General features: G+C 49.4%; 28 protein-coding genes and 2 non-coding genes across 37 annotated transcripts; 15 read left to right on the forward strand and 15 right to left on the reverse strand.

Annotated features, from left to right (window-relative positions):
- The first annotated feature begins 3682 nt into the window (after positions 1–3682).
- On the forward strand, positions 3683–4606 carry LOC117379930 (olfactory receptor 52N2-like). The gene has a single exon (XM_033976626.1). The coding sequence runs from the start codon at positions 3683–3685 to the stop codon at positions 4604–4606; it is 924 nt and encodes a 307-aa protein (XP_033832517.1).
- A 4301-nt stretch (positions 4607–8907) lies between these two features.
- LOC117379931 (olfactory receptor 11A1-like) lies at positions 8908–9852 on the reverse strand. Its single transcript, XM_033976627.1, has one exon. The coding sequence runs from the start codon at positions 9850–9852 to the stop codon at positions 8908–8910; it is 945 nt and encodes a 314-aa protein (XP_033832518.1).
- A 4813-nt stretch (positions 9853–14665) lies between these two features.
- On the reverse strand, positions 14666–15613 carry LOC117379932 (olfactory receptor 11A1-like). The gene has a single exon (XM_033976628.1). It carries the CDS (start codon positions 15611–15613, stop codon positions 14666–14668), a length of 948 nt encoding a protein of 315 aa, XP_033832519.1.
- Positions 15614–23316: 7703 nt separating this feature from the next.
- LOC117379933 (putative olfactory receptor 7A2) lies at positions 23317–24249 on the forward strand. Its single transcript, XM_033976629.1, has one exon. It carries the CDS (start codon positions 23317–23319, stop codon positions 24247–24249), a length of 933 nt encoding a protein of 310 aa, XP_033832520.1.
- Positions 24250–26470: 2221 nt separating this feature from the next.
- On the forward strand, positions 26471–27406 carry LOC117379935 (putative gustatory receptor clone PTE03). Its single transcript, XM_033976630.1, has one exon. The coding sequence runs from the start codon at positions 26471–26473 to the stop codon at positions 27404–27406; it is 936 nt and encodes a 311-aa protein (XP_033832521.1).
- A 5252-nt stretch (positions 27407–32658) lies between these two features.
- LOC117379936 (olfactory receptor 10H1-like) lies at positions 32659–33393 on the forward strand. The gene has a single exon (XM_033976631.1). It carries the CDS (start codon positions 32659–32661, stop codon positions 33391–33393), a length of 735 nt encoding a protein of 244 aa, XP_033832522.1.
- Positions 33394–35409: 2016 nt separating this feature from the next.
- arrb1 (arrestin, beta 1) lies at positions 35410–50088 on the reverse strand. Its single transcript, XM_033976632.2, has 16 exons — positions 49940–50088; positions 48803–48833; positions 48405–48465; positions 48279–48323; positions 46798–47039; positions 46204–46263; positions 46008–46075; positions 44550–44685; positions 44109–44193; positions 43718–43790; positions 43329–43466; positions 43002–43085; positions 38985–39008; positions 37264–37331; positions 36880–36928; positions 35410–36234 (listed from the first exon to the last, which is right to left on the reverse strand). The coding sequence occupies exons 1-16, from the start codon at positions 49957–49959 to the stop codon at positions 36132–36134; spliced, it is 1287 nt and encodes a 428-aa protein (XP_033832523.1). The 5' UTR covers positions 49960–50088; the 3' UTR covers positions 35410–36131.
- Positions 50089–52100: 2012 nt separating this feature from the next.
- On the reverse strand, positions 52101–62642 carry LOC117379938 (autophagy-related protein 16-1-like). The gene is made up of 17 exons (XM_055226287.1): positions 62441–62642; positions 61451–61502; positions 61319–61358; positions 61172–61245; positions 58716–58967; positions 57465–57536; positions 57141–57245; positions 56922–56969; positions 56759–56858; positions 55428–55527; positions 55273–55343; positions 54925–54996; positions 54407–54527; positions 54087–54192; positions 52971–53171; positions 52740–52841; positions 52101–52499 (listed from the first exon to the last, which is right to left on the reverse strand). The coding sequence occupies exons 1-17, from the start codon at positions 62529–62531 to the stop codon at positions 52406–52408; spliced, it is 1701 nt and encodes a 566-aa protein (XP_055082262.1). The 5' UTR covers positions 62532–62642; the 3' UTR covers positions 52101–52405.
- Positions 62643–63059: 417 nt separating this feature from the next.
- On the reverse strand, positions 63060–80669 carry LOC117380523 (WD repeat-containing protein 62-like). Of its 2 annotated transcripts, XM_033977348.2 has the most exons (33): positions 80436–80669; positions 79305–79387; positions 79151–79213; positions 79025–79082; positions 78672–78839; positions 77539–77676; positions 77076–77258; positions 76405–76550; positions 76095–76281; positions 75543–75665; positions 75047–75189; positions 74019–74110; positions 73696–73821; positions 73520–73590; positions 73102–73223; positions 72904–72979; positions 72114–72225; positions 71974–72037; positions 71577–71678; positions 71391–71491; positions 71228–71283; positions 70424–70693; positions 70232–70299; positions 69971–70062; positions 68702–68791; positions 68451–68562; positions 68128–68191; positions 67457–67565; positions 66869–66964; positions 65970–66258; positions 65263–65501; positions 64216–64361; positions 63060–63480 (listed from the first exon to the last, which is right to left on the reverse strand). In XM_033977348.2, the coding sequence occupies exons 1-33, from the start codon at positions 80529–80531 to the stop codon at positions 63235–63237; spliced, it is 4131 nt and encodes a 1376-aa protein (XP_033833239.1). In that variant the 5' UTR covers positions 80532–80669; the 3' UTR covers positions 63060–63234. The 2 variants fall into 2 exon arrangements, with proteins under 2 accessions (XP_033833239.1, XP_055082252.1); XM_055226277.1 differs by lacking the exon at positions 66869–66964 and having other exon boundaries at positions 80436–80653.
- Positions 80670–81784: 1115 nt separating this feature from the next.
- Positions 81785–90071, reverse strand: rffl (ring finger and FYVE-like domain containing E3 ubiquitin protein ligase). The gene is made up of 7 exons (XM_033976634.2): positions 89814–90071; positions 87755–87956; positions 86998–87195; positions 85431–85766; positions 84626–84809; positions 84012–84188; positions 81785–83767 (listed from the first exon to the last, which is right to left on the reverse strand). Exons 2-6 carry the CDS (start codon positions 87953–87955, stop codon positions 84013–84015), a joined length of 1095 nt encoding a protein of 364 aa, XP_033832525.1. The 5' UTR covers position 87956; positions 89814–90071; the 3' UTR covers positions 81785–83767; position 84012.
- Positions 89718–99004, forward strand: eif4h (eukaryotic translation initiation factor 4h). Of its 2 annotated transcripts, XM_033977338.2 has the most exons (8): positions 89718–89804; positions 91942–92072; positions 95037–95227; positions 95919–95983; positions 96075–96183; positions 97260–97343; positions 97592–97741; positions 97990–99004. In XM_033977338.2, the coding sequence occupies exons 2-8, from the start codon at positions 92011–92013 to the stop codon at positions 98127–98129; spliced, it is 801 nt and encodes a 266-aa protein (XP_033833229.1). In that variant the 5' UTR covers positions 89718–89804; positions 91942–92010; the 3' UTR covers positions 98130–99004. The 2 variants fall into 2 exon arrangements, with proteins under 2 accessions (XP_033833229.1, XP_033833231.1); XM_033977340.2 differs by lacking the exon at positions 97260–97343 and having other exon boundaries at positions 89720–89804.
- Positions 99005–105397: 6393 nt separating this feature from the next.
- Positions 105398–106381, forward strand: LOC117379940 (olfactory receptor 1019-like). The gene has a single exon (XM_033976635.1). The coding sequence runs from the start codon at positions 105398–105400 to the stop codon at positions 106379–106381; it is 984 nt and encodes a 327-aa protein (XP_033832526.1).
- Positions 106382–109519: 3138 nt separating this feature from the next.
- On the forward strand, positions 109520–109591 carry trnag-ucc (transfer RNA glycine (anticodon UCC)). Its single transcript has one exon. It is a non-coding gene; the product is annotated as a tRNA-Gly (tRNA).
- Positions 109592–109918: 327 nt separating this feature from the next.
- On the forward strand, positions 109919–111611 carry polr2d (RNA polymerase II subunit D). Its single transcript, XM_033977343.2, has 4 exons — positions 109919–110184; positions 110878–111058; positions 111308–111403; positions 111510–111611. The coding sequence occupies exons 1-4, from the start codon at positions 110115–110117 to the stop codon at positions 111586–111588; spliced, it is 426 nt and encodes a 141-aa protein (XP_033833234.1). The 5' UTR covers positions 109919–110114; the 3' UTR covers positions 111589–111611.
- A 434-nt stretch (positions 111612–112045) lies between these two features.
- Positions 112046–113019, reverse strand: LOC117379941 (dual specificity protein phosphatase 14-like). Its single transcript, XM_033976636.2, has 3 exons — positions 112885–113019; positions 112381–112562; positions 112046–112280 (listed from the first exon to the last, which is right to left on the reverse strand). Exons 1-3 carry the CDS (start codon positions 113017–113019, stop codon positions 112070–112072), a joined length of 528 nt encoding a protein of 175 aa, XP_033832527.1. The 3' UTR covers positions 112046–112069.
- Positions 113020–113291: 272 nt separating this feature from the next.
- Positions 113292–113374, reverse strand: trnal-cag (transfer RNA leucine (anticodon CAG)). Its single transcript has one exon. It is a non-coding gene; the product is annotated as a tRNA-Leu (tRNA).
- Positions 113375–113453: 79 nt separating this feature from the next.
- On the forward strand, positions 113454–125233 carry LOC117380516 (uncharacterized). 3 transcript variants are annotated; one of them, XM_055226292.1, is made up of 7 exons: positions 113521–113650; positions 115466–116326; positions 116995–117224; positions 117912–117988; positions 118186–118431; positions 118585–118845; positions 125091–125233. In XM_055226292.1, exons 2-6 carry the CDS (start codon positions 115470–115472, stop codon positions 118816–118818), a joined length of 1644 nt encoding a protein of 547 aa, XP_055082267.1. In that variant the 5' UTR covers positions 113521–113650; positions 115466–115469; the 3' UTR covers positions 118819–118845; positions 125091–125233. The 3 variants fall into 3 exon arrangements, with proteins under 3 accessions (XP_033833224.1, XP_055082267.1, XP_055082266.1); XM_055226291.1 differs by lacking the exon at positions 125091–125233 and adding an exon at positions 118958–118990; XM_033977333.2 differs by lacking the exon at positions 125091–125233 and having other exon boundaries at positions 113454–113650; positions 118585–119720.
- On the reverse strand, positions 120331–130851 carry abcf3 (ATP-binding cassette, sub-family F (GCN20), member 3). The gene is made up of 21 exons (XM_055226281.1): positions 130740–130851; positions 128627–128774; positions 128314–128390; positions 128114–128166; positions 127900–127997; positions 127565–127687; positions 127043–127309; positions 126619–126699; positions 126472–126531; positions 126276–126332; positions 125453–125475; positions 125299–125354; positions 124729–124929; positions 124431–124507; positions 124306–124350; positions 124077–124209; positions 122971–123059; positions 122310–122401; positions 121933–122065; positions 121730–121817; positions 120331–120973 (listed from the first exon to the last, which is right to left on the reverse strand). Exons 1-21 carry the CDS (start codon positions 130810–130812, stop codon positions 120815–120817), a joined length of 2133 nt encoding a protein of 710 aa, XP_055082256.1. The 5' UTR covers positions 130813–130851; the 3' UTR covers positions 120331–120814.
- A 577-nt stretch (positions 130852–131428) lies between these two features.
- lrch3 (leucine-rich repeats and calponin homology (CH) domain containing 3) lies at positions 131429–151273 on the forward strand. Of its 3 annotated transcripts, none has more exons than XM_033977329.2 (20): positions 131429–131727; positions 135473–135617; positions 137987–138113; positions 138657–138762; positions 139271–139407; positions 139527–139636; positions 140221–140314; positions 141026–141107; positions 141292–141416; positions 141509–141561; positions 142260–142305; positions 142939–143064; positions 143147–143188; positions 143706–143756; positions 145599–145629; positions 145933–146010; positions 148389–148465; positions 148640–148777; positions 148935–149012; positions 150991–151273. In XM_033977329.2, exons 1-20 carry the CDS (start codon positions 131469–131471, stop codon positions 151138–151140), a joined length of 2055 nt encoding a protein of 684 aa, XP_033833220.1. In that variant the 5' UTR covers positions 131429–131468; the 3' UTR covers positions 151141–151273. The 3 variants fall into 3 exon arrangements, with proteins under 3 accessions (XP_033833220.1, XP_055082259.1, XP_055082257.1); XM_055226284.1 differs by lacking the exon at positions 150991–151273 and adding an exon at positions 149057–149085 and having other exon boundaries at positions 148935–149023; XM_055226282.1 differs by lacking the exon at positions 143706–143756.
- Positions 151274–153305: 2032 nt separating this feature from the next.
- On the reverse strand, positions 153306–156631 carry rpl35a (ribosomal protein L35a). Its single transcript, XM_033977347.2, has 5 exons — positions 156586–156631; positions 156089–156125; positions 155622–155774; positions 153872–154016; positions 153306–153372 (listed from the first exon to the last, which is right to left on the reverse strand). Exons 2-5 carry the CDS (start codon positions 156097–156099, stop codon positions 153349–153351), a joined length of 333 nt encoding a protein of 110 aa, XP_033833238.1. The 5' UTR covers positions 156100–156125; positions 156586–156631; the 3' UTR covers positions 153306–153348.
- A 1375-nt stretch (positions 156632–158006) lies between these two features.
- Positions 158007–167137, reverse strand: eif2a (eukaryotic translation initiation factor 2A). The gene is made up of 16 exons (XM_033977331.2): positions 167096–167137; positions 166188–166254; positions 165856–165927; positions 165071–165189; positions 164810–164909; positions 164606–164688; positions 164463–164536; positions 163976–164120; positions 162541–162657; positions 161342–161498; positions 160916–161000; positions 160016–160345; positions 158995–159105; positions 158758–158886; positions 158583–158648; positions 158007–158286 (listed from the first exon to the last, which is right to left on the reverse strand). The coding sequence occupies exons 1-16, from the start codon at positions 167121–167123 to the stop codon at positions 158224–158226; spliced, it is 1746 nt and encodes a 581-aa protein (XP_033833222.1). The 5' UTR covers positions 167124–167137; the 3' UTR covers positions 158007–158223.
- A 518-nt stretch (positions 167138–167655) lies between these two features.
- serp1 (stress-associated endoplasmic reticulum protein 1) lies at positions 167656–170357 on the forward strand. The gene is made up of 3 exons (XM_033977566.2): positions 167656–167843; positions 169213–169282; positions 169907–170357. Exons 1-3 carry the CDS (start codon positions 167760–167762, stop codon positions 169945–169947), a joined length of 195 nt encoding a protein of 64 aa, XP_033833457.1. The 5' UTR covers positions 167656–167759; the 3' UTR covers positions 169948–170357.
- A 2494-nt stretch (positions 170358–172851) lies between these two features.
- On the reverse strand, positions 172852–181882 carry mmp23bb (matrix metallopeptidase 23bb). The gene is made up of 8 exons (XM_033977565.2): positions 180985–181882; positions 178636–178724; positions 177826–177959; positions 175729–175896; positions 175422–175586; positions 174295–174405; positions 173712–173835; positions 172852–173585 (listed from the first exon to the last, which is right to left on the reverse strand). Exons 1-8 carry the CDS (start codon positions 181033–181035, stop codon positions 173405–173407), a joined length of 1023 nt encoding a protein of 340 aa, XP_033833456.1. The 5' UTR covers positions 181036–181882; the 3' UTR covers positions 172852–173404.
- A 26547-nt stretch (positions 181883–208429) lies between these two features.
- Positions 208430–218310, reverse strand: LOC117379943 (segment polarity protein dishevelled homolog DVL-3). Of its 2 annotated transcripts, XM_033976637.2 has the most exons (14): positions 218023–218310; positions 216680–216749; positions 215944–216134; positions 214801–214947; positions 213423–213516; positions 212929–212992; positions 212601–212740; positions 211385–211461; positions 210807–210874; positions 210618–210698; positions 210068–210202; positions 209408–209575; positions 208720–208854; positions 208430–208589 (listed from the first exon to the last, which is right to left on the reverse strand). In XM_033976637.2, the coding sequence occupies exons 1-14, from the start codon at positions 218181–218183 to the stop codon at positions 208435–208437; spliced, it is 1686 nt and encodes a 561-aa protein (XP_033832528.1). In that variant the 5' UTR covers positions 218184–218310; the 3' UTR covers positions 208430–208434. The 2 variants fall into 2 exon arrangements, with proteins under 2 accessions (XP_033832528.1, XP_055082264.1); XM_055226289.1 differs by lacking the exon at positions 214801–214947.
- A 2643-nt stretch (positions 218311–220953) lies between these two features.
- rnpepl1 (arginyl aminopeptidase like 1) lies at positions 220954–230805 on the forward strand. Its single transcript, XM_033977377.2, has 12 exons — positions 220954–221306; positions 221377–221658; positions 223371–223511; positions 223665–223816; positions 223918–224034; positions 224816–225051; positions 225364–225477; positions 225959–226071; positions 228052–228154; positions 228257–228487; positions 228635–228777; positions 229899–230805. Exons 1-12 carry the CDS (start codon positions 221145–221147, stop codon positions 230667–230669), a joined length of 2565 nt encoding a protein of 854 aa, XP_033833268.1. The 5' UTR covers positions 220954–221144; the 3' UTR covers positions 230670–230805.
- A 1733-nt stretch (positions 230806–232538) lies between these two features.
- On the forward strand, positions 232539–234523 carry tsen34 (TSEN34 tRNA splicing endonuclease subunit). The gene is made up of 6 exons (XM_055225838.1): positions 232539–232644; positions 233214–233379; positions 233455–233511; positions 233606–233702; positions 233964–234215; positions 234326–234523. The coding sequence occupies exons 2-6, from the start codon at positions 233215–233217 to the stop codon at positions 234511–234513; spliced, it is 759 nt and encodes a 252-aa protein (XP_055081813.1). The 5' UTR covers positions 232539–232644; position 233214; the 3' UTR covers positions 234514–234523.
- Positions 234524–235536: 1013 nt separating this feature from the next.
- Positions 235537–239398, forward strand: LOC117379945 (DNA repair protein XRCC3-like). Its single transcript, XM_033976639.2, has 8 exons — positions 235537–235654; positions 236143–236268; positions 236702–236890; positions 237370–237521; positions 238013–238225; positions 238315–238355; positions 238931–239230; positions 239362–239398. The coding sequence occupies exons 1-7, from the start codon at positions 235585–235587 to the stop codon at positions 239226–239228; spliced, it is 1089 nt and encodes a 362-aa protein (XP_033832530.2). The 5' UTR covers positions 235537–235584; the 3' UTR covers positions 239229–239230; positions 239362–239398.
- Positions 239245–242226, reverse strand: clrn1 (clarin 1). The gene is made up of 3 exons (XM_033976428.2): positions 241951–242226; positions 240221–240400; positions 239245–240057 (listed from the first exon to the last, which is right to left on the reverse strand). Exons 1-3 carry the CDS (start codon positions 242204–242206, stop codon positions 239792–239794), a joined length of 702 nt encoding a protein of 233 aa, XP_033832319.1. The 5' UTR covers positions 242207–242226; the 3' UTR covers positions 239245–239791.
- A 3290-nt stretch (positions 242227–245516) lies between these two features.
- Positions 245517–256674, forward strand: masp1 (MBL associated serine protease 1). The gene is made up of 13 exons (XM_055226320.1): positions 245517–245746; positions 248609–248834; positions 248915–249046; positions 250588–250784; positions 250923–251070; positions 254044–254162; positions 254269–254347; positions 254806–254934; positions 255006–255080; positions 255190–255434; positions 255652–255840; positions 255952–256221; positions 256390–256674. Exons 1-13 carry the CDS (start codon positions 245588–245590, stop codon positions 256537–256539), a joined length of 2118 nt encoding a protein of 705 aa, XP_055082295.1. The 5' UTR covers positions 245517–245587; the 3' UTR covers positions 256540–256674.
- Positions 256675–257376: 702 nt separating this feature from the next.
- LOC117379947 (ankyrin repeat domain-containing protein 1-like) lies at positions 257377–260621 on the reverse strand. Its single transcript, XM_033976641.2, has 5 exons — positions 260427–260621; positions 259942–260040; positions 258733–258831; positions 258480–258578; positions 257377–257457 (listed from the first exon to the last, which is right to left on the reverse strand). Exons 1-5 carry the CDS (start codon positions 260619–260621, stop codon positions 257377–257379), a joined length of 573 nt encoding a protein of 190 aa, XP_033832532.2.
- Positions 260622–274262: the final 13641 nt, after the last annotated feature.

Here is a 274262-nt window from a genome sequence, read left to right on the forward strand (position 1 = left end):
TTCTGGATGTTCTGGATGTTCTGGATGTTCTGGATGTTCTGGATGTTCTGGATGTTCTGGATGTTCTGGATGTTCTGTATGTTCTGGATGTTCTGGATGTTCTGGATGTTCTGTATGTTCTGGATGTTCTAGATGTTCTGGATGTTCTGTTCTGTGGCTCGTGTGGAGAGTCCAGTGATCAGGACGTTACAGTCGTCTGACCTCCTGGACACAAATGAGTGAATCCACTGGTCCAGATTCACCTGCTGCAGTGAGACACAGATCTCATGGTCACAAGGTGGCGCTCTCGTTCTGTATTGTACAGATCTTCAGTTTGTGGCCGTGTCCTACGACCGTTTCAACGCCATCTGTTTCCCGCTTCAGTACCGAGTCTCCTCGCGGCGATCAAAGCTGTGACGGGTGTGTGGCTCCTCCCCCTGCTCGAGGTCAGCTTCATGGTGTCCCTGAGCGCCCCCTTGAGGCTGTGTGGGAATCACATCTCTAAAGTGTACTGTGATAATTACTCTGTGGTGAAGTTGGCGTGCGGCGACACCACGTTGAATAACGTGTACGGTCTGATCTACACCTGTGTGGCCCTTCTGTCTGTGCCGGCCCTGATCCTCTACACCTACGTACGCATCATCAGAGTGTGCCTGAGCAGCGGCGCCAGCACGTGGCGTAAAGCCCTCAGCACCTGCGCGCCGCACCTGGCGTCTCTGCTAAACGTGACGTTTGGTTGTTTCTTTGACATCATCAAAGACGCTTCGACATGAGCTCCGTGTCCAATGATGATCTTCCTGTCAACCCTCTGGTCTACGGCCTCCACCTGTCCTCCATCCACTCCAGCGCCAGACGCCTGCTCCAGTACAGGAGACGCTAAAGCTAAATGCTAAAGCTAAATGCTAAAGCTAAATGCTAAAGCTAAATGCTAAAGCTAAATGCTAAAGCTAAATGCTAAAGCTAACCCCCAACGGCCTGTGTGAGGCAGAGAGTAAACATCATAAATCTGAGAATCCTTGTGTTTTATTTGTGTCTTTTTGTGTATTATTAGGATAAAATATTGAAACAGTCAGTGGTTTAGCTCGTTTGACCCCTCACCTTTGACCCTGAAACATTGGTCACTATATTGTCTCTTCGTTGAAGATATGCAAAGTGGAACTATGTTTTTTGGGGGTCAGTCTTCCTTCTCTGCTGTTTGTTTACTTGTTTTTACATATTGTACATTTAGAATAATTTGTTTTTTGTGTCTGTGGCTTTAAAGTTTCAGTATCTTCGTTTATCGTCTATATTTATATATTATATATTATATATATATTATATATTATATATATATTTACGTCAGCGATATATCGAACTTCAAACTGTGTTATGGCGACAGGCCGAACAGAAAGACTCCAGCCCCCGCCAACCTCTGACCCCGCCCCAACAAACGCCGGCTCTTTGGTCGCTGTGATAGTCACAGCTGGAATTCCAAACATGGATCTGCGCTCCAGACTCTGCACCTGCTCCTCCAGGAGCTTCATGTGGTCTCATGCTCATGGATCTGTAAAAATAACACAGAGCAGCTCATCCCGAGGTCTCATGGGAGGATCTGAAGTGTGGGACAGGGACAGGCCTCCTACTTCACACACAGGGTCAGATACTTTAAAGTGTCTGCTGTGTCTTAGTGCTAATGTGAGTGAAGTGACCTCGAGGAAACAAGCAGCACCCACAAGAGTGAAATAAAACCCCATACGAACATTTAAGACCAGAATGAGTCTGACAGACGCAGAGACAGAGAGGACAGAGAGGACAGAGGGGACAGAGAGAGGACAGAGAGGACAGAGGGGACAGAGAGGACAGAGAGGACAGAGAGAGGACAGAGAGAGGACAGAGAGAGGACAGAGGGGACAGAGAGAGACAGAGAGAGGACAGAGAGAGGACAGAGAGAGGACAGAGAGAGGACAGAGAGAGGACAGAGAGGACAGAGAGGACAGAGAGAGACAGAGAGAGGACAGAGAGAGGACAGAGAGAGGACAGAGAGAGGACAGAGAGGACAGAGAGAGGACAGAGAGAGGACAGAGAGGACAGAGAGAGACAGAGAGAGGACAGAGAGAGGACAGAGAGAGGACAGAGAGAGACAGAGAGAGGACAGAGAGAGGACAGAGAGAGGACAGAGAGAGGACAGAGAGAGGACAGAGAGGACAGAGAGAGACAGAGAGAGGACAGAGAGAGGACAGAGAGAGGACAGAGAGAGGACAGAGAGAGACAGAGAGAGGACAGAGAGAGGACAGAGAGAGGACAGAGGGGACAGAGGGGACAGAGAGGACAGAGAGGACAGAGAGTGAAGAGGAGCCAGAGTGGGTGGAGCTGAAGTGCACCATGACCACTTCCTGTTTGGAGCACAGACTGTCCACAGATATAAAAGTTTATACTTTTTGGGTCTGGGACCACAGGACGTTTTGTAGAAATTTGGGGAGGGCATCTGACACACATACTCCTGTTTTCTTCAGATTACACTGGGCCCTCCCTCTGTCCCTGTGGACAGGTCTAGTCTCTTTATAACCTCCTCTCCTCCGCCTCCTCTCTCATCCCTCTCTTTACTCCTCCGCTCCTCCTCTTGGTGCAGACGGCGCCCCCTGGTTTCCTCAGAGGGTCGAACTTTTACTTTTGCGAAAAACTGTTTCAGTTTCACCTGAGTCGATTTTACTGTTTGACTGTGACCCTCCTGAAAGACAAACCAGAGTCAGTCCTGGTCTAGTCCTGGTCTAGTCCTGGTTCAGTCCTGGTTTAGTCCTGTGTTAGTCCTGGTTTAGTTCTGGTTTAGTCCTGGTTTAGACCTGGTTTAGTCCTGGTTTAGTTCTGGTTTAGTCCTGGTTTAGTCCTGATTTAGTCCTGGTTTAGTCCTGTGTTAGTCCTGGTTTAGTCCTGGAGGCTTCTCTCTGTTTCTGGTTTAACAGATGCTTCAAATATTTTCAGACGGGTTTTGTGTTAAAATCTCTTTTGTAAAATGTGATAATGTTTGATGTCACTCTGTGTCACTCTGTGTCACTCTGTGTCACTCTGTGTCACTCTGTGTCACTCTGTGTCACTCTGTGTCACTCTGTGTCACTCTGTGTCACTCTGTGTCACTCTGTGTCATTCACAAATGTTGAATGTCATTAGTTTGGTCTCATTTGTCGTGTTAATTTCTTAAACTCTTTGACTCTCACTTTGTTGAAAATTGGCTCCACTTTATGAAGATGTGAAAAAATCATACGACAGTGTGATATGACAGTCAGTTTCAGTTTCATGTGGATAGACCCAGGTCAAAGGTCAACACATCTGCATCTGACAGAGAACTCCACCTGAGGATCTGACCTCTGACCTCTGACCTTCAGCTGAGGTTAAACTACAGCGAGTCTACAGTGTGATGATGTCACAGGGTTCAGTCCTGTTTTAATCCTGGTTCAGTCCTGGTTTAGTCCCAGTTCAGTCCTGGTTCAGTCCTGGTTCAGTCCCGGTTTAGTCCTGGTTCAGTCCCAGTTCAGTCCTGGTTCAGTCCTGGTTCAGTCCCGGTTCAGTCCTGGTTTAGTCCTGGTTTAGTCCTGGTTTAGTCCCGGTTCAGTCCCGGTTTAGTCCTGGTTCAGTCCCAGTTCAGTCCTGGTTCAGTCCTGGTTCAGTCCTGGTTCAGTCCCGGTTCAGTCCCGGTTCAGTCCTGGTTCAGTCCTGGTCCAGTCCCATGATGAACGTGACCATCTCGCTCCCTCTGTTCTCGACGTTCTCGTCGCTGGAGCGTGGTCTTCTCGTGGTTACCGTGGCGATGTACCTCCTGTCCGTGCTCCTGTCCCTGTTCTTGACCGCCGTGATCTCGCTGGACGCTCGCCTGCACCGCCCCATGTACGTGCTGCTCGTCAACCTGTCTCTGTGCGGCGTGTTGGGCGGGTCCACGCTCTGCCCCGCCGTCCTACGCTTCCTGCTGTGGGGGCGGAGTCAGCTCTCATTGGTGGACTGCTTGGTTCAAATCTTCTTCACAAACGTGTACACCGGGGCCGTGTTCTGTCTGCTCGCGGTCATGGCGTTTGACCGCTACGTGTCCATATGTTTACCGCTGCGTTACCACAGCGTCATGACCCCGCCCAGACTCCGCCTCCTGCTGCTGTGGCTCTACTGTTTCCTGGTGGCGGTGGCGGCGGTTCAGGCCTACCTCACGTCTCGCGTCGCTCTGTGCAGATTCAGTATCGATAAGCTCATGTGTGACTCTCTGGCCCTGTCGAACCTCGCCTGCCGCCAGACGCTCGTGGTCAGCGCCTTCGGACTCTTCTGCTCGCTCAGCGTCATCATGTTCCCCTGCCTCCTCGTGCTCCTCTCCTACGCTCAGATCTTCATCGTCATCCTAAAAAAACCCGGAGTGTCTCGGAGGAAGGCCTTCAGAACCTGCACGCCGCACCTCATCACCTTCGCCAACTTCTCCATGGCGTCGTTCTTCGGTGTAATAAACCGCCGCCTGAGCGACGAAGTGCCCAAGTCCGTCAACATCGTGGTGTGTTTGGTGGTCCTCGTGTTCCCGCCGCTGCTCCACCCGATCGTCTACGGGATCAAGACCCAAGAGATCCAGCAGAGCGTCAAGAGGACGCTCCACCGCCACCTGCAGGTGACGGAGAAGTGACAAGACGCCGTCCCACACTCCTGTGAGTCAGATGCCCTCCCAGATACATTTGTGAATTTGAAGAAGATGATGAACTTTGTCCCAGTTTTATTTTCTGTAGTTTCATATTTTATGAAAATAAATAAAAATGACTCTATGAACACAGACGAATCTGTTCAGTTCTTCACAATAAAAGAGGCTCAGGTTCAAACTCAAACCTTCTAACGTAGTTCTTTTTTGAAACACATTTAGTCTTATATTTAACTCTGTTGCTGTCTAGACACATCTCCACTTCACCTATCTCCTCCCACAGGGAGCACTGACCAATCAGAGTCCTTGTCACGCCCAGTTTGAGTCTCTGGTTCTGCACATGCTCAGTGCAGTGTTCACACTTTGAGCCTTTAGACCCTCAGGCTTCAGTGTGACACAGGGTCTAAAGGCTCTAAAGCCCTGCAGCTACAGCAGGACTCACCTGAGAGACTCTGACCAGAACAACAGGTTTAGGAAATTAAAACAATTATATCTGAAAGTGGAGCTGAGAGAGTTGAACTGTTTATAATTCATTTTGTCCCGTCCTTGAACCGACACCTTAACGTGGTGGAGGGTTTGAGCCCGAATGATCCTGGGAGCTCTGTTGTCGGGGGCTTCATGCCCCTGGTCGTGTCACTCATGGCAAACAGGTCCAGGGGGAGGAGTCAGACCAAGAGCGGGTGAAAGTCGTTTATGATGAGTTTAAAGTCAAGGCCAGCGACTGGTGGGGCCCCACCCTGGAGTCAGGCCTGGGGTTGGAGCTCCAGAGTGAGTGGCTGGTGGCCCGGGCTTTTCTCTAAGAGGCCGAAGGAGGGACATGGGGCCAACCTCCCGGGGACCCTACCACCTGCGGGAGGATCCATGAGGGGCCAGTGCAAAGAGATTTGGGCAGTCGAAGGTGGAAGCCTCAACAGCTGGATCTCCAGACATGGAGACTGGCTCTGGGGACATGGAATGTCACCTCACTGGGGGGAGGAGCCTGAGCTTGTGCAGGAAGTTGAGTGTTACCTCACCTCCAGACACAGCTTGGGCTCTGGAGCCAACTCCTCCAGAGGGGCGGGACTCTCCATTTCTCTGGTGTTACCCGCGGGGAGCGGCGGCGAGCTGGTGTGGGCTCATTGCCCCACAGCTCAACCACCACATGTTGGAGTTCACCCCAGTGAACGAGAGGGTCACCTTCAGGTCGCCTTCAGGTCGGGGACAGGTCTCTCACTGTTGTGTCGGCCTACGGGCCAAACAGCAGTGCAGAGTACCCGGCCTTCTTGGAGTCCCTGGGAGGGGTACTAGACAGTGCACCGACCGGGGACTCTGTTGTTCTCCTGAGGGACTTCAACGCCCATGTGGGTAACGACAGTGACACCTGGAGGGGCGTGATTGGGAGGAACGGCCTCCCTGATCTGAACCCAAGTGTTGTTCTGTTATTGTTCTTCTGTGCTAGTCACAGCTTATCCATAACAAACACCATGTTCAAGCACAAGGTCCATCAGTGCACGTGGCACCAGGACACTCTAGGTCGGAGGCCGATGATCGACTTTGTTGTCGTATCATCTGATCTCCGGCCGCGTGTCTTGGACACTCAGCTGAAGAGAGGGGCAGAGCTGTAGAGCACCACCTGGTGGTGAGTGGGATCCGCTGGCAGAGGAAGAAGCTGAACAGACCTGGCAGGCCTAAGCGAATCGTGAGGGTCTGTTAGGAACTTGTGGAGGAGCCCTCCGTCAGGGGGTCTTCACCTCCAGGAGAAATTCTCCCTGATCCCGGGGAAGGCTGGGGACATGGACTCTGAATGGGCCATGTTCTCCACCTCTATTGTCGATGCGGCTGATCGCAGCTGTGGTCCTAAGGTCTGCGGTGCTTGTCGCGGCGGAAACCCCCGAACTCGGTGGAAACCAGAAGTTATGGATTTCATCAGGATGAAGAAGTCCCATCGAGCCTTGTTGGCTCGTGGGACTCCTGAGGCAGCTGATGAGTACCGGCGGGCCAAGCGTGCCGTGGCTCGGGCTGTCACGGAGGCAAAAACTCAGGGTTGGGAGGAGTTCGGGGAGGCCATGGAGGAGGACTATCGGACGGCCTCAAAGAGATTCTGGCAAACCGTCCGACGCCTCAGGAGGAGGAAGCAGTGCTTCACCAACACTGTTTACAGAGCGGGTGGAGAACTGCTGACCTCGACTGGGGATGTTGTCCGCCGGTGGAAGGACTTTGAGGATCTCCTCAATTCCACTGTCACATCTTCCGAGGAGGAAGCAGAGACTGGGGACCCAGAGGGGGACTCATCCATTACCCTGGCTGAAGTGGTTAAAGCTCCTCAGTGGCAAGGGTCCGGGGGTGGATGAGATCTGTCCTGTGTATCTAAAGTCTCTGGACATTGTGGCGCTGCCTTGGCTGACACATCTCTGCAGCATGTTGGCGACAGTGCCTCTGGACTGGCAGACTGTGGTTTTGGTCTCTCTGTTTAAGAAAGGGGACCAGAGGGTGTAATCGAATTACAGGGTAATCCTTCCCGGTAAGGTCTATTCAAGGGTATCGGAGAGAAGAATTCGACCGATAGTCGAACCTTGGATCCAGGAGCAGCAGTGTGGTTTTCGTCCCGGTCGTTGAACACTGGACCAGCTCTATACTCTCCATCAGGTCCTTGAGGCTCATGGGAGTTTGACACAGTCCACATGTGTTTTGTGGATCTGGAGAAGACATTTGACCGTGTCCCTCGTGGTGTCCTTTGGGGGGTGCTCTGGGAGTATGGGGTCTGGGGCTCTTTGCTAAGGACTGTCCAGTCCCTGTATGACCGGAGCAGGAGCTGTGTCTCTGCAGTGAGTCAGACCTGCTCCTGGTGCATGTTGGACTCAGGGCTGCCCTTTGTCACCGGGTCTGTTCATTGTTTTTATGGACAGAATTTCTAGGCGCAGCCAGAGGCCAGAGGGGGTCTGGTTCAGGGGCTGGAGGGGTCTTGTTTGGGAACCCCAGAATCTCATCTCTGCTGTTTGCAGATGATGTTTGTCCTGATGCTTCTTTGAGTCAGGACCTGCAGCACTGGGGCGGTTTAAGCCGAGTGTGAAGTGTCTGGGATGAGAATCAACTCCTCCAAATCCGAGGCCATGGTTCTCGACCGGAAAAAGTCGGCTGTGACGTCACACTCTCGGAATCTGGAGCCAGGTTCCATATTTGCAGGTATCATAGCAACCAAAGAGCCAATCAGGAATGAGAGTGTTTAATGCAACGATGTTTCCATTAGCAATGGTGTCAATCAAACGTGTTGCTAACGCTAGCACAGGGGTCAGAAACCCACGGCTCTGGAGCCGCATGTGGCTCTTTCATCTTTATACTTTAAGCTTTATTTAAGTGAGTTTTGTTTGTGTTAGTTCTATTTTTAAATTGTAGTTTAAAATGGAGGATTATTGTGAAATATCAAAACAGCTCAGTCCTGATGTAAACATGAAACCTCAGCCTGACAGACGCAGACGCAGCAGAGGGTCAGGAGCAGACGAACCACAGAAAAGAAAGATTTATGCACAGATTTTGTACAGATTTATTTTTGATTGTTTCGTGACAGTGTTTACAGTAAACACAGTGTTATCTTCATTGTCAGAAAGTGTTTCCGGCTCACAGTGGAACTGTTCAAATGGCTCTTTAGGGGTTAAAGGTCGCCGACCCCTGGGCTAGCAGGAGCGACCTCGGGGAAAGAAGGACCTGGTTTGTCTGTTATTAATGTTCATATCTTGATTTACAGACACAAAAGTGAAATAAAAACCCCAGGATCATGTAGAGGGTTAATACGAACATTTAAGACCAGAATGAGTCTGAAGAGACAGAGACAGAGATTATACACAGAGAGTGAAATGATGGAGCTGAACGTGCACCATGATCACTTCCTGTTTGGAACACGGCGCTAGCAGGTTAGCTATGTCCATTTATATAAAGAGTGTATGTAGCTAACTAACTTTGCTCATTAGCACCACCTCCTGGGCGAGTGCAGGGGCGGCTCCAGGTTCAAAGAGTGAAAAGTCTACACCAGAGTTGTCCAACTTTTTCTTCTGCGGAGCAAAAGTCCCTCCCCCTTCAGAGTGACATCACAACACGATCAGCTGCATCGCACTGATGAAACTCCTGCACATCACACCAGGTTTGTGACGCTGTAGTGTACAGTTTCGTATCATGTTTTTTTTAATTGAGAACTGTGGTGCGGGTGGCGTAGGCTTGTGGGCGGAGCCTCGTACATGGACCCGGGCCTCTGTCCTGGTGAAATGAAGGTTTGAAATAAAATGTTTCATGATATGACTTTAAAATGAGCAGAGGCTTTGTCAGCCCATGTCCACAGTTTTATTGTGTTTGAGCAGGAGCCGTTGACACTGTCGTCGGATCTGCCTCAGGTTGAGTCCGTACATCAGCGGGTTGAGCAGCGGCTGCACGGTCACGTGGTACACCGGTAAAAGAATCCGAAGCATCGTGGGCAGAACGCTGGTGTCGAAGCGCGTCTGAATCACCTCGAACAGAACGCCAAACCCTAAGTTAAGCACTGAGCCGAGGTGCGGCGCGCACGTGCTCACCGCCTTCTGTCGCGTGTGCGCGCTCCCCCTGAAACACACGCGCAGAATCTGCACATACGTGTAAAATATGACCACGAGCGGCGCCACCACCGTGAGGGAGGCGGCCACCAGCTCGTACCAGTTATTCACCGTCGTGTCGTAGCACGAGAGTTTAACGATGCAATAGTTATCGCAGTAAACTTTATCGATAACATTACCACACAGAGTTAGCGACGCCGTGAGGATCGTCGTGATCGCTACGGCGACGAGCGGAGGCAGCCAGATCAGAACCACCAGTACACGCACTTTGTTTGGGCTCATGCGCGCGTGGTACTCCAGGGGGCAGCAGATCGCCACATAGCGGTCGTATGAGATCACGCTTAAACTAGTGAACTCGACCGATGCGTACGAGTAAACGCAGAAGAGCTGGAGCAGGCACAGCGAGTACGGAGCGAAAGCGGCGTCTCTGAGGATTTGGACCAATAGGAAGGGTAACATGGCTGAGCTGCCCCACAGCTCATTCAGGAAGAGCGAGCAGAGCAGGACGTACATGGGCTCGTGCAGAGTCCGACTCAGATACACCACCACAATGAGGAGAACGTTGGAGAACACGATGAGAATGTAAAGAATTAGAGCCACAGAGAAGAACAGGAACCGGAACATCCCAGGATCTCGGAACGCCACGAGAGAGAACTGAGTGACCTCACTGGAGTTAAACATGCTCCCAGGACTGGACCAGGACTGGACCAGGACTGGACCAGGACTGGACCAGGACTGGACCAGGACTGGACCAGGACTAAAGTGGCACTCACACTGGGCCCTTTGAACAGATCCGTGCTCAAACACGATGCTTACAGTTCTATCTCACACACTCAGACCTGCTCAACCTGAGCCACGGCCCGATGACGTCATCACATGTTTGTTTCTCTGTGGAGCAGCAGAGCTAACACTTTACACAATAAGAGCCATGAAGGATCTGTTAAACAGTCAGCTCAGAGTTCATTCACTTTATCTTGTTCTCCTCTTCCTCTCTGCCACATAAACCATGTGTGAGCGAACAGGAGCAACCGAGCCCACCTCCTCCAACCGAGCCCACCTCCTCCAACCGAGCCCACCTCCTCCAACCGAGCCCACCTCCTCCAACCGAGCCCACCTCCTCCAACCGAGCCCACCTCCTCCAACTGGGTCAAAGTCCTGGTTCGTTTCCACTCACACTGGACAAACATAACGTGCTTTAGGAGCTGTCCATGCTGGGGCTCATGTGAGCGCCCCCTACACCAGGAGGACTAAACCAGGACTAAACCAGGACTAAACCAGGACTAAACCAGGACTAAACCAGGACTGAACCAGGACTAAACCAGGAGTAAACCAGGACTAAACCAGGACTAAACCAGGACTGAACCAGGACTAAACCAGGAGTAAACCAGGAGTAAACCAGGACTGAACCAGGACTAAACCAGGACTAAACCAGGACTAAACCAGGACTAAACCAGGAGTAAACCAGGACTAAACCAGGACTGAACCAGGACTAAACCAGGAGTAAACCAGAACTAAACCAGGAGTAAACCAGGACTAAACCAGGAGTAAACCAGGACTGAACCAGGACTGCACCAGGACTAAAACAGGACTAAACCAGGACTAAACCAGGACTGAACCAGGACTAAACCAGGAGTAAACCAGGAGTAAACCAGGACTGAACCAGGACTGCACCAGGACTAAAACAGGACTAAACCAGGACTAAACCAGGACTAAAACAGGACTAAACCAGGACTAAAACAGGACTAAACCAGGACTAAAACAGGACTAAACCAGGACTAAACCAGGACTAAAACAGGACTAAACCAGGACTAAACCAGGACTGAACCAGGACTAAAACAGGACTAAACCAGGACTAAACCAGGACTGCACCAGGACTAAAACAGGACTAAACCAGGACTAAACCAGGACTAAACCAGGACTAAACCAGGACTGAACCAGGACTAAAACAGGACTAAACCAGGACTAAACCAGACTAAACCAGGACTAAACCAGGAGTAAAATGGGACTAAAACAAGACTAAACCAGGACTAAACCAGGACTAAAACAAGACTGAACCAGGACTAAAACAGGACTAAACCAGGACTAAACCAGGACTGCACCAGGACTAAAACAAGACTAAACCAGGACTAAACCAGGAGTAAACCAGGACTGAACCAGGACTAAAACAGGACTAAACCAGGACTAAACCAGGACTGCACCAGGACTAAAACAGGACTAAACCAGGACTAAACCAGGACTAAAACAGGACTAAACCAGGACTAAACCAGGACTAAACCAGGACTAAACCAGGACTGAACCAGGACTAAAACAGGACTAAACCAGGACTAAACCAGACTAAACCAGGACTAAACCAGGAGTAAAATGGGACTAAAACAAGACTAAACCAGGACTAAACCAGGACTAAAACAAGACTGAACCAGGACTAAAACAGGACTAAACCAGGACTAAAACAGGACTAAAACAGGACTAAACCAGGACTAAACCAGGACTGAACCAGGACTAAAACAGGACTAAACCAGGACTAAAACAGGACTAAAACAGGACTAAACCAGGACTAAACCAGGACTGAACCAGGACTAAAACAGGACTAAACCAGGACTAAACCAGACTAAAACAGGACTAAAACAGGACTAAAACAGGACTAAAACAGGACTGAACCAGGACTAAACCAGGACTGAACCAGAACTAAAACAAGACTGAACCAGGACTAAACCAGGACTGAACCAGGACTAAAACAGGACTAAAACAGGACTAAAACAGGACTAAAACAGGACTGAACCAGGACTAAACCAGGACTAAACAAGGCTAGGTCTATTAGACCAAACCAAAGTTGACCTTGTGAAATACTTTAAATCTTAAATCAAGTTCACTGTGACATTTGTATTAAAATAGAACTGTCTCTGTGACTCTCGACCACAAGAAAAACCCAAACACACGATCTTCAGGCTGGACTGTGGTGTCAGCCGCTCACGCTCTGAAAACACTGTGCACATCGTGGCTTTTTAGAAAGAAACAACACATTTGAAAAGAAACAAACTGTCAGATCTGAACACTGTCCCACCTTCATCAGGCTGTGTGTTTACTGCCGTCAAAAAGCCCCACAATGCTGATTTAAAGAAGAAAGAAATTCACATCTGAAATGCAAAGCTCCAAGTGGCTCCGAGCCGCCTCACACCCGCCTTTATCACACATCACCTAGCCCCGCCCACCTCAAAATACCCACAAACCCATGACGACGTGGAGCGGCCTCTCTGTGGAGTTTGCACGTTCAATCCTCCAGCTTTCGACTACAGGATAACCACTCTGCCACGGTATCATAGCAACCAAAGAGCCAATCTGGAGCGAGGATGATGAAGGCCTCCTCTACCTCAGGTTTATCAGGGGGCGGGCACTTAGCAACGCTGTCAATCAAACCTGACGCTAACGCTAGTCTGAAGCAGCAGGTACAGAGAGAGGACAGTTTTACACAGAAAGTGAATTGGAGCCACAGTCGATGGAACAGGAAGTGCGCCATGATCACTTCCTGTTTGTAACGTAGCAGCTAGCACAGGGTCAGCAACCCACGGCTCCGGAGCCACATGTGGCTCTTTCATCTTTGTACTTTAAGCTTTATTTAAGTGAGTTTTATTTGTGTTAGTTCTTTTTTTTATTGTAGTTTAAAATGGAGGATTATTGTGATCGTGAAATATTAAAATATAATTATATTTTTTTGTCGCTCAAATTAAGCGTCACGCGCGCGGACGCCTGTTTACCCACCAAAACATTGTGCATTTATCACAAGACATAAAAAAAAAAAAAACACACAGCCTTTGCTGAGAAATATCCAGAGAGAGAAGAGAGAAAAAAGTTCTTTCAGAACTGATGCAGAAGACTGATCTGAGGAATAATCTAGAAGTGGATGAAGTTTGTTTAACTACATCTGTGAGTTTTGTGTCCGCTCAGGACAGAGTCAGGCCTGAGACGGAGAAAATATCATTCATTAAGATTTGAGAACACCTCACACACTTTAAAAACACAAGTGAAATTGTGCAGAAAATCACATCCGTCCATGAGCAGCTTTTCTCCACCATGAACTATGTTAGAAACAAACTCAGGCCTCACAGACTCAGTCCTGAAACATGAAACCTCAGCCCGACAGACGCAGACGCCGCAGAGGGTCAGGAGCAGACGAACCACAGAAAAGAAAGATTTATGCACAGATTTATTTTTGATTGTTTCGTGACAGTGTTTACAGTAAACACAGTGTTATCTTCATTTTAGATGTCAGAAAGTGTTTCCGGCTCACAGTGTTTTCTTTTCTGTGGAAACTGTTCAAATGGCTCTTTAGGGGTCAAAGGTCGTCGACCCCTGGGCTAGCGGGTTATCTATGTGCATTTATATAAACAGGATATGGTGTGGATGTTGATAGATCAAGAAAGATCAAGGCCAGTTACGTCACCAGGGCCCCACCCTGGATCCCGGCCCAGGGTGGGCCCTCGACAGCAAGCACCTGGTGGCCGGGCCTTTCCCCACGGGGCTCAGACCGAAGGAGCGACATGGGGCTGTCCTCCTGTGCACCCACCACCTGCGACAGGACTTGAGGAACCTGGATTTGACCGTGTCCCTCGTGGTGTCCTTTGGGGGGTGCTCTGGGAGTATGGGGTCCGGGGCTCTTTGCTAAGGGCTGTCCAGTCCCTGTATGAGGAGCAGGAGCTGTGTCTCTGCAGTGAGTCAGACCTGCTCCTGGTGCAGGTTGGACTCAGGGCTGCACTTTGTCACCGGGTCTGTTCATTATATTGACTGAGGGGAGGATGGAGCGTGAGATTGACAGTTGGATCAGTGTCTGCAGTGATGTTGTCTCTGTGTCGTCTGTTGTGGTGAAGAAGGAGCTGAGTCCAAAGGCAAAGCTCTGGATTTACCTCAGTCTGTGTTCTGCCCTCACCTCATGAGCTCTGGGGAATGACCGAAAGGACAAGGTCGTGAATACAAGCGGCCGAAATGGGTTTCTTCCATGGGGTGGCTGGGCGCAGGGTGAGGAGCTCAGTCACTGAAGCATCTGCTCAGGATGCCTCCTGGACGCCTCCCTAGGGAGGTGTTCATGTCTCACTGAGACGAGGGCCGGGGGGAGACCCAGGACACGCTGGAGAGACTATGTCTCTAGGCTGTCCCAACGGAGGAGCTGGAGCGTCTGGGGTGAGGGAAGTCTTGGGGTCCCTGTTTAGACTGTTGCCCCCGCGACAAGAGGAAGAACATGGATGGATATGGTGTGGACAGAGAGTGTAGCTGTAGAAGGCTTTTTCAGTCATACTAAGAGTTGGAGCTGGTGGAGCTGGTGGAGCTGGTGGAGCTGGTGGAGCTGATGGAGCTGGTGGAGCTGGTGGAGCTGGTGGAGCTGGTGGAGCTGGTGGAGCTGATGGAGCTGGTGGAGCTGGTGGAGCTGGTGGAGCTACTGGAGCTGGTGGAGCTGGTGGAGCTGGTGGAGCTGGTGGAGCTGGTGGAGCTGGTGGAGCAGGCTTCATGCTGTCAGGAGCTTTCCTCGTAGCAGGCGCTGACACTCCTGGCGCACCTGTCTGAGGTTGAGACCGTAGATGAGCGGGTTGAACAGAGGCTGACAGGCGAAGAAGTAGAGCGACAGCGCCACCTGCAGCGCCGCGGGGATCCAGCTCACGTCGAAGCGGCTCATGACCACCTGAGAGCAGCAGCCGAACGAGAAGTTTATCAGCGACGCCAGGTGCGGCACGCAGGTTCCGAGTGCTCGGAGCCGCGCCCGCTGCCGCGCCTGCCCCGGGGCAGACACGCACACGTGCAGGATGCGTCCGTACGTGTAGAGGATGAGGAGCAGGGGCAGCATCATAGACAGGACCGTGTACAGTAGGCCGTAGATGTTGTTGAGGCGCGTTGCGGAGCACGCTAGCTTCACGATGGAGTAGTTTCCGCAGAAAACTTTATCGATGACGTTTCCGCACAGAGGCAGAGACGCACTGAGCCACACCAGCACCGCAATGAACAGGGACGGAACCAACCACGTCACACACAGTAACAGCGCCACCTGTCTGTGCGTCATCAGGCTGTGGTACTGCAGCGGGCAGCAGATGGCCAGGTAGCGGTCGTACGCCATGGCGGCTAAAGTAAAGATCTCCACGCAGGCGTACAGGTAGATGCAGAAGATCTGGAGGAAGCAGAGGGAGTAGGGGACACTGTGCTCCTCCTGAAGGACCTGGTAGAGCAGGAAGGGGAACAAGGCCGAGCTCCCGTAGACTTCGTTCACAAACAGAGAGCAGAGGAGCAGATACATGGGCTGGTGAAGGCCCCGGCTCAAGGAGATCAGAGCCGTCAGGAGAAGGTTTGAGCCCACGATCAGCACGTACGCACACAGTATGAGCAGGAAGTAGAGCCAACGCAAGGGCCCGGGCTCCGAGTACGCCCCCAGAGAGAAGTGAGTCACCTGGGTCCAGTTTGACATGACTCAGACACAGAGGGAACAGGCAGAGAACATGCAGAGAACAGAGAACATGGCTAGAACTCAGCTAGAACACGGCTAATGTACAGAGCTGGACACATCATGGATCCGTCTGTCGTGTGAGATGGGACTTTGATGGGATCCGAATCTTTTGGATCGGTTCACTTTAAAGAGCCGTGCAAAAGACTGGCTCTTTTCAAAACACAAATCTCTCTGCGGTGTCGACGCTTTGATTCTGTCCTGACTCCGTCTCAGTGTAAAAATACAGACAACATCTGAAAACAGGACTAAACCAGGACTAAACCAGGACTGAACCAGGACTGAACCAGGACTAAACCAGGACTGAACCAGGACTAAAACAGGACTGAACCAGGACTGAACCAGGTCTAAACCAGGACTAAACCAGGACTAAACCAGGACTAAACCAGGACTAAACAGGACTAAACAGGACTAAACAGGACTAAACCAGGTCTAAACCAGGACTAAACCAGGACTAAACCAGGACTAAACCAGGACTAAACCAGGTCTTAGGCTCTTCTGAATGAGGACTGATCCACACTTAACTCTTGTCTTTATCTTTACAGACTCAAAAGTCTCATTTTAAACACAAATCTTAAATCCATGAATCATTGTCTCAGTTTTAAACCTTTTGTGTTTTTGGCTGAAACATAAAAGACAGAAACATCAGAGTCTGAAGCTCAGACCAGTCTCAAACATCTCAACACATTTAAAATTCACCATTAAGACTTTTGTTTGTTTTTATAATTTAAACTGTGAATGTTTTAGGCAAAAATTATGTCACAGCAAAAACAAAAAAGAAAAAGAAAATAAAGCCATTCTTCAATTATATTTAAATATAATATATGATTTAAGATCTGTGCATGTGCACAGCAACTAAACCAGGACTAAACCAGGACTAAACCAGGACTAAACCAGGACTAAACCAGGACTGAACCAGGACTAAACCAGGACTAAACCAGGACTAAACCAGGACTGAACCAGGACTGAACCAGGACTGAACCAGGACTGAACATGGACTAAACCAGGACTAAACCAGGACTAAACATGAACTGAACCAGGACTAAACCAGGACTAAACCAGGACTAAACCAGGACTAAACATGGACTAAACCAGGACTGAACCAGGACTGAACCAGGGCTTAGATCAGGACTAAATCTGAACCTGTTCCTCTACATTTGCTGAAGCTCATTTTATGATTTTCAAAAATAATCAAAAGTAAAAACACATTTTAAGATGAGGCACCGACTGACTGAAGCTCGACTCACTAAAGTCTGACTCTGATCTGACTGAAGCTCGACTCACTAAAGTCTGAACCTCACTCTCCTCATATTTAAAGACCTGTTGGCGAGAGACGGCCTCTCCACCAATCACAGCGCACCACATGGCGGCTCACTCTGTACTATTTTTAACCCGACAGAGCAACAGAAAGAGTTTTATTTTATTTTATGCAGTAAAATTACAAAGTGTGACAGTCCAGAGGGGACTTCCCCCTGCTGCTCACACGTCACCCCTGTGTTTTTATGAATGAGTGAAGTGAAGGGTCGAATCCAGGTCCAGCGGTCCAACCACCACCTATCATTCACACACACACCACTTTCATACTAGGCAATGTGGGTGAAGTGTCTTGCCTAAGGACACAACAACAGAACTTGGTCCGAGCGGGACTTGATCCTCCGACCTTCGGGTTGGGACCAACACTCAACCACTGAGCCACTGTCGCCCCCAATAACAACACATACACCATGACAATAAAAAGACATTAGCACTAACAGGCTAATGGGCTAACAGGCTAATGGGCTAACGGGCCAAAGGGCTAATAGCTAATGGGCTAATGGGCTAACAGCTAATGGGCTAACAGGCTAATGGGCTAACAGCTAATGGGCTAACGGGCCAAAGGGCTAATAGCTAATGGGCTAACAGGCTAATGCTCGCACGTGTTTGTGACTCAGTCCTGCGCACACGAGCCGAGGCTGCAGTACCGCAGAGTGACTGAAGGGGGCGCTACAGAGCTCCTTTAGTTGCAGTCACACAATCCCAGCATGCACCACCAAAGCCCACACTGCAGCAGAGAACTCCACAGACACAAAGCCAAAAACTGTACTCGAGTAACAGTACTTCAAATAATATTACTCAAGTAGAAGTAGAAAGTAGTGCAAGACTTTACTCAAGTAAGAGTCAAAAGTATTTGGGAAAAGTACCTCACAAGTAACATGACATAAGTGAGGGCGAGTCGGCTCTGTGTGAGGGCGAGTCGGCCCTAACTGCAGGGGTCAGTACTGTTACTCTGACTACAGGGGGCGGTGTGACGGGGGGCAGAGGTCAAAGGTCAGAGTGCAGCACCTTTTTACACAGAGCTTTTCCACCTTCAAAGTTTTACATGAATATCCAACGCTCTACCAGCTGAGCCACCTCTGGGTGTGTGTGTGTGTGTGTTTTCTCTGTGTATGTTCTCTGTGGTCTGTGTGTGTTGTGTGTGTTCTGTGTGTGTGTTCTGTGTGTGTTGTGTGTGTGTGTTGTGTGTGTGTGTTCTGTGTGTGTGTTGTGTGTGTTCTGTGTGTGTGTTCTGTGTGTGTGTGTGTGTTCTGTGTGTGTGTTCTGTGTGTGTGTGTGTTCTGTGTGTGTGTTGTGTGTGTGTTGTGTGTGTGTGTGTTCTGTGTGTGTGTTGTATGTGTGTTGTGTGTGTGTTGTGTGTGTGTGTGTGTTGTGTGTGCGTGTTGTGTGTTCTGTGTGTGTGTGTGTTGTGTGTGCGTGTGTTGTGTGTGCGTGTTGTGTGTGTGTTCTGTGTGGGTGTGTGTGTTGTGTGTGTGTTGTGTGTGTGTTGTGTGTGTTGTGTGTGTGTGTGTGTTGTGTGTGTTGTGTGTGTGTGTGTTGTGTGTTGTGTGTGCTCTGTGTGTTGTGTGTGCGTGTTGTGTGTGTGTGTTGTGTGTGTTCTGTGTGTTGTGTGTGTTGTGTGTGTGTTGTGTGTGTGTTGTGTGTGTGTTGTGTGTGTGTTGTGTGTTCTGTGTGTGTTGTGTGTGTGTTGTGTGTGTGTGTGTTGTGTGTGTGTGTGTTCTGTGTGTGTTGTGTGTGTGTGTTGTGTGTGTTCTGTGTGTTGTGTGTGTTGTGTGTGTGTGTGTGTGTGTGTGTTGTGTGTGTGTGTGTGTTGTGTGTGTGTTCTGTGTGTGTTGTGTGTGTGTGTTGTGTGTGTGTGTGTGTGTTGTGTGTGTGTTGTGTGTGTGTGTGTGTGTGTTGTGTGTTCTTTGTGTTTCTGGAGACTTTTTGCTTCATTTCAGATTTGTCAGATAAACATTTGTAAAAATATTCAGTTGAGTTTCTTCACAAAGATAAACACAGCTCCTTTAATTAAATCTAAAAACATGAACACGTTCTTCTGTTTTGACCCTGAGGCGGTGGACTGGGCTCGCTACGTCCTGATTGGTCCAAAGGGACATCATTACCTTGTCCCTCTGAGGACATGTGACCAGACCCGCTGCGTCTGATTGGTCCCTGAGGCCCCTCAGTGTTTGGACCAAACTGTGGCTAAAGTTTGACACAAACAAAGATGATGAAAGTGACTCTGCTCCACAGAGACGACGCGTTAGCCACGAAGTGTTTAGCCACGAGCTGTTAGCCACAACGTGTTAGCCACGAGGTGTTAGCCACAAGGTGTTAGCCACGACGTGTTAGCCACGAAGTGTTTAGCCGCGAGGCGTTAGCCACGAGGCGTTAGCCACGAGGCGTTAGCCACGAGGCGTTAGCCACGACGCGTTAGCCACGACGCGTTTGCCACGACGCGTTAGCCACGACGCGTTAGCCACGAGCTGTTAGCCACGAGCTGTTAGCCACGAGCTGTTAGCCACAAGCTGTTAGCCACAACGTGTTAGCCACGAGCTGTTAGCCACGAACTGTTAGCCACGAGCTGTTAGCCACGAGCGTTTAGCCACGAGCTGTTAGCCTTGACTTTTTAGCCGCTCTTAGGAGAAGGGAGTTTCACCTTTGACCCTAATAACATTAAAGTGGGTATTATGTAAAATGCACTTTTTGTGTCTTTGTTCCATGTTCTGGAGATTTTAGATTTCATCCATGTTTGAGTAATCTAGAGATCTCACCTGGACTCTATTCGCACCCCCCTTACAGTTAACAGTACGAGACTGTACAAGGCTCCGCCCCCAAGCCTACATCACCCACACTCCACACGCCTCCACACTCCTCCATAAATAAACAAAAACATGATACAAACTGTGCACTATGACGTGACAAACCTGGTGTGATGTGCAGGAGTTTCATTGATTCATTGCAGCTGATTGTGTTGTGATTGTGCTCTGAAGGGGGAGGGACTTAGCACAGAGAGCAGAGGGAGCGGGGGAGGAAAGTGAAACTTATAAAAGATTTATTTTAGACTCTGTATAAACCTCATAGACTTTATACAGTGAGACTAAAAATATTTATTTATCCACCAACTGTTCAAGTTCTTCACTTAAAAAGACGAGACGCCTGTAATTTTCATCAGTTTCACTTCAACTATGAGACAGAAAGAATCCAGGATTTTAACATAATTTATTTCCAAATGATGTTGTAAAATAAGTATTTGGTCAATAACAGAAGTTCATCTCATACTTTGTTACATTCTCTTTGTTGCAGTGACAGGTCATTTTCTGTCTCCAGAGGTTTTCTCTGTTGCTGTAGTTTGGTCCGTTCCTCCTGCAGATCTCCTCTAGAGCAGTGATGTTTTGGGACAACATGGACTTTCAACTCCCTCCAAAGATTTTCTGTGGGGTTGAGATCTGGAGACTGGGCCACTCCAGGACCTTGAAATGCTTCTTATGAAGCCACTCCTGCCCGGGCGATGTGTTTGGATCATTGTTACACTGAAAGACCCAGACACGTTTCATCTTCAGTGTCCTCACTGATGGAAGGAGGTTTTCACTCAAAATCTCATGATACTTGGCCCCGTTCATTCTTCTCTTTACACGGATCAGTCGTCCTGGTCCATTTGCAGAAAAACAGCCCCAAAGCATGATGTTTCCACCCCCATGATTCACAGTAGGTCTGGTCTTTGGATGTAACTCAACATTCTTTCTCCTACAAACACAAGTTGAGTTTTTACTATAAAGTTCTATAATTTGGTTTGATCTGACCATGTGACATTGTCCCAATCCTCTTCTGGATCATCCAAATGCTTCTGTCAAACTTCAGACGGGCCTGGACATGTCCCGTCTTAATCAGGGGACACGTCTGACACTGCAGGATTTGAGTCCCTGGTGGTGTAGTGTGTTACTGATGGTCCCTTTGTTACTTTGGTCCCAGTTCTCTGCAGGTCATTCACTCGGTCGTGTGGTTCTGGGGTTTTTCTCTTTGTTCTTGTGTCATTTTGACCCCACGGGTTGTGGAGTTTCTACTTGTTCTGGATGATGATGTTTCTTTGTCACTGGAGCGTAGTCTCTGATTGGTTGACAAAGTTCACAAAGTTCAGCTTTTTCAACTTTTGGACACGCACACAAAGTGCCTGACGCCTGAACGCCCCCGTCGCTCCTGACGCCGCCGTCGTCCCCGACAGCCAGGACGCCCCCAACGCCCCCTGCTGCTCCTAATGCCCTGGACGCCCCTGACCCCCTCGATGCCCCCCAGTGCTCCAGACGCCATGGACGCCCCTGTCGCTCTGGACGCCCCGGTGTGGACGCACCATAGTGGATTAAAGATTAAACTCAAACATGAATCAGTCCAAATAAAACTCCAGAGGCTCAACCAGAAGAAACGACCAGAACCTGGAGAAACATCTGAACAGTTTGAACAGGACGGGTTTAAAGTTTTTAGGCTTTAAACCAAAGTCTGACTAAATGGAAACGTATTAGATATGACCTTTCACCTTCATCACCTTCATCATCTTCATCACCTTCATCATCTTCATCATCTTCATCATCTTCATCATCTTCATCACCTTCATCATCTTCATCACCTTCATCATCTTCATCACCTTCATCATCTTCATCATCTTCATCATCTTCATCATCTTCATCACCTTCATCATCTTCATCGTACACTCGCTCCACACTGACGCTGACGCCATTTTGACTTTTTTCAACATTCTGTCGTCTCATCAGAAACACTGGAGGACGGCGGCAGGGGACAGAAGCGGTGACGGGGGCGGTGACGGGGGCGGTGACAGGGGGCGGTGACGGGGGCAATGACAGGGGGCGGGGCTTGCAGGCGCTCGCCCTGTCGCCTTAAGAGCAGCTGCAGGTCTGTGTCGTCGCTGTGGTCTCTGAGTCTGTGGCGTTTTTGGGTTTTTTTATGAAGATTTTAAGTCGTGTTGTTTTTTGCTCCTCAGGTTTATTAAGATCTGCAGTTGATTTAAACGTTTTATTTTTTAATCGTGTTATTTCCTGACGCAGCTTCATCAAACGTAAAAGTCAAAGTGTTTTCAGATTTTGAGTGACGTCGTTCAAACTGTTTATTATGTCAGAATTTAAACCTCAAATGTATTTTTTTTTATTTCAAAATGAACAAAAACATGTTTTTAGTGAAAATGTGTTTTAAAACTTGTACCTCATCATTTCTGTATTTGTGTAAAACCCACACTGTGGCTTTAAACTGAAACAAACAAAGTCAATCTGCAGATGTGTCAGATGCCCTCCCTGTGTGTCAGATGCCCTCCCTGTGTGTCAGATGCCCTCCCTGTGTGTCAGACAGTGTGTACTTTTTACTTTTACTTCACTACATTTGACAGCAGTATCTGTACTTTTCATCTGATCTGAGGAGATATTTTTACTTCTTGGAAACATCCAGACTAAAGTTTAAAAGTTTAATCTCTGACTTTGAGCAAAACTAAAACAAATACACACAAGTCTGAGGAAAAGTTCAGAAATTGATTTGTTTTTATTTCTGTTGAACAAAATGTGTCATTTTGAATCAAAATCACCACATTTACAACACTGTGAAATACTTAAGTACATGTTTAAACAAGTACTTAAATACTTTTACTCAAGTATTTAGTCATTCACTTTTACCTACTTCTGTATCTGTACTTTTACTAGAGTAACTTGTATCTGTACTTTTACTTGAGTAACTTTACCTCTGTATCTGTACTTTTACCTGAGTAACGTGTATCTGTACTTTTACTTGCGTAACTTGTATCTGTACTCGTACTTGAGTAACTTGTATCTGTACTCGTACTTGAGTAACTTGTATCTGTACTTTTACTTGAGTAACTTGTATCTGTACTTTTACTTGAGTAACTTGTATCTGTACTTTTACTAGAGTAACTTGTATCTGTACTCGTACTTGAGTAACTTGTATCTGTACTTTTACTTGAGTAACTTGTATCTGTACTTTTACTAGAGTAACTTGTATCTGTACTCGTACTTGAGTAACTTGTATCTGTACTTTTACTTGAGTAACTTGTATCTGTACTCGTACTTGAGTAACTTGTATCTGTACTTTTACTTGAGTAACTTGTATCTGTACTTTTACTAGAGTAACTTGTATCTGTACTCGTACTTGAGTAACTTGTATCTGTACTTTTACTTGAGTAACTTCACCTCTGTATCTGTACTTTTACTTGAGTAACTTGTATCTGTACTCGTACTTGAGTAACTTGTATCTGTACTTTTACTTGAGTAACTTGTATCTGTACTCGTACTTGAGTAACTTGTATCTGTACTCGTACTTGAGTAACTGGAGTACTTCTTCCTCTGGCGTTGTTGACGATGGAGAACGTGTCGTTGTTCGTGTTTGAACTCTCGGGTTTGAACGACTCCGTCACAAACCGTCAGATTTACTTTGGCGTGGCGCTGACGTCGTACGCCGTCACCGTCTTCTTTAACCTGACGCTGGTGGCGACCATCGCGCGGGAGAAGACGCTGCATCAGCCCATGTACGTGTTCTTAGCGAACATCTGTATAAACGGCATCTGCGGCGCGTCCAGCTTCTACCCCAAACTGCTGCAGGAGCTGCTGAGGGACTCGGGGCGGATCTCGTACACGGACTGTCTGCTGCAGATGTGCGGAATCTACTGCTACGTCTTCTGCGAGTTCACCAGTCTCACCGTCATGGCGTTTGACCGCTACGTCGCCATCTGTCGCCCCCTGCAGTACCACGGGGTCATGACGCGGTCGGCGGTCACGCGGCTCGTCGCCCTCACCTGGAGCTTCTCTCTGTTGGAGACGATCATCGGCGCCGTCCTCACCACGAGACTGCCGCTGTGCGGGAACCGTCTGCCCAAGTTCTTCTGCACAAACTGGGAGGTGGTGAAGCTGTCGTGTGTGGACACCACCGTGAACAACATCTACGGCTTCCTCCTGATCCTGTCCCACCTCCTGCAGACCGTCCTCATCCTCCTCTCCTACGTCGGCTTGGTCGGCGCCGCTCTCAGGTCTCGAGCCGATCGCAGGAAGTTTGTGCAGACATGTTTGCCTCACCTGGTGGCGCTGCTGATCTTCACCTTGTCCAACTGCTTCGACTCCATGTTCTCACGATATGGCAACGGCGTGCCCGGGATGCGCGCGCTCAGTAACGCGCTCGCCGCCGAGTTTCTGGTCGTCCCTCCGCTCTTAAACCCGATCATCTACGGCATCAAGATGCAGCAGATCCGAGCTCCAATCACACGCCTCTTCAGCCGAGAAACACGTGTGACCCTCTGAAACATGTGTGACCCTCTGAAACATGTGTGACCTAATGAAACACGTGTGACCCTCTGAAACATGTGTGACCCTCTGAAACATGTGTGACCTAATGAAACACGTGTGACCCTCTGAAACATGTGTGACCTAATGAAACACCTGCGGCCTCCTGAAACACACGTGACCTCTCAAAACACGAGTGACTTCGTGAAATGCGCGTGAGCTGAATCTGCGACAGAATTCGCTCTGCACATGCTCAGACGCTTCTGCACAAACACGAGTCACTACGGCAACACGCAGGGACAAAAAGGACAGCCTGTGTTTGTGTGATTCTTTAAATGTGTTTATTTGAAGCTTTGGTCTGAACAGTAACAGGACCAAACTTGACTCGATACTCGACGCACATGGTTGGCGCTGGTTGCTATGATACTCACCGTCGTGCTCCAGATTAGCCGCTATAAGCGCTAGCATGGACGAGCTTCAGTCGGAGCTGAAGCTGCGGTGACGTCACACTCAGGACACGTCTGAGGCTCTGAGGATTTGGACCTGAGCTTTAAATGTTTCACCCACCGGGCTGTTCTGTGTCATTTTGTCGTGTGTGTGTGTGTGTGTGTGTGTGTGTGTTATTCAGTTTTAAATGAACTGAGCAAATGTGTTTATAATATTCACTGTTTTAATAATGATCATGTTTCACACTTTAAAATCATCAATGTTTTTGACTTTTACTGTGATTTTGTGTTAGTGTCGTTAAGTCCACAGACCAGGACTAAACCAGGACTAAACCAGGTCTAAACCAGGTCTAAACCAGGACTAAACCAGGTCTAAACCAGGACTTAACCAGGTCTAAACCAGGACTAAACCAGGACTAAACCAGGTCTAAACCAGGACTAAACCAGGACTAAACCAGGACTAAACCAGGTCTAAACCAGGTCTAAACCAGGTCTAAACCAGGACTAAACCAGGTCTAAACCAGGACTAAACCAGGACTAAACCAGGTCTAAACCAGGTCTAAACCAGGTCTAAACCAGGACTAAACCAGGACTAAACCAGGACTAAACCAGGTCTAAACCAGGTCTAAACCAGGTCTAAACCAGGACTAAACCAGGACTAAACCAGGACTAAACCAGGTCTAAACCAGGTCTAAACCAGGACTAAACCAGGACTAAACCAGGTCTAAACCAGGTCTAAACCAGGTCTAAACCAGGTCTAAACCAGGACTAAACCAGGACTAAACCAGGACTAAACCAGGTCTAAACCAGGTCTAAACCAGGACTAAACCAGGACTAAACCAGGACTAAACCAGGACTAAACCAGGACTAAACCAGGACTGAATCACGTCTAAACCAGGTCTAAACCAGGACTAGTTGAGGAGCTTTGTTTACTGCAGTCATGTTGGTTTTGTGTCGCTGAATCACAGACGTGGTCCATAGTTGAACAGTTTAACGTGCCTCGTGCTTCATTCGTCACATTTGAAACATAATTTCTGTCACGTCTGAAATACATTTGTGAGTTTATTTTGAAGCTGCTGCTCCTGTTCAGCTTTTACACAAAAACAAGATGATTGTTTTTTTGGTTTGATTCATTTGGGACAGTGATGTCAGAGAATTATAATGTTAGAAATGTACAGAATGTGTGGACGTGATGTTCTTTACAAACGTCACTGCAGGACTGGACTTTATGTTCTGAACCAAGGACTGAACCAGGTCTAAACCAGGTCTAAACTAGGACTGAATCAGGACTAAACCAGGTCTAAACTAGGACTGAACCAGGACTAAACCAGGTCTAAACTAGGACTGAACCAGGACTGAGACAGGACTAAATTAAGACTAACCCAGGACCAACCCAAGACTAAACTAGGACTAAACCAGGACTAAACTAGGACTAAACCAGGACTAAACCGGGACTAAACCAGGACTAAACCAGGACTAAACCAGGACTAAACCGGGTTGAGTGTCTTCGTTTGTATACATCCACAGACTTCAGCTGGAGTTTGGTTCATTTTTGTCACATCTGAAGAAGAAAAGTCACGTCCCAGATGTGAAGAGGATGAACAAAACAGACGCCAGAATCAAACCAGGACTGAGTGAGGACTAAACCAGATCTAAACCAGGTCTAAATTAAGACTAAACCGGGACTGAACCAGGTCTAAACTGAAGAGTGTTTCTTGACTTTGTGATGACTCTGCTCAATGTGACGGTTTGTCATGTCTCACTCTCACGCGTCTAAAGTCCTGCGCTCTAAGATGGCGTCCGCTAACGTGTCCTCGTCCTCGTCCTTGACCCTGGCGGCGTACTGGGACCTGGGTTCCCTGAGGTCGCTGTGGTTCCTGTTGCTTCTGCTGTTGTACGTGGCGGTTTTGGGCTGTAACCTCGTGGTCATCGCGGCCATCTTTGTGGACCGGAGTCTTCATCAGCCCATGTACGTGCTCATCTGCAACCTCCTCACGAACCAGCTCTGTGGAAGTGTCGCCATCTACCCTTTCCTCTTGTTTCAGCTGCTTCAGAGCACCCACGCCGTTTCGCACGCCGCATGCTTGGTCCAGGTGTTCTTCCTCTTCTTCTATGGAAACGTGCAGATCATGACTCTCGCCGCGATGTCGTACGACCGCTACGTGGCGATCTGCTGCCCCCTGCAGTACCACAGGCGCATGTCATCTCAGAGGACACTCAGGCTCCTCCTACTCGTGTGGCTCCTCCCCCTGCTCGAGGTCAGCTTCATGGTGTCCCTGAGCGCCCCCTTGAGGCTGTGTGGGAATCACATCTCTAAAGTGTACTGTGATAATTACTCTGTGGTGAAGTTGGCGTGCGGCGACACCACGTTGAATAACGTGTACGGTCTGATCTACACCTGTGTGGCCCTTCTGTCTGTGCCGGCCCTGATCCTCTACACCTACGTACGCATCATCAGAGTGTGCCTGAGCAGCGGCGCCAGCACGCGGCGTAAAGCCCTCAGCACCTGCGCGCCGCACCTGGCGTCTCTGCTAAACGTGACGCTGGCGTGTTTCTGTGAGGTGGTCATGACGCGCTTCAACGTGACCGCCGTGCCCAACGCCGTCCGAGTGGTTATGTCTCTGTACTTCATCACGTGTCCGCCGCTGTTCGACCCCCTCGTCTACGGCCTCGCTCTGAACAAAGTGCGACGCAGCTGCAGGGCTCTGCTGCTGCCCTGGAAACACTGAGTCTGACACGGGTTAAAGGTTAAAGGTTAAAGGTTAAAGGTTAAAGGTTATAACCCTGAGTCTGTTTAAGGTGATGTGATCGGTATTTGAATTTAAAGGTGTGTTCAGACCCCGCCGTCAAAAATGCCTCCAACGTGCGTCATGGACACTGTGGACGCACTTCGGAGACAAAAACTTGACATGCGTCCAGAGCGTCCAGTCTCTGCGAGTTTTGGATGTTTTGTTTCTGTGAACAGGGGGAGACAGTGGCTTTAGTGGGTTTATTACATAAGACCATCAATGGAGGCGATCGGCGGCGGCGTGTTGAGCTGGTGCGCCCAGCAGAATTAAGTTGCTGCTACTATGTGGCTGGTGTCTTTCTACTTTTTCCAGATAATGATGAGTCACTGGAGCGTAGCCTCTGATTGGTTGACGTTGCGTGTCATAAAGTTTAAAAAGTTTAGCCTTTTTTTCAGCTTTTTCTGACGCTTAAACGCTCCAGACGTGCCACGTCAATGTCAGATTCGTTGCAAAAACGTAGGGCGGCCAAGACGCATCCACCATTGACTTTCCATGTAAACTCAACGCACCTGATGCCCCGGTGGGAAAGCATCATCAGGCAATGTGATCTGTGTTTGGGTTTAAGGCGGTATGATCTGTGGGTTTAAGGTGGTATGATCTGTGGGTTTAAGGTGGTATGATCTGTGTTTGGGTTTAACGTCTGTGGGTGAATAAAGTAACTACATTAACTGTCCCGTCTGTGGCGTTTTCTCTGGTCATGTGACCGTGCCTCGTGTTAGCATCACGTCCCTCATGTTAGTGTCACGTTTATTATGAAAACAGTTCTCATGTTCTAACAGTGTTCCCTCATCATAAACGCTGGATTATTTGGAGTTATGTTTGAGTGATCCAGAACCTGTGTAAAATACAGAGCTATTCACCTCCTCCCTGAAGTCACTGCGGCCGCCGCCATCGTCATTGGGGTTGTATTATACATGGACAGGGCCGTTTGTTCGTCACATGATCACTTAACTTTCTACAGAAATAAATCTACTTTATTTCACATTTAAGTGGAAAAAACAGCAGAGATGAGATCCTGTGGTTCCCGAACCAGACCCCCTCCGGCCCCTGGCTGCGCCTAGAAATTCTGTCCATAAATATAATGAACAGACCCGGTGACAAAGTGCAGCCCTGAGTCCAACCTGCACCAGGAGCAGGTCTGACTCACTGCAGAGACACAGCTCCTGCTCCGGTCATACAGGGACTGGACAGCCCTTAGCAAAGAGCCCCAGACCCCATACTCCCAGAGCACCCCCCAAAGGACACCACGAGGGACACGGTCGAATGTCTTCTCCAAATCCACAAAACACATGTGGACCGTGTCAAACTCCCATGAGCCTCAAGGACCCGATGGAGAGTATAGAGCTGGACCAGTGTTCAACGACCAGGACGAAAACCACACTGCTCCTCCTGGATCCGAGGTTCAACTATCGGACAGATTCTCTTCTCTAGTCCCTGGAATAGACCTTACCGGGAAGGCTGAGGAGTGTGATTCCCCTGTAGTTGGAACACACCCTCCGGTCCCCCTTCTTATACAGAGGGACCACCACCCCGGTCTGCCAATCCAGAGGTACTGGCCCCGACTGCCACGCGATGTTGCAGACACGTGTCAGCCAAGACAGCCCCACAACATCCAGAGACTTGAGGTACTTGGGACGGATCTCGTCCACCCCTGGAGCCTTGCCACTGAGGAGCTTACCAACTACCTCAGTGACTTTAGCCAGGGTGATGAACGAGTCCGGGTCCTCAGTCTCTGCTTCCTCCTCAGAAGACATGATGGTGGGAGTGAGGAGATCCTCAAAGTATTCCTTCCACTGCCCGACAACATCCCCAGGCAAGGTCAGCAGTTCTCCACCCGCACTGTAAACAGTGTTGGTGAAGCACTGCTTCCCCCTCCTGAGGCGTTGGACAGTTTGCCAGAATTTATTTCAGGTCATCTGATAGTCCTCCTCCATGGCCTCCCCGAACCCCTTCAGCACGAGCTGAAGCAGGCTTGGCCCACCTGTACTCATCAGCTGCCTCAGGAGTCCCACAAGCCAACAAGGCTCGATAGGACTCCTTCTTCAGCTTGACGGCATCCCTTACTTCCGGTGTCCACCATCACGTTCAGGGATTGCCACCGCGACAAGCACCGCAGACCTTACGACCACAACTACAAGCAGCCGTATCGACAATAGAGGTGGAGAACATGACCCGCTTGGGGTCCATGTCCCCAACCTCCCCAGGGATCAGTGAGAAGTTCTCCTGGAGGTGTGAGTTGAAGACCCCCCTGAAGACAGAGGGCTCTGCCAGGTGTTCCCAACAGACCCTTACAATACGCTTGGGCCTGTCAGGTCTGTCCTTCCTCCTCTGCCAGCGGATCCCACTCACCACCAGGTGGTGCTCTACAGCTCTGCCCCTCTCTTCACCCGAGTGTCCAAGACACGCGGTCGGAGGTCAGATGACACGACAACAAAGTCGATCATCGACCTCTGACCTATGGTGTCCTGGTGCCACGTGCACTGATGGACCTTGTGCTTGAACATGGTGTTCGTCCAATAACAAAACACCACTCAGGGTCAGATCAGGGAGGACGTTCTTCCCAATCACGCCCCTCCAAGTGTCACTGTCGTTACCCACATGGGCGTTGAAGTCCCTCAGGAGAACAACAGAGTCCTTGCTCGGTGACTGTCTAGTGCCCCTCCCAGGGACTCCAAGAAGTACTCTGCACTGCTGTTTGGCCCGTAGGCCGACACAACAGTGAGAGACCTGTCCCCGACCCGAAGGCGCAGGGACGCGACCCTTTTGTTCACCGGGGTGAACTCCAACACGCAGCGGCTGAGCTGTGGGGCAATGAGCAAGCCCACACCAGCTCGCCGCAGCTCCCCGTGGGCAACGCCAGAGAAATGGAGAGTCCAGCCCCTCTGGAGGAGTTGGGTTCCAGAGCCCAAACTGTGTGTGGAGGTGAGGCCGACTATATCTAGCCGGAAACGCTCAACCTCCCGCACAAACTCCAGCTCCTTCCCCCCAGCGAGGTGTCATTCCATGTCCCCAGACCCAGTCTCCATGTGGGGGGATCCGGTCGTCGAGGCCCCCGCCTTCGACTGCTGCCCAGATCCTCTTGCGGGTGGTGGGTCCTTGTGAGGCCACCTGGCTCCAGGGTGGGGCCCTGGTGACGCTGGTCCGCGCGACGTAACTAGCCTTGATTGATCTCTTGTCATAAAGGTCTTCTGACCCGCTCTTAGTCTGACTCCTCCCCTTGGACCTGACCCGACCAGGGGCATGAAGCCCCCGACAACAGAACTCCCAGGATCATTCGGGCTCAAACCCTCCACCAGGTTAAGGTGTCGGTTCAGGGAGGGGTGGTCTCTTATTAATGTTCATATCTTCAGTTACAGACCCAATACTGAAATAAAATGGAGCTGGAAGCTCAGCCCATGATCACAGCTCTGTGTTTATAAAAACTATGAGCCGCTGTGGTGACATCACACTTTATATAGACTGTGGTGGACTTTGACTAAGGGTCAAATGGTGATTTTAGGTTTTACTGGACAAAGACTGGACCAAATGTTGATCCAGATCCTCCTCTGGGGCCTGGACTCAAGTCTGGACTTTTCTGATTAAAATATGAAAAAATGAAATGGTCTGCAGCCCCTGATTATGGCAGGACTATAATATTATTCAATATGAGGCCCCAGGGAAATACTTCACAGGTCTAGACCTGGTTTAGACCTGGTTTGGTCCTGGTTTAGTCCTGGTTTAGTCCTGGTTTAGTCCTGGTTTAGACCTGGTTTAGACCTGGTTTAGTCCTGGTTTAGACCTGGTTTACTCCTGGTTTAGTCTTGGTTTAGTCCTGGTTTAGTCCTGGTTTAATAATGAAAAAGACTGAATTGAATAAACACCTCAGTGGTACATCGACCAATCACAGCGCAGCGTGAGAGTGAGGTCATTGTCTCTGGGCGTCAGACACGTTTAAAAGACCTGGACCAGACCTGGACTAAACCAGGACCAAACTCAGACCGTGTGGGTCTTTGGTCCCAGAGTCCAGTCGCTCTTCACTTCAAACAGAAACAGATTTGAAGAATTTTTCTGCTCAGAACCAAAACGTTTGAATGTGATTTTGTGATTTTAAAACTTCAAAATGGACGACACATTTTTACTGAATTTTCTGAATAATTTGTTTTATAATGTAAATGTATTTGGGATGAATAACTCTTAAATGTTTGTGAATATTTGAGTGTTATTTTGCTTTTCAGAGCTTTTTACTTTCACCTCAGTGAGAGCAGGTCAATCCAAGATGGCCGCCGTGGAGGACACTCTGACCTCTGGAGTCTCTGTCCCTACGCTCTGACCTTATACATGAAGCTATTACTATTTCAGATGTGTTTGACCTCTGACCTCTGACTCTGGGATGATCTTGTGCGTGTAAATCAAACATGTGGCTGATGATTCTTCAGATTTTAACGTTTGCAGTGTTTTTATTTCACAGAATTTGGGGATTTGTTCAGGACATTTTCAACAAACACATGTACTTTATGTGGATGCTGCGTTTAGTGTGAAAACGTTTGAATGATCCGCCCAGAACAAAGAGGAGGAGTTTAGACCCAGTTTAGACCCGGTTTAGACCCGGTTTAGACCCGGTGTAGACCCGGTGTAGACCCGGTGTAGACCCGGCTTAGACCCGGTTTAGTCCTGGTTTAGTCCTGGTTTAGACCTGGTTTAGTCCTGGTTTAGATCTGGTTCTTTTACTGCTGCTCTGGTACATTTGATTTGAAAATGTCTTTTGGTTTGAGACGAGTTGAGTCGTGTGTGTTTTACATGTGTCACACACACATCTAACCCGTCCTCTGCATTTGACCCATCCTCAGTGTCTTTGGGTTAAACCTGCCAGGACCAGACTCACAGAGACACTTGGTCTGATGTGGAATGTGTCCGTGTCCTCTCTGGTCTTGGACAGCGGGTCAAATGCGTCCGTGTCGTCTCTAGTCTTGGACAGCGGGTCAAATGCGTCCGTGTCATCTCTAGTCTTGGACAGCGGGTCAAATGCGTCCGTGTCGTCTCTAGTCTTGGACAGCGTGTATGCCGGGTCGTTGGCGCCGCTGTTCTTGGCGTTGGCGTTGCTGTTGTTTTTGGGCATCGTGGCGCTGAATGTTTTCTTGGTGGCGGTCATAATAGCGCACGCCGCTCTGCACGCGCCCGTGTACGTGTTCATGTGCAGTCTGTTTCTGAACGGCATGGTAGGCGGGTCCTCGCTGCTGCCCTTCCTCCTCGCTCAGTTGTCTAACCTGACTCACCGCGTGTCCCTGACCTCCTGCGGCCTCCAGATGTTCCTGATGTACACCTACAGCAGCGTGGAGTTCTTTAACCTGGCGGCGATGGCGTATGATCGTTACGTGGCGATCTGCTTCCCCCTGAGCTACAGACAGAGGCTGAACCCGCGCACCATCGGCCTCACGCTGGGCCTCGTCTGGGGGGTCAGTCTGGGCCTCGGGGTCTTCGTGGCGACGCTGGTGAGGTCCGTGGCGTTCTGCGGAAACCGCATCCATAAGATCTACTGTAACTTCTACGACCTGAGCAGCCTGGTGTGCGCAGAGGACGCCTTTGTGGGTCCCACCATTAAAGTGATGGAGACGCTGTACATGTCCACGGCGCTGCTCGGGATGGTCGTCTTCATCGTCTTCACGTATGCGCGAATCTTAGTCGTGTGTTTCCGAGGCTCCAAACAGATGCGACAGAAGGCCGTGAGCACGTGTGCGCCCCATCTGGCCTCGCTCACCAACTACGGCCTCAGCGTGTTCCTGGAGGAGACTCAGACCAAGTTTGATGTCGGGAATCTGTCCCGAGTCTTTCAGGTTTTCCTAAGTTTGTACATCGTGATCGGACCGCCGCTGCTCAACGCTCTGCTCTACGGACTCAACATGAGCAAACTCAGGGCGGTGTGCAGAGGTCTGCTGTCTCCTAAGATCTGACCTCTGACCTCAGGCTAAGCACTCACACACGCCTCACACAAGGTTAACCACTCTGCCACAGTCACACAGGGCTAACCACTCTGCCACAGTCACACAGGGCTAACCACTCTGCCACAGTCACACAGGGCTAACCACTCTGCCACAGTTTTAATCTAAATTTAAATAATAAAATGTTTTCATTCTCTTTGTCTTTGTGTTTTTGTTAAAGGCTTAATCACAAATTCAATCCAGGAAATGTTTATTTTTGTGTGAAATGAGGCTAAAAACATTAGCTGTGTAGAGCTGATATTTGTGACATAAATGTCTATGGTGGAATGTTCTGCAGTTACTATGGAAACAGAATGCACACAATCGCAAAAACAGGCAAAAAAAAAGTCTGAAAACACATGAAAAAATCCAGAAGTGATTTGAAGATCACATTTTGAAGAGTCTGATCCGAGCGTTCATGGTCCTGAGTTTGATTTTACACAAAAAGGTGAGAGCGACTCCCTGAAAATCTGTTGGCTAATGCTAATGCTAGCTAGCGTGTGACTAACTGAAAAACTGTTATGCATTTTGGCCCTCTCTGGTAACTGTAGTTAAGTACTAAACACAATATTGAAAGTATAAATGTGCTGTACATGTGTTGACTCCTGCCACACGAGGCAATACATTTTGTCATTCCAACCTTCTCCTCTTCGTTATATTTACCTGAGAAATATCAGAAGATAAAACAAAAGGGGAGACGAGGACATTTGAACCTGCGACGGTCACGGTGCTGCTGAAGTTTGCTGCTGGTCGCGGCGCTTCAGGTGAGACGGTGCCTTTGACCAGGACCACGCCAAGGTACGCGGACTATTTACTGTGAACTTAAAGAACAAAGTAGCTTGAAAAGTGAAAGGGACTTCAAGCCACAGACCGTAGAAGCAGGACTGACCAGGACTCTCACTGAGACTGTGGCTCAGTCGGCCCCTTTGAAAATGTGGAGTGGAGCTCGTATACGGAGCGTTTAGGTTATTCTGTGGAGGACAATGACATCAAGGCTGAAAAAGTAGTGCCCACATGAGGTTAATAGGGCCGAAGACATTTAACGTGGAGATCGTGGACAAGGCGCACATGGGGTTCAAGGCACACACAAGGTTCAAGGCGCGCACAGAGTTCAAATCACGCACAGAGTTCAAATCACGCACAGAGTTCAAATCACGCACAGGGTTCAAATCACGCACAGGGTTCAAGGCGCGCACAGGGTTCAAGGCGCGCACAGGGTTCAAGGAGCACAGGGTTCAAGGAGCACAGGGTTCAAGGCGCACAGGGTTCAAGGCGCACAGGGTTCAAGGCGCGCACAGGGTTCAAGGCGCGCACAGGGTTCAAGGCGCGCACAGGGTTCAAGGCCCGCACAGGGTTCATAGGGTTCAAGGCGCACATGGGGCACACGGGGTTGAAGGCGGTCACACAGGGTTCAAAGCACACACAGGGTTCAAGGCGCACACAGGGTTCAAGGCGCGCACAGGGTTCAAGGTGCGTACACGGTTCAAGGTGCGCACAGGGTTCAAGGCGCACACGGGGCACACGGGGTTCAAGGTGCAAGCAGGGTTCAAGGTACACACAGGGTTCAAGGCACACACGGGGTTCAAATCGCGCACAGGGTTCAAGGCGCACAGGGTTCAAGGTGCGCATGGAGCACAAGGGGTTCAAAGTGCACACGGGGTTCAAGGCGTACGCAGGGTTCAAAGCACACACACTTCTCTTCATTATATTTACCTGAGGAATATGGGAAGATATAACACGGTTGACTAATGCTAGCTAGCTTGTGACTCACTGAAAACTGTTGGCTAATGCTAATGCTAATGCTAGTGCTAGCTTGTGAGTGTGGTGTTATTTGAGGGACTTGTGTATCAGCTCACATCACCTGTTGTAGTTCAGATAAGTCAGTTCTTTATGGTCAGATTGTGTTAAACTAAACTCAGATTAAAGTCTAACAGAGTCAGACAGAGCAGTGCCTCCAGTTGGACTAAAAATGAAGAGGCAGATCTTTGTGCAGTGGATGCAGTGGCACGTGTTGTCCACCAGGTGGTACTGTTTATTTCAGATGCAGCAGACACAAACAGATTTTCACAAACATCAGAATCTACAAAACCTTACAAAAATAAAGTCACAATTTTAAACTCTGTCGAACAATAATTTCACAGGAAAATGAAATATTTACAAACCAAGAAATCACAAAACGAGCAGCATCAGAAAAATTAGAAAAATCAAAAATACAGAACAAACGAGTTATATTTGTGTGGAACCTAAACCGTGCAAAAAGAAACAATGAAGAAGTGAAATAACATCAAATACACCGCACAAAAACCAGGACTAAACCAGAACTGAACCAGGACTAAACCAGGACTAAACCAGAAATGAACCAGGACTAAACCAGGACTAAACCGGGACTGAACCAGGATTGAAACCAGGACTGAACCAGGACTAAACCAGGACTAAACCGGGACTGAACCAGGATTGAAACCAGGACTGAACCAGGACTAAACCAGGACTAAACCAGGACTGAACCAGGTTTAAACTAGAACGAAGACCAAACAGGTCTCAGTTGCTCAGTAGTTGTATGTTAAAGACAATTCTTTTCCTCTGATGAAGAGTCACAAAGCACCAGGGATCAGGACTAAACCAGGACTAAACCAGGTCTAAACCAGGACTAAACCAGGTCTAAACAGTCCTACAGCGGGTCTAGGGTCCGCAGGTGGAGGGTCAGTCGGGTCCTATCTCTCCTCTGTTTTAGGGGAGTCCGCAGGCTCCTCCTCCTCGTCTTTTGCTCCAATCAGACGCTCTCGAGCGAAGTCCTCAAACACGATGTCATCGTCACTGAAATGACAGGGACAGTGAGACACCAACAGAGGGCAGCACCTGTCTGCACCTGCCACAGCTGCACCTGTCCTGGGTCAGTCCTGGTTTAGTCCTGGTTCAGTCCTGGTTTAGTCCTGGTTTAGTCCTGGTTTAGTCCTGGTTCAGTCCTGGTTTAGTCCTGGGTCAGTCCTGGTTCAGTCCTGGTTTAGTCCTGGTTTAGTCCTGGTTCAGTCCTGGTTCAGTCCTGGTTTAGTCCTGGTTTAGTCCTGGTTTAGTCCTGGTTCAGTCCTGGTTTAGTCCTGGTCTACAGACTGTGTGGACTCAGTGGAAATTGTAATGGCTCTAATGGGATTTAATGGATCCCAGAGGAACTCAGCACTTTACACCGACACACCCAGACCAGGACTAAACCAGGACTGAACCAGGACTGAACCAGGACTAGACCAGGACTAAACCAGGACTAGACCAGGACTAGACCAGGACTCAACCAGGACTAAACCAGGACTGAACCAGGACTGAACGAGGACTAGACCAGGACTAGACCAGGACTAGACCAGGACTAGACCAGGACTAGACCAGGACTGAACCAGGACTGAACCAGGACTGAACGAGGACTAAACCTGGACTAAACCAGGACTAAACCAGGACTTTGTGGAGACTCACTGTGTGTCAAACTGGATCAGGTTGGTGTCGACTGGAACTTCATCTGAGGCTGAAACACAAAAAGGTAAAATGTTAAACTGGCAAGCGGCACTGAATGACCCTCGCAGGCCACACCCCACACTCTGCTGCCCCGGTACTTCCTGTGGGCGGTGCTAACACCCCGGTCTGTGTGTTATTCATCTTATTGCCATGGCAACTCCAGGCAAATATAACATGGGCCCGCAAGGTTTTTTGATTGGGAGAAAAAAAAAAAATTCTGTAAAATTGTGGGGAGAACATCTAGAAATTCTCTATGATTGGAGGAGGAGGAGCTCTGTGGTTGGAGGAGGAGCTCTGTGGTTGGAGGAGGTGGAGTTGTGAAAGCTGCATGTGATTGGCTCTCACCGTCCCGGGGCAGGTCGTCGGGGGGTTTGGGGTGCATCAGGGTGAACGGCAACTCCACCGAGACGTCACTGAGGAAAAGAAACGGCAGATTAAAACAACAAACTTTAAAGAGGAGGTATTAAAGAGGAGGTATTTACCTCTGTGGGGTATTAAAGAGGAGGTATTTACCTCTGTGGGGTATTAAAGAGGAGGTATTTACCTCTTTGGGGCATTAAAGAGGAGGTATTTACCTCTATGGGGCATTAAAGAGGAGGTATTTACCTCTATGGGGTATTAAAGAGGAGGTATTTACCTCTGTGGGGCATTAAAGAGGAGGTATTTACCTCTGTGGGGCATTAAAGAGGAGGTATTTACCTCTATGGGGCATTAAAGAGGAGGTATTTACCTCTATGGGGCATTAAAGAGGAGGTATTTACCTCTATGGGGCATTAAAGAGGAGGTATTTACCTCTATGGGGCATTAAAGAGGAGGTATTTACCTCTGTGGGGCATTAAAGAGGAGGTATTTACCTCTGTGGGGCATTAAAGAGGAGGTATTTACCTCTGTGGGGCATTAAAGAGGAGGTATTTACCTCAATGGGGCATTAAAGAGGAGGTATTTACCTCAATGGGGCATTAAAGAGGAGGTATTTACCTCTATGGGGCATTAAAGAGGAGGTATTTACCTCTATGGGGCATTAAAGAGGAGGTATTTACCTCTATGGGGCATTAAAGAGGAGGTATTTACCTCTATGGGGCATTAAAGAGGAGGTATTTACCTCTGTGGGGCATTAAAGAGGAGGTATTTACCTCTATGGGGCATTAAAGAGGAGGTATTTACCTCTATGGGGCATTAAAGAGGAGGTATTTACCTCTATGGGGCATTAAAGAGGAGGTATTTACCTCTGTGGGGTATTAAAGAGGAGGTATTTACCTCTGTGGGGCATTAAAGAGGAGGTATTTACCTCTGTGGGGTATTAAAGAGGAGGTATTTACCTCTATGGGGCATTAAAGAGGAGGTATTTACCTCTGTGGGGCATTAAAGAGGAGGTATTTACCTCTATGGGGCATTAAAGAGGAGGTATTTACCTCTGTGGGGTATTAAAGAGGAGGTATTTACCTCTGTGGGGCATTAAAGAGGAGGTATTTACCTCTGTGGGGTATTAAAGAGGAGGTATTTACCTCTGTGGGGCATTAAAGAGGAGGTATTTACCTCTATGGGGCATTAAAGAGGAGGTATTTACCTCTGTGGGGTATTAAAGAGGAGGTATTTACCTCTGTGGGGTATTAAAGAGGAGGTATTTACCTCTGTGGGGCATTAAAGCGGAGGTATTTACCTCTATGGGGCATTAACTGTAACATATTTAGATCACTACGTTTCCTTTTAGTGTTTTGAAAATGCTATATTCACACAAAATATCATATTAACATGTTTATGACGTTTTGAGTCTCTTGTCCCTTTGCTCTCTGTGCTAAGCCCCTCCCCCTTCAGAGCACTATCACAATCAGCTGCATCGCACTAATGAAACTCCTGCACATCACACCAGGTTTGTCACGTCATAGTGCAGTTTGCGACATGTTTTTGTGTATTTATGGAGGATTGTCACGTGGAGCATGGGTGATGTAGGTTTGTGGGCGGAGCCTCGTACAGACTCGTACTGCTAACTGTAACAGTTTGTATAATACCTCCTCATTAAACATTACTTTTTCAAATGTAATTATTGAAGGAGGTTTATGTTTTACCTGGCGGCCAAATCTCCCAACAACCTGCAACAACACAACACACATGAAGTACACAGAGTATACAGAGTACTCCGGAGTGATACACAGAGTACTGCAGTTCTGGGAGAAGTAACATGACAACTGTAGTATTTATATTAGTAGTGATAGTAGCAGTAGCATTAGAAGTAGTAGTAGAAGCAATTAAAGCTGTAGCAGTACATTAGAAGTATTTGTAGTAACAGTAGTAGTAGAATTAGTATTTGCAGTAGTCGTAGTAGTAGTAGTAGTAGTAGTAGTAGTAGTAGTAATATTTGCAGTACCCCTCCTTGAACCGCCACCATAACGTGATGGAGGGTTTGAGCCCAAATGATCCTGGAGCTCTGTTGTCGGGAGCTTCATGCCCCTGGGGTCAGGTCCAGGGGGAGGAGTCAGACTAAGAGTGGGTCAGAAGACCCTCGAGACGAGGATAAAAACAAGGTCAGATACGTCGCCTGGACCCGGTCGGACTCAACACGGAGGAACGACGTGGGGCCGTCCTCACGTGGACACAACACCTGCCCCTCATCTGTGAGGGGCGGGAGCAGAGAGAACCGGGCGGCAGTCGAAGGCGGGGGCCTCAACAACCGGATCTCCAGACATGGAGACTGGCTCTGGGGACATGGAATGACACCTCGCTGGGGGGAGGAGCCTGACTGGATATAGTCGGCGTCACCTCCTTGAGCAGCTCGGGCTCTGGACCCCAACTCCTTGAGAAGGGCTGAACCAGGAGTGGGCAAAGTTTTTAACACACGGCACCTGTCGTCTCTACCGTTCTTTTAAAAACACACCTTTGGAGAAAGGCTTGCTAACTTTTGCTAATTTGAAGCCAGCAAAAACACTTGCCATGGTTCTTGACTCTTGAATCGCCATTTGAAGGTGAACAAAATGTTGCTGAGTCTGTAAATTGGCTGCCTCTGAGCCGTAGCCGCCCGTTCCTGCGTTGACTGCTTGCTAGCGTAGTTAGCGTGCTTTGTAGCAAAGTGACGGCTTATATTGTTCTCTTTGAAAACCACAACAGTTTCTTGTCACATCAGGCACAGCCTTTGATCGGACTTCAGTGAAAAAATATTGTTGTCCGTTCTGTATTAAAAACTCGGCGCTCACTGTCTACTTTTCTTTTCTTTGAGAAGTTCATTTTTGCAGAAGGGCTGATAAGAGAATAAGAGTAACACACGAACAAGGCTGATGTAGCTGAAGTGCGCCATCTTTTGAGGAAACGTTGGCATTACAGGGGAAAGGTAAATTAAACAAGGTTTACCCTGATCCTACTATAATATAAGTTGGTCACGTTCACGGGGCTGGATTAATAAACCAAAAGGGCCGTGTAGTTTGCCCAAGTCTGGGCTGGACTCTCCATTTCTCTGGTGTTGCCCGTGGGGAGCAGCAGTGAGCTGCTTATTGCCCCACAGCTCAGCCGTCACATGTTGGAGTTCACCCCAGTGAACGAGAGGGTCATGTCCCTGCACCCTCGGGTCGGGGACAGGTCTCTGTGTTGTGGCGGCCTACAAGCTGAACAGCAGTGCAGAGTACCTGGCCTTCTTGGAGTCACTAGAAGGGGTACTAGACAGTGCACTGTCCAGGGACTCCATTGTTCTACTTGTGAAATTCACGTCCATGTGGGCAACGACAGTGAAACTTGGAGGAGCGTGATCACGAAGAAAGTCCTCCCTGATCTGAACCCGAGTTGTGTTCTGTTATTGTTCTTCTGAGCTAGTGACAGTTTGTCCATAACAAACACCATGTTCGAGCACAAGGTCCATCACTGCACGTGGCACCAGGACACCATAGGTCAGAGGCCAATGATCGACTTGTTGTTGTCATGTCATCTCATCTCTGGCCACGTGTATTGGACACTCGGGTGAAGAGAGGGGCTGAGCTGTAGAGCACCACCTGGTGGTGAGTGGGATCCACTGGCAGAGGAGGAAGCCGGACAGACCTGGCAGGCCTAAGTGCATCATGAGGGTCTGTTGGGAACACCTGGTGGAGCCTTCTGTCAGGGGGTCTTCAACTCACACCTCCGGAAGAGTTTCTCCCTGATCCCAGGGGAAGCTGGGGCCATGTTCTCCACCTCTATTGTCGATGCGGCCGCTCGTAGCTGTGGTCGTAAGGTCTGCGGGGCTTGTCGCGGAAGTAAGGGATGCCGTCAGGCTGAAGGAGTCCTATCAAGTCTTGTTGGCTTGTGGGACTCCTGAGGCAGCTGAGTACCGGCAGGCCAAGCTGCTCATGCTGTCGCAGTGGGAGGAGTTCAGGGAGGCCATGGAGGAGGACTATCGGACGGCCTCTAAGAGATTCTGGCAAACCGTCTGACGCCTCAGGAGGAGGAAGCAGTGCTTCACCAACACCGTTTACAGTGCGGGCGGAGAGCTGCTGACCTTGACTGGGGATGGGGCAGTGGAAGGAATAATTTGAAGATCTCCTCAATCCCATCATCACGTCTTCTGAGGAGGAAGCAGAGACTGGGGACCCTGAGGTGGACTCATCCATTACCCTGGCTGAAGTCACTGAGATGGTTAAAGCTTCTCGGTGGCAAGACTCCAAGGGTGGACGAGATCCGTCCTGAGTACCTCAAGTCCCTGGACGTTGTGGGTCTTGGCTGATACGTCTCTGCAACATCACGTGGCAGTCTGGGACAGTGATTCTGGACTGGCACACCAGGGTGGTGGTCCCTCTGTTTAAGAAGGGAGACCGGAGGGTGTGTTCCAACTACAGGGGAATCACACTTCTCAGCCTTCCCGGTAAGGTCTACTCTAGGGACTAGAGAGGAGAATCCGACCGATAATCCAACCTCAGATCCAGGAGCAGCAGTGTGGTTTTAGTCCTGCTTGTGGAACACTGGACCAGCTCTATACTCTCCATAAGGTCCTCAAGGGCTCATGAAGTTTACCCAACCAGTCCACATGTGTTTTGTGGATTTGGAGAAGGTATTCGACCGTGTCCCTCGTGGTGTCCTTTGGGGGGCGCTCTGGGAGTATGGGGTCTGGGGCTCTTTGCTAAGGGCTGTCCGGTCCCTGTATGACCGGAGCAGGAGCTGTGTCTCTGCAGTGAGTCAGACCTGCTCCTGGTGCAGGTTGGACTCAGGGCTGCACTTTGTCACTGGGTCTGTTCATTATATTTATGGACAGAATTTCTAGGCGCAGCCAGGGGCCGGAGGGGGTCTGGTTCAGGGGCCAGAGGGGTCTGGTTTGGGAACCACAGGATTTCATCTCTGCTGTTTGCAGATGATGTTGTCCTGATGCTTCATCGAGTCAGGACCTGCGGCTGAGATGAAAATCAGCTCCTCCAAATCCGAGGCCATGATTCCCGACCAAAAAAGGTGACGTCCTCTACAGGTGGTGATGAGTCTTTGACTCAAGTGGAGCAGTTCAAGTATCTCAGGGTCTTGTCTCGACTGAGGGGAGGATGGAGCGTGAGATTGACAGTTGGATCAGTGTCTGCAGTGATGTTGTCTCTGTATCTTTTGTTGTGGTGAAGAAGGAGCTGAGTCCAAAGACAAAGCTCTCGATTTACCTCAGTCTACGTTCCTGCCCTCATCTATGGATCGCAGATACAAGCGGCTGAAACGTATTTCCTCCGCAGGGTGGCCGGGCGCTCCCTTAGAGATAGGGTGAGGAGCTCACACTGGAGAGCTCGGAGTAGAGCCCTTGCTCCTACACGTGTAGAGGAACCAGTTGAGGTGGCAGTTCAGGATGCCTCCTGGACGCCTCCCTGGGGAGGTGTTTATGTCCCACCGGGAGGAGGCCCCGGGGAAGACCCAGGACACGCTGGAGGGACTATGTCTCTCTGGCCTGGGAACACTTAGGGGTCCCACCGGAGGAGCTGGAGGAAGTGTCTGGGGTGAGGGAAGTCTGGGACTCCCTGCTTAGACTGATGCCCCGTGACCCGGCCCCGGATAAGAGGAAGAACATGGACGGATGGAGTAGTAGTAGTATAAGTAGTAGTAGTAGTATAAGTAGTAGTAGTATTTGTAGTAGTAGTATTTGCAGTATTTGCAGTACTGACCCTCCTCTGGACACGATGAGTTTGACTTTGACTCTGTACGACACGATAATTCCCAGGATCTCTTTGTTTGCCCCGTCTCGCAATCTGCACCAGAGTACAAATTGTAAAGTATTAGTACTATAGTAGTACTGCACCAGACCACATGCAGTTAATAAAGTACTACTATCAGAGCACTATTACTATAGTAGCAGTCCACTATAGTATGTACAGTATATACTATACTATACTCCCACTACTATAGTAGTACTACTATAGCACTTGAGGTCAGGTTGGTGCAGTAGTCGTATTCGTAGTAGTATTTCCAGTATCTGTAGTAATAGTACTCACAGAGTACTTGAGGCCAGGTTGGTGTCTTCGTGGCGCAGTTTTCCGTCCAGGGCGAGGCCGCGTTTCTCTCGATTATTCGCCAAAAACGGTGTCAGAGTGAAAACCTTACACAGCGTCGAGCTGGGCGCCACGATGTCACTAAAGTACACGAAAGTACCACAAAAAGTACACAAGAGTACACTCATGAAGTACACAGCATTGAGCTGGGCGCCACGATGTCAGTAAAGTACACAAAAGTACACAATAAATACACATAATATTACACATCCACAAATGTAATGCAGTACACAAAGGTACACAAAAATACACACAGAAGTATACACAAAAGACATAAAGTACAGATGCCCTCCCTGTGTGTCAGATTGTGTCAGATGCCCTCCCACACTCACTCGGTCTCCTCTGAGGCCACAGGACACTTGTACTGAGCCGTGTTGAACAAACAGATGTCAGCGAACTGTCGCACTGTGAACGAGAGAGACCAGGTTAGTCCTGGTCTAGTCCTGGTCTCGTCCTGGTTCAGTCCTGGTCTAGTCCTGGTCTCGTCCTGGTTCAGTCCTGGTCTAGTCCTGGTCTCGTCCTGGTCTAGTCCTGGTCTAGTCTTGGTCTAGTCCTGGTCTAGTCCTGGTGTCGTCCTGGTTCAGTCCTGGTCTAGTCCTGGTCTAGTCCTGGTCTCGTCCTGGTTCAGTCCTGGTCTCGTCCTGGTCTAGTCCTGGTCTCGTCCTGGTCTCGTCCTGGTTCAGTCCTGGTCTCGTCCTGGTCTAGTCCTGGTCTCGTCCTGACCTGAGACCTTGATTCTTCTCACAGTCTTGTTGGTGTTGTTGGTCACGTGGACGTTCACACTGATGGGTTCTCCGTGATAATAAACCTGCAGAACATCAGAGGACCTGTGTTTGGACATGTGGTGGGGGAGTACCTGTAATGGGGCAGTACCTATGTTAGGGGGAGTAAGTGTGTTGGGAGAGTACTGCTGCTGCTGTTGGTGCAGTACCCGTGTTGGGGGAGTGTGCACATGTTGGGAGAGTACCCGTGTTGGGGGAGTGTGCACATGTTGGGAGAGTACCCGTGTTGGGGGAGTGTGCACATGTTGGGCGAGTACCCGTGTTGGGGGAGTGTGCACATGTTGGGAGAGTACCCGTGTTGGGGGAGTGTGCACATGTTGGGAGAGTACCCGTGTTGGGGGAGTGTGCACATGTTGGGAGAGTACCCGTGTTGGGGGAGTACCTGCTTGTCCAGCGAGGCCTCCAGGTGCAGAGGTTTGTCTGACATGAGGAACAGTCGGGTGGTCTCAGCCATGGGCTGAGGTCCAGGCTTCTCCGGAGCGTACTGGACTTTACGGATCACCAGACGCACGGAGTTTCTAAGACCAAGACCAGGATTAGACCAGAGACCAGACCAGAGACCAGAGACCAGACCAGACCAGAGACCAGAGACCAGAGACCAGACCAGAGACCAGAGACCAGAGACCAGACCAGAGACCAGAGACCAGAGACCAGAGACCAGAGACCAGACCAGAGACCAGAGACCAGACCAGAGACCAGACCAGAGACCAGAGACCAGAGACCAGACCAGAGACCAGAGACCAGACCAGAGACCAGAGACCAGACCAGAGACCAGAGACCAGAGACCAGAGACCAGACCAGAGACCAGAGACCAGACCAGAGACCAGACCAGAGACCAGAGACCAGACCAGAGACCAGACCAGAGACCAGAGACCAGAGACCAGACCAGAGACCAGAGACCAGACCAGAGACCAGAGACCAGACCAGAGACCAGAGACCAGAGACCAGAGACCAGACCAGAGACCAGAGACCAGACCAGAGACCAGACCAGAGACCAGACCAGAGACCAGACCAGAGACCAGAGACCAGACCAGAGACCAGAGACCAGACCAGAGACCAGAGACCAGAGACCAGAGACCAGACCAGAGACCAGAGACCAGAGACCAGACCAGAGACCAGAGACCAGAGACCAGAGACCAGACCAGAGACCAGAGACCAGACCAGAGACCAGACCAGAGACCAGACCAGAGACCAGACCAGAGACCAGAGACCAGACCAGAGACCAGAGACCAGACCAGAGACCAGACCAGAGACCAGACCAGAGACCAGAGACCAGAGACCAGAGACCAGACCAGAGACCAGAGACCAGAGACCAGACCAGAGACCAGACCAGAGACCAGAGACCAGAGACCAGACCAGAGACCAGAGACCAGACCAGAGACCAGAGACCAGACCAGAGACCAGACCAGAGACCAGAGACCAGAGACCAGAGACCAGACCAGAGACCAGACCAGAGACCAGAGACCAGAGACCAGACCAGAGACCAGAGACCAGACCAGAGACCAGAGACCAGACCAGAGACCAGACCAGAGACCAGAGACCAGAGACCAGACCAGAGACCAGACCAGAGACCAGAGACCAGACCAGAGACCAGAGACCAGAGACCAGACCAGAGACCAGAGACCAGAGACCAGACCAGAGACCAGAGACCAGAGACCAGAGACCAGACCAGAGACCAGACCAGAGACCAGACCAGAGACCAGAGACCAGACCAGAGACCAGACCAGAGACCAGAGACCAGACCAGAGACCAGACCAGAGACCAGACCAGAGACCAGAGACCAGACCAGAGACCAGACCAGAGACCAGAGACCAGACCAGATCAGGTTCAGAGAACTTACCTTTTGTGGATCTTCTCCTCTGGATTTTCTGCACAAAATGCCTTCACCTCAAAGTCGACTCCACAGGCCTGAAACAAGACCAGACAAAAAACAGGACTAAACCAGGACTAAACCAGGACTGAACAAGGACTAAACCAGGACTGAACAAGGACTAAACCAGGACTGAACCAGGACTGAACCAGGTCCACAGACGTACCTTCCCTGTATCCTCGGGTCCCGGCTGCAGAGTGACGGAGCAGGGCAGGTTCAGGGGGATCTGAGAACCAGAAAGAAACAACACCAGGACTAAACCAGGACCAAACCAGGACCAGACCAGGACCAGACCAGGACCAGACCAAGACCAGACCAGGACCAGACCAGGACCAGACCAGGACCAGACCAAGACCAGACCAGGACCAGACCAGGACCAGGACCAGACCAGGACCAGACCAGGACCAGACCAGGACCAGACCAGGACCAGACCAGGACCAGACCAGGACCAGACCAGGACCAGACCAAGACCAGACCAGGACCAGACCAGGACCAGGACCAGACCAGGACCAGACCAGGACCAGACCAGGACCAGACCAGGACCAGACCAGGACCAGACCAGGACCAGGTCTAGACAAGCTGAATCTGTGTTGAACGGCTCTGAATCGTTTGAATGTCATCTGTCCTGACCAATCACAGAGCAGGACAGAGTTTTGGGCGGAGCCAAATGAACCCAAACAAACGTGGCAGTTCGGACTCGACTGGGACCCGATCTGGCTCCAGCCGGGTACTCCTGACTGGTGCCTTGTGTGGGGAGTACCTGGAAGGTGAAGGGGTGGGCGTGGTCTCCCAGCTTCTTGATGAGTCTCTCCTGTAGTCGGGTCAGAGGGCGGTGCTCCTCGGGGTTCTCCGGGTGCTCCTCGGGGTTCTCTGGGTTCTCCTCAGGGTTCTCCGCGGGGAACACCTGGACACTGGCTACGAACAGGTCTTTGCGGAACGTCAACCCGAGGACGTCCAGGTCCTCCCGACCGTAACGGAACGCACAGGTGAGAGAGACGAAGACTACGACAGAGGAAAGGTCAAAGGTCAATCCACCATCTGACCCTCCTCTCCTCCTCTCTCCTCCTCCTCTCTCCACTCCTCCTCTCCTCTCCTCCTCTCTCCTTCTCCTCTCCTCCTCTCCTCCTCCTCCTCTCCTCCTCGTCCCCCTCCTCTCCTCCTCCTCTCCCTCCTCCTCCCCCTCTCCCCCTCTCCTCCTCCTCTCCTCCTCCTCCTCCTCTCTCCTCCTCCTCCCCCTCTCCCCCTCTCCCCCTCTCCTCCTCCTCTCCTCCTCCTCTCCTCCTCCTCTCTCCTCCTCCTCTCCTCCTCTCCTCCTCCTCCTCTCTCCTCCTCCTCTCCTCCTCTCCTCCTCCTCTCTCCCCCTCTCCTCCTCCTCCTCCTCTCTCCTCCTCCTCCCCCTCTCCCCCTCTCCCCCTCTCCTCCTCCTCTCCTCCTCCTCTCTCCTCCTCCTCTCCTCTGACCCCTCTCCTCCTCCCCTCTCCTTCCCTCTCCTCCTCCTCTCCTCCTCCTCTCCTCTTCTCTCCTCCTCTGCTCTTCTCTCCTCCTCTGCTCCTCCTCTCCTCCTCCTCTCTCCCCCTCTCCTCCTCCTCTCCCCCTCTCCTCCTCCTCTCCCCCTCTCCCCCTCTCCTCCTCCTCTCTCCTCCTCCTCTCCTCCTCCTCTCCTCCTCTCCTCCTCCTCTCTCCCCCTCTCCTCCTCCTCTCCCCCTCTCCCCCTCTCCTCCTCCTCTCCCCCTCTCCCCCTCTCCTCCTCCTCTCTCCTCCTCCTCTCCTCCCCCCTCTCCTCCTCTCCTCCTCCCCCTCTCCTCCTCCTCTCTCCTCCTCTCCTCTCCTCCTCCTCCTCTCCTCCTCCTCTCCTCGTCCTCCTCCTCCTCACTCCTACTCTCCTCCTCCTCTCCTCCTTTCTCCTCCTCCTCCCCCTCTCCTCCTCCTCCTCGTCCTCCTCTCCTCCTCCTCTCTCCTCCTCCTCCCCCTCTCCCCCTCTCCTCCTCCTCTCTCCTCCTCCTCTCCCCCTCTCCTCCTTTCCCTCCTCCTCCCCCTCTCCCCCTCTCCCCCTCTCCTCCTCCTCCTCCTCTCTCCTCCTCCTCCCCCTCTCCCCCTCTCCTCCTCCTCTCCTCCTCTCCTCCTCCTCTCCTCCTCCCCCTCTCCTCCTCCTCCTCCTCTCCTCCTCCTCTCCTCCTCCTCTCCTCCTCTCCTCCTCCTCTCCTCCTCTCCTCCTCCTCTCTCCTCCTCTCCTCCTCTCACCTTTCCTCTCTTTCAGATATTCTGGGTCGATCAAAACGACTCCGTCTGAAAAACAAAACATCTTCAGGTTTGATTTTATTTCATTTTAATTTTAAATCTTATTTTTCTCATGTTTCATGTTTTTACCGACAGGTTCCACCTGATCCACCTGGTCCACGAAGTCCCGCCTCCCCAAGTACACCGTCAGCTGACCGAGCACAGCCAATCAGAGGACAGGAGCCACCAACCGGCCAATCAGAGGACAGGAGCCACCGACCGGCCAATCAGAGGACAGGAGCCACCGACCGGCCAATCAGAGGACAGGAGCCACCGACCGACCAATCAGAGGACAGGAGCCACCGACCGGCCAATCAGAGGACAGGAGCCACCAACCGGCCAATCAGAGGGAGACAAAAAAACAAACAGTGAAAAAAGGAACAGCCAAATACAGAAGAGAAGAAAAAGAGACAGACACCAGGCAATCAGAATGAGCCAATCAGAGGAGGGAAGACTTCAGAATGAGCCAATCAGAGGAGGGGGCGTACCTTTCCATTGGGACTGGCCTTTTTGAAGACTCTGGAACACAAAGAATTAAACGTAGTGAGACACGATCTAATAGTCCTGGTTTAGACCTGGTTTAGTCCTGGTTTAGTCCTGGTTTAAACCTGGTTTAGTCCTGGTTTAGACCTGGTTTAGTCCTGGTTTAGTCCTGGTTTAGTCCTGGTTTAATCCTGGTTTAATCCTGGTATAGTCCTGGTTTAGTCCTGGTTTAGTCCTGGTTTAGTCCTGGTTTAGTCCTGGTTTAATCCTGGTTTAGTCCTGGTTTAGTCCTGGTTTAGTCCTGGTTTAATCCTGGTTTAGTCCTGGTTTAGTCCTGGTTTAGTCCTGGTTTAGTTCTGGTTTGGTCTACGTCAGGCCGTGATGTTTGTGTCGTCGTAAATTTGTGAAAAATCAAATTGAACCTGAAGCCGTTTCCTGTTTCACTAATGCACATGAAAATATAATGAGACAACTGGACTAGACCAGGACTAGACCAGGACTAGACCAGGACTAGACCAGGACTAGACCAGGACTAGACCAGGACTGGACCTGGACTGGAGCTGGACTGGACCTGGTTTAGACTGGTTGAGTCCTGGTCTAGTCCTGGTTTAGTCCAAGTTTAGTCCTGGTTTAGTCCTGGCCTAGTCCTGGTTTAGTCCTGGTTTAGTCCTGGTTTAGTCCTGGTTTAGTTCTAGTTTAGTCCAGGTCTGGAAGTTGCTGAGTTTGGAGTTTCCTGAGATCGATCTGAAGAAGCCTCTTCAGTAGAGTACTGCTCTAACACTACTGCATTAGTACAAGTACTATAGTATTAGTACTATAGTATTAGTACTATAGTACTAATACTACTGTTACTGCTGTTGTTGGGTAATCTACTCTGATCTGAACACAAACCCAGGCTCATTTCAAAAGGAAAAAACAGGATTCAACTGGAACGAAACCAAGATTAAGGAATACTAATCCAGACTGAAGTGAGTCTAAACCAGGACTAAACCAGGACTAAACCAGGACTAAACCAGGACTAAACCAGGACTAAACCAGGACTAAACCAGGTCTGAACCAGGTCTGAACCAGGACTAAGAGGTCTCGAGGCAGCCATCTTTCTGAGTGTGATGTGATGAATAAATGGACAGAAACAGACGTACCTCGTTCCTTTGTCTCCCATGGCGACGGACGAGTCCAGACCAGAGTCCAGACCAGAGACCGGACCGAGGACTAGACCAGAGACCAGAGCAGAGACAAGAGCACAGACCACAGCAGATCCGCGTGCAGAGCGAGGAGACGAGGAGAGGAGACAAATGAGGAGTGAGGAGAGGAGACGAGAGAGGAAGGATGCGGTCGCCGTGGAAACAGGCATCCTCCTCCCTCCTCCCCTCCCCACACTGAGACTCTGAGACTCAGGCCCGGACCTGGTTCATGTTTCATGTTTCTAGGCCGGTTCATCTCTCTGGGCCGGTCCATCTCTCTGGGCTGGTCCATCTCTCTGGGCCGGTTCATCTCTCTGGGCCGGTCCATCTCTCTGGGCCGGTTCTTCTCTCTGGGCCGGTTCTTCTCTCTGGGCCGGTCCATCTCTCTGGGCCGGTCCATCTCTCTGGGCCGGTTCTTCTCTCTGGGCCGGTTCTTCTCTCTGGGCCGGTCCACATCAAACAGTTCACCATCGTCTCAAATATAGAAATAAACAAAGTCGAAGGATTTTCTCATCGCAGCTTCAGAAAGTTGAGGTATTCTCCCACACAGACTCCTCACACACACTGACCAGGACCGCCCCGGGGCAGAGTCAGGGCCGCCCCGGGGCAGAGTCAGGGCCGCCCCGGGGCAGAGTCAGGGCCGCCCCGGGGCAGAGTCAGGGCCTGACGCCGACCTGGGACATAACAACAGCACAAAATGATGACAGCAGGAATTAAACCCTCGACCTTCAGGTTTGTGGGCGCACTGTTGGACCACTGAGACTCAGCTGCCCTGCTCCTAGGGGCCTGAGGCGGGGAGCAGCAGGAGGTGGCAGGAGGCGACGGGGGAGGAGCTGTAAAGACTGTACAGTTACTTTTAGAAACTGGTGTCATTAATGTGTGGACACCACCTGAGTCCAGAACGTCTGACAGGAAGGTCACAGGACACAAGGAGACAAGGAAGGAGACAAGGAGACAAGGAAGGAGACAAGGAGACAAGGAAGGAGGCAAGGAGACAAGGAAGGAGGCAAGGAGACAAGGAAGGAGGCAAGGAGACAAGGAAAGAGGCAGGGAAGGAGGCAAGGAGACAAGGAAGAAGACAAGGAGACAAGGAAGGAGGCAAGGAGACAAGGAAGGAGGCAAGGAAGGAGACAAGGAAGAAGACAAGGAGACAGGGAAGGAGGCAAGGAGACAAGGAAGGAGGCAAGGAGACAAGGAAGGAGGCAAGGAGACAAGGAAGGAAGCAAGGAGGCAAGGAGACAAGGAAGGAGGCAAGGAGACAAGGAAGGAGGCAAGGAGACAAGGAAGGAGGAAAGGAGACAAGGAAGGAGGCAAGGAGACAAGGAAGGAAGCAAGGAGGCAAGGAAGGAGGCAAGGAGACAAGGCAGGAGGACAGAGGAGGTGGTTCTTGACTCTTTTATTGCATTTTTAATGAGGCACTTTGCTCTGACGCCATAAACATGAAATATGAAGATTAGACCTGAGCCACGACCAGAGCCACGACCTGAGCCACGACCAGAGCCAGAACCAGAGCCAAGACCTGAGCCACGACCAGAGCCAAGACCTGAGCCAAGACCCGAGCCACGACCAGAGCCATGACCTGAGCCAAGACCAGAGCCACGACCAGAGCCAAGACCTGAGCCAAGACCTGAGCCACGACCAGAGCCAAGGCCGGTTCTAGACCAGAGCCAAGACCTGAGCCACGACCAGAGCCAAGGCCGGTTCTAGACCAGAGCCAAGACCTGAGCCACGACCAGAGCCAAGACCTGAGCCACGACCAGAGCCAAGACCTGAGCCACGACCAGAGCCAAGACCTGAGCCACGACCAGAGCCAAGGCCGGTTCTAGACCAGAGCCAAGACCTGAGCCACGACCAGAGCCAAGGCCGGTTCTAGACCAGAGCCAAGACCTGAGCCACGACCAGAGCCAAGACCTGAGCCACGACCAGAGCCAAGGCCGGTTCTAGACCAGAGCCAAGACCTGAGCCACGACCAGAGCCAAGACCTGAGCCACGACCAGAGCCACGACCTGAGCCAAGACCGGTTCTAGACCAGAGCCAAGTCTTGGCTCAGGTCTAGTCTCAGGTCTTGGCTCAGGTCTAGACCTGGACTAAATCAAGTCAAAAACTTTTACAAGTGACTGAAGTGAAACCGTCTTTATTAAATCTTAAAGTTAAAAACATAAAACCACAGAAAATAAATATTAAAGAGCAGAATCTGATTGGACAGTTCAAACAGGACCAGGCCTGTGATTGGACAGTTCAAACAGGACCAGGCCTGTGATTGGACAGTTCAAACAGGACCAGGCCTGTGATTGGACAGTTCAAACAGGACCAGGGCTGTGATTGGACAGTTCAAACAGGACCAGGCCTGTGATTGGACAGTTCAAACAGGACCAGGGCTGTGATTGGACAGTTCAAACAGGACCAGGGCTGTGATTGGCTGCTTCAGATGTCACTCCACAGAACAGCCCGCCTCCTTTTATCAACACTGACGAAGTACCGCCCACTGACACTCCAGGACACGCCCCAGAGGGAGGAGCTAGGAGACAAGGAGAGAGGAGACAAGAGACATCAGAAAGGACCTAGGACACCAGACCAGATCCTACATCCTACTCAGTCCTGTTCAGACCCCCTGTAGACTGGTTGAGATCCCCCTGACCGGTCTAGACCCCTGTAGACTGGTTGAGATCCCCCTGACCGGTCTAGACCCCCTGTAGACTGGTTGAGATCCCCCTGACCGGTCAAGACCCCTGTAGACTGGTTGAGATTCCGCTGGTACCTGTGTGGCTCTGTGAGTCTGGTCTGGACTTGTCCTGAAGAAACGTTCCAAATATAAACGGCTCCATCTGAAGAACCTCCAGCGACGAGACCCCTGTCAGGACTGGACCAGAAAAGACCGGGTTTAGACCAGGACTGGACCAGGACTGGACCAGGACTGGACCAGACAAGCCCGGGTTTAGACCAGGTTTAGACTGAGTTTAGTCCAGGTCTAGTCCAGACTTAGGCTCACCTGAGCACGGCCTTGTTGCTGTCACTTCCGCAGCTGAAGCCGTCCGCTTGGAGACAGGTATGTGCGAAGCCCCGCCCCCTCAGGTCAAACAGGTGAAGCGCGTCGTCACGGCAACAGCCCAACAAGAGCTGACAGTCTGAGCTCAGGTCCAGACCCGTGACCCGGTCTGGGACCTGAAGCTCCAGGCCACACGAGAGAGACCTGCAAGACACGAGAATCTAACCCACAACCTCCAGGACAGGTGTAAAGGAGGTACAGAGGAGGTGTAAAGGAGGTACAGGGGAGGTACAGAGGAGGTGTAAAGGAGGTACAGAGGAGGTGTAAAGGAGGTACAGGGGAGGTATAGAGGAGGTACAGAGGAGGTGTAAAGGAGGTACAGAGGAGGTACAGAGGAGGTGTAAAGGAGGTACAGAGGAGGTGTAAAGGAGGTACAGGGGAGGTACAGAGGAGGTACAGAGGAGGTGTAAAGGAGGTACAGAGGAGGTGTAAAGGAGGTACAGGGGAGGTACAGAGGAGGTACAGGGGAGGTACAGGGGAGGTACAGAGGAGGTACAGAGGAGGTACAGGGGAGGTGCAGAGGAGGTACAGAGGAGGTACAGAGGAGGTACAGGGGAGGTACAGAGGTGGTACAGGGGAGGTACAGAGGAGGTGTAAAGGAGGTACAGAGGAGGTGTAGAGGAGGTACAGAGGAGGTACAGAGGAGGTGCAGAGGAGGTACAGAGGAGGTACAGAGGAGGTACAGAGGAGGTACAGGGGAGGTACAGAGGAGGTGCAGAGGAGGTACAGAGGAGGTACAGAGGAGGTACAGGGGAGGTACAGAGGAGGTACAGAGGAGGTACAGAGGAGGTACACGGGAGGTACAGAGGAGGTACAGAGGAGGTGTAAAGGAGGTACAGAGGAGGTACAGAGGAGGTACAGGGGAGGTACAGAGGAGGTACAGGGGAGGTACAGAGGAGGTACAGGGGAGGTACAGAGGAGGTACAGGGGAGGTACAGAGGAGGTACAGGGGAGGTACAGAGGAGGTACAGGGGAGGTACAGAGGAGGTACAGAGGAGGTGCAGAGGAGGTGCAGAGGAGGTACAGAGGAGTTACAGAGGAGGTACAGAGGAGGACGACCTGAGGTCCCAGAGGCGCAGGCGTCCGTCGAAGTGTCCACTGATCACTGAAGAGTCAGAGCAGACGAGGTCTGAGCAGTGAGACCCCACCTCCAGGACATGAGTGCCTGAAAACAGCCAATCAGAGCCAAGTATGAGCCCGAGGACTGGGAGGGGGTGATGGGACGCCAGGGACAGAGGGGCGGGGTCAGGACATTATATATATATATATATATATATATATATATATATATATATATATATATATACAGGCCTCTCGGTGCAGCACCTGTATATGTGTGGTACCTGTAGTATGTGTAGTACTGCAGTACTTATACTCACAGGCCTCTCGGTGCAGGTCCCACAGTCGGATGGAGCCGTCTGCACTTCCTGTCACCACCAGAGGAGGCGCTGAGCAGAACCTCGCCGCACACACCTTCCTCCGGTGTCCTGTGAGAGTCAGCTGAAGAGACAAGGACTCGAGTCACACGATACGAGTCACACGATACAAGTCACATGACACGAGTCACATGACCCGAGTCACACGATACGAGTCACATGACTCGAGACACACGATACGAGTCACATGACCCGAGACACACGATACGAGTCACATGACCCGAGTCACATGATACGAGTCACATGACTTGAGACACACGACATGAGTCACATGACTCGAGACACACGACACGAGTCACATGACACGAGCCACATGACCCGAGTCACACGATATGAGTCACATGACACGAGACACATGACACGAGTCACATGACCCGATTCACACGATACGAGTCACATGACCCGAGACACACGACACGAGTCACATGACCCGGGTCACATGACCCGGACCAGTGTCTCACCTTGGGCTCGGGGTCGTCCAGTTGCCATAGTAACGCAGACTTGTCATACGACGAGGCCAAGACTTGAGACCCCTGAAAAACAAGACCAAAACCAGGTCTAAAATGTGGACCTACAGAGACCAGGATCAGGACCGGTCTAGACCAGGTTCTTAACCGGCCTAGACCAGGATCAGGACCAGTCTAGACCAAAATCAGGACCGGTCTAGACCAGGTTCTTAACCGGCCTAGACCAGGATCAGGACCGGTCTAGACCAGGATCAGGACCGGTCTAGACCAGGATCTTAACCGGCCTAGACCAGGATCAGGACCGGTCTAGACCAGGATCAGGACGGGTCTAGAGACTCTCACGGTTCGGTCGAAGTCGATGCAGGTCACGCTCTCAGTGAATCCAAAAAGAGTCGCTCCAACAGAAAGAGAACCTGCAACAACAACAAATACTATTACTACTACTACTACTACTGCTACTACTACTACTACTACTACTACACTATGCAGAACTTCACCGTTGCGGACATCCCAGACTCGAAGGTGACGTCCGTCGTCGGCCGTGGCAAGAACATCTGCGAATCGACTGAAACTAACACAGTGCACGCCCTCGTCCTCCTGCAGGGGGCAGCACAGAGTTAGACCTGGTTTAGTCCTGGTTTAGTCCTGGTTCAGTCCTGGTTCAGTCCTGGTTTGGTCCTGGTTTGGTCCTGGTTTAGTCCTGGTTTAGTCCTGGTTTAGTCCTGGTTCAGTCCTGGTTTAGTCCTGGTTCAGTTCATGTTTTTGGTGAAAGTGAAAGTGAAAGAGACTGTGGGTTTAGTTCCTCTTGTTTATCAAACAGACTGTACTGTATATGTACTGCATATGTACTGCATATGTACTGCATATGTACTGTATATGTACTGCATATGTACTGCATATGTACTGCATATGTACTGCATATGTACTGTATATGTACTGCATATGTACTGCATATGTACTGTATATGTACTGTATTGATTATTCGCAGTGACATCATGCTGGGGGTGTTTTACATGTATATCTATGGTGGAATATTCAGTTGTTGCCATGGTGACACCATGAGCAAACATGGCAACAAAAGGTTTAAGATAAAACTAAAGAAACTGACTGTAAAACTGTTGGCTAATGCTAATGCTAATGCTAGCTTGTGAGTGTGATGTTATTTGAGGGACTTGTGTATCAGCTCACATCACCTGTTGTAGTTCAGATAAGTCAGTTCTTTATGGTCAGATTGTGTTAAACTAAACTCAGATTAAAGTCTAACAGAGTCAGACAGAGCAGTGCCTCCAGTTAGCATCACACCCCAGAGAATGTGGATCAGCTGTAAAGGATCAGCTCTACACTACACACATTTTCATTTTTCATTTAAATCTGCAGCCCTCTGAAGCTGTGCATTGTGGGAACTGCTCTGTTGTTGTGAAGGAACAGAGAAGCCACAGTCCAGACCACACAGGACCATTGTCTGTCAGACCGGCCCCAGTCTGGTCCTGGTTTAGTCCTGGTTTAGTCCTGGTTTAGTCCTGGTTTAGTCCTGGTTTAGTCCTGGTTTAGTCCTGGTTTAGTCCTGGTTTAGACCTGGTTTAGACCTGGTTTAGACCGGGTTTAGATCTGGTTTCGTCACAGTAGGAAGTTGTGGTTTTAAATGCTCTGCTCACAGTTGAGTCTAATCTGTCAATGTCAAATCCACAAGTGGGAGGGCATCTGACACACCACAACCTTTGGGAGGGCATCTGACACACCACAACCTTTGGGAGGGCATCTGACACGCCACAACCTGTGGGAGGGCATCTGACACACAGGGGTACGGGGGGCGTCCGTGCGTCCTCACCCACACGTGGATGGCTCGTCGCGGCGCTCCGGTGCAGACGCTGAACGTGATTGGTCGAAACAGATCCACCTCCAGGCTGAGCGATCGGACCCGCCTCTTCCTGTGACATCACACTTTACACACGGTTTTTACACGAGACGTTTTTACTTTTGCACAAACTCACGAGAAAAGTCCCCGGAGAGAGCGAAGGATTCTGGGAGATGAGGCCGACCTGCGACAGAAGACTCAGCTGAGACCTTTGACCTCTGACCTTTATGGAAGCTCACTGGTTTGAATTATTTTTGTTCTTCAGTTCAAATAAAAGACTGAAGAGAAACACGAGATATGACCTATGACCCTTACACCCAGACATATACATAAATCTATGATCCCAGACTCAAACCTGGCTCTGGGGGCTGTGGGCGGGGCAGTGGGCGGGGCCATGGGTGGAGCTGCAGCTGTGGGCGTGGCTGTGAGGGAGAGGCTTCTTGAGACCGTGGTGCTGCACCTTAAGAAACACAAATAAGTCACTAAAACACCTGTCACACTGAGGGGAGGCAGGTCTCAGGTCACAGCTGCCCCGGGGCAGGTGGGGGAAGTGTCTTGCTCAAGGACACGACCGCAGTATTCACTGGTCTCAGCAGGGTTTCAACCTTTGCTCAGCTTCTGTCTCAGACAAAATTGCACAATAATCAGCATTGCAGAGTTAAAGTGAGGTTCAACTCACCTGTCCACGGCAACCTCTGACCCCTCTGTGGTAACCTCTGACCTCTCTGACCTCAGCTTGACCTCTCGAGCCCTGCACAGACACAGTCCATCAGAAGAGTGTAAAAAGAAGTGTCCTGAGTGTGACGTCATCCACAGACTTCGGCTCCAAATGAAGCTCATCGACGCTAGCAGATATAGCGGCTAATCTGGAGCAGTTACATATTTGAAATTCTGACCATGGGTATCATAGCAACCAAAGAACCAATCAGGAGCGAGGCTGTTGAAGATAATGCCCCTGCCTGAACTGCTGGCTAAGCAAGGAGCGGGCACTTAGCAAACACTTCCTGTTTGTAACACGGCCGCTAACGTGTTAGCCATGTCCAGAGATATGTCCAATCTGTTGGTGAAGCAGTTACACAGAAGTAATATTTATACTGTGGTGGTAATAGACGTCTGCAATCCCTCAGTCGTCCAAGAGTGATCCAAGAGTGATCCAGGTGTGATCCAGGTGTGATCCAAGAGTGATCCAGGTGTGATCCAGGTGTGATCCAAGAGTGATCCAGGTGTGATCCAGGTGTGATCCAAGAGTGATCCAGGTGTGATCCAGGTGTGATCCAAGAGTGATCCAGGTGTGATCCAGGTGTGATCCAAGAGTGATCCAGGTGTGATCCAAGAGTGATCCAAGAGTGATCCAGGTGTGATCCAGGTGTGATCCAAGAGTGATCCAGGTGTGATCCAGGTGTGATCCAAGAGTGATCCAAGAGTGATCCAGGTGTGATCCAGGTGTGATCCAAGAGTGATCCAGGTGTGATCCAAGAGTGATCCAGGTGTGATCCAGGTGTGATCCAAGAGTGATCCAGGTGTGATCCAGGTGTGATCCAAGAGTGATCCAGGTGTGATCCAAGAGTGATCCAGGTGTGATCCAGGTGTGATCCAGGTGTGATCCAGGTCTGACAGAGTCTTTTACTATAGTAGTGGTGATATTTATTTAGTACTCAAACACAATTTTTTGTGAGGACTAGTCTTCCTGGAGTCCTTCCTTGTTGTAGTTGGATGTACACAATGTAGTAGTATTTATATAGTGGTAGTAGTAGTTTCATAGTGTATTAGTAGAAGAAGTATTTGTAATAGTATTAGTGGTACTTTGTACCGTGATCGTCAGCTATTGTAGTTCGATATGCAGTCGTATTAGTAGTATTATTATTATTATTAGTAGTAGTAGTAGTAGTAGTAGTTTTTGTGCTGGTATTAGTATTTGAAGTATATGTACCTTGATCTCCGGCTGTTGTGGCTGTTCATGCGCCTCGCCTCCTCACGTTTTGATTGGATGAGCTGCTCCAGGAGGCGGGACTGCTGCTGTACTTCCTGTCTGAGGCTCAGCTCCGCCTCTGCCTGTCGCAGCAGTAACAAGTCGTACTCGTGCTTCAGAGCGGCGTTCGTCTCACGGACCGCCTCCACACGCGAGCGCAACGCCGTGTGAGAGGCGAGCGCCCCCTGGAGACGGCTCTGGGCCTCACACACACTAAAGAAATAAAAGAATTCAATTATCAATATATGATCAATGTATGTGAGTAGAGCGCCCCCTGGAGACAGCTCTGAACCACACACAACACCAGGCAAACAAAAATAACATCAAGTCAAGTCAGCTTTAAAACTACAAGTCTGCTACGATAATGTGACCGATACGACAGTGATCGATATAACAGTGATCGATATGACAGTGATCGATACGACAGTGATCGATATGACAGTGATCGATACGACAGTGATCGATATGACAGTGATCGATACGACAGTGATCGATACGACAGTGATCGATACGACAGTGATCGATATAACAGTGATCGATATGACAGTGATCGATATGACCTTAACGCGGTGGAGGGTTTGAGCCTGAATGATCCTGGAGCTCTGTTGTCGGGGGCTTCATGCCCCTGGTCGGGTCAGGTCCAGGGGGACGGGTCAGACTAAGAGCGGGTCAGAAGACCCTCATGAAGAGGATAAAAACAAGGCCAGGTACCTTGCCCAGACCGGTGTTACCGGGGCCCCATCCCAGGTTCACCAGCGAGCACCTGGTGGTCGGGCACAGCCCGAAGGAGCGACGTGGGGCCATCCTCCCGTGGACCCACCACCTGCGGGAGGATCCGTGAGGGGCCGGTGCAGAGAGATCTGGGCGGCACTCGAAGGCAGAGTACCTGGCCTTCTTGGAGTCCCTGGGAGGGGTACTAGACAATTCATCGACCGGGGACTCTGTTGTTCTCCTGGGGGACTTCAAAGCCCGTGTGGGTAACGACAGTGACACCTGGAGGAGCGTGATCACGAAGAAAGTCCTCCCTAATCTGAACCCGAGCGGTGTTCTGTTATTGTTCTTCTGTGCTAGTCACAGTTTGTCCATAACAAACACCATGTTCGAGCACAAGGTCCATCGGTGCACGTGGCACCAGGACACCATAGGTCAGAGGTCGATGATCGACTTTGTTGTCATGTCATCTGATCTCCGACCGCGTGTCTTGGACACTCGGGTGAAGAGAGGGGCAGAGATGTCAACTGATCACCAGCTGGTGGTGAGTTGGATCAGTTGGCGGAGGAGGAAGCCGGACAGACCTGGCAGGCCCAAGCGCATCGTGAGGGTCTGTGGGAACGTCTGGTGGAGCCAAGAGGGTCTGCAACTCACACCTCTGGGAGAACTTCTCCCTGATCCCGGGGGAGGCTGGAGACATGGACTCTGAGTGGGCCATGTTCTCCACCTCTATTGTCGATGCGGCTGCTCGTAGTTGTGGTCGTAAGGTCTGCGGTGCTTGTCGCGGCGGAAACCCCCAAACCTGGTGGTGGACATTGGAAGTAAGGGATGTTTTCAGGCTGAAGGAGGAGTCCTATCGAGCCTTTTTGGCTTGTGGGACTCTTGAGGCAGCTGACACGTACCTTTAAGCTAAGCGTGCCGTGGCTCGTGCTGTCACGGAGGCAAAAACTCAGGTTTGGGGGGAGTTCGAGGTGGCCGTGGAGGAGGACTATCGGACGGCCTCTAAGAGATTCTGGCAAACCGTCCGACGCTTCAGGAGGAGGAAGCAGTGCTTCACCAACACTGTTTACAGTACGGACGGAGAGTGGGGATGTTGTCGGACGGTAGAAGGAATACTTTTAAGATCTCCTCAATCCGACCATCACGTCTTCCGAGGAGGAAGCAGAGACTGGGGACCCTGAGGCGGATTCGCCCATCACCCTGGCTGAAATCACTGAAGTGGTTAAAGCTCCTCGGTGACAAGGCCCTGGGGGTGGATGAGGTCCGTCCTGAGTACCTTAAGTCTCTGGATGTGGTGGGTCTTGGCTGACATGTCTCTGCAACATCATGTGGCGGTCGGGGACAGTACCACTGAGGTCTGGTTCAAGGGCCTGAGGATCTCATCTCTGCTGTTTGCAGATCATGTTGTCCTGATGTCCGAGGACATGGTTCTCGACCAGCAAAAGGTGGCGCCTACTCCAGGTGGTGGAGAATCTTTGCCTCAAGTGGAGGAGTTCAAGTATCTTGGGGTCTTGTTCTCAAGTGAGGGAAGGATGAAGTGTGAGATTGACAGTTGTCTGCAGTGATGCGGTTGCTGTATCGTTCTGTTGTGGTGAAGAAGAAGCCGAGTCCAAAGGCAAACTTTCTCTGAGGTCCCTGCTCTGGTCAAGTCTATGTTTTGGTCCAGTCCTGGGTTTGGTCGGGGTCTTGGTCCTGTCAGGTCTCACCTGTGCCTCTGCTGTTGCACCTGTCGCTCCGTCTGCTCCAGTCTGTGTTGCAGCTGCACCACCTGACAGGCCAACTGAGGAACAAGGGACATGAGAGACACTATCATATCCTGCTCCTGTCTGCTCCTGTCTGCTCCTGTCTCTTACCTGCCCATTGTCCAGGGAACAGATGGAGGTCTGGGAGCCTCTGAAAATAGGTCAGATATGTAAATGAGATGTGAATATAAAACCACATGACCTGATGATGTCATCACAAAGGCGTTGGGGGGATGGCGTTACCTGGGAGATGCTGACGCTGCGATCCCATTGGTCCGCTCCAGGAGTCCAGTGTCTGAGGAGAACCAGGTTTAAATCAGGACTAAATCTGGTCTAAATCGGGACAAAATCTGGTCTAAATCTGGTCTAAATCAGGACTAAATCAGGTCTAAATCAGGTTTAAATCAGGTCAAAATCTGGTATAAATCAGGACTAAATCAGGACTAAATCAGGTCTAAATCTGATCTAAATCAGGACTAAATCAAGACTGAGTTTCCTGTTGTTTTTGGCAGAGTTGTTATCGGTTCATCACAAACTTGTTGTCTCACATACCACAGAACTGTAAATACTCGCAGTATGAGACTACTGCTGGAAAGTACTTCAAATAATCCACAGCTACTACACAGAGTTCAGAATACACAGTACACACAGTACACACAGTACACACAGTACACACAGTACACACAGTACACACAGTATACACAGTACACACAGTACACACAGTACACACAGTACACACAGTACACACAGTATACACAGTATACACAGTACACACAGTACACACAGTACACACAGTACACACAGTACACACAGTACACACAGTACACACAGTACACACAGTACACACAGTACACACAGTATACACAGTATACACAGTACACACAGTACACACAGTATACACAGTACACACAGTACACACAGTATACACAGTACACACAGTACAGCCTCTGAACAGAGTCTCATTCACTCCTCTGTGTCACTGAATCCACAGCACCACTTCAGACCAACAGTACACACAGTACACATAATACACACAGTACACATAATACACAGATCAGTCACTGCACTACAGTCATATTACGCATATACTCATCCTGTCTCTGGTCCTGTCTGATCATGTCTCTGTCTATGTCTCTGTCTTTATCCGTCTCTGTGTCTCTCCGTCTCTGTCTCTGTCCCTGTCTCTGTCCCTGTCTTTATCCGTCTCTGTGTCTCTGTCTCTGTTGGACTCACAGCGCGTGAAGAGTTGTCTGAAGCGCGCGCTCTGGTTCTGGTCTCGTCTCTGGAGCTCGTGCACGATGTGTCTCCTCCACGCGCACGCCATGGCGCGCTCTCGCGGTGGTCTAGACCCGGTCTCGGTCCCGATGTCGGTCTCGGTCCGGGACTCTCGGGACTCTTCGGGCGGAGTTGAGCCAGGCGCGTGCACACGGCTCGCCCACGCGCTGTCAATCAAACTTCCGCCTCAAACATGAAACAGCACGTGCAGGACACGCCCCTCTGATGACGTTTGATCAAATTTTACTTTAATCGTTAACCTGATGACGTAGTGCCGCGCGTGCGCCTCACCAGCTCATGTGCACGCGCACGTGTGAAAGTGAAAGTAACGCGCGCGACGCGTCAGAGGCATTTGATTTGTTTATTTAGACAGAGACAGAGACATGTCCCTGTGTCTCACAGGTTTAGACACTTTAGGGTCCGTCAGTGTCCTCCTGTCCCTGTGAGTGTCCTCCTGTCCCCTCATGTCCCTGTGAGTGTCCTCATGTCCCCTTATGTCCCTGTGTCTCTGTCTCTCACAGGTTTTAGGTTCAGACTCTTGAAACTTGATTTGGTCAAAAGTGAAACAAACAATTTAACAGAAAATACTTTATTATTAACGTATAAAACATCACAGACATAACACACGCTGGACTCTGCTGGACTCTGCTGGACTCTGCTGGACTCTGCTGGACTCTGCTGGACTCTGCTGGACTCTGCTGGACTCTGCTGGACTCTGCTGGACTCTGCTGGACTCTGCTGGACTCTGGTCCTTAGTTGAGTTTGTCTCTGGTGATCTGCAGCAGTCGTTCGGAGTATCGCTCTAACAGAGACACAGTACAGCTGCAGAGCTCCGGGTGAACACAGGGGGCGCCGTCTGTCGTATGGGGAGCACTGTCTGTCCTGTGGGGGGCGCTGTCTGTCCTGTGGGGGGCGCTGTCACACACGCCGCTGATTCTGGAGCGAGAATCTTCCAACGCCGCAAGAAGAAGAGACGCCAGAGACGAGTTTGACGACACCTGAAAGTACATGAAGTACTGTGATTATTAAAGAGTACTACAAAGAACTACAGAGAACTACAGAAGTACTGGAAGTATATCCTGTGTGGGTGTTAAGAGGCGTTACGTTCAACAGCCTCACTCCTCATTGGCTCTTTGGTTGCTATGATACTTTCAAAAACGGACCCAGGCTCCAGATTAGCCGCCATAACTGAGCTAGACACTGGGGAAAGGGAGGAGGAGTCTGAGGAGAGAGGAGGAGGAGTCTGAAGAGAGGGAGGAGGAGTCTGAAGAGAGGGAGGAGGAGTCTGAAGAGAGGGAGGAGGAGTCTGAGGAGAGGGAGGAGGAGTCTGAGGAGAGGGAGGAGGAGTTTGAGGAGAGGGAGGAGGAGTCTGAGGAGAGAGGAGGAGGAGTCTGAGGAGAGGGAGGAGGAGTCTGACAAGAGGGAGGAGGAGTCTGACAAGAGGGAGGAGGAGTCTGAGGAGAGGGAGGAGGAGTCTGAGGAGAGGGAGGAGGAGTCTGAGGAGAGGGAGGAGGAGTCTGAGGAGAGGGAGGAGGAGTCTGAGGAGAGAGGAGGAGGAGTCTGAGGAGAGGGAGGAGGAGTCTGACAAGAGGGAGGAGGAGTCTGAGGAGAGGGAGGAGGAGTCTGAGGAGGGGGGAGGTGTCTGGGGAGTTGGAGGAGTCTGAGGAGAGAGAGGAGGAGTCTGAGGAGAGGGAGGAGGAGTCTGAGGAGGAGTCTGGGGAGAGGGAGGTCACCTGTCTGTAGAGGTGGATTGTTTCTTCTGTCGTTCGTCGTAATGCTTGAGCCATTTGCATCACTTCCTGTTCACCTGGAGGTGGGCGGGGCCTGTCACACTCGGGGGCGGGGCAGGATGTGACATCATCGGCCTCTTCCTGTTCCACTGAAACAGAACAGGAACAGATCAGAGCCTGAAGAGGGCGCTGTCTGCATCATAAGACCAAAAATGAGCCGCACATTCTAGAAATTAAGTATTTAAGTTTTTATTTGTAAATATAAAACATTTTTGCTGTCCATTTATACATTTACACCACCACTACTACACCACGATCACTACACCATCACTACACCACCACTACTACACCACCATCACTACACTACACCATCACTACACCACCACTACTACACCACCATCACTACACTACACCACCACTACACCACCACACCATCACTACACTACACCACCACTAAACTACACCATCACTACACTACAACTACACCATCACTACACCACCACTAAACTACACCATCACTACACTACACCACCAACACTACACTACACCACCACTAAACTACACCATCACTACACTACACCATCACTACACTACACCACCACATGATGCTTATGAGGAAGGCTCCAGAAGTGAAACAGGTGTCCCAGACCAGTTCTAAAAAAATGTTACTCAGAACACAGCGCTCTGATTGGCCCGTGTGTCTGAACACAGCGCTCTGATTGGCCTGTGTGTCTGAACACAGCGCTCTGATTGGCCCGTGTGTCTGAACACAGCGCTCTGATTGGCCCGTGTGTCTGAACACAGCGCTCTGATTGGCCCGTGTGTCTGAACACAGCGCTCTGATTGGCCCGTGTGTCTGAACACAGCGCTCTGATTGGCCCGTGTGTCAGAATACGTTACAAAACACATTTTACTGCAGTATTCAGTATTCTGTGACTAAAAACATTTGGGCTTTGCAAAAATATATTGAACTGAACTGGACGTAAATCTTTAATTGGATTCCAAAGTTCTTTTTCCACACTCACCAGGACGTTTAAGACCGAACTGTACCTGTGTGGAGCTCCGGAGGCGGGGTCACAGGGCCTGGAGGCGGGGCCAGAGAAACAGGAGGTGGGCACACAGGGTCTGGAGGCGGGGCCAGAGAAACTGGAGGTGGGCACACAGGGCCTGGAGGCGGGGCCAGAGAAACAGGAGGTGGGCTCACAGAGCCTGGAGGTGGGGCTAGTGAAGCAGGAGGCGAGGCCACAGGGCCTGGAGGCGGGGCCACAGGGCCTGGAGGCGGGGCCACACTGAGGAGACACATTCGATCACAATCACAGTCGCATCCGTTTAAAGTGCGTATGACAGATTTTTATACTCTCATTTTGACTTCATCTCGTGCATAAAACATATTTAAATATAAATTATAGTTTTACACGAACCAAGAAGCAGTTTGCAAACAAACCTTAAAAACCTTATGTTGAGAATTACAAGAAGTAGAGATTTCTATTTAGAGTCGCACGTTGATGACATCACATTGAATTCAGCACAGTTTACACAAGAAACATTTTTCTGACAGGATTTCAGCAAAATAAATGTGTTTTCTTATATTTGTATTTGCCAAATATGATTCTTTGAGACATTAGAGCACTTTTGACCCAGTGGACCACCCTAAGTGGGATAAAGTTTTAAATGTAAAATCTTAGAGATAAAGATCTTCAGCGCGTTTTAGTCAATGACCTGACCAGCTCAGAGTTTAAGTTTAAACTCAAACTAACCTGACGTTTCCAGACTGTTCCTCAGCTGCTCCACACGGGATGAGACCCAAACCCTCTGAGATCGGGTTTAGATCCTCTGAGACCGGGTTCAAGTCTGGAGAAGGGTCCGGTTCCTGGTCCTGGCCCGGGTTGAGGTTCTCCTTCCCGCGGTCCCACAGTCTCTGGTTCAGTCCTGACGTTTTATCTTCGGTTAGTCCTGGTTTCAGGTCCTGGTTCAGGCCTTGGCTCTTTCTCAGTGGGGCTACATTTCCCAGAAGCCCCTGCGGCGGGAGGCTCCTCCTGAAGCCGTCTGATTGGACCAAACACAGGAAGTATCAGAGTTTAAAAAAAGACCAAAGAGACAAACGCAAGGGACAGAATTATCCATAAGCCAACACCAGGGGGAGACACAGAGCGATTCTGATTAGACAGGACCAGGGACCAGGGACCAGGGACCAGGGACCAGGGACCAGGGACCAGGGACCAGGGACCAGGGACCAGGGACCAGGGACCAGGGACCAGGGACCAGGGACCAGGGACCAGGGACCAGGGACCAGGGACCAGGGACCAGGGGAGTCTGAGTGAGTTTGACTGAATCACTGTGACGACAGAGGGGTGATGTCACCAGGTTTACACTGGGCTGTTCCTCAAACGTTCCTGTGGCCTTGGAGCTTTCAAATATTTAAAATCATAATATTTAAAAATCTGCCCTGTTGTGCTTGTGTCTCTAAAGTTCTCATCTCTGACCATCATTATGTTATAATTTACACATTTTAAATCATAATATTCGTCCAAAACGACGTAAGACGATGAGGTTTGACTCCTGGAGGCGCCCTGCATTTGAGAAACAGCTTTTGCTCGTCTGTTTAGATGCAGTGTGACTGACCAATCAGAGCACTGCGTGGGGTCATGTGACACACCTGTGCTCCGGCCACACTGCACCGTGACCGAGGTGTGTCTGCGCCGCCCCGAGGCATGATGGGAGCTGTGCCTGCGGCCAATCACAGCCCTGTGTCCTGCATGGGGGGAGGAGTTTCACAAACACTTAGATAAACAACTGCCCCAGAGTGCCACAGCGAAGGTCAAAGGTCAGGAGAACCCAGAGCAGGACCGGTCATCCACATTCTCTGGGGTGTGATGCTAACTGGAGGCACTGCTCTGTCTGACGCTCTGTTAGACTTTAATCTGAGTTTAGTTTAACACAGTGCTTCTCAATTATTTTCTATCATGCCCTCACTATAAAGAAGAAAAAATTCAAATAACATCACACTCACAAGCTAGCATTAGCATTAGCATTAGCATTAGCCAACAGTTTTTCAGTCAGTCACTCTCACCGTTTTATTTAAAATCAAACTTTAAACAGAACCATGAGCTTGGACTGATCAGTTTCATGAAAAGTTTGCTAATTGTGTCTCCGTGCTAACTGCTGAACATTCTGCCATAAAAACACATGCAGAACACCCCCGAGGTCATGGCAAAGAATCAACAGAAACAAATCCCAGACTCACCGCTGAGTCTCTGAGAGCCGCTGTCCTGCGTCGATTTGGACCCGAGGCCGAACTCAGACTTGTCCAAAGACCCAGATTTCAGACTGGACTCGTTGGTTTGAGGCTCAACCTGAAACACAAGTTAGTCTTGGTTTAGTCCCTTTTCAGTCCGGGTTTAGACCTGGTCTAGACCTGGTTCACACCTGGCTTAGTTCCAGTTCTTGAGTGAAACACACTCTTGTAGATCACTCTAAAATGTTGTTGTGGTAGAACTTCAGACAGACATGAACCCAAACATACTGATGACATAATGTGTGGACGTGCTCTGCTCCTGTGGTACTGCGCCCCCCTGTGGATGTGTGTGACAAACACACCAGTGTCTGTGAGGCCAAGATCAGGATTTTAACACGAAATCCAAACAGGACAGGGGGGTTTGGGGGTCCTCCCTCAAGAAATGTAGTACAAAAGAGGTGTATGTATGTATGGAGGAGGTGCAAGGAGATGTGTGGAGGTGTGTGGAGGAGGTGTGTGGAGGAGATGTGTGGAGGAGGTGTGTGGAGGAGGTGTGTGGAGGTGTGTGGAGGAGATGTGTGGAGGAGGTGTGTGGAGGAGGTGTGTGGAGGAGGTGCGTGGAGGAGGTGCGTGGAGGAGGTGCGTGGAGGAGGTGCGTGGAGGAGGTTTAGACCCATTACCTTGACGTTCTCGATGGAGCTCTCCTCGAGGATCCTGGAGGAGACGGAGGTCTGAGGCTTAGACCTGAACCAAAGAAAAAACTGAGGATAAAGAGTCCCGGTTCGGTCCCAGTTCAGTCCTAGTTCAGTCCTAGTTCAGTCCTAGTTCAGTCCTGGTTTAGTCCCAGTTTAGTCCCGGTTCGGTCTCAGTCCCGGTTTAGTTCTGGTTCAGTCCTGGTTCAGTCCCGGTTCGGTCCCGGTTTACTCCTGGTTCAGTCCCGGTTTAGTCCCAGTCTAGTCCTAGTTTAGTCCCGGTTCGGTCTCAGTCCCGGTCTCTCTTTTACCGTATCCGGTCCTGGTATCGGGACAGGAAGCGCGTGGACAGACTGAGGCGCGGCTGCAGGAAGTGCTTTGGGTCTGGGGGCTGCAGGGTCCTGGGGTCGGTGTCGAAGCGCTCTGAAGGTCAGAGGTCAAAGGGCACGTTCAGTCACAATTTAACCCTGTCCAGGAGCATTAACATCTGACACACACAGGGAGGGCATCTGACACACAGGGAGGGCATCTGACACACAGGGAGGGCATCTGACACACTGACCTTCTGTTATCTTGATGTTGGGGGGGAGGGACAGAGGGTTCTCCTCCAGGACCAGACCAGACCCAGAGCTGGAGCTGAGGGACTCACAGTCTGAGGAAAAACAGCAGATGGAGACACAACTCTACTTTTACTGAAGGAATATCAGTGTAGTTACAGTAGTAGTAGTAGAGTAGTACTAGTAGTTATAGTAGTACTCAAAGCAACGCAAGTTTATTTGTAGAGCAAAAGTGTAAAAGAGCTTTACAGAAAAAGAAAAACATTAAAATCACAATGCAACAAATCAAAACATAAATAATCAGCATAAAAGTAACATGAAAAGAGCAGAAGCAGAAAGAAACCCTTTAGTCACATGAGCTAAACAGAACTGAGCCCGAGTTTAAACAGAACTGAGCCCGAGTTTAAACAGAACTGAGCCCGAGTTTAAACAGAACTGAGCCCGAGTTTAACCAGAACTGAGCCCGAGTTTAAACAGAACTGAGCCAGAGTTTAAACAGAACTGAGCCCGAGTTTAAACAGAACCGAGCCCGAGTTTAAACAGAACTGAGCCCGAGTTTAAACAGAACTGAGCCCGAGTTTAAACAGAACTGAGCCAGAGTTTAAACAGAACTGAGCTCGAGTTTTAACGCTGTCACAGTCGAGGCCTGTGTTACGTCTTCAGGAAGAATGAGTTTAGCTGCATAAAACTCAAACACTGATTGTCCTGGTTTAGTCCTGGTTTAGTCCTGGTTCAGTCCTGGTTCAGTCCTGGTTTAGTCCTGGTCTTGTCCTGGTCTAGTCCTGGTCTAGTCCTGGTCTAGTCCTGGTCTAGTCCTGGTCTAGTCCCGGTTTCGTCCCGGTTTCTTCCTGGTTTAGACCTGGTTTCGTCCTGGTTCAGTCCTGGTTTAGTCCTGGTTTAGTCCTGGTTCAGTCCTCAGAGTGTGAGATGGTTCTAGACCTGAGCACAGGACACATGTGTGAAGTACTTCCTGGACGTTACAGTCGTCTGACCTCCTGGACACAAATGCAGTGAGTGAATCCACTGGTCCAGATTCACCTGCTGCAGTGAGACATAGATCTGACTCGTCTGCAGAGTTGTGTGTGACACATTATTTCTGTGTATTAACTGTCCTAACTGCAGCATGTACAGACTGAACAACAGGGGCCCCAGGATGGACCCCTGGGGAACTCCACAGGTCTGGGATGAAAGCAGGACTAAAGTGGGATTAGTAGTAGTAATAGTAGTTGTAGTAGTAGAATGAGTAGTAATAGTAGTATATATAGTAGTAGTACCTGTATCCTGGTTGCGCTCTGTGGAACCGTCTGAACAGGCCGAGTCTGGACTGACCGCCTCATGACCCTGATGACCTTGAACATCAAAGTCCCTGAAACAGATCCTCCAATCAGAACACTGCACTCAGGCCAAATCCCGCCCACCAGCCAATCACACGTCCTCACGGCTGATCACACGTCCAGGTAAGTGTCATGCAGTTGCAGTATCAGTAGTACTCACAATAACAGTAATATATAAAAGATGTAGTAAGAGGGAGTGACCTGTCGGAGGCGCTGTGGTCAGGGAACAGGCCGAAGCTGCTGCGGATCACACCTGGAGGCTCCTCCCCCTGAACAGGTGAGAGACAGAGTATATTTATAATCTGTGACATTCCTGGATCGTTATGTCATAATTTGCACATTTTAAATCACAATATTCATCTACAGGTCTCTGCTTTTCCTCCTCCTCCTCACCTCTTCCTCCACTTGTTCCTCCTCTTGTTCTTCCTCTTCCTCCCCCCCCTCGTCTTCCACCAGGAGGCTCTCCAGACTTTGGGGACAGAACTCCTCCTCTGGTCCCACGTCTCGGTCCAGATCCTGTTCTTGGTCCTGGTTCTGGGTCGGACTCGGGGAGAAACTGGAGCAGATCCTGATGGGGTTCATTTGCTCCGCCCACCGCCTCCTCACCTGTTGAGGCTCAGCGTCTGATTGGCCGAGAGCAGAGGGAGCCCCGCCCTCTCCTTGCTGCAGAGGTATAAACAGTGAGACGAGGACTAAACGAGGACTAAGGCAGGACTAAACGAGGAGTAAACGAGGACTAAACCAGGACTAAGTCAGCACTAAACGAGGACTAAGGCAGGACTAAATGAGGACTAAACGAGAACTAAACCAGGACTAAGCCAGGTCTAAACAAGGACTAAACAAGGACTAAATGAAGACTTAACCAGGACTAAGGCAGGACTAAATAAGGACTAAACCAGGATTAAGCCAGGTCTAAAAAAGGACTAAGTCAGCACTAAATGAGGACTAAGGCAGGACTAAACGAGAACTAAGGCAGGACTAAACGAGAACTAAGGCAGGACTAAACGAGAACTAAATGAGGACTAAGGCAGGACTAAATGAGAACTAAGGCAGGACTAAACAAGGACTAAACGAGGACTAAGGCAGGACTAAACAAGGACTAAACGAGGACTAAGGCTGGACTAAACAAGGACTAAATGAGGACTAAGGCAGGACTAAACAAGGACTAAGGCAGGACTAAACGTGTGTTTTTCTCACCAATTTCCTGAACCACAGAGGCAGCTTCCCATTGGTCTGCAGCAGCGGCGGCAGCTCTGAAACACACACACACACACACCCACACACACACACACACACACAGTCGGGATCCTGCTCTACTTAAAAATAATAAATAAATAAAAGATTCTGGAGCTTTCTGTACCGCTCTCCATGTCAGGTCGTCCTGGGGTCTTGACCTCTGACTCCTCCCCCTCAGGCAGCAGAGAGATCTGATTGGACGGGGCTGTGATGAACGTCTCCCTCCTGAAACACAAGAGGCTTTGGGGTTACGCTGTCGGCCGAGGCACAGGCAGAACAGTCCGGAACATTCACCTGTGTCTGAGCTCACCTAATGTTCAACTTCCTGTTCTTCTCCTGCTTCCTGTCCAAGCCCCGCCTCTTCCTCATCAGCGACGTCATCGAGGAGTCGAGACGCCACACGAAGATACAGCTACAGACAGCCAATCAGAAGAGAGCAGTGAGCCAATCAGAAGAGAGCAGTGAGCCAATCAGAAGAGAGCAGTGAGCCAATCAGAAGAGAGCAGTGAGCCAATCAGAAGAGAGCAGTGAGCCAATCAGAAGAGAGCCAATCAGAAGAGAGCAGTGAGCCAATCAGAAGAGAGCAGTGAGCCAATCAGAAGAGAGCTTTTACTTTTGTCACTTCGATTGGACCCAGAATTTACAGGACATTTGAGCACACATGAGACTGACCAATCAAAGAACAGCGTGAGTGCAGGGGGCGGTACCTGTCTCCGGACGCCGTGAGCAGGTGACGACAGTCCGCACTGAACCGGATCGAGGTCACGATCTCTGAAACGCACAGAAAACATGAACCGAGGACTGAACCGAGGACTGAACCGAGGACTGAACCGAGGACTAGACTGACCTGAGTGCCCGTATAGCGTGGCCACACACTCTCCACTCTCGTAGTCATGGATACAGATGCTTTTGTCTGAGCCGCTGGATGCCACGTATGAGCCAGAGGGGTCAAAGGTCACCTGGGGATACAATAGGTCATGAGGTCAGATCATACAGTCCAGAACCAGAACCACAGCCACAATATAAACCCAACCAGATCCACACTCTCTGTCACACCTGTGCAGATGTGACGCGGATTGTGCAGATGTGACGCGGATTGTGCAGATGTGACGCGGATTGTGCAGATGTGACGCGGATTGTGCAGATGTGACGCGGATTGTGCAGATGTGATGCGGATGTCTGCCCAGTCTGTGTCACATCTGCCCAATCTGTGTCACACCTGCACATGCTCAGGATTCTACATTTACAGTCTCTGTATCTGATTTTTACCGTCTTAAATCAGACCTAAACTGGACTTTTCAGATCTTTATCCATGTTCTGGTCGTTTCTTCTCGTTGAGCCTCTGAAGTTGTATTTGGAGTGATTCATGTTTGAGTTTAATCTCTAATCCAATATTTTCAAGGCGCCATTTTGCTGATCTACCTCTGTTTAACGTCCACCGGTACACGCCCAATGTGACGTGACTCTAATGACATTGCGTTTCAACATGCACTTCGTGAGGGCCTTTAACGTGAGGTCCACCTTCTCTACACGTGAACATGGATATTTCACAGTAAATATGAAAACAAAATATTAATCATGGAAAGTGACTAGCATGACTGATGCGGATTGGGCAGAGACAAGTGCTAACGTCTGACCTTTAGCAGCGCTCCTTCGTCGCTTGAGGATCCTTTAAGAGTCTTTGTCAACTTCCCACTGTCCACACTGTACACCCTGCAACAAGAGACCCACTTTAGTCCTGGTCCAGTCCTGGTCCAGCCTTGGTTCAGTCCTGGTCCAGTCCTGGTCCAGTCCTGGTCCAGTCCTGGTCCAGTCCTGGTCCAGTCCCGGTTTACCGTATGTTGCGGTCTTGACAGGCGAAGGCGGCGTTTGTGCCTGTGGAGTCCAGGTCCATGTCGTACAGAGAGCTCTTCTCCACCACGTGATGACATCGAGAGAAGGTCAACCCCGCCCCCGTCTGTAGCACAGCATCATGGGAAACTGAGTCCTCTCCTCCTCTGCTTCTCTCCCTCTCCTCCTCTGCTCCTCTGACCCTCTGGTTCTCTCCTCCTCCTCCTCTCCCTCTCCTCCTGACTCTCTCCTCCTCTGACCCTCTCTCTCTCCTCCTCTGACCCCCTCCCTCTCCTCTGCTTCTCCTTCTCCTCTGCTTCTCCCTCTCCTCTGCTTCTCCCTCTCCTCTGCTTCTCCCTCTCCTCTGCTTCTCCCTCTCCTCCTCTCCCTCTCTCCTCCTCTGCTCCTCTGACCCACACTGACCTGTTCTGTTGTCTGGACGTAGATGCTCTTGTCCGCTCCACAGCTCACCATCTTCAGGTCTGGACTCTCCCCTGGAACAGACATGGAACCTGGTTTAGTCCCGGTCCCGTCCCGTCCCGGTCCCGTCCCGGTCCAGTCCCGGTCCAGTCCCGGTCCAGTCCCGGTCCAGTCCTGACCTGTGAAGCGGACCGCAGTGATGGAGCCTGAGTGGTCGTACAGAGACTGGATCAGGCTGTAGTCCTGGTCTCTGTTGAAGATGTGGATGAGCCGATCTCTGGAGGCCGAGGCCAGAAGACGCACTCCTGAAACACACGACACACAGTCCACGATAAGGCATCAGGTTTAATCACACACAGTCCACGATAAGGCATCAGGTTTAAACACACATAATAACAGACCAATCAGGCGCCTTCTTTCCCTGAGGTCACTCCCATTAGCGTTAGCAACAGGTTTGATTGGCTTTATTTACCTTAGCAACGCTGTCATTTAAAATTTTTACCTGAGGATTGTGGGGAGAAGGTCAGACACAGCACGTCCGAGTTATGAGCCTCGATCCTGTGCAGCTCCTCCATGAACTCCAGACCCAAAACACTGCAACGAGAGAGGGTTTAAACGACACCGCCAAAATAAAACCCTGCAACGAGAGAGGGTTTAAACGACACCGCCAAAATAAAACACTGCAACGAGAGAGGGTTTAAACGACACCGCCAAAATAAAACCCTGCAACGAGAGAGGGTTTAAACGACACCGCCAAAATAAAACACTGCAACGAGAGAGGGTTTAAACGACACCGCCAAAATAAAACCCTGCAACGAGAGAGGGTTTAAACGACACCGCCAAAATAAAACACTGCAACGAGAGAGGGTTTAAACGACACCGCCAAAATAAAACACTGCAACGAGAGAGGGTTTAAACGACACCGCCAAAATAAAACACTGCAACGAGAGAGAGTTTAAACGACACCGCCAAAATAAAACACTGCAACGAGAGAGGGTTTAAACGATACCGCCAAAAGAAAACACTGCAACGAGAGAGGGTTTAACCGATACCGCCAAAATAAAACACTGCAACGAGAGAGGGTTTAAACGACACCGCCAAAATAAAACACTGCAACGAGAGAGAGTTTAAACGACACCGCCAAAATAAAACACTGCAACGAGAGAGGGTTTAAACGACACCGCCAAAATAAAACACTGCAACGAGAGAGGGTTTAAACGACACCGCCAAAATAAAACCCTGCAACGAGAGAGGGTTTAAACGACACCGCCAAAATAAAACAAGATTCAGTTTAAAGTTTAAACACGTCCAGAGGAACTGACAAAATGAAACAAGAATCAGAACATGTTTGAAGAGCTCTGAACTACAGGGAGGGCATCTGACACACACAGGGAGGGCATCTGACACACACAGGGAGGGCATCTGACACACGGGGAGGGCATCTGACACACACAGGGAGGGCATCTGACACACACAGGGAGTGCAGCCTTTGCCCAAACACCAAAACATCCCGCAGTGGGCGTGTCTCACCTGACGTTGCCGTGGCGATCGCCTGTGGCCAGGTGAGCTCCATCGGGACTCACGGCCAGAACCCGGAGTCCGGATTTCCCATCAGCCCCGGTTTCACTCCGCTCTGAGTCTGACTCTCCAATGTACAGGATCCTCAACAAGTCCTGACCAAGAACAGGGTCGGAACCAGATTAAAGAGGGACCATTCTGCCCCTTTAATGCCACATAGAGGCAAATACCCCCTGTTTAATACCCCTTAGGAGTAAATACCTCCTCTTTAATGCCCCTTAGGAGTAAATACCTCCTCTTTAATACCCCATAGGAGTAAATACCTCCTCTTTAATACCACATAGGAGTAAATACCTCCTCTTTAATATGCCCCATAGGAGTAAATACCTCCTCTTTAATATGCCCCATAGGAGTAAATACCTCCTCTTTAATATCCTATAGGAGTAAATACCTCCTCTTTAATATGCTGTAGGAGTAAATACCCCTCTTTATTGCCCCCTGGAGGTACCTGGCTGTAGCCGTTGCTGTGGGGGCGCTCTGTGCTCCAGACTCGGATGGAGCCGTCTGAGGAAGAACTGAGGAACGAACCCGGAGGAAAACAAGACTCAAAACACTCCAAGACTGGAAAGATCTAAAGAGGAGGAGAAGACAGGGTCAGAGGAGGAGGAGAGAGGGTCAGAGGAGGAGAAGGAGAGAGGGTCAGAGGAGGAGCAGGAGAGAGGGTCAGAGGAGGAGTAGGAGAGAGGGTCAGAGGAGAAAAGAGGGTCAGAGGAGGAGCAGAGGAGAGGGACAGAGGAACAGAGGAGAGGGACAGAGGAGCAGGAGAGAAGGTCAGAGGAGGAGCAGGAGAGGGTCAGAGGAGCAGGAGAGAGGGTCAGAGGAGGAGGAGCAGAGGGTCAGAGGAGGAGCAGGAGAGAGGGTCAGAGGAGGAGCAGGAGAGAGAATCAGAGGAGCAGAGGAGGAGAGAGGGTCAGAGAAGGAGCAGAGGAGAGGGCCAGAGGAGGAGCAGGAGAGAGGGTCAGAGGAGCAGAGGAGGAGCAGAGGGTCAGAGGAGGAGCACCTCCATGCTCCACACACAGGCGCTGTGGTACAGAGCAGAGTAGATCTTGCTCTGGTCCTTCAGGTCCCTCAGGTCGTGGCAGTAGAGGCTGTGGTCGCCGTAGACGACGCAGAGGAGGCGTGTCCCAGGGTCAAAACTCAGTGCCACAGCATCCGGGTAGACTCCGCCCACTCCGCCCGGCGACGCACTGAGGAGGAACATGATCAGAGTCAGGAAACAAGACGGGCTTGGACAGGGTCAGAGGAAGGAGAGGGAGGAGGTGTCTGGGGAGAGGGAGGAGTCAGAGGGAAGCGTCTGGGGAGCTGGTCACCTGTGCTGCAGCTCCACTCCCAGCCTGTGGGGGCGCTGCAGGGTGCAGATGTAGCTGAGGCTGGAGGAAAAGACTCGGACGACGCCATTGGAGCAGCCGCAGAAAACCATGTCCTCCACCACCGCCAGAGAGAACGCCGCCTCTGCCTGTGAAGAGAGGAGGGGGAGGGGCTTTAGAGAGGAGTGAGGGGGCGGGGCTTTAGAGACAAGCGAGGGGGCGGGACTTTAGAGACAAGCGAGGGGGTGGGGCTTTAGAGACAAGCGAGGGGGCGGGGCTTTAATCACAGGGGCTAAAGGGGCTGAGTTCTGTCTTTGTGTCCTTGAGCAAAGCACTTCCCCACACTGCCTGTAGGCGGTGTGAGAGTATCGGGGTCAGGGACGCACCGATACTGGTACAATACTGGTATCGAACATCGGTGCCGATACTGAAAAACAGATCATTGTAATATGAACTTCACTCAAAGTGTTTAGTGAAGACGCAGTACTGGTAGTACTTACTGCTGTTGTAGTACTAGTAGCAGTATTTGTAGTACCCTCTAGTCCTGCACATTCATGTTGCAGTAGCAGTATTAAATATAAATAACAGTATTGAAACACTGGTTGTAGTAGTATCTGTAGTAGTAGTAGTCTCAAATATAACAGTTACATTAAATTCCCTGTGCTCAGACTCACCTTGAGGTTCACCCAGGCCTCTAGGGTGCGCTGTCCGTTGAACACACAGAGCAGAGCAGAGCTGGTGATGCAGAAGGTTCGACTGGACGCGTCGCCCCGTCCGCACGCCACCGCCACAAACACGCTGTTCTTATGGTCTCCTAGCAACGCCGAGCGCCCAATCAGAGGCACTGTGCTGTTCACCTGCGAGAGAACGAACCAATCAGAGCCCAGAAAGAGCCTGAAGGTGGAGTCCTTACACGTAGAGCTCGTCCTCTGATCCTGCACTGTGATTGGATAAACTCACCTGTCACTCAAACACCTACACAGGACCAATCAGAGGAGAGGGTGGGACAAAGCGTCTGAGCAAAGAGGTGCATTTTACTCACTGACCCGGTCCCTCTACTGGTACTGACCCGGTTTTGACCCAGTTCTTGTGCTGGTACTGACCCGGTTTTGACCCAGTTCTTGTGCTGGTACTGACCCGGTTGTGCGCAGACTGGTGCAGGTACCAGAACTTGAGGTGCCTGGTTCCCGCGGTGACGAAGAAGCTGCCGTCCTCAGAGAAAGAGACGCTGGACACTCGACTGGACACTTTGTTAGATGCGATCACAACACCCTTCTGTAAACAACACACACACAGTAAACAACACAATGTAAACAACACACAAACACTGTAAACAACACACACAGTAAACAACACACACAGTAAACACAATGTAAACAACACACACAGTAAACACAATGTAAACAACACACACAGTAAACAACACAATGAAAACAACACACACAGTAAACAACACAATGTAAACAACACAAACACTGTAAACAACACACACACAGTAAACAACACAATGTAAACAACACACAAACACTGTAAACAACACACACGCAGTAAACAACACAATGTAAACACACAAACACTGTAAACAACACACAGTAAACAACACAATGAAAACAACACACACAGTAAACAACACAATGAAAACAACACACACACACTGTAAACAACACAATGAAAACAACACACAAACACTGTAAACAACACAATGAAAACAACACACAAACACTGTAAACAACACAATGAAAACAACACACAAACACTGTAAACAACACAATGAAAACAACACACAAACACTGTAAACACACACACAGTAAACAACACAATGAAAACAACACACACAGTAAACAACACAATGTAAACAACACACACTGTAAACAACACACAAACACTGTAAACACAATGAAAACACACACACTGTAAACAACACACACACAGTATCTACACACCTTCCTGTCAGGGAGGGGCAGAGCGATGGAGAGGAGCAGTACACACAGTGGTAATATCAGGAGTAGTAACAGTACTAGTAGTAGTAGTAACAGTAGTAGTAGTAGTAGTAGTAGTAACAGTAGTAGTAGTAGTAGTAGTAGTAGTAGTAGTAGTAGTAGTAACAGTAGTAGTAGTAGTAGTAGTAGTAACAGTAGTAGTAGTAGTAGTAGTAGTAACAGTAGTAGTAGTAGTAGTAGTAGTAACAGTACTAGTAGTAACAGTAGTAGTAGTAGTAGTAGTAACAGTACTAGTAGTAACAGTAGTAGTAGTAGTAGTAGTAGTCGTACCTTCCAGTCCCACACGTGCACGTTCATGTCGTGCTGGAATCCCACAGAGACGACGTAAACATCGGAGCGACTGAAGGCCACACAGGAAACGCCGTATTTATGAGTCTGCACCTCAGCCTTTAGCGCCCCCTCCAGGTCCCACACGCGCACGCACGGCAGGTGACCGCTCTGAAACACAGGACAGAGACTGGAACCAGGACCGAAGACCAGGACTAGACTAGACTAGACCCTAGACCCTAGACCCTAGACCCTAGACCAGAGACCAAAACATGTCTAATCGAGCAGCTCTGCACAAGGAATGAACTGATCCAGCCAATAATCTCTACTCTGTTCTAAACCCGGTCCAGACTGACCTCTCCGGTGACCAGCAGCTTTCCATCATGGGAGAAGGCCACGGCGCTGAACGACTTCCTGCAGAGAGACACACAGACATGAACCGACCAATCAGGAGCGAGCAGTGACATCATCATGCCACGTACCTGGATGAGTTGAGGATGTGGCTCTGTTTGTTTGTGTTTGGGTCCAACAGCACCACCACACACCTAAGGTCAAAGGTCAGACTGGTCAGATAAGTGAAGATGACCTAGGAGGTCACCGTTAACGAGAAAGCAGTTTATTTAACATGTGACTCACCCAGCGGGATACGCCACCAGCCCCGACGATGAAGACAGAGAGCTACAGGACGCCGTGAGCCCGAAAACCTGCTCCAAACGAACCTGGACCGGGACAGAGAGAAAGACCAGGGTGAGACCAGAGTGAGACCAGAGTGAGACCAGGGTGAGACCAGAGTGAGACCAGAGTGAGACCAGGGTGAGACCAGAGTGAGACCAGGGTGAGACCAGGGTGAGACCAGGGTGAGACCAGGGTGAGACCAGAGTGAGACCAGGGTGAGACCAGGGTGAGACCAGGGTGAGACCAGAGTGAGACCAGAGTGAGACCAGAGTGAGACCAGGGTGAGACCAGGGTGAGACCAGGGTGAGACCAGAGTGAGACCAGGGTGAGACCAGGGTGAGACCAGGGTGAGACCAGGGTGAGACCAGAGTGAGACCAGGGTGAGACCAGGGTGAGACCAGGGTGAGACCAGAGTGAGACCAGGGTGAGACCAGGGTGAGACCAGGGTGAGACCAGAGCCCGCTGGAGCCCTCTGTGCTCCTCGGGTGTTTTACTCTGCACATTCCACGTTGCTTCGCTGAGACTCGGGTCCGAATCACTTTAGTCCCACTGTTTTATCCCCGTTTAACCCGAGTTCCATGAGTTTAGCCCGGGTTCCGTGAGTTTAGCCCGGGTTCCGTGAGTTTAGCCCGGGTTCCGTGAGTTTATCCCGGGTTCTGTGAGTTTATCCCGGGTTCCGTGAGTTTAGTCCGGGTTGTGTGAGTTTAGCCTGGGTTCCATGAGTTTAGCCCGTGTTCTGTGAGTTTAGCTCATGTTTAGCCCGGGTTCTGTAAGTTTAGCCCGGGTTCTGTAAGTTTAGCCCGGGTTCTGTAAGTTTAGCACGGGTTCCGTGAGTTTAGCCAGAGTTCCGTGAGTTTAGCCCGGGTTCTGTGAGTTTAGCTCATGTTTAGCCCGGGTTCTGTAAGTTTAGCACGGGTTCCGTGAGTTTAACCCGGGTTCCGTGAGTTTAACCTGGGTTCCGTGAGTTTAACCCGGGTTCCGTGAGTTTAGCCCGGGTTCTGCGAGTTTAGCCCGAGTTTAGCCCGAGTTTAGCCCGGGTTCCGTGAGTTTAGCCCGCTCCACCCAGGGCCCGGGCAGTAGCACAAACTTTACCCGAGTTTGGCTGCTCTTCCGCGGCTGACTGGCTCTGCTCCTCCGCCGGGGACCAGCGCTCACGTTCGGCTTCTTTTTCTCCAGTATCTCGGCCATGAGCTCCAGGTGGAGCCGCTCTGTGTCCTGTGTGAATCTGTCCGCGCTACATGCGGCTCTGTCGGTCCCTACGAGCCGCAGAAAGAGCCCTGAAACCCGGACACTGCGCTCACACTGCGCCGGGAGTCTGCGGTTAGAGCCGCTAGCGCCGTTAGCTCTGTTAGCTCTGTTAGCTCTGTTAGCGCCGTTAGCTCTGTTAGCTCTGTTAGCACCGTTAGCTCTGTTAGCTCCGTGAGGCTAACGCGGCTCCGGGGCGCCAGATTGTGCGACAGAAACAAGGATCCAGAGCTATGAAAAGGTTTAAACTGAAGGGAAAAGGTGGTAGAGTTTAGTAGTTTGTGCGCTTTTGACCCCTGTTAGTGTCTCATTATGGAAAATAAGCATATCACTTTTTTATTGGAAGATAAAGTAAATTAGGGCACATAGATATAATTCACAGTCCTTTGTATTATTAATATTACACAAACACACAGAGGCCCATATTATCCAAGTGAAGCTGCTCTGATAAATCTGGGACTAGGACTGTCACAATAATCACTACATCCACTTTCAGTCAGTGTATGAAAAACTGAGCTCTGTGTTTCTCGTGTGTTCAGTTCCTGCTTCATTATTATTGTGTCAGTGACTAAAGTAAAGTTTCATTATTATTTTTTATCGGAGCTTCTTCTCTGTCTCTGTTTTTTTTAAATGTGTTCTTGTGTTGGGTCTGCACTGGGGGTCCATAAAAACACGACAGTTTAAACTCTGAGACCAAACCTGAGCTGAAAAGTGGCGGAGACTCTGGAGGATCTGGCAACCCGGCACTGAGGCGGGAAGCAACTTCAAACTGCACCGCGCCCACCACGCTCCAGTCAGCCAATCAGAGGAGCGTCCAGGTCCCGCCCACTGATCTACACAGCCAATCAGAGGAGCGTCCAGGTCCCGCCCACCGATCTACACAGCCAATCAGAGGAGCGTCCAGGTCCCGCCCACCGATCTACACAGCCAATCAGAGGGGCGTCCAGGTCCCGCCCACTGGTCTACACAGCCAATCAGAGGAGAGCGGGCGCGTCCAGGTCCCGCCCATTGCGCTGCACAGCCAATCAGCAGTGAGACTCACAGTGCCCTAGTTTGTTTCAAACAGTTCAGTGGCTGCGGTTACACCATAGACTGTGTACAGTATACACATTAAAGTATATGTACAAGTATATATATACTTCTTGATACATTTGAGTAAAGTTAAAGCAGAAATCACATAATAATCAGCACAGACTCAAATGTAAGAAATTACATTTATTACAAAATAATTCACTCAGAGAAAACTATTCTTCCTTTTTTCATTTTAAAACATTCTCTGTACAAATGTCCAGCTTTGTTTAAGGCTCCAAGGCACATGGAGGGCATCTGACACACGGGGAGGGCATCTGACACAAGGGGAGGGCATCTGACACAAGGGGAGGGCATCTGACACACATGGAGGGCATCTGACACACGGGGAGGGCATCTGACACACGGGGAGGGCATCTGACACACGGGGAGGGCATCTGACACACGGGGAGGGCATCTGACACAAGGGGAGGGCATCTGACACACGGGGAGGGCATCTGACACACGGGGAGGGCATCTGACACACGGGGAGGGCATCTGACACACGGGGAGGGCATCTGACACACGGGGAGGATACAAGAGTTGGGAAGTGCATCTGACAGTTTGGAGCTGGTATTTTGTTCATGAAAACCCCAAAACAGCAACAACAAACCCAAAATAATGATCCAAGTCAAACAGAAGAAGCACAAACTAGAAACAGCTTAAAAAAAACAAACTTTAGTGCAAAAGTGGAAGGAAGACTCTGATTGGACGAGCTGACGCTGTCGCCGGGCAGATTCACAGGAGCCGGCGTCTGATTGGTCCCTTCTTCATCTCACAGAGACTTTGTTTAAAACTGCTTCATAAAACTTTAAAAGGCACTGTGGTGTTTCTCTGCATCGCCCCCGGTTACAACAGCGCCAACAGCAGAGACCGTCTCCACAACAGTGACGTTTGTGAAGTTTAAAGGAGATACAATCACAATAACCATGTTCTAACAGTGTTCCCTCATTACATTCCACATTTAGACCATAGACCTTTTATAGAAATGGATGTAGCTAACCTGCTAGCCGCCGCTTTACCAACAGGAAGTGATCATGGGCGCACTTCCGCTCCATCGGCTCTGGCTCCAATTCACTTTCTATGTAAAAATTGTCACCCATCTCTGTGTAACTGTTGCTGCTAGAGTTTTTATTTCACTACTGTGTGTAAATCAACATATGAACATTAATAAGACGATTAACCTGCCCCTCTCAGACTTTTAGTTCTTCATGTTAAACAGCTGAGGCTGAACTGCAGAACAAAACGATTAAACAGTGAGGATCATCATGAGGAGAACCTTTAGAACCTGGTTATACTTAGGTCTGAGCGATACCAAAAAAATGATATCATCATTTTGTTGGAGCTATATCAGGATTTCAATTTGATCACGATTCATGTAAACTTATAAGTGTCTTGAAAAGGTCACTGACGTCATCTGCATCTTCTGAAAGTTCACACTGCTCTGTGATTGGATAAATCCACCTGTCAATCACACAGAGCGTCGCTGAGACTGACCACGAGGTGGAGTGTGTGGGAAAACATTCTGACCACAGAGTAGCATTCAAGAGAAGCTTAAAGAATCACGATCGTAGACTGTATATAAATGGACATAGCTAACATGCTAGCTGTCGCGTTCCAAACAGGAAGTGAGCGTGGAGATGAAGTTGTTCCTTTGAGGTCTGGTTGTAATTCACTTTTCATTTGAAAAACCATCTGGCCCAATCAGGTGCTTTCCCTGAGGTCGCTCCCGCTAGCGTTAGCAGTAGGTTTGAGTGACGGTGTTGCTAAGAGCCCGCCTCCTGCCAAACCAGCGGTGTGGGCGGGAACAGGCTCCTGATTGGCTCTTTGGTTACTCTGATACTCGTGGTCAGAATTACAAACATAGAACTGGGCTCCAGATTAGCCGCTACAACTGCAGGCCCGGATGAGCGGTCACTCTGTGGTCACGTCGATTTAAAAGAAAAAGCCGATCATGAGTCGATGCTTCTGACCATAATCGCCCTGGTCTGGTTAAAGTCATGAGGTTTGTAAAGTTTAAACTGCAAAATGTCCGCCCTGAGACTCAACATCTCTGTGTTTAGTTTTATGTAAGAAGATCCAGACTTCAGCTGGTCAATGTGGAACATCCCCTGAAGAGAGACAAGAGACAGGTCTGAACCAGGACTGGACCAGGACTGGACCAGGACTGGACCAGGACTGGACCAGGACTGGACCAGGACTGGACCAGGACTGGACCAGGACTGGACCAGGACCAAACCAGGACTGGACCAGGACTGGACCAGGACCAAACCAGGTCTAAACCAGGTCTAAACCAGTACTAAACCAGTACTAAACCAGGTCTGAACCAGTACTAAACCAGGTCTAAAGCCTCACCTCAGGACCTGAAGACGTGTACGGCTCGGACCACGTACTGTCTGCAGATGGGACACTCGCTCATGCGTTTGCCGCACTGCGTGCACGTGATCATGTGACCACACTCCAGTAGCACACAGTCTATGGGGCTGTCCATACAGATCCTACACAGGAGCTCGTCTGGTGCAGCGCCCCCCTCTGGAACACACAGGTACAGGTCAGACTAAAACTGCACCTCATTTCAACAAAAGTTCAGAATGCTACCAGGAAGATTTTAGAACATTGCATTTTTCCTATAGCTGTTAGCATTAGCATTAGCATTGGCCCACAAAGATCATGAATTCTGAATGATCCAGAAAGTTTGGGCGGGAACCGACTCCTCAGCACATTCAGGCCAGAGCCTTGTTTAAAGTGTCGACTGTGGAAACCTTTTGGTATTTTATTTTAGATCAGAATTAGCATAAAACTGTCCTCTGAGCTAACGGCTAACACACGCTCAGGGGCTAACTGAGCCTTTACATGTGACTGAGCCCTGAGTGTGTGTTGTGTATTGTATGTTTCTGTGTGTTGTATGTTTGTGTGTTGTATGTTTGTGTGTTGTATGTTTGTGTGTTGTATGTTTGCGTGCTTGTTACCGTGGAGACTGCTCTTGTCTCTGTACAGTCGTCGCACTCGCTCCATCAGCTCCCACTTCTCGCAGCAGCCTTTAAAGTCCACAAAGTTGCGTGCGAGGATTTCCTTCAGTCTCCGCACGCTCAGCTTCTCGATGTCGTCCTCAGAGCGCAGGTCTGACAGAGACGCCCTGCGCCGCGGGGTGTCCTGAGGGGGGCGATAGAGACACTGTTAAAAACACAACTGTCCTGAGGGGGGCGATAGAGACACTGTTAAAAACACAACTGTCCTGAGGGGGGCGATAGAGACACTGTTAAAAACACAACTGTCCTGAGGGGGGCGATAGAGACACTGTTAAAAACACAACTGTCCTGAGGGGGGCGATAGAGACACTGTTAAAAACACAACTGTCCTGAGGGGGGCGATAGAGACACTGTTAAAAACACAACTGTCCTGAGGGGGGCGATAGAGACACTGTTAAAAACACAACTGTCCTGAGGGGGGCGATAGAGTTGATGGAGGTGGGTGTGTGTCCATGATCACTTCCTTTTTGGAACGTGGCAGCTAGCAGGTTAGCTACGTCCATTTATACATAGACAGACATATACAGTCTGTTTTAGACTTACATCACTGTTCCGGTTAGCATTGTTAGCGTTGTTAGCATTGTTAGCGTTGTTAGCCTTGTTAGCGTTGTTAGCATTGTTAGCGTTGTATTTATTCACATTAGTTTCACATTAGTTTAACAAACGTTTATTTTTGACATATATTTACTTCACTGTCAGGTTAAAGTTTTAGGTTTAGGGTTAGCGAGCATCTACATCGCCTTACCTGCTCCTCCTCTTCCTCCTCGTCCTCCAGTGGACTCTCTGATTGGACAGTGGGTGGTTCAGGGGGAGGGGCTTCCGTTTGGGGAGGTGGAGCCTGTGCATTTGTGGGTGGGGTCTGTTCATTTGTGGGCGGGGCCTGTACATCTATGGACGTGGCTGGACTCTCTGGCCGTGGCGAGGATATAGTTTCTGCGGGAGGAGCCTGTGTCTCTGTGGGAGGAGCTTGCGTCTCTGTGGGAGGAGCCTGCGTGGGCGTGGTCAGCGGTGGAGGGGCGGAGTCTGGCGTTGACGCTTCAGAGGACGACTGATGTCCCAACACCAGCTCCACCAAATCCTCCTGAAACAGAAGACACAGAAAACCTTTAAAAACCAGTGTGGTCACGATACTGAGGGTCAGAGGAACAGGGTCAGAGGAACAGGGTCAGAGGAACAGGGTCAGAAGAACAGGGTCAAAAGAATGGGATCAGAAGAATGGGGTCAGAGGAACGGGGTAAGAAGAACAGGGACAGAGGAACAGGGTCAGAAGAACAGAGGCACTGGCTAAGGGAAGTGTCTTGCCCAAGGGCACTGACCTTCTCATGGCACATCCCTCCTCCTCTCTCCTGTATACTGTAATTATCTTACAGACTGCGGCACAGGTGAGTGAACACCTCCTCCTGTCCTCCTCCTCTCCTCTCTCCTCCTGTATACTGTAGTTATCTTACAGACTGACCTTCTCGCGGCACAGGTGAGTGAACACCTCCTCCTGTCCTCCTCCTCCCCTCCTCCTCCTCTCTCCTCCTCCTCCTCCCCTCCTCCTCTCCTCTCTCCTCCTGTATACTGTAGTTATCTTACAGACTGACCTTCTCGCGGCACAGGTGAGTGAACACCTCCTCCTGTCCTCCTCCTCCTCCTCTCCTCCTCCTCCTCTCCTCCTCCTCCCCTCCTCTCTCCTCCCCTCCTCTCTCCTCCTCTCTCCTCCTGTATACTGTAGTTATCTTACAGACTGACCTTCTCGCGGCACAGGTGAGTGAACACCTCCTCCTGTCCTCCTCCTCCCCTCCTCCTCCTCTCTCCTCCTCCTCCTCCCCTCCTCCTCTCCTCTCTCCTCCTGTATACTGTAGTTATCTTACAGACTGACCTTCTCGCGGCACAGGTGAGTGAACACCTCCTCCTGTCCTCCGCCTCCTCCTCTCCTCCTCCTCCTCCCCTCCTCTCTCCTCCCCTCCTCTCTCCTCCTCTCTCCTCCTGTATACTGTAGTTATCTTACAGACTGACCTTCTCGCGGCACAGGTGAGTGAACACCTCCTCCTGTCCTCCTCCTCCCCTCCTCCTCCTCTCTCCTCCTCCTCCTCCCCTCCTCCTCTCCTCTCTCCTCCTGTATACTGTAGTTATCTTACAGACTGACCTTCTCGCGGCACAGGTGAGTGAACACCTCCTCCTGTCCTCCTCCTCCTCCTCTCCTCCTCCTCCTCTCCTCCTCCTCCCCTCCTCTCTCCTCCCCTCCTCCTCCCCTCCTCCTCCCCTCCTCCTCCCCTCCTCTCTCCTCCTCTCTCCTCCTGTATACTGTAGTTATCTTACAGACTGACCTTCTCGCGGCACAGGTGAGTGGGCACCTTGTGCAGGTGCAGGTAGTCCCTCAGCTCCTTCACCTTCAGCCTCATAAGCTCCGCCCTCTGCAGCAGGTTACCATAGAAACGCTGACAGGTGTGACACAGGCGGGGGCGGGGCTCCAAGCGGGTGGAGCATCTGCTGCAGTAGCACAGCCCACAGTCCACACATACGTGCTGCAAAGAGACCAGGATTAGACCAGGATTAGACCAGGATTAGACCAGGATTAGACCAGGATTAGACCAGGATTAGACCAGGATTAGACCAGGATTAGACCAGGATTAGACCAGGATTAGACCAGGATTAGACCAGGATTAGACCAGGATTAGACCAGGATTAGACCAGGTTTAGACCAGGATTAGACCAGGATTAGACCAGGATTAGACCAGGATTAGACCAGGATTAGACCAGGATTGGACCAGGATTGGACCAGGATTGGATCAGGATTGGACCAGGACTGGACTAGGTTTAGACCAGGATTAGACCAGGATTGGACCAGGATTGGACCAGGATTGGATCAGGATTGGACCAGGACTGGACTAGGTTTAGACCACGATTGGACCAGGATTAGACCACGATTGGACCAGGATTAGACCAGGTTTAGACCAGGATTGGACCAGGATTAGACCAGGATTAGACCAGGTTTAGACCAGGTTTAGGTTTAGTCCTGGCTTTGGTCCTGGTTTAGCCCTGGTTTAGTCCTGGTTTAGACCTGGTTTAGTCCCGGTTTAGTACCTTCTTCTGAATGTTACTGAAGGTTCCTCCACAGCTGGTGCAGCTCTGTATTGGAGGGGGCTGGCTCTGGACTGGGCCTCGGTTGGACCCTCGGTTGGACCCTCGGTTGGACCCTCGGTTGGACCCTCGGTTGGACCCGGGTCCTGGGGCCGGGTCTGGGACTGGACTGGGCTCTGAGTCCAGGCACCAGCAGCACCACATCCTGCAGACACAGTGACCTTTGAGCTCTGAGCGATCGTCATAAACTGTCACAATAAACAGACACTTCCTTATTTCCTGATTATTACGTTTGTTTTGATTGATGAAATAAAACAGTATTATCGTTTATCAGGATACAAAAGGTCGACAGTAATGGCTCATGGGAGATTTGACATAATCTGTGACATTTATGTCTCCAGAATGAGCAGAACAAACGTATTTCCTCTTTGGACACTTTTGTTTTCACTTATGACAGAACAAAACTGTAACAGCTGTTTACACATGGAACCTGTTCAAGAATTCAAAATATAATTATTCACGTCCAGAATAGTTCTGAACTGTTCATTATCCCAATATAATCATCAGTCGCAGTTATTTAGGTGATGATAATCATAATGTGACAGCGCTCTGAAGGAAAGAGACTCAGCGCGTCAAAAACAGAAGTGAAACTTATAAAATATGTAAATACCATGTTTACCATGTGAATATAACATTTTCAAAACAATAAAAACAAACATGAGTTCTGTATTATGTTACAGTTAATACCCCACAGAAGTAAATACCTCCCCTTTAATACCCCACAGAGGTAAATACCTCCTCTTTAATACCCCACAGAGGTAAATACCTCCTCTTTAATACCCCACAGAAGTAAATACCTCCTCTTTAATACCCCACAGAGGTAAATACCTCCTCTTTAATACCCCACAGAGGTAAATACCTCCTCTTTAATACCCCACAGAAGTAAATACCTCCTCTTTAATACCCCACAGAAGTAAATACCTCCTCTTTAATACCCCACAGAGGTAAATACCTCCTCTTTAATGCCCCACAGAAGTAAATACCTCCTCTTTAATACCCCACAGAAGTAAATACCTCCTCTTTAATACCCCACAGAGGTAAATACCTCCTCTTTAATACCCCACAGAGGTAAATACCTCCTCTTTAATACCCCACAGAAGTAAATACCTCCTCTTTAATACCCCACAGAAGTAAATACCTCCTCTTTAATACCCCACAGAGGTAAATACCTCCTCTTTAATGCCCCACAGAAGTAAATACCTCCTCTTTAATGCCCCACAGAGGTAAATACCTCCTCCTTACTATTTTCAAACAGAAGCAGGTTTAAAGCCTACGGGGCACAGCACGAAACTAAACTGTCAACATTTTTAACATAACTATACGTTTTTGAGTGTGCTCAACCAAAATTAAAAAATAAAAAATAATACATTTCTTAAAGGTACATTATGTAACATTTCGTCTACCACCATGAAGGTGACGTCATCTGTTCGTCTGTAGATAAAAATAATGTTTCATGCCATGCTGTGGAACATTCTAGACAAAGTAATAACATCTCCATGGAGACAAGCAGCTGAAATGTTCCACTGTGCAGCTTTAACATAAATGAGCGTCATTCTGACATAAATATGAAAGTTCCTCTGTCACGTTCAACAGGTGCCACAGCCACGGCCCCTCCAAACACTTCACTGTGGAATAAAGAGTCATTACGGCGCATTAAAGTGGTTATTACGACAGACGAAGTGTAAACAACAAGTTAAAGAATAAAATGACCCGATGAATGTGACAGAAGAGAGATCTGCGCCATCACAGCAGCGCAAACAAACAGAAAAACGACAAATGTTTAAAGGAGTCCGGAACTGCACAACAACAACAACAGCGCCTAACCGTCCAACTGAAGAAGTTCACACGCCCGGGAAAACACGCAGAAAACACCCGCAAAACACCCGCAAAAGTGACCACAGACCCGGGGGAAAGCGCACCGGGCCCGGGCTGAAGTGGACCGGACCCGGGCTGAGGCGTAACCACCAGAAAGTACCACAAAAGTTCATCTAAAGTGAGTTACCTCGGAGCTAAGCGGCTAACGGCTAACCCCAGGGCGAAGCGGCGCCTCACTCAGCCGGACACAGAGTCACTGAAGCGGCATCCCGAGGACAGCAGGCCCGGGGGAGCGGAGCAGGCCGGGACAGGCTGGGCCGGGCTAAAGAGGGTTAAAGTGGGTTAAAGAGGGTTAAACGGTGTTAAAGAGGGAAACTGAAAACAAAAAGTTGACGCGAACTGACGGCGAGATAAACCCGGAAGTGTGAGCGCAAAAAACAACAGCGACCCGCGTCATCACCTGTAACACCTCACCTGAGCAATACAGGGCCTAACGGGGCTAAAGCGGGCTAAACGGGGCTAAACAGGACTAAGCCGGGCTAAACCAGGCTGAACAGGACTAAACAGAAGCTAAACAGGACTAAACCGGGCTAAACAGGACTAAACCAGGTTAAACGGGGCTAAACAGGGCTAAACCGGGCTAAAACAGGACTAAACCGGACTAAACTAGGGCTAAAACAGGAATAAACAGGACTAAACCGGGCTAAATGGGGCTGAACCGGACTAAACAGGACTAAAACAGGAATAAACAGGACTAAACCAGGCTAAACGGGGCTGAACCAGGGCTAAACAGAAGTTAAACAGGGCTAAAAAGGACTAAACCAGGCTAAATGGGGCTAAACGGGACTAAACGGGGCTAAACCAGGGCTAAACAGAAGCTAAACGAGGCTTAACAGGACTAAACCGGGCTAAAACAGGGCTTAAATGGGTATAAAACAAGACTAAACTGGGCTAAAAGAGGACTAAACAGGGCTAAACAAGACTAAAACAGGACAAAACAGGGATAAAACAGGACTAAACCAGGTCTAAACCTAGAATGAAACGGGACTTAAGCCGGACTGAACCAGGACTAAACTTTTTGTTTAATGTATTGGAGCTAAAGTCTAAATGTTTTCCCTGTTTCAGAGCTGAGCTGCACAAATCACTCTTTATTTATATTGTATTAAATAATAAGGCGAGGCAAGTTTATTTGTACAGCACAATTCGTACACAAGGTCATTCAAAGTGTTTTACAGAATAAGAAAGACATTAAAATCACACAAATCAAAACATTAATAATCACAAAAAATCATAAAATTACCATTAAAAGAGATAATAGATAATAATAGATAATAAGAGAGTAGAGATAGTTGTAGTAGTAGTAGTAGTAGTAGTAGTAATAATCAGTACTAAACTCATTAACATGTGTGAAGGCTCCGTCTCATCCCACAGGAAACTATGTTGTTCTACCTGTCTACGTGTAAAAGCTCATTATCTCATGGGTGTGAGGCCAAAGTCACTCTGCTCTGAAATGTTTGTAGCTTTGTCATTCTGGTATAAAATACTCAAGGCTCAGACGCTCTGGAGGAGAGAGATGCTCTAAGGGAGAGACTCAGGGAGACTTACTGCCGGTCTGTAGCCAGGGCCCTGTCCAGATCTGCTGTAATAAAGAATATACATAATAGTCTGACCTGTGGACCCTATGGACCAAACCAGGTCTAAATCAGGTCTAAATCAGGTCTAAATCAGGTCTAAATCAGGTCTAAACCAGGACGGTGACAGTGAAGATGAAGAGGACAGCGCTGTTGCTGCTGCTGATGAAGATACTGACTGTGACGTAGACCTGTCATGATTACACATTTTGAAGTGTGCTAGAAGAAAACAAACACCATAAACAATAAACACAACCATAAGTTCCCCCAAAAAGTGTTCTACATTTACAATATTCTTTAAAAAAAACCAAAAGTCCCCATGATAAATACTGACCCCCAAAAACAATCGTTCCATCATCATCGAGCGGTCAATCATAACAGATCTATGTGATGATTATGACAGGTGTATGTGATGATTATGACAGGTGTATGTGATGATTATGACAGGTGTATGTGATGATTATGACAGGTCTATGTGATGATTATGACAGGTCTATGTGATGATTATGACAGGTGTATGTGATGATTATGACAGGTCTATGTGATGATTATGACAGGTCTATGTGATGATTATGACAGGTCTACGTGATGATTATGATGATGATGATTATGACAGGTCTATGTGATGATAAAGGTCCTGCTGATGTTACTCATTGGTGATTGTGATGCTGTGTTTTCGTTCAGGCGCGCCGCGGGCAGCTCTTCGCGCCGCCTCTGACGTGTAGGACCTCCTCTTCGGACACAGCAGCAGTAATGGCGGACTACGACAGCTACGACGACCGGGACCGGGCCTACAGCAGCTTCGGCAGCAGAGGGTGAGTGTGCCCCCGGACCCCGGGGCCGTGTGCCCCGCTAAGGGCCGCTCCGAGCCCCGCTGCGGAAGCTCCAGGCCGCGGAGCTCCAGGTGCGGCCCGGAGCAGAGGCTCCACACGCGGCTGTAGCCTCCGGGAAGCTCCGCGGTCTGAGCTAACGCGGCTAACGGAGCTAACAGAGCTAAAGCTAAGGCTGCGCAGGTGCCGCAGACTCGGCTCCATGTGGCTCCGTGAGGCCCGGGCACGGGTCTGTGAGAGGCCCGGGGGAGAGCCTCATGGCCCGGCTATAGAGCAGCACAGCCCCCGCTACAGACTCTCCAGACCCGGGCCCAGGAGCAGCCCCTCTGAAGAGAGACAGGCACACGAGGAGCAGAGGAGGAGGAGGGAGGCGCAGAGGGAGCAGGGAGCGAAGAGAGGGAGAGAAAAGGAGGGATCAGACTGTTTGAATCATCCAAACAATGAATGAAAGTCTGAACGGATCTGTAAAGAACCACCAGCCCCGCGTGGAAAGTGACCCGTGTGTGCACAGACCTCAGACCTCAGCACAGAGCTCAGCACAGACCTCAGAGCTCAGCACAGACCTCAGAGCTCAGCACAGACCTCAGCTCAGAGCACAGACCTCAGCACAGACCTCAGACCTCAGCACAGACCTCAGACCTCAGCACAGAGCACAGAGCTCAGCACAGACCTCAGCTCAGAGCACAGACCTCAGACCTCAGCACAGACCTCAGACCTCAGCACAGACCTCAGCACAGAGCACAGACCTCAGACCTCAGCTCAGACCTCAGCACAGACCTCAGCACAGAGCACAGACCTCAGACCTCAGCACAGAGCACAGACCTCAGCACAGACCTCAGACCTCAGCACAGACCTCAGACCTCAGCACAGACCTCAGCACAGAGCACAGACCTCAGACCTCAGCTCAGACCTCAGCACAGACCTCAGAGCTCAGCACAGACCTCAGCACAGAGCACAGACCTCAGCACAGACCTCAGACCTCAGCACAGACCTCAGACCTCAGCACAGAGCACAGACCTCAGACCTCAGCTCAGACCTCAGCACAGACCTCAGAGCTCAGCACAGACCTCAGAGCTCAGCACAGACCTCAGCACAGACCTCAGCACAGACCTCAGCACAGAGCACAGACCTCAGACCTCAGCACAGACCTCAGACCTCAGCACAGAGCACAGACCTCAGACCTCAGCACAGACCTCAGACCTCAGCACATTTCCATGTTTGCTGGTATTTTACCACCATCACAAACAAACAGAGGGATCAGGAGTTGAACCCACACCCTCCTCACTGAGGGGACAGCATACCCACAGTCTCACAGAGGGGACACACGTGGCCCTGGTGGATGCAGTTAAATCAGTCGTGTTGTGCTTTTGTCTCTGTAGTTCTCATCTCTGACTCTGTGGATCATTATGTTATAATTTACACATTTTAAATCTCAATATTCATCTAAAACGACTTAATAAAGAATCAAGTCCGTTGATTTCTTTATTAGAAAACTGTGGTGTCCAATGGAGCTGACGTCGCCTTAAACATCATCACAACAAAGCGCCGCTGTAGCGCCCCCTATGGACACATGCACATCACACTAGAGCAGGACATTTATTTACATTTGTACCAAAATGACGACGCGACGCTGCAGAATCCTACGAGAATCAACGATTAAGAAAATAAAACTGGAGAAGGAAGTGCGGACGTCACAGTGGGGCGTGTCACAGTGGGGCGTGTCACAGTGGGGCGTGTCACAGTGGGGCGTGTCACAGTGGGCGTGTCACAGGGGGCGTGTCACAGGGGGCGTGTCACAGTGGGGCGTGTCACAGTGGGGCGTGTCACAGTGGGGCGTGTCACAGTGGAGGTTAAACAAGGGCAGATCAACAAAATGGGATCTTGAAAATGACTCAAACATGAATCTCTTCAAATAAAACTTCAGAGGCTCAACGAGAAGAAACGACCAGAACCTGGAGAAACATCTGAGCAGTTTGAACAGATTTCTGTCTGTCGCTAACTTCAAATCAGATTCGTTTTTTTGACAGTATTTTTATTTTATGTTTGTGACAGTTATGCAGAACAATCATAGAAACATATCAGCATAGACTGTACAGTGAGGCAAAAAAGTGTTTAGTCGACACCATTTGTTCTCCACTTAAAAAGATGAGAGGCCTGTAATTTTCACCGTAGGTTCACTTCAACTATGACACAGAATGGAGCAGGAAGTGGAGACTAAATACTTTTTTTTGCCCCATTGTAGATAAATGGACATAGTTGCCACCGCCAAACAGGAAGTGAGCATGGGCACGATTCAGCTATATCGACCTACCCCTGACCCCTGACCCCTGACCCCTGCTCTTATCCAAACTTCACTATTTGTGCACTACTCCAGCCGTGCTTTCCTATTGGCTGCAGTCTGATGTTTTTCCTGTCGCCGTGGTTACAAACGCGTCGCATAAGTACTGAAAACACAGATGCCCGACCGTGAGAATGGCGCCTTGAAACAGAAGGATAAAGAAGAAACGACTAGAACATGGATTAAGTGAAAAGTCCAGTTTAAAGAGCAGGTCTCCATTAAAGTGTCTGTGGTTGTAGTTAAACTTGTTCTTCAGGGTCTGCAGATGGAAACTTTAGCTACAATCTGGTGCAGTACATCTGTTTTATGAGCATAATGTCTCTGTACATTGTCCCTTCAAATAAAGACTAATTAAAAGTGGAGGTATTATGCAAAATAGATTTTTAAGCTTTTTCCCATGTTCTACTGCTGTTCCCTCATCAAAACTGGAGGTTTTAGATGTGACAGAGAGCAAAGGGAGGAGAGACTCAGAGCACCAAAAATGTCAAAAACACGTCAATGTGATGTTTTGGGTGAATATAGTATTTTCAGAACAATAAAAGGAAACGTGGAGATCTAAATGTTACAGTGAATACCCCCTTTAAGTTTAACATATGGTTTGGCGTTCTCAGGCCTCGTGGCGGCGGCGGTGGAGGAGGCGGACCTCGGAAGCAGAAGGAGCTGCCGTCGGAGCCGCCGTACACGGCCTACGTGGGAAATCTCCCCTTCAACACTGTCCAAGGAGACATCGACAACATCTTCCAAGAGCTACAGATCCGAAGTGTTCGGCTCGTGAGGGACAAGGAGAGCGACAAGTTCAAAGGTGAGACCCGGGGGGCCGAGACCCGGGGGGCCGAGACCCGGGGGGCCGAGACCCCGGGGGCCGAGACCCCGGGGGCCGAGACCCGGAGGCCGAAACCCAGGGGGCCGACACCCGGGGTAACCGAGGCTAACGCTCAGAGCGACTTAAGCACAGACTGAGGAGCTAAACCATTATAAATGACACGGGTAGTATCAGTTTCACCTCTGCGACGTCATAAGAGTGAAAACCAAAGTGTGGGCAGATCTATGGAGGAGCAGATCTGTGGAGGAGCAGATCTGTGGAGGAGCAGATCTGAATGTGCCATGTGTTTACTGTGTTAAAACTTTAAGGACTGAGCACGTTGTACACGTGGCCCAGACTTCTATTCTTTTTTAGCCATAAAAATGATGTTAAACAAAGTATTCACACAACGACCTCTATTTTACATGTCCATCCTTATTTTTCCTTTGATGCATCGTATAACTGCGCTCTATCGTCTTTGAGGGACAATGTGAGCACATTATCATAATGACAGTAACATGTTTAAAGAGCCGTATGTCTCTGCTTTGAGGCGCCATTTTAATTTATACAGAGTTACAGTAAAGGAAAGTCCACGACTGCATCCGACACTTTAGGGTTAGGCTTCTGGACTGGACCCGGACTGGACCCGGACTGGACCCGGACTGGACTGAACCTTCTGTTGTGTCCTCAGGTTTCTGTTATGTGGAGTTTGATGATTTGGAGTCTTTAAAAGAGGCGCTGACGTACGACGGAGCGGTCAGTTTCACTTTTATTACATTTAAACACTCACATTAAGCATTTAAAACAGAAGTCACATCACATGACCCGTGTGACCTCTGACCTGCAGTTGCTTGGCGACCGGGCGCTGAGGGTGGACATCGCTGAGGGGCGTCGCCAAGAGCGCAGCGGAGGAAACTTCGGCTTCAAGAGTGACGGCCGAGGAGGCGGAGGAGGAGGTAAACCACATGACCACAAACAGAACAGATATGAGGAGGTGGAGGTGGAGGAGGAGGAGGTGGAGGGGGGGAGTGCTCTGGGCGTTCTGCTCTCTGATTGGTCTGTGCTCCGAGTGCATTTAACACGGGTTGGACTGACATCAGAACGTTGAGTGTTGTGTATTCTGCTCTCTGATTGGTCGACGCCCTGTTCCTTCTGCTCTCTGATTGGTCGACGCCCTGTTCCTTCTGCTCTCTGATTGGTCGACGCCCTGTTCCTTCTGCTCTCTGATTGGTCGATGCCCTGTTTCTTCTGCTCTCTGATTGGTCGATGCCCTGTTCCTTCTGCTCTCTGATTGGCTGTCGTGCCCTGATGGTCTGCTCTGATTGGCTGTCGTGCCCTGATGGTCTGCTCTCTGATTGGCTGCTCTGCTTCCTGTTTTCTCACCTGTTTGTTTTCTCTGTTTGAGTTCTTCTGGTTTGGTTTTGTCTTCACATTTTATGGTTTTGCATCTCAAAAACATTTTAATATTTGTAAAAGCTCCAAAAATGTGTGAAATTAACACTGCAAAGTGATCCTACCTCCTCAAAGACACTGGAGTTGAGTTTTGTTTCATTCACATGTTTGAGTCACACTTTATTATTAGTCTGTTACATCTCCAAAGCTCAAAATGCGACGTTCCACCTTGTGATGTCATCAAGTGGTACTTTTCAATTGAACAGCTCCTTTTACCTTTAGTTCAGTCGAGATAAGAGACAACTCCAGGACTGAAATGATCCAGATGATTCTATAAATGAAGGTGTGTGGAGTTTAAAAACACAGTGGAGCACTTCCTGTATCACCACACGATGACATCACAAGGTGGAACAGAGTGTTTTCAGTTTGGGACTCAGCCTAAATCTGCAGGTTTGTGTTAAACATGTGAATGAAACAAAAGGAAACAGATGAGTTTAATTTGTGTCATTTTAAAGTTTTTTTCTCTTCCATCGTTTGTTCAGATTTGATTTTTCGTGGTGGTTTTATTTGATTTCTTTTCATGTTCAGTTCGTTTCCATCTTTTTCCATCGTGTGTGGTTCTGACCCATTTTCCTTTCAGCGCGCGGAGGTCGAGGCTTCGGCTCCAGAGAGCGAGGAGGCGGCCGCGAGTTCAGAGACGACGGCTACGATTCGATGGGAGGAGGTAGGGCTCGACCAATCAGAGCACAGCAGGCCTTTCTCTGCCCAATCAGGGACCTGCTTTAGTCCTGGTCTAGTCCTGCTTTAGTCCTGCTTTAGTCCTGGTTTAGTCCTGGTTTAGTCCTGGTTTAGTCCTGGTTTAGTCCCCGTGTTGGTCCACTGTGTTCATCTGCTCTGGAGGACTTCGTTTCCCATCATGCCTCCTGTCTTCCTGTTGTTTACTTTTTAGTTTTCTGTCTGTCTGTGTGGCAGGTTTCCGTGGCGGCGACGATGACTACATGGGCGGGCGGGGTCGAGGCGGTCGTCCAGGTGACAGGAGGGGAGGGGCCGCAGGCATGGGGCGCTACAGAGACGGCCCCCCTCGCGGAGCCCCGCCCACAGACTTTAGGGAACCCTCTGAAGGTGAGACAAAGGGGCGGGATCACGCTAGTCCAGACGAACCTGATGTGCAGTAGTTTCATTAGTGGGATTTGGCTGATTGTGTTGTGCTCTGAAGGGAGAGGGGCTTAGCACAGAGAGCACTGAAACTAAAACTTGTAAAAGAGCAACATAACCCGTCTTTAGTCCCACGTTAAACCCCCATAACTTCATGTTGTCCTGTTGTACTGAGCATGTCTCTAACGTCCTGTTTGTGTCGCCCCCTGCTGCAGAGGAGCGGGCACAGCGGCCTCGGCTCCAGCTAAAACCACGCACTGTCGCCGGGCCGCTCAACCAAGTCGCCAACCCAAACTCGGCCATTTTCGGAGGCGCCAAACCACGAGAGGAGACCATCCCCAAAGACAAGGCTTAAGAACTGTCCCAGACGCGGGAATCGGACACGGCGCCAACGCGGGCAAAGGGCGGGAACACGACGGACAGAACGCATTCCTCAGAAAGACTCAGATATTTATTCGACAGCGGCGCTCGCGAAAAACGAAACCTTCATGTGCATCGGACAGAGCGGTCTTTTGAGTTCTTTGAGTTCAAACCAATCGGGCCCCAGCGGCTCGCCAACAAACGCCACCCAAACGCCACCCAAACGCCACCACGGAAGTTTTAGTTCATTAGGAAATCACCTTATCTCACATTTGACCCCATTTGACCTCACGTGACGTCACATGACCTTAATAACCGTGTTCAAACCAGGGCTCTCCAAACTGTGCCTCGCTCACACTCAGATCGCTTCAACGTCGTTTTTGCTGAAATTGCCTCATGAGACTTTTCCGTTACGCGCAGACACGCCCACCTCTCCTCCTATTGGCCAGCCTCTGACAGGCTCTGAGTGAGTGACAGATGTGTTTGACCAATCACAGTGAAGCGTGGACTCTCCGCAGCAGCAGCACACGCCTCTAGTTGTAAGACGCTACACGAGACGCAAAAATAACTCAAATAAAACCTGACGCACAACCACAGTCTCTGCTTTTATACGTTATTCATGTGTTATCTTAGTCCCGGCTTAGTCCCAGTTTAGTTCCATTTTCTTTTACAGTGTTTTTGAGCATCTTGGGGCTTTGGGTGGGGTGTATAGTTTTCCCTCGATGTGATTGGCTGGCACAGTTTGGAGAGCCCGCCCCCGGACGCACCTGATTGGACACTTTGTTGACTTTAACTTTTTCTGGACTTTAAACATTTCAATTCATCTGTCCATTTTTATTTTGGGATGTTAATAAAAGAGTAACCCTCAAACTGCTGCACCTCTCTGTGGGTCTGGGGCTTTAGTCCTGGTTTAGTCCTGGTTTAGGCCTGGTTTAGCCCTGGTTTAGTCCTGCCCTGCTTCAGACCTGGTTTAGTCTTGGTTTAGTCCTGGTTTAGCCCTGCTTCAGACCTGGTTTAGCCCTGGTTTAGTCCTGTTCAGACCTGATCAGTCACAGTCCAGTGGCGCCCTCTTGTGGCCAGGGTCAGTGCTGTAGGGCAGGAATCAGATGAAGTTGAGACAGAACTCAGAGGACTTTTTTTAACATTAAAACAGAATAAACTTAAGTTTTTGTTTTTTTTTACGTGTTGGATCCTTGAGCTTGGAGCGTTAGACAGTAAAACATTTATTATAATAAATGTAGGATATATACAAAAGTGTGAATTAGTATTTTCAGAACAGAGTGGACTAACAGTGATCTGTGTTAGTCCAGTTCTTTATAAGTGAGTGTGACGTCACCCACAGTGTTGAGCTCCAAATGAAGCTCCTCGAGGCTGGAGTAGTTATATCTAATCTGGAGTCCACTTCCATATTTGGAATTTTGAGCCCGAGTATCATGGCAACCAAAGAGCCAATCCTGAGCGAGGCTGTTGAAGGTAACACGAAGGTAAGACGTCTGATTTATCAGTGTTCATATCTTGATTTACAGACAAAATATCCAGCTATCCATTTTCTTTACTATCCGGGGCCGGGTCGCGGGGGCAGCTCTAAGCAGGGATTCCCAGACTTCCCTCATCCCAGACACTTCCTCCAGCTCCTCCGGTGGGACCCCAAGGTGTTCCCAGGCCAGAGAGACATAGTCCCTCCAGCGTGTCCTGGGTCTTCCCTGGGGCCTCCTCCTGGTGGGACATGCCCAGAACACCTCCCTAGGGAGGCGTCCAGGAGGCCTCCTGAGCAGATGCCCGAACCTCAGCTGCTCCTCTCCACATGCAGGAGCAGCGGCTCTACTCTGAGCGCCTTCCACGTGATCTGTGATGGTCTGTGGTGCTTGTCGCGGAGGCAATCCCTGAACCCTGTGGTGCACCGAAAGTAAGTGGTTCCGTCAGGCTGAAGGAGGAGTCCTATCGAGCCTTGCTGGCTTGGGGACTCCTGAGGCAGCTGATGAGTACGGGCGGGCCAAGCGTGCTGCTGGTCGTGCTGTCACAGTGACAAAAACTCGGGGTTGGGGGGAGTTCGGGGAGACCATGGAGGAGGACTATTGGACGGCCACTAACAGATTTTTTTTTAACTGTTCAACACCTCAAGAGGGGGAATTAGTGCTTCACTGACATTGTTTACAGTGCAGGCGGAGAGCTGCTGACCTCGACTGAGGATGTTGTCAGACGGTGGAAGGACTTTGAGGATCTCCTCAATCGCACTATCATGGCTTCCAAGGAAGAAGCAGAGACTGGGGACCCGGAGGTGGACTCATCCATCACCCTGGCTGAAGTCACCGAGGTGGTTGGCAAGCTCCTCAATGGCAAGGCTCCGGGGGCGGACGAGATCCTTCCCGAGCACCTCGCGTCTCTGGATGTTGAGGGTCTTGGCTGACACATCTCAGCAACATCGTGTGGAGGTCGGGGACAGTACCTCTGGACTGGCAGACCGGGGTGGTGGTGCATGTTGGACTCAGGGCTGCCCTTTGTCACTGGTTCTGTTCATTATATTTATGGACAGAATTTCTAGGCGCAGCCAGGGGCCGGAGGGGGTCTGGTTCAGGGGCCAGAGGGGGTCTGGTTCAGGGGCCGGAGGGGGTCTGGTTTGGGAACCACAGGATTTCATCTCTACTGTTTGCAGATGATGTTGTCCTGATGCTTCATTGAGTCGTAAAGTGTCTGGGATGAGAATCAGCTCCTCCAAATCCGAGGCCATCGTTCTGGACTTGAAAAAGGTATCTGAGTCTGTCTCAAGTGGAGGAGTTCAAGTATCTCAGGGTCTTGTTCACGACTGAGGGGAGGATGGAGCGTGAGATTGACAGTTGGATCAGTGTCTGCAGTGATGTTGTCTCTGTGTCGTCTGTTGTGGTGAAGAAGGAGCTGAGTCCAAAGACAAAGCTCTGGATTTACCTCAGTCTGTGTTCAGCCCTCACCTCATGAGCTCTGGGGAATGACTGAAAGGACAAGGTCGAGGATACAAGCACAGGGCGGCTGGGCCAACCTTTAGAGATAGAATGAAGAGCTCGGAGTAGAGCCGCTGCTCCTCCATGTCGAGAGGAACAGTTTTGGTGACTCGGGCATCTGCTCAGGATGCCTCCTGGACGTCCTACTGGGGAGGTGTTCCAGGCATGTCCCACCAGGAAGAGGCCTCGGAGAAGACCCAGGACACGCTGGAGGGACTATTTCTGTCAGCAGGAGGAGGTGTCTGGGGTGAGGGAGGTCTGCTAGTCCCTGCTTAAATTACTGCCCCCACGACCCGGTCCTGGATAAGTGGAAAATGGATGAGTGGATGAATGGATGAATGGATGAATGGATGAATGGATGGTAAACGCACCGGATTATGGCCAAAGGATCATTTTCATCTGTTGTCACAAAAGGATCAAAATAAAAATTGCACATTCCCCAGAATTTCAGTCAGTTTGGCCCAATCAGACATTTTATTCATTTACATTTTATTCCCACCTCCTGTTTCTGTTGAAATGTTTGTCACATTGTTGTTTAGTTTGACCATAACCAGGTTTTCATGTGAGCTTTAAAAGAACATGGGACATTGTCTCAGGGTTAGAGACGATTCCACAGGTGTCCACCCTGGACAGAGACATTCTGACCAAAGGTGGTCCATGTGTGGGGTCAGAGGTCACCTCGTGTGGTCCTGGTGGTCGAGGGACTTTATAAATCCAGATTGTTTAAGGTCATGTCGGTAAAGTCCAGTAGTTTATGCTTTTAATGTTTTTAAGTCGTGGGGCAGATGATCACAGAAGATCATCAGGTTTAAGCATCTTCAGGTTTAATTTGAATTTGAAACACCTGAGACACTTTTTTACATGAGTTTTGTAGGACAATGTTGTGTCTACGATGACTCCGAGGTATTTAACTCTACTCCGTTAAAGACATTTGATTGTTTTAGTTCAGTGTGACGTTTTGACACGTATAGACAGTTTAACGAGAGACACGAGCCTTTAAGACAGTTATGCTCAGACGATAAGGCAACTGTGAGGTCCTCAGCAGCTGTGAGGTCCTCTGCAGCTGTGAGGTCCTCCATATCTGTGAGAATACATTTGGACAAGGTTTTGGTAAATTATTGATGAAGAGGGAGAATAAGACCGGCCCAAACTGTAGATGATGTAATGAGGTCTGGTGTTTTCTAAATGAGGTCTGGTGTTTTCTAAATGAGGCCTGGTCTTTTCTAAATGAGGCCTGGTCTTTTCTAAATGAGGTTTTAGCACGTGACTTGAAAACCGTTGGAAGGACAGACTGAGGAGATCGGACACTGGTCGTACAAGAGGATCCTTAAATTCTTACAAAACTGTGTATTTAGTCCAGTTGCATCAAGAGCTTTTGAGTTTTTTAATCCTGTATTTACTTCCTGGTCTGATCCTGAACTGCCTGATCATTGGACACTTTTTCTACTTTTTATATAAACGAGTCTGTGGTTCAGACGAGCGCAGAGCTTCAGTCTGCTACAAACCATCGCTTCACTGTTTGACCAACGCTCCTATAAATGTCCACAGCCTCGTCACGTCTCGCCTGAATCACTGCAGTTCTCTTCTCTTTGGTCTCCCACAAAAAACGCTCCATAAACTTCAGCTGGTTCAGAATTCAGCAGCTCACATCATCACACGGACCTTCATCAGCCACATCCACCCGTCCTACAGCACCTCCCCATCTCACATCACATCCAATATAAACTCCTGCTCCACACATTCAGACCTCCTCCATAACCTTGCACCTCCACACCTCTCAGACCTCCTCCATATTGCCACACCCGATCACTCCGCTCCTCTTCCTCTCTCCATCTCTCTGTTCCCTCAGCCCGGCTCATCACTGTGGGGAGCAGGGCCTTCAGCCGCTCTGCTCCCCCCAGCTCTGGAACTCTCTCCCCCCTGACCTCCCCCCTGACCTCCTCCTCACTGACTCACTCTCACACTTCAGATCCAAACCCTCGTGTTCTGACATGTTCTGTATAATCCACACCTGCCCTGTCCTTTTGTTTTAACTGTCTGTAAATTATATTGTGTTAATGTGACAAGAAAGACGCCCCATAAATAAAATGTATGATTATTATTATTATTATTATAAAATAAAATAAACTGTTTGGACCTGGCGTTTCCCAAGGGGGCGCTCCTCCAGGGGGCGCTCCTCCAGGGGGCGCTCCTCCAGGGGGCGCTCCTCCAGGTGTCCTCACAAACCTTCAGAGAAAAACAATGACGACATTGGGGCTGAAATCGTCTTTAAAACCTGGACTGAGACGGGTCTAAGTGAGACCGGGTCTAGACCAGGTCTGGGTCAGGTCTCAGGTCCCAGTGTGTCGTGTGTTTTACTCCAGTGTGTCGTGTGTTTTACTCCAGTGTGTCGTGTGTTTTACTCCAGTGTGTCGTGTGTTTTACTCCAGTGTGTCGTGTGTTTTACTCCAGTGTGTCGTGTGTTTTACTCCAGTGTGTCGTGTGTTTTACTCCAGTGTGTCGTGTGTTTTACTCCAGTGTGTCGTGTGTTTTACTCCAGTGTGTCGTGTGTTTTACTCCAGTGTGTCGTGTGTTTTACTCCAGTGTGTCGTGTGTTTTACTCCAGTGTGTCGTGTGTTTTACTCCAGTGTGTCGTGTGTTTTACTCCAGTGTGTCGTGTGTTTTATTGTTTTACTCATATTTTCAAAGAGCCAAATCTTTTTCTTTTAAATTGTTGTGATTTTTTGATGTGGATTTTCATGATTCCAAAGATGAAACTGTCGCTCTCTGATCTGGACCGTTTGAATCGTCTGAGCCTGGTGCTTGTTTCTCTCGTTTCTCGTTTCTCTCGTTTCTCTTCTTCTCTCTGTGATCAGTTTGTAGATTAAATGAGTTCTCATAAACATACGAGTCTTTTAAACGGCTCTCTGAACTGAATCAAGAGCCTTAAAGAGCCGGTCCAGACCCTGAGACTCTGGGGGTTTCAGGTGTAAAGTTTATTTTAAATCTGGTGTTGGACTCGTGTCATAAAGTTGATGTTTAAAATGTGACTCTGTTTATGATCAGACTTTAAGATCGACGTGAGGAGCCTCTGAGATCCTCTGTCTGCAGCACCAAATGACCTTTGACCTTTGACCTTTGGAGGTTCTCTGAGACTCTCCAGCTGTGAGACCCAACGCTCTGTATGGACTCTCAGTCACGTTTTAGACAAGATTTGAGGTTTTGACATGTTTTAGTCCCGGTTTAGATCCAGTTTAGACCTAATTTAGATCCGGTTTAGACTTGGTTTAGTCCTGGTTTAGTCCTGGTTTAGACCTGGTTTAGTCCTGGTTTAGTCCTGGTTTAGTCCTGGTTTAGTCCTGGTTTAGACCTGGTTTAGTCCTGGTTTAGTCCCGGTTTAATCCTGGTTTAGTCCCGGTTTAGTTCTGGTTTAGTCCTTGTCCTGGTTTAGTCCTGGTTTAGACCTGGTTTAGTCCTGGTTTAGTCCTGGTTTAGACCTGGTTTAGTCCTGGTTTAGTCCCGGTTTAGTCCTGGTTTAGTCCCGGTTTAGTTCTGGTTTAGTCCTTGTCCTGGTTTAGTCCTGGTTTAGTCCTTGTCCTGGTTTAGTCCTGGTTTAGACCTTGTTTAGTCCTGGTTTAGTCCTTGTCCCGGTTTAGTCCTGGTTTAGTCCTGGTTTAGTCCTGGTTTAGTCCTGGTTTAGTCCTGGTTTAGACCTTGTTTAGTCCTGGTTTAGTCCTTGTCCCGGTTTAGTCCTGGTTTAGTCCTGGTTTAGTCCTGGTTTAGTCCTGGTTTAGTCCTGGTTTAGTCCTTGTCCTGGTTTAGTCCTGGTTTAGTCCTGGTTTAGACCTTGTTTAGTCCTGGTTTAGTCCTTGTCCCGGTTTAGTCCTGGTTTAGTCCTGGTTTAGTCCTGGTTTAGTCCTGGTTTAGTCCTGGTTTAGTCCTGGTTTAGTCCTTGTCCTGGTTTAGTCCTGGTTTAGTCCTTGTCCTGGTTTAGTCCTGGTTTAGACCTTGTTTAGTCCTGGTTTAGTCCTGGTTTAGTCCCGGTTTAGTCCTGGTTTAGTCCTGGTTCAAGTTTGTGACGTTTGTGTTTTTTTACTTTTCTGATTTAATTGTGTCAAATCTTTCAAACTTGAAATGTAAAAAGTTTCATGTTTCACCAAAAAAGAGACAGAACTGAAACGAACTGAACTGAAACTGAGAGGGTCGTGTGCAGAGGTCAGGGGTCGTGTGCAGAGGTCAGGGGTCGTGTGCAGAGGTCAGGGGTCGTGTGCAGAGGTCAGGGGTCGTGTGTATCAGAGGCTACAGTCCGATGGCGCCCCCTGTGGCTAACTGGTCGCACGTGCCTCAGGTGGCGGTCTTCTCTCTGGCGTGGTACACAGACTTGGGGCCGTGGCGGTTCGTGGTCTTCTTCGTGGTGTTGTTGTTGTATCTGTTCATCGTCGGAGCGAACCTGCTGGTGATCGTGGCGATCTGCTCCCAGCGCTCGCTGCACGAGCCCATGTACATGTTCCTGTGTTCTCTGCTGTTGAACGAGCTGAACGGCAGCGCCGGGCTGTTCCCGTTCTTCCTGGTGCAGCTGGCGCAGGACGTTCACACGGTGAAGGCGGCGCTCTGCTCGCTGCAGATCTTCTGTCTCTATTTTTACGTTAACGTTCAGTTTTACAGCTTCGCCGTCATGTCCTACGACCGCTACCTGGCCATCTGCCGGCCGCTGCGCTACGCCGCCCTCATGAGGCCGCGCGCGGCGGCGCTGCTCATCTTCCTCTCCTGGTGTCTGCCCGTCGTGGCCATCGTCACCATGACGACGCTGTCGGCGACGCTGACGTACTGCCGCCACGTGCTGGAGCGGCTGTACTGCGATAACTACTCTGTGGTGAAGCTGTCGTGCGACGACACCGTGGTCAATAACGTGTACGGGCTCCTGTACACCTTCATCGTGCTGTTTGGACTCACGCTCGTCATCATCGTCTGCTACGCGCGGATCCTCAGAGTGTGTTTCACGAGCCTGAAGCAGCGGCAGAAGGCCCTGAGCACGTGCACGCCGCATCTGGCCTCGCTCTTCAACTTCTCTTTGGGCTGTTTCCTGGAGATCATCCAGAGCCGGCTCAACATGGCGGCCGTGCCGCGGTGGCTGCGCGTGGTCCTGTCTCTGTACTTCGTCACCTTTCAGCCTCTGTTCAACCCGCTGCTGTTCGGACTCAACCTCAGCAAGATCCGCGCCGCCTGCAAACGGCTGCTGGGGGCGGGGCGTGAGGGGGCGGGGCGTGAGGGGGCGGAGCTGCAGCGCTCATAAACACAAATGTGATTTTTAAATTAACCACAAACAGATTAAACCTTTTTCAGCTCATTGTTTCATTTTGGAGCTTCAAATAAATAAAAACATTAAATGTTTATTTTTCAATTTGGACAAAGTCAAATCTCACTCTCTTAAATCAAACTCCGTCAGGTTTAGTCCAGGGAGGTTCATTTGGTCCCAGTTTTTACTCACACAGCGCCAAAAGCCGTTTAAACGAGCTGACCAATCACATCACAGCAACAGCACGTGACCACCGTGAGGCGCTAGTGAGCAAAACAAACTGTCAGGGAGAAAAACGAACTAAACCTTGGTCTGAAAAAAGAATCATGGGGGCGGTCGATTTTAGGAACGACACTGTCAATCAAACCTGTTGCTAACGCTAATGCTAACGCTAACAGGAGCGACCTCGGGGACAGAAGGACCTGATTTGTCTGTTATTAATGTTCATATCTTGATTTACAGACACAATAGTGAAATAAAAACCCCAGGATCATGTAGAGGGTTAATACGAACATTTAAGACCAGAATGAGTCTGAAGAGACAGAGACAGAGAGAGGACAGAGAGGACAGAGAGGACAGAGAGGACAGAGAGAGAGGACAGATTAACACAGAAACTGAACTGGAGCTGAATGGCGCCCATGATCACTTCCTGTTTGGACGTGGGGAGATGGTGATGTAAATGTTTAGGGTCCAAAAGGTCAGTCCCTGGAGTCTTATTAAAGCCTCACTCTGCACACGCTCCCTGAAGTCCACAGCTCAAACAAACACAGTCAGGGATTTACAGAGACACAAAAACAACATCAGGCCCCAGTGCAGAGTTTGAAAAAAGAGGAAAAAGAAAATACAGAGAAAAAAGGTCCTGGAGCAAAGATGAAGTTTCAGTTTTATTTCTATGTGAAGATGAATGAACGAGTCTGTGGACAGTGACCACGAAGCAGGAGGACCACCTCCTGAACACTTTTGGACACTTCTGAACACTTCTGAACACTTTTGGACACTTCTGAACTTCTGGACTATCTCACAAACCGGCCCCAGTTTGTGAGAGCCCAGAACTGTGTGTCTGACCTCATGACCTGCAGTGTGGGGCGCCCCAGGACACTGTCCTCGTGTCCTTTCTTTTCACCCTTTACACTGCAGACATCAGACACAACACGGACACGTCCTGCAGAAGTCTCTGATGACTCTGTGGAGCACAGACTTACACAGGACTGACTGGAGTCAGCAGAACCACCTCATCATCAATGCAGAGAAGACCAAGTTGATGGTGGTGGACTTCCACAGACGCGACTCTACTGCCCCCTCAGTGAACATCCAGAGAAGGGACATTGACAGAGTGGACTCATACAAGTCCCTGGGTGTTCATCTGAACAACAAACTGGACTGGACTCACAGGACACACTGTACAGGAAGGACCAGAGCAGGATCCATCTCCTGAGGACACTCAGGTCTTTGGAGTGAGAGGGACACTCCTGAAGACCTGAATGACTCTGTGGTGACATCAGCCTGTACGGTGTGGTCTGCAGGAGCATCACAGAGAGGGAGAGGACGAAGCTGGACAAGGTCATCAAGAAGTCCAGCTCTGTCCTGGGCTGTCCTCTGGACTCAGGAGGTGGGGGACAGGAGGGTCCTGGCTAAGGTCTTTTCTATGCTGGTCCATGAGTCTCGCCCCCTGCAGGACGCTCTTCAGCTTCAGTGACTGATTCACTCTCTCTGTGTGAAGGTTTCAGGTCTTTCCTTCTGCTGCTGTGACTGAACACAGTGAACACTGAACATGTGTCATTCACACGTATGTGCAATACTCAAGTCACTTTACACAGATGTTACATTAGAGTCTATTTTTAGTTTATTTTTAAGTCTATTTTTAAATTATTTTAAACTTTTATCTATTATCTTGTTTTATCGCTTGTTCCATTTTCCTTCTGTTCTTTAACTGTGCGGTGCAACACTGGAATTTCCCCACAGTGGGACTAATAAAGACAGATCTGATCTGATCTTATGGAGGAGTGAGCACATTTGTAAAATACACACACTTTTACATGTTTTTTTCTTTGTCCACCTGTTCATTCACACATTTACTTTCTGTGGTTTTTCTGCTTTAGTGAGAATTACATTATTTCACTGGACAAGTACAGAGCGGTCACTGGTCATGTGACGTCTAAAGTCCTGCCCCTGGACACGGAGACACAGAGACACAGAGAGACACAGACACAGAGACACAGAGACACAGAGACACAGAGAGACACAGAGAGACACAGAGACACAGAGACACAGAGACACAGAGACACAGAGAGACACAGAGACACAGAGACACAGAGACACAGAGACACAGACTGCACTGAACTGGAGCCACAGAGACAAACGTCAAAGACAAACAGACCAGGCCTCGTGTTCAGATGCTCCAGAGCTGCACAGGCTGCACTAGCACTGATCATGAGGATCATTCAGACCAGACACGACTGGACTTCAGCATCGAAACTGACAACACAAATGAGACATCGTCACGTGAGGCTCATTCTGCTCTCTGATTGGATAATGGACTGGAACCAAAACACCAAATTATAACGTAAATAAATGACGTCATGTCCAGTGTTTTTGTCAGTAAGAATAAATTAGTATTACAACAGTTAAAGTTTTATTTAATTTGATCACGTTTACCCCGAATCTGAGACACAAACAGATCACGTGTTTATAGCAATTTAAAATCAAAATCTTAGTTTCTTTGAATGATTATAACGAGAACGTAAAAAACAATGATTGACCAGTGTGTGGCGCCCTCTGCAGGTGACAGTGGGACTGGTGTGTGGCGCCCTCTGCAGGTGACAGTGGGACTGGTGTGTGGCGCCCTCTGCAGGTGACAGTGGGACTGGTGAAAAGCAAAGAAAAGGTTTGATGCTGTTTCTTAAATGCACTGACACCATGTTCTTTTTTGCCACAGCTGTATTTCATATTTCAAAACCACTAGGAGTATCAAACATAAAACAAAAGTAAAACAAAAGTACTTGTGAATAACTGAATTAACTTAAACAGGTCCACGTGGCTCCAGCGCAGGCGCGTGGGGAGTGTCCTGGGTCACACGCGCCGCAGCTCGGCCCGGGACAGCCCTTTGTCGGGGTGCTGCGGGGTTCTGTACCGGGAGCGTTGGTGGTATAGTGGTTAGCATAGCTGCCTTCCAAGCAGTTGACCCGGGTTCGATTCCCGGCCAACGCAAACTGTTTTCTCTCTTTATAGCACGCAGTTTCTTTCTTTTATGGATGAATTCAACATCTTTACACATATCTACGCGTTAAAACGGGTGTTTTCTAGTCATTTGTTTGGAAAATAAAGCTCGAGAAATGGTCAGTGTTTGTTTAACCGTTTATCCCGACTTAATAATTTTCCTACAGAAATTATTCATAAACATTATATTTATGATTATATTTTACAAAACAGATGCTAATAATAGTGTATTTTGTTTATCAAATAGTTAAATATCACTTTTTCCTGCACTCGCTTTTATTGTGAAAGGGAAAGAGGAAGTGACGTGTGTTTAAACCGGAAGTGGCGGTGCTTGTGTTTTGAATGGCGCTGTAGATGCTCACGGGGCTGTGCTAAACCGCTCTGTGTTTCAGTCTTTTCCTCGCGATATCAGAGCTTCGTGGAGCCCGGCTTGGTGCGGGTTTGGTGCCCGGGTTGGTGCGGGTTTGGAGCGGGTTTGAGGAGGTTTTTGTGCCGTTTGGTCCGCGCTGGTGTCATGGCGGCCGCGGGCTCTGCTCTGGGGGGAGATGTGGAGGAGGACGCGTCTCAGCTCATGTTTCCCAAAGGTTTGATCTTTAATGATTTTAGTTTAATTCTACATCTGTTTAACATAAAAAAGTCCTATATCACACAAACTGACTTTTGTAGCTTTAATCCGTGTTCTAATGACTCCTCTTCATGTTAACAGCTCCTTTTACATTTAGTTCAGTAGAGATGGGAAATTGCAGGAGCTAAAATGATCCAGATGATTCTAGTGAAGGTGTGTGGAGTTTAAAAACACAGTGGAGCACTTCCTGTATCACCACATGATGACATCATAAGGTGGAACAGAGTGTTTTCAGCCTAAATCTGCAGGTTTGTGTGTTAAATATGTGAGAATGAAACAAAACACGACTCCAGGTCTGTGTGTGACGAGGAAACGACATTAGAACAGATCAGAGTCACACGTGTCGTCTGTGGCGTCGTGTTTAAACCGGCGCCGCTGGAGTGAACAGTTTCTACAGCCACAGGCTCGAGGTCTGTTTGGTCTGAGCTTTAAGACAAGTCCAGAACAAAACACACACAAGATTCATAAATGTGACAAAGTAAAAGTGATCATGACATCCCAGTGTGGAGAGGAGGAGGAGAGAGAACGAGGAGGGAGGTGGAGACTCCCAACCGAGACTCTTCTAATACTACTAAATACTACTACTATTACTACTTGTACATGTGTAACTGTTGTGTGTGTTTTGTGTGTGTGTTTTGTGTGTGTGTTGCAGAGTTCGAAAACGCAGAGACGCTCCTGAACTCAGAGGTTCACATGTTGTTAGAACACAGAAAACAGCAGAACGAGAGCGCCGAGGACGAACAGGAGCTGAGCGAAGTGTTTATGAAGACGCTCAACTACACGGCGAGATTCAGCCGCTTCAAGAACAGAGAGACCATCACCGCCGTGCGCAGGTGAGAGAAACAAACACACCCTCAATAACACACACACACAAGAACAGAGAGACCATCACCGCCGTGCGCAGGTGAGAGAAACAAGTAAAACCCAGAGACACTGAAGGATGAGTCAAATTCAGAGTATTTTATTTTCTTGTGTGGTTGCCGCGGTGACCCTTGTGTGGTTGCCGCGGTGACCCTTGTGTGGTTGCCGCGGTGACCCTTGTGTGGTTGCCGCGGTGACCCTGGTGCGTTTGTGCTCCACAGTTTGCTGTTGCAGAAGAAGCTTCATAAGTTTGAGTTGGCGAGTTTAGCAAATCTGTGTCCTGAGGCGGCGGAGGAGGCCAAGGCGCTGATACCGAGGTACGACCGGATCCAGACACGCACTGACTGTACCGCCGACTGTACCGCCGACTGTACCGCCGACTGTACCACTTTCTGTACCTCACACTGTTGCGTTTGTGCTCAGTTTGGAGGGACGCTTCGAGGACGAGGAGCTACAGCAGATTCTGGACGACATTCAGACCAAGAGGAGCTTCCAGTACTAGACCTGGACCGGGTCTGGACCGGGTCTGGACCGGAGTTGAAAAGCCAGACCAAGATTAGGACTCACGACTCTTCCCAAACGAGTCCTAAGCCTGTTTTACACCAGGACTGTTCACTTCCTGTTGTTGACGTCTCCAAGGACCAGTTTATGTGACATTTCAGTTTTTGTTTGTTATTAAACACTTTTGTAGCCGTTTGTCGTTAAATTCTTCTGAACGTTGAGTCTTTTGTCGTAACTTGCCCCCTCTGCTGGTAACAGTGGGTAGTGTCAGACCGTTACCATGACGTTTGTGCATTTAAACCAGAAAAAGTACCTCAGTTATTACTCCATCTGTCATTCGTTGAATAAGTGGATAAGTAGTTTAAAGCCGCACTGTGGGACATTTCATCACGTCCTGTATCAGTTTGTGTTCAACGTGTGAATGAAACAAAACTCCAGGTCTGTGACTAGAGACTGAGGTAACATGGGTCTAAAAACAGGATCTATCCGTTGATGCAGATGCCCTCCCCCTGGTCCTGGTCTTGAATGTGGGGCAGGACTCCGGACTCGGTCTGGACCATTCGGATCGTGGACCGGTTCTGGACCCGGAGCTCGTAGTCCATGAGCTGTCTCCAAAACCCAGCGTTGATCCGAATAAAAGGACGAGTCTCCAGAACCAAACTGTGAGACTGAGCCAGAGACAAACCAGAGAACCTGAGGAGAAGACGAGAACTGAAACAGGACTAGACCAGGACAGGACCAGGACTAAACTGAGCCTAAATCAGGACTAAATCAGGACTAAACCGGGTCTTACCTGATGAGGAAGGCGAGGACCAGAGCGGGGGACCTGCTTCTTCCTGCTGTGCAGTGGACCAGACAGTTGTGGTTCTGGTTCAGGTTCTGGTGGATCTTTTCTGACACCGGGTCAAAGTACTGACCCAGATCAGCGTGAGGCCAGTCCTGGACCGGGACCTCGACCACCTCCAGGCCCGGGACCTGAGAGAGTCCACAGGAAGTCCTCAGGTAAAACCACCGCAGTAACGACACTACTGCAGTACTGCTACTACCTGAATACTGCCTCAGGAGTACTGCAGCAAAAGTACTACTACTACAGTAGTACTAAAGTACTACAGTACTACAACACAGGAAAAGTACCAGAAATCTTTAATCTCTGCTCTTCAAAGAATCTCAACCTCTGTGTGGCTGAACAGACACATGTCCAGGTCAAGGGTCAGGGGTCAGGGACTAGTGTCCATAAACCTGAATAAATAGCAGTAGTAGTTGTAGTAGTAGTTGTAGTAGTAGTAGTATTTCTGACCTGTGGGTACTTGACTCCTGAGACTCCGCTCACGTTGACGATCAGTTTGATTTTTCTTTGGGTTAAAACTGCGACGTTCAGAGCAGAGTCCAAACCCGACAAGAAGAGACCCGGACTCACCTGAGACACGGACATGACCTGAAACAGAACCAGAACTAGACCAGGACTAGAACTAGACCAGGACTAAAACTTCAAACATGATTAAATCACAGCACATGAACAGAAGCATCGTCGGGTCTGGTGTGTTGCTCGAGGGCACAGAGCTCTACAGGAGTAACACTAACAAACTGCATAAAATGTATGCAGTTTATTATATTTAATTTATGCCATAAATTAAACATAACAATATTCATTAAATTAACTTAAACCCTGGGATAGTTTCTGTTGTTCTGCTGAAAAAAGGTTATTGTCAGAAGTGGGATTCGAACCCACGCCTCCAGGGGAGACTGCGACCTGAACGCAGCGCCTTAGACCGCTCGGCCATCCTGACGTGGGGGAACTACGTCACCACGTATGCAAATAAACCTGCTCTGAGAAACCCGGAGATAAACCCGGACATACACCCGGACATACACCCGGAGATAAACCCGGACATACACCCGGGCAGAGCGCGGCCTGGTCTGTTTCATCATTCACGGGTGGGTCACAGTAGAACAGGTTGGCCCGGTTTGGCCCGGTGCATTTCGGGGCGGGTCTGAGCGCGAGTCACGGGACCGTGAATCACCGCGAAGTCAAACAGTTTCACTTTAGAGAAGGACCCGGAGAGGTAAGACACACAACACACACAACACACACAACACATTTATATACAACAATATAAGACACACAACACACACAACACATTTATATACAACAATATAAGACACACAACACACACAACACATTTATATACAACAATATAAGACACACAACACACACAACACATTTATATACAACAATATAAGGCACACAACACACACAACACATTTATATACAACTATATATACAACACACACTTATATACACCAGTATATATAACACACAGACACACAACACACACTTTAAGACTAATATAACAGCGAGGTAAGACACACAACACAAACACAACAATACAACACACACACACTGTACACACAACACAACACGTTATTTCCTGTGTTGATCTGGAGCGAGTCCGTGTTAGAAACAGTTTAGAGTTTATTAACTCTTTATTAACTCTTTATTAACTCTTTATTAACTCTCTGTGACCCTCACTGACCAAAGCGCTGCTCGTGCTCTTCAGTTTTATTTCTAAACATTTTGTATAAAACACATTTGACGTCACAGGTTAAATATTAAAGTGTCACGTGCTTCATAAAAAGCCCCGGATGAGCCGCGGGTTTGACACAGTTTTACCTTCAGTGTGAGGAGCCACAGAGGAGCCACAGAGGAGCCACAGAGGAGCCACAGAGGAGCCACACGAGCTGCAGATTTATTTTTAGTGAAAAGTCTCTGCACATCCGGTTCAGGCGAGACTTCAGAATAAAAGCCCCAGGGACACACGTGTTTATACTTCACATATATGTACATTTCTGAGACATATGTTCATGTTAAATGTTAATAATCACATGATAATGTGAAATAATTTGTTTTCACTTTTGCGTCCCAAAGTTTAAAGCTCCAGAGGCCAAACCCACCTGCAGGGGGCGCTCATGCAAAAACTACTGTTTGTGCAGAAAAAAGTCAAAGGAAACTGAATTTATATAAAGACAGAGTAAATAAATATAATGATGAGTTTAATCTGTGGCGTCAGTGTCCAGTGAAGCTCATGAGCACGAGTATCACAGCAACTAAAGAGCCAATCAGGAGCGAGGCTGTGGAAGGTCACGCCCCTTCATCATCACTGGTTTAACAGGGAGCGGGCGCTTAGCAACACTGTCAATCAAACCTGTTGCTAACGCTAACAGGAGCGACCTCGGGGAAAGAAGGACCTGATTTGTCTGTTATTAATGTTCATATCTTGATTTACAGACACAATAGTGAAATAAAAACCCCAGGATCATGTAGAGGGTTAATACGAACATTTAAGACCAGAATGAGTCTGAAGCAGCAGAGACAGAGAGAGGGGACAAAAAACAAAAAATGAACTCTCAAAATAAAAAATAAATAAAAATAACAAAAAAGTAAAAAAAAAACAAAAACAAAAAACCATCAAAATAACAAAACAAAAAAAGAACTCAAAATTTCTAAAAAAAAAAAAAAAAAAAAAAGATTAAAAAAATAAACAACTCAAAATAACAAAAAAAGTTAAAAATAAACAAAAAAACAAACAAAAAAACCCTCAATAACTAAAAAAAATAAATACATTTAAAACGTGGAAAAAATAAATTCACAATAAAAACCCCAGGATCATGTAGAGGGTTAATACAGAGACAGGAAGTGCACCATGATCACTTCCTGTTTGAATGTGGCAGCTAGCGTGTTAGCTCTGCCCATCTATGCTTTTTACATATAAATACCAAAAAATACTACAACTACTAATAGTAATAATAGTAATAAACTTTATGTGTAAACCTCAGCTCAGATTTGAAAATGTTCATGATTTTTCTATTTTCTGATGCAGTAAAATGACACCGGGTCAAAGGGAGAACTGCACAAAGAGAAGTGGACCCAAGGCCTCAGTCCTGCCCCACGTCCAGTACCACCCGAGTATCCACCCGAGTATCCACCCGAGTATCCACCCGAGTATCCATCCGCCCTCCAACCACAAATCCTCGAGTAGAAGACCTGAGAGTGGAGCTCAGAAAGAACCAAAATGTGATCCAAAAACTCAACATCCACAAAATTCAGAAAAGAAAATGATACCCCAAGTTCAGTACCACCCAAGTATCAAGATTTCTGTCGGATCTACGAGGCCACAGGAAATGGACCCATCGAAACGCACGGACGAGGCGAAAGATCGGGACTGTAGCGCTGCACGATCCTCTCCAAAAGGTGGCGCTGTGGAGGAGCAAGGAAGTTCAGGTGGTGCAACTCAAAATGGCCGACAGAAGCAAGCAAGAACAAGGTCCAAAAAGAAAAACGAGGAAAGTCCTCTGCAGAATTCTGATGGAACTCCTAAAGGAACATCAAAAAATGGCGCCGTGGCAGAGGGGGGCGGAGCCTGCGAGATAAAAGACCAGCCTCTAAACGGAGCGGAAGGGGACGGCGCTAACGTGGTTCCACAAAATCGACCTCGAAAAGAGACGAGGAGAAACGTGAAAGAGCAGACGCACGTGACCTTCCCTTTGTCTGATCCAGGTTGCGAGACAGAGCCAAAAGAGCAAACGCCAACATCAGCGCGTTCTGAGGGAGGAGACGCAAACGCTGCCACGGCGGACTCGCCACGGAAAGGAGCACGGAAAAAATCCCAAAATTCCCGAAACCAAAATTCTGGAAATAACCAAGAATTCCCAAGTCCCGACCTCGCCGCAGAGCCGGTCCAGTAAGTCCAACACGACAAGATATGACATGTACAACTAGACTAATTTGACTAGTACTGACACGGATGTAGAATAATCGGTATCGATATCGGCCGATACCGGAGCCGATATATCGCCCTCCCTGATTATTTTGGGGGTCAGTGTCGTTGGTACTTTTTCTGTCAGTGGGATATATTTGTTCGAATATTATCGGTTATTTCTCGATCCTTTACAGCTGATCCACATTCTCTGGGGTGTGATGCTAACTGGAGGCACTGCTCTGTCTGACTCTGTTAGACTTTAATCTGAGTTTAGTTTAACACAATCTGACCATAAAGAACTGACTTATCTGAACTACAACAGGTGATGTGAGCTGTTACACAAGTCCCTCAAATAACATCACACTCACAAGCTAGCATTAGCATTAGCATTAGCATTAGCGTTAGCCAACAGTTTTTCAGTCACTCACCTTTTTGTGTAAATTCAAACTCGACAGGATGACAAAGGCTCGGGTTGATCACAGCCTCCTCAAATTGTGCCTTCTTCTTTTGTAGTTACTGTTAATGTGCACTGCGTCGCCACGGTAACGGCGGAACATTCCACCATAGACATTCATGTAGAGTGACATTGCTGTGAAATATCAATATTTTCATCATCGGTGAGTCACAGTTCACTTTTCGTTGTCGTGCAGATCCACAGCCCCGTCTTCAGACCCGGTGGAGCCCAGACCCGGGTCATCGTTGGACCCGGATTTCGTGGCGGAGGTGGAAGTCCGAACCCGAGGCCAGAGGAACAACCCGGAATGGTTCAAATTCAGGAAGAACCGGATCACGGCGTCTGTGGCTCATTCCATCGCTCACTGTAAATTTGTGAACGGGAAGAGTACAACTCCCCCCGAGTCCTACATCAAGACTGTTCTAGGTACTAGACCAGGACTAGACCAGGACTAGACCAGGACTAGACTGGGACTAGACCAGGACTAGACCAGGACTAGACCAGGACTAGACTGGGACTAGACCAGGACTAGACCAGGACTAGACCGGGACTAGACTGGGACTAGACCGGGACTCGACCGGGACTAGACCAGGACTAGACCGGGACTAGACTGGGACAAGACCAGGACAAGACCGGAACAGAACCAGGACTAGACCAGGACTAGACCAGGACTAGACCGGGACTAGACTGGGACAAGACCAGGACAAGACCGGAACAGAACCAGGACTAGACCAGGACTAGACCAGGACTAGACCGGGACTAGACCGGGACAAGACCGGAACAGAACCAGGACTAGACCGGGACTCGACTGGGACTAGACCAGGACTAAACCAGGACTAGACCAGGACTAGAGAGAGGAACCCAGCCTGGCACCGAGAGATGTGATCCAGGACTAGACCGGGACTGAACCAGGTCTAAACCAGGTCTAAACCAGACTAACCCAGGACTATAAAAGGGACTGAACTAGGACTGAACCAGGTCTAAACCAGGTCTAAACCGGGACTAACCCAGGACTGAACCTGGACTAGACCAGGACAGAACCAGGACTAGACCGGGACTCGACCGGGACTTGACGGGTTTATAATGGCATGTGAAGTTGCGTTTGATTGACAGGTGAGAGTCGCCGCGTTCAGACCAGAGCCATGTCGTGGGGCGTCGATCACGAGAGCGACGCCGTCCTCAAATATCAGGTCCATCTCTTTAACACTCTGGGCTGTTTGTCTTTGTACTTTTCTATGTCCATGGTCCATCAAAGTCACGTTCTGCCAGGGCTGGGGTCGAGGTCAGGGTCAAGGGGTCAAGGGGTCGGGGTCAGGACCGGGGCATCTTCCTCTCCTGTGTCGCGTCTAATCAGATCTGAGAGAATCATGTGTCTCGCCCCCTGTAGGAGAAGCAGAGCGCCGCGTTGGGCCGCCGCCTCCGCGTGCAGGACTGCGGGCTCTTCATCGACGCCGCTCGGCCCTGGTTGGCTGGGAGTCCGGACGGGATCGTGATGGACGCAGAGACCGGCCAATGGCTGCGCTGCCTGGAGGTCAAGTGTCCCTTTAAACACCGAGCGAGCTCAGTAGAAGCGGCGGCGAGGAGCGACCGCACCTTCTGTCTGGAGCTCAGCCACCAGGAGGGGGCGCCACAGGTAACACGGGACCGAACCAGGACTGAACCAGGACCAAACCAGGACCGAACCAGGACCGAACCAGGACTGAACCAGGACTGAACCAGGACTGAACCAGGACTGAACCAGGACTGAACCAGGACTGAACCAGGTCTAACCCGGTCTCTTCCACAGCTCTCCCTGAAGAGGACTCACACGTACTTCACGCAGGTGCAGTGCCAGTTGGCGGTGACCGGGTTAAAAATGGCCGACTTTGTGGTCTTCACGGAGAAAGACCTGGCCGTGGTCCCAGTCCAGTTCGACCCGGACTATTGGGACCAGACCGTGTCCAAACTGGAGCAGTTCTACACAAAGGCTGTGGTCCCAGCGCTGAGAGAGAGGAACCCAGCCTGGGACCGAGAGATGTGATCCAGGACTAGACCAGGACTGAACCAGGTCTAAACCAGGTCTAAACCGGGACTAACCCAGGACTATAAAAGGGACTGAACCAGGACTAACCCAGGACTATAAGAGGGACTGAACCAGGTCTAAACCAGGTCTAAACCAGGTCTAAACCAGGTCTAAACCAGACTAACCCAGGACTAAAAAAGGGACTAAACCAGGGTCTGGACCAGGACTGAACCAGGTCTAAACCGGGTCTAAACCGGGACTAAGCCGGGACTAAACCAGGACTAACCCAGGACTAAAAAAGGGACTAAACCAGGGTCTGGACCAGGACTGAATTAAGTTCGTTTAAAGTTTTAAATATTGTTTCAAAGTGGAGTGTAATATTGATACTTTGCAGTGACAACACTCTGGGGTGTTCTACATGTATGTGTATGGTGGTATGTTCAGCAGTTGCCATGGAGACACAATGCACACGTTTGCAAACACTGTCAAAAAAGTTTTAAGATCCAAGTCTGAAAACTCAAGAGAAAAATCGAAAAGTGATTTAAAGCTAGAGCTTGTGACTCAGTGTAAAACTGTCGGCTAATGCTAATGCTAATGCTAATGCTAATGCTAGCTTGTGAGTGTGGTGTTATTTGAGGGACTTGTGTATCAGCTCACATCACCTGTTGTAGTTCAGATAAGTCAGTTCTTTATGGTCAGATTGTGTTAAACTAAACTCAGATTAAAGTCTAACAGAGTCAGACAGAGCAGTGCCTCCAGTTAGCATCACACCCCAGAGAATGTGGATTTAAATTTCAAATGTGTGTTTACATTTCTAAAGTTTGGGGTGTTTTTGTGCTGTTACATTAAATACATGAACATTTGTACTTTTTACTTTGTTTAAATGGAGATTGGATTTTTGAATAAAGCTCAAAGTGTCAGTGTTGTTTTTATTTATTAAAGATATTTCACCTCTGTGGACCAAAACGACACACACATCTCTCTGTGCTAAGCCCCTCCCCCTTCAGAGCACTATCACAACACAATCAGCCTCATCGCACTAATGAAACTCCTGCACATCACACCAGGTTTGTCACGTCATAGTGCACAGTTTGTGTCATGTGTTTGTTTATTTATGGAGGATTGTTGTGTGGAGCGTGGGTGATGTAGGCCTGTGGGCGGAGCCTCGTACAGACTCGTACTGTGGTGTCCAGACTGTGGCCTTCAGTGAATTAACAGCTCAGGTTTTCTGAATTATCACGAGGCTAAAGAAGAAAATGTCTGAAATCACAGATTTAGTCTGAACAAAACACGAGAAACAGATTTAGAAGATTTAACAGAACCAGGACTAAACCAGGACTAAACCGGGACTAGACCAGGACTAAACCAGGACTAGACCAGGACGAGACCAGGACTAGACCAGGACGAGACCAGGACTAGACCAGGACTAAACCAGGACTAAACCAGGACTAGACCAGTTGCTCTGGTGTGTCTCAGGATCATAAATTCTTCAGTTAAAATAAACATTTTAAAAACCAAACGTTCTTTTTATCGTATTTAGATCTTTTTATTTGATTTAATCTTATATTTATATATTCAGGAGTTGGCCTTTAGCAGCTCCGCCCCCACGAGACTTTAAAACACTTTTGATTGGTTATTGTCTGTGGAAGAGCCCGCCCCCTGTCACTCTTCTTCCATTGGATCCAAAAGATGATTGACAGCCGTATGCACCAATCAGACGCCGCTCTGTCTCAGGTCCAGTTCATGTTCCAATGTTTTTATGAGTCCTCTGCTCTGATTGGCTGATGGAGTGACGTGTGGGCGGGGCTCGCGTCACCAGCGGCCGCTCGCTCCGGTTGGCCGCAGTCGCCCCCGTCCCGCGCTCGGATTGGCCGGTGTGAGGGCGGGACTAGGGTCGCCTCCACCACGGTCCTGCTTTCCGATTGGCCGCTCACGGGCGGCCCCTCCTCCCTCCGTCCTGCGCCGCGGTTGGCCGCTCACAGGTAGCCCCTCCCCCGTCCTGCGCTCTGATTGGTCACAGGTAGCCCTCCTTCCTGAACTGTTCGTGCAGGATGTGTTTGTATTCGTCGAAGCCGCCGTCGACGCGTCCCACTCGTCCACTCTCACAAACCCACAGCTCACGACAAACCAATCGGATGAGCCGCTCGTCATGAGACACCAGCACCACGCCGCCCTGCACCAGAGACACCGAGAGAGTCAGATGCCCTCCCCGTGTGTCAGATGCCCTCCCCGTGTGTGTCAGACGCCCTCCCCGTGTGTGTCAGATGCCCTCCCCGTGTGTGTCAGATGCCCTCCCCGTGTGTGTCAGATGCCCTCCCCCTGTGTGTCAGATGCCCTCCCCGTGTGTGTCAGATGCCCTCCCCCTGTGTGTCAGATGCCCTCCCCCTGTGTGTCAGACGCCCTCCTCGTGTGTGTCAGATGCCCTCCCTTTAAACACAATGTTTATCAGTAAAATCACTGTTATCTGATATTTTTGCCAAAACATCCAGCCCTGCAGTCTGTGTGTGTGTCTGTCTCTCTCTCTCTCTCTGTCTGTCTGTCTGTCTCTGTCTGTCTGTCTCTCTCTCTGTCAGAATCAGAATCACTTTTATTGATCCCCGAAGGGAAATTCTCTTAGTTAACAGATGCCACAACCACAGGATAGAATTAAGAATAAAAATAAAAAGTCATTTAAATAAGAATAAAATTTGTGCAATAAGAATAAAGTGTCAGTGTTAAACCTGTCTCTCTCTCTCTCCCTGTCTGTCTCTCTCTCTCTCTCTCCCTGTCTGTCTCTCTCTCTCTCCCTCCCTGTCTGTCTCTCTCTCTCTCCCTCCCTGTCTGTCTCTCTCTCCCTCCCTGTCTGTCTCTCTCTCTCTCCCTGTCTGTCTCTCTCTCTCTCTCTCCCTGTCTGTCTCTCTCTCTCTCCCTGTCTGTCTCTCTGTCTCACCTTAAACTTGTTGAGTGCTTTGGCCAGGGCTTCGATCGTCTCCATGTCCAGATGATTCGTCGGCTCGTCCAGAATGTAGAAGTTTGGACTGAAACAAAGATTAGTTTAAGATTTAAGTTTGCGTCAGATGCCCTCCCTCTGCGTCAGATGCCCTCCCTCTGCGTCAGATGCCCTCCCTCTGCGTCAGATGCCCTCCCTCTCACCAGGGCATGGTCATCTGAGCGAATGCCACTCTGCTCTTCTGTCCTCCGGACAGACTGGCCACAGGCCGCGTGGCCAGCTCTCCTGTGATACCGTATCTGCCCAGCTGGTGGCGGTACTCCTCCTCCGGCCGACCTCAGGGGCAAACACAACATGTGAGTACTGTAGTAGTAGTAGTAGTAGTAGTAGTAGTGCTGCTAATACTGACAGAGTAGGAACAATACTGTAGTGACTTTAATAGAACAGACAGGAGCCGCAGCATTGTACCTGCTGTACTTGTATTTGCAGTACCAGGGAACTTGTGTAGGTTAATACATTTTGCAGCATTCAGTATTGATAGTATTGATAGTATTTGTAGTATCTGTAGTATCTGTAGTACCGGGGAACTTGTTGGCGAGCAGTTCGACGGAGCAGACGTTGAGGTCCAGCTGGTCGACGTGATGCTGACTGAAGTATCCGATCTTCAGGTTTCTGCACAAAGAATATGAAAAATACTAATACTGCTAATACTACTACTACTATTCATACTGATAATACTCCTACTACTCCTACTCCTACTACTACTACTACAGCTCCTCCTGCCTGACTCTAGTGCTCCTGTATAATATTACTGCAGTATTTCTCCACTCCCTGAGGTCCCTGAGCAGTGCCCCGTGTCAGTCTCATATCCGGCTCTGTTTCACACAGACCTGGCTCGGTCTCCCTGTTGTCATAGTAACGCTGCAGCGGAGCTGGTGTGTTCCGGCCTCGTTCACACATGATCCTGAATACCCAGGTCAGGCTGTGTGTGAAGAGGCTTTAGACGAGGAGAACTTCAGGAGCGTGGACTACAGTTTAGGAAGTTTGGGACGTAGCGGCTAGCATGTTAGCTCTGTCCATTTATACACAGTCTATGCTAGCAGGTTAGCTCTGTCCATTTATACACACAGTCTATGCTAGCAGGTTAGCTCTGTCCATTTATACACACAGTCTATGCTAGCAGGTTAGCTCTGTCCATGTACCCAGTCTGGACAGTACCCATAAACCCACAGAGCTGGTACCTGTGCGCTTGTCGGACTCCGTTGATGGGGGTCAGTTCTCCCATTAAAAGCTTCAGTACGGTGGTTTTCCCGGCTCCGTTCTCTCCCACCTGGAAAAAAAAACATCCTCCAGGTTAGAGTCGGAAAGACGATGAAAACTGATAGAAATGAAACTTCTGCATCTGTTTATACTGAAGTGTGTGTGACAAGTACAAGACACAGACTATACACACACACACAGACTACACACACACAGACTATACACACACACAGACTATACACACACACAGACTATACACACACACAGACTACACACACACATAGACTACACACACACACAGACTACACACACACACAGACTATACACACACACACAGACTACACACACACACAGACTATACACACACACACAGACTACACACACACATAGACTATACACACACACAGACTCATAGACTATACACACACAGACTATACACACACAGACTATACACACACAGACTATACACACACAGACTATACACACACAGACTATACACACACAGACTATACACACACAGACTATACACACACACAGACTATACACACACATTATCCTATTATCCCTCCCCTCCTCCCTCCCGCTCTCTCTCCCCTCTCGCTCCTCCTTCTCTCTCCCTCTTTCTCCTTCCCCATTCTCTCCATAAACTCTCTTCCTCTTTCTCATCCTTTTATCCTCTCCCTCCTTCTCTCTTCTCTTTCTTCTTTGCCATCTGCTCTCCTGTCTTTCTCCTCTCTCTGTCTCTCTTTTCCTATATTCCTTTACCCTCTTTCTTTCCTCATCTTCTCTGTTCCTCCTCTTTCCTCTCCTCTTCCTCCCTCCTCTCTCTTTCTCCCCATTCTTTTACCTCCTTCCTCTCCCACTAATCCTCCCCTTTCTCTTTCTCCTCCTCCCTCTTTTCTCTCGTCTTTCCTCCTCTCTCCTCTTCTGCTGAAAACAAGAGCACTTAGACTAGTGTACGCCCCCTACCTGGACACTGAGGGATTACACAGATATAAGACGAGAGCCCCGCCCCTCTCCGCCCCACGCTCTAAAAGCCCCGCCCTCTCCGCCCGCCCCGCCCCGGCCCATGGGGGTGTTCTCTCACGATGCAGATGCGTGAGTCCAGGTCTGCAGACAGGTTGAGTCCAGTGAAGAGTCTCTGGTCCAGGCTGTAGTAAAACTCCACCTCGTCCAGCTGCAGGATCGGAGGAGAAAGCTTCTCAAAGTTATCTGGAAATCTGGAAAAAAAAAAAATCAAAGCATCAACACATCACCACAGGGTTAAAGCTCCACTGCGGAACATTTCAGGGTTACAGAGATGAAGCGGGTCTTACCGGAGCATGACCTCTGTTTCCTTCTCGAGGGGCTTGAGCTCGGGCCTGAACAGAGACACGTCTCATGAGACTAATGAAGGTCAGGTCTGGGACAAACCCTGAACCCTGAACCCTGAAATACTCACAGTTTCTCCAGCAGCTTCAGTTTGCTCTGCACCTGTGCCGCTCTGTTGGCGTTGTACCGGAACCGATCAATAAAAACCTGAACACAAACACAGACAGAAAATATAAACACGTCTGCTGGGAGCTGTAGTCTCACCTGTGTGTGTGTCCCGGTGCATTGTGGGAGCTGTAGTCTCACCTGTGTGTGTGTCCCGGTGCATTGGGGGAGCTGTAGTCTCACCTGTGTGTGTCCCGGTGCATTGTGGGAGCTGTAGTCTCACCTGTATGTGTCCCGGTGCATTGTGGGAGCTGTAGTCTCACCTGTATGTGTTGTCTGTACTGCAGCTGTGCCTCATACTCTCGCTGTTGGTTCTTGAGGCGATCTTCTTTGGTTTTGATGAAGTTCTCGTAGTCGCCGCGGTAACTGTCCAATCGCTGCGTGTGCAGGTGAACGATGTCAGTGACCACGGCGTTCAGGAAGTTACGATCGTGAGACACAACCAGGATCGTGGACGCCCAGGTCTGAGGAGAGAGAGAGACTAAAGGACCAGGACAGGACCAGGCCTAAACCAGGCCTAAACCAGGCCTGAACCAGGACTAAACCAGGACTAAACCAGGACTAAACCAGGCCTGAACCAGGACTAAACCAGGACTAAACCAGGACTAAACCAGGACTGAACCAGGACTAAACCAGGACTAAACCAGGACTAAACCAGGACTGAACCAGGACTAAACCAGGACTAAACCAGGACTAAACCAGGACTAAACCAGGTCTAAACCAGGTCTAAACCAGGTCTAAACCAGGTCTAAACCAGGTCTAAACCAGGTCTAAACCAGGTCTAAACCAGGTCTAAACCAGGTCTAAACCAGGACTGTGTTGGGGGCACAGACCTGTAGATAGTTCTCGAGCCACAGAATGGCTCTGACGTCCAGCATGTTCGTCGGTTCTGGAAAAGAAAAAACAAAAAAAACAACAACAACTGGATAAAATCCAGATTATGTGAAGATCAATATAAATGTGTTAGAAAAATTAAGATCCACAAACCATCAAGAAGCAGCAGGTCAGGCCTGAAACAGACAACACAGAGTCACAGGGGAGTTTAAACACAGGCCTCTACGGGGTATTAAAGAGGAGGTATTTACCTCTACGGGGTATTAAAGAGGAGGTATTTACCTCTGTGGGGTATTAAAGAGGAGGTATTTACCTCTGTGGGGTATTAAAGAGGAGGTATTTACCTCTACGGGGTATTAAAGAGGAGGTATTTACCTCTGTGGGGTATTAAAGAGGAGGTATTTACCTCTGTGGGGTATTAAAGAGGAGGTATTTACCTCTGTGGGGTATTAAAGAGGAGGTATTTACCTCTGTGGGGTATTAAAGAGGAGGTATTTACCTCTGTGGGGTATTAAAGAGGAGGTATTTACCTCTACGGGGTATTAAAGAGGAGGTATTTACCTCTGTGGGGTATTAAAGAGGAGGTATTTACCTCTGTGGGGTATTAAAGAGGAGGTATTTACCTCTGTGGGGTATTAAAGAGGAGGTATTTACCTCTGTGGGGTATTAAAGAGGAGGTATTTACCTCTATGGGGTATTAAAGAGGAGGTATTTACCTCTGTGGGGCATTAAAGAGGAGGTATTTACCTCTATACAGTGTACATACAGTTTGTGTCATGTTTTTGTTTATTTATAGAGGATTGTTGTGTGGAGCGTGGGTGATGTAGGATTGTGGGCGGAGCCTCGTACGGTTAATTGTAAGGAGGGTTTGAATAGAGCTCGGGAGAGATCTCTAGATTACTCAGACATGGATGACATCTAAAACCATAATACCTCCTCTTTCAATACTGTTTCATTTTGAGCAGATGCGACTCACCGAGCGAAGAGCGCCCGAGCCAAAGCCAACCTCATCCTCCAGCCTCCAGAAAACTCCCTGAACAGAACAAGAACCGTGTCACACAAAACAACATGGAAAGTACAACATTAATGTGGAACAGCCCAGTGTGTCGTATAAAGAGAGTTGTTATTGTGGTATCAGGATCAGTATCGAGTATAAAAAAGTGCAGTTGTACTTTGTCGTCTGCTGCTGCATTCGAGGCGTGAACCCGAGACCGGCGAGGATCACAGACGCTCTGAGGAACAAAACATTTATATTAGGATCATTTTAAAGTGACATGTAATGAAATGTGTTTATAAAATGAGCCTAAAGGGGGCGCTACCGAGCCGGAGCTTTGTCGGCCTCGATCTCCTCCAGTTTGGCGTAAATCTCAGAGAGTCGCACGCTCTCCGTCCCATCAGCTCTGAACAAAAACACACTGAATGTCACAAACTGTTCTAAACCCGCCCTAAACCCATCTTAAACCCGCCCTAAACCCGTCTTAAACCCGCCCTAACCCGTCTTAAACCGCCCTAAACCCGTCTTAAACCTGCCCTAAACCTGTCTTAAACCTGCATTAAACCCGTCTTAAACCTGCATTAAACCCGTCTTAAACCTGCATTAAACCCGTCTTAAATCCGCCCTAACCCATCTTAAACCGTCTTAAACTCACCTTAAACCCGCCCTAAACCCGTCTTAAACCTGCCCTAAACCCGTCTTAAACCCGCCCTAAACCCGTCTTAAACCCGCCCTAAACCCAGTCTCACGTTCCGCTGTTGATCCGGGTGTTCAGAGCCCTCTCCTCGCTCAGTAGCTCCTCCCTCACGGTGTCGCTCTGGAGGACACTGTCCAGGGCTTTGGTGTGGTCTCCTTCCACCTCCTGCTCCACGTGGAGAATCGTGATGTGAGCCGGGACTCGGAGGCTGCGGCTCGACAGCATCTTCAGCAGCGTCGTCTTCCCCAAACCGTTTCTCCCGATCAAACCGTACCTCCGCCCGAACGACAGGGAGAGGTCTGCCCCCTGCAGGAGAACCCTGAGAGACGCAGGGAGGGTGAGGACTGAGCCAGGACTGAACCAGGACTAGACCAGGACTAGACCAGGACTAGACCAGGACTAGACCAGGACTAGACCAGGACTAGACCAGGACTAAACCAGGACTAAACCAGGACTAAACCAGGACTAAACCAGGACTAGACCAGGACTAGACCAGGACTAGACCAGGACTAGACCAGGACTAGACCAGGACTAGACCAGGACTAGACCTCTCCTCCTCCTCCTCTTTTCTCACCTCTCTCCGAACGACACGTCAAAGTTCTCGATCCTGATGTCGTAGCTGCGGTTTTTCCCGCTCTGGTCCACACGTCCCTCCTTCTTACTGCTCGACTGACTCGCCGACGCCTCCTCCAGGACACTGCGGGGACGACAGGAGAGAAGAGGGGGAAAAGGAGGAGGAGAGGAGGAGGAGTGAGAGAACGAATTAATAACATGTGAGTACAGAGGAAAGGAGGACGAGGAGGGAGGAGCAAAAGGAGAGGGGGGAGGAGGAGGTGTCATGTATGTACACAGGAGTGGAGGATGAGGAGGGAGGAGCAGAAGGAGCAGGAGGAGGTGTGATGTACGTACACAGGAGTGGAGGATTTCTGAGAGTCCTTTTCGTTCCGTCGCTCGTGTTTGGCTTTGAGTTTGGCTTCAGCTTTCTCCAGTTTCTTTGCATCGACCGTCTGAAGAGAGAGGAGGAGAAGGAGGAGAAAGAGAAGAAGAGAGGAGTAGAGGAGGAGAGAGGAGGTTTGAGTTGTGATCTCAATTCCTGTGTTAAACCCTGGAGGAGGAGACTAACCGTGTTTTGAGGCCTCTTCATCATCCAGATGCCCTGGACATCTTTGATCTCAGCTGAGAACAACAACACAGGTTATACACCCGGACTAAACCAGGACTAAACCAGGACTAAACCAGGACTAAACCAGGACTAAACCAGGACTAAACCAGGACTAAACCAGGACTAAACCAGGACTAAACCAGGACTAAACCAGGACTTACTGGCATGAGCGTTGATCTGAGAGAGTTGAACTGGAGCGTCCAGCAGCACCTGCTGCTGTCGGCCATGACAGTTGTTGCTGGAATTTAAAAAAAACATAAAACCTTTGAAAATGAAAAGTGAATCTGCTTAACTTGAATAAAAACAGTTATTACATCACAGTAACAGAGCCTCAGACAGAGCTGTGCCTACAGTTAGCGTGACTGCAGAGGGTCAGTGGTGGGTTGTTTACATGTGGGTGTGTATGTGTGGGTGGTGGAGTTGTTTAAATGTAGGTGGTGTTTACGTGCAGGTGGAGGGTGGTGCTGTTCTTACAGTTGGAGGCAGTTGAACATTTGCAGACAGATGTCTCTGATGTCGTCTTCGTTCTTGGCGTCTGCAGACACCTCCTGCAGAAAACCTCCCACCGCCTCAAACACCTCCTCAGCATCTTCAAAGTCTGCACCTCCACTGTCCAGGACTCCTGAGGACGCACACGTACACACCAGAGTGATGTCAGAGTGATGTCAGAGTGATGTCAGAGTGATGTCAGAGTGATGTCAGAGTGATGTCAGGGTGACGTCAGGGTGACGTCAGGGTGATGTCAGGGTGACGTCAGGGTGACGTCAGGGTGACGTCAGGGTGACGTCAGAGTGACGTCAGAGTGACGTCAGAGTGACGTCAGGGTGACGTCAGGGTGACGTCAGGGTGACGTCAGGGTGATGTCTGAGTGGTCGATACCACTCTTTCTTTAGACAGTAGAATGTGATGTGCACTTGTTCTCAGGAAAAGAGGAAAGAGGGATAGAGGAGGAGAGATTGAAAGAGGAGGATTAGTGGGGGAGGAAGGAGGTAAAAGAATGGGGAGAAAGAGGGAGGAAGGAGGAAGAGGAGAGGAAAGAGGAGGATTACAGGGGAGATGAGGAGAGGGGGAGGAAAGAAAGAGAGTAAAGGAATGTAGGGAGAGAAGAGAGAGAGTGACGAGGGGAAGAGAGGAAAGAGAGAGGAGCGAGTGCTCAGTGTGGAGTGGGTTCATACTGGTCCATGGCCCGGGACGATACTGAACTTTTTTATCACGATTCTCACGGCCCAAATAACTGCGATTAACGATTACATCAAGATAATGATTAAAGTCACTGACAGTTTAAAAAATACTATGGATATGAATAATTATAATTTTAATGTTATTAATAAGTTCCACATTTAAACAACTTGTATATTCCATATTTTCTGGACTATAAGTTGCACTTTTTTTTCTTTTCATAGTTTGGCTGGAGGTCCGACTTATACTCAGTGCAATATAAGTCACATCTGAGGATATAATCTCACATCTTCATTACGGTCGCACTGACAACCGTGACTTTTCTACATTATCATGCATTTATTTGATTTATACTCTGAAGCAACTTATAGTCCAGGAAATATGGTAACTGTACTTTGTCATCAGTGAAAACAACTATGATTAAGTGGAGAATATCATGAATAAACAGGGCTGTCGACAGAAATTTGGGGGCCCGGGTCAAGAAGCCTCACAATTCTGGGCCCCCTAAGACAACAGACCTGTTTGTCCTCCCTGTCGACAAGTGGACAAGTAGCTTTTCCTGCACATTCTGCTGATATAACAACGATTATCACGATTACCTAAAATTTCGCACGAACGATTATTGTCGACCCCTTTAATCACGATATTATTGTTTATCGTCCCATCCCCAACATTCGTCTGTGTGTCTTATACTTGTTCTGATACAGCTCAACATCATTATAAACACATTCAGCAGAGGATCTAGTTTCGATACTAGTTTTAAAATCGTTATTATCGTGTTTTCGACACTTTTGACCCTCTTCCGGACCCATATAAGGACAAACAGGGCTGAGAGCAGACGCCTCCAGCAGCTGACTCTGCATCAGTCCAACCGGGCTGTACTTCCGCTTTGACCCAGAATAACCATTTAACCAGTTTATATTTGGACAGATGCGCCTCCTGGTGTTCACACTGATGTAAAGTGTTCACTGTTCGGCGGAGGACGCAGTAAAAGGAGGAACACGCTGAACTTGGCCGCACTTCAGGGTGAAGTTTGTCATAGCACTGCAGTCTCCTGAATCAGACCCGCGGCGTCTGTTAATGACACTTAACGCTTTAAATACGCTTTAAAAACGCCTTGAATACGCTTCCTTTTGGTGTAGTTTTAACTCGACACGTCTTAACCTAATCCCCGCGGTGTGTGTCATAATGTAGGCCGGCGTGGTTCGGATTCTGTCCCCGTTTTAAGGGTCTGAGCCCGGAGCACGCTGTGAACCTGAGCCGGTCTCTGCGCCGCTAGCATTAGCCTGTTAGCACGAGCTCCCCCGGGTCTGTTCACCTCCGGAGCCCCTCGGGACGCTGACAGCTTCAGGGCCGGGTCCAGGGGCTCCCGGGCCGGCCGTGGAAGCGCCGTAGAGCGGGGCAGTACCTGTGATGTAGTCGAACAGCTCCGAGTCGATCTGCGGGAACTCGCTCTTCAGAATGTCCACGTACGACGCCATGATACCCGGCCTGGACACGGCGAAAGACTGCGCATGCGCCAATATGCGACAGCGGCAGAGGCTCATGGGAAATGGAGTCGTCAGACGGGACACGTTCTAAAAAAAATAATAATAATAAAACAAACAAACTAATAATAATAATAATAATTTTTGAATTGTCCATTATTGGTTTAAAATAAAAATTTACAACAAAACAAACTTGTTCATAATGTGACAACGGTTATTCAATTAAAAAGATTGGAAGGTAGTTAAACAATAATTAAAAGATATGTCACTTCAAAATAATAAACATCACCAACATGAGGTAATTATGGAAATACAAAAAGTTAAATATGTTCCATCACCTTTTTAAGTTTTATGTGCGAACTTTAGAAGCTGCAGTTGAAAATGATTAAAGTGCAAAATAAGAATCAAACAAAATACATATTTTTTGATATTTGTATTAGTGTTAGCGAATGAAATGTATACATGTATCAGTAAATGTTGTTATTTAACCCGCTGAACTAAAATTAACAGTGAAATAAAGCCTAAGATGACAAAATATTCAAAAATGTGACTCCATTGTTTTTGTGTTTGGGTTTGTCTGTGCGCATGCGCCGTGGAGCTTTGGGTGGGAGCTAGCCTGTTAACCGCGGAGCTAACAGCCGGAGCGTGTAATGGCGGCCTCGGTGCTCCTGGGGTCTGCTGCGGACAACACCGGCCTAAACTTCAGCGGAGGAGGCGTGGGCGGCGCGGGGAACTCTGTGACCGCGGGCCCGGGACACCACCACGGCCTCGGAGCCCCGTGGAACCGCTCCCTGGACCGGGCTCTGGAGGAAGCCGCGGCCACCGGGAGCCTCAACCTCAGCGGCAGGAAACTGAAGGAGTTCCCCCCGGGCGCAGCCAACCACGACCTCACGGACACCACCAGGGCCGGTAAGAGAGCGCCACAGGCCGGGGGAGAGCCAGGGGAGAGCCGGGGACGGGGACTGGAGCACGGGGACGCGGGTTATGTCACTTTTGCACCGCTTTTGTGGAGTTTTTACTAGAGTTTAACGTCAACTGTTGCGTCAAACTTAGCATCCCATCAACGGCTGCGCTCATTCTGCGGGTTTAACGGCTTTATTTCAACTTTATTCGCCTCAAAGTTGATTATTCACATTGGCAAGCACTTCCCCGCTGGTGTTATTGTTGTTGTTAGACTTTTCCGTTTGTTTTTTGAACTTAAACGAGTGTAAAGTGAAGTTGCACCGTTGCTGCGTCAAACTGCGTCCCTTTGGAAGTGACGTCACACCAGCTTCCGGTTCCCTCTGCGTGCCTGTTTTTACTCCAAATATGTACAAAATGTGCGCTAAAAGCACACAGAAGCTCCAAATCTGCACATGCAACGGGCTTATTTAAATGTAAAGTTGTTAAATTAGCTGAAAGGTGCTCATAGTCATCACTGTGTCTGTGTGGGGCGGATTGTGCTGCCAAAACAACTGTGTGTGAAGCCAAAACTGCTCTAAACTCTATGAAAAGTAGTGATTTCAAAAAGTCTCATGATTCAGATTTAAAAGTGAATATAAGCTGTGAATGTACAGGTCAGACTGACATACAGCAGTGCTTCAGACTGGCAGAACTGGTCTGTTTTGTGGATTAATTAGTCACGCTTTTTTGGTTTATGATTCTTTAAACAGATTCGGGTTGTGTCGCTCCCACAGGTGAGTCCTGCTGTGTCTGGGTCAGATGAAAATAACAGTACTCTTATTATTTAATTGTAATTTAATCACGTTGTGATTAAATCTTCATGTTGAGAGTAGGCACTTTGTGTGACGATTGTCATGGCCAAAATAACTGCTGCTAAGGATTATATCACGCTGATGATTCAAGTTGTTATGAAAATGAATAATAACTTTAACAGAGAATATTGTGGAAGAGCAGGGCCGTCGACTGAAATTTGGAAGCCCGGGACCATAAGCCTCACATGGGCCCCTGTAATACAAATTAATAGGAAGAGCGTCCAAATCTGGGCCCCTACAACCCTGGGGCCCCGGACAACAGACCCCTTTGTCCCCCCGCTGACTCCCCCTGTGTCGTTTTTTTTCTGGTGATATAAAGGCGATTATCTTTGTTGACGATTATCACGATTACAGTGTTCCCTGGTTTATCGCGGGGGTCACATTCTAAAAATATCCCGCAATAGGAGAAATACGAGAAGTATCAGCTTTATTTTTTAGAATTATTATATATGTTTTGCCCCTGTAAAACCCCTCACCGCACACTTTATACACTTTTCTTACTCAGACATTACACAAGAGAGAAATGTGAGAAAATGTTAAACACTCTCAAAGTTCAAACCTTCTTGGATAAAAAAATAAATAAAATAAGCACAGTTTTATAGAACAAAACCAAATACTACACTGTACTGTAAATAAAAATGACAGCTTTTAGAAATACTGTAACAAATTTAATTTTAATGATCAACCTACGAGGTTGGACACATAAGAAATGATTAATAGTGACTCAGGCGTGCTTCACAGTTCCTCTGACCGCGCCTCTTCGTCCTGGCGCCTCTTCGTCCTGGCGCCGCTCCGCTGTAGTGTCTTTTTCACATAAGGCCTTGGTGCAGGTGTTTTTTCCGAGTGAAGAACATAGTTATAGGTAGTTGTTGGCCTGGGCTCTACATGAAAGGTTTCATACAGCGGTTTAGCTTTCATGTGGATGATGTTGGTCCCAGTGCACTGTTCATTTTGCTGCAGTCACTGATCCACAAAGCTAAAGCAGACTCCATCTGCACGATGGTCTTGTTGCAGTTACAACCCTGTTTTCATCCTTGTTAAAACTTATTGCAGCTGTTGTCCTTATGTTATTTTCCGTCTTTATGTGATGAATCGAATATTCATTTATTCCGTAATGGCGCCCCCTACAGCCACGTAACTTCTACCTTCCCTCAGCATGTCCAGAAGTCCAACTTTTTATGCGATGGTTAGCATCTTTCTCTGCTTTTTGGGCGCGGGCGGAGGTGCCTTTGTCGGTGCAGAACGATGGAGACTGATGTACAATGGTCTACAGTCCAACAGCCAATCAGGACGCACAACACAATGGTCTACAGTCCAACAGCCAATCAGGACGCACGACACAATGGTCTACAGTCCAACAGCCAATCAGGACACACAACACAATGGTCTACAGTCCAACAGCCAATCAGGACGCACGACACAATGGTCTACAGTCCAACAGCCAGTCAGGACGCACAACACAATGGTCTACAGTCCAACAGCCAATCAGGACACACAACACAATGGTCTACAGTCCAACAGCCAGTCAGGACGCACAACACAATGGTCTACAGTCCAACAGCCAATCAGGACGCACAACACAATGGTCTACAGTCCAACAGCCAATCAGGACGCACAACACAATGGTCTACAGTCCAACAGCCAGTCAGGACGCACGACACAATGCACATTTATACACTGTGAAAAAAGCATCCAAAAGTGCACTAAAAAATCTGCAAAACAGCGAGACCAAGAAAGGTGAACGTTGATATAACGAGGGACAACTGCACACAAAATGTCCCATGAACGATTATTGTCGACCCTTTTTATCAAGATAAATGATATTATTGTATATCATCCCATCTCTTGTTGAGTGTGGAGTTATTTCAATTCATGGAGGAGGAGAGCCGGGTGAGGAGGATGAGAGCCAGGCGAGGAGAGGGAGGCGGGTGGAGGAGGGCCAGGCGGGGAGGAGGAGAGGGTCCCCCTGTCATCGGGGCATCTAATATAGTTATTTGGGAGTTTCTTATATTATTTATTTATAGTTGTTTTATTTTTATTGATGCACTGATCATGTGTTCGTATTTAACTTTGGCGCTGATACTGAACAAAATAGTTGGCTCAGATATGTGTTTCCAAATATGGCTTGAGTAGATCTCCTGGTTGGACGTATAAACTGATGTAATGAGGTTTTATTTATACAAAGTTATTCTGTCATTACTTGTCCTGTCCCTGTGTGTGTAATCACTATATCGACGTCATTCAGTTTATGGGAGCAAGATTTTTTGGGTCAGTTTTTATTGTGCTACTTTTTGTTTACTCTACTGGGGAATTTTAGTTTATTTTTTCGGCTATGATCAGATTTAAGCTATAAAAGGTTGAATCAATAACATGTCTGACTCATTACAGACTCAAACTAACGACTAAAGTGTTTCATTCTGCTGTTTATTTACTGCAGCTCATGATTTTTAACAATATTGTAGATTTATAATAGTTTTTTGTGGTTTAAATCTGCTGTTAGGTTTTTGTGTCTGTGGCATAAATGAGTTTAAATATTATCATTTATCATCTGTATTCACTTGAGTGATATATCGAACTTCAGGATGTGCCATCATGCCAGGCCTCGTCATCACATGAGACATGAACAGCTGTAGAACACATTTGGATCATGTTTGGAATAATAAGTAAATGCTGTTTTCAGTCTCTGGTGTTGGTTGATTTCAGATGTTGCCAAATATTTAAAGTTAAAATCAGTTTTTGGACAGAAAAAGATGGTTCAGTGCCTCCCAGGTTTAGTCCTGGTCTGGTCCAGTCCCGGTCCAGTCCCGGTCCAGTCCCGGTCCAGTCCCGGTCCAGTCCCGGTCCAGTCCCGGTCCAGTCCCGGTCCAGTCCCGGTTCAATGATGGTGTTGTGTGTTTCAGATCTGTCGAGGAATCGTCTGCCTGAGCTCCCTGTGGAGGTGTGTCTCTTTGTGTCTCTGGAGTCTCTGAACCTGTATCAGAACTGCCTCAGGTCACTGCCCGAGAGTCTGGTCAACCTGCAGGCGCTGACCTCCATCAACATCAGGTAAAAACACACACACACCTGTACGTATACACGTGTGTACACACACACACACACACACACACACACACCCCCACACACACACACACACACACACACACACAGTGCTCTTCTCCAGCTACATTAGGTAAACACACAGTGTCAGATGATGTGTAAATAGTGTAGTAATACTGTGATAATACTGTGATAATACTGTAGTAATATTGTAGTAATACTGTAGTAATATTGTAGTAATACTGTGGTAATGCTGTGGTAATACTGTGGAAATGCTGTAGTAATACTGTGGAAATGCTGTAGTAATACTGTAGTAATGCTGTGGTAATACTGTAGTAATGCTGTGGTAATACTGTAGTAATGCTGTGGTAATACTGTAGTAATGCTGTGGTAATACTGTAGTAATGCTGTGGTAATACTGTGGTAATCCATCGTAGGCTCAGTGTTCTCGCTAACAGCTGCTTAGCCTCCTCGTCCCTGGTGCACGCTCTGTCACACTTATCTTAGGTCCAGGGTTATGGCCATGTTGGCTTTAAACGACTCATTTTACTCATGTTCATTGTTTTCAATCAGCTGATGAAGTGACATCACACGTAACAGCTTTATAGACTCTATAAACAGTCTGTGGGTCAAATGTGCGTGTGACCCGGCCTCATAAGAGCTATGTCGAGGGAGTGAGGGAGTGTTCGCTCACACTGTTCTCTTATACACTCTGTGGTCTTAGCACTGATGCTAACAGACGTTTATCTGACGTTTACTGGTTTGGGGTTTGGCTCATGCAGCGGAAGCAGAAAAATATACATCTGTGTGAAATAGATTTAAACAACTGTTATATTTAAATGTCCATGTGTTTAAAACAGTTTAACACAGATAAATGTCTGTAAAAACTGTCACAAGTTTGAGCTTTTTAATGAAACAATCGATAAAACACTGTGTGTTTTCTTATAAAGGCTTTTATCAGAAAACCTTCATCAAACTGTGACCTCATCCAGTTATTTATGGAGTGTCTGAATAAAAGCAGCACCAAAATCAGCCCCACAGTCACATCCTCTGTACAGCCTCTACAAACCTCCTTCTGTCAAACATGAAGTTAACAGAACTGAAACACGAAGAAACGCCCCTCAAACGGGAAGAAACGCCCCTCAAACGGGAAGAAACGCCCCTCAAACGGGAAGAAACGCCCCTCAAACGGGAAGAAACGCCCCTCAAACGGGAAGAAACGCCCCTCAAACGGGAAGAAACGCCCGTCAAACGGGAAGAAACGCCCCTCAAACGGGAAGAAACGCCCCTCAAACGGGAAGAAACGCCCCTCAAACGGGAAGAAACGCCCGTCAAACGGGAAGAAACGCCCCTCAAACGGGAAGAAACGCCCCTCAAACGGGAAGAAACGCCCGTCAAACGGGAAGAAACGCCCGTCAAACGGGAAGAAACGCCCGTCAAACGGGAAGAAACGCCCGTCAAACGGGAAGATAACGTGACGCTAACAGACATCAAACATGAAGGATCACACCTCAAATGGGAAGCGCAGTGGGATCACTGGGGGGGACACGTGGACAGGCAGTGGGATCACTGGGGGGGACACGTGGACAGGCAGTGGGATCACTGGGGGGGACACGTGGACAGGCAGTGGGATCACTGGGGGGGGGGGGGACACGTGGACAGGCAGTGGGATCACTGGGGGGGGGGGGGACACGTGGACAGGCAGTGGGATCACTGGGGGGGACACGTGGACAGTATGACTCTGTATTTCTGTGAATCGTAGTTTTTATGGATGAATGATTTGGTGAAGACAGTTGTTTTGGTGACGGGTGATTAGTGTTGCATATTTGACTGGGCAGGGGGCGCTGTTGCATGGGTCAGTTTAATGTTGGAGGAAACACTCAGTGTTTTTAGCCTGAATCCTGAGTCTAACCCAGGCATGGGCAAACTATGGCCCAGGGGCCACACACGGCCCTTTGATCTTATTAATCCGGCCCGCCGAACGTGACCAAACTATATTACAATAGTTAGGGGTAACTTTGTTCACTTTACCTTTTCAACAAGTTGTTGATCTTTTGGTACTTGATAAAACAGAATGTGGGTTTTTTCTGCTGTTTATTTAACTGAAATTTTATACATTAATTATTAATGTAATTGTTGCGTTTGTAAAAAAAATTTGTGCAATGAGTCTTGCATGTTCATGCTTTGTGACATGTTACAGGCCAAATCTCTAATGTGATATATACATATATATAATATATATATATATATGTATATATATATATATATATATATATATATATATATATATATATATATATATATGTATATATCTCCTGGCCCCGCCCCTCTGTCAAACTGTGGTCCGCCCCTGGTCTAACCCTTCTCTCTCTCCTCAGTCGGAACCAGCTCTCAGTGCTGCCCCCTGTGGTCTGCTCTCTGCCACTGAAGGTGCTCATCGCCTGTAACAACAAACTGGTGTCTCTGCCCGAAGAGATCGGGCAGCTGCGCCACCTCACAGAGCTGGTGCGTACTGCTCAGTATCACACACTCTGTGAGCTTTAAACCATGTTCTAACTCTCCCCCTCCTCAAAAACACTGGAGCTGTGTTTTTATTCTGATACAAACACCTGAAGTCTGAAGTCTGGATGTTTGACCAGACGCACTGATCCTTAAACCTACGTCTGTCACGAGAAACAATTAGACGCTCCATATGACCACAGAGAAACACTGAGATAAACATTTATATATAGTACATTTGTTATACATGTTACATATGTTATAATGTTATAATGTTATAATGTTGAAACTGTTTCTTCCATTGACGGCTCAGATCTGATAGATTTACACTGATTGCATCTTGTTCATTGTCCTTGGGTGTTTATAAATAAAATGCATTACTATTATTATTACACCTCAAATCTTTTATTATTACACCAGAAATGAGCCCAGGCCCCGCCCCCTCCAGGCCCCGCCCAGTTTAGCAGCTCTGTTTTAAATGTGTTTGTGGGCGGAGTTTGTGTTTAGTCCTTCTTTAAAGAAACACTGTGGAACATTGTTCTGTTTCAGGACGTGAGCTGTAATGAGATCCAGACGCTGCCTCCTCAGGTCGGCCAGCTGGAGGCGCTACGGGACCTGAACATCCGCAGGAACCACCTGGTCCGTCTGCCCCCAGGTGAGTGAGCCTCAGGTCAAAGGTCAGAGGTCAGATTTAGTGCTGTGCATAATGATTATTCACAAATGAACTTTGAGTTTAACATAGAGATGTTTGATCTGGTTTATTATTAAAGCTGCACTGTGTAATATTTTAGACAGAAAATAGCCTGAGATCAAAAGCACTGACTTCATTACAGATGTAACTTTAAAAACCTGCTGTGAGGGCTCGCCTCTCCACACACCTGACTCGGAACTTTTCTGTTTCTTTTAAATCGTTTTAGATGAATATTGAGATTTACAATGTGTCTTCTCTCCCCCTCTTTCCATCTCCTTCTCCTCTTCCCTCTCCCTCTTCCTCTCTCCTCCTCCTCTCTCTCCTCCTCTCTCTCCCTCTTCCTCTCTCCTCCTCTCTCTCCTCCTTCTCCTCTCCTCTCCTCTCTCTCTCTCTCCTCCTCTCTCCTCCTTCTCCTCCTTCTCCTCCTCTCTCCTCCTCTCCTCCTCTCCTCTCCTCCTCTTCCCTCTCTCAGAGCTGTCAGAGCTGCCTCTCGTTCGTCTTGATTTCTCGTGTAATAAAGTGACCCAGATTCCCGTTTGTTTCCGACGTTTGAACCAACTCCAGAGCATCGTCCTGGACAACAACCCCCTGCAGACGCCCCCCGCCCAGGTGAGCCGGATGCCCTCCCGTACACCTGGATCTCTGTGTGTCAGATTGTGTCAGATGCCCTCCCTGTGTGTCAGATTGTGTCAGATGCCCTCCCTGTGTGACTGTCTCTTGTGTTTCAGATCTGTATGAAAGGAAAAGTTCACATCTTTAAATATCTGAATCTCGAAGCGTCGAAATCTCCCGCCGAGCTCCCGGAGTTCGACCGACGACCGCTCAACTACAACCACTGGTACTTTCACAATAAGAGCCTTAAACACACTGGTGCTTTCACAATAAGAGCCTTAAACACACTGGTGCTTTCACAATAAGAGCCTTAAACACACTGGTGCTTTCACAATAAGAGCCTTAAACACACTGGTGCTTTCACAATAAGAGCCTTAAACACACTGGTGCTTTCACAATAAGAGCCTTAAACACACTGGTGCTTTCACAATAAGAGCCTTAAACACACTGGTGCTTTCACAATAAGAGCCTTAAACACACTGGTGCTTTCACAATAAGAGCCTTAAACACACTGGTGCTTTCACAATAAGAGCCTTAAACACACTGGTGCTTTCACAATAAGAGCCTTAAACACACTGGTGCTTTCACAATAAGAGCCTTAAACACACTGGTGCTTTCACAATAAGAGCCTTAAACACACTGGTGCTTTCACAATAAGAGCCTTAAACACACTGGTGCTTTCACAATAAGAGCCTTAAACACACTGGTGCTTTCACAATAAGAGCCTTAAACACACTGGTGCTTTCACAATAAGAGCCTTAAACACACTGGTGCTTCTGATGTTTATTTGAAGTGATGTTTTTGTTTCAGTGGAGATGAGCTGTACCCGGGACGATCCTACGGAGCTCTGGACTCTGGGTTCAACAGTGTGGACAGTGGAGACAAGCGCTGGTCTGGAAATGAGGTCAGTGAAGGAGGAGAGGAGGGAGGAGGTGTAGTTTAGCTGGGGCAGTGGATGGTCAGATGATGCAGACAGTGCATTTGACATGTGTGTGTTCAGCCTTCAGAGGAGGAGGTGTAGAGGAGGTGTATCTCACATGTGTGTGTTCAGCCTTCAGAGGAGGAGGTGTAGAGGAGGTGTATCTCACATGTGTGTGTTCAGCCTTCAGAGGAGGAGGTGTAGAGGAGGTGTATCTCACATGTGTGTGTTCAGCCTTCAGAGGAGGAGGTGTAGAGGAGGTGTATCTCACATGTGTTTGTTCAGCCCTCAGAGGAGGAGGTGTAGAGGAGGTGTATCTCACATGTGTGTGTTCAGCCCTCAGAGGAGGAGGTGTAGAGGAGGTGTATCTCACATGTGTGTGTTCAGCCCTCAGAGGAGGAGGTGTAGAGGAGGTGTATCTCACATGTGTGTGTTCAGCCTTCAGAGGAGGAGGTGTAGAGGAGGTGTATCTCACATGTGTTTGTTCAGCCCTCAGAGGAGGAGGTGTAGAGGAGGTGTATCTCACATGTGTGTGTTCAGCCCTCAGAGGAGGAGGTGTAGAGGAGGTGTATCTCACATGTGTGTGTTCAGCCCTCAGAGGAGGAGGTGTAGAGGAGGAGGTGTATCTCACATGTGTGTGTTCAGCCCTCAGAGGAGGAGGTGTAGAGGAGGTGTATCTCACATGTGTGTGTTCAGCCCTCAGAGGAGGACCTTTCGTCTAAAGTGGCGGAGCTGAGTCGGGAGCAGAGACACAGAGGACTGCACAACGGCGCCCCCTGTGAGTGACACTGGTCCTGCTCAGGATTCTTCACTCTATGAATGACATGTGTGAATGTCAGACTCAAATAACTCACTCCTGATTGGCTCTGTGGTCGCCGTGACACCATGAGTGCCCTGTACACTCTGGGGGTCGGGGAGGTTCGGGGTGCTCCTCTCTGACGTTTGGTTCTCGTTTGTTTCAGACCCTGAGTCGGAGCAGATCGACTTCATCGACAGCAGCGCGACTGAGGAAGAGGAGGAGGAGGGACGAAGGCAGAGTCTGAGCTCACAGTTTATGGCCTACATCGAAAAGAGGATCACCAGAGAGGTACTTCATGTACTACTACTACTACTACTACTACTACTGTTTTCTGACCTGAGCTGTAGGGGAGATGGTGACATATCGGATCTGTGTTTCAGGGCTCTCCAGTGAAGAGTGGAGGGAGCCGCACAGACGAGAGGCGTTTACACAGGTACAGAATCTACGAACGTCTGCTCCATCGTCTGAAACTCGTCGCTTTAATCTCGCGTCTGAAACTCGTCGCTTTAATCTCGCGTCTTAAACTCGTCGCATTAATCTCGCGTCTTAAACTCGTCGCATTAATCTTGCGTCTTAAACTCGTCGCATTAATCTCGCGTCTTAAACTCGTCGCATTAATCTCGCGTCTTAAACTCGTCGCATTAATCTCGCGTCTTAAACTCGTCGCATTAATCTCGCGTCTTAAACTCGTCGCATTAATCTCGCGTCTTAAACTCGTTGCATTAATCTCGCGTCTTAAACTCGTCGCATTAATCTCGCGTCTTAAACTCGTCGCATTAATCTCGCGTCTTAAACTCGTCGCATTAATCTCGCGTCTTAAACTCGTCGCATTAATCTCGCGTCTTAAACTCTTTGACGACTTTCGCACTTTGTTGAAAAATAGCTCCACTTTCTCAAGAAGTTGTTTAAACTGAGGCTGAACTTTGGGACAGTTTTTGTTCCCTGTGGATCTGCCCAGGATTTACACAGATATTAACCATAAACCAGGTCAAAGGTCACACATCTGCGCCTGACGGTTACACTGAGACCTCCCCCTGAGAGCTCTCACCTGTCTCAGGTTAAACTACGGGGAGTCTAATGCTGACTCCAGTGTGTTCTGCTCTGACCTCTCATGTCTCCATGTGTGTGCAGGAGTGTGGTGGATGGAGTCTCAGCGCCCTCTGCTGCTCACATACAGGTAACACCCCACAGTCTGCTCTGAACACGAAAACTTTAAGATTTTAAACCTCAGTGGGACGGTTCTACTTAAAGAGGCGGTGTTCTGCAAAGTCGACTTTTTGTATCTTTCTCCCTCTGTTCAGAAATCAGAAACATGAAGAGGTTTTACATGTCGTCCATGTTTGAGTAATCTAGAGATCTCTCCCGAGCCCTACTCAAATGGAGCCTGTACGAGGCTCCGCCCACAAGTCTACATCACCCATGACAATCCTCCATAAATACACAAAAACATGACACAAACTGTGCACTATGACGTGACAAACCTGGTGTGATGTGCAGTAGTTTCATTAGTGCGATGCAGCTGATTGTGATAGTGCTCTGAAGGGGGAGGGGCTTAGCCCAGAGAGCAAAGGGAGGAGAGACTCAAGAGTGTCAAAAACAAAAGTGAAACTTAATAAACATGTTAATATAATGTTTTGGGTGAATATAACATTGTCAAACAATAAATTAAACATGGAGATTTAAATATGTTACAGTTAATACAACATAGAAGTAAATACCTCCCCTTTAATACCCCACAGAAGTAAACAACCCGTCTTTTAAAAGCCATAAATGAATTCAGATGTCTTTAATAATCTGTCCCATGTTGCAGAGGTCCAGTCCCGGTCTTGGTCCTGGGGGGGTGGAGAGGATGAGGAGAGAGGCTCAACTCGCTGCTCAAAAATACGACAACGAGAGGCACAAAAACACAAGGACGCACAACACGACCTACACTAAGGTACAGAGACCTGGTTTAGTCCTGGTCTTGTCCTGGTCTTGTCCTGGTTTAGTTCGGCCTAAACTGTTGTTGTTGTTTTCAGCTCAAAGCCCAGAGTCCGTCTAAGTCCAGTTCAGAGACTGAGGTGAGTCCACACTCCGCCCCCTGTGTCCAAACCCCGCCCCTTTCTCTGACCGCTCTGTGTTGTTATAGATATTCCCTTCGTCCTCTCTCCTCCTCTGTCTAACCTACCCGTCTCACCTGTCTGTCTCCCCTGTGTGTCTCCCCTGTGTGTCTCACCTGTCTTGTCTCCCTGTCTGTCTCCCCTGTCTGTCTCACCTGTGTGTCTCACCTGTCTGTCACCCCGTCTGTCTCACCTGTCTGTCTCCCCTGTCTCTCACTTGGGTTTCACCTGTGTGTCTCCCCTGTGTGTCTCCCCTGTCTGTCTCACCTGTGTGCCCCCCTGTCTGTCTCCCCTGTGTGTCTCACCTGTCTGTCTCACCTGTGTGCCCCCCCTGTCTGTCTCACCTGTGTCTCACCTGTGTGTCTCCCCTGTGTGTCTCACCTGTCTGTCTCACCTGTGTGCCCCCCTGTCTGTCTCACCTGTGTGTCTCACCTGTCTGTCTCACCTGTCTGTGTCTCACCTGTCTGTGTTGTCGTAGACGTTTCCCTCTCGTCGCTGCACTCACACAGACGACTCGGCTCTGTTCATGGTAAGACTCTGACCTTTGACCCCAAAATCTCAATGTTCAGGTTTATGCAACTGAACCCAGAGTGTGTGGCAGAGTGGTTATCCCTCTGCCTCACAGCCACAAGGTCCCAGGTTCTGGTCCCCAAACAATCATGATAAAAACCACTAAAGTGTAAATCCAGACTGAGCACAAATCAAATATAAACCTGAATCTGGAGACACACTTTGCTGTGGGGAGAGCGCCCCCTCTGGTCAAACCTCCACCTGCACCCACGTGTGAATGTGATGAAGACGAGTCATCAGAGTAAACACACTGCCCACGAAGACCACAGCACTGGTCAGGAACATGTACAGACAGACGGGCTGGAGAGAGACGGGCTGGAGAGAGACGGGCTGGAGAGAGACGGGCTGGAGCGAGACGGGCTGGAGAGAGGCGGGTGTGAGTCTAACCTCAGACTCTAAATGTGCTCTGGACCAGGTCTGTTACTGAAGTGATGTAAACACATCGTCCTACAGGAAGAGAGACGGGCTAAAGAGAGACGGGCTAAAGAGAGACGGGCTAAAGAGAGACGGGCTAAAGAGAGACGGGCTAAAGAGAGACGGGCTAAAGAGAGACGGGCTAAAGAGAGACGGGCTAAAGAGAGACGGGCTAAAGAGAGACGGGCTAAAGAGAGACGGGCTAAAAGTCCAGCACTGTGACCAACACGAGCTTCAGGTGTGTTCAGAGTTTGACTACACTAAAAGGAGAGAGTGACTTTAACCCAGACACACTGGAGGACGGGTCAAATGCAGAGGACAGTTGGACCAAGTGGAATTTTGGGATTAAACTCAAAGTTGCATAAATCTGAATATTTGTTTTTTTTTGCATGAAGTGAAAAAGACACAGACGTCTGCATGAAACAGCACGGATTTGAGTTTAACCTCCTCTCTCTCCTCCTCTCACTTTTCTCTCCTCCTCTTGCTCCTCTCTCCCACTCTCTTCCTCTCCTCCTCCTTTCCTTTCTTCCTCTCTCCTCCTCCTCTCTCTCCTCCTCTCTCCTCCTCCTCTCTCTCCTCCTCTCTCCTCCTCTTCCTCTCCTCTCTTTGAAGTTTGTCGTTTCATTGTCTTTGTGTTTATGGCACTAAAATCTCCACAAACCTGACTCTTATTTGGCCTGGAGGAGGATCTCCAGGCCGAGCAGAGGAGAGGGTCAGAGGAGAGGGTCAGAGGAGCAGAGGAGAGGGTCAGAGGAGCAGAGGAGAGGGTCAGAGGAGCAGAGGAGAGGGTCAGAGGAGAGGGTCAGAGGAGCAGAGGAGAGGGTCAGAGGAGCAGAGGAGAGGGTCAGAGGAGCAGAGGAGAGGGTCAGAGGAGCAGAGGAGAGGGTCAGAGGAATGGTCTCACCTGTCTCTCTTCTGACCTCACTTGTCTCACACCTGTCTCTCCTCTGACCTCACCTGTCTCACCTCTGACCTCACCTGTCTCACCTCTGACCTCACCTGTCTCACACCTGTCTCTCCTCTGACCTCACCTGTCTCTCCTCTGACCTCACCTGTCTCACACCTGTCTCTCCTCTGACCTCAGCTGTCTCTCCTCTGACCTCACCTGTCTCACACCTGTCTCTCCTCTGACCTCACCTGTCTCTCCTCTGACCTCACCTGTCTCACACCTGTCTCTCCTCTGACCTCACCTGTCTCTCCTCTGACCTCACCTGTCTCTCACCTGTCTCTCCTCTGACCTCACCTGTCTCACACCTGTCTCACCTCTGACCTCACCTGTCTCACACCTGTCTCACCTCTGACCTCACCTGTCTCACACCTGTCTCTCCTCTGACCTCACATATGTTGTGTTTTTCCTCTTACACGTGTGTGTGTTTGTGTCGTTCAGGGCGAGGACAGGACAGCGCTGTCTCCCACAGGTAACACACAAAAACAAAACACTTTATATCATGTCCAGTGTGTGTCTGTGTGTCTGTGCCTGTGTGTGTGTGTCTGTGCCTGTCTGTCTGTGTGTGTGTGTCTGTGCCTGTCTGTCGGGGTGTGTGTGTGTGTGTCTGTGCCTGTCTGTCTGTGTGTGTGTGTCTGTGCCTGTCTGTCTGTGTGTGTGTGTCTGTGCCTGTCTGTCGGGGTGTGTGTGTGTGTCTGTGCCTGTCTGTCTGTGTGCCTGTGTCTGTGTGTGTGTGTTGTATATAGAGCTGTGTGTAACCTGTCGTGTGTCTCAGGGTCTCAGAGCACAGTGTACCCCTGCAGACCAGACAGTTATCTACACCGACTGAACCACAAAGACGACAAGAGGAGAGGTACACACACACACACACACACACACGCACACAAGAGGAGAGGTACACACACACACACACAAGAGGAGAGGTACACACACACACACGCACACAAGAGGAGAGGTACACACACACACGCACACAAGAGGAGAGGTACACACACACACACACACACAAGAGGAGAGGTACACACACACACAAGAGAGGTACACACACACACACACACAAGAGGAGAGGTACACACACACAAGAGAGGTACACACACACACACACACCCCCACACAAGAGAGGTACACACACACACCCACACAAGAGGAGAGGTACACACACACACACACACACCCACACAAGAGGAGAGGTACACACACACACACACACACCCACAAGAGGAGAGGTACACACACACACCCACACACACACACAAGAGGAGAGGTACACACACACCCACACAAGAGGAGAGGTACACACACACACACACCCACACAAGAGGAGAGGTACACACACACACACACAAGAGGAGAGGTACACACACACACACACACACACACAAGAGGAGAGGTACACACACACCCCCACACACAAGAGGAGAGGTACACACACACACACCCACACAAGAGGAGAGGTACACACACACACACACACACAAGAGGAGAGGTACACACACACACACACAAGAGGAGAGGTACACACACACACACACAAGAGGAGAGGTACACACACACACCCACACAAGAGGAGAGGTACACACACACACACACAAGAGGAGAGGTACACACACACCCCCACACACAAGAGGAGAGGTACACACACACACACACAAGAGGAGAGGTACACACACACACACACACACACAAGAGGAGAGGTACACACACACACACACAAGAGGAGAGGTACACACACACCCCCACACACAAGAGGAGAGGTACACACACACCCACACAAGAGGAGAGGTACACACACACACACACAAGAGGAGAGGTACACACACACACACACACACACACACAAGAGGAGAGGTACACACACACACACACACAAGAGGAGAGGTACACACACACACACACAAGAGGAGAGGTACACACACACACACACAAGAGGAGAGGTACACACACGCACACACACACACAAGAGGAGAGGTACACACGCACACACACACACAAGAGGAGAGGTACACACGCACACACACACACAAGAGGAGAGGTACACACACACAAGAGGAGAGGTACACACACACACAAGAGGAGAGGTACACACACACACACACACACAAGAGGAGAGGTACACACACACAAGAGGAGAGGTACACACACACAAGAGGAGAGGTACACACACACAAGAGGAGAGGTACACACACACAAGAGGAGAGGTACACACGCACACACACACACAAGAGGAGAGGTACACACGCACACACCCACACAAGAGGAGAGGTACACACACACCCACACAAGAGGAGAGGTACACACACGCACACAAGAGGAGAGGTACACACACACACACACAAGAGGAGAGGTACACACACACACACAGTCTGTATAGACGTGTCCTGAGTGTGACGTCGCAGCTTCAGCTCCAAATGAAGCTCATGGAGGCCAGAGCAGGTGGAGAGACCACGAGTATCATAGCAACCAAAGAGCCAATCAGGAGCGAGGCTGTTGAATATTTTGCAGGGAGCTGGTGCTTAGCAACACTGTCAATCAAACCTGTTGCTAACGCTAACAGGAGCGACCCTGGGGACAGAAGGACCTGATTTGTCTGTTATTAATGTTCAGATCTTGATTTACAGACACAATAGTGAAATAAAAACCCCAGGATCATGTAGAGGGTTAATACGAACATTTAAGACCAGAATGAGTCTGAAGAGACAGAGAGAGGACAGAGAGGACAGAGAGAGGACAGAGACAGAGAGGACAGAGAGAGGACAGAGAGGGGACAGAGAGAGGACAGAGAGGGGACAGAGAGGGGACAGAGAGGGGACAGAGAGGGGACAGAGAGGGGACAGAGAGGGGACAGAGAGAGGACAGAGAGGGGACAGAGAGGGGACAGAGAGAGGACAGAGAGGGGACAGAGAGAGGACAGAGAGGGGACAGAGAGAGGACAGAGAGGGGACAGAGAGGGGACAGAGAGAGGACAGAGAGGGGACAGAGAGGGGACAGAGAGGGGACAGAGAGGGGACAGAGAGGGGACAGAGAGGGGACAGAGAGAGGACAGAGAGGGGACAGAGAGGGGACAGAGAGGGGACAGAGAGAGGACAGAGAGAGGACAGAGTTTATACACAGGAAGTGAATTGGAGCCAGAGTGGATGGAGCTAAAGTGTGTAACATTTGGACTTGTGTCTGTTCAGAGACAGTGACACACACTGGTTGTTGTGCGTTTAGTTGAACAGAGGTGTGTTTCAGGTGAATCAGCCCCGGCCCCAGAGAAGAGCCCCGCCCTGGAGGGACAAGACGCAGAGCTGGTGGAGCAGCTCCGGAAGGTACACAAGTACACACAAGTACACACAAGTACACACAAGTATACACACACGTACACACAAGTACATACACACATGTACACACACACTGAACGGTCAGATCTGAGGTCGGCCGTGGTACCAGACTCACACTGTGGCGTAAACGTGCCGTCCATGTTGTTGTGTGTATTTTTTCAGAACATTGAGGCTCGCCTGAAGGTGGCGCTGCCCACAGACCTGGGAGCGGCTCTCACAGATGGAGTTGTTTTGTGCCATTTGGCAAATCACGTCCGACCCCGATCAGTGCCCAGTATCCATGTGCCCTCCCCTGCTGTGGTGAGTACTGCTACTACTACTACTACTACTACTACTACTACTACTACTACTACTACTATATTTACTACTAATACTACGGAGCCATATACACCTACACCCTCTCTCCTCAGTGTATTTAAACCTCTCTCGCCCTTTTCTCGCCCCTCTCTCTCTTCAGCCCAAACTTACAATGGCGAAGTGTCGCAGGAACGTGGAGAACTTCCTGGAGGCGTGTCGTCGCATCGGAGTCCCACAGGTGAGACTCACCTGAGAACTGACCAATCACAGGCCTCCAGACACCTGAGACGCAACTGACCAATCACAGGCCTCCAGACACCTGAGACACAACTGACCAATCACAGACCCTCACCTGACCACAGACCATAGAGCAGACTGTACCTAAGCCTTTAAATACCAGAATAAAAAACTACACTGGGCTCTCTGGCTCTTTGGCTCTCTGACTCTGGCTCTTTGTCTCTCTGACTCTGGCTCTTTGGCTCTGACTCTGGCTCAGGTGAGTGATTTGGTCTGATGCTCCAGTCAGGTGATGTGGGCGGGGCCTCTCTGTGGGCTCATGGTAGGGCATCTGGGTTTCTCCGCTCTAACTCTGCTGTTTTCTCTCTCGTTTCTCATCCTTCGTTCCTTTTGTTCCTCCTTTTTTCATGTTTTCTTTTGTTCCACATTTTTTCCCGTTTTTTTTTCCCGCCTCATTTCGTTTTGACCTCAATCACGAAGGCGCCCGTCTGTTCCGCCGATGACATCACCACAGGAGAGCTCCGCCTCCTCAGCCTCGACCCACCCGACCTGCGCTTAGCTCCGCCCCCTCTCTCACCTGAGGCTCACCTGGCCGGATTCGCTCTGTTCTACCTGTCAATCATGTCTCTGCTGTGCGCCGTCTACGTCCAACTCCTGTGACCGAGAGGGAGGGCATCTGACACACGGGGAGGGCATCTGACACACGGGGAGGGCATCTGACACACATGGATCCTTGTTAAACCTCTTGTGCCTCTGGACTTTTCCCAGTGTTTTTTTCAGACTCAGCAGAGACGTTCTGCCTTTCACTCGTTCACTTCTCTCGTTTTTTTTGTGTGAGATTCTTTCGTTTTAGGGCTGGTGTCCCGCACTGCGGCTTTAACGCTGTTCTAATGTCACGTAATGTCCCGCACTGGGGCTTTTTAGAGTTTAGTGGTTTCCTCTGAGGCCTTTTCAAAATAAAACCACCTGGACCTTTTTCTGCACTAACTGTGTTTCCTCTTTGTTGAAAGAACTAGACCGGGACTAAACCGGGACTAGACCAGGACTAGACCAGGACGAGACCAGGACGAGACCAAGACTAGACCAGGACTAGACCAGGACTAGACCAGGACTAGACCAAGATTAGACCAGGACTAGACCAGGACTAGACCAGGACTAAACCAAGATTAGACCAGGACTAGACCGGGACTAGACCGGGATTAAACCGGGACTAGACCAGGACGAGACCAGGACGAGACCAGGACGAGACCAGGACGAGACCAAGATTAGACCAGGACTAGACCAGGACTAGACCAGGACTAGACCAAGATTAGACCAGGACTAGACCAGGACTAGACCAGGACTAGACCAGGACTAAACCAAGATTAGACCGGGACTAGACCGGGACTAGACCGGGATTAAACCGGGACTAAACCGGGACTAAACCGGGACTAAACCGGGACTAGACCGGGACTAGACCAGGACTAGACCAGGACTAGACCAGGACTAGACCAGGACTGAACCAGGACGAGACCAGGACGAGACCAGGACGAGACCAAGATTAGACCAGGACTAGACCAGGACTAGACCAGGACTAGACCAGGACTAGACCAAGATTAGACCAGGACTAGACCAGGACTAGACCAGGACTAGACCAAGATTAGACCAGGACTAGACCAGGACTAGACCAGGACTAAACCAAGATTAGACCAGGACTAGACCGGGACTAGACCAGGACTAAACCGGGACTAAACCAGGACTAAACCAAGATTAGACCAGGACTAGACCGGGACTAGACCGGGACTAGACCGGGATTAAACCGGGACTAAACCGGGACTAGACCGGGACTAGACCGGGACTAGACCGGGACTAGACCGGGACTAGACCAGGACTAGACCAGGACTAGACCAGGACTGAACCAGGACTAAACCAGGACTGAACCAGGACTGAACCAGGACTAGACCAGGTCTAGACCAGGTCTAACTCTCTCTCTTCTTCAGAGCCAGCTGTGTTTGCCGCTGCACATTTTGGAGGAGAAGGGACTCCCTCTGGTGGCGGGGACGGTCAGTGCGCTGCTGCAGCTGGCCCCACCCCGTCACTCTGTTACCACGACGACCAGCACCACAGCCACGCCCCCCCCCTCCATGTGATGTCACGGCGCCACTGCACACGCTCAGTCCACCTCACGCACGACTTCAGGAACACTCGGATTTTAAACGCTTTTAAACAACGAAGACTTTGATGGATTTGGACGAAGAGCAGACACAAGACACAGAGGATACGGGGAGGGGACGGGGGACAGGGGGAGGGGACAGGAGGAGGGGACAGGGGGGGGGGGGGGGGGACTGGAGGACAGGAGGAGGGGACAGGGGGACAGGGGGAGGGGACAGGAGACGGGAGTCTGGGGCTGTGCTGTTTACATTTAAACCCATGACTCTAAAAACCTGATCATAGTTTTATGTTTAAGTTGTGAACATTAACAGACCAATCAGGTGCCTTCTTTCCCCGAGGCCACGCCCACTAGCCCTGGCAACAGGTTTGACTGACAGCGTTGCTAAGCAAAGGTAAGGGGCGTTCCCTTCAACAGCCTCACACCTGATTGGCTCTTTGGTTTGGCGCTGGCATTTCCTGGCTGCTGATTGGCCGCTCTCACTGCACGCCCCGCCTCCTCCTGGTGTCAGCCACAGCCGCCTCGGGGCAGACGGACAGAGGCTGGACAGGCCTTAAGCATTAGCCTTAGACACCCCCCTCCCCTCTGAGGCTGGGCTCCAGGCTCGGCGGCTCTGGGCTCGGCCCCAGACTCGGGGCCCCGGGTCGGCGGCTCTGGGCTCGGCGGCTCTGGGCTCGGTTCACTTGAGCCTGAGTTTACTCTGGTTGCATGTGTAAAGTTTCTCTGGGGCTGTGGGCGGAGTCACGTTTGACACTAAACTTCAGCTTCAAACCCTCAACCCTGAAGTGCAGGAGTGTCCTGCACAAGGACACGACAGCAGGTTCAGGTGAGGTTTGAACCACTGAGCTTCAGGTGATGGGGCGTGTTTAACTCACTAGTGTCTATTTTAAAGCTGATATTTGGATTTTAAACACTTCAGTTTGTACTTTTGTAAATCATGTAAATGTAACGTTTAAGTTATTTTAGGAAATAAGGTTTAAAACGACGCTAATGCTACGAGCTAACTCAGGCTAAACCAGTTTAAACGAACCAATCACGTCACAGACTACACGTGTGCACCTGTCGACAGGACGCGACCCGTCAGAGCGACTGGACCAGGAGACCAGACCAAACATCTACAAACAAAAACAAACACAAACAAACAAAACACACACAAACATCTACAAAAACAAACATCTACAAACCACACACTGGACCATGCTGGTGTCGGTGTGTCCAGACCCGGTCCAGACCTGGTCCTTAAACTTTCTGCTCACAGTGAGTTTGTGTAAACACAGACCTGGGTGATATCGATCGATTTTATTTTTAAAGCTTGAAAAGTTTAATTTTTACTTAGATTTAAACTCATGGACAAGTTTTAAACATGAAAAAATCAGCACAAATAAGTCTACATTGATCCAACCCTCGTAAAAAGTTCTGCTTCTGATCGTTTGGACCCGGTCACCCCTGGGGCCCCTCTGACAGGTGCGGCCCCGTCTTAGCGCTGGGCTTTTCATGTTTGTCCATTTTATTTCGGTGTAAATGTTTAGTCGAAGCAGATTTTTACAGACTTATTATTTAAATTCTTTTTGTCGAGGCTCAAAGTCTCGATCATGAGATTCACAGAAATATTTACTGAAAAATAAAAACACTTAAGTTTAATTTGTACAAAACCAGTGAAACGTCACCGTCCTCAAGTTCTGACTTTAGGACAAATGAACTTCATTTATGAAACTCTGATCTGGAGCTGTCTCTGTGTTGGACACTGGGGGGCGCTGTGGGTCTTTTTAATGAAACTTGTACAAAGTCTGAGCTGTAAATAAATTTATAAAAACGACACTACAGACCTGGTTTAGTCCTGGGCCTGGACCAGGACTAAACCAGGTCCAGGAGTTGGACCTTCTGTTGTAAAAGTTGTTGCTGTAAAAAGACGCGTTTTTGAAAAGTTGGACTCACTAAAAATAAAAGTATTTTATTGTGGTTTTGTCTCATTTTGAGTTTATTGCCTCAGGAGGATGAAACTTTGGAGTCGACTTTAGTAAAACTCGAGTTTTAAAAACATTCCCACTGCTCTGAGGCTTTTACGTTTGTATTACAGATTAAACTGATCCGTGTATATATGTGTGTGTGTGCGTGCGTGGGTGGAAGTGACGACAGGAGGCAGAATTTGAACCTCGTTCATTTATTTACAAATAAACCAGTTTTTTCCTCAGACTCGTGAAGGGTACAGCATCTGAAAGACAAACAGGCACAAGTGAGACCAGAACATTTAGACACAACACGACTGCGGCCCCAGACCAGAACCTCAGGCCCAAGACCAGAACCTCAGACCAGAGACAACTCACATTAAACAGGCAAACTGAAAAAGTCCAGCTCAGCCAATCAGAGCCTGAGGTTTAAGTGTCTGCGCAGCCACATGAGCCTCAGCTCATTAAGTTTACGTCTGAGTTTCTCGGTCATTAAATCTCAACCTCTGCTCACACTCTCCTCTGATTGGTCAGTCTCAGTGATACTTTGAGTGACAGGTGAATCTAACCAATTACAATGAAGCAGTTTCCTCAAAACAACATCAAGATGCTAAGTTTACATGAACTGTGATGCCAAAAGATCAGGATTTTGTCCCACTGCAGCTGTCCTGTACGAGAAACACCACCTGACAAGGTGTTTTATAATAAAACTTCACCACTGATGTGGCGTTTTAGGATAAACACACTTTAATAATAAAACCTCACCACTCTGATGCGGTGTCCGATGGCTTTGGCCGGCAGGTTCCTGTTGAACTTGGCGCGCACCATCCCACTGCTGCCATGGGCCCTCATCACTTTACCCCAAATCACACGAGTTTTATTGGGTTTACCACCAGGGGTCACTGTGTTCCTGTGAAAACAACACACAGGTGAGGAGGAGGGTGAGGAGAGAGGGATGATTAGAAGAGTGCTGGAGGAGGCCTTCACATTTCTTTTGTAATATTCATCTTTCTCGTGATGTTTCTTCTGCAAACGCTGAGCTCAAGAGTCAAAATCCACTGGTGAAAGTAACAAAACTCTAAAAACCATGAGATGGAGAAACACCAAAACGCACGGAAATGTGACCAAAACATCGGAAAATAAAACACTTGAAAACAGATCAGCCCACGTGTCCAGAGCCACGACGGACGATCAGCCCCAGAGCACGAGTTTAAAGATTCATGTGGATTATTTCTACAGATTCATGTGGATTATTAAACTTCTGTCGCCATTTTACATTTTCAGACTCAGCCCCAAAAGACTAAACCTGATCATCCCCCTCGTCCTCGACCCCCCACACCCCCTCACACCCAGAGTATCTGAAGTACTTTTACTTCTTCTTGACGGCTCTTTCATCCTTACACTGCGGCTCTGCGCGGCTTGAGAAAATACATTTTAAATATTTAAATCAAGAGTATTTTATTTGTGTTAGTTTTTTTTTAATTGGAAGATTATTATGATCTTGAAATATTAAAATAAAATTATATTTTCTTATTTTTCGTTGATCAAAATAAGCGTCACTCGCGGAACAATGTTAAAAACAACAATGTTAAAAACAACAATGTTAAAAACAACACTGCTCACACCTCAGACACCCCGACAGACAGACAGACAGACACACACAGTCCTGTGTAAAGACACAGCCCTGATTCAGACGCTGTGCAGAGGGTCAGGAGCAGGAGGATCTTCTCTGATGTAACTTTGGCCCGTCCCTAATGACGCACTAATAAACTCGTTCGTACAACATGAAAATCCTGAGAGGAAATCGCCACAGAAATCTATTTGATGTAGTGATAAGTTTATTATATCTGTGATAGATCTGCTCTTGATTCTGCGACGACGTATCAGGTCTAACACATCAGACACGACGCACAAAAGTAGAGCCACGAGAGACTGAAAATGAGCCAAAACAAAAGTCTGTGGAGAGATTTTTAACAAAGGAGAAAAGGCCAGAAGAGACTACGACCTCCTAGAAAAAGAAAGATGAATTTAACAGACACCAGGAGTCCAACTTAAACATGAGTTTGTCTCCACAGTTGAGTCTGAGTCCGCTCTGTGTGACATGAGGAAAAGTGAACGAGGCGATGAAAACTTAATAAGCACCGAGATTAAAAGATAAGATTTAGAGATTTATGAAAGAAACAAACGTGAACAAGAAGAAAAGAAGAAACCAGCGCAGACCTCCCTCTGATGAGTTGTATTTTTATGCACTTAACTTATTTTTGCCACGTGTAAAAGTCCAGTCCGTGAAGAGAAAAGTACATTATTCCGTTACATTATTATTATTATTATTATTATTATTATTATACACAGTGTTATCTTCATTTTAGATCAGAAAGTGTTTGCGGCGCTCAGTGTTTTATTTTCCGTTGAAACTGGGTCCAAATGGCTCTTTGCGTGTTAAAGGTCACGACCCCTGTTTCAGACATATGCACAGCGCCTGTAGTAATTTCACTGTAGTATTTATGGTACTCACTTCTTGGCCTTGTAGACGTAGGCGCAGCGTTTGCCCAGGTAGAAGTCGACCTCGTCTCGTGTGTAACAGCCCTCGAGTTTGAGCAGAGCCGTGTGCTCGCGCTGGTTCCTCAGGCCGCGCTTGTACCCGGTGAAGATCGCCTTACTCCATAGTCTGAGACGCACACCGTACGTTTATATACAGATGTCATGAAAACGTACATGATACACACAGAATACACAGGCCTCACACACTCACACCCACAGACCTCACACACACACTCACACGTTTTTAGGCCTAAAACACTAAAAACACTGGAGTTTCTATTGTCCTGCTCGTTCAGCCTCATTCATTTCACTTTGTTGAGATTTACAGCCTCTAAAGCTCCACAGCTGGAGCCACAGCCGCCCTGGGGCAGATGGACAGAAGACAGGCTGCCAATCTGCGCCATCAGCTGCTTCTACGTGTTTAAAGTGTTCCAGACTCACCTTCCAGGCATGTTTACAAACTTCAGGTGCGTGTCCCCTGAAACACAAAAGAAACTCCTTTAAAAATGAAAATCTGACAGATTCACAGTTTGAGGCTCATGACGCGCGCGTGCAGAGTCTGTTTGGGACGTTTCTACTCCACATTTATCACATTTATCACATTTATCACATTTATCAAACACAACCCGCCGCTTCATTCAGATATAAACTCCACATGACACAGCGGTGATCCGGCGGAGCGGAGCCGGGTAAACACACCGGCAGGAGCCACAGACGCTGCCCGGGTCTGAGTGTCCGTCCCCGGCTCCGCTCTCGCCGTTAGCCCGGCGTTAGCACAATCCGCCTCAAATCTCCGCCATCGCTTCAGCAACAAACACTAAACTCCCGGGCGCGTTACCGGAGGCTGCCCCGGAGCCGCCGCGGGGTTTATGGAGCGCGGATGGCGGAGAAACGTAGAGTTAATTCAGTGTTTTTGTTCAGACATGGCGGATCTTTACCTGCACGAATGAAGCAAAGATGGCGGAAAAGGAAGTGCGCGGGGTCCTGAGGGAAGATAAGCGCGAGACAAGGCGCCCCGCGAGCGCCTGAACAGAAACAATATTTATATATTTACTCTATGAAAGTGTCAATGTTTATGCTTTTATATTATTATTATTATTATTATTATTATTATTATTATTATTATTATTATTATTATTATTATTATTATTATTATTATTATTATTATTATTATTATTATTTTATTATCATTATTATTTTATACAGTGAACAGAATTAACTAGGAACCTGCTTAATAATGTTAAAATAAACTATGATAAATTAAACTAAGGGCGATAAGAGGATCTGCAGAGTCTATATTTTGTATCGTTCTTGTTGTATCTGTGTGTTATAACATAAAAAACTGAGATTTTAGTCATCCATGTTTGAATAATCTAGAGATCTCTCCCAGGAACTTTTCGAATCCTCTTATGTTTAGCAGTATGAACATGTACGAGGCTCCGCCCACAAGCCTACATCACCCATGTACGAGGCTCCGCCCACAAGCCTACATCACCCATGTACGAGGCTCCGCCCACAAGCCTACATCACCCATGTACGAGGCTCCGCCCACAAGTCCACATCACCCACACTCCACACGACAATCCTCCATAAATAAAAACATGACACAAACTGTGCACTATGACGCAACAAACCCGGTGTGATGTGCAGGAGTTTCATTAGTGCTCTGAAGGGGGAGGGGCTTAGCACAGAGAGCAAATGGAGAGGAGACTCATAAGTTTCATTTTCATTTTTGACGCTCTAAAACATTTTAATTTGTTGTTTTGGGTGAATATAACATTTTGAAAACAATAAATTAAACATGGAGATTTAAATATGTCACAGTTAATACAACACAGAAGTAAATACCTCCCCTTTAATACAACATCCCCTTTAATACCTCATATTTAACAGAACAACAAATTCATGTAACTCCACAGAAAATTTTCCGCAGTGTGGCTTTAATCTTATGGCATCATCAAAGTTACACACTGTTGTTTTCAGACGTGTTCTGTGTTTACATCAGGTCAGACTCAGGTCTGGATTGGACCAGGACTGAACCAGGACTGAACCAGGACTGAACCAGGACTAAACCAGGACTGAACCAGGACTAAACCAGGACTGAACCAGGACTGAACCAGGACTGAACCAGGACTGAACCAGGACTAAACCAGGACTGAACCAGGACTAAACCAGGACTAAACCAGGACTGAACCAGGACTGAACCAGGACTGAACCAGGACTAAACCAGGACTGAACCAGGACTAAACCAGGACTGAACCAGGACTAAACCAGGACTGAACCAGGACTAAACCAGGACTGAACCAGGACTGAACCAGGACTGAACCAGGACTAAAATAATAACACAAAACCTTCAGAGATGGAGCAGCAGAGACTTTTATTTTGAAGCCGTACACAGCCCAGGCTTTTCTTGTGAAATGACACCGTACAGTTTCCTCCTCGCGGCGTTTGCATAGAACCATCTGAACAACTGTTGTTTTATTTGAATCAAAGAAAATCCACAAGCGAAGTCCAATTCCCACGATGCACCTCACCGGTGCCTGTGGGGTTAGGGGTAAGCGGTCGAGGGTCAAAGGTCAGCCCAGAGTCAGCTGCTCCAACTCCTTCAACAACTGAGCCTCCTTCTGCAACTTCTCCACCTGCGAAACAAGAACCAGGTCTGAACCAGGTCTAGACCGGGTCTAAACCAGGTCTAGACCGGGTCTGAACCGGGTCTAAACCAGGTCTAGACCGGGTCTGAACCAGGTCTAGACCGGGTCTGAACCGGGTCTAAACCAGGACTAAACCAGGTCTAGACCGGGTCTGAACCAGGACTAAACCAGGTCTAAACCAGGTCTAAACCAGGTCTAGACCGGGTCTGAACCAGATCTAAACCAGGTCTAAATCAGGTCTAGACCGGGTCTAGACCGGGTCTAAATCTGGACTAAACTCGTACCTGGTTTTTCTGTAGGACTTTCCCAGACGCCTGTTGTTCTTTCAGCTCATCGATGGCTTTGAGTTTCTGAAACAAAATAAAAAATAAAACATAAATATAAAATGTGGCCTTCAGCCTGAGGCCTGAGGTCTGAGGTCTGAGGTCTGGAGGTTCTAAAGGAGCAGAGACTCTGAACCTTTTTGAGGTTCTTGATTTTCTTGTCCGTCTCAGGGTCTCCGGTGCTCGGCTCTGATTGGCTGACAGCACTGGGCTCTGATTCTGATTGGCTGTTGGAGGTGGGGGCGGGGTCTGACTCTTTAGCCTCCTGAAAAATATAAATACAATTCAGTCCTGGTTTAGTTCTGGTCCTGGTCTGGTCCTGGTCCAGGTCTGGTCCTGGTCTGGTCCTGGTCTGGTCCAGTCTGGTCCTGACCTGTTTGGCTGCCTTCTTGGCCTCTCTCTTCCTCTGGTTCTTCAGAGCGTTCTTGGACAGGTTCTTGTCTGAGGATCCTGGTCTCATGTTCTGAGGAGGCTCGTCCTCGTGCTGCAACACAACACAACAATATAACACAATATAACACAACACAATATAACAAAATACAACAATATAACACAATACAACACAACACAATATAACACAATACAACAATATAACACAATACAACAATATAACACAATACAACAATATAACACAATACAACACAACACAATATAACACAATACAACAATATAACACAACACAACAATATAACACAACACAACAATATAACACAACACAACATAATACAACATAATACAACACAACACAACAATATAACACAATACAATACAACACAACATAATACAACACAACACAACACAACACAACAATATAACACAACACAACAATATAACACAACACAACATAATACAACATAATACAACACAACACAACAATATAACACAATACAATACAACACAACATAATACAACACAACACAACACAACAATATAACACAACACAACCTTAGACAAACTGAACACTGTTATTTCCACACTGAAATAAACACTGTTAATATTAACTCCAAGACTCTGGTCCAAACTGGTCCTGGACCCAGTTTGGCAGCTGTACATGTACATGTACTTCAGAGTGCACTGCAGTAGTAGTAGTAGTAGCAGTAGTAGTAGTAGTAGTAGTAGTAGCAGTAGTAGTAGTAGTAGTAGTAGTAGTAGCAGTAGTAGTAGTAGTAGTAGCAGTAGTAGTAGTAGTAGTAGCAGTAGTAGTAGTAGTAGTAGCAGTAGTAGTAGTAGTAGTAGTAGTAGTAGTAGTAGTAGTAGTAGCAGTAGTAGTAGTAGTAGTAGTAGCAGTAGTAGTAGTAGTAGTAGCAGTAGTAGTAGTAGTAGTAGTAGCAGTAGTAGTAGTAGTAGTAGCAGTAGTAGCAGTAGTAGTAGTAGTAGTATTAAAAATATCTCACCAGTTTACTCGAGGCGGTCGGGGGCAGGTGTCGGAGGGCAGGGGGGCGATAGGCCTGAGTGGGCGGAGCTTGTGTGGAGCCCAGGGCAGTGGGCGTGGTCTGGGTGGTGATTGGTCGTTCGGGGTATCGTCCATAGGGGGCGTCCTGCCAGCGTACCTCCCATAGCTCCGCCTCCTGAGCGTCCCATTGGTGCAGCACAGCGCCCGAATAATGCCACACTTTAAAACCATTAGACACACGCAGCCGCGGAGAGCAGGTCGCCGTGACAACGTGCTCGCCATCAGGCGCCCACGAGAAGTGGGTGGAGTCAGGCGCCTGCGGTTTACACACCTGCACAGGTACAAACACACACATGTAACACACCTGCACAGGTACAAACACACACATGTAACACACCTGCACAGGTACAAACACACACATGTAACACACCTGCACAGGTACAAACACACACATGTAACACACCTGCACAGGTACAAGGTGCGTCCCTGTCGGTGTGATACGGGTGCGTCCCTGTCGGTGTGATACGGGTGCGTCCCTGTCGGTGTGATACGGGTGCGTCCCTGTCGGTGTGATACAGGTGCGTCCCTGTCGGTGTGATACGGGTGCGTCCCTGTCGGTGTGATACAGGTGCGTCCCTGTCGGTGTGATACGGGTGCGTCCCTGTCGGTGTGATACGGGTGCGTCCCTGTCGGTGTGATACAGGTGCGTCCCTGTCGGTGTGATACAGGTGCGTCCCTGTTCCTGACTCTGGTCAGTTTCATGTCACTGGTTTTTCAGCAGTGCAGTTTGTTGCTTTTTGTGTTTCTTGTATTTATTGTAGTTATATATTTATTACAGTTGTTTACCTGTTGCTATGGTGATCACAGTTTACCTGTTGCTATGGTGATCACAGTTGTTTACCTGTTTGTATTTCTTGACGTCCCAAACCTCCATCTGTCCTCGAAGGTTCCCAAACCCGGCCAGGACCAGGATGTGGCCCTGAGGACTGAAGCACACACACTTCAGACAGGACAATGGCAGTAGTAGTAACAGGAGTAGTAGTAGTAGTACCTGTAGTAGTAGTAGTAGTAGTAGTAGTAGTAGTAGTAGTAGTACCTGTAGTAGTAGTAGTAGTAGTAGTAGTACCTGTAGTAGTAGTAGTACCTGTAGTAGTAGTAGTAGTAGTAGTAGTAGTACCTGTAGTAGTAGTAGTAGTACCTGTAGTAGTAGTAGTAGTACCTGTAGTAGTAGTAGTAGTACCTGTAGTAGTAGTAGTAGTACCTGTAGTAGTAGTAGTAGTAGTAGTAGTAGTAGTAGTAGTAGTAGTAGTAGTAGTAGTAGCAGTACCTGTAGTAGGCGGCGTTCCGTGGGCCTGTTCCAAAGTCAAACACTGGGTCACAGTTGAGGTTGTAGACCGTGGCTTTGGCGGGCATAAACCCGTACACCACACAGAACTCTGAACAGCTCGGACTCCACGCCACATCGTAGATCGGACCCGCCTTTTCTGTAAGGGCAGGGGTCAGAGGGAGGGGCCAGGGGTCAGAGAGAGGGGTCAGGGACAGAGGGAGGGGTCAGAGGGAGGGGCCAGGGGACAGAGGGAGGGGTCAGGGTCAGAGGGAGGGGCCAGGGGACAGAGGGAGGGGTCAGGGACAGAGGGAGGGGCCAGAGGGAGGGGCCAGGGGACAGAGGGAGGGGTCAGGGTCAGAGGGAGGGGCCAGGGGACAGAGGGAGGGGTCAGGGACAGAGGGAGGGGCCAGGGGACAGAGGGAGGGGTCAGGGACAGAGGGAGGGGTCAGGGTCAGAGGGAGGGGCCAGGGGACAGAGGGAGGGGTCAGGGACAGAGGGAGGGGCCAGGGGACAGAGGGAGGGGTCAGGGACAGAGGGAGGGGCCAGGGGACAGAGGGAGGGGTCAGGGTCAGAGGGAGGGGCCAGGGGTCAGAGGGAGGGGTCAGGGACAGAGAGAGGGCGGAGTCATGCTCAGGTTTACAGGAGGAAACAGCACTGTGCTGTATGAATGATCAAATGTGACTATAATCTGATTTGTGGAGTAATCAGATTATGCAAATGAACAGCTCCATCTGATGTGAGTAATCTGACTTTGTTCACACCGGAGAAGAAAATCAAACTAATGAGAAAAACTCAAGTTATTTAAACGTCTTTGTACTTTTCCCCAAATCCAGCCGCTCCTCTAAACTCTGATTCACTGACACGTGTCACGGGGCGGGTCACGGGGGGTGTCACGGGGCGGGTCACGGGGCGTGTCACGGGGCGGGTCACGGGGCGGGTCACGGGGAGAGTGTAAAGAAGTGACCGAGTGACGTCACCACAGAACAAACCAAACACCAGTGACGACAGAGTGACGTGGAGCCATGGAGCTGAAGTGCAGATCATCACTTCCTGTTTGGAAGGCGGCGGCGGCGGCGTGTTAGCTCTGTCCATTTATATAAACGGTCTGTGTTCTCAGCTCTAGTTTATGTAGTACTCATAGTATTCACAGTATTATTAGTATTCGTAGTATCGGTAGTACTACAGTGTACTTGACTCACGCAGTTGCACCAGAGCCGTTTCTCCAGTGACGCTCAGGAAGTGCAGGGTCTGTTCTCCGTAATACGACGCTCCGGTTTTATCCACGTCTGTGCTGGCGACGACCAGGACCGCAGAGGCTGAGGACGGATAAACAAACAGGTAAACAAACAAACAGATAAACAAACAAACAGGTAAACAAACAAACAGGTAAACAAACAGGTAAACAAACAAACAGATAAACAAACAAACAGAGAAACAAACAGATAAACAAACAAACAGATAAACAAACAAACAGAGAAACAAACAGATAAACAAACAAACAGATAAACAAACAGAGAAACAAACAGATAAACAAACAAACAGAGAAACAAACAGATAAACAAACAAACAGGTAAACAAACAAACAGATAAACAAACAAACAGATAAACAAACAAACAGATAAACAAACAAACAGAGAAACAAACAGGTAAACAAACAAACAGATAAACAAACAAACAGAGAAACAAACAAACAGAGAAACAAACAGATAAACAAACAAACAGATAAACAAACAAACAGATAAACAAACAAACAGATAAACAAACAAACAGAAACAAACAGATAAACAAACAAACAGATAAACAAACAAACAGAGAAACAAACAGGTAAACAAACAAACAGATAAACAAACAAACAGAGAAACAAACAAACAGAGAAACAAACAAACAGAGAAACAAACAGATAAACAAACAAACAGATAAACAAACAAACAGATAAACAAACAAACAGATAAACAAACAAACAGAAACAAACAGATAAACAAACAAACAGATAAACAAAACACCGCAGAGGCTGACGATGGATAAACAAACAGATAAACAAACATAAACACAGACAGCAGGCTCTGGACTCACTGGAGCTGAATATTCTTGTGTATTTCTGTGTTAAACTTCAGACTCACAGTGGGACTGGGCCGAGATACAGAACTGTAGTTTTAGTAAAGCTCCACTATGTAACTTTTCTGGTGGAGTATCTGCCGCTTACACCAGACTGTGGAACAGTCCCACAGTGCATGTTTAAACTACCACAGGGAGCGGGCGCTTAGCAACACTGTCAATCAAACCTGTTGCTAACGCTAACAGGAGCGACCTCGGGGACAGAAGGACCTGATTTGTCTGTTATTAATGTTCAGATCTTGATTTACAGACACAATAGTGAAATAAAAACCCCAGGATCATGTAGAGGGTTAATACGAACATTTAAGACCAGAATGAGAGACACAGATTATCAATAGAAAGTGAATTGGAGCCAGAGTCGATGGAGCAGGAAGTGCATCCATGATCACTTCCTGTTTAGAATGTAGCGCCTAGCACGTTAACTATGTCCATTTATATAAACAGTGTATGCTAGCAGGTTAGCTCTGTGCAGAGACATGTACAGCCTGTGGTCTCGTCCCTAGACCCGCCCCCTCGCACCTTTGCGGTTCCACTGCAGGTCCACTTTGTCGGCCTTAAAGAAGCTCTTGTTGGCGAGCGCCGCCGTGGGACCCCCCAGGACGGGGTACTGGTACAACCTCACGAAGGACGGAGCGCCTTTACTGCCAGGGACGTACACGGCAATCTACAGACAGAGACAGGACTGAACCAGGACTAGACCAGGACTGAACCAGGACTAGACCAGGACTGAACCAGGACTAGACCAGGACTGAACCAGGACTGAACCAGGACTAGACCAGGACTGAACCAGGACTAAACCAGGACTGGACCAGGACTGAACCAGGACTGAACCAGGACTGAACCAGGACTGAACCAGGACTAGACCAGGACTGAACCAGGACTGAACCAGGACTGAACCAGGACTAGACCAGGACTGAACCAGGACTGAACCAGGACTGAACCGGGACTAGACCAGGACTGAACCGGGACTGAACCAGGACTGAACCAGGACTAGACCAGGACTGACCTTGCTGGGCTGGGGTCCGGGGGACAGGGCGTAGTCTGAGACTTTTTGCATGTGCAGTTTGTTGGCGATTGTGTCTAAAATAAACATAAAAACAGTTTGAATTTTAAACTCAAAATGTAAATTATTATTTTTTTTTTTTTTACTGAAGTCGTTGTTTTCGTAGAAGTGCAGCTCGTTGTTGACGCTCCTCACGGCGATGGCCTCGTCCTCCGACCAGCTGGGACACCTGTCAATCAACACCTTCACTCAGACGCACTCCCATACTCCTCCCCCTGTGTCAGATTGTGTCAGATGCCCTCCCCGTGTGTCAGATTGTGTCAGATGCCCTCCCCGTGTGTCAGACTGACCAGAGTTCCACTTTCTTCTGGAAAAGGGCTTTGAGCAGGACTCCAGTCTTCAGGTCCCACAGCTGCAGGTTGGCGTCGCCCTGAGCGCTCTGAGCCGACTCTGGAGCAAAAAAAACACACAAAAATTAAATGAAACTCGACTAAATCAAACAGGGACAGAAATATTTGTACATCTAAAAAGGGAGATGTCAGGAGCCTTTGTTTAGTTCACGTGTTCTAATGCGTGTTCTGATCTTTGGGCCTGTTCCGTGCACGTCTTACTTGTGTACGGTTGCCATGTGGCCAGGATGTTGTTCTGAGGAGAAAACTCGATCAGCACCATTTTAGGGAGGTCAAGGGTCATGACCTTTGAACCGTCTGCACACTTCACCACGTGCACTCTGCAAAGACAGGAAATATGTTTATTAATAAGGACTAAACCAGGACTAAACCAGGACTAAACCAGGACTGAACCAGGACTAAACCAGGACTGAACCAGGACTAAACCAGGACTAAACCAGGACTGAACCAGGACTGAACCAGGACTAAACCAGGACTAAACCAGGACTAAACCAGGACAAAACCAGGACTGAACCAGGACTAAACCAGGACTAAACCAGGACTAAACCAGGACTGAACCAGGACTGAACCAGGACTGAACCAGGACTAAACCAGGACTGAACCAGGACTGAACCAGGACTAAACCAGGACTAAACCAGGACTAAACCAGGACTGAACCAGGACTAAACCAGGACTAAACCAGGACTAAACCAGGACTAAACCAGGACTGAACCAGGACTGAACCAGGACTAAACCAGGACTAAACCAGGACTAAACCAGGACAAAACCAGGACTGAACCAGGACTAAACCAGGACTAAACCAGGACTAAACCAGGACTGAACCAGGACTGAACCAGGACTGAACCAGGACTAAACCAGGACTGAACCAGGACTGAACCAGGACTAAACCAGGACTAAACCAGGACTGAACCAGGACTGAACCAGGACTAAACCAGGACTAAACCAGGAATAAACCAAGACTAAACCAGGACTAAACCAGGACTGACCCTTTGGAGTTACACCAGGCGAATAGAGCCCCATCTCGACTGAAGGACAGAGAGCGACTCGGGACAGAATCTCTGAAAACAGAGAAAGAAGAAACAAGAAGAAACAAGGAGGATTAAATGTGTTTATATGTAACGACTCTCTGTGTTTAAAGTGTCGTTATAACACTGTTCTGACGACTCTCTGTGTTTAAAGTGTCGTTATAACACTGTTCTAACGACTCTCTGTGTTTAAAGTGTCGTTATAACACTGTTCTAACGACTCTCTGCGTTTAAAGTGTCATTATAACACTGTTCTAACGACTCTCTGTGTGTGGCTCTGGTGCTGGACTCACGTCTGAAAAGCAGGATGAGGATCACACTTTGGTCCAGAGAACAGAGAGGTGCCCAGAGACCCTCGCACTGGAACAAAAACAGTTTAAAGGATTCAAATATTAACAAACACATTAAGAGTGTACACTGTAAGAGGCTGTGAAAACCTCCCAAAACATTCCACAATCCACAAAAAGAGCTTAGAAACAGACTCGAGCTAAAACCAGTCCTCCTCTCTAAATGTTGACACTGAGGACCTCATTATATGAAACAGATCTGGACTTTTTTAGCCAAACACTTCAGTTCTGGTTCATATTTTCAATCGTGTGATTTAGGCTCAAGTCTTAATCCATCGTTACACACGCGCTCCAAACTCTTACACTGAAGCCCGTTCACTTTGTAAATGCGCCTCTGCGCGTTAAAGTCGTGCATCACAACACAACACCGTGTACACTATGATTTAATAAAGGCTTATTTATAATTCGGCAGAAATGTAAACCCTCTGGAAACATGCACTTGGCTCCAAATATCAACTTCATAACGAAACGTAATACATCTGAAGAGCCGAGAAGTGAGCGCAAATAAACGACAGGCTCACAGAAAAAAACGCGCTTTTAATTAAAATGTGTTTACTGACTTTCAAATTAAACAGGCCGAGTTTATCTTTAGCTTCCTCGTGTTAGATTCGTCCGTTTGTTGGCACAGACACATTTATGTTACATGAGTTATTTCAGTGTAAACATTAAACTGTCATAAATCTAAAGGGGATTCATTTGCCACACTAGATCCTCTGTATTTTTTTGTTTTTATTCAACAGTTAAACAAACTGCGGTCATTTTGTGTCACGTTTAATTCGAACACTCAAAAAGCCCCGCAGTGAGGCTTTAAACCCACATAAATGAGTTTTAAAAGAGTTTTAATTCAGACCCACCTGCCAACAGCGGGACCGGGGGCGCCATGTTTACGTGCCTGACGTACACCCGCGGAGTGACGTAAATGCGACGCACAAAAGAGGGGCGTGTCCCGCAGTGCCACGTCAGCGTCATAGTTCAAATTAAAGGAGAAAAAACAGGTTTAAACAGTTAATTTCGGAGTTAAACGTGGGAGAAAAGGAATAATGTTGAATATTGTGACTTATGAATGAAGTTTGTCCGTTTGTTTTGTGTTGTTTGTGTGAAGCTGCTGAAGATAAAGCGCAAAACGGACCGCACTTCCGGTTTCAAAATAAAACAACAGCTCATTCAGAAATAAACCTGGAAAAATGTAATAAAACCGATAATATAGTGACAGTACCAGTGTCTGAAAACCACACTGAAATCAAAGAAACACATTTAAACCTGTTATAAAGCGGTTTAAATGATGTTATAATGATGAGCTGAGCCCCGCCGGATCCCCTCGGCTCTCCCCGCGCAGCTTTACGGCTCCAGGGGCGGCTCCGGGGGCGGCTCTGGAGGAGGAGTCCCGGCTTTTTGAGTACGTAGACAAACGAGTAAAGTCCCCACTTCCCCTGCCTTCCACCGGGACTAAAGACGCTCCGAAACCGCGTCCAAAAGCACCGAAACCGAGTCCAAACCGAGCCGAACCTCCAGCACAAAATGGTGGCCAAACAGAGGATCCGGATGGCGAACGAGAAGCACAGCAAGAACATCACACAGCGCGGGAACGTGACCAAGTCCACGGTGAGACAGATGAGACAGATGAGACCGATGAGACAGGTTTACAGCTCTAATAAAAGAGTTTAAAGTGTCAGGAGTGAGATGGAGTGACTGATAAAGTGTCCGACACGACTCACACTCACTCAGGTTTATGTTTTTAACACTTTAGACTGGAGTCCCAGGGTTTTAAAGTGTTTAAAGTGAGTAAAACTGATCCAAACTCAGTAGAACAGACAGAACTACTGTCCTCTTTACTATTTAGCATTTTTAAAACTAAGAAAAGCTTCATAAATGACTTTTAAACAGTCTAAGAGCGCGTGTGTCACAGTTAAACTCTGGAGACAAATAAATGGACAAAAGTCACGAAGAGGAAAAAATGTCCATTAAAGTCTCCAAAAACAGGTAAAACGTGTTTTGTTTTGAGCAGACGTGCACAGAAATGTGCCGTGCAGCTGTCAAATGTGCAGGTTTAGAGATCACAAACTCTTTAACACGTGCTGACGTCATCACGTCTACGGGCGAGTCGACGTGTTTCACTACGTCACACAGACACGTGACCCACTGTGACGCGGAGCGCAAGTGTAATTATATTAAATCCAAACTTTAAAGACACTGGAGTCTTTAAACCGCCTCATTTATGTCCAAGAACAAACAGCATCGTTCTGTAAAAACAATGAAACTAAACTTTTAAAGAGACTCTGCACCTTAAACACTTTACACACATTTAAATAAGCAGAAATATCCCAAACTGTGTTTATTTAAATCATCTTCACAGACGCTGCAGACAGAACGAGCTGGAATCAGCATTTTAAAAAAGAGCAGATCTTTACTTTTTTCTGATTAGATCAAACCAAAGTCCAGCTCTGAGCACGAGGAGTTTGTTTAAGAGATAAACCGAGAGAACGGAGCAGACGGTGAGAGGACAGGGGACAGAGGACAGAGGACACGGGACAGAGGACACGGGACACAGGACGTGAGGCAAATCAAAGTCTTTTATTACCTTTAAATTCTCAGTGAAAATCTTCAGGTCAAATCAAATGGACATTAAGCCTAAACCACCAGACTGAGCAGTAATGTTACATAATGGAGCTTTAAAAGGTTTCAGTGAAACTCCAGACCAACAAAAGAAGTGGATCCACCCAAAGCTCACCTGGATTTAAATGTATTTAAATTTAAATGAGGCGTGAGGAGTTGAGGGTTGGATTCCCACCACAGCAGTGTCAGTGCATCAAACAGGGCCGCCGCGGGGCCCCGCAGACCCCCGCCGCGGGGCCCCGCAGACCCCCGCCGCGGGGCCCCGCAGACCCCCGCCGCGGGGCCCCGCAGACCCCCGTTACACCTGTAATCTCTTGTGTAGTAATAATATTAATAATGATCTTGTTTTGTGTTACAGAGGAGTCTGGAGGACAAAGGCGTGGGCCCGTGGCTGTTGGCGCTCTTCATCTTCGTCGTCTGTGGATCAGGTCAGGACTAAACCAGGACTTTACACAAACTAAAGACTGATTATTGAGCCCACGACCAAACGAGGTCAGAGCGGTGAGGTCAGAGCGGTGAGGTCAGAGCGGTGAGGTCAGAGCGGTGAGGTCAGAGCGGTGAGGTCAGAGCGGTGAGGTCAGAGCGCCCGGGCACTGCAGTCTCTGGTCTGTCCAGAGTACACGCAGAGTACACGCAGAGTACACGCAGAGTACACGCAGAGTACACGCAGAGTACACGCAGAGTACACGCAGAGTACACGCAGAGTACACGCAGAGTACACGCAGATCCAACAGCACCGAGCTAACGACGCGCCAACGCCAATCCACACCTCTAATGCTAACGCAGGCTAACACTTGTTATTGCTCAAACATGTTCAGATTCTCACAGAGCGACAGGTCAGAGTCCAACTGATAAACACCTGCACCACCACAGACAGCTCCCACCGCGGTCTGGACCGCGGTCTGGACCGCGGTCTGGACCGCGGTCTGGACCGGGGTCTGGACCGGGGTCTGGACCGGGGTCTGGACCGGGGTCAGGACCGGGGTCTGGACCGGGGTCTAACTTCTTTTGCTGCTGCTCAGAATCAAACATGTTTCTCTTTCTTTTCGCAGCCATTTTCCAGATTATCCAGAGCATCAGGATGGGCATGTAACCACGGCAACTCTTTGGGGGCGGGGCTAAGGCTCTGAAGGACAGGTGCTGCAGCCACGCCCCCTTCTTGAACTCTGACCTCTGACCTTGACATCACATGGCATTCCTTTTTTTTTTGGAAATCGGATTCAAAACTGGACCAAACAGGATCTGAATCAAGGACTAAAGCAGGACCAAAACCCAGACCAGGACTGGACCCGGTCTGGACCCGGTCTGGACCCGGTCTGGACCCGGTCTGGACCCGGTCTGGACCCGGTCTGGACCTGGACTTTGAAGAACATTATTGTGATCAATCCCTCATTTGTATAAAGTCCTTCAAACACACGTCGGGTTTGAACTCGTCGGTGATTTGGAGATTCGCCTTAAAATATTTTCGTAATTGTTAAATTTAATAAAAAATGTGAAAACCTTGGACTTTTTATTTTTATATTTTATCTTAAGTTAAATAATTTACTTCAAATCCAGTTCCATTTGAGTCAGAGACGTCTCAGGACATGGCGGCCATTTTGTGACATTCACCTGTCGCATCATGGACCAACTGGACCCAACCATGTCGGGTTTAGCCTCTTGGCGGGTTTAGCCTCTTGGCGGGTTTAGCCTCTTGGCGGGTTTAGCCTCTTGGCGGGTTTAGCCTCTTGGCGGGTTTAGCCTCTTCGCTGGGACTCTGTGGCAGGGTCATGAGGCATGTGCTCAGAGGGCTCCCTCTACTGGTGAACTCCAGACTCTATTATCCATCCATGTTCTTCCTCTTATCCGGGGCACGGGGCATCAGTCTAAGCAGAGACTCCCACACTTCCCTCACCCCAGACATGTCCTCCAGCTCCTCCGGTGGGACCCCAAGGAGCTCTGTTATCGGGGGCTTCATGCCCCTGGTCGGGTCGCCCATGGCAAACAGGTCCAAGGGGACGGGTCAGAAGACCTTTATGATGAGCATAAGAACAAGGTCAGCTAAGTCACCGGGGCCCCACCCTGGAGCCAGGCCTGGGGCAGGTGCTCGACAGCGAGCGCCTGGTGGCCGGGCCTTTCCCCAGGGACCTGAGTCCCATGAGCCTCAGTGCAGTGCTCTCTGATCTGACGGTTGGTGGTTCAAATCCCGCTCTCCACATAAACATCAGCTGAGCGGTCAGACCCACTGACCCAGAGGTTGGTGGTTTGATTCCAGCTCCTACAGATGAATGGTGCCGTCGTGTCCTTGGACAAGACACGTGGATGTGAAGAGTTCATGAAGTGCTCTGAGTGACAATTTACCTTTTGAACATATTTATGAGACTGTAAAGACACACAGTGACCACAAGATGGAGCCAGTGCAAAGAAACAGGAAGGACTCGACCGACCAAGTCCCACCGGGTCCCACCGGGTCCCACCGGGTCCCACCGGGTCCCACCGGGTCCCACCGTTAGTGGGTTTAAGTGTTTGTCAAGTGTTTATATCTGTGAAGCTAAAACTGAACCAGGTGTAAGTTTCATTAAGACTAAACCAGTCCTAAACCAGGACTAAACCAGGACTAAACCAGGTCTAACCCAGGTCTAACCCAGGACTAAACCGGGTCTAAACCAGGTCTGAACCAGGACCAGTCTATTTTTCCTCTGTCCTGTTTTAGTTTGGCCCGGTGCTGGTCCTTTAATAAAATCAGGATGTTGCCCCTACAGGTCATGTGTGGCAGTGCAGCAGCAGTGCAAGTCTAAAGGTTAAAGGTCAAAGGTATTCATAAATAACATGTGATAAGTTTTTAAAAAGTACAAAAATGAACTATGTAAAAGCTAATTAACATGCTAACTCATGTTGCGTTACTAGCATACATTGTGTTAGCATTAGCATATTTGTTATTTTCTGTATTTCTCTTTAATGTTATCACACTGAATCACACTGAATCACACTGAATCACACTGAATCACACTGAATCACACTGAATCGTGTCGTTAGTCTCAACCCTGTCGTATAAACACACTCTGAACCACCCTGGCGTTGTTGTTTTGTTGCGCTCTGATTGGCCGCAGCAGGTTGACATGACGATGGTGGATGTGGGAGGGGTCACTTCTTGAGGTCAGAGGTCAGAGGGACACCTGCAGATGAAGGTCAGACACAGACGTGGAGAGTGGACCCGACACAGAAGTGATACGGTCTGAGACGAGTCACACACACACAGACACACACACAGACACACACACACAGACACACACACAGATACACACAGACTCGATACTGAAACGAGTATCAAAACTAGATCCTCATTTTTCACAGGTATCGATACTAAAAAAAGTCCCATTGACATAAGTGAGTCTGTCCTGAATCTGTTTATTCTGATGTGTCTGTGTCACAAGAATAAGACACAGACCAGTGTGAACTACTGCACACTGAGGATTACACACATAACACACACACAACACACACACAACACACATGTAACACACATGTAACACACATGTAACACACATGTAACACACACATAACACACACGTAACACACACGTAACACACATGGAATAGAACACAAAGTACAACATTTAACGTGGAACATCACCGTGCCTAAAGAGTTTTGTTTTTATCATCATCGTGGTATCGAATATCAAGTATCAAATCTGTTCCTTAGTATTGAAATACACACACACTCAGAACAATGAAGCTGTGAATAGGCCCCTTCTGAGGCCCCTCCTGAGGCCCCTCCTGAGGCCCCTCCTGAGGCCCCTCCTGAGGCCCCTCTGTAAACAGCCTGTGTTTGTGTCTCATGTCACTTTAAAGATGAATAAACGTTTGGTCGTCAGGAAACGGCTCAAACATGTGACTAAACTGTGCGACTCTGCGTCATGCTAGCTGTTAGCTTGTCTTTATTTTCATGATTTGACTCAGTCGTATTTTCTGTTAAACCTTAGATCTGCTTCATTTCAGTGAAATAAAGTTTGTAAATAAAGTTTGCAGAGGTTTATTTTCATAAAGACTCAGTTCAAATCCGTCTGTGACACAAACATAACAACAACATGACACAAAATATTCACCTCAGCCTCCACGAGAGTGTCCACACTGAGTCCTGATGTAGACCTGGTTTAGTCCTGGTTTAGTCCTGGTTTAGTCCTGGTTTAGTCTTTGTTCAGTCCTGGTTTAGTCCTGGTTTAGTCCTGGTTTAGTCCTGGTTCAGTCCTGGTTTAGTCCTGGTTTAGTCCTGGTTTAGTCCTGGTTCAGTCCTGGTTCAGTCCTGGTTCAGTCCTGGTTTAGTCTTTGTTTAGTCTTTGTTTAGTCCTGGTTTAGTCTTGGTTTAGTCTTGGTTTAGTCTTGGTTTAGTCCTGGTTTAGTCCTGGTTTAGTCCTGGTTTAGTCTTTGTTTAGTCTTTGTTTAGTCCTGGTCTAGTCCTGGTCTAGTCCTGGTTTAGTCCTGGTTTAGTCCTGGTTTAGTCTTTGTTTAGTCTTTGTTCAGTCCTGGTTCAGTCCTGGTTCAGTCCTGGTCTAGTCCTGGTCTAGTCCTGGTCTAGTCCTGGTTCTTGACCCGGATGTACCAGGAGGAGGCGGTGACGGTGTTGCCGTGGCGATGCACTCGGCAGGTGTAGGTTCCTTCATTGAACTCGTTGGCGACAATCCTGAGTTCACGACCTTTCATCACGATATGCCCTGGAACTGAAGCCAGGATCTGCTCCCCGTCCTTATACCAGCTGTGGACCAGAGACCGGGTTTAGTCCTGGTTTAGACCTCATTTAGTCCTGGTTTAGTCCTGGTTTAGACCTGGTTTAGTCCTGGTTTAGACCTCATTTAGTCCTGGTTTGGTCCTGGTTCAGTACCTGATCTTGGGGAGGTTCCTCAGGTTCTTGGTTCCACATCTGAAGCCGACCACTTTTCCTCTGGGGACCGTCTTCACCTTTAGGTTTGGGGTCACGGGGGTCGGGGTGGACTCGGACTCCGGCTCTGACACGGGAGATAGAACACGGATCAGAACACGGATCAGAACACGGATCAGAACACGGATCAGAACACGGATCAGAACACGGATCAGAACATGGACGTGAGCGAGGGCGAGATCGGGTCCCATTGACTGTCAGACTCATTCTGGTCTTAAATGTTCGTATTAACCCTCTACATGATGGGAGGAGGCGTTACCTTCAACAGCCTCGCTCTGGATTGGCTCTTTGGTTGCTATGATACTCGCTCCAGATTAGCCGCTATAACCGCTAGCCTCGCTGAGCTTGATTTGGAGCCGGTGTGAGGGACGTTCATGGACTGTATGAAGTGTCCTGAGAGTTCGGCTCCAAATGAAGCTCAGCGAGGCTAGCGGTCATAGCGGCTAATCTGGAGCGAGTATCATAGCAACCAAACAAGTACTAGCAATAGCATCAGCAGTAGTAGAAGTACATTTAGTGTTTTTACCGTAGCACAGGTCACAGCGCAGGGGGCAGTTCTTTTTCATGAAGGATTTGCGTCGTTCACAGAATCCCAGACGAGCCCACGGGTCACACACACGCTTCTTATCATGACAACCTGGAACATTAAACACATACATGTACACACACTACGGCAGAGGAGTGAACACGCACACACAGACAGAACACGCAAACTCCACACGGACGCAGAGAGAACACGCAAACTCCACACAGACACAGAGAGAACACGCAAACTCCACACGGATGCAGAGAGAACACGCAAACTCCACAGACGCAAACTCCACACAGACACAGAGAGAACACGCAAACTCCACACAGACGCAGAAAGAACACGCAAACTCCACACAGACGCAGAGAGAACACGCAAACTCCACACGGACGCAGAGAGAACACGCAAACTCCACACGGACGCAGAGAGAACACGCAAACTCCACACGGACGCAGAGAGAACACGCAAACTCCACACGGACGCAGAGAGAACACGCAAACTCCACACAGACGCAGAGAGAACACGCAAACTCCACACAGAGAGAACACGCAAACTCCACAGACGCAGAGAGAACATGCAAACTCCACACAGACACATGGAGAACATGCAAACTCCACACAGACATAAGTAGAACATGCAAACTCCACACAGACACATGGAGAACATGCAAACTCCACACAGACATAAGTAGAACATGCAAACTCCACCTCTGACCTTCTGACAAACTGTTGTTTGTGTTTAATCCTAAAATAAGTTCAACTCCTAATGTTTTACCATAAAGCGTGTTTTACTGTAGAATGCCATGTTTTTGTGTTTTTACAGTGGCATGGCGTGTTGTATGATCTGTTTTTACTGTGTTAGAATGTTTTGTGTGTTTTTACTGTAGAGCTGTGTGTTTAGCATGTTGGGACTGTATAATCATGTGTTGAGCATGTGTTGAGCATGAGTTTAGCATGTGTTTAGCATGTGTTTAGCATGTGTTTAGCATGTGTTTAACACGCTGTGACTGTATAATCATGTGTTTAGCATGTGTTTAGCATGTGTTTAGCATGTGTTTAGCATGTGTTGAGCATGTGTTTAGCATGTGTTTAGCATGCTGTGACTGTATAATCTCGTGTGTTTACCATAGAGGCGGCGGATCCCCCAGACGTCGTCCCGCCCCACGCTCCTCTGACCCGTGTACGTGGCGTTCGGGTGCATCAAGGATTCCGGGTCACGTGAGTGCCACAGACCCAGAGCGTGTCCGATCTCATGAGCCGCCACCTGCACCAGGTCATTCAACCAGACCCCTGAAAAAGACCCCAAAGAGACCGGGTATAATCCAGACCAAGACCCAGCTCTGAACCTGTTCAGCTTTGACCCCAGTCGACTCCAGAGATCCTTCAAAGCTCCGGTCTAAACCTCCATTTGCACCAGTTTCAGGCCTAATACCTTGTCTCCAGCTGAAGCGGGACTTGCCAAGGATCCAGAACTCGTGGTTGTCAAAGTGGATCTCTCCTCGCGGCGGCAGGAAGGCGTGAGCCAGCTCGCCGTTTAGACCGTCGAAACACGGGTGCAACGGCGCCGCCCAGCAGTCTGTGTGGTTAAACGTGTAAAAGCCTGAAACGTCACCAAAACATGACAGAAACATGACTCAATCATGACTGAAACATGACAGAAACATGACAGAAACATGACAGAAACATGACCGAAACATGACCGAAACATGACAGAAACATGACTGAAACATGACTGAAACATGACCGAAACATGACCGAAACATGACCGAAGCATGACCGAAACATGACAGAAACATGACTGAAACATGACTGAAACATGACTGAAACATGACTGAAGCATGACTGAAACATGACAGAAACATGACTCAAACATGACTCAAACATGACTGAAACATGACTGAAACATGACAGAAACATGACTCAAACATGACTCAAACATGACTGAAACATGACTGAAACATGACAGAAACATGACAGAAACATGACTCAAACATGACTCAAACATGACAGAAACATGACTGAAACATGACTGAAACATGACAGAAACATGACAGAAACATGACTCAAACATGACTGAAACATGACTGAAACATGACTGAAGCATGACTCAAACATGACTCAAACATGACTCAAACATGACAGAAACATGACTGAAACATGACTGAAACATGACAGAAACATGACTGAAACATGACAGAAACATGACAGAAACATGACTCAAACATGACTGAAACATGACAGAAACATGACAGAAACATGACAGAAACATGACTCAAACATGACTGAAACATGACAGAAACATGACTCAAACATGACTGAAACATGACTCAAACATGACTGAAACATGACTCAAACATGACTCAAACATGACTGAAACATGACTCAAACATGACTGAAACATGACTGAAGCATGACTCAAACATGACTGAAACATGACTCAAACATGACTGAAACATGACTCAAACATGACTCAAACATGACTGAAACATGACTCAAACATGACTGAAACATGACTCAAACATGACTCAAACATGACTGAAACATGACTCAAACATGACTGAAACATGACTGAAGCATGACTCAAACATGACTCAAACATGACTCAAACATGACAGAAACATGACTGAAACATGACAGAAACATGACTGAAACATGACAGAAACATGACAGAAACATGACTCAAACATGACTGAAACATGACAGAAACATGACAGAAACATGACAGAAACATGACTCAAACATGACTGAAACATGACTCAAACATGACTGAAACATGACTCAAACATGACTCAAACATGACTCAAACATGACTGAAACATGACTCAAACATGACTGAAACATGACAGAAACATGACTGAAACATGACTGAAACATGACTCAAACATGACTCAAACATTACTGAAACTTTGCCCAAACCCAAACACCATGTTCATTCTTTCCTCAGTTTCAGACGTATTTTAGACGTCTGTTTCACACGTGTCTGAGCACGTCCTTTGAGTTTGTCGAAAAATCTGCCACACACGTGTCAAATATTCACAACTGCAAAAGTACTGCACTAAAGTACTGCACTAAAGTACTGCACTAAAGTACTGCACTAAAGTACTACACTAAAGTACTGCACTCAACTACTGCAGTAAAGTACTGCACTAAAGTACTGCACTCAACTACTGCACTAAAGTACAGCACTAAAGTACAGCACTAAAGTACTGCACTAAAGTACTGCACTAAAGTACTGCACTAAAGTACTGCACTAAAGTACAGCACTAAAGTACTGCACTAAAGTACTGCACTAAAGTACAGCACTAAAGTACTGCACTAAAGTACTGCACTAAAGTACTGCACTCAACTACTGCACTAAAGTACTGCACTAAAGTACTACTACACTACACTACAGTACTAGTACTACACACTCCAGTTTTGTTTTGGCAATGATGTTAGATTTTAAACCATGTCTGATTGGCTGGTTCATACAGGTGTGCGCTCTGATTGGCCGAATGTCAGCAGTGTGGTGCGCTCTGATTGGCCGTACCTATGGTGATGTCAGCATGCCCCTCCCACACCTCGGTGAAGCTCAGCGGTGAAACGTCGCTCCATTTGGTGAAGGCCAAACTCAGAGCTTTACGAGTGTCATCCTGGTTCAGAGTCCGAGGGAACGCCACGATCCTGAGACCAGAGACCGGATTTAGACCTGGTTCAGTCCTGGTCCAGTCCCGGTTCAGTCCTGGTCCAGTCCTGGTCCAGTCCCTGTCAGTCCTGGTCCAGTCCCGGTCAGTCCTGGTCCAGTCCCGGTCAGTCCTGGTCCAGTCAGTCCTGGTCCAGTCCCGGTCCAGACCAGGTTCAGACCTGGTCCAGTCCCAGTTCAGTCCCGGTCAGTCCCGTCCAGTCCTGGTCCAGTCCCGGTCAGTCCTGGTCCAGTCCTGGTCCAGACCTGGTCCAGTCCTGGTCCAGTTCCGGTCCAGTCCCGGTCCAGTCCCGGTCCAGTCCCAGTTCAGTCCTGGTCCAGTCCTGGTCCAGTCCCAGTTCAGTCCTGGTCCAGTCCCAGTTCAGTCCCGGTCAGTCCTGGTCCACTCCCAGTTCAGTCCTGGTCCAGTCCCAGTTCAGTCCCGGTCAGTCCTGGTCCAGTCCTGGTCCAGTCCCGGTCAGTCCTGGTCCAGTCCCAGTTCAGTCCCGGTCAGTCCTGGTCCAGTCCTGGTCCACTCCCAGTTCAGTCCTGGTCCAGTCCCAGTTCAGTCCCGGTCAGTCCTGGTCCAGTCCTGGTCCAGTCCCAGTTCAGTCCTGGTCCAGTCCCAGTTCAGTCCCGGTCAGTCCCGGTCCAGTCCCGGTCAGACCTGGTCCAGACCTGTAGGTGAGGTTGTGGTGGTCCCACTTGTGTCCCAGGGGGTTGATGACGTAGCGTCGGATTCTTTGGAGCGCTCCTGAACTCAGCACCTGTAAAAGGACAAGGCTCAGTGTGGACCAGACTGTGGAGCGGGGTCAAAGGTCAGAAGCACTAGGCTCAGTGTGGACCAGACTGTGGAGCGGGGTCAAAGGTCAGAGAGGCCACAGAGACAGAGAAACTGAACTGGAGCCAGAGTCGATGGAGCTCAGGGGCATTCAGCTCTGTCCAGAGACAAGTCCAGAGACAAGTCCAGAGACAAGTCCAGAGACATGTCCAGAGACATGTCCAGAGACAAGTCCAGAGACAAGTCCAGAGACAAGTCCAGAGACAAGTCCAGAGACATGTCCAGAGACAATCCAGAGACATGTCCAGAGACAGGTCCAGAGACATGTCCAGAGACAAGTCCAGAGACAAGTCCAGAGACATGTCCAGAGACATGTCCAGAGACAGGTCCAGAGACATGTCCAGAGACAGGTCCAGGACATGGAGCTCAGCACATGTGCACCAGGATCTACAGGGACCAGTCTGGGGTAGTCCTGATGTAGACCTGGTTCAGTTCTTTTTTTAGACCTGGTCTGATCCTGGTCTTGTTCTTAATCCTGGTGTTAGTCCTGGTCTTGGTCCTGGTCTTAGTCCTGGTCCTGGTCCAGGTCTTAGTCCTGGTCCTGGTCTTAGTCCTGGTCTTAGTCCTGGTCCTGGTCCTGGTCTTAGTCCTGGTCTTAGTCCTGGTCCTGGTCTTAGTCCAGGTCTTTGTCCTGGTCCAGGTCTTGGTCCAGGTCTTAGTCCTGGTCCTGGTCTTAGTCCTGGTCCAGGTCCAGGTCTTGGTCTAAATCAGGTCCATGTGCTTCTTCCTGTTTGAGTTTATTTGAAGTTTCTGTAAAAATCTCACACAAACATGTCAAATATTCACTACTGCAAAAGTACTGCACACAAGTACTACTACTACTACACACACTACTGCAAAAGTACTGCACACAAGTACTACTACTACACACACTACTGCAAAAGTACTGCACACAAGTACTACTACTACTACACACACTACTGCAAAAGTACTGCACACAAGTACTACTACTACTACACACACTACTGCAAAAGTACTGCACACAAGTACTACTACTACACACACTACTGCAAAAGTACTGCACACAAGTACTACTACTACACACACTACTGCAAAAGTACTGCACACAAGTACTACTACTACACACACTACTGCAAAAGTACTGCACACAAGTACTACTACTACTACACACACTACTGCAAAAGTACTGCACACAAGTACTACTACTACACACACTACTGCAAAAGTACTGCACACAAGTACTACTACTACACACACTACTGCAAAAGTACTGCACACAAGTACTACTACTACTACACACACTACTGCAAAAGTACTGCACACAAGTACTACTACTACACACACTACTGCAAAAGTACTGCACACAAGTACTACTACTACACACACTACTGCAAAAGTACTGCACACAAGTACTACTACTACACACACTACTGCAAAAGTACTGCACACAAGTACTACTACTACACACACTACTGCAAAAGTACTGCACACAAGTACTACTACTACTACACACACTACTGCAAAAGTACTGCACACAAGTACTACTACTACACACACTACTGCAAAAGTACTGCACACAAGTACTACTACTACACACACTACTGCAAAAGTACTGCACACAAGTACTACTACTACTACACACACTACTGCAAAAGTACTGCACACAAGTACTACTACTACACACACTACTGCAAAAGTACTGCCCACAAGTACTACTACTACTACACACACTACTGCAAAAGTACTGCACACAAGTACTACTACTACTACACACTGCTGCAAAAGTACTGCACACAAGTACTACTACTACTACACACTGCTGCAAAAGTACTGCACACAAGTACTACTACTACACACGCTACTGCAAAAGTACTGCACACAAGTACTACTACTACACACGCTACTGCAAAAGTACTGCCCACAAGTACTACTACTACTACACACGCTACTGCAAAAGTACTGCACACAAGTACTACTACTACTACACACACTACTGCAAAAGTACTGCACAAAAGTACTACTACTACTACTACTACTACTACTACTACTACTACTACTACTACTACTACTACTACTACTACTACTACTACTACTACTACTACTACACATATACTGCAGTACTACTGCACATTCAGGCTCTCATTGACTTCATAATAAATACTGTATTCACATCTGACACACGGGGAGGGCATCTGACACAGGGACACTCCAGGTGAGTGAGTTACCTGAGCTGGGATCGTCATGGCAACCAGCAGCAGCAGAGGAGGCGTGGCCATGCTGTCAGCATGACCTCACCGCCGGCCAATCAGGACTCAGGGGGGTGATGTCCAGTGAAACAATCAGCCAATCAGAGGAGAGGAGGCAGGTCCGCGCGCAGCTCCGCTAAAAGTCCCAGAATGTGAAGAAGTAACAAGATGAACTTAAAAAGTCCTAAAGAGACGAGGGGACAGGAGAGGGGACAGGAGAGGGGACAAGAGGACAAGAGAGGGGACAGGAGAGGGGACAGGAGAGGGGACAAGAGAGGGGACAGGAGAGGGGACAAGAGGACAAGAGAGGATAAGAGAGGGGACAAGAGGACAGGAGCATAAGAGAGGGGACAAGAGACAAGAGGACAGGAGGACAAGAGCGCAGAGTGTGAGTTCGCCGCGGGAGGCGAGAGTTCACGAGGAACGTGTTAAAGCGGCGTCAGCGCAGCCGGAGCGTGAAACCGGAGACAAGACGAATCTGCACCGAGACACGGAGGACCGGGGACACGGAGGACCGGGGACACGGAGGACCGCGGACACGGAGGACCGGACACGCGGGGTGAAGAGGCAGGTCAGAGCCGGGAGGAGGCGCACTGTCCCGGGTCAGAGCACCGCGGACTCACGGCTCTGCGGCAGAAAAGTGCTTCAAACCGGACCAAACCGAGACAGAAGAGAACCGAGCCAGGGCCAAGTGCGAGGGAAGAGCAGAGTCCAGGTTTAGTCCAGGTTTAGTCCCGGTTTAGTCCCGGTTTAGTCCCGGTTTAGTCCCGGTTTAGTCCTAATCGGAGTCGGAGCAGAAAAGTCCCGCTAGATCCAGGTCCAGTCCTGGTCTGGTCCAGAGTCCGGACTGAGGACTCGTGGCGCGCGCTGCAGAGTCTCGCGCGGGGGGGCGGGCTCAGGTGAGAGCGCGCGTGCATGTGCGCGTGTCCCGCACAGCTCCGAAGGCCCCGCCCCCCGCCCCCTCCCCCTACGGCTCTGACCCGCGCTGTCCCCATCTGCTCCTCCTCTCCCCTCAGATGCCCTCCCTCCTCTCCCTCTCCTTACATCTCTCGCTCCTCCTCTCCCTCCTCCTCTCTCTCTCCTCCTCTCTCTCCTCCTCTCTCCTCTCTCTCCTCCTCTCTCTCCTCCTCTCTCTCCTCCTCTCTCTCCTCCTCCTCCTCTCTTTCCTCCTCTCTCTCCTCCTCCTCCTCTCTCTCCTCCTCTCTCTCCTCCTCCTCCTCTCTCTCCTCCTCTCTCTCCTACTCCTCCTATCTCTCCTCCTCTCTCTCCTGCTGTCTCCTCTCTCTCCTCCTCTCTCTCCTCCTCTCACTCCTCCTCTCTCTCCTCCTCCTCCTCTCTCTCCTCCTCTCTCTCCTCCTCTCTCTCCTCCTCCTCCTCTCTCTCCTCCTCTCTCTCCTCCTCCTCCTCTCTCTCCTCCTCTCTCTCCTCCTCCTCCTCTCTCTCCTCCTCCTCCTCTCTCTCCTCCTCTCTCTCCTCCTCTCTCTCCTCCTCTCTCTCCTCCTCTCTCTCCTCCTCTCTCCTCCTCCTCCTCCTCTCAGTGTGTTTACATTCAGATGAATGATACATGTAAAGGTGCATTGTGGAACTTTCTTGGAGTATGTTCCTCTTTCTGCTCGTCTCCATGGAGATGTCGGCTGTACTGAACACACTCCACATTATGGCATTAAACGTGTCTTTGGATTCTTAATGGGCTCACCTCTCCGCAGACGTGGTCTTTGAGCGTCCTGAAGACGTAAATCAAATCCCCGTGGAGACAAGGACGTGCCACCAGAAAAGTTCCACAGTGCAGTTTTACCAACGTTACAGCGGCTCACAGGAACCAGAGGGAACGCCCCGAACCAGAGGGAACGCCCCGAACCAGAGGGAACGCCCCGAACCAGACGGAACGCACCAGAGGGAACGCCCCGAACCAGAGGGAACGCACCAGAGGGAACGCCCCGAACCAGAGGGAACGCCCCGAACCAGAGGGAACGCCCCGAACCAGAGGGAACGCCCCGAACCAGAGGGAACGCCCCGAACCAGAGGGAACGCCCCGAACCAGAGAGAACGCCCCGAACCAGAGGGAACGCGCCAGAGGGAACACCCCGAACCAGAGGGAACGCCCCGAACCAGAGGGAACGCCCCGAACCAGACGGAACGCCCCGAACCAGACGGAACGCCCCGAACCAGACGGAACGCCCCGAACTAGACGGAACGCCCCGAACCAGAGGGAACGCCCCGAACCAGAGGGAACGCACCAGAGGGAACGCCCTGAACCAGAGGGAACGCCCCGAACCAGAGGGAACGCCCCGAACCAGAGGGAACGCCCCGAACCAGAGGGAACGCCCCGAACCAGAGGGAACGCGCCAGAGGGAACGCCCCGAACCAGAGGGAACGCCCCGAACCAGAGGGAACGCCCCGGACCAGAGGGAACGCCCCGAACCAGAGGGAACGCCCCGAACCAGAGGGAACGCACCAGAGGGAACGCCCCGAACCAGACGGAACGCACCAGAGGGAACGCCCTGAACCAGAGGGAACGCCCCGAACCAGAGGGAACGCCCCGAACCAGAGGGAACGCCCCGAACCAGAGGGAACGCCCCGAACCAGAGGGAACGCGCCAGAGGGAATGCGCCAGAGGGAACGCCCCGAACCAGAGGGAACGCCCCGAACCAGAGGGAACGCGCCAGAGGGAACGCCCCGAACCAGAGGGAACGCCCCGAACCAGAGGGAACGCCCCGAACCAGACGGAACGCCCCGAACCAGACGGAACGCCCCGAACCAGACGGAACGTGCCAGAGGGAACGCCCCGAACCAGAGGGAACGCACCAGAGGGAACGCCCCGAACCAGACGGAACGCCCCGAACCAGAGGGAACGCGCCAGAGGGAACGCCCCGAACCAGACGGAACGCCCCGAACCAGAGGGAACGCCCCGAACCAGAGGGAACGCCCCGAACCAGAGGGAACGCACCAGAGGGAACGCCCCGAACCAGAGGGAACGCACCAGAGGGAACGCCCCGAACCAGACGGAACGCCCCGAACCAGACGGAACGCCCCGAACCAGAGGGAACGCCCCGAACCAGACGGAACGCACCAGAGGGAATGCCCCGAACCAGAGGGAACGCCCTGAACCAGAGGGAACGCCCCGAACCAGACGGAACGCACCAGAGGGAACGCCCTGAACCAGACGGAACGCACCAGAGGGAACGCCCCGAACCAGAGGGAACGCCCCGAACCAGAGGGAATGCCCCAAACCAGAGGGAACGCCCCGAACCAGAGGGAACGCCCCGAACCAGAGGGAACGCACCAGAGGGAACGCCCCGAACCAGAGGGAACGCCCCGAACCAGAGGGGACGCCCCGAACCAGAGGGAACGCCCCGAACCAGAGGGAACGCCCCGAACCAGAGAGAACGCCCCGAACCAGAGGGAACGCCCCGAACCAGAGGGAACGCGCCAGAGGGAACGCCCCGAACCAGACGGAACGCCCCGAACCAGACGGAACGCCCCGAACCAGACGGAACGTGCCAGAGGGAACGCCCCGAACCAGAGGGAACGCCCCGAACCAGAGGGAACGCCCCGAACCAGAGGGAACGCGCCAGAGGGAACGCCCCGAACCAGAGGGAACGCCCCGAACCAGAGGGAACGCCCCGAACCAGAGGGAACGCACCAGAGGGAACGCCCCGAACCAGACGGAACGCACCAGAGGGAACGCCCCGAACCAGAGGGAACGCCCCGAACCAGAGGGAATGCACCAGAGGGAATGCGCCAGAGGGAACGCCCCGAACCAGAGGGAACGCCCCGAACCAGAGGGAACGCGCCAGAGGGAACGCCCCGAACCAGAGGGAACGCCCCGAACCAGAGGGAACGCCCCGAACCAGAGGGAACGCCCCGAACCAGATGGAACGCCCCGAACCAGAGGGAACGCCCCGAACCAGAGGGAACGCCCCGAACCAGACGGAACGCCCCGAACCAGACGGAACGTGCCAGAGGGAACGCCCCGAACCAGAGGGAACGCACCAGAGGGAACGCCCCGAACCAGACGGAACGCACCAGAGGGAATGCCCCGAACCAGAGGGAACGCCCTGAACCAGAGGGAACGCCCCGAACCAGACGGAACGCACCAGAGGGAACGCCCTGAACCAGACGGAACGCACCAGAGGGAACGCCCTGAACCAGAGGGAACGCCCCGAACCAGAGGGAACGCCCCGAACCAGAGGGAACGCCCCGAACCAGAGGGAACGCCCCGAACCAGAGGGAACGCCCCGAACCAGACGGAACGCCCCGAACCAGAGGGAACGCCCCGAACCAGAGGGAACGCCCCGAACCAGAGGGAACGCACCAGAGGGAACGCCCCGAACCAGACGGAACGCACCAGAGGGAATGCCCCGAACCAGAGGGAACGCCCTGAACCAGAGGGAACGCCCCGAACCAGACGGAACGCACCAGACGGAACGCCCTGAACCAGACGGAACGCCCCGAACCAGAGGGAACGCCCCGAACCAGAGGGAACGCCCCGAACCAGAGGGAACGCCCCGAACCAGAGGGAACGAACCAGAGGGAACGCCCCGAACCAGAGGGAACGCCCCGAACCAGAGGGAACGCCCCGAACCAGAGAGAACGCCCCGAACCAGAGGGAACGCCCCGAACCAGAGGGAACGCGCCAGAGGGAACGCCCCGAACCAGAGGGAACGCCCCGAACCAGAGGGAACGCCCCGAACCAGAGGGAACGCCCCGAACCAGAGGGAACGCCCCGAACCAGACGGAACGCCCCGAACCAGACGGAACGTGCCAGAGGGAACGCCCCGAACCAGAGGGAACGCCCCGAACCAGAGGGAACGCGCTGAACCAGAGGGAACGCGCCAGAGGGAACGCCCCGAACCAGAGGGAACGCCCCGAACCAGAGGGAATGCCCCGAACCAGAGGGAACGCACCAGAGGGAAAGCCCCGAACCAGACGGAACGCACCAGAGGGAACGCCCTGAACCAGAGGGAACGCACCAGAGGGAACGCCCCGAACCAGAGGGAACGCCCCGAACCAGAGGGAATGCACCAGAGGGAATGCGCCAGAGGGAACGCCCCGAACCAGAGGGAACGCGCCAGAGGGAACGCCCCGAACCAGAGGGAACGCCCCGAACCAGAGGGAACGCCCCGAACCAGAGGGAACGCCCCGAACCAGATGGAACGCCCCGAACCAGAGGGAACGCCCCGAACCAGAGGGAACGCCCCGAACCAGAGGGAACGCCCCGAACCAGACGGAACGCCCCGAACCAGACGGAACGTGCCAGAGGGAACGCCCCGAACCAGAGGGAACGCACCAGAGGGAACGCCCCGAACCAGACGGAACGTACCAGAGGGAATGCCCCGAACCTGAGGGAACGCCCTGAACCAGAGGGAACGCCCCGAACCAGACGGAACGCACCAGAGGGAACGCCCTGAACCAGAGAGAACGCCCCGAACCAGAGGGAACGCCCCAAACCAGAGGGAACGCCCCGAACCGGAGGGAACGCCCCGAACCGGAGGGAACGCCCCGAACCGGAGGGAACGTCCCGAACCAGAGGGAACACCCCGAACCAGAGGGAACGCACCAGAGGGAACGCCCCGAACCGGAGGGAACGCCCCGAACCGGAGGGAACGCCCCGAACCGGAGGGAACGCCCCGAACCAGAGGGAATGCCTCGAACCGGAGGGAACGCCCCGAACCAGAGAGAACGCCCCGGACCAGAGAGAACGCCCCGAACCAGAGGGAACGCCCCGAACCAGAGGGTTGCCAGTTCCATCCCCGGACAGGACACCTCACTGTGTGTGTCTGTGGCGCCCCGTGTGTCATTAGAGTCAATGAGACAAAGTGAAAATGAAACTCCATCTGTTTGATCGTCCCCGCGGCCGCACGATATGAAACCGATTAAATATGCAAATATATGCAAAAGAGGCAACTATATGCAAATATATGCAAATGAGGAAGAATGAAACTTTAATAACTGTAATGGTCTGTAATCTCTTTGTCCTTTGTGTCTTTGTGCTGTGGAGGAACGAAGTCGCTAATGAGGCCGAGCAATCCCATCATGCACTGCGGCGCAACCCCTCTGTGACCTCTGTGTGACCCCCATGTGACCCCCATGTGACCCCTGCTCTGTTTCCTCGTCACACACAGACCTGGAGTTCTGTTTGTTTCATTCTCACATGTTTAACACACAAACTCTGCAGATTTAGGCTGAGTCCCAAACTGAAAACACTCTGTTCCACCTTGTGATGTCATCGTGTGGTGATACAGGAAGTGCTCCACTGTGTTTTTAAACTCAGACTAAACCGACTCCACTGAGGCCCAGGGCTCCAGTCTCCAGTAATTCTGCTCTAATGTGATAAATGTCCCACAGTGGAGCTTTAACTCTGCTCTAATGTTGTGTTTTGTCTCTCTGTTCCACCCTGTGACATCATCAGGTGGTCCCTGTCCTCCTCGGTCTCACAGAGCCCAGTGGGAGGCGCTCTCGGTCGGGGGCTGGATCGGTTTTGTCCCGGTGATGGCGGTGGTCGCCCCGGTGACGCCTGTTGCCGTGGAGACGCTGTTTTGCGGTTGCCGTGGAGACGTTTCTTTTCAGCGTGACGTGGGAAACCTGTGGCGAGCGATGGAACGCAGACACAAAATCACAAACCAGTAAACGAGAAGAAGAGAGGGAGAAGGAGAGAGGAAGAGAGAGAGGAGAAAAGAGAGAGGAGAGAAAGGAGAGGAGAAAGGAGAGAGAGGAAAGAGGAGGAGGAGAGAAAGGAGAAAGAGGAGAAAGGAGAGAGAGAGGAAAGAGGAGGAGAGAGAGGAGGAGAGGAAGAGAGAGGAGGAGAGAGGAAGAAAGAGGAGAAAGGAGAGAGAGAGGAGGAGGAGAGAGAGGAGAAAAGAGAGAGGAGAGAGAGGAGAAAGGAGAGAGAGAGGAAAGAGGAGGAGAGAGAGGAGGAGAGGAAGAGAGAGGAGGAGAGAGGAAGAAAGAGGAGAAAGGAGAGAGAGAGGAGGAGGAGAGAGGAAAGAGGAGGAGAGAGAGAGGAGGAGAGAGGGATCAGGGAGGAGAAAAAGAGAAAGACCCCAAAACCAAAGAGGAGATTAAAAGTAAATTAAAGCCGCAAGCGGCGATGATGGCCCTCGCCCCCCGCGCGACTGCCCCCCCATGCGACCGCCCGGGGCCGGCCACCGCCCCCACGCACCATTTTCCCCGCCTGGCCACCCCACGGCCGCAATCTGCCCCCCTTAACACAGTTTCTATATAAATATGTGTGACCAACACATTATAATGGAGGTCCACGGCGTTGAACCGGCAACCTCGTGCACAATACAGGTATGGTGTAATGGACTTTTTGCCTCTTTTGAGGTCCACAATGATATCACCAACTTTCATGCCAATCGGACAAAGTTGAGTTTTTTACCTGTACAGTAGGGGGCACTATGGAGGTCACTGGCCACATGTTTATTATGGTTCTCTATTCACAGTTTTAATCCACATCAGTGATTAGAATTTGAGCTTTTTAGTCTGATCTACGTGTCTGTGAGAGGGAATCAAATATGCAGGAAAGCAGTCATATTTTGACAGTGTGCTGTGCATAAACCATAAAGAATATCCCCAAAACGTGGATGATTATTGACAATCGACATATGTACATGCTGTATGTGGAGTTTGAGGTAATTCGGATGAAAAACCTAGGAGTATATATGATTCATAGACATGCAAGTCAAAGTGCCAAGTGCCAATTTCTTTTCAATTCATTGCGCCCCTGGTGGCCAACAGTGGAAAATAACCCATGGCCATAATGTAATTTTTTGTTTCTTCTGAGACCATGAATTGATGCCCCAAATTTAATAGGAATTGGATAATGTTGGCATTTCACCTCTATGGTAGGGGGCGCTATAGTATTCATTTTGATTAAAATTAATATTGCATTCCATTCAAGGCCCAATCTTGCATATGTGATGTGAATGTGAGCTCTGTAGGGCAATGCCTGTGGTCGTGAGAGGACATCGAAAAAACAGGAAACAAAGGCGTATTTCGGTGGCGGCGTACGGGCGAACCGTGTGGAATTCGGAGAAAACGTGGATAACTTCTGAAAACCCATGTGTCTGGATGTGGCATGTGAAATCTGAGCTCATTTGGACCAAAAACCTGAGACTAGTAGCGTTTTAAAAACACGCTGCGAATGAAGTGGCGAATTTTTGATCCAAAATGGCCGACTTCCTGTCTGTCATAGAGCAGTACTTCAATTCATATTTATGCTTGTCCCCCCATTCTCTATCACTGTTCTGATTTTTGTGTGTGTTTTCCAAAATAAACCAGGCTCCTCTCCCATAGGGGTGAATTTTTAGGTGGCGCTGTCGAGTCAGGGGGCATGGGACATTTTCCCGACACCAATTTTATGAAATTTTTTGCCGAGCCAGTCGATTCTATACCCCCATGTGAGACTTTTTGTGAATGTTCAGGGGGTGAAAAATGCGATTGTTTTGGCGGAAAAACGAAGAACAATGTTAATATGCAGTGTGGCCCTGAGCTGTGTGGCTCTGACTCTATATGAGAGGGGTCTGTGGCTTTGCACCGGCAACCGTGTACATAATACAGGTATGGTGTAATGGACTTTTTTGACCCTTTTAATGCCCACAATTATCTCCCCAAGTTTCATGCCAATCGGACAAAGTTGTGTATTTTACCAATACTGTAGGGGGCGCTATAGTGTTCATTTTGATTAAAATTAATATTGCATTCCACTCATGCCACAATCTCGCATATGTGATGTGAATGTGAGCTCTGTAGGGCAATGCCTGTGGTCGTGAGAGGACATCGAAAAAACAGGAAACGAAGGCATATTTCGGTGGCGGCGTACGGGCGAACCGTGTGGAATTTGGAGAAAACGTGGATAACTTCTGAAAACCCATGTGTCTGGATGTGGCATGTGAAACCTGAGCTCATTTGGACCAAAAACCTGAGACTAGTAGCGTTTTGAAAACACGCAGCGAAAAATTTGGCGAATTTTCGATTCAATATAGCCGACTTCCTGTCTGTCATAGAGCAGTGCTTCAATTCATTTTTATGCTTGTCCCCCCATTCTCTATCACTGTTCTGATTTTTGTGTGTGTTTTCCAAAATAAACCAGGCTCCTCTCCCATAGGGGTGAAATTTTAGGTGGCGCCGTCGAGTCAGGGGGCATGGGACATTTTGCAGACACCAATTTTATTAAATTTTTTGCCGAGCCGGTCGATTCTATACCCCCATGTGAGACTTTTCGTGAATGTTCAAGGGGTGAAAAATGCGATTGTTTTGGCAGAAAAACGAAGAACAATGTTAATATGCAGTGTGGCCCTGGGCTGTGTGGCCCTGACTCTATATGAGAGGGGTCTGTGGCTTTGCACCGGCAAGCATGTACATAATACAGGTATGGTGTAATGGACTTTTTTGACCCTTTTAATGCCCCCAATTATCTCCCCAAGTTTCATGCCAATCGGACAAAGTTGTGTATTTTACCAATACTGTAGGGGGCGCTATAGTGTTCATTTACATAAGAATTAATAGTGCATTTTATTAATACCCTGATATCACATGTGTGATGAGAATTTCAGCTGTCTAGAACCATGTATGTGCGTGTAAGAAATTTTTTAATGATTTTTTTTTAGTATTTGCGCCCCTGGTGGCCAACCATGGAAAATGACTCATGGCCATAATGTAATTTTTTGTTTCTTCTGATGCCATTGATTTATTCCCCGAATTTCGTAGGAATCCGATAATGTTGGCGTTTCACCCCTATGGTAGGGGGCGCTATAGTGTTCATTTTTATTACAATTAATAATCCATTTTATTAATACCCTCACATCACACGTGTGATGTGAATTTGAGCTGTGTAGACCAATGCATGTGCGTGTCAGAAATTTTTTTATGATTTTTTTTTAGTATTTGCGCCCCTGGTGGCCAACCGTGGAAAATGAGTCATGGCCATAATGTAATTTTTTGTTTCTTGTGATGCCACTGATTTATTCCCCGAATTTCGTAGGAATCCGATAATGTTGGCGTTTCACCCCTATGGTAGGGGGCGCTATAGTGTTCATTTTTATTACAATTAATAATCCATTTTATTAATACCCTCATATCACACGTGTGATGTGAATTTGAGCTGTGTAGACCAATGCATGTGCGTGTCAGGCATTTTTAAATGATTTTTTTTGGAGTCTTTGCGCCCCTGGTGGCCAAGTGTGAAAAATGACCTATGCCCGTAATATTATTTTTTGGTCCACGTCATGCCCCCAATTTATTTCCCGAATTTCGTAGGAATCCGATAATGTTTGCGTTTCACCCCTATGGTAGGGGGCGCTATAGTGTTCATTTTGATTAAAATTAATATTGCATTCCATTCATGCCACAATCTCGCATATGTGATGTGAATGTGAGCTCTGTAGGGCAATGCCTGTGGTCGTGAGAGGACATCGAAAAAACAGGAAACGAAGGCATATTTCGGTGGCGGCGTACGGGCGAACCGTGTGGAATTTGGAGAAAACGTGGATAACTTTTGAAAACCCATGTGTCTGGATGTGGCATGTGAAATCTGAGCTCATTTGGACCAAAAACCTGAGACTAGTAGCGTTTTGAAAACACGCTGCGAAAAATTTGGCGAATTTTCGATTCAATATAGCCGACTTCCTGTCCGTCCTAGGGCCGCACTATGATTGGCTTTTTTGCTCGTCTCCATGAGCTCTATCACTGGTGTGACTTTCGTCAAGCTAGGGCGAAAAATGCGTGTCAGCTCCCAATTCATTTTAAAATTTTGAATTTTCTAGGTGGCGCTGTCGAGCCAGTGTGTGTATGTCATTTTCGTGATGCATATTTTCTTGAATTTTTTGCCAAGCCGGTCGATTTGATACCCCCATGTGAGAGTTTTCGTTGACGTTCAGGGGGTGAAAATTGCGATCCCAGGGGGGGAAAAAAAATAATAATAATAATTAAAGCCGCAAGCGGCGATGATGGCCCTCGCCCCCCGCGCGACCGCCCCCCGCGTGACCGCCCCCCGCGCGACCGCCCCCCGCGCGACCGCCCCCCCATGCGACCGCCCGGGGCCGGCCACCGCCCCCACGCACCATTTTCCCCGCCTGCCCACCCCACGGCTGCAATCTGCCCCCTTCACACAGTTTCTATATAAATATGTGTGACCAACAGATTATAATGGAGGTCCACGGCGTTGAACCGGCAACCTCGTGCACAATACAGGTATGGTGTAATGGACTTTTTTGCCTCTTTTGAGGTCCACAATGATATCACCAACTTTCATGCCAATCGGACAAAGTTGAGTTTTTTACCTGTACAGTAGGGGGCGCTATGGAGGTCACTGGCCACATGTTTATAATGTTTCTCTATTCACAGTTTTAATCTGCATCAGTGATTAGAATTTGAGCTTTTTAGTCTGATCCACGTGTCTGTGAGAGGGAATCAAATATGCAGGAAAGCAGTCATATTTTGACAGTGTGCTGTGCATAAACCAGAAAGAATATCCCCAAAACGTGGATGATTATTGACAATAATCATGTGTACATGCTGTATGTGGAGTTTGAGGAAATTTGGATGAAAAACCTAGGACTAGATAGGTTTCATTTGCACTTAAGGAAAAGTCGTGTAGGAATTTAAATCCAATGACGAAGTCATATTTTGAGGGCATCCTACTCATGAACCATAAAGAATATCCCCAAAACGTGGATGATTATTGACAATCGACATATGTACAGCATGTGGAGTTTGATGTAATTCGGATGAAAAACCTAGGAGTAGATATAATTCATAGACATGCAAGTCAAAGTGCCAAGTGCCAATTTCTTTTCAATTCATTGCGCCCCTGGTGGCCAACAGTGGAAAATAACCCATGGCCCTAATGTAATTTTTTGTTTCTTCTGAGACCATGAATTGATGCCCCAAATTTCATAGGAATTGGATAATGTTGGCGATTCACCCCTATGGTAGGGGGCGCTATAGTGTTCATTTTGATTAAAATTAATATTGCATTCCATTAATGCCCCAATCTCGCATATGTGATGTGAATGTGAGCTCTGTAGGGCAATGCCTGTGGTCGTGAGAGGACATCGAAAAAACAGGAAACGAAGGCGCATTTCGGTGGCGGCGTACGGGCGAACCGTGTGGAATTTGTAGAAAACGTGGATAACTTTTGAAAACCCATGTGTCTGGATGTGGCATGTGAAATCTGAGCTCATTTGGACCAAAAACCTGAGACTAGTAGCGTTTTGAAAACACGCTGCGAATGAAGTGGCGAATTTTTGATCCAAAATGGCCGACTTCCTGTCTGTCATAGAGCAGTGCTTCAATTCATATTTATGCTTGTCCCCCCATTCTCTATCACTGTTCTTCTTTTTGTGTGTGTTTTCCAAAATAAACCAGGCTCCTCTCCCATAGGGGTGAATTTTTAGGTGGCGCCGTCGAGTCAGGGGGCATGGGACATTTTCCCGACACCAATTTTATGAAATTTTTTGCCGAGCCGGTCGATTCTATACCCCCATGTGAGACTTTTCGTGAATGTTCAGGGGGTGAAAAATGCGATTGTTTTGGCGGAAAAACGAAGAACAATGTTAATATGCAGTGTGGCCCTGAGCTGTGTGGCCCTGACTCTATATGAGAGGGGTCTGTGGCTTTGCACCGGCAACCGTGTACATAATACAGGTATGGTGTAATGGACTTTTTTGACCCTTTTAATGCCCACAATTATCTCCCCAAGTTTCATGCCAATCGGACAAAGTTGTGTATTTTACCAATACTGTAGGGGGCGCTATAGTGTTCATTTAGATAACAATTAATACTCCATTCTATTAATACCCTCACATCACACGTGTGATGTGAATTTGAGCTGTGTAGACCAATGCATGTGCGTGTCAGAAATTGTTTTATGATTTTTTTTTAGTATTTGCGCCCCTGGTGGCCAACCGTGGAAAATGACTCATGGCCATAATGTAATTTTTTGTTTCTTCTGATGCCACTGATATATTCCCTGAATTTCGTAGGAATCCGATAATATTGGCATTTCACCCCTATGATAGGGGGCGCTATAGTGTTCATTTTTATTACAATTAATAATCCATTTTATTCATACCCTCATTTCACACGTGTGATGTGAATTTGAGCTGTGTAGACCAATGCATGTGCGTGTCAGACATTTTTAAATCATTTTTTTTGGAGTCTTTGCGCCCCTGGTGGCCAAGTGTGAAAAATTACCTATGCCCATAATATTATTTTTTGGTCCACGTCATGCCCCCAATTTATTCCCCGATTTTCGTAGGAATCCGATAATGTTTGCGTTTCACCCCTATGGTAGGGGGCGCTATAGTGTTCATTTTGATTAAAATTAATATTGCATTCCATTCATGCCCCAATCACGCATATGTGATGTGAATGTGAGCTCTGTAGGGCAATGCCTGTGGTCGTGAGAGGACATCGAAAAAACAGGAAACGAAGGCGCATTTCGGTGGCGGCGTACGGGCGAACCGTGTGGAATTCGGAGAAAACGTGGATAACTTTTGAAAACCCATGTGTCTGGATGTGGCATGTGAAATCTGAGCTCATTTGGACCAAAAACCTGAGACTAGTAGCGTTTTGAAAACACGCAGCGAAAAATTTGGCGAATTTTCGATTCAATATAGCCGACTTCCTGTCCGTCCTAGGGCCGCACTATGATTGGCTTTTTTGCTTGTCTCCATGAGCTCTATCACTGGTGTGAATTTCGTCGAGCTAGGGCGAAAAATGCGTGTCGGCTCCCAATTCATTTTAAAATTTTGAATTTTCTAGGTGGCGCTGTCGAGCCAGTGTGTGTGGGTCATTTTCGTGATGCATATTTTCTTGAATTTTTTGCCAAGCCGGTCGATTTGATACCCCCATGTGAGACTTTTCGTTGACGTTCAGGGGGTGAAAATTGCGATCCCAGGGGGAGAAAAAAAATAATAATAATAAGAAGAAGAAACCCAGGAAGAACAATGCCCCTCGCCATCACTTCGTGAGTGGCGAGGGCCAATAATTAAAGCCGCAAGCGGCGATGATGGCCCTCGCCCCCCGCGCGACCACCCCCCCCGCGCGACCACCCCCCCGCGCGACCACCCCCCCGCGCGACCGCCCCCCCCATGCGACCGCCCGGGGCCAGCCACTGCCCCCACGCACCATTTTCCCCACCCGGCCACCCCACGGCCGCAATCCGCCCCCCTTCACACAGTTTCTATATAAATATGTGTGACCAACACATTATAATGGAGATCCACGGCGTTGAACCGGCAACCTCGTGCACAATACAGGTATGGTGTAATGAACTTTTTTTTGCCTCTTTTGAGGTCCACAATGATATCACCAACTTTCATGCCAATCGGACAAAGTTGAGTTTTTTACCTGTACAGTAGGGGGCGCTATGGAGGTCTTTGGCCACATGTTTATAATGGTTCTCTATTCACAGTTTTAATCCGCATCAGTGATTAGAATTTGAGCTTTTTAGTCTGATCCACGTGTCTGTGAGAGGGAATCAAATATGCAGGAAAGCAGTCATATTTTGACAGTGTGCTGTGCATAAACCAGAAAGAATATCCCCAAAATGTGGATGATTATTGACAATAATCATGTGTACATGCTGTATGTGGAGTTTGAGGAAATTTGGATGAAAAACCTAGGACTAGACAGGTTTCATTTGCACTTAAGGAAAAGTCGTGTAGGAATTTAAATCCAATGACAAAGTCATATTTTGAGGGCATCTTACTCATGAACCATAAAGAATATCCCCAAAACGTGGATGATAATTGACAATCGACATGTGTACATGCTGTATGTGGAGTTTGATGTAATTCGGATGAAAAACCTAGGAGTAGATATGATTCATAGACATGTAAGTCAAAGTGCCAAGTGCCAATTTCTTTTCAATTCATTGCGCCCCTGGTGGCCAACAGTGGAAAATAACCCATGGCCATAATGTAATTTTTTGTTTCTTCTGAGACCATGAATTGATTCCCCAAATTTCATAGGAATTGGATAATGTTGGCATTTCACCTTTATGGTAGGGGGCGCTATAGTGTTCATTTTGATTAAAATTAATGTTGCATTCCATTCAAGGCCCAATCTCGCATATGTGATGTGAATGTGAGCTCTGTAGGGCAATGCCTGTGGTCGTGAGAGGACATCGAAAAAACAGGAAACGAAGGCGTATTTCGGTGGCGGCGTACGGGCGAACCGTGTGGAATTCGGAGAAAACGTGGATAACTTCTGAAGACCCATGTGTCTGGATGTGGCATGTGAAATCTGAGCTCATTTGGACCAAAAACCTGAGACTACTAGCGTTTTGAAAATACGCTACGAATTAAGTGGCGAATTTTTGATCCAAAATGGCCGACTTCCTGTCTGTCATAGAGCAGTGCTTCAATTCATTTTTATGCTTGTCCCCCCATTCTCTGTCACTGTTCTGCTTTTTGTGTGTGTTTTCCAAAATAAACCAGGCTCCTCTCCCATAGGGGTGAAATTTTAGGTGGCGCTGTCGAGCCGGTGTGCTTCGGACATTGTCCCGACACCAATTTTATGAAATTTTTCGCCGAGCCGGTCGATTCTATACCCCCATGTGAGACTTTTCGTGAATGTTCAAGGGGTGAAAAATGCGATTGTTTTGGGGGAAAAACGAAGAACAATGTTAATATGCAGTGTGGCCCTGAGCTGTGTGGCTCTGACTCTATATGAGAGGGGTCTGTGGCTTTGCACCGGCAACCACGTACATAATACAGGTATGGTGTAATGGACTTTTTTGACCCTTTTAATGCCCACAATTATCTCCCCAAGTTTCATGCCAATTGGACAAAGTTGTGTATTTTACCAATACTGTAGGGGGCGCTATAATGTTCATTTAGATAACAATTAATAGTGCATTCTATTAATACCCTCACATCACACGTGTGATGTGAATTTGAGCTGTGTAGACCAATGCATGTGCGTGTCAGAAATTTTTTTATGATTTTTTTTTTAGTATTTGCGCCCCTGGTGGCCAACCGTGGAAAATTACTTATAGCCATAATGTAATTTTTTGTTTCATCTGATGCCACCGATTTATTACCCGAATTTCGAAGGAATCCGATAATGTTTGTGTTTCACCCCTAAGGTAGGGGGCGCTATAGTGTTCATTTTTACTACAGTTAATAATCCATTTTATTAATACCCTCACATCACACGTGTGATGTGAATTTGAGCTGTGTAGACCAATGCATGTGCGTGTCAGGCATTTTTAAATGATTTTTTTTGGAGTCTTTGCGCCCCTGGTGGCCAAGTGTGAAAAATGACCTATGCCCGTAATATTATTTTTTGGTCCACGTCATGCCCCCAATTTATTTCCCGAATTTCGTAGGAATCCGATAATGTTTGCGTTTCACCCCTATGATAGGGGGCGCTATAGTGTTCATTTTGATTAAAATTAATATTGCATTTCATTCAAGGCCCAATCTCGCATATGTGATGTGAATGTGAGCTCTGTAGGGCAATGCCTGTGGTCGTGAGAGGACATCGAAAAAACAGGAAACGAAGGCATATTTCGGTGGCGGCGTACGGGCGAACCGTGTGGAATTTGGAGAAAACGTGGATAACTTTTGAAAACCCATGTGTCTGGATGTGGCATGTGAAATCTGAGCTCATTTGGACCAAAAACCTGAGACTAGTAGCGTTTTGAAAACACGCTGCGAAAAATTTGGCGAATTTTCGATTCAATATAGCCGACTTCCTGTCTGTCATAGAGCAGTGCTTCAATTCATTTTTATGCTTGTCCCCTCATTCTCTATCACTGTTCTGCTTTTTGTGTGTGTTTTCCAAAATAAACCAGGCTCCTCTCCCATAGGGGTGAAATTTTAGGTGGCGCCGTCGAGTCAGGGGGCATGGGACATTTTGCCGACACCAATTTTATTAAATTTTTCGCAGAGCCGGTCGATTCTATACCCCCATGTGAGAGTTTTCGTGAATGTTCAAGGGGTGAAAAATGCGATTGTTTTGGCAGAAAAACGAAGAACAATGTTAATATGCAGTGTGGCCCTGAGCTGTGTGGCCCTGACTCTATATGAGAGGGGTCTGTGGCTTTGCACCGGCAACCACGTACATAATACAGGTATGGTGTAATTGACTTTTTTGACCCTTTTAATGCCCCCAATTATCTCCCCAAGTTTCATGCCAATCGGACAAAGTTGTGTATTTTACCAATACTGTAGGGGGCGCTATAGTGTTCATTTACATAACAATTAATAGTGCATTCTATTAATACCCTGATATCACATGTGTGATGAGAATTTCAGCTGTCTAGAACCATGCATGTGCGTGTAAGAAATTTTTTAATGATTTTTTTTTAGTATTTGCGCCCCTGGTGGCCAACCGTGGAAAATGACTCATGGCCATAATGTAATTTTTTGTTTCTTCTGATGCCATTGATTTATTCCTCGAATTTCGTAGGAATCCGATAATGTTGGCGTTTCACCCCTATGGTAGGGGGCGCTATAGTGTTCATTTTTATTACAATTAATAATCCATTCTATTAATACCATCACATCACACGTGTGATGTGAATTTGAGCTGTGTAGACCAATGCATGTGCGTGTCAGAAATTTTTTTATGATTTTTTTTTTAGTATTTGCGCCCCTGGTGGCCAACCGTGGAAAATGAGTCAAGGCCATAATGTAATTTTTTGTTTCTTGTGATGCCACTGATTTATTCCCCGAATTTCGTAGGAATCCGATAATGTTGGCGTTTCACCCCTATGGTAGGGGGCGCTATAGTGTTCATTTTTATTACAATTAATAATCCATTTTATTAATACCCTCATATCACACGTGTGATGTGAATTTGAGCTGTGTAGACCAATGCATGTGCGTGTCAGGCATTTTTAAATGATTTTTTTTGGAGTCTTTGCGCCCCTGGTGGCCAAGTGTGAAAAATGACCTATGCCCGTAATATTATTTTTTGGTCCACGTCATGCCCCCAATTTATTTCCCAAATTTCGTAGGAATCCGATAATGTTTGCGTTTCACCCCTATGGTAGGGGGCGCTATAGTGTTCATTTTGATTAAAATTAATATTGCATTCCATTCAAGGCTCAATCTCGCATATGTGATGTGAATGTGAGCTCTGTAGGGCAATGCCTGTGGTCGTGAGAGGACATCGAAAAAACAGGAAACGAAGGCATATTTCGGTGGCGGCGTACGGGCGAACCGTGTGGAATTTGGAGAAAACGTGGATAACTTTTGAAAACCCATGTGTGTGGATGTGGCATGTGAAATCTGAGCTCATTTGGACCAAAAACCTGAGACTAGTAGCGTTTTGAAAACACGCTGCGAAAAATTTGGCGAATTTTCGATTCAATATAGCCGACTTCCTGTCCGTCCTAGGGCCACACTATGATTGGCTTTTTTGCTTGTCTCCATGAGCTCTATCACTGGTGTGAATTTCGTCGAGCTAGGGCGAAAAATGCGTGTCGGCTCCCAATTCATTTTAAAATTTTGAATTTTCTAGGTGGCGCTGTCGAGCCAGTGTGTGTGGGTCATTTTCGTGATGCATATTTTCTTGAATTTTTTGCCAAGCCGGTCGATTTGATACCCCCATGTGAGACTTTTCGTTGACGTTCAGGGGGTGAAAATTGCGATCCCAGGGGGGGAAAAAAAATAATAATTAAAGCCGCAAGCGGCGATGATGGCCCTCGCCCCCCGCGCGACCGCCCCCCCATGCGACCGCCTGGGGCCGGCCACCGCCCCCACGCACCATTTTCCCCGCCTGGCCACCCCACGGCCACAATCGGCCCCCCTTCACACAGTTTCTATATAAATGTGTGACCAACACATTATAATGGAGGTCCACGGCGTTGAACCGGCAACCTCGTGCACAATACAGGTATGGTGTAATGGACTTTTTTGCCTCTTTTGAGGTCCACAATGATCTCACCAACTTTCATGCCAATCGGACAAAGTTGTGTTTTTTACCTGTACAGTAGGGGGCGTTATGGAGGTCACTGGCCACATGTTTATAATGGTTCTCTATTCACAGTTTTAATCCGCATAAGTGATTAGAATTTGAGCTTTTTAGTCTGATCCACGTGTCTGTGAGAGGGAATCAAATATGCAGGAAAGCAGTCATATTTTGACAGTGTGGTGTGCATAAACCAGAAAGAATATCCCCAAAACGTGAATGATTATTGACAATTGACATATGTACATGCTGTATGTGGAGTTTGATGTAATTCGGATGAAAAACCAAGGAGTAGATATAATTCATAGACATGTAAGTCAAAGTGCCAAGTGCCAATTTCTTTTCAATTCATTGCGCCCCTGGTGGCCAACAGTGGAAAATAACCCATGGCCATCATGTAATTTTTTGTTTCTTCTGATGCCACTGATTTATTCCCTGAATTTCGAAGGAATCCGATAATGTTGGCGTTTCACCCCTATGGTAGGGGGCGCTATAGTGTTCATTTTGATTAAAATTAATATTGCATTCCATTCATGCCCCAATCACACATATGTGATGTGAATGTGAGCTCTGTAGGGCAATGCCTGTGGTTGTGAGAGGACATCGAAAAAACAGGAAACGAAGGCATTTTTCGGCGGCAACGTACGGGCGAACCGTGTGGAATTCGGAGAAAACATGTATAAGTTATGAAAACCTATGTCTCTGGATGTGGCATGTGAAATCTGAGCTCATTTGGACCAAAAACCTGAGACTAGTAGCGTTTTGAAAACACGCGGCGAAAAATTTGGCGAATTTTCAATTCAATATAGCTGACTTCCTGTCTGTCCTAGGGCCGCACTATGATTGGCTTTTTTGCTTGTCTCCATGAGCTCAATCACTGGTGTGAATTTCGTCAAGCTAGGGCGAAAAATGCGTATCGGCTCCCAATTCATTTTAAAATTTTGAATTTTCTGGGTGGCGCTGTCGAGTCAGGGGGCATGGGACATTTTCCCGACACAAATTTAATGAAATTTTTCACCAAGCCGGTCGATTCTATACCCCCATGTGAGACTTTTCGTGAATGTTCAGGGGGTGAAAAATGCGATTGTTTTGGCGGAAAAACGAAGAACAATGTTAATATGCAGTGTGGCCCTGAGCTGTGTGGCCCTGACTCTATATGAGAGGGGTCTGTGGCTTTGCACCGGCAACCACGTACATAATACAGGTATAGTGTAATTGACTTTTTTGACCCTTTTAATGCCCCCAATTATCTCCCCAAGTTTCATGCCAATCGGACAAAGTTGTGTATTTTACCAATACTATAGGGGGCGCTATAGTGTTCATTTTGATTACAATTAATAATCCATTTTATTAATACCCTCACATCACACGTGTGATGTGAATTTGAGCTGTGTAGACCAATGCATGTGCGTGTCAGACATTTTTCAATGTTTTTATTTGGAGTCTATGCGCCCCTGGTGGCCAACCGTGGAAAATGACTCATGGCCATAATGTAATTTTTTGTTTCTTCTGATATCACTGATTTATTCCCCGAATTTCGTAGGAATCCGATAATGTTTGCGTTTCACCCCTATGATAGGGGGCGCTATAGTGTTCATTTTTATTACAATTAATAATCAATTTTATTAATACCCTGATATCACACGTGTGATGTGAATTTGAGCTGTGTAGACCAATGCATGTGCGTGTCAGACATTTTTCAATGATTCTTTTTGGAGTCTTTGCGCCCCTGGTGGCCAAGTGTGAAAAATGGCCTATGCCCGTAATATTATTTTTTGGTCCATGTGATGCCCCCAATTTATTTCCCGAATTTCATAGGAATCCAATAATGTTGGCGATTCACCCCTATTGTAGGGGGCGCTATAGTGTTCATTTTGATTAAAATTAATATTGCATTCCATTCATGCCCCAATCACACATATGTGATGTGAATGTGAGCTCTGTAGGGCAATGCCTGTGGTCGTGAGAGGACATCGAAAAAACAGGAAATGAAGGCGTATTTCGGTGGCGGCGTACGGGCGAACCGTGTAGAATTTGGAGAAAACGTGGATAACTTTTGAAAACCCATGTGTCTGGATGCGGCATGTGAAATCTGAGCTCATTTGGACCAAAAACCTGAGACTAGTAGCGTTTTGAAAACACGCTGCGAATGAAGTGGCGAATTTTTGATCCAAAATGGCCGACTTCCTGTCTGTCATAGAGCAGTGCTTCTATTCATTTTTATGCTTGTCCCCCCATTCTCTATCATTGTTCTGCTTTTTGTGTGTGTTTTCCAAAATAAACCAGGCTCCTCTCCCATAGGGGTGAATTTTTAGGTGGCGCCGTCGAGTCAGGGGGCATGGGACATTTTCCCGACACCAATTTTATGAAATTTTTTGCCGAGCCGGTCGATTCTATACCCCCATGTGAGACTTTTCGTGAATGTTCAGGGGGTGAAAAATGCGATTGTTTTGGCGGAAAAACGAAGAACAATGTTAATATGCAGTGTGGCCCTGAGCTGTGTGGCCCTGACTCTATATGAGAGGGGTCTGTGGCTTTGCACCGGCAACCACGTACATAATACAGGTATGGTGTAATGGACTTTTTTGACCCTTTTAATGCCCACAATTATCTCCCCAAGTTTCATGCCAATCGGACAAAGTTGTGTATTTTACCAATACTGTAGGGGGCGCTATAGTGTTCATTTAGATAACAATTAATAGTGCATTCTATTAATACCCTCACATCACACGTGTGATGTGAATTTGAGCTGTGTAGACCAATGCATGTGCGTGTCAGAAATTTTTTTATGATTTTTTTTTTTAGTATTTGCGGCCCTGGTGGCCAACCGTGGAAAATGACTCATGGCCATAATGTAATTTTTTGTTTCTTCTGATGCCACTGATTTATTCCCCGAATTTCGTAGGAAACCGATAATATTGGCGTTTCACCCCTATGATAGGGGGCGCTATAGTGTTCATTTTTATTACAATTAATAATCCATTTTATTAATACCCTCATATCACACGTGTGATGTGAATTTGAGCTGTGTAGACCAATGCATGTGCGTGTCAGACATTTTTAAATGATTTTTTTTGGAGTCTTTGCGCCCCTGGTGGCCAAGTGTGAAAAATGACCTATGCCCGTAATATTATTTTTTGGTCCACGTCATGCCCCCAATTTATTCCCCGAATTTCGTAGGAATCCGATAATGTTGGCGTTTCACCCGTATGGTAGGGGGCGCTATAGTGTTCATTTTGATTAAAATTAATATTGCATTCCATTCATGCCCCAATCTCGCATATGTGATGTGAATGTGAGCTCTGTAGGGCAATGCCTGTGGTCGTGAGAGGACATCGAAAAAACAGGAAACGAAGGCGTATTTCGGTGGCGGCGTACGGGCGAACCGTGTGGAATTCGGAGAAAACGTGGATAACTTCTGAAAACCCATGTGTCTGGATGCGGCATGTGAAATCTGAGCTCATTTGGACCAAAAACCTGAGACTAGTAGCGTTTTGAAAACACGCTGCGAAAAATTTGGCGAATTTTCGATTCAATATAGCTGACTTCCTGTCCGTCCTAGGGCCGCACTATGATTGGCTTTTTTGCTTGTCTCCATGAGCTCTATCACTGGTGTGAATTTCGTCAAGCTAGGGCGAAAAATGCGTGTCGGCTCCCAATTCATTTTAAAATTTTGAATTTTCTAGGTGGCGCTGTCGAGCCAGTGTGTGTGGGTCATTTTCGTGATGCATATTTTCTTGAATTTTTTGCCAAGCCGGTCGATTTGATACCCCCATGTGAGACTTTTCGTTGACGTTCAGGGGGTGAAAATTGCGATCCCAGGGGGGGAAAAAAAATAATAATAATAAGAAGAAGAAACCCAGGAAGAACAATGCCCCTCGCCATCACTTCGTGAGTGGCGAGGGCCAATAATAAGAAGAAGAAACCCAGGAAGAACAATGCCCCTCGCCATCACTTCGTGAGTGGCGAGGGCCAATAAGAAGAAGAAACCCAGGAAGAACAATGCCCCTCGCCATCACTTCGTGAGTGGCGAGGGCCAATCAGTCACTGACACGAAAGAAAAGAGAAAAAAGAGCAAAGGTCAAAGCCACTAAACACACATCAGTCACAGACCAGGACTGAACCAGGACTAAACCAGGACTGAACCAGGACTAAACCAGGACTGAACCAGGACTAAACCAGGACTGAACCAGGACTGAACCAGGACTAAACCAGGACTGAACCAGGACTAAACCAGGACTGAACCAGGACTGAACCAGGACTAAACCAGGACTGAACCAGGACTAAACCAGGACTGAACCAGGACTGAACCAGGACTGAACCAGGACTGAACCAGGACTAAACCAGGACTGAACCAGGACTGAACCAGGACTAAACCAGGACTGAACCAGGACTAAACCAGGACTGAACCAGGACTGAACCAGGACTAAACCAGGACTGAACCAGGACTAAACCAGGACTGAACCAGGACTAAACCAGGACTGAACCAGGACTGAACCAGGACTAAACCAGGACTGAACCAGGACTAAACCAGGACTGAACCAGGACTGAACCAGGACTAAACCAGGACTGAACCAGGACTAAACCAGGACTGAACCAGGACTAAACCAGGACTAAACCAGGACTGAACCAGGACTAAACCGGGACTGAACCGGGACTGAACCAGGACTAAACCAGGACTGAACCGGGACTGAACCGGGACTGAACCAGGACTGAACCAGGACTAAACCAGGACTAAACCAGGACTAAACCAGGACTGAACCGGGACTAAACCAGGACTGAACCAGGACTGAACCAGGACTGAACCAGGACTAAACCAGGACTAAACCAGGACTAAACCAGGACTAAACCGAGACTGAACCGGGACTAAACCGGGACTAAACCGGGACTGAACCGGGACTGAACCAGATCCAGGCTCAGACCGGGACCAGGTTGATTTCTTGGTTCTTTAGTGCGATACTGTGTAGCCAGGACACATCCCCTCATGTTGAGGACGTGTGGACACTGAGGGACACATCCACAGAGACCAGGTCTGAACCAGGTCCACAGAGGGTCCACAGAGAGACCGAGGTCTAAATTAGAACATGTGAGTTTTAATGAGCAGCATGTTAACTGGTCTGGCTGGGGGTGTTCTACATGTATGTCTATGATGGAGTGTTCAGCAGTTACTATGGAGACACAATACACATACGAGCACACACTGTCAAAAAAGTTCTATGGTTATTTGAAAACTAAAGAAAAAATACAAAATAATCAGATTGTGTTAAAATAAAACTCAGATTAAAGAGCTTCAGACAGAGCAGTGCCTCAGTTAGCATCACCCCAGAGAATGTTTAGGTGACGTCATGTTTTATACAGACTCCTGCAGGAATGACGTCACAGGAACTCACTGCTGTGATAAACAGCGCCATCTGCTGGACAATATGAGGAATACACAAACACAGCACCAGCCACTGAACCAGGACTAAACCAGGACTGAACCAGGACTAAACCAGGACTAAACCAGGACTGAACCAGGACTGAACCAGGACTGAACCAGGACTAAACCAGGACTAAACCAGGACTAAACCAGGACTAAACCAGGACTGAACCAGGACTAAACCAGGACTGAACCAGGACTGAACCAGGACTAAACCAGGACTAAACCAGGACTGAACCAGAAATAAAACCAGGACTCTTGTGATGTTCTGCAGTGGGGCTTTCTCCCTGGAGTTGTGTTTTGTTTCATTTATTTACACTTTCTGCAGATATGGGACCACCTGATGATGTCATGAGGTGCTCCTCGGTGTTTCTCTGGACAAGAAGAGCGAACGACTCTGAACAAACTGACTCTGGGTCCTGAAGTTCACAGACACAGAGCCTGTCCACCCAGAGACATGAAACAGAAGAGACGACTACTGCGACTACAGCAGAGAGGAGGGGTCCAGGTGAGTCCAGGTGAGTCCAGGTGAGTCCAGGTGAGTCCAGGTGAGGGGGAGGAGTCTGTGTCTCTGTATTTTCTTTAGGCTTTGATTTTGTCATCAGAAAAAAACAAAAATCAAAACCTAAAAAAACCACAGCTGCACAGCAGTGATGTCACTTCCTGTAGACGCTGCCCATCCTCTGACCCTCTGCTCCTCTGACCCTCTGCTCCTCTGCTCCTCTGACAGAACCTGAAACAATACTTTTCAAAATCACAAAAATTTCAGTGAATTAAAAAAGTCTGAATAAGTCACGTGACGGAGGCGGTCCACACAGACCATACACCGGGACTGAACCGGGACTGAACCGGGACTAGACTAGGACTAGACCAGGACTGAACCTGGACTGAACCAGGTCTGAGGACGTGAGCACGGGTCTGTTAAACACAAACACCTTGTGACGTCACTAAACATTCTTTTATTAAACCTGTTTCCTCTCAGTCTCTCCTCCGCCGCAGAGCTGCAGACGCACCCGTCCCCCGGAGACGTCCTGAGCCTCAGTCCGAGAGTCACGGCTCCTCTGAGGCGCCTCAGTCCCGGGGTGTCCGTCTGTGCGTCAGTTTCTCCTCCAAACAAACAAGCCACACGGCGCGGCTTACGCGCGGCTTACGCGCTGTCCATGAGCCGAACTGCACGCGGAGAGACGCGGGAGAGACGCGGGAGAGACGCGGGAGAGACGCGGGAGAGACGCGGGAGAGCCGCGGGAGAGCCGCGGGAGAGCCGCGGGAGAGACGCGGGAGAGCCGCGGGAGAGACGCGGGAGAGCCGCCGAGGGCCCGGTGCATTAAAGAGACTCTTAAATAAACGCGTTATGTATACGTCCTCCCGGTGTCTGCGGGAGCAGTGGTCTGTCCCCGGTCTCCGTGTCCTCTACAGCCCCGCAGTGGCGCCGTGCTGCAGTGCGCATGCGCACACAGACGTTATACGGTTTCTACCGTGGCTCAGACCAAGAGCACGCGCCCTGTGTCCGGGCCTGTCCCCGGGCCTGTCCCCGGGTCTGTCCCCGGGCCTGTCCTCTCTCTGCCGGGGCCGCTCTTTCCTCGGGCCGGACGGGCCTGACTCTCGAATCCGAAGGAAGCGAGTCCCGGTGCAGCAGCGCTGCCCTGTGGCCGGACCCGGGACTTTCTGGGCGGGGACGTGCTCTAGTCCAGTGGGCCCCAAAGAGGGGTCTGGGTCCCCCAGGGGCCACTGCTGCGATAAAGCAAAACTAATCCTATTGACAGGATTTATGCGAGGGTCTGTGAGGGTCTGAGGGGGTCTGTGGGGGTCTGTGGGGGTCTGTGGGGGTCTGTGGGGGTCTGTGAGGGTCTGTGGGGGTCTGTGAGGGTCTGTGAGGGTCTGTGGGGGTCTGTGAGGGTCTGTGGGGGTCTGTGGGGGTCTGTGGGGGTCTGTGGGGGTCCAGGTCAAGTCCGGTCTGTATGATGTCACTCTAACATAAGTCTCGTAGTTTGACTTGAGCCTCAGTTTGTGGCTTGTGCACGTGTGGGTCAAAGGTCACGATGACCGTTTGTTCTGTGTCTTATAAAGCTCCTCTTCTCTTTTCATCTGGGATAAAACTTTAAACTCTGAGGATAAAACACACCTTTGAATCAGTCACACTTTTATTTTGTGTCAATAAAAAACATTTTTACACTTCACATAAATGTGACATTTACAAGAGCTGTGTCCAGGAGACAGGGGGCGCTGTTCAGTCCTGGTTCAGTCCAAGTTTAGTCCGGTTTATTGTTCATTTAAACCAGGTCTAAACCAGGAATAATCCAGGACTAAACCAGGACTAAACCAGGTCTAAACCAGGTCTAAACCAGGTCTAAACCAGGTCTAAACCAGGTCTAAACCAGGTCTAAACCAGGTCTAAACCAGGTCTAAACCAGGTCTAAACCAGGTCTAAACCAGGTCTAAACCAGGTCTAACCCTCACAGTGAGTCCCTTTGAGGTGACTGGACAAAGTGCAGTGATTAAACTAAATAAATAAACCTGTTTGATTCTGAAGCTTTAGATCAAAGTTCCAGAATGTGCCCGGGCAGTGGGTGGGGTAAAACACACAGTGGGCGGGGTAAAACACACAGTGGGCGGGGTAGAACGCACAGTGGGCGGGGTAGAACGCACAGTGGGCGGGGTAGAATTTCGGCGCAGTGGGCGTGAACAAGTTGTGAAGAGGCGGGACATTCAGATGAATACTTGAAGTTGATTGGTGGAATCCTCCCTCCACAAAAGCACAAAGCTCCTCCCTCACATCTGTCTGCGCCGCCATCTTTCTTCGGCGTCATTTGGGTCCAGAGGTATATACAGGATACAGTTTGGGCGCTTCGCTTTGGCTCCGCCCACACCACAATGCTGCTCTGTGATTGGTTTGAAGCATCGATGGACTGGAGGTGAGATAAAGCTTCAGATTGTGTTAAAGCAAACTCAGATTAAAGTCTTCAGACAGAGCAGTGTCTACAGTTAGCATCACGCTCCCAGAGACACAGAAGCCTCAGGATTTATAGAGTCGCACACAGTGGAGCTCAGAGGAACCGCAGCACCTCATGGGTCTGCTCTGGTCACATGACGTCCACAAAGAACTCGCTGGGGTTTCCGACGGCCAATCGGAACGATTGTCTGGAGGCAGGGGGCGGAGTCTGAGCCACTCTGACCTCTGATTGGTCGACTTCATCTCTGTGTTTTTCACTGCAGTTTGACCCAGCGCCTCCACTTCCTGTAATGAGAGAAACAGGATTAAACCAGGACTGAACCAGGACTAAACCAGGACTACACCAGGACTACACCGGGACTGAACCGGGACTGAACCACGACTGCACCAGGACCGTGACTGGGCTGTGTCTCACCGTGGCTGTGGTGGCTGCCTGAGACTCTGTTGGGCTGCAGCCTGTGGGGGGAGCTGTAGGGGTGGGGTACAGCACAGGGCTCTGGATTTGACACACGAGACTCCTCCGGGTCCTCCAGAGTCAGAAGACCCAGTTCTGGACCAAGACCAGGATCATCATCAGACCAGAGACCAGACCGGCACCAGACCAGGACCAGGACAAGAAGCAGAAGATAAAATCAGAAATCTCACAGTATTCAAGGTGCATCTTATTAATCCTTCATAAGGGAAACTCCTTCAGTGTCTGAGGGTTAAACCCTGTTAGGGTTAGAGGGCGCTCCACCTCACCTGTGCCCCTCCCCCTCACCTGTGCCCCTCCCCCTCACCTGTGCCCCTCCCCCTCACCTGTGCCCCTCCTCCTCACCTGTGCCCCTCCCCCTCACCTGTGCCCCTCCCCCTCACCTGTGCCCCTCCCCCTCACCTGTGCCCCTCCTCCTCACCTGTGCCCCTCCCCCTCACCTGTGCCCCTCACCTGTGCCCCTCTCCCTCACCTGTGCCCCTCACCTGAGCCCCTCCCCCTCACCTGTGCCCCTCCCCCTCACCTGTGCCCCTCCCCCTCACCTGTGCCCGTCACCTGTGCCCCTCCCCCTCACCTGTGCCCCTCCTCCTCACCTGTGCCCCTCCTCCTCACCTGTGCCCCTCCTCCTCACCTGTGCAGACGTCTCCAAAGCTGTAGTAGCACTGCTCGGAGAAGGACACTTTGCTGACCGTGTGTCTGATGTATCCGCTCTGCAGGAGGTTTGAGGCGTATTTACGAGCCTCACGGCGATCACAGAAGCCCTCGACATGAAGGAGGAGCCAGTCCACCACGTCTGAGCCTGAACAGAGACCAAACCGGGTCTAAAGCGGGTCTAAAGAGGGTCTAAACAGGGTCTAAAGAGGGTCTAAAGTGGGTCTAAACAGGGTCTAAACAGGGTCTAAAGAGGGTCTAAACAGGGTCTAAAGAGGGTCTAAAGTGGGTCTAAACAGGGTCTAAACAGGGTCTAAACAGGGTCTAAAGCGGGTCTAAACAGGGTCTAAAGCGGGTCTAAACAGGGTCTAAAGTGGGTCTAAACAGGGTCTAAACAGGGTCTAAAGCGGGTCTAAAGCGGGTCTAAAGCAGGTCTAAAGCAGGATACACTGATAAAGCTTTTGGAGATGGTTTACACCGTGTTTAAACTGAGTTTAGTTTGGGCTTAGACCTGATCGAGAACAGATTTAGACTGTGTTTAGTCCAGGTTTAGACCGGGTTTAGACCGGGCTTAGACCGGGCTTAGACCGGGCTTAGACCGGGCTTAGACCGGGCTTAGACTGGGTTAAAGCTGACTCACCGATGAAGGCGTTGGGGATGGTGATCTTGAGCCACAACCGGTCCCGGACCTCGAGTCCTGATCTGCGATTGGCCATTGCCGCCACCACCGCCGTGATGTCACTGTGCACGCTCAGAGGGGTCTCCTCGTGCACCGCTGGAACACAGGGGCATCAGGGTCACATCGACCAATCACAGGACAGCATTTACTGTAGTACTCACAGTAGTACTTGTAGTATGTTTACTGTAGTACTCACAGTAGTACTTGTAGTATGTTTACTGTAGTACTCACAGTAGTACTTGTAGTATGTTTACTGTAGTACTCACAGTAGTACTTGTAGTATGTTTACTGTAGTACTCACAGTAGTACTTGTAGTATGTTTACTGTAGTACTCACAGTAGTACTTGTAGTATGTTTACTGTAGTACTCACAGTAGTACTTGTAGTATGTTTACTGTAGTACTCACAGTAGTACTTGTAGTATGTTTACTGTAGTACTCACAGTAGTACTTGTAGTATGTTTACTGTAGTACTCACAGTAGTACTTGTAGTATGTTTACTGTAGTACTCACAGTAGTGTGGGGTGAGGCGTCCCGTCATGGCCGCCGTGTGACAGACCCAGGCCGCAGGGTCGATGGGTCTCACAGGCTCACCTAAACTCAGGTTAGAGGTCAGAGGTCAGAGACAGGCGGGTGGAGTTACTCACTGAGGGTGTGTTTGTTAGTGTGTGTGGGGTCTCTGAGGCGGGGGGAGTTACTCACTGGGGGGGAGGGTGAAGCAGCTGCGGGGGCTCGGGTCCCAGCACTTGGCCACAGTCAGAGTGATGGGTCTGAACAGAGACAAGCTGTGAAAACAGGAACAGCACGACACCCCCTCCTCTTACCCCTCCTCTTACTCCTCCTCTTACCCCTCCTCTCTTACCCCTCCTCTCTTACCCCTCCTCTTACCCCTCCTCTTACCCCTCCTCTTACTCCTCCTCTTACCCCTCCTCTCTTACCCCTCCTCTTACCCCTCCTCTTACCCCTCCTCTCTTACCCCTCCTCTCTTACCCCTCCTCTCTTACCCCTCCTCTCTCACCCCTCCTCTCTCACCCCTCCTCTCTCACCCCTCCTCTTACCCCTCCTCTCTTACCCCTCCTCTTACCCCTCCTCTCTTATCCCTCCTCTTACCCCTCCTCTCTTACCCCTCCTCTCTTACCCCTCCTCTCTTACCCCTCCTCTTACCCCTCCTCTCTTACCCCTCCTCTTACCCCTCCCCTTACCCCTCCTCTTACTCCTCCTCTCTTACCCCTCCTCTTACCCCTCCTCTCTTACCCCTCCTCTTACCCCTCCTCTCTTACCCCGGCGTGTGCAGTACGTCTCTCAGGACCTTCACAGCGTCGTCGTTGCTCATGTTCTCAAAGTTTATGTCGTTTACCTCAAAGACAAACAGAAGCAAATAAAATACTGCCCCCCGCGGTCTGAGTAACAGTACTGCCCCCCCCCCCCGCGGTCTGAGTAACAGTACTGCCCCCCCCCCCGCGGTCTGAGTAACAGTACTGCCCCCCCCCCGCGGTCTGAGTAACAGTACTGCCCCCCGCGGTCTGAGTAACAGTACTGCCCCCCCCCCGCGGTCTGAGTAACAGTACTGCCCCCCCGCGGTCTGAGTAACAGTACTGCCCCCCCCCCCGCGGTCTGAGTAACAGTACTGCTCCTCGTGGTCTGCTCCAGTAGAGTCAGTCTTGCGCCCTCTGCTGGAGCACTGTGCACATGTTGTAGTTTATAAACCACAAAGTCCTGAGACTCAGGTCCAGATCCAGAAGAACATTCAAGACACAACAGTGGCAGTAGTAGTACTTGCAGTACTAATAGCACTCATAGTACCTGCAGTAGCACTCGTAGTACCTGCAGTAGTACTCGTAGTACCTGCAGTAGTACTCGTAGTACCTGCAGTAGTACTCGTAGTACCTGCAGTAGTACTCGTAGTACCTGCAGTAGTACTCGTAGTACCTGCTGTAGTACTTGTAGTACCTGCAGTAGTACTCGTAGTACCTGCAGTAGTACTCGTAGTACCTGCAGTAGTACTCGTAGTACCTGCAGTAGTACTCGTAGTACCTGCAGTAGCACTCGTAGTACCTGCAGTAGTACTCGTAGTACCTGCAGTAGCACTCGTAGTACCTGCAGTAGCACTCATAGTACCTGCTGTAGTACTCGTAGTACCTGCTGTAGTACTTGTAGTACCTGCAGTAGCACTCGTAGTACCTGCAGTAGCACTCGTAGTACCTGCTGTAGTACTCGTAGTACCTGCTGTAGTACTTGTAGTACCTGCTGTAGTACTCGTAGTACCTGCAGTAGTACTCATAGTACCTGCAGTAGCACTCGTAGTACCTGCAGTAGTACTCGTAGTACCTGCAGTAGCACTCGTAGTACCTGCAGTAGCACTCATAGTACCTGCTGTAGCACTCGTAGTACCTGCTGTAGTACTCGTAGTACCTGCTGTAGTACTTGTAGTACCTGCTGTAGTACTTGTAGTACCTGCAGTAGTACTCGTAGTACCTGCAGTAGTACTCGTAGTACCTGCAGTAGCATGTCTCCCGGCTCTATCCGTCCGTCCGCCTCCACTGCTCCTCCTTTCATGATGGAGCCGATGTAAATCCCTCCATCTCCTCGATCTGTGCTCTGCCCCAGGACACTCACCCCCAGGAAGTGGTGCTGCTCTGAAAAACAGCCAGATGCCCTCCCTGTGTCAGATGTGTCAGATGCCCTCCCTGTGTCAGATGTGTCAGATGCCCTCCCTGTGTCAGATGTGTCAGATGCCCTCCCTGTGTCAGATGTGTCAGATGCCCTCCCTGTGTCAGATGTGTCAGATGCCCTCCCTGTGTGTCAGATGCCCTCCCTGACTCACCCATGTTCAGTGTGACTGTGGTGATGTTCAGGGACATGGTGGAGTCGGTCACAGAGCTCAGAGACTGAAACAAACAAACACGACACGGTCACTGTGTGTGTATGTATGTGTGTGTACGTGTGTGTGTGTGTACGTGTGTTTGTGTTTATATGCGAGTCAGTGTGTGTGTGTACGTGTGTGTGTGTGTACGTGTGTTTGTGTTTATATGTGAGTCAGTGTGTGTGTGTACGTGTGTGTGTGTGCATATGTGTGTGTACATTTATATCTGTACAGTAGAGTTAATCCCGCCCTGTTGTGTCTTTATGGTTCTCATCTCTGTGGATCATTCTGTTTTCATTGACACATTTTCACAATATTCATCTAAAACTTCATAAAAACACGTCCAGTGGAGCCGACGTCGCCGTAAACGTCACAACAAAGCGCCGCTGTAGCGCCCCCTGTGGACAGACGCACATCACAGCAGCACATTCATATCCGTCTGTCGGCGTTCGTACCTTGTCCATAGGCTGGGCGGGCTTCTTACGATGGCGGCGCCGCTGACGCCGAAACAGACGAGGAGACGAGCTGCTGTGCTCTGATTGGCTGAACCTGAGTGACATCACAAACACGCGGCACTTATATCAAAAACAAAGATCCATCCTCCTGCTTCATTTAACCAAGAACATGAGGGAGGGCATCTGACACACAGGGAGGGCATCTGACACACACAGGGAGGGCATCTGACACACACAGGGAGGGCATCTGACACACACAGGGAGGGCATCTGACACACAGGGAGGGCATCTGACACACAGGGAGGGCATCTGACACACACAGGGAGGGCATCTGACACACGGGGAGGGCATCTGACACACAGGGAGGGCATCTGACACACAGGGAGGGCATCTGACACACAGGGAGGGCATCTGACACACAGGGAGGGCATCTGACACACACAGGGAGGGCATCTGACACACAGGGAGGGCATCTGACACACACAGGGAGGGCATCTGACACACAGGGGGAGATACTCACTGCAAGAAGGTTGATTTATATGAAAAAATGAAATAGCTCCAGTTCTGTCGAGAGTCAGTCCTGGTTCAGTCCTGGTTTAGTCCTGGTTCAGTCCTGGTTTAAATATTCTCTGATGGGGTTGACAAAGCCGTCAGTCACATGATTCTGAACGACCAATCAGGAGCCACGAAGTGAACAGGCTTTTTGGAGCAGAAAAAGAAGAGCTGCAGGCCAAAAAGAACCAGGACTAAACCAGGACTAAACCAGGACTAAACCAGGACTAAACCAAGGCTAAACCAGGACTAAACCAGGACTAAACCAAGACTAAACCAAGACTAAACCAAGACTAAACCAGGACTAAACCAGGACTAAACCAGGACTAAAGCAGGACTAAACCAGGTCTAAACCAGGACTAAACCAGGACTAAACCAGGACTAATCCAGGACTAAACCAGGTCTAAACCAGGACTAAACCAGGTCTAAACCAGGACTAAACCAGGACTAAACCAGGTCTAAACCAGGACTGAACCAGGACTAAACCAGGACTAAACCAGGACTAAACCAGGACTAAACCAAGGCTAAACCAGGACTAAACCAGGACTAAACCAAGACTAAACCAAGACTAAACCAAGACTAAACCAGGACTAAACCAGGACTAAAGCAGGACTAAACCAGGTCTAAACCAGGACTAAACCAGGACTAAACCAGGACTAATCCAGGACTAATCCAGGACTAAACCAGGTCTAAACCAGGACTAAACCAGGTCTAAACCAGGACTAAACCAGGACTAAACCAGGTCTAAACCAGGACTGAACCAGGACTAAACCAGGACTAAACCAGGACTAAACCAGGACTAAACCAGGACTAAACCAGGACTCACCTTCCTCCTGAGTCTCCAGATGAACAGAAGCTGGTGGTCTCCAGTTCACTGCTCTGTTGCTGATTGGATGAGCTCCCTCTGGGCGCTCGCTGACGATTGGACGGTTTGTGAAGGTGGGCGTGTCCGTCAGAGTCCTCCTGAACAGCACTAAACACATAAACATGTCCCTCACTGACCTGTGACCGCGACCACAGAGAGCAACGTGACCACAGAGAGCGACGTGACCACAGAGAGCGACGTGACCACAGAGAGCGACGTGACCACAGAGAGCGACGTGACCACAGAGAGCGACGTGACCGCAGAGAGCGACGTGACCGCAGAGAGCGACGTGACCGCAACCAGAGAGCTTAGCAACACTGTCAATCAAACCTGTTGCTAACGCTAACAGGAGCGACCTCGGGGAAAGAAGGACCTGATTTGTCTGTTATTAATGTTCATATCTTGATTTACAGACACAATAGTGAAATAAAAACCCCAGGATCATGTAGAGGGTTAATACGAACATTTAAGACCAGAATGAGTCTGAAGAGACAGAGACAGAGACAGAGAGGACAGAGAGAGGACAGAGAGAGGACAGAGGGGGCGCTGTTTATACACAGGAAGTGAACTGGAGGCAGAGTGGATGATGATCACTTCCTGTTTGTAGTGCGGTGACCACACACAGGTGTTCACTTCACCTCTACGGAGCCGTCCAAACTATAAAAAATATGATCCTCATCGATACTAAAACCAGGATCGAAACCAGATCCTCAAAGTCCCAGGACAGATATGAACCTCTGCACCACTGAGCACTGTTCTCTCTCCTCTCTCTTTCCTACATCCCTCTTTCTTACCTCTTACCTCCCCTTCCTCTCTTCTTCTCTCCTCTTCCTCCCTCCTCTCCTCTTTCTCCCCATTCTTTTACCTCCTTCCTCTCCCACTAATCCTCCTGTTCCTTTCTCCTCCTCCCTCCATCTCTCATCTCTTCCCTCTCATCTTTCCTCCTCTCTCTCATCCTCTCCATCCCTCTGTTCTTTCATTTACCCTGTCTCCTCCCTCGTTCCTCTCCTCCTCCTCTTCTTCTGAGAGCGTAGTAAAAGCTCATGGACCATCCCAGAGTCTAAACTGTGTGGTATCGGTCTTGAGTATCGAGTATCGACTCACTGGTAGGACGGAGGACGCGAGTCTCCGATTCCTCGTGTCCTCTCAGGAAGCGGGGCTCTCTCTGAGGGGGGCGGAACTCTGTCTGAGGGGGGCGGGGTCAGGCGGAAGGGCGGGGCTGTGCTGCTGGTGGGCGTGGCCACTGACATGACATCAGAGCCTCTGAAGTCCAGCTGACAGTCTGCAGACACCAACTGTGGAGGAGGAGAGAGGAGGTGAAGGAGGAGGAGGAGGAGGAGAGAGGGAGGAGAGAGGGAGGAGGAGGAGAGAGGGAGAAGGAGGAGAGAGGAGGAGAGAGGGAGGAGGAGAGAGGAGGAGGAGAGAGGAGGTGAAGGAGGAGGAGGAGGAGAGAGAGGAGGAGAGAGGGAGGAGGAGGAGAGAGGAGGTGAAGGAGGAGGAGAGAGGAGAGAGAGGAGGAGAGAGGTAGGAGGATGAGAGGGGAGGTGAAGGAGGAGGAGAGAGGAGAGAGAGGAGGAGAGAGGGAGGAGGAGGTGAAGGAGGAGGAGAGAGGGAGGAGGAGGAGAGAGGAAGGAGGAGGAGGAGAGAGGGAGGAGGAGGAGAGAAGAAGGAGGAGGATAGAGAAGGTGAAGGAGGAGGAGGAGAGAGGGAGGAGAGAGGAAGGAGGAGAGAGGGAGGAGAGAGGAGGAGAGAGGGAGGAGAGAGGAGAGAGGAAGTGAAGGAAGAGGAGGAGAAGGAGAGAGGAGGAGGAGGAGAAGGGGAGGAGGAGGTGTGTACAGACCCAGCAGACGATGCGTCCGTTGGCACAGGGCAGGAGCGCTCCATCATCACTGATCTCCTCCTTCACCACACTGTAAACACACACACACACACACACACAGAGTTTAACACACACACACAGAGTTTAACACACACACACAGAGTTTAACACACACACACACAGAGTTTAACACACACACACAGAGTTTAACACACACACACACACAGAGTTTAACACACACACACAGAGTTTAACACACACACACAGAGTTTAACACACACACACACAGAGTTTAACACACACACACAGAGTTTAACACACACACACACACAGAGTTTAACACACACACACAGAGTTTAACACACACACACACAGTTTAACACACAACCTCACACTGTAAACACACACACACACACACCCCCCCACACAGAGTTTAACACACACACACACACAGAGTTTAACACACACACACAGAGTTTAACACACACACACACAGAGTTTAACACACACACACACAGAGTTTAACACACACACACAGAGTTTAACACACACACACACACAGAGTTTAACACACACACAGAGTTTAACACACACACACACAGTTTAACACACAACCTCACACTGTAAACACACACACACACACACCCCCCCACACAGAGTTTAACACACACACACACAGTTTAACACACAACCTCACACTGTAAACACACACACACACAGTTTAACACACACACACACAGAGTTTAACACACACACACACAGAGTTTAACACACACACACAGAGTTTAACACACACACACACACACACCCCGTTTAACACACACACACACACACACACACCGAGTTTAACACACACACCCCCCCCCCCCCCCCCCCCACAGTGTGTGTCGCCTCTTTCAGATGAGCCTCTGTCGCCCCCTGGTGTTTTATTCTCAAGACGCTCATGTGTTTGAGAAAAACAGAAGAAAACACACGTCCCCCACACAACAAACTGTCAGATGCCCTCCCCCTGTGTCAGATGCCCTCCCTGTGTGTCAGATGCCCTCCCCCTGTGTCAGATGCCCTCCCTGTGTCTTATTGTGCGTAAACTTTTAACCCTGTAGTGTCTGTGTGTATCTGAACCAGGTCTAAACCAGGACTAAACCAGGACTAAACCAGGTCTAAACCAGGACTAAACCAGGTCTAAACCAGGACTAAACCAGGTCTAAACCAGGTCTGGATCAGGTCCATCCGGGTCTGAACAGGCGGAAGATCAAAGGAGGCGCTGTTATTAAATATTCCCCTGAGTCACGTGGGCTGTGGTCTTTAATCCTGAGACCGTAGACCCTGAACCAGGTCTGAACCAGGTCTGAACCAGGACTCACCCGAAGTCCCGGTCCTCGGACCTGAAGAAGAACCGTGCGTGCGGTTTGTTCAGCGCCGTTTTCACGTCCAACAGGGTCACGCGCTCCGCGGGCACGCCGATGCGCACGAGGTACGGCGTGTGCTGGTCCTCGAGGTGGTAGATCACGCGCGTCTCGCCCATGGTCCTGGGCCTGGGCCTGGTCCGGTCCTGGTCTGGTCCTGGTCTGGTCCTGATGCTGAGGATGCTGCTGCTCACGTAAAAACGTCCAGACGCACGACTGACGCACGCACAGCACTTCCGCCGCGGACACGCCCTTCACAATAAAAGCCTTAAATAAATAAACCTGTTGTTTTAAAGATGGATTCAGACCAGACTATAATCAGACTGAGCGACTACTGAGGCCCCGAGGCCCCCAGGGGCCCCCAGGGTCCACCAGGCGCCCCCAAGAGCCAGACATTTAGATTGAAAATAATATAATAAATCACGTTTTATTGGACAGGGGCTTGTGCGTTTACAGCAGCAGAGGTGAGGGCAGCTCTGTGTTTACACAGACAAAATGTAAATGTAAGAACACACAACTGGACACACAACTGGACACACAACTGGACACACAACTGGACACACAACTGGACACACGAATGAACAGATTCAAATCCAACAGAAACTTGTCTAGAATTGTTGCCCCCCCCCCCCCCATATGTTTGTGTTGTTCTTATGTGTTTGTGTTGTTGTTGTGTGTGTTGTTGTTTGTGTCGTTCTTATATGTTTGTGTCGTTCTTATGTGTTTGTGTTGTTCTTATATGTGTGTGTTGTTCTTATGTGTTTGTGTTGTTCTTATATGTTTGTGTCGTTCTTATGTGTTTGTGTTGTTCTTATATGTGTGTGTTGTTGTTGTGTTGTTGTTGTGTTGTTGTAGTTGTGTCGTTCTGGATGTTTTCAGTCTGATGTTGTTCTGATAAAAACAAAAACAACTGGTCAAAGTGACGAGAGTCAGAATGTGTCAAATGTGAATCATCAACAGCTGAGCCAGGAGGGGGCCCCAGAGACACACCCAGCCCGGGGCCCCTGAAAGCTGAGGCCCTTAAAGCTGAGGCCCTTAAAGCTGAGGCCCTGTGTGTATGTGGACCTCGTACAGTCTATGGTTTGTGCTCAGTGTTTTTAAAGTTCCTGTTCGTCCCCTGGGCCCCGTCCCCTGGGCCCCGTCCCCGGGTCCTGGGTTAAACCTCAGAGCTTTTATCGTAAACACTGAGCTCATTTATCCTTTTACAGTCAATAATGCCATTTAAAGCCCAAGTGTGGGACATTTCATGAGTCATATTTGTATCATTAGAGATGGACAAAGAGCGAAAATAAGACTTTAAATGATAAACTTACATATTCAGAGGGACCTGGACGATAAAAGGGACATAAGACAAATCCAGAATAAACAGGAGATGGTGGCTCCATAGCGCCCCCACTGGCAGCTAAACTTTGTCTGTGAGTACTTCCTGTTTGTGTCCCTGTCCCCGGCTTCTGTCCCCGGCTTCTGTCCTCGGCTTCTGTCCTCAGGTGTGTCCCGGGTCCTGTCCCTCTGTCCTCCGGTCTGTCCTCCGGTCTGTCCTCCGGTCTGTCCTCCGGTCTGTCCTCCGGTCTGTCCTCCGGTCTGTCCTCCGGAGCCACAGCGGGAGGCTCCTCTCTCTGTGCCCGGGCAGCAGAGCCTCTTCCTCGGCTCAGTCCAGACCTCGGGCTTGGACCAACCCTAGGGGACACAGCGGCAGATTTCTGTCCATGTTCCCCGCGGAAGAGGCTCGTTTCTCGGGTGGACTCAAAGCCGCGGGGGCCTTGTCTTTTCCCGCTGGAGCTGCGGACAGTCTGCGGTAAACTTCGGACCGTGAATCCGGGAGACGGCGGCTCTTTCCCGGCTGAGCTCCGAGGGACAGCCCGGTGTCTTCACAGATTCTTGGAGCTCTTGTGAGACAGCGGCACATTTCGAGTCTCGTACCCGGGCCGTAGTCCACCTTCCCCGGCGGAGCTCAGAGCATTCGCGCTCCGGAGCTCCAGAGACAGCGCGGGACTTGTACCCGGGCAGCAGAGCGCCTTCCCCGGCTTGAGCCTCCAGCCGCAGCCGGTGTCCGTCCGCCCTGATGGATGTCACATTTTCACTCTGTTTTTACACATTATTTCGTCTTTGCTGCGCCTGTTTGGGTCTGGAGCTTTATACGTTTGTGTTTAGTGAAAAAAGCGTATTTAGACTTAAAAGAAACACTAATTGAGCCACTTTGTGACCTGTTTAAGCTAATGCTAATGTAGCTAATGTAGCTAATGGAGCTAATGGAGCTAGCCTCGATAAAGTTTAACACAACACTCCTTAGTTTAATGTTTACGGCCCAGGCGCGGGTTAAAGTTCATATTTAGTGCCTTTTGTTTGTTTTTAACTTAATGTTTTGCTAACTCAGGAGGCTGTATCTACAGAGTGCACTTTTAAACCTTTAATGTTTAGACATTCTCACAAGTGTCCTTAAAGGAAAACACTTGAAATGGAAATGTCTTTTTATACATTTTAAATAAGATTCAATTTATTTATTCATACAAAAATAATAATAATAGTTTGACAAACATGGTATGCATTGACAGATGAAATACATGTTTACTCCTGCAGTGTAAGTGATCCTCCTGTAGGACATAAACCTGAGGAGGAGGTGTTCTGTTCTCAGCAGGTTTAATGCCACAACCTGTAACATAAACATAAACTTTACCCTGAGCGACCTCCGCACCCCGAGTCTGAACCTGCTCTCATCAACTTTATGAACTTGTTTTTATGACTTCATAAAGACTTTAAAGTGCACTTTTTAGTTCAAACTTCACCTCTGTATAACAGATCCTTTATTTTTAATTTATCAAGTGGTTTAGTCCCCATCTAGTCCTAGATCAGTCCTGGTTTAGTCTTGGTTTAGTCTTGGTTTATTCTTTGGATTGGTCCTAATCTAGACCTGGTTTTGACTCTGTTCAGTCCTGGTTTAGTCCTGGTTCAGTCCTGGTTTAGTCCTGGTTTAGTCCTGGTTCAGTCCTGGTTCAGTCCTGGTTCAGTCCTGGTTCAGTCCTGGTTTAGTCCTGGTTTAGTCCCAGTTCAGAGCCTGGTTTAGACCCTGTTCCTCCTGGATCATGTCCTCTCCTCACTCCCGCTCGCTCTGCTGCTGCCGCTCTCTATCGGCCTCTGGGGGGCGCTGTACTGCCCCCCCCTCAGAGCGCTGCCCCTTGGTGGACGTCGCCTCTGCCTCAAACCACGCCCACTTCCACCTGCGCCACCTGCACCTGGACCTGCAGGTATGTCAGATGCCCTCCCTCCTCCTCCCTGTGTGTCAGATGCCCTCCCATCCTCTCTTTGTCTCTTCAGATAAACTTTGCGGTGAAGGAGATGAGTGGGTGGTTGGTTCTGGACTTGTCTCCGCTCCGGTCAGGGGTTCAGACTCTGGTTCTGGACTGTCACCCCTCAGTCCTGGTCCGGTCTGTGGACTTGAAGGATGCGGAGCGACCCCAGGATCCGCCTCAGTCCCTGGTCTTCACATCGGAGGGATTCTCAGAGTTTGGGTCAGCGCTGAGGGTGGGTCTGCCCGAGCTCCGAGCCGGGAGAGAGGTTCAGGTGACGGTCCGGTACAGCACCACAGACGGGCCGGCGGTGAGTCACACTGTTTTACAAATCAGAAGAATATTCAATCCTGCTTTAGACCTGCTTTAGTCCCGATTTAGTCCTGTTTTAGTCCTGCTTTAGTCCTGCTTTAGTCCCGATTTAGTCCTGTTTTAGTCCTGTTTTAGTCCTGTTTTAGTCCTGCTTTAGTCCTGTTTTAGTCCTATTTTAGTCCTGTTTTAGTCCTATTTTAGTCCTGTTTTAGTCCTGCTTTAGTCCTGTTTTAGTCCTGTTTTAGTCCTGCTTTAGTCCTGCTTTAGTCCCGATTTAGTCCTGTTTTAGTCCTGTTTTAGTCCTGCTTTAGTCCTGTTTTAGTCCTGTTTTAGTCCTGCTTTAGTCCTGCTTTAGACCTGCTTTAGTCCTGTTTTAGACCCGCTTTAGTCCCAATTTAGTCCTGCTTTAGTCCTGTTTTAGTCCTGCTTTAGTCCTGTTTTAGTCCTGTTTTAGACCTGCTTTAGTCCTGCTTTAGTCCTGCTTTAGTCCTGCTTTAGTCCTGCTTTAGTCCTGCTTTAGTCCTGCTTTAGTCCTGCTTTAGTCCTGCTTTAGTCCTGCTTTAGTCCTGTTTTAGTCCTGCTTTAGTCCTGCTTTAGTCCCGATTTAGTCCTGTTTTAGTCCTGTTTTAGTCCTGTTTTAGTCCTGCTTTAGTCCTGTTTTAGTCCTGTTTTAGTCCTATTTTAGTCCTGTTTTAGTCCTGCTTTAGTCCTGTTTTAGTCCTGTTTTAGTCCTGCTTTAGTCCTGCTTTAGTCCCGATTTAGTCCTGTTTTAGTCCTGTTTTAGTCCTGTTTTAGTCCTGCTTTAGACCTGCTTTAGTCCTGTTTTAGTCCTGCTTTAGTCCCGATTTAGTCCTGCTTTAGTCCTGTTTTAGTCCTGTTTTAGTCCTGTTTTAGTCCCGCTTTAGACCTGCTTTAGTCCCGATTTAGTCCTGCTTTAGTCCTGTTTTAGACCCGTTTTAGTCCCGCTTTAGACCTGCTTTAGACCTGCTTTAGTCCTGCTTTAGTCCTGCTTTAGACCTGCTTTAGTCCTGCTTTAGTCCTGCTTTAGACCTGCTTTAGTCCTGCTTTAGTCCTGCTTTAGTCCTGCTTTAGACCTGCTTTAGTCCTGCTTTAGACCTGCTTTAGTCCTGTTTTAGTCCTGCTTTAGACCTGCTTTAGACCTGCTTTAGACCTGGTTTAGTCCTGTTTTAGACCTGCTTTAGACCTGGTTTAGTCCTGTTTTAGACCTGCTTTAGTCCTGTTTTAGTCCTGCTTTAGACCTGCTTTAGACCTGCTTTAGTCCTGTTTTAGACCCACTTTAGTCCCGCTTTAGTCCCAATTTAGTCCTGTTTTAGTCCTGTTTTAGTCCTGCTTTAGTCCTGTTTTAGTCCTGTTTTAGTCCTGCTTTAGTCCTGCTTTAGACCTGCTTTAGACCTGCTTTAGTCCTGTTTTAGACCCGCTTTAGTCCCAATTTAGTCCTGCTTTAGTCCTGTTTTAGTCCTGCTTTAGTCCTGTTTTAGTCCTGTTTTAGACCTGCTTTAGTCCTGCTTTAGTCCTGCTTTAGTCCTGCTTTAGTCCTGCTTTAGTCCTGCTTTAGTCCTGCTTTAGTCCTGCTTTAGTCCTGCTTTAGTCCTGCTTTAGTCCTGCTTTAGTCCTGCTTTAGTCCTGCTTTAGTCCTGCTTTAGTCCTGGCTCAGACCTTGGTCCTTTTATAATCCCGGTCTGGTTCCAGGTCTGGTGGCTGGACCCGGAGCTCACCTGTGGACAGACGCGCCCCCTTGTGTTCACTCAGGGGCACTGCGTGTGTAACCGCTCCTTCTTTCCCTGCTTCGACACGCCGACCGTCAAGAGCCCCTACAGCGCCACCATCAGGGTACGATGAGACTATGATGTAGAGTACTATATGACTCTAAATAACTCTATGGGGGACTCCCGGTTCAGTCCCGGTTCAGTCCCGGTTCAGTCCCGGTTCAGTCCCGGTTCAGTCCCGGTTCAGTCCCGGTTCAGTGTTTGTTCCGTGCTGTAGGTTCCAGATGGATTCACCGTCCTCATGAGCGCGTCACGGAGCGCGTTCTGCCGAGACGAGCGAGTGTTCCAGTTCTGGATGGACGAGCCGGTTCCCTCGTACCTCGTGGCTCTAGTGTGTGGAGAACTACAGCACCACGACCTCGGGCCCAGGTGAGAGCCAGGGAGGGCATCTGACGTGATCTGAGACACAGGGAGGGCATCTGACTCTGTGATGGGCGTGTCTAACCCTCTCCTCCTCTCTGATCGGTCAGGAGCAGAGTGTGGGCGGAGCCGTGCCTGCTGTCGTGTGCGGTGCAGAAGCTAGGGGGCAGTGTGGAGCGGTGGCTGAGTGTGGCGGAGCGTCTGTTTGGGCCGTACCTGTGGGGCAGGTGAGACCAAAACTCACTCATTATTATATTTAAGATTTTACTACAGGAGTTTCACATTTTTAAGTTTCAGATTTTACTTCCTGGTTAGAAATCATGACATCACATAACAACTCTCTCCCCTCTGTGTCGCTCTCTGTTTCTCTCTCTGCACTCCCTCTCTCCTCTCTCCCTGTGTCTCACTCTCCTCTCTCTCCTGTCTCTCCCCTCTCTCTCTCTCTCTCTCTCTCTCTCTCTCCCTCCCTCTTCTCTTTCCCCTCTCCCTCTCTCCTCTCTCCCTGTGTCTCACTCCTCTCTCTCCCCTCTCCCCCCCCCTCTCCCTGTGTCTCTCTCCTCTCTCTCTCTCTCCCCCCTCTCTCTCTCCCCCCTCTCCTCTGTCTCTCTCTCCCCCCTCTCCTCTCTCACTCTCCTCTCTCCCCCCTCTCCTCTCTCACTCTCTCCCCTCTCTCTCTCTCTGTCTCCCCTCTCTCTCTCTGTCTCCCCTCTCTCTCCCCCTCTCCTCTCTCCCTGTGTCTCACTCTCCTCTCTTGCCTGTCTCTCCCCTCTCTCTCTCCCCCTCTCCCTCTCTCCCTGTCTCTCACTCTCCTCTCTCGCCTGTCTCTCCCCTCTCTCTCCTGTCTCTCCCCTATCTCTCCCCCTCTCCTCTCTCCCTCTCTCCCTGTGTCTCTCTCTCCTGTCTCTCCCCTCTCCTCTCTCCCTGTATCTCACTCTCCTCTCTCCCCTCTCCCTCTCTCTCCCCCCTCTCTCCCCCCCCCCCTCTCTCCCTCTCTCCTCCCTTTCACAGATGCGACTTAGTCTTCCTCCCTCCCTCCTTCCCGATCGTCGCCATGGAGAATCCCTGTCTGACCTTCATCATCTCGTCCATACTGGAGAGCTCCGAGTTCCTCCTCATCGACGTGGTCCACGAGATCGCTCACGGATGGTTCGGGAACGCCGTCACCAACGCCACGTGGGAGGAGATGTGGCTGAGCGAGGGGCTGGCCACCTACGCCCAGAGACGCATCACCACAGAGGCCTACGGTACTGCGAATCTAACCCCCAACCTCCACATGAGCACAGAGAGAGAGAGGAATCTAACCCCCAACCTCCACATGAGCACAGAGAGAGAGGAATCTAACCCCCAACCTCCACATGAGCACAGAGAGAGAGGAATCTAACCCCCAACCTCCACATGAGCACAGAGAGAGAGGAATCTAACCCCCAACCTCCACATGAGCACAGAGAGAGCAGGGAGAGCGTTTGTGTGTCTGGACATAAGTGTTGTGTTGTGTTCAGGCGAGGCGTTTGTGTGTCTGGAGATAACAGTGTTGTGTTGTGTTGTGTTGTGTTCAGGCGAGGCGTTCACGTGTCTGGAGACGGTCGTTCGTTTGGACGCTCTGCACAGACAGCTGCGGTTGCTCGGAGACAACAGTCCTGTCAGTAAACTGCACGTCAAACTGGAGCCAGGTGAGTCACATGTGAAGAGGAACACGCTAAAAACACACGAATGTAAGCGCCTGGTTTGATGATGTCATAGTTTCAGAAGGAGGGCGGGGCCTGTAGAGCGCTCAGGTATTACACAAAATATATACACTTTATAATATCTGCACTAAACTGGACACTTTATAACACCGGTCACTTTAATAAGTCATGTTTACACTGTTGTTCTGATGCTGCTGTTGTTTATATTTTCTACCTTTAAGTATTTTATTTGATTTTTAATCATATCTTTATAACTTTGTGCATGTCTTATTTGTATTTGTATTTATTCAGTGTGTTTTATATTTTATGTTGCACTTTATCACTGAAGTAAGTTCCTAGTTTGTGAACTGTGTTTACAAAGGATGGCAATAAAAGGATTCTGATTCTGATTCTGATATCAGAGATTCTACAGATGCTGTGTTGTGATTGGCTGCTCTTTAACCTTTGACCTCTGCTGTGTTTGCAGGAGTGAACCCGAGCTCTCTCATGAACCTGTTCACGTACGAGAAGGGTTTCTGTTTTGTGTCCTACCTGTGTGAGCTGAGTGGAGACAGAGAGCGATTTGACGCCTTTCTCAGGGTATGACCCCTGCCCTGACCCCTGACCCCTGACCTGACCGGTCCAGTCCAGCCCGGTCTGGTCCAACCATGCTTCAGTTGTAGGGAGTATTATACAATGCTTCAGTTCCATCCATCCATTTTCTTCCTCTTATCCGGGGCCGGGGGCAGCTCTAAACAGGGACTCCCAGACTTCCCTCAGCCCAGACACTTCCTCCAGCTCCTCCGGTGGGACCCCAAGGTGTTCCCAGGCGTGTCCTGGGTCTTCCCTGGGGCCTCCTCCCGGTGGGACATGAACACCTCCCCAGGGAGGCGTCTAGGAGGCATGAACAGATGCAGGAGCCTCAGCTGCTCCTCTCCACGTGGAGGAGCAGCGGCTCTACTCTGAGCGCCTTGCACATGACTGAGCTCCCCACCTTGTCTCTAAGGGAGCGCCCAGCCACTCTGCGGAGGAAACACATCTCAGCCGCTTGTATCCACGACCTTGTCCTTTCGGTCATTCCCCAGAGCTCATGAGGTGAGGGTAGAACACAGACTGAGGTAAATCCAGAGCTTTGTCTTTGGACTCAGCTCCTTCTTCACCACAACAGACGACACAGAGACAACATCACTGCAGACACTGATCCAACTGTCAATCTCACGCTCCATCCTCCCCTCAGTCGAGACAAGACCCTGAGATACTTGAACTGCTCCACTTGAGACCCCCTCCGGCCCCTGGCTGCGCCTAGAAATTCTGTCCATAAATATAATGAACAGACCCGGTGACAAAGTGCAGCCCTGAGTCCAACCTGCACCAGGAGCAGGTCTGACTCACTGCAGAGACACAGCTCCTGCTCCTCATACAGGGACTGGACAGCCCTGAGCAAAGAGCCCCAGACCCCATACTCCCAGAGCACCCCCCAAAGGACACCACGAGGGACACGGTCGAATGTCTTCTCCAGATCCACAAAACACATGGACTGTGTCAAACTCCCATGAGCCTCAAGGACCCGATGGAGAGTATAGAGCTGGTCCAGTGTTCAACGACCAGGACCAAAACCACACTGCTCCTCCTGGATCCAAGTCAGTCGGATTCCCCCCCTCCTTGGAGTAGACCTTACCAGGACGTCTGAGGAGTGTGATTCCCCTGTCGTTGGAACACACCCTCTGGTCCCCCTTCTTATACAGAGGGACCGCCCCGGTCTACCAGTCCAGAGGTACTGTCCCCGACCCCCACATGATGGTACAGACACATGTCAGCCAAGACCCACAACATCCAGAGACTTGAGGTACTCAGGACGGATCTCATCCACCCCCGGAGTCTTGCCACTGAGGAGCTTTAACCACCTCAGCGACTTCAGCCAGGGTGATGGACGAGTCCGGGTCCTCAGTCTCTGCTTCCTCCTGTGAAGACATGATGGTGGGAGTGAGGAGATCCTCAAAGTCCTTCCACCGCCCGACAACATCCCCAGTCGAGGTCAGCAGCTCTCCACCCGCTCTGTAAACAATGTTGGTGAAGCACTGCTTCCTCCTCCTGAGGCGTCGGACGGTTTGCTATAATCTCTTTAAGGTCGTCCAATAATCCTCCTCCATGGCCCTGAGTTTTTGCCTGTGACTGCCCGAGCCGCAGCACGTTTGGCCCGCCTGTACCAACAAGGCTCGATCGCACTCCTTCAGTCTGACCCCATCCCTCTCTTCTTTGAGAGGGCTGGACTCTCCATGATTCAGTTGTAGGGAGTATTATATCATGATGATAAAACATTAAAACACTTCAGAACATATTTTTGACAGTTAAATGTGTTTTCTTAAACTTTTATTTGTCAGAGATAATAACACTCATTCTCCTCTCTCTCTCCTCCTCTCCTCCTCCTTTCCTCCCCTCCTCCTCTCCTCCTCTCTCCTCTCCTCCTCTCTCCTCTCCTCCTCCCCTCTCCTCCTCTCTCCTCTCCTCTCCTCTCCTCCTCCCCTCCTCCTCCTCTCTCCTCCTCTCTCCTCTCCTCCTCCTCCTCTCCTCCTCTCTCAGGAGTACATTTGTGAGTTTAAGTTTAAGAGTGTGGTGGCTCAGGACCTGATCCACTGTTTCCTCCAGCACTTCCCTGAGCTGCAGAGCGCCCCCAACAGGACAGGTCAGAATTACAGTCTATTATTATTATTATTATTATTCCTCCTCATCACCCTGCTGCTCCTCCCCTCCTCCTCATAACCTCTCTGCTCCCTGTGCTCCTCAGGTCTGGAGTTTGATCGCTGGCTGACGGCGTGTGGTGCTCCTCTGTTTGAGCCTGACCTGTCTGTAGGGGGCGCTCTCACTCAGCCTGTGTACGAGCTGCTGCGGCTGTGGAGTGACCCAGCGCGACCCCCTGACCCCGAGAGCCTGGTGAACTTTGACCTCTCCTCCTGGAGCACCTTTCAGATCGTTCTGTTCCTTGACCGCCTGCTCGACCTCGCCCCCCTGACGCACGGTACTGACCCAGATGCCCTCCCTGTGTGTGTCAGATGCCCTCCCTGTGTGTGTCAGATGCCCTCCCTGTGTGTGTCAGATGCCCTCCCTCTGTGTCAGATGCCCTCCCCTGTCTAACCTGTTCCTTGTGTGTGATTGGCTGCCTCAGAGCTGATGTCCCGCCTCTCGGCCTGTTACTCCGCCCTCTTCGCCGCGCTGAACGCCGAGGTGCAGATCCGATGGCTGCAGCTGGTGGTGAGGAGCCTGTTCTACCCCGAGCTGCCCCGAGTGCGAGACTTCCTCCACAAACACGTGAGTCCAGACCAGGAGCCCAGACCCAGGGCCAGGCCTGGACACGGGCCCCAAGTCTGATCCTCCGGGTCTAAAAAAACCCTGATACTGTGAGGTCGTGTCCTTGGGCAATACACTCACCCTCATACTTGGCACAGGAAGGGCATCAGGTATAATAATGTCTAAAGAGAGGAGCTGTGTTTCTTTATATAGTTTAGAAATACTTTTTAGTCCTGGTTTGATCCTGGTTTAGTCCTGGTTTAGTCCTGGTTTAGTCCTGGTTTGGTCCTGGTTTAGTCCTGGTTTAGTCCTGGTTTAGTCCTGGTTCAGTCCTGGTTCAGTCCTGGTTCAGTCCTGGTTCAGTCCTGCTTTAGTCCTGGTTTAGTCCTGGTTTAGTCCTGGTTCAGTCCTGGTTCAGTCCTGGTTTAGTCCTGGTTCAGTCCTGGTTCAGTCCTGGTTCAGTCCTGGTTTAGACCTGGTTTAGTCCTGGTTTAGTCCTGGTTCGGTCCTGGTTCAGTCCTGGTTCAGTCCTGCTTTAGTCCTGGTTTAGACCTGGTTTAGTCCTGCTTTAGACCTGGTTTAGTCCTGCTTTAGACCTGGTTTAGTCCTGGTTTAGTCCTGGTTCAGTCCTGGTCTATTCCTGGTTCAGTCCTGGTCTATTCCTGGTTCAGTCCTGGTCTATTCCTGGTTCAGTCCTGGTTTAGTCCGGGTTCAGTCCAGGTTCAGTCCAGGTTCAGTCCAGGTTCAGTCCAGGTTCAGTCCTGGTTTAGTCCTGGTTTAGTCCTGGTTTAGTCCTGGTTTAGTCCTGGTTTAGTCCTGGTTTGGTCCTGCTTTAATACTGCTTTAATACTGGTTTAATACTGGTTTAATCCTGCTTTAGACCTGGTTTAGACCTGCTTTAGTCCTGCTTTAGACCTGGTTTAGACCTGGTTTAGTCCTGCTTTAGACCAGGTTCGAGACTTTGCCCTTCCATTGTGTCATTGGGCAATACACTTTATACAGATTCCAGATTCATTCTTGTACTTGGCAGAGGAAGGGCATCAGACGTAAACTCTCAGAAGAGGATCTGTATGTCTTTGCTGTTTCAGTTGTTGTGTTTCTTCTGTGTGTGTGACTCCGTTTCCCATGATGCCTCTGTGCAGACGTCCAGGATGTACACGGTGCCGCTGTACGAAGACATGGCGTCCGGAGCCATGAGGAGCAACGCCGGCGAATACTTCAGCCAATCACAGCGCAGACTCCACCCTAACCTGAGGCGCAGTCTACAGGCACTGCTGCTGCCCAGTCAGAGCGCAGCGGGCGGGCAGGAGGCCAATCAGAGCGCAGCGGACGGAGGGGAGGCCAATCAGAGCGCGGCTGAGGGCGGGGAGAACGAGCAGGAGGCCAATCACAACAGCCCGCTCACTGTCAGTCAAAACTGTGGGGACTGGGGGCAGGAGACGAATCAAAATGGAGGAACTATGGTGATTCAAAATGGAGGACAGGCCAATCAGAACGTCTGGAGCGCTGTGACGGCCAATCAGAGTGCGGCAGGGGGAGGGGCCCTTGTGCAGACTGTCAATCAAAGCTCAGAGACACAAAATGGAGGAAAGCTGAAACTGAACGGAGCAGCGACCAATCAGGACACAGAGGCTCAAAATGGAACAGCCAATCACAGGGCAGCGTGTTACTCCTCATCCAATCACGTGTCACCAGAGACCAGGCCCAATCAGAACGCTGCATTTTCCACGCAAAGAGACACAGAACTGTCCAATCAGATCGCAGCGCACCCATCATCTTCTCAGGAAACCAGTCAGAATGCACCACAGGCACAGACGGCCAATCACAGCACTGCGCCGTCCCAGATGCCCCGCCCCTCGTCACCATTTGTGCCCTGGAGTCAGAAACAGAGTGTCACCCTCACCGAACTTTAGTCCTCGTTTAGACCTGGTTTAGTCCTGGTTTAGTCCTGGTTTAGTCCTGGTTTAGTCCTGGTTTAGTCCTGGTTTAGTCCTGGTTTAGTCCTGGTTTAGTCCCGGTTTAGACCCGGTTCAGTCCCGGTGTAGTTCTGGTTTAGACCTGGTTTAGTCCTGGTGTAGTTCTGGTGTAGTTCTGGTTTAGACCTGGTTTAGACCTGGTTTAGACCTGGTTTAGACCTGGTTTAGACCTGGTTTAGACCTGGTTTAGTCCTGGTTTAGACCTGGTTTAGTCCTGGTTTAGACCTGGTTTAGTCCTGGTTTAGACCTGGTTTAGACCTGGTTTAGACCTGGTTTAGACCTGGTTTAGTCCTGGTTTAGACCTGGTTTAGTCCTGGTTTAGACCTGGTTTAGACCTGGTTTAGACCTGGTTTAGTCCTGGTTTAGACCTGGTTTAGACCTGGTTTAGACCTGGTTTAGACCTGGTTTAGACCTGGTTTAGACCTGGTTTAGTCCTGGTTTAGACCTGGTTTAGACCTGGTTTAGTCCTGGTTTAGACCTGGTTTAGTCCTGGTTTAGACCTGGTTTAGTCCTGGTTTAGACCTGGTTTAGTCCTGGTTCAGTCCCGGTGTATTTCTGGTTTAGTCCTGGTTTAGACCTGGTTTAGTCCTGGTTTAGTCCCGGTGTAGTTCTGGTTTAGTCCCGGTTTAGTCCCGGTTTAGTCCCGGTTTAGTCCCGGTTTAGTCCCGGTTTAGTCCCGGTTTAGTCCCGGTTTAGACCTGGTTTAGTCCTGGTTTAGTCCTGGTTTAGTTCTGGTTCAGTCCCGGTGTAGTTCTGGTTTAGTCCCGGTTTAGTCCCGGTTTAGTCCCGGTTTAGTCCCGGTTTAGTCCCGGTTTATTCCCGGTTTAGTCCCTTGTCGTAGACTTGAATATTTAATGAGAGAAATGCTAAGATTTTGATAATTTTCTAAAAGAATATATAATTGTTTTGATAAAAGAGTTAACTCTTATATTTTTACAATATATACATTTTAAAATTTGAAAGTCTCAGGAATAAAGTCTCTTCCCTCTCACCAGGAGGTTGTGGGTTAGAGTCCTGATCTCTGGAGTGTGCATGTTCTCCCTGTGTGACTGGCAGAGTGGTTTTCCTGAGGTTGTGGGTTAGATTTCTATGGTGAATGTTGATCATGGGCTTGTTTTTGAACCGATCGACCCGACAAACCAAAGCAGGTTTAAAGTTTATTTTTTGTTCCATATTTGAAGCGTCTTCTCTGATCCGTGTGTTCTGTTCTCTGTTCTCCTCTGATCCGTGTGTTCTGTTCTCTGTTCTCGTCTGATCCGTGTGTTCTGTTCTCTGTTCTCCTCTGATCCGTGTGTTCTGTTCTCCTCTGTTCTCCTCTGTGCTCGTCTGTCTCTGGTTGTGGTTCTGGTTGTGTGTTGTTTTGTTTTGTTTCTGTAATGTTTATTTTTGCCAGAGTTCTCGTTGTGTTGAATAGTGTAAAGTGTCTACCTCTGACCAGCGCTGCCTTTAGGACCCGGGGGCTTCAGTCAGAGCTGAGATGTCCCACGGACCACAAACGCTCCACAGAACAACTTTATGTTTAATACCAAATAAAAGTGCTGATTCAGTGTCTGTTTTTTTGGGTTTTTTTTTTTTTAATAAATTGATACAGGAGTGTACTTTTACTACTACTGCTGTTACTGCTCTTATAGAGACATAACAGTTTGATCTCTTAAATATAACTTTGCTCAGACTTTTGTTTGCGGTTTTATTTCTTGTGCACGTGATCGCTTCGGCCAATCAGAGCCGTCCCTCGTGTGCATCCCGGAAGTGCTGCTCTGTTAGAGTCACGCGGGGTTTGAATGAAACAAACTTTAAACCTAAATCTTAAAAAGGATTAAAAGTGGAACTAAAAAGAACCACCAAGATTTATGATCCAGGAATAACAACAAAACACTGATTTACGCACACGACGTAACGGACCAGCAAACGGGTGAGTTTAGTCCTGGTTTAGACCTGGTTCAGTCCTGGTTTAGTCCTGGTTTAGTCCTAGTTCAGTCCTGGTTCAGTCCTGGTTTAGACCTGGTTTAGTCCTAGTTCAGTCCTGGTTTAGTCCTGGTTCAGTCCTGGTTTAGACCTGGTTTAGTCCTAGTTTAGTCCTAGTTCAGTCCTGGTTCAGTCCTGGTTTAGTCCTGGTTTAGACCTGGTTCAGTCCTGGTTTAGACCTGGTTCAGTCCTGGTTTAGTCCTGGTTTAGACCTGGTTAAGTCCTGGTTTAGACCTGGTTCACTTTTGTTTATTTTTCAAGACGTTAAACAGCTTTAGCTTCACGTGGATAGTTACAGTTACAGAGAGATTAACCATAAACCAGGTCAAAGGTCAACGCATCTGCACCTGACAGTGACATAGAGAACCAGGACTGAACCAGGACTAAACCAGGACTGAATCAGGACTAAACCAGGACTGAATCAGGACTGAACCAGGACTAAACCAGGACTGAACCAGGACTGAACCAGGACTGAACCAGGATTAAACCAGGACTAAATCTTGTCTCTGTTCTCAGGATGTCTTCGGGGGAGCAGGAGGTGCTGGTGTGGAGCGTGCAGGAGCTGCGTGCACTGAGAGAGTCTGGCCTCATGGGGGCGTTAGTGGGTTGCCTCCCCCGAGCCCCTCGACAGAACACACGCCTGGGGCGCCCCCTACTGTTACTGAGAGAGGAGAGGGAGGAGAGGGAGGAGAGGGAGGAGAGAGAGGAGGAGAGGGAGGAGAGAGAGGAGGAGCGGGAGGAGGAGCGGGAGGAGAGAGAGGAGGAGCAGAGAGAAAAGGAGCAGAGAGAGAAGGAGGAGCCAAGAGAGACACAGGTAAGTTTCATCATACTGTCATAAGGTGGGGCTGTGACGCTGCTCTGTGATTGGTCGGATGGTGGGGCTGTGATGCTGCATTGTGATTGGTCAGGTGCAGCAGTGGGAGGAGTTTCTGGAGCGGAGTCTGGAGGAGCAGAGACGATTGGCTGTGAAGGACAGGAAGTGTGCGCTGATGTCATCATTGTCAGGTCTGGACACAGATTTATACATAAATATACGATACATTTATGTACATGCACCTGTCACACCTGTCACTCCTGTCTCACCTGCCTCACCTGCCTCACTTGCCTCACCTGTCTCACCTGTCACACCTGCCTCACTTGCCTCACCTGTCACTCCTGTCACTCCTGCCTCACTTGCCTCACCTGTCTCACCTGTTGTTCCTGTGTGTAAATATTTGGCGGTGGTGTCACTGAACTTGTCTCCACACATGTGACCTCTGACCTCAGGGGCACCCCTGACCTCTGCTCTGGCGGCGCTCGACAGCTTTGTGTTCCCGCGCTCGGCGCTCGCCGTCCAGATCAGCACCTGCAGAGAGGGCCTGCCCCTCCCACCAATCAGGAGCCAGCACAGGGGCTCTGAGCCAATAGGAGAGCAGCTCCACGGCGAGGGGCGGGTCCAAGTGTTCAGAGACCTGAGGAGGCGGGGTTTCTGCCTTACGTCGGGAGGAAAGTTTGGAGCCGACTTCCTGGTTTACCCAGGTAGGGCATCTGACACAATCTGACACTCTCTGACACACAGGTAGGGCATCTGACACACAGGGAAGGTCTGTGGCCCTCAGTGTATGTGCAGTAACAGTGTGTGTCCTTAGGGGACACTCTCCGGTTCCACGCTCACTTCATGGCTCTGTGTGTGTGTGAGGAGGAGCCTCTCGCTGTGAGGGACCTTCTGTCCTGGGTCAGACTCTCGTCCAACGTCAAGAAGACTCTGCTGCTGTGCTCCGCCTCGCCCTCAGGGGGCGTGCTCTACAGCTCGCTGCAGTGGAGCAGCATGAGCTGAAGGGGGCGCTGCACGGCACACGGGAATCATGGTGGCCGTGAGGCAGAATGTTAACCACTCTGCCGCTGTACCGCTGCGTTCAGACCATAGACTGTTTAAAGAAGTGTTTACGAGTTTGGTCTTTGACGCCACGTTTGAGCGTCCAGCTCGAGGTGTCGCGATGTAGACGCCGCCATCGAGTTATGGCGCGGTAGATGGTTATTATATATATATATATATATATATATATATAAGTTATATTTTATAAAGTTATGTCTCATGACTTTTTTTTCACATTGATTGATCACAATTTTAATCTTTTTCTTTCATTAAAAATAAATAAATATCACTTTCAATGTATTTTTCTGAGCAATTATCACAAAATAATATAAAATTAATCTACATTTCCATTCAAATTTCACAGTGTACATTTAGTCTTAAATACTTGAACTATTCGCCAGTTTATGAGCTAAAAAACTGAACAGACCCAGATTCTCTGTTTGTAATGTCATGTTTTCTGTGAGTAAAATAAAAAATGTCATTGAAATTATTTTTTATTTAACACAAACTTCACTGGATTTATTTTATTAATTTTTTTTTAACTAACAGATGTTATGGTTAAAATAAAAAACGTGTATTTTTATACATTTCTCTATATCCTCTGTTTTATTTTATTTGTGCAGCTCTGACTGTAATTATTATGTTTTATTATTAAAGGTTTTGTTTACGGAAGTGGACTGTGCCATTACGAGTAACGAACCATAATAAACTCAAAAAACAGCGCGTTCTGGCTTAATATCAACTATTTTCATACGTTATTAATTATTTTGTTTTCTTAAGTGGTAAAAAAAATGATATAAATGGGAAAATTCCACTTAAAATGTGAAGTTTTGAACTTTTTACTTTCCAAATGGACTCTTCCGCTGACGTCACGCTGAGGCGGGAGCGGACAAAATGGAGGACTCTTGTACCTGAAAAAACGAATTTGGGGTTTTATTTTGCGTTTGAACGTTTTCCGTGACCCTGAGCTTGTTCCCCGGGACCCTGAGCTTGTTCCCCGGGTGTCTGGGCTTTTCACCGGGGCATAACCCGATGTCCTCTGCGGGGAAATGGAGCGACAATCCGGCTCTGAACCCGAGGATCCAGGCGGCGCTGCGCAGAGGTAAAGCCCCAGACTCAGGATTTACAACTTTTAAGACTGAAGGTGTGATAAAAACACTATGGAAGAGAGTACACATCAAACATTAAAATATTAAACTCAAATTGTACGGCAGAATAATTCGGTTTGATCTAGTTAAACGGTCCAGTTTATTGAATAGTTGGAGTTGCAGTGTGGTCATCAGAAGTGATATGGGAATTTATTTCTAATATTTTCTAATGAGTCTGATAGTGCTCCACTTTATTCAAGTGTAGGATGTTAAATTAACTTTTAAGCTGTTGATTAAACTTACAAACGGCGCCTAACTACAAAACTATGGGGATATTTATTTGTAAATTATAACTGATAACGTGCAAAACCAGCCTTTTACATTAAAGAGTTTGTAGTGAGCCCCAGCTGCTGTTAACTTCTTCAGCTCACGTAACATAATGTTTAGGCTGTTTGACCTCTGACCTCTCTCTGTAGTGTTTGACCTCTGACCTCTCTCACAGTGACCCTGACTCAGGAGGAGATTCTGGCTCTAAATCCTCTGGTCGTCCAAAGAGCCACAGGTTTGAGCCTCAGCGATGTACAGAGTCTCCGCCAGGCAACACGATCCTGCTCTGCCCCTCAGACAGGTAAATACACCTACACCTGCCCAAACACCTGCCCCTCCCCTCAGACAGGTAAATACACCTGCCCCTCCCCTCAGACAGGTAAATACACCTGCCCCTCCCCTCAGACAGGTAAACCTCACCTCTCCACTTCCTGAGGCTATTGTGAAAAAATCACTTGAGTTTTTTTTTAATCTGACTAAGAAGATGCTGAACTTTCTGTCAGTTTTTGATTCATGTGGATAGGTCCAGGAATAACACAGATATTAACCATAAACCAGGTCAAAGGTCACACATCTGCATCTGACAGTTACACCGAGCACTCCACCTGAGGCCTTTGACCTTTGACCTCCAGCTCAGGTTAAACTACAGGGATTCCACAGTGCGCTGATGTCACATACTCTCTCTAAGCTGTCCATAGAAGTACTGTGTTCTAATATGACCTTTGACCCCTCAGCTCTGCTCCTGACCCCCGCTGTGACCCTGAGCTCCGGGTGCAGTTCCATAGACAGGCTGCTGCGTGGTGGGCTTCCTGTAGGGGGCGTCACAGAGCTGTTTGGGCCCAGTGCAGTGGGAAAGACTCAGCTGGCTCTGCAGTTCTGTCTGAGTGTGCAGTATCCCCCCGAGCACGGAGGACTGGACTCGGGTAAGACCGGGTCAGAACTGGTCCAGGCGGGTCCAGCCCGGGCTAAGGCTTTAAACCAGGCACAACTCTCTTAAAGGGGCGGTGTAACCCTCTGTCCTCTCTTAAAGGGGCGGTGTAACCCTCTGTCCTCTCTTAAAGGGGCGGTGTAACCCTCTGTCCTCTCTTAAAGGGGCGCTGTAACCCTCTGTCCTCTCTTAAAGGGGCGGTGTAACCCTCTGTCCTCTCTTAAAGGGGCGCTGTAACCCTCTGTCCTCTCTTAAAGGGGCGCTGTAACCCTCTGTCCTCTCTTAAAGGGGCGGTGTAACCCTCTGTCCTCTCTTAAAGGGGCGCTGTAACCCTCTGTCCTCTCTTAAAGGGGCGCTGTAACCCTCTGTCCTCTCTTAAAGGGGCGGTGTAACCCTCTGTCCTCTCTTAAAGGGGCGGTGTAACCCTCTGTCCTCTCTTAAAGGGGCGGTGTAACCCTCTGTCCTCTCTTAAAGGGGCGGTGTACGTCTGCACAGAGGACATGTTTCCTTCTCGTCGTCTGCAGCAGTTGATTTCAGAACAGTCTGTTCTTCGTTCTGACGTTCCCCTGAGTCTGACCCCGAAGAGCCTCAGCGACAGAGTGTTTGTGGAGCACGCCGCCGACCTGGTCAGAGCCGATTGGTCGCTCCTCTCTCTCCTCTCTGATTGGTCGCTCCTCTCTCTCCTCTCTGATTGGTCGCTCCTCTCTCTCTCTCCTCTCTGATTGGTCGCTCCTCTCTCTCTCTCCTCTCTGATTGGTCGCTCCTCTCTCTCTCTCTCTCCTCTCTGATTGGTCGCTCCTCTCTCTCTCTCTCTCCTCTCTGATTGGTCGCTCCTCTCTCTCTCCCTCTCTCTCTCTTCTCTGATTGGTCGCTCCTCTCTCTCTCTCCTCTCTGATTGGTCGCTCCCCTCTCTCTCTCTCTTCTCTGATTGGTCGCTCCTCTCTCTCTCTCCTCTCTGATTGGTCGCTCCTCTCTCTCTCTCCTCTCTGATTGGTCGCTCCTCTCTCTCTCCCTCTCTCTCTCTCTTCTCTGATTGGTCGCTCCTCTCTCTCTCTCCTCTCTGATTGGTCGCTCCCCTCTCTCTCTCTCTTCTCTGATTGGTCCTCTCTCCCCTCAGCCCTCCCTCCTCTCCTGTCTTACTCGCCGGGTCGTGCTCCTCCTCTCTCGCGGTCTCGTCCGATTGGTCGTTGTGGACTCTGTCGCCGCGTTGTTCCGCTCTGAATTCGAGGCGTCTGATTGGCTGCAGAGACACCAGCAGCTATTGGCCGTCTCCTCCGCCCTCCGGCGAATCAGCCGCCAGTTCAACGCACCCGTGCTCTGCATCAACCAGGTGAGACCCAGACCGGGACCAGAACCAGGTCTAGACCCCGGTTTAGACCCCACTTAGACCGGTTATGATCCTCTGAACCTGTTTTCCAGGTGGTGGACCTCATGAACCCGGAGCAGGACCAGGCTTTGGGGTAAGACCATAGACTGTTCTAGAAGTGAGTGTGACACAGGAAGGAGAGCATTTATAACAGCTGGAGGGACTAAAGCGGGACTAAACCAGGACTAAACCTGGACTGAACCGGGACTGAACCAGGACTAAAGTGGGACTGAACCAGGACTAAAGTGGGACTGAACCTGGACTAAACCAGGACTAAACCAGGACTAAACCAGGACTAAACCTGGACTGAACCAGGACTGAACCAGGACCTGGAGACTGCATTGAAGTAGTATCTGCACATGCTCAGAAGCTTCTGCTCAAACTCGTGTCAGTTACTACAGCAACAAACAAACTGCACGTGATCGTCTGTTTTGATCGGAAAAATAAACCTCTGAAAACTTTATTTACAAACTTTATTTCACTGAAATGAAGCAGATCTAAGGTTTAACAGAAAATACGACTGAGTCAAATCATGAAAATAAAGACAAGCTAACAGCTAGCATGACCGACGCAGAGCCCCGCCTCCTCCAAACCCCGCCTCCTCTAGAGTCACTTTAAAGTGCCTTTGGTGACACTGTAGTTGTGATTGACAGCTGTTCCTCTCTTTAGCCCCGCCCCTTCGTCCTTTGGCCCCGCCCTCGGTCTGGCCTGGTCCAATCAGCTGACGGTGCGGCTGATGATGCGTCGGGAGGAGGGACTGCTCGTTCGTGGAGACCAGAGCTCCACCCCCCGAAGCCTCCAGGTGAACTTTGCCTCACACCTTCCCAGCGCTGACCAATCACAGGGCAGCACGGCCTCCTCCGGCCAATCACAGGGCTGTGTCATCATTGGGGTGTGGAGGGAGGGGCTGAGAGGGGAGGACCAATCACAGCAAAGGGAAATGGACCAATCAGGTGCATCTGTGTAAAGGTGATGTCACTCCCGTTTGTAAAATGTAAATTCACAAATGTTCAAATGTTTATTTCTGAGTTTGTTTAAAGTGTAAAAAGACGTAAATGTCACGAGTCATGATCCTGTCGGAGCTTCTGTTGTTACCACAGAAGATCTGAAGATGGACCAAAGATGGCGTCGTGTTGTTTTCAGTGGCCTGAGCTACAGAAACATGTACCATGTGATCAGTTCTGACCAATCACAGCAATAGGTGCTACAGCGGGGCTAGGCTAATGCTTACAAAGCTAACTTTGAGGCACTTTGAGGGTTTAAATATTCAAAAAAGTTCATGTTGTGAAAATACAGAAGTATCGTACAGAATCAGCCCTTAAAGCCGGATGCCCTGTCAGGACAGTTCACATAAATACATTCTGTCTGCAGTACCTGGAGCCGCCACTAGAGGATCCTGCATCTATGGACACACAGAAAACAGCTGCGCCCAAGGCTGAGGTTATGTCCTTCAGTCAGTGCGTGGGGGCGTGGTCAGTCTACGTGGGTGTGGTCTGTCTACGTGGGTGTGGTCAGTGCGTGGGGGCGTGGTCAGTACATGAGGTCGGCGGCGCCCGTCTCTGCGTCCGTGGGCTCTTTTTGGTGAAAGGGGAAGTGGATCCCGGACAGACGAATCAGGAGCACGTTTGTGGCCTGGAGGAAGGACACGAGGAAGAACAGCCAATAGGATCGCTCGTATCGCTCGCCATGCGTCTGGAACACGAACGTCGACTCGTTAAAATTTGAGATGAGCTCAGACAAACGGCGAATCTTCACCTCACAACCGAAAAGGACCAGCACCAGGAGACTGCAGCCACCTGAAAGAGACCAGGATTAAACCAGGGCTGAACCAGGACTAAACCAGGACGAAACCAGGACTAAACCAGGACTAAACCTGGACTGAACCGGGATTAAACCAGGACTGAACCAGGACTGAACCAGGTCTTAACCAGGTCCAAACCGGGTCTTAGTTGGACTCACAGCTGCTGGCGCTCCAGAGGTAGAGTCCTGTGGGGCCGTGGAGCGTGTGGTACGGTCGACCGAAGGCGTTGTAAAAGAAGAATCCGGAACCCAGAGCCGAGAACAGAACCACGAAGCAGCACAGCACCAGGACTGTGACATGGAGACCGGCCGGGATCTGAGCCAACAGGTCTGGAAAGACTGAGAGAGACCGGGATCAGACCAGGGACCAGAGACCGGACCACAATAGACCGGAGCCCTGGATCCTGGTCCAGAGCTCGGCCTTTGAAGTGTAGAGTCCCTGAAATTCCCAACAGGTCAATTTTCCAACTTCGTAAATTCCATAAATTTTGAAATCTGAACTTTAAACTCATCAGGGAGGGCATCTGACACACAGGGAGGGCATCTGACACACACAGGGAGGGCATCTGACACACAGGGAGGGCATCTGACACACGGGGAGGGCATCTGACACACAGGGAGGGCATCTGACACACACAGGGAGGGCATCTGACACACAGGGAGGGCATCTGACACACGGGGAGGGCATCTGACACACGGGGAGGGCATCTGACACACACGGGGAGGGCATCTGACACATAGGGGAGGTATGTGTCACACAGGGAGGGCATCTGGTGTAGTAATTGTCTAGTTTAATGAGGTCAGATGTTTTATGGGTCACTGGGCTCAAACAGTTCAGTCTTTATGAGGAGAGAGAAATGACACAGGACACAGGCCCCTCCCTGTGTCAGATGCCCTCCCCGTGTGTCAGATGCCCTCCCCGTGTGTCAGATGCCCTCCCCGTGTATCAGATGCCCTCCCTGTGTGTCAGATGCCCTCCCCGTGTGTCAGATGCCCTCCCCGTGTGTCAGATGCCCTCCCCGTGTGTCAGATGCCCTCCCTGTGTGTCAGATGCCCTCCCCGTGTGTCAGATGCCCTCCCTGTGTCAGATGCCCTCCCTGTGTGTCAGATGCCCTCCCCGTCTGGAGTGTTTCTGAAGTATTGACAGACATATTGATGAAACATTTTTCAGATCCTACAAACCTTTTCTCTGGAGAATTGTATGTTATTTATTCGTGTGTGTTATAAATATAAATCTGATTTACTCTGTGTCTGGATCAAGGACTAATCTAGACTTAAACCACAGCAGCTCTGGGGAGTACTCACTTACTCTTCAGAGTACTTTTCTAGCAGCAGACTTTAGTGCTACTTCAGTAATATTTTTATTGAAGTAACAGTACTTTTACTCAAATAAAGTATTGTCCTCTGCTCTCAGTTCTGATGTTTCCTCGTCACACACAGACCTGGAGTTGTGTTTTGTTTCATTCACATGTTTAACACACAAACTGCAGAGTTCTTCTCTCAAACTGAACTTTGGAGCACCTTTACACACCTCGACACAAACATAAGGTCTCACTCTCAGTAGGACATACGTTCACTCTCAGTAGGACATACGTTCACTCTCAGTAGGACATAACTTCACTCTCAGTAGGACATAACTTCACTCTCAGTAGGACATAAGTTCACACTTAGGTGGACATAAGTTCACTCAGTAGGACATAAGCTCAGTCTCAGTAGGACATACGTTCACTCTCGGTAGGACATAACTTAACTCTCGGTAGGACATACGTTCACTCTCAGTAGGACATATGTTCACACTCTCAGTAGGACATAACTTCACTCTCAGTAGGACATAAGTTCACACAGTAGGACATAAGTTCACTCTCAGTAGGACATAAGTTCACACTCACAGTAGAAGCGCGTGGGCCGGCCCCCGAGCCCGCAGTGTCTCACTCTGGTCCCGGTGAACAGCCCGTAGCTCACGGCCCCGAGGAACTGCTCCAGCTCGGCCCCGGTGGCGTTCACCAGCTCCGCTCCGGTCCGACACAGCATCAGCGCGTCCACCCACAGAGGCAGCCCCGTGGCCACGGCCGCGGCCAGCGCGCACCCGAACCCCAGGACCCCCGCAGCGGTGAACAGGAGGGTCTTCTGCCGCGAGGAGGCCATCGAGCACCGGGAACAGCACCGGGAACAGCACCGGAGAGAGACAGGGGACAGGAGGAGGCCCGGGGAGGCGCGCTCACAGCCGGGGGCAGGAGGGGCAGGGGGAGGAGCTGGAGGGTCACATTTATAAAACTTGAAATACAATCCAAAAACTCTAAATTCTGTCTCCTTGTCAGTGGATTAAAACAGGTTCAGTCCTGGTTTAGTCCTGGTTTGGTCCTGGTTTAGTCCTGGTTTGGTCCTGGTTTGGTCCTGGTTTAGTCCTGGTTTGGTCCTGGTTTAGTCCTGGTTTGGTCCTGGTTTAGTCCTGGTTCAGTCCTGGTTTAGTCCAGGTTTAGTCCTGGTTCGGTCCTGGTTCGGTCCTGGTTTAGTCCTGGTTCGGTCCTGGTTCAGTCCTGGTTTAGTCCTGGTTTAGTCCTGGTTCGGTCCTGGTTTAGTCCTGGTTTAGTCCTGGTTCGGTCCTGGTTTGGTCCTGGTTCAGTCCTGGTTCGGTCCTGGTTTAGTCCTGGTTTAGTCCTGGTTTAGTCCTGGTTTAGTCCTGGTTCGGTCCTGGTTTAGTCCTGGTTTAGTCCTGGTTCGGTCCTGGTTTGGTCCTGGTTCAGTCCTGGTTCGGTCCTGGTTTAGTCCTGGTTTAGTCCTGGTTTAGTCCTGGTTTGGTCCTGGTTTGGTCCTGGTTTGGTCCTGGTCGGTGACACCTGTACAGTGACGTGATGCTGAGTTTGGGCTCGTCTCTATAGTAACTCCGTCACGTGACCGTCCCGTTACCGGACAGGATCACTGGTCCTATAGCGCCACCCAGCGGAGCGTCAGTCACACAGCGGCCTCTTTATATTAAACATTTAGTGCAGACCCAGTTTAGACCCGGGTTAGACCCGGTTTAGACCCGGGTTAGACCCTGTTTAGACCCGGTTTAGACCCGGTTTAGACCCGGGTTAGGCCTGTTTTTTCACATTTGACTCCATATTTATTTATAAAGCCTTAAAGCTCCTCGTGAGTCTTCGGGGGCCACGCACACGTGACGTCACACGCAGGAGCGAAGTCCGCGACGGAGAGAGTCCAGACCCTGGACCACGATCAGACCAGGACCAGAGCGGGACCGGGACCAGAACCGGACCAGGACTAGAGCAACAACCGGACCGGGACCAGAGCGGCTCAAGCGCATGCGCATCATGAGGTCAGTGACTCCTGTGTCGAGGATTTAATTTAGTTTATTTCAAGTTAATCTGAAATAAACATTTGAATTAAAAAGTCACTAGTTCAGTCCTGGTTTAGTCCTGGTTTGGTCCTGATTTAGTCCTGGTTTAGTCCTGGTTTGGTCCTGGTTTAGTCCTGGTTTGGTCCTGGTTCAGTCCTGGTTTAGTCCTGGTTTAGTCCTGCTTTGGTCCTGGTTTGGTCCTGGTTTAGTCCTGGTTTAGTCCTGGTTTGGTCCTGGTTTAGTCCTGGTTTAGTCCTGGTTTGGTCCTGGTTTGGTCCTGGTTTGGTCCTGATTTAGTCCTGGTTTGGTCCTGGTTTGGTCCTGGTTTAGTCCTGATTTAGTCCTAGTTTAGTCCTGGTTTAGTCCTGGTTCAGTCCTTGTTCAGTCCTGGTTTAGACCTGGTTTGGTCCTGGTTTGGTCCTGATTTAGTCCTGGTTTAGTCCTGGTTTGGTCCTGGTTTAGTCCTGGTTTGGTCCTGGTTCAGTCCTGGTTTAGTCCTGGTTTAGTCCTGCTTTGGTCCTGGTTTGGTCCTGGTTTAGTCCTGGTTTAGTCCTGGTTTGGTCCTGGTTTAGTCCTGGTTTAGTCCTGGTTTGGTCCTGGTTTGGTCCTGGTTTGGTCCTGATTTAGTCCTGGTTTGGTCCTGGTTTGGTCCTGGTTTAGTCCTGATTTAGTCCTAGTTTAGTCCTGGTTTAGTCCTGGTTCAGTCCTTGTTCAGTCCTGGTTTAGACCTGGTTTGGTCCTGGTTTGGTCCTGATTTAGTCCTGGTTTAGTCCTGGTTTGGTCCTGGTTTAGTCCTGGTTTGGTCCTGGTTCAGTCCTGGTTTAGTCCTGGTTTAGTCCTGCTTTGGTCCTGGTTTGGTCCTGGTTTAGTCCTGGTTTAGTCCTGGTTTGGTCCTGGTTTAGTCCTGGTTTAGTCCTGGTTTGGTCCTGGTTTGGTCCTGATTTAGTCCTGGTTTGGTCCTGGTTTGGTCCTGGTTTAGTCCTGATTTAGTCCTAGTTTAGTCCTGGTTTAGTCCTGGTTCAGTCCTTGTTCAGTCCTGGTTTAGACCTGGTTTGGTCCTGATTTAGTCCTGGTTTAGTCCTGGTTTGGTCCTGGTTTAGTCCTGGTTTGGTCCTGGTTTGGTCCTGGTTTAGTCCTGGTTTAGTCCTGGTTTAGACCTGGTTTGGTCCTGGTTCAGTCCACGTGTCTTGGACACTCGGGTGAAGAGAGGGGCAGAGCTGTAGAGCACCACCTGGTGGTGAGTTGGATCTGCCTGTGGAGGAGGAAGGACAGACCTGACAGGCCCAAGTGTCTCATGAGGGTCTGTAAGGAAACACCTGGAGGAGCCTCTGTCAGGGGGTCTTCACCTCCGGGAGAGTTTCTCCCTGATCCCGGGGGAGGCTGGGGACATGGACTCTGAGTGGGACATGTCCTCCACCTCTATTGTCGATCCGGCCGCTCGTAGTTGTGGTCATAAGGTCTGCGGTGCCTCTCGCAGTGGCAATCCCTGAACCCGGTGGTGGACACTGGAAGTAAGGGATGCCATCAGGCTGAAGGAGGAGTCCTATCGAGCCTTGTTGGCTCGTGGGACTCCTGAGGAAGCTGAGTACGTTGTCAGGCGGTGGAATACTTTGAGAATCTCCTCAACCCTACGTCACATCTTTCGTGGAAAAGCAGAGACTGAGAACCCGGTGTTGGACTCGTTCATCAAACCTCTTTGAGCCGCTGCTCCTCCACGTGGAGAGGAGCAGCTGAGGCTCCTGCATCTGTCCATGGCTCCTGGACGCCTCCATGGGGAGGTGTTCATGTCCCACTGAGAGGAGGCCCCAAGGAAGACCCAGGACACACTGGAGGGACTATGTCTCTCGGCCTGGGAACACCTTGTGGTCCCACCGGAGGAGCTGGAGGAAGTGTCTGGGCTGAGGGAAGTCTGGGAGTCCCTGTTTAGAGCTGCTGGCCCTGCACCCCAGCCCTAGGGAGGAGAGGAGGAACATGGATGGATCATTTCTGTCAGTGGGACTTGTTTAGTATCGATACCTGTGAAACTTGGGGATCTGTTTTCGATACTCGTTTCAGTATCGCTCAGGATCTGACTCTCGATACTTGTCTTTACTGTAGTACTGCTGCACTGTTCTGTTGTTCCTAGACTCCCGGTGCTGCTGGCTCTGCTCTCATTGGCCGTGGAGGGTCATGTGATCACGCTCTCATCCATGTACGGGAGCCTGGAGTCGCCAAACTTCCCCGAGCCGTATCCCAGAGACCTGGACCTGGTCTGGGACATCCGAGTCCAGGCCGGGTTCAGGATCAGACTGGACTTCAGCCACTTCCACCTTGAGCCGTCGTACCTGTGCGAGTACGACTACGTCAAGGTACTGAGGCAGGGGAGGGGTCAGAGGTCAGGCTCACAGAGGGACCTGGATTAGTCCTGGTTTAGACCTGGTTTAGTCCTGGTTTAGTCCTGGTTCAGTCCTGGTCTAGTCATGCTTTAGTCCTGGTTTAGTCCTGGTTTAGACCTTGTTTAGTCCTGGTTTAGTCCTGGTTTAGTCCTGGTTTAGTCCTGGTTCAGTCTTGGTTTAGTCCTGGTTTAGTCCAGGTTTAGTCCTGGTTTAGTCCAGGTTTAGTCCTTGTTTAGTCCTGGTTCAGTCCTGGTTCAGTCCTGGTTTAGTCCTGGTTTAGTCCTGGTTTAGTCCTGGTTTAGTCCTGGTTTAGTCCTGGTTCAGCCCTGGTTTAGTCCTGCTTTAGTCCTGGTTCAGTCCTGGTCTAGTCCTGCTTTAGTCCTGGTTTAGTCCTGGTTTAGACCTTGTTTAGTCCTGGTTTAGTCCTGGTTTAGTCCAGGTTTAGTCCTGGTTCAGCCCTGGTTCAGCCCTGGTTCAGTCCTGGTTTAGTCCTGGTTTAGTCCTGGTTTAGTCCTGGTTTAGTCCTGGTTTAGTCCTGGTTTAGTCCAGGTTTAGTCCAGGTTTAGTCCTGGTTTAGTCCTGGTTTAGTCCTGGTTCAGTCTTGGTTTAGTCCTGGTTTAGTCCAGGTTTAGTCCTTGTTTAGTCCTTGTTTAGTCCTTGTTTAGTCCTGGTTCAGTCCTGGTTTAGTCCTGGTTTAGTCCTGGTTTAGTCCTGGTTTAGTCCTGGTTTAGTCCTGGTTCAGTCCTGGTTCAGTCCTGGTTTAGTCCTGGTTTAGTCCTGGTTTAGTCCTGGTTTAGTCCTGGTTTAGTCCAGGTTTAGTCCTTGTTTAGTCCTTGTTTAGTCCTTGTTTAGTCCTGGTTCAGTCCTGGTTTAGTCCTGGTTTAGTCCTGGTTCAGTCCTGGTTCAGTCCTGGTTTAGTCCTGGTTTAGTCCTGGTTTAGTCCTGGTTTAGTCCAGGTTTAGTCCTTGTTTAGTCCTTGTTTAGTCCTTGTTTAGTCCTTGTTTAGTCCTGGTTCAGTCCTGGTTTAGTCCTGGTTTAGTCCTGGTTTAGTCCTGGTTTAGTCCAGGTTTAGTCCTTGTTTAGTCCTTGTTTAGTCCTTGTTTAGTCCTGGTTCAGTCCTGGTTTAGTCCTGGTTTAGTCCTGGTTTAGTCCTGATTTAGTCCTGATTTAGCCCTGGTTTAGTCCTGGTTTAGTCCTGGTTTAGTCCAGGTTTAGTCCTGGTTTAGTCCAGGTTTAGTCCTTGTTTAGTCCTTGTTTAGTCCTGGTTCAGTCCTGGTTCAGTCCTGGTTTAGTCCTGGTTTAGTCCTGGTTTAGTCCTGGTTCAGTCTTGGTTTAGTCCTGGTTTAGTCCAGGTTTAGTCCTGGTTTAGTCCAGGTTTAGTCCTTGTTTAGTCCTGGTTCAGTCCTGGTTCAGTCCTGGTTTAGTCCTGGTTTAGTCCTGGTTTAGTCCTGGTTTAGTCCTGGTTTAGTCCTGGTTCAGCCCTGGTTTAGTCCTGCTTTAGTCCTGGTTCAGTCCTGGTCTAGTCCTGCTTTAGTCCTGGTTTAGTCCTGGTTTAGACCTTGTTTAGTCCTGGTTTAGTCCTGGTTTAGTCCAGGTTTAGTCCTGGTTCAGCCCTGGTTCAGCCCTGGTTCAGTCCTGGTTTAGTCCTGGTTTAGTCCTGGTTTAGTCCTGGTTTAGTCCTGGTTTAGTCCTGGTTTAGTCCAGGTTTAGTCCATGTTTAGTCCTGGTTTAGTCCTGGTTTAGTCCTGGTTCAGTCTTGGTTTAGTCCTGGTTTAGTCCAGGTTTAGTCCTTGTTTAGTCCTTGTTTAGTCCTTGTTTAGTCCTGGTTCAGTCCTGGTTTAGTCCTGGTTTAGTCCTGGTTTAGTCCTGGTTTAGTCCTGGTTCAGTCCTGGTTCAGTCCTGGTTTAGTCCTGGTTTAGTCCTGGTTTAGTCCTGGTTTAGTCCTGGTTTAGTCCAGGTTTAGTCCTTGTTTAGTCCTTGTTTAGTCCTGGTTCAGTCCTGGTTTAGTCCTGGTTTAGTCCTGATTTAGTCCTGATTTAGTCCTGATTTAGCCCTGGTTTAGTCCTGGTTTAGTCCTGGTTTAGTCCTGGTTTAGTCCTGGTTTAGTCCTGGTTTAGTCCTGGTTTAGTCCTGGTTTAGTCCTGGTTTAGTCCTGGTTTAGTCCTCTTTTCGGTGGGAGACTGTGTAAGAATGTAAAGCGTTTTATCAGAGGGTTCAGTGACCGGCCGCACGGGGTCAGGGGTCATGTGATAGACTGGACCAATCAGTGAGCAGTATCCTTGTTTACATTTCCACTGTTAGCGTGTTGGTGTGTTAGCGTGTTGGCGTGTTCGCAGAGGCTCGTTAGACGGTGTAGAGCAGCACATGTGGACGAGGGCGCTCAGCCTCAGACCATCGGCACAGATCAGCCGCCTCAGTGTGTCCGCCCCGGGGCAGCTGTGGCAGGAGTGTGTGACGTGTTAAAGACGACGCTCTGCAAATGACATTTTTTTTTTATCTTTCTCCCGTGTTTTAATGCTGTGCCCTCAAAAACATGAAAAGGGGTTTGATTTCATCCATGTTTGAGTAATCTAGAGATCTCTCTTGAGCTCTATTCAAACCCTCCTTACAGTTCGCTGTACGAGGCTCCGCCCACAAGCCTACATCACCCACGCTCCACACGACAATAAATAAACAAACACATGACACAAACTGTGCACTATGACGTGACAAACCTGGTGTGATGTGCAGGAGTTTCATTAGTGCTCTGAAGGGGAGGGGCTTAGCACAGAGAGCAGAGAATCATAAACCAAAGTGAAACTCGTTCATACGTTGTTCCTCTTTAATGTCTCTCAGGTGGAGGCAGATGGAGAGCTCTTAGGTCTCTTCTGCGGCTCAGAGCCCACAGACACAGAGGCGGTGCCAGGCTCCACCTCCTCCTCCTCCTCCACCTCCTCCTCCTCCTCCACCTCCTCCTCCTCTCCTCTGCTCTCCCCCTCCTCGTCTCTCTCCATCACCTTTAGGACAGATTATTCAGACGAGGACAGATACACAGGCTTCAGAGCCCACTACACAGCCCAGGGTGAGTGCGAGTACGACGACTACTACTACTACTATTACTTATGCCGCCCGTGGCTCACGCCGCCTGTCGCTGTGTTTCAGACGTTGATGAGTGCCTGGAGCGTTCAGACGAGGAGCTGCTCTGTGATCACTTCTGTCATAATTTCATTGGAGGATTTTACTGCTCCTGTCGCCATGGATACAAGCTCCACCCCGACAACCGCACCTGCACAGGTGAGAGGGAGGGCATCTGACACACAGGCAGGTGCAGGTGATTCGGTGCTGTGCTCCCTCTCTGGCCCCGCCCCTGCTCTCCAGTACAGAGCGCCCCCTGTCTGCGAGCTGTGGACCGACGCTCCAGATCACAGTCTAAGGCAGGGTCTCGGTCCTGGTCTCGGTCCTGGTCTCGGTCCTGGTCTCGGTCCTGGTCTCAGTATTGGTTCTGGTCTCGGTCCTGGTCTCGGTCCTGGTCTCGGTCCTGGTCTCAGTATTGGTTCTGGTCTCGGTCCTGGTCTCGGTCCTGGTCTCGGTCCTGGTCTCAGTATTGGTTCTGGTCTCGGTCCTGGTCTCGGTCCTGGTCTCGGTCCTGGTCTTGGTCCTGGTCTCGGTCCTGGCTCCGGTCTGGAGTCCGGTCTCGTCTGGACTTCTGTGACTGAGACTTAAATCTGGAGAATTCTGCTCAAATCAATCCACACAAAGTTTAACAGGAAAAAGACTCAGAGCCGGAGCCGCACGGAAAGTATCGAATATCAGATAGTAATCGATACAGAAACGAATATCGAAACTAGATCTTCATGTTTCACTGGTATAAGAAAAAAACAGGACTAAACCAGGTCTAAACCAGGTCTAAACCAGGTCTAAACCAGGTCTAAACCAGGTCTAAACCAGGACTAAACCAGCTCTAAACCAGCTCTAAACCAGGTCTTTATCAGGTCTAAACCAGGTCTTTATCAGGTCTAAACCAGGTCTAAACCAGGTCTAAACCAGGTCTAAACCAGGTCTAAACCAGGACTAAACCAGCTCTAAACCAGGTCTTTATCAGGTCTAAACCAGGTCTTTATCAGGTCTAAACCAGGTCTTTATCAGGTCTAAACCAGGTCTTTATCAGGTCTAAACCAGGTCTTTATCAGGTCTAAACCAGGTCTAAACCAGGTCTTTATCAGGTCTAAACCAGGTCTAAACCAGGTCTTTATCAGGTCTAAACCAGGTCTAAACCAGGTCTTTATCAGGTCGTGGTCTGGTCACACATGTGCTCTGTGGTCAGTCTAATCCTGCTCCTTGTGACTCAGATTTAGACCCGGATCAGACCAGAGTCAGAGTTTAGCCCCAGGTCAAACTATTAAGCCCTCAACACAATACAAACAAGAACTGAACCTCCAACACACCTCCAACTAGACCTCCAGACCTCCAACACACCTCCAACAGACCTCCAACTAGACCTCCAGACCTCCAACACACCTCCAACACACCTCCAACTAGACCTCCAACAGAAGATAGAAGACCGAGTCTTTTCCTCAGTAGGTTTCAGGTGGACCCTGTGGTCGGGGGCTCAGAGGCCACAGGCTGAGTACGAATGTCCAGACATCGTTTGGCTCTTCACATTGACCCTGTGGCATTCCCGGAGACCCTGCGGCGTCCCGGGGACCCCGCGGGGTTCCCGGGGACCCCGCGGCTTCCCGGGGACCCCGCGGCGTTCCCGGGCCACAGTGGGACCTGGGCGGCGTTCACTCGTGTGTTTGTTCCTTCTTGGTTTTACCTTCAGTCTTTTGTTTCAGTCCACTGCAAAGATGTGGTTTTCCGGGAGACTTCCGGGATCATCAGTAGTCCGGAATTTCCTGGATCTTACCCCAAATCCTCAGACTGTCAGTACCAGATCCAAGTCCAGACCGGGTTCAGGGTCCGACTGGAATTTGACCCAGTTTTTGATGTGGAGGACCATCCAGAGGCTACCTGCCCCTACGACTACGTGAAGGTCAGGGTTAATATAGACCTGGTTTAGACCTGGTTTAGTCCTGGTTTAGACCTGGTTTAGACCTGGTTTAGACCTGGTTTAGACCTGGTTTAGTCCTGGTTAAGACCTGGCTGAGTCCTGGTTCTGTTCTGGTTCCAGGTGGTGTCTGGGGGCCGTGAGTTGGGTCCGTTCTGTGGGTCTGTGGCTCCTGGTTCCATCGAGACTGAGTCCAGTTCTGTGATGATCCTGTTCCACAGCGACAACTCAGGAGAGAACCAGGGCTGGAGCCTCAACTACACCACTACAGGTACTAAACCAGGACTAGACCAGGACTAGACCAGGACTAGACCAGGACTAGACCAGGACTAGACCAGGACTAGACCAGGACTAGACCAGGACTAGACCAGGACTAGACCAGGACTAAACCAGGACTAGACCAGGACTAGACCAGGACTAGACCAGGACTAGACCAGGACTAGACCAGGACTAAACCAGGACTAGACCAGGACTAAACCAGGACTAGACCAGGACTAGACCAGGACTAGACCAGGACTAGACCAGGACTAGACCAGGACTAAACCAGGACTAGACCAGGACTAAACCAGGACTAAACCAGGACTAAACCAGGACTAGACCAGGACTAGACCAGGACTAGACCAGGACTAAACCAGGACTAAACCAGGACTAGACCAGGACTAAACCAGGACTAGACCAGGACTAAACCAGGACTAAACCAGGACTAGACCAGGACTAGACCAGGACTAGACCAGGACTAGACCAGGACTAGACCAGGACTAGACCAGGACTAAACCAGGACTAGACCAGGACTAGACCAGGACTAGACCAGGACTAGACCAGGACTAGACCAGGACTAAACCAGGACTAGACCAGGACTAAACCAGGACTAGACCAGGACTAGACCAGGACTAGACCAGGACTAGACCAGGACTAGACCAGGACTAAACCAGGACTAGACCAGGACTAAACCAGGACTAAACCAGGACTAAACCAGGACTAGACCAGGACTAGACCAGGACTAGACCAGGACTAAACCAGGACTAAACCAGGACTAGACCAGGACTAAACCAGGACTAGACCAGGACTAAACCAGGACTAAACCAGGACTAGACCAGGACTAGACCAGGACTAGACCAGGACTAGACCAGGACTAGACCAGGACTAGACCAGGACTAAACCAGGACTAAACCAGGACTAAACCAGGACTAGACCAGGACTAGACCAGGACTAGACCAGGACTAAACCAGGACTAAACCAGGACTAAACCAGGACTAGACCAGGACTAGACCAGGACTAGACCAGGACTAAACCAGGACTAAACCAGGACTAGACCAGGACTAGACCAGGACTAAACCAGGACTAAACCAGGACTAGACCAGGACTAGACCAGGACTAAACCAGGACTAGACCAGGACTAAACCAGGACTAAACCAGGACTAAACCAGGACTAGACCAGGACTAGACCAGGACTAAACCAGGACTAAACCAGGACTAGACCAGGACTAAACCAGGACTAGACCAGGACTAAACCAGGACTAGACCAGGACTAGACCAGGACTAGACCAGGACTAAACCAGGACTAGACCAGGACTAGACCAGGACTAGACCAGGACTAGACCAGGACTAGACCAGGACTAAACCAGGACTAGACCAGGACTAAACCAGGACTAAACCAGGACTAAACCAGGACTAGACCAGGACTAGACCAGGACTAGACCAGGACTAAACCAGGACTAAACCAGGACTAGACCAGGACTAAACCAGGACTAAACCAGGACTAAACCAGGACTAGACCAGGACTAGACCAGGACTAGACCAGGACTAAACCAGGACTAAACCAGGACTAAACCAGGACTAGACCAGGACTAAACCAGGACTAAACCAGGACTAGACCAGGACTAGACCAGGACTAAACCAGGACTAGACCAGGACTAGACCAGGACTAGACCAGGACTAAACCAGGACTAAACCAGGACTAAACCAGGACTAAACCAGGACTAGACCAGGACTAAACCAGGACTAAACCAGGACTAAACCAGGACTAGACCAGGACTAAACCAGGACTAGACCAGGACTAAACCAGGACTAAACCAGGACTAGACCAGGACTAGACCAGGACTAGACCAGGACTAAACCAGGACTAAACCAGGACTAGACCAGGACTAAACCAGGACTAGACCAGGACTAGACCAGGACTAAACCAGGACTAGACCAGGACTAGACCAGGACTAGACCAGGACTAGACCAGGACTAGACCAGGACTAAACCAGGACTAAACCAGGACTAGACCAGGACTAGACCAGGACTAAACCAGGACTAAACCAGGACTAGACCAGGACTAAACCAGGACTAGACCAGGACTAAACCAGGACTAGACCAGGACTAGACCAGGACTAAACCAGGACTAGACCAGGACTAGACCAGGACTAGACCAGGACTAAACCAGGACTAGACCAGGACTAGACCAGGACTAGACCAGGACTAAACCAGGACTAGACCAGGACTAGACCAGGACTAGACCAGGACTAGACCAGGACTAGACCAGGACTAAACCAGGACTAGACCAGGACTAGACCAGGACTAGACCAGGACTAGACCAGGACTAAACCAGGACTAAACCAGGACTAGACCAGGACTAGACCAGGACTAGACCAGGACTAGACCAGGACTAGACCAGGACTAAACCAGGACTAGACCAGGACTAGACCAGGACTAAACCAGGACTAAACCAGGACTAGACCAGGACTAGACCAGGACTAGACCAGGACTAAACCAGGACTAGACCAGGACTAGACCAGGACTAGACCAAGACTAGACCAGGACTAAACCAGGACTAGACCAGGACTAGACCAGGACTAGACCAGGACTAAACCAGGACTAGACCAGGACTAGACCAGGACTAGACCAGGACTAGACCAGGACAAGACCAGGACTAGACCAGGACTAGACCAGGACTAGACCAGGATTAAACCAGGACTAGACCAGGACTAGACCAGGACTAGACCAGGACAAGACCAGGACTAGACCAGGACTAGACCAGGACTAAACCAGGACTAGACCAGGACTAGACCAGGACTAGACCAGGACTAGACCAGGACAAGACCAGGACTAGACCAGGACTAGACCAGGACTAGACCAGGACTAGACCAGGACAAGACCAGGACTAGACCAGGACTAAACCAGAACTAGACCAGGACTAGACCAGGACTAAACCAGGACTAAACACAGATTGAACCAGGACTTTTTCATTTTAACGTTACAGGAAGTGTATGCCCCGCCCCTGAGACTCCGCCCCACGCTGTTCTGAGTCCCGTCCAATCAGAATACAGCTTCACAGACCACGTGCTCTTCACCTGCCAATCAGGGCACAGGATTCTGAAGGTACAGCCTCGTGCTTCAGTTTTAGATGAGTTTGTTTGTTCTGTGTGAAAAGCGGAGTTTTATGACGGTGTTTCTGTTAAATATCGGATGGTTCTTGTTCTTTGAGGATGGACACTTCCTGGAGCACTTTCAGATCGACTGTCTGGCCAATGGGACGTGGAGCAGCAGCGCCCCCTTGTGTCAGGGTCAGAGCAGTTCTCACAAATCCCCCAACACTGACCCATCGCACTCATGTCCCGTGCATATGTCTGGACACAGCTAACTGCCATTAGCTATACAGCGTTATAGAGTTACACAAACGCACACAGACACACACAGACGCACACAGACGCACACAGACACACACAGACGCACACAGACGCACACAGACGCACACAGACTCACACAGACACACACAGACTCAGACTCACACAGACTCACACAGACTCACACAGACGCACACAGACTCACACAGACGCACACAGACTCAGACGCACACAGACGCACACAGACTCACACAGACGCACACAGACTCACACAGACTCACACAGACTCAGACTCACACAGACGCACACAGACTCACACAGACACACACAGACGCACACAGACTTGTGTATCGGTCCATATCCGTACAGTTGTCTCTCTGTGGTGTTGTGTGTTGCAGAGGTGGACTGTGGGAATCCTCCTCCTGTGACTCGGGCTCAGATCCTGTTTTTGGATCAGAACAGAACCACGTTTGGGTCCAAGGTCCGGTACCAGTGTGAGACGGAGCCGGGACTGAACCTGAGCACGAGTCAGTCACAAACATCTGAAATGTTTTCATCATTTAAATCTGTGATCATGATGTTGTACCATCACATTCAGGTGAGTTCAGGTGTGCAGCCAACGGGAAGTGGACCAGCCCAGAGACCGGGACCAGACCCCCCTCCTGCCAGACAGGTACCTCCCAGGCCGGGTTTAGACCGGGTTTAGACCGGGTTTAGACCGGGTTTAGACCTGGTTTAGACCTGGTTCAGTCCTGGTTCAGTCCTGGTTCTTGTCTCCTCAGGCTGTGGACTGTCTCGGTCTCTTCCGTCTTTGGTGAAGCGGATCGTTGGAGGTCGGACGGCAGACTCTGGAATGTTCCCCTGGCAGGTCCTGCTCCAAGTCCAGGACCGGACCAGGATCCCAGAGCAAAACTGGTTTGGATCCGGGTCTCTCTTGTCTGAGACCTGGGTCTTAACCGCCGCCCACGTCCTCAGGTCCCCACGGAGAGACGGGTCTGTGGTCCCCCTAGACCCCCAGCACATCCAGGTGTGTCAGATGCCCTCCCTGTGTGTGTGTCAGATGCCCTCCCTGTGTGTGTGTCAGATGCCCTCCCTGCGTGTGTCAGATGCCCTCCCTGTGTGTGTCAGATGCCCTCCCTGTGTGTGTCAGATGCCCTCCCCGTGTGTCAGATGCCCTCCCTGTGTGTGTCAGATGCCCTCCCTGTGTTAGGTCTGGTCCTGGTCTGACCCTGGTCTGGTTCCAGGTCTTCCTCGGGGTCCACAGCTCCAGTCTGAAGCACCAGGCGCAGCAGAGGATTGTGGGAGCTGTAGTCCTTCATCCCGACTTCCAGCCCCAGAACTACAACCACGACATCGCCCTCCTGAGGCTGAGCAGCGCGGCGCAGCTCAGTGATGTCATCCGTCCTGTCTGCCTCCCACCAATCAGGAGCCAGGTCAGAGTCAGGGAAGGGGTCAGGGTTAGACCTGGTTTAGTCCTGGTCTAAAGCCTCACTGTGGGACATTTCCTCACATTAGTTCATTTTAACCCCTTGCTCTCTCCTCAGACCGACCCTCCTCTGCCGGAGCCGCACACTCTCGGGGTGGTGGCGGGATGGGGCCTGTCCGTGACCCCTGACCCCGCGCTGTCCCCTGGCCCCGCCCCCCTGACCTCTGACCTGCTGCAGTTCGTGAAGCTGCCGGTGGTTCCTCAGGAGGAGTGTGTGGCGAGCTACGCGTCGCGCTCCGCCGACTACAACATCAGCCTGAGCATGTTCTGTGCCGGGTACAGCGAGGGCGGGCGCGACACCTGCCCGGGCGACAGCGGGGGGGCGTTTGTGCAGAGACAGGACCAGGGACAGAGACAGGACCAGGGACAGAGACAGGACCAGGGACAGAGACAGGACCAGAGACAGAGACAGGACCAGGGACAGAGACAGGACCAGGGACAGAGACAGGACCAGAGACAGGACCAGGGACAGGACCAAAGACAGAGACAGGACCAGGGACAGGACCAGAGACAGGACCAGAGGTGGACCGTGGTCGGGATCGTGTCCTGGGGCGGGCCTGAGGACTGTGGGTCTAAGAGGGTCTACGGAGTCTACACACGAGTGGAACACTACAGAGACTGGATCCTACAGACTATGAAGGACTAGACCAGGACTGAACCAGGACTAAACCAGGACTAGACCAGGACTAGACCAGGACTGAACCAGGACTAAACCAGGACTAGACCAGGACTAGACCAGGACTGAACCAGGACTAAACCAGGACTAGACCAGGACTAGACCAGGACTAGACCAGGACTAGACCAGGACTAGACCAGTTTCTCCTCTTTTAAACCTCATTATTTCTTGTGGCTGTTACATTTTAATATTTGTTTGTTTATTTTGTTCATTATTTCATATTAAAAATGTCACGTCTCATTTTGTGGAACAGATTTTATTTTTTACAGTTTAAAACCTCAAACAAACATTTGCTCTCTGTGCTAAGCCCCTCCCCCTTCAGAGCAGTATCACAATCAGCCGCATCGCACTAATGAAACTCCTGCACATCACACCAGGTTTGTCACGTCATAGTGCACAGTTTGTGTCATGTTTTTGTTTATTTATGGAGGATTGTCGTGTGTGGGTGATGTAGGTTTGTGGGCGGAGCCTCGTACATGGGTGATGTAGGCTTGTGGGCGGAGCCTCGTACTGCAAACCTTAAGGAGGGTCTGATAGGGAGTGGGAGAGATCTCTAGATTACTCAAACATGCATGCATCTAAAAGCTCTTAAAAACACTCTCCAGCTGTAGCTCCTCCTCTTAAAGCTACAGTCGCACTTTGAGTGATTCAGTTACACAAACAGCTTTAACACACAGCACACACCCTGCAGCGATAACACCACAAACACACAGACGCTCGGGTTCAAAATCTCCTCTGCAGCGCCTCCTTCTCCACAGCACCTCCTCCTCCTCCGCACCTCCTCCTCTGCAGCTCCTCATATGTAGTTCAGTTGTTTTGGTGCTGCTCCAGAATTGCTCTAATGTCCAACTGCCACTGCACCACCAAGTCCAGAGGAGTCTGCTCCTCCTGCAAGAGACCGGGCTTAGACCGGGCTTAGACCTGGGTTAGTCCTGGGTTAGTCCTGGTTCAGTCCTGGTCTAGACCCAGTCCAGTCACTATGTTGGTCCTGGTTCTGTACCGTGTCGGTCCTTGTTCTGTCCTGGGTCGGTCCTGGTTCAGTCCCGGGTCGGTCCTGGTTCTGTCCCGGGTCGGTCCTGGTTCAGTCCCGGGTCGGTCCTGGTTCTGTATCGTGTCAGTCCTGGTTTAGTCTCGTGTCGGTCCTGGTTCTGTCCCATGTCGGTCCTGTCCTGGTTTAGTCTCGTGTCGGTCCTGGTTCAGTCCCGGGTCGGTCCTGGTTCTGTCCCGGGTCGGTCCTGGTTTAGTCTCGTGTCGGTCCTGGTTCTGTCCCATGTCGGTCCTGTCCTGGTTTAGTCTCGTGTCGGTCCTGGTTCAGTCCCGGGTCGGTCCTGGTTCTGTCCCGGGTCGGTCCTGGTTCAGTCCCGGGTCGGTCCTGGTTCTGTATCGTGTCAGTCCTGGTTTAGTCTCGTGTCGGTCCTGGTTCTGTCCCATGTCGGTCCTGTCCTGGTTTAGTCTCGTGTCGGTCCTGGTTCTGTCCCATGTCGGTCCTGTCCTGGTTTAGTCTCGTGTCGGTCCTGGTTCAGTCCCGGGTCGGTCCTGGTTCTGTCCCGGGTCGGTCCTGGTTTAGTCTCGTGTCGGTCCTGGTTCTGTCCCATGTCGGTCCTGTCCTGGTTTAGTCTCGTGTCGGTCCTGGTTCAGTCCCGGGTCGGTCCTGGTTCTGTCCCGGGTCGGTCCTGGTTCAGTCCCGGGTCGGTCCTGGTTCTGTATCGTGTCAGTCCTGGTTTAGTCTCGTGTCGGTCCTGGTTCTGTCCCATGTCGGTCCTGTCCTGGTTTAGTCTCGTGTCGGTCCTGGTTCTGTACCGGGTCGGTCCTGGTTCTGTGCCGGGTCGGTCCTGGTTCTGTGCCGGGTCGGTCCTGGTTCTGTACCGGGTCGGTCCTGGTTCTGTGCCGGGTCGGTCCTGGTTCTGTACCGTGTTGGTCAGGTGGCGGTGGGCTCCGTGCCGTAGCAGGAGTTGGATCATGTTGGTTCTGTTGAGTCTGACGGCGTCGTGTAGCGGACTGTCCCCCTCCTCCAAAACAAACACAACTGATCACATGACCAAACCACGGACCCTCTCGCTGTGAGGCAGAGGTGCTAACCACTCTGCCACCTCACCCCGCAGGAGCATAGGCTCCTGATTGGCTGAGCAGACAGGACACAGACTCCTGATTGGCTGACGTTACCTTGTCCTGGGAGTTGACGGAGGCTCCTGATTGGATGAGCAGCTCGGTGCAGCTCTGATGCCCCGCCCTCACCGACACGTGCAGCGGCGTGCTGTCCAACTGTGGACGGACACCAGTGAGATTATCATAAACCTACAGGAAGAGGACTTATAGTACAAGTAGTACTTGTACCCTGTAGAAGTACCTACAGTAGTATTAGTAGTAGTAGTACTTGTGCCCTGTACAGTGAGACTAAAAATATTTATTTATCCACCAACTGTTCAAGTTCTTCACTTAAAAAGACGAGACGCCTGTAATTTTCATCAGTTTCACTTCAACTATGAGACAGAAAGAATCCAGGATTTTAACATAATTTATTTCCAAATGATGTTGTAAAATAAGTATTTGGTCAATAACAGAAGTTCATCTCATACTTTGTTACATTCTCTTTGTTGCAGTGACAGGTCGTTTTCTGTCTCCAGAGGTTTTCTCTGTTGCTGTAGTTTGGTCCGTTCCTCCTGCAGATCTCCTCTAGAGCAGTGATGTTTTGGGACAACATGGAGACTGGGCCACTCCAGGACCTTGAAATGCTTCTTACTCCTCTCCTTCGTTGCCCGGGCGATGTGTTTGGATCATTGTCACGCTGAAAGACCCAGACACGTTTCATCTTCAGTTCCCTCGCTGATGGAAGGAGGTTTTCACTCAAAATCTCACGATACTTGGCCCCGTTCATTCTTTCCTTTACACGGATCAGTCGTCCTGGTCCATTTGCAGAAAAACAGCCCCAAATCATGATGTTTCCACCCCCATGATTCACAGTAGGTCTGGTCTTTGGATGAGACTCAACATTCTTTCTCCTACAAACGTGACAGGTTTTTACCAAAAAGTTCTATAATTTGGTTTGATCTGACCCTGTGACATTGTCCCAATCCTCTTCTGGATCATCCAAATGCTTCTATCAATCTTCAGACAGGCCTGGACATGTCCCGTCTTAATCAGGGGACATGTCTGGCACTGCAGGATTTGAGTCCCTGGTGGTGTAGTGTGTTACTGATGGTCCCTTTGTTACTTTGGTCCCAGCTCCCCCCCCCAAAGTGAACCTACGATGAAAATTACAGGCTTCTCTGATCTTTTTAAGTGGAGAACTTGAACAATTGGTGGCTGAATAAATACTTATTTGCTCCACTGTAGTAGTACTTACAGCAGTATTAGTAGATGTAGTACTTGTACCTTGTCTAATGCAGTTATGTTGGCTCCTTTCTGCAGTAACATTCTGAGTACAGCAGGATTTCCTCCTCGACAGGCTGCGTGGAGACAGGTCGTATCCAACTGTGCACACAAGTATACTGCACAGTACTGCACAGTACTGCACAGTACTACACAGTACTGCGCAGTACTACACAGTACTACACAGTACTGCGCAGTACTGCACAGTACTGCACAGTACTACACAGTACTGCGCAGTACTACACAGTACTACACAGTACTGTGCAGTACTGCACAGTACTGCACAGTACTGCACAGTACTGCACAGTACTGCACAGTACTACACAGTACTGCGCAGTACTACACAGTACTACACAGTACTGCGCAGTACTGCACAGTACTGCGCAGTACTGCACAGTACTACACAGTACTGCACAGTACTACACAGTACTACACAGTACTGCACAGTACTACACAGTACTGTGCAGTATTACAGTCCTATCTTGTACCTTGTCAGTGGCGGTGACATCGGCTCCGCTCTCTAACAGTTTGGACACGACCTCTGCGTGACCTCTGAAGCAGAGCCGTGCGCTCGAACTGAGACACAAAGACATAAACGAGCTGTGAGTCCAGTCGTCCTCTGGGTCTGAGTCCGGAGGTGGAGACTCTGGCTCCACCTCCTCACACCTGCGTCTCATCAACATCAAGCCTCCACCCGTGAGTACGAGGCTGAGGTCTCCTCCTCAGTGTTTCCTCGTGGTTCTCTGTCCTCTGACCCACCTCCACCGGGACAAACACCACCCCCCCGACCCCGCTATCAGCGACCTCCGCCCGAACACCCACCACCCTCAACTACACCACCTGCCCCGACATCCACCTGTCACATTTTGTATCATAAATAAACTCTGTCCTGGATCTTTGGTCACAAAAACAAATGAGCAAATACAAAACTGTTCATATAAAAAAGAAAAAAGAAAACAAATGAAATGATATAATGAAATTTAATTAAATATCAAATAAAAAAATAAATAAACATCAAATGAATAAATTAAAATTAAATAAATACAGTACAGTACTACAATACTACAATACAGTACAGTACTACAGTACTAAAGTACAGTACAGTACTACAGTACAGTACTACAGTACTAAAGTACAGTACAGTACTACAGTACAGTACTACAGTACTAAAGTACTACAGTACAGTACAGTACTACAATACTACAGTACAGTACAGTACTACAATACAGTACTACACTACAGTACTAAAGTACTACAATACAGTACAGTACTACAGTACTACAGTACAGTACTACAGTACAGTACAGTACTACAGTACAGTACTACAGTACTAAAGTACTACAGTACAGTACAGTACTACAGTACAGTACTACAATACAGTACTACAGTACTACAGTACAGTACTACAATACAGTACTACAGTACTAAAGTACTACAGTACAGTACAGTACTACAATACACTACAGTACTACAGTACAGTACTAAAGTACTACAGTACAGTACTACAGTACAGTACTACAATACAGTACTACACTACAGTACTAAAGTACTACAATACAGTACAGTACTACAGTACTACAGTACAGTACTACAGTACTACAGTACAGTACAGTACTACAGTACAGTACTACAGTACTAAAGTACTACAGTACAGTACAGTACTACAATACTACAGTACAGTACAGTACTACAATACAGTACTACACTACAGTACTAAAGTACTACAATACACTACAGTACTACAGTACTACAGTACAGTACTACAGTACTACAGTACAGTACAGTACTACAGTACAGTACTACAGTACTAAAGTACTACAGTACAGTACAGTACTACAGTACAGTACTACAATACAGTACTACAGTACTACAGTACAGTACTACAATACAGTACTACAGTACTAAAGTACTACAGTACAGTACAGTACTACAATACACTACAGTACTACAGTACAGTACTAAAGTACTACAGTACAGTACAGTACTACAGTACAGTACTACAGTACTACAGTGTCATACACAGAGGCCCCTCCGGTATCTCACCACGCCCCCCCAGGGGGGCGCGCCCCACTATTTGAGAACCACTGATACAAACACACACACACACACACACACACACCCCCCCACACACACACACACACACACACACACACACACACACACACACACACACATTTGTTTTTGTTTTGGGGTCACTGATGACATCATCCTTGTGTAAAACTGTAAATGAGCCTTTAGGAGGCGCCAGTGCAACTAAACCAGAGGTCAGAGGTCAGGGCTATTTCTGTTTTGTTAGAATTAGACAGAAGATTTATGACAAAGACCTGGTCTAGTCCTGGTCTCGTCCTGGTCTCGTCCTGGTCTCGTCCTGGTCTCGTCCTGGTCTCGTCCTGGTTTAGTCCTGGTCTCGTCCTGGTCTCGTCCTGGTCTAGTCCTGGTCTCGTCCTGGTCTAGTCCTGGTCTCGTCCTGGTTCAGTCCTGGTCTCGTCCTGGTCTAGTCCTGGTCTCGTCCTGGTTTAGTCCTGGTCTCGTCCTGGTCTCGTCCTGGTCTCGTCCTGGTCTAGTCCTGGTCTCGTCCTGGTCTCGTCCTGGTCTCGTCCTGGTCTCGTCCTGGTCTCGTCCTGGTCTAGTCCTGGTCTCGTCCTGGTCTAGTCCTGGTCTAGTCCTGGTCTCGTCCTGGTCTCGTCCTGGTCTCGTCCTGGTCTAGTCCTGGTCTCGTCCTGGTTCAGTCCTGGTCTCGTCCTGGTCTCGTCCTGGTCTCGTCCTGGTCTAGTCCTGGTTCAGTCCTGGTCTCGTCCTGGTCTCGTCCTGGTCTAGTCCTGGTCTCGTCCTGGTTCAGTCCTGGTCTCGTCCTGGTCTAGTCCTGGTCTCGTCCTGGTCTCGTCCTGGTTTAGTCCTGGTCTCGTCCTGGTCTAGTCCTGGTCTGGTCCTGGTCTGGTCCTGGTCTGGTCCTGGTCTAGTCCTGGTCTAGTCCTGGTCTAGTCCAGGTCTCGTCCTGGTCTCGTCCTGGTCTCGTCCTGGTCTCAGACTCACGGCGTCTCTGGCGTTCACGTCTCCTTTGATGGACAGGTATCTATCGATGATGTCGTGTTTCTGCTCCTCACAGGCCGTGAAAAAGTCGTCCTCATCCACGAAGTACGGCTGAAGGTCAAAGGTCAGAGGTCAGAGGTCAATACAGAGACATCACCTGACCCTCTGCCCGACCAACAGCAGCCATGGATCTGTGAAACCAACAGCGGCCTACCTGACGCCTCCTGACGCCTCCTGACACCTCCTGACGCCTCCTGACACCTCCTGACGCCTCCTGACCCTTCCTGACGCCTCCTGACGCCTCCTGACGCCTCCTGACCCCTCCTCTCTCCTCCTCCTCACCTCTCTGGTCACGTCACCTCCTCCTCACCTCTCTGGTCACGTCGCCTCCTCCTCCTCACCTCTCTGGTTACGTCGCCTCCTCCTCACCTCTCTGGTCACGTCGCCTCCTCCTCCTCCTCCTCACCTCTCTGGTTACGTCGCCTCCTCCTCACCTCTCTGGTCACGTCGCCTCCTCCTCACCTCTCTGGTCACGTCGCCTCCTCCTCACCTCTCTGGTCACGTCGCCTCCTCCTCCTCACCTCTCTGGTTACGTCGCCTCCTCCTCACCTCTCTGGTCACGTCGCCTCCTCCTCCTCACCTCTCTGGTCACGTCGCCTCCTCCTCCTCCTCACCTCTCTGGTTACGTCGCCTCCTCCTCCTCCTCACCTCTCTGGTTACGTCGCCTCCTCCTCCTCCTCACCTCTCTGGTCACGTCGCCTCCTCCTCCTCACCTCTCTGGTCACGTCGCCTCCTCCTCCTCACCTCTCTGGTCACGTCGCCTCCTCCTCCTCCTCACCTCTCTGGTCACGTCGCCTCCTCCTCCTCACCTCTCTGGTCACGTCGCCTCCTCCTCACCTCTCTGGTCACGTCGCCTCCTCTCCTCCTCCTCCTCACCTCTCTGGTCACGTCGCCTCCTCCTCCTCCTCACCTCTCTGGTCACGTCGCCTCCTCCTCCTCACCTCTCTGGTCACGTCGCCTCCTCCTCCTCCTCACCTCTCTGGTCACGTCGCCTCCTCCTCCTCCTCACCTCTCTGGTCACGTCGCCTCCTCCTCCTCCTCACCTCTCTGGTCACGTCGCCTCCTCTCCTCCTCCTCCTCACCTCTCTGGTCACGTCGCCTCCTCCTCCTCCTCCTCCTCACCTCTCTGGTCACGTCGCCTCCTCCTCCTCCTCACCTCTCTGGTCACGTCGCCTCCTCCTCACCTCTCTGGTCACGTCGCCTCCTCCTCCTCCTCACCTCTCTGGTCACGTCGCCTCCTCCTCCTCCTCACCTCTCTGGTCACGTCGCCTCCTCCTCCTCACCTCTCTGGTCACGTCGCCTCCTCCTCCTCCTCCTCACCTCTCTGGTCACGTCGCCTCCTCCTCCTCCTCACCTCTCTGGTCACGTCGCCTCCTCCTCCTCACCTCTCTGGTCACGTCGCCTCCTCCTCCTCCTCACCTCTCTGGTCACGTCGCCTCCTCCTCCTCCTCCTCCTCACCTCTCTGGTTACGTCGCCTCCTCCTCACCTCTCTGGTCACGTCGCCTCCTCCTCACCTCTCTGGTCACGTCGCCTCCTCCTCCTCACCTCTCTGGTTACGTCGCCTCCTCCTCACCTCTCTGGTCACGTCGCCTCCTCCTCCTCACCTCTCTGGTCACGTCGCCTCCTCCTCCTCCTCACCTCTCTGGTTACGTCGCCTCCTCCTCCTCCTCACCTCTCTGGTTACGTCGCCTCCTCCTCCTCCTCACCTCTCTGGTCACGTCGCCTCCTCCTCCTCACCTCTCTGGTCACGTCGCCTCCTCCTCCTCACCTCTCTGGTCACGTCGCCTCCTCCTCCTCCTCACCTCTCTGGTCACGTCGCCTCCTCCTCCTCACCTCTCTGGTCACGTCGCCTCCTCCTCACCTCTCTGGTCACGTCGCCTCCTCTCCTCCTCCTCCTCACCTCTCTGGTCACGTCGCCTCCTCCTCCTCCTCACCTCTCTGGTCACGTCGCCTCCTCCTCCTCACCTCTCTGGTCACGTCGCCTCCTCCTCCTCACCTCTCTGGTCACGTCGCCTCCTCCTCCTCCTCACCTCTCTGGTCACGTCGCCTCCTCCTCCTCCTCACCTCTCTGGTCACGTCGCCTCCTCCTCCTCCTCACCTCTCTGGTCACGTCGCCTCCTCTCCTCCTCCTCACCTCTCTGGTCACGTCGCCTCCTCCTCCTCCTCCTCCTCACCTCTCTGGTCACGTCGCCTCCTCCTCCTCACCTCTCTGGTCACGTCGCCTCCTCCTCACCTCTCTGGTCACGTCGCCTCCTCCTCCTCCTCACCTCTCTGGTCACGTCGCCTCCTCCTCCTCCTCACCTCTCTGGTCACGTCGCCTCCTCCTCCTCACCTCTCTGGTCACGTCGCCTCCTCCTCCTCCTCACCTCTCTGGTCACGTCGCCTCCTCCTCCTCCTCACCTCTCTGGTCACGTCGCCTCCTCCTCCTCCTCACCTCTCTGGTCACGTCGCCTCCTCCTCCTCACCTCTCTGGTCACGTCGCCTCCTCCTCCTCCTCACCTCTCTGGTCACGTCGCCTCCTCCTCCTCCTCACCTCTCTGGTCACGTCGCCTCCTCCTCTCCTCACCTCTCTGGTCACGTCGCCTCCTCCTCACCTCTCTGGTCACGTCGCCTCCTCTCCTCCTCCTCCTCACCTCTCTGGTCACGTCGCCTCCTCCTCCTCCTCCTCCTCACCTCTCTGGTCACGTCGCCTCCTCCTCCTCCTCCTCCTCACCTCTCTGGTCACGTCGCCTCCTCCTCCTCCTCACCTCTCTGGTCACGTCGCCTCCTCCTCACCTCTCTGGTCACGTCGCCTCCTCCTCCTCCTCACCTCTCTGGTCACGTCGCCTCCTCCTCACCTCTCTGGTCACGTCGCCTCCTCCTCCTCCTCACCTCTCTGGTCACGTCGCCTCCTCCTCCTCCTCACCTCTCTGGTCACGTCGCCTCCTCCTCCTCCTCACCTCTCTGGTCACGTCGCCTCCTCCTCCTCACCTCTCTGGTCACGTCGCCTCCTCCTCCTCCTCACCTCTCTGGTCACGTCGCCTCCTCCTCCTCACCTCTCTGGTCACGTCGCCTCCTCCTCCTCCTCACCTCTCTGGTCACGTCGCCTCCTCCTCCTCCTCACCTCTCTGGTCACGTCGCCTCCTCCTCCTCACCTCTCTGGTCACGTCGCCTCCTCCTCCTCCTCACCTCTCTGGTCACGTCGCCTCCTCCTCCTCCTCACCTCTCTGGTCACGTCGCCTCCTCCTCACCTCTCTGGTCACGTCGCCTCCTCTCCTCCTCCTCCTCACCTCTCTGGTCACGTCGCCTCCTCCTCCTCCTCCTCCTCACCTCTCTGGTCACGTCGCCTCCTCCTCCTCCTCACCTCTCTGGTCACGTCGCCTCCTCCTCCTCCTCACCTCTCTGGTCACGTCGCCTCCTCCTCCTCCTCACCTCTCTGGTCACGTCGCCTCCTCCTCCTCCTCACCTCTCTGGTCACGTCGCCTCCTCCTCCTCACCTCTCTGGTCACGTCGCCTCCTCCTCACCTCACCTCTCTGGTCACGTCGCCTCCTCCTCCTCCTCACCTCTCTGGTCACGTCGCCTCCTCCTCCTCCTCACCTCTCTGGTCACGTCGCCTCCTCCTCCTCACCTCTCTGGTCACGTCGCCTCCTCCTCACCTCACCTCTCTGGTCACGTCGCCTCCTCCTCCTCCTCACCTCTCTGGTCACGTCGCCTCCTCCTCCTCCTCACCTCTCTGGTCACGTCGCCTCCTCCTCTCCTCACCTCTCTGGTCACGTCGCCTCCTCCTCCTCCTCTCCTCTGTCTCTGTCTCTGTCTCTTCGTCTTCATGAGGAGCAGGAGGTTGTGGAGGTCGTCTGGCGTCTCCAGCAGGGGGCGCCCACATTTATCTGTGCGCAGCGTCGGCTCCGAGTCGACTTTCTCCAACGACACCGACGACTCGTAGTTTTCCACCTGCTGTAAACAGATAAACAAATAAAGACAAGAATAAACAAAGAAAAGAATAAACAAAGACAAGAGTAAACAAATAAAGACAAGAATAAACAAATAAAGACAAGAATAAACAGTTAAAGACAAGAATAAACAAATAAAAGAATAAACAAATAAAGACAAGAATAAACAAATAAAGACAAGAATAAACAAATAAAGACAAGAATAAACAGTTAAAGACAAGAATAAACAAATAAAGACAAGAATAAACAAATAAAAGAATAAACAAATAAAGACAAGAATAAACAAATAAAGACAAGAATAAACAGATAAAGACAAGAATAAACAAATAAAGACAAGAATAAACAAATAAAGACAAGAATAAACAAATAAAGACAAGAATAAACAAATAAAAGAATAAACAAATAAAGACAAGAATAAACAAATAAAGACAAGAATAAACAAATAAAAGAATAAACAAATAAAGACAAGAATAAACTAATAAAGACAAGAATAAACAAATAAAAGAATAAACAAATAAAGACAAGAATAAACAAATAAAAGAATAAACAAATAAAAGAATAAACAAATAAAGACAAGAATAAACAGATAAAGACAAGAATAAACAAATAAAGACAAGAATAAACAAATAAAGAAGAATAAACAAACAAAATAATAAATAAACAAATGACAGGGAGACACCTCCACCCACCTCTACACACCACCTCCACACTCCACCTCCACACACCTGCTCCACACACCTGCTCCACCTCCACCCACCTCTACACACCACCTCTACACACCACCTCCACACACCACCTCCACCCACCTCTACACACCACCTCCACACACCTGCTCCACCTCCACACTCCACCTCCACACACCACCTCCACACTCCACCTCCACACACCACCTCCACCCACCTCTACACACCACCTCCACACACCACCTCCACCCACCTCTACACACCACCTCCACACACCTGCTCCACCTCCACACTCCACCTCCACCCACCTCTACACACCACCTCCAGACACCTGCTCCACCTCCACCCACCTGCTCCACCTCCACACCTGCTCTGGGACCTGAGACTCGGGGTCAGGTTGTCTCCGTGTCTTTCCACAGGACGTCCTTCGTCTCATGTTTCAGTTTATTTGTCCCTGTTTCCATCTCTCGCTCCCTGGGACCACTCTGCACCTCCGCCCCCACCCACCTCTCCATGTCCGGTACAAACACCCCAACGTCTGACCCTGCGACCCACGACCTGCCCCGGGACGACCCACGACCTGCCCCGGGACGACCCACGACCTGCCCCGGGACGACCCACGACCTGCCCCGGGGCGACTCTCTCTTTCTCTCTTTCTCTCTGTCTCTCACCAAACCAGAGAACAGAGGTCTGTGTCCTGGTCCTGGTCCTGGTCTTGGACACATCTTTCTCTTTGTTACTGAATCTTCGGGTCATAAACTCGTCTGGACGTCACGTCGTTATCTGCGTCTAATAAAGACTCAAATACCTCCGACCTCTGACCTCTGACCCCGGGTTTATGAGGGCTGTGCTGTGATTGGTCCGTGGCTCTTAAAGGGTTATTCTGGGTTTGTCATCACACACAGCACCACACTGAAACATCTCACTTTCCTGAGTCCACAGTCCATGGATCGCCTCACAGATCTGACTTGTAAATCAGAATGACTCAGACTCACCTGTTTGTCTCCATGGAGATTAGTTTAATGTCTTACTGTGGAACATTTTACAAGATAGTTCTGTTCTAGTCCCATAAATCCACCTCGTGCTTCTCCTAAAGGTGCTGGATCACTCCATTCTCACACGTTTAACACACAAAGTCCTCAGATTTAGGCTGAATTCTTCTCTCAAACTGAAAACACTCTGTTCCACTTTGTGATGTCATCATGTGGTGATACAGGAAGTGCTCCACTGTGTTTTTATATTCCACCTTCACTAGAATCATTTGGATCATTTCAGCCGATCTGGAATGTCCAGTCTCTACTGAACTAAAGGTAAAAGGAGCTGTTCACTTGAAAAATACCACTTCATGACATCACAAGGTGGAACAAGAGTCACTTTTGTGTAACACAGGAGCTTTAAACTCTGCTCCTCATGAACGGCTTTTGCCCCTGTTAAAATAAGAACGTCTCACCAGCATCATGGCTTTTCCTCGTCCTCTTCGTCTGAGTAAAATGCTCCTGAAAAAAACAAAAAACACATTTTCCATTTTCTAAATAATCTAAATATCACAGCGACTTTTGAAACACTCAAATGTACCAAAGCCGCCCCGGGACAGACGGGCACAGACGCGGCTGCTAAACTGTGTCTCCAGGTCTGCCCATAGTCTGCCCGTCTTTACCACAACAGACGACACAGAGACAACATCACTGCAGACACTGATCCAACTGTCAATCTCACGCTCCATCCTCCCCTCAGTCGAGACAAGACCCTGAGATACTTGAACTCCTCCACTTGAGACCCCCTCCGGCCCCTGGCTGCACCTAGAAATTCTGTCCATAAATATAATGAACAGAACCGGTGACAAAGGGCAGCCCTGAGTCCAACCTGCACCAGGAGCAGGTCTGACTCACTGCAGAGACACAGCTCCTGCTCCGGTCATACAGGGACTGGACAGCCCTGAGCAAAGAGCCCCAGACCCCATACTCCCAGAGCACCCCCCAAAGGACACCACGAGGGACACGGTCAAATGTCTTCTCCAGATCCACAAAACACATGGACTGTGTCAAACTCCCATGAGCCTCAAGGACCCGATGGAGAGTATAGAGCTGGTCCAGTGTTCAACGACCAGGACCAAAACCACACTGCTCCTCCTGGATCCGAGGTTCGACTATCGGTCGGATTCTCCTCTCCAGTCCCTGGAATAGACCTTACCGGGAAGGCTGTAATTGGAACACACCCTCTGGTCCCCCTTCTTATACAGAGGGACCACCCCGGTCTACCAGTCCACAGGTACTGTCCCCGACCCCCACATGATGGTACAGACACGTGTCAGCCAAGACCCACAACATCCAGAGATTTGAGGTACTCAGGACGGATCTCATCCACCCCCGGAGTCTTGCCACTGAGGAGCTTTAACCACCTCAGTGACTTCAGCCAGGTCCATCTCTGAGACCTCAGGGTGAAGGACGAGTCCACCTCCAGATCCCCAGTCTCTGCTTCCTCCTGTGAAGACATGACAGTGGGATTGAGGAGATCCTCAAAGTCCTTCCACCGCCCGACAACATCCCCAGTCGAGGTCAGCAGGTCTCCGCCCGCTCTGTAAACAGTGTTGGTGAAGCACTGCTTCCTCCTCCTGAGGTGTCAGATGGTTTGCCAAAATCTCGTCCAATAGTCCTCCTCCATGGACTCCCCGAACTCCTCCCAACCCCGAATTTTTGCCTCTGTGACTGCCCGAGCCACAGCACACTTGGCCCCCTGGTACTCATCAGCTGCCTCAGGAGTCTCACGAGCCAACAAGGCTCGATGGGACTCCTCCTTCAGCCTGATGGCATCCCTTACTTCCAGTGTCCACCACCGGGTTCGGGGATTGCCGCCGCAACAAGCACCGCAGACCTTATGACCACAACTACGAGCGGCCGGATCGACAATAGAGGTGGAGGACATGTCCCACTCAGAGTCCATGTCCCCAGCCTCCCCCGGGATCAGGGAGAAACTCTCCTGGAGGTGAAGACCCCCTGACAGAGGCTCCTCCAGGTGTTTCCTAACAGACCCTCATGAGACACTTGGGCCTGTCAGGTCTGTCCTTCCTCCTCCACAGGCAGATCCAACTCACCACCAGGTGGTGCTCTACAGCTCTGCCCCTCTCTTCACCCGAGTGGCCAAGACACGTGGCCAGAGATGAGATGACATGACAACAACAACAAGTCGATCATCGACCTCTGACCTAGAGTGTCCTGGTGCCACGTGCACCGATGGACCTTGTGCTTGAACATGGTGTTTGTTATGGACAAGCTCAGAAGAACAATAACAGAACAACACTCGGGTTCAGATCAGGGAGGACTTTCTTCCCAATCACGCTCCTCCAGGTGTCACTGTCATTGCCGACTATATCTAGTCGGTAACACTCAACCTCCCGCACAAGCTCAGGCTCTTTTCCCTCCAGTGAGGTGACATTCCATGTCCCCAGGGCCAGTCTCCATGTCTAGAGATCTGGTTGTCGAGGCCCCCCGCCTTCGACTGCTGCCCAGATCTCTCTGCACCGGCCCCTTACGGATCGTCCTGTGGGTGGTGGGTCCAGGTGAGGACGGCCCCACATCACCCCTCCAGGCTGAGCCCGGCCCCCTGGGGAAAGGTCCGGCCACCAGGCGCTCGCTGTCAAGCACCCACCCCAGGCCTGGCTCCAGGGTGGGGCCCCGGTGACGCCGGTCCGGGCGACTTAGCTGACCTTGTTCTTACGCTCATCATAAAGGTCGTCTGACCCGCTCTTAGTCTGACCCGTCCCCTTGGACCTGTTTGCCATGGGTGACCCGACCAGGGGCATGAAGCCCCCGACAACAGAGCTCCCAGGATCATTCAGGCTCAAACCCTCCACCACGTTAAGATGGCGTTTCAGGGAGGGGTGTGTGAGAGAGTGAGTGTGTGAGAGAGTGAGTGTGTGAAAGAGTGAGTGTGTGAAAGAGTGAGTGTATGAGTGTGTGGGCTCTCACCTGCAGCAGATCTGAGGAAGTGTGCCGTGTCCTCAGGCTCTTGGTTTATGTACCGCACATGCACTCTCACACATGTGCACTCTCACACATGTGCACTCTCACACACACATGCACGCTCATACACACATGCACTATCTCTGACATGAGCACACGCTTGACCTCTGACATCGTTAAACAAGAGACAAGACACAACCTCCAAAAAAAAAAGTCAGTAACTAGGACTAAACCAAGACTAAACCAGGACTAAACCAGGACTAAACCAGGACTAAACCAGAACTAAACTAGGACTGAACCAGGACTGACATGAACATGGCTGCATCTCCACCTGCTGCCTCTCAAAATTCACATTCACAAAGAAACATAGGAGAGAAGTTGCTTTGCTCAAGGGCACAATGGTATTTAGCGCTGGTGTTGGTATTAATAATAATAATGTCTTACACTTGTAATGCGTTTGTCAAAGCCTCTCAAAGCCTCTACACCATCGTCATTATTCATTCATTTCCACACTTGTTGATGGTCAGGTACTACTGTAGCCACAGCTGCCCTGGGGCAGACTGACGGAAGCGAGGCTGCCAATCTGCGCCATCGGCCCTTCTGACCTCCACCTATCATTCACGCACACACCACTTTCATACTAGGCAATGTGGGTGAAGTGTCTTGCCTAAGGACACAACGACAGAACTTGGTCTGAGCGGGACTTGATCCTCTGACCTTCGGGTTGGGACCAACACTCAACCACTGAGCCACTGTCGCCCCCAGTATTGAACGTGATGGCTGACATGTTATATCTGCTAAATGTTTTTATTATGCATTTATTATTATGAGTTTCTCCTCTGCATTTCACCCATGTAACTCTGACCCATGTAACTCTGACACATAACTCTGACCCATGTAACTCTGACTTATGTAACTTGGACTTATCAAACTCTGACCCATGTAACTCTGACCCATGTAACTTGGATTTATGTAACTCTGACTTATGTAACTCTGACCCATGTAACTTGGATTTATGTAACTCAGACTTATGTAACTCTGACCCATGTAACTCTGACTTATCTAACTCAGACTTATGTAACTCTGACCCATGTAACTCTGACTTATGTAACTTGGACTTATCAAACTCTGACCCATGTAACTCAGACTTATCTAACTCTGACCCATGTAACTCAGGCTTATGTAACTCTGACTTATGTAACTCTGACCCATGTAACTCTGACTTATGTAACTCTGACTTGCGTCCTCATGAGACGTTCACAGTTCCATGTGGACAGCAGAGCTAAAGTCTGATTCAGTGAGGACAGTTGTTGTTTTCAGCTTTAATTCTCATAAGATACAAAGTGAAACTGACAAAACAAAGAGGGACAATGAGCCATCTTCACATTTATTTCATGTTGTACTATGAGTTCAGTAACTCGTAATAATACAATTTACAACAGACAATAAAAGATAGATTATTTTAACATTAAAACAATAAATGAGTTTATCACAGGATGCGATTATATCATATCTTATACTGTAATATATTATAATATACAGTATATTATATTATACTGCATGACATGAAAATGACCTTAGCATAAATAACGTGGTTGACTACGATAATAGTCTTATTTTTACAAGTGTTTAGTCATGTATGATGCAGTGAAACGGCCCATATTACCTGCATATATACATGTATAACTGTATGTATGTATGCTGTATACACACACACACACCCCCACACACACACCCCCACACACACACCCCTACACACACACACACCCCTACATACATACACACACACATACACACACACACAGCTCTCTTCTGTGGGAGTTTTTTATTCATCTGTTTCATTTTTATCTCCTCACTTTGTTTTCTCTTCCGGTGCCACGCTCTGGTGTGAAGTGCCAAAATAAAAGCACACATTTCAAAATGAAAGTTTCTTTCTAAATTTATTTTTTTCCGGGTTACAAATGCATAGTCATCTGACCCTGACCCCGTAAACCTGCAATGTTCCACAATATGGCATTATGCCTATTTTTCTATTAACATTTTATTTAAAAAGAACAAACTCACACAGAAAAAACAGGATTTAATTTTTATTAATCATCTTCAGAATTAAAACAGTTTTTAAAGGTCTAAACCAGGTCTAAACCAGGTCTAAACCAGGTCTAAACCAGGTCTAAACCAGGTCTAAACCAGGTCTAAACCAGGTCTAAACCAGGTCTAAACCAGGTCTAAACCAGGTCTAAACCAGGTCTAAACCAGGTCTAAACCAGGTCTAAACCAGGTCTAAACCAGGTCTAAACCAGGTCTAAACCAGGTCTAAACCAGGTCTAAACCAGGTCTAAACCAGGTCTAAACCAGGTCTAAACCAGGTCTAAACCAGGTCTAAACCAGGTCTAAACCAGGTCTAAACCAGGTCTAAACCAGGTCTAAACCAGGTCTAAACCAGGTCTAAACCAGGTCTAAACCAGGTCTAAACCAGGTCTAAACCAGGTCTAAACCAGGTCTAAACCAGGTCTAAACCAGGTCTAAACCAGGTCTAAACCAGGTCTAAACCAGGTCTAAACCAGGTCTAAACCAGGTCTAAACCAGGTCTAAACCAGGTCTAAACCAGGTCTAAACCAGGTCTAAACCAGGTCTAAACCAGGTCTAAACCAGGTCTAAACC

The sequence above is a fragment of the Periophthalmus magnuspinnatus genome, chromosome 13, assembly GCF_009829125.3.
Source record: "Periophthalmus magnuspinnatus isolate fPerMag1 chromosome 13, fPerMag1.2.pri, whole genome shotgun sequence".
In the NCBI taxonomy this organism is placed as follows: Eukaryota; Metazoa; Chordata; class Actinopteri; order Gobiiformes; family Gobiidae; genus Periophthalmus; species Periophthalmus magnuspinnatus.

What these genes read in the sequence shown, in the direction of transcription:
- abcf3 (XM_055226281.1), bottom strand. Translation starts at nt 130,812, where the DNA reads ATGGCGTCGTACGTGGACATTCTGAAGAGCGAGTTCCCGCAGATCGAC. An exon ending in GCTGTTCGACTACATCACAG is followed by an intron (nt 128,775 to 130,739) that starts GTACTGCCCCGC and finishes GTGCGTCCTCAG; the next exon opens with GAGTCCTGGACAGTGGAGGT. An exon ending in TGAAGAGGCCTCAAAACACG is followed by an intron (nt 127,998 to 128,113) that starts GTTAGTCTCCTC and finishes CTCTCTCTTCAG; the next exon opens with ACGGTCGATGCAAAGAAACT.
- arrb1 (XM_033976632.2), bottom strand. Translation starts at nt 49,959, where the DNA reads ATGGGAGACAAAGGAACGAG. An exon ending in CTCATCGTGTCCAGAGGAGG is followed by an intron (nt 39,009 to 43,001) that starts GTCAGTACTGCA and finishes GTGTTGTTGCAG; the next exon opens with GTTGTTGGGAGATTTGGCCG. An exon ending in CGACGACCTGCCCCGGGACG is followed by an intron (nt 36,929 to 37,263) that starts GTGAGAGCCAAT and finishes TTTGTGTTTCAG; the next exon opens with CCTCAGATGAAGTTCCAGTC.
- LOC117379932 (XM_033976628.1), bottom strand. Translation starts at nt 15,613, where the DNA reads ATGTCAAACTGGACCCAGGTGACTCACTTCTCTCTGGGGGCGTACTCG.
- LOC117379935 (XM_033976630.1), top strand. Translation starts at nt 26,471, where the DNA reads ATGGCGTCCGCTAACGTGTCCTCGTCCTCGTCCTTGACCCTGGCGGCG.
- LOC117380523 (XM_033977348.2), bottom strand. Translation starts at nt 80,531, where the DNA reads ATGGCCGAGATACTGGAGAAAAAGAAGCCGAACGTGAGCGCTGGTCCC. An exon ending in TGCACGTGTGGGACTGGAAG is followed by an intron (nt 77,677 to 78,671) that starts GTACGACTACTA and finishes TGTTGTTTACAG; the next exon opens with AAGGGTGTTGTGATCGCATC. An exon ending in ACGACCTGACATGGAGAGCG is followed by an intron (nt 71,284 to 71,390) that starts GTACAGAAAGCT and finishes TGTGTGTTTCAG; the next exon opens with AGCTGCCGCCGCTGCTGCAG.
- LOC117379936 (XM_033976631.1), top strand. Translation starts at nt 32,659, where the DNA reads ATGGTAGGCGGGTCCTCGCTGCTGCCCTTCCTCCTCGCTCAGTTGTCT.
- LOC117379930 (XM_033976626.1), top strand. Translation starts at nt 3,683, where the DNA reads ATGAACGTGACCATCTCGCTCCCTCTGTTCTCGACGTTCTCGTCGCTG.
- LOC117379933 (XM_033976629.1), top strand. Translation starts at nt 23,317, where the DNA reads ATGGAGAACGTGTCGTTGTTCGTGTTTGAACTCTCGGGTTTGAACGAC.
- mmp23bb (XM_033977565.2), bottom strand. Translation starts at nt 181,035, where the DNA reads ATGGCCACGCCTCCTCTGCTGCTGCTGGTTGCCATGACGATCCCAGCT. An exon ending in GCATGCTGACATCACCATAG is followed by an intron (nt 175,897 to 177,825) that starts GTACGGCCAATC and finishes GTGACGTTTCAG; the next exon opens with GCTTTTACACGTTTAACCAC. An exon ending in AGGAACCTCCCCAAGATCAG is followed by an intron (nt 173,586 to 173,711) that starts GTACTGAACCAG and finishes TCTGGTCCACAG; the next exon opens with CTGGTATAAGGACGGGGAGC.
- eif2a (XM_033977331.2), bottom strand. Translation starts at nt 167,123, where the DNA reads ATGGCGCCCCCGGTCCCGCTGTTGGCAG. An exon ending in CAGAAGAAAGTGGAACTCTG is followed by an intron (nt 164,689 to 164,809) that starts GTCAGTCTGACA and finishes GTTGATTGACAG; the next exon opens with GTGTCCCAGCTGGTCGGAGG. An exon ending in CCTGCAGTGGAACCGCAAAG is followed by an intron (nt 162,658 to 163,975) that starts GTGCGAGGGGGC and finishes ATCCGTCCTCAG; the next exon opens with CCTCTGCGGTCCTGGTCGTC.
- LOC117379941 (XM_033976636.2), bottom strand. Translation starts at nt 113,019, where the DNA reads ATGTCCGTGTCTCAGGTGAGTCCGGGTCTCTTCTTGTCGGGTTTGGAC. An exon ending in CAGGAGTCAAGTACCCACAG is followed by an intron (nt 112,563 to 112,884) that starts GTCAGAAATACT and finishes GGACTCTCTCAG; the next exon opens with GTCCCGGGCCTGGAGGTGGT. An exon ending in GTCCTCGCCTTCCTCATCAG is followed by an intron (nt 112,281 to 112,380) that starts GTAAGACCCGGT and finishes TCTTCTCCTCAG; the next exon opens with GTTCTCTGGTTTGTCTCTGG.
- LOC117379940 (XM_033976635.1), top strand. Translation starts at nt 105,398, where the DNA reads ATGGCGCCCCCTGTGGCTAACTGGTCGCACGTGCCTCAGGTGGCGGTC.
- rpl35a (XM_033977347.2), bottom strand. An exon ending in TACGTCTACAAGGCCAAGAA is followed by an intron (nt 154,017 to 155,621) that starts GTGAGTACCATA and finishes TTGTTTTCACAG; the next exon opens with GAACACAGTGACCCCTGGTG. An exon ending in TCGGACACCGCATCAGAGTG is followed by an intron (nt 153,373 to 153,871) that starts GTGAGGTTTTAT and finishes TTTGTCTTTCAG; the next exon opens with ATGCTGTACCCTTCACGAGT.
- LOC117379938 (XM_055226287.1), bottom strand. Translation starts at nt 62,531, where the DNA reads ATGGCGTGCGCGTGGAGGAGACACATCGTGCACGAGCTCCAGAGACGA. An exon ending in GGACCTGCACCGAGAGGCCT is followed by an intron (nt 54,193 to 54,406) that starts GTGAGTATAAGT and finishes GGCTGTTTTCAG; the next exon opens with GCACTCATGTCCTGGAGGTG. An exon ending in CTGCGCCTCTGGGACCTCAG is followed by an intron (nt 53,172 to 54,086) that starts GTCGTCCTCCTC and finishes CGTGTCTTGCAG; the next exon opens with GTCTCTCTCGTGTGGCCTGG.
- clrn1 (XM_033976428.2), bottom strand. Translation starts at nt 242,206, where the DNA reads ATGGCCTCCTCGCGGCAGAAGACCCTCCTGTTCACCGCTGCGGGGGTC. An exon ending in CCGGCCCACGCGCTTCTACT is followed by an intron (nt 240,401 to 241,950) that starts GTGAGTGTGAAC and finishes GGTCTCTCTCAG; the next exon opens with TCTTTCCAGACCTGTTGGCT. An exon ending in CCTCTGGAGCGCCAGCAGCT is followed by an intron (nt 240,058 to 240,220) that starts GTGAGTCCAACT and finishes GGTCTCTTTCAG; the next exon opens with GTGGCTGCAGTCTCCTGGTG.
- LOC117379943 (XM_033976637.2), bottom strand. Translation starts at nt 218,183, where the DNA reads ATGGGCGAGACGCGCGTGATCTACCACCTCGAGGACCAGCACACGCCG. An exon ending in TCGCGTCCTCCGTCCTACCA is followed by an intron (nt 214,948 to 215,943) that starts GTGAGTCGATAC and finishes TTATGTGTTTAG; the next exon opens with TGCTGTTCAGGAGGACTCTG. An exon ending in CACAGTCACACTGAACATGG is followed by an intron (nt 212,741 to 212,928) that starts GTGAGTCAGGGA and finishes GCTGTTTTTCAG; the next exon opens with AGCAGCACCACTTCCTGGGG.
- LOC117379945 (XM_033976639.2), top strand. Translation starts at nt 235,585, where the DNA reads ATGTCCTCTGCGGGGAAATGGAGCGACAATCCGGCTCTGAACCCGAGG. An exon ending in CTGCTCTGCCCCTCAGACAG is followed by an intron (nt 236,269 to 236,701) that starts GTAAATACACCT and finishes TTGACCCCTCAG; the next exon opens with CTCTGCTCCTGACCCCCGCT. An exon ending in GCACGGAGGACTGGACTCGG is followed by an intron (nt 236,891 to 237,369) that starts GTAAGACCGGGT and finishes CCTCTCTTAAAG; the next exon opens with GGGCGGTGTACGTCTGCACA.
- serp1 (XM_033977566.2), top strand. Translation starts at nt 167,760, where the DNA reads ATGGTGGCCAAACAGAGGATCCGGATGGCGAACGAGAAGCACAGCAAG. An exon ending in GGAACGTGACCAAGTCCACG is followed by an intron (nt 167,844 to 169,212) that starts GTGAGACAGATG and finishes TTTGTGTTACAG; the next exon opens with AGGAGTCTGGAGGACAAAGG. An exon ending in CTTCGTCGTCTGTGGATCAG is followed by an intron (nt 169,283 to 169,906) that starts GTCAGGACTAAA and finishes TTCTTTTCGCAG; the next exon opens with CCATTTTCCAGATTATCCAG.
- tsen34 (XM_055225838.1), top strand. Translation starts at nt 233,215, where the DNA reads ATGTCTTCGGGGGAGCAGGAGGTGCTGGTGTGGAGCGTGCAGGAGCTG. An exon ending in TGAGAGAGGAGAGGGAGGAG is followed by an intron (nt 233,380 to 233,454) that starts AGGGAGGAGAGG and finishes CGGGAGGAGAGA; the next exon opens with GAGGAGGAGCAGAGAGAAAA. An exon ending in AGGAGCCAAGAGAGACACAG is followed by an intron (nt 233,512 to 233,605) that starts GTAAGTTTCATC and finishes GTGATTGGTCAG; the next exon opens with GTGCAGCAGTGGGAGGAGTT.
- LOC117379947 (XM_033976641.2), bottom strand. Translation starts at nt 260,621, where the DNA reads ATGTTGATGAGACGCAGGTGTGAGGAGGTGGAGCCAGAGTCTCCACCT. An exon ending in ATGTCACCGCCACTGACAAG is followed by an intron (nt 260,041 to 260,426) that starts GTACAAGATAGG and finishes TTGTGTGCACAG; the next exon opens with TTGGATACGACCTGTCTCCA. An exon ending in ACATAACTGCATTAGACAAG is followed by an intron (nt 258,832 to 259,941) that starts GTACAAGTACTA and finishes GTCCGTCCACAG; the next exon opens with TTGGACAGCACGCCGCTGCA.
- LOC117379931 (XM_033976627.1), bottom strand. Translation starts at nt 9,852, where the DNA reads ATGTTTAACTCCAGTGAGGTCACTCAGTTCTCTCTCGTGGCGTTCCGA.
- eif4h (XM_033977338.2), top strand. Translation starts at nt 92,011, where the DNA reads ATGGCGGACTACGACAGCTACGACGACCGGGACCGGGCCTACAGCAGC. An exon ending in GGAGAGCGACAAGTTCAAAG is followed by an intron (nt 95,228 to 95,918) that starts GTGAGACCCGGG and finishes TTGTGTCCTCAG; the next exon opens with GTTTCTGTTATGTGGAGTTT. An exon ending in CTTTAGGGAACCCTCTGAAG is followed by an intron (nt 97,742 to 97,989) that starts GTGAGACAAAGG and finishes CCCCTGCTGCAG; the next exon opens with AGGAGCGGGCACAGCGGCCT.
- masp1 (XM_055226320.1), top strand. Translation starts at nt 245,588, where the DNA reads ATGTACGGGAGCCTGGAGTCGCCAAACTTCCCCGAGCCGTATCCCAGA. An exon ending in GCCCCTACGACTACGTGAAG is followed by an intron (nt 250,785 to 250,922) that starts GTCAGGGTTAAT and finishes TTCTGGTTCCAG; the next exon opens with GTGGTGTCTGGGGGCCGTGA. An exon ending in ACCCCCCTCCTGCCAGACAG is followed by an intron (nt 255,081 to 255,189) that starts GTACCTCCCAGG and finishes TTGTCTCCTCAG; the next exon opens with GCTGTGGACTGTCTCGGTCT.
- rffl (XM_033976634.2), bottom strand. Translation starts at nt 87,955, where the DNA reads ATGTGGTGCTGCTGGTGCCTGGACTCAGAGCCCAGTCCAGTCCCAGAC. An exon ending in TCAGTAACATTCAGAAGAAG is followed by an intron (nt 87,196 to 87,754) that starts GTACTAAACCGG and finishes GTCTCTTTGCAG; the next exon opens with CACGTATGTGTGGACTGTGG. An exon ending in AGACAAGAGCAGTCTCCACG is followed by an intron (nt 84,189 to 84,625) that starts GTAACAAGCACG and finishes TGTGTGTTCCAG; the next exon opens with AGGGGGGCGCTGCACCAGAC.
- lrch3 (XM_033977329.2), top strand. Translation starts at nt 131,469, where the DNA reads ATGGCGGCCTCGGTGCTCCTGGGGTCTGCTGCGGACAACACCGGCCTA. An exon ending in CTGACCTCCATCAACATCAG is followed by an intron (nt 135,618 to 137,986) that starts GTAAAAACACAC and finishes CTCTCTCCTCAG; the next exon opens with TCGGAACCAGCTCTCAGTGC. An exon ending in GACGAGAGGCGTTTACACAG is followed by an intron (nt 141,562 to 142,259) that starts GTACAGAATCTA and finishes ATGTGTGTGCAG; the next exon opens with GAGTGTGGTGGATGGAGTCT.
- polr2d (XM_033977343.2), top strand. Translation starts at nt 110,115, where the DNA reads ATGGCGGCCGCGGGCTCTGCTCTGGGGGGAGATGTGGAGGAGGACGCG. An exon ending in TCAGCTCATGTTTCCCAAAG is followed by an intron (nt 110,185 to 110,877) that starts GTTTGATCTTTA and finishes TGTGTGTTGCAG; the next exon opens with AGTTCGAAAACGCAGAGACG. An exon ending in ACCATCACCGCCGTGCGCAG is followed by an intron (nt 111,059 to 111,307) that starts GTGAGAGAAACA and finishes TGTGCTCCACAG; the next exon opens with TTTGCTGTTGCAGAAGAAGC.
- rnpepl1 (XM_033977377.2), top strand. Translation starts at nt 221,145, where the DNA reads ATGTCCTCTCCTCACTCCCGCTCGCTCTGCTGCTGCCGCTCTCTATCG. An exon ending in GCACCACAGACGGGCCGGCG is followed by an intron (nt 221,659 to 223,370) that starts GTGAGTCACACT and finishes GTCTGGTTCCAG; the next exon opens with GTCTGGTGGCTGGACCCGGA. An exon ending in GCACGTCAAACTGGAGCCAG is followed by an intron (nt 225,478 to 225,958) that starts GTGAGTCACATG and finishes CTGTGTTTGCAG; the next exon opens with GAGTGAACCCGAGCTCTCTC.
- LOC117380516 (XM_033977333.2), top strand. Translation starts at nt 115,470, where the DNA reads ATGACACCGGGTCAAAGGGAGAACTGCACAAAGAGAAGTGGACCCAAG. An exon ending in CTCGCCGCAGAGCCGGTCCA is followed by an intron (nt 116,327 to 116,994) that starts GTAAGTCCAACA and finishes GTTGTCGTGCAG; the next exon opens with ATCCACAGCCCCGTCTTCAG. An exon ending in ACCAGGAGGGGGCGCCACAG is followed by an intron (nt 118,432 to 118,584) that starts GTAACACGGGAC and finishes TCTCTTCCACAG; the next exon opens with CTCTCCCTGAAGAGGACTCA.